At 42.0% G+C, this 288,358-nt stretch overlaps 6 protein-coding genes and 1 long non-coding RNA gene across 8 annotated transcripts in view; 3 read left to right on the forward strand and 4 right to left on the reverse strand.

Annotated features, from left to right (window-relative positions):
- The first annotated feature begins 6,605 nt into the window (after positions 1–6,605).
- Positions 6,606–10,686, forward strand: LOC110509594 (RNA exonuclease 4). Its single transcript, XM_021590578.2, has 8 exons — positions 6,606–8,063; positions 8,217–8,578; positions 8,847–8,999; positions 9,287–9,480; positions 9,632–9,720; positions 9,818–9,892; positions 9,993–10,067; positions 10,168–10,686. The coding sequence occupies exons 1-8, from the start codon at positions 7,851–7,853 to the stop codon at positions 10,309–10,311; spliced, it is 1,305 nt and encodes a 434-aa protein (XP_021446253.2). The 5' UTR covers positions 6,606–7,850; the 3' UTR covers positions 10,312–10,686.
- A 617-nt stretch (positions 10,687–11,303) lies between these two features.
- On the reverse strand, positions 11,304–20,180 carry LOC110509595 (calcium channel flower homolog). The gene is made up of 5 exons (XM_021590580.2): positions 19,335–20,180; positions 15,873–15,945; positions 15,635–15,760; positions 15,151–15,258; positions 11,304–12,580 (listed from the first exon to the last, which is right to left on the reverse strand). Exons 1-5 carry the CDS (start codon positions 19,438–19,440, stop codon positions 12,493–12,495), a joined length of 501 nt encoding a protein of 166 aa, XP_021446255.1. The 5' UTR covers positions 19,441–20,180; the 3' UTR covers positions 11,304–12,492.
- Positions 20,181–35,554: 15,374 nt separating this feature from the next.
- On the reverse strand, positions 35,555–39,674 carry ptcd2 (pentatricopeptide repeat domain 2). 2 transcript variants are annotated; one of them, XM_021590582.2, is made up of 10 exons: positions 39,525–39,660; positions 39,019–39,111; positions 38,789–38,918; positions 38,152–38,269; positions 37,886–37,964; positions 37,686–37,777; positions 36,868–36,981; positions 36,712–36,786; positions 36,500–36,613; positions 35,555–36,372 (listed from the first exon to the last, which is right to left on the reverse strand). In XM_021590582.2, exons 1-10 carry the CDS (start codon positions 39,562–39,564, stop codon positions 36,148–36,150), a joined length of 1,080 nt encoding a protein of 359 aa, XP_021446257.2. In that variant the 5' UTR covers positions 39,565–39,660; the 3' UTR covers positions 35,555–36,147. The 2 variants fall into 2 exon arrangements, with proteins under 2 accessions (XP_021446257.2, XP_021446256.2); XM_021590581.2 differs by having other exon boundaries at positions 35,556–36,372; positions 39,518–39,674.
- A 6,809-nt stretch (positions 39,675–46,483) lies between these two features.
- Positions 46,484–110,861, reverse strand: LOC110509597 (microtubule-associated protein 1B). The gene is made up of 7 exons (XM_021590583.2): positions 110,577–110,861; positions 102,746–102,847; positions 68,689–68,771; positions 55,667–55,807; positions 50,435–55,418; positions 50,021–50,259; positions 46,484–49,808 (listed from the first exon to the last, which is right to left on the reverse strand). The coding sequence occupies exons 1-7, from the start codon at positions 110,758–110,760 to the stop codon at positions 49,653–49,655; spliced, it is 5,889 nt and encodes a 1,962-aa protein (XP_021446258.1). The 5' UTR covers positions 110,761–110,861; the 3' UTR covers positions 46,484–49,652.
- On the forward strand, positions 78,673–79,144 carry LOC118945275. Its single transcript, XR_005040380.1, has 2 exons — positions 78,673–78,809; positions 78,957–79,144. It is a non-coding gene; the product is annotated as an uncharacterized LOC118945275 (long non-coding RNA).
- A 119,411-nt stretch (positions 110,862–230,272) lies between the features above and the next one.
- On the forward strand, positions 230,273–235,833 carry LOC110509598 (prostaglandin E2 receptor EP4 subtype). The gene is made up of 2 exons (XM_021590584.2): positions 230,273–231,443; positions 234,513–235,833. Exons 1-2 carry the CDS (start codon positions 230,652–230,654, stop codon positions 235,137–235,139), a joined length of 1,419 nt encoding a protein of 472 aa, XP_021446259.1. The 5' UTR covers positions 230,273–230,651; the 3' UTR covers positions 235,140–235,833.
- A 16,994-nt stretch (positions 235,834–252,827) lies between these two features.
- ttc33 (tetratricopeptide repeat domain 33) overlaps positions 252,828–288,358 on the reverse strand; it is a 53,931-nt gene continuing 18,400 nt past the window's right edge. Inside the window, exons 2-4 of the mRNA XM_021590585.2 lie at positions 283,283–283,364; positions 265,671–265,802; positions 252,828–254,443 (exon numbers count right to left, since the gene is read on the reverse strand). Of these exons, the coding sequence (XP_021446260.2) occupies positions 254,072–254,443; positions 265,671–265,802; positions 283,283–283,364 (586 nt within the window). The 3' untranslated portion in view covers positions 252,828–254,071. The remainder of the gene's footprint in view (positions 254,444–265,670; positions 265,803–283,282; positions 283,365–288,358) is intronic.

Raw genomic sequence — 288,358 nt, forward strand, 5'->3', positions numbered from 1 at the left:
GGCCTTTATCGAAGTTCTAAAGGTTATGTAATATTTGTATCACTAGCCACTTTAAACAATTTCACTTTTATATGTTTACATACCCTACATTACTCATCTCAGTGTATATACTGCACTCTATACCATCTACTGCATCTTGCCTATGCCGTCCTGTACCATCACTCATTCATATATCTTTATGTACATATTCTTCATCCCTTTACACTTGTGTGTATAAGGTAGTTGTTGTGAAATTGTTAGGTTCGATTACTCGTTGGTTATTACTGCATTGTCGGAACTAGAAGCACAAGCATTTCGCTACACTCGCATTAACATCTGCTTACCATGTGTATGTGACCAATACAATTGGATTTGATTTGATTTGATGCATAAAGAATACTTCAAATGTAGACCTACATGTATTGTATGTATGTTGAAGTGTGATTTGGGTGCAGTGCTCTGAAACAGGATGAATGTGATGAATCATTAAGACAACACTGCTCCCTGGTGTTAAAGGATTTTTGTGAAAAACCTTTCTATGCCATCTCCTACTGGTTATCGTGGTTATTGCTGGGGATCAGAAATTATCTGTTCAGAGAGGCAGGTTGAGGGGATTTGGGGCATGGAGGTTGGGTTTGTTGTATTACTATATGGATCACACAACGTTGTTTTATTGATCTGTGTGTCAGTGTCAGCAGAGTATGCTACCTTGTAATTTAGTCGTATAAAAAAATATTATGCTAATGACGAGGAGGAAAGCGGTCCCATGCTGGACAGAGGAGTGTGGGGCAATGGTGAGGAGTAGGAACAGGGCATTTAGAGTACTGAAAAGCTTTCAACATCTGATTCAGCGTAAGCAGGCCCTGGTGAGGATAACTATCTGTCAGGCAAAGAGGCCATGTTGGCGTCGGTTCTGTGACAACATTGGAAGGGCGACACCTGTGGGAGAAGTGTGGGGGATGATTAAGAGGATGAGTGGGGTCAGAGGGGAGTGGGATTATCCAGTGTTGACGAGTGGGAAGGATGTGGCTGTAACAGATGAGGAGTAGGCAGAGATGATGGCCAAAGCGTTTGTCCAAGGCATAGCTCTGCAAATGTGTCAGGGGAAGGGCAGAGGGGGAGAGATAGAATGAGAGAGGAACATCCTGGAGTGCTGGATAGAAGGGAGGATGTAAATAAGGTGAAAAGGGCAATCGGTAAGGCTGGGTTAACCTCACCTGGGAAAGATGAGGTGTGCTATGTTATGTTGGCCCATCTTAGTGATGAGGCACTGGATAAGGTTTTGGTGTTGTACAACACAGTGTGGGAGGAGGGGAAACTACCAGGCAGTTGGAGGGAGGCAGTAGTGGTACTGTAACGGATGTGAAACGGCTAGCTTAGTTAGCGTGGGCGCTAAATAGCGTTTCAATCAGTGACGTCACTTGCTCTGAGACCTTGAAGTAGTAGTTCCCCTTGCCCTGCAAGAGCCGCGGCTTTTGTGGCGCGATGGGTAACGATGCTTCGAGGGTGACTGTTGATGTGTGCAGAAGGTCCCTGGTTCGCGCCCGGGTATGGGCGAGGGGATGGTTTAAAATTATACTGTTACATTGATGCTGTTGACCCGGATTACTGGTTGCTGCGGAAAAGGGGGGTGAGTGTAACGGATGTGAAACGGCTAGCTTAGTTAGCGTGGGCGCTAAATAGCGTTTCAATCAGTGACGTCACTTGCTCTGAGACCTTGAAGTAGTAGTTCCCCTTGCTCTGCAAGAGCCGTGGCTTTTGTGGAGCGATGGGTAACGATGCTTCGAGGGTGACTGTTGATGTGTGCAGAAGGTCCCTAGTTCGCGCCCGGGTATGGGCGAGGGGACGGTCTAAATTTGTACTGTTACAGTACCAATCTGGAAGCCAGGGAAGGACCCAACGAGACCAACAAGCTATCGGCCAGTAGCTTTAACATCACATGAATGTAAGATTATGGAACGTATGATTACAGAGAGGCTAACTTACTTCCTGGAGAGCAGGGGGCTAGTATGGCCACATCAGAGAGGGTTCAGGAAGGGAAGGGGAACTATGGACCCAGTGGCTCAGGTGAACAAGGAGACTGTTGTAGCTGCCTTTTTTGATGTGGAGAAGGCGTATGATATGAAGGTGATGATGATGTGGAAGAAGGGGTTGTAATCAAGTTTGATGTTAATGGGGATAGAAGAAAGAATGTACAACTGGATAAAGGATTTCCTGTTTGGAAGGTCTATCAAGGTGATGGTGTGGAAGTCTCTATCAGGCCTGGTGGATAATGGTACACCACAAGGGAGTGTGATTAGTCCTCTGTTGTTCTCAATCATGATAAATTATGTTTACTCTCAGGTACAGCCAGATGTTAGGATGTCGTTATTTGCAGATGATGGGGCCTCATGGAAGAGGGTAAGAAATGTGCCATACATAGGCAGGAAGGTACAGGAAGCAATTGATGAGGTAGAGCGGTGGGCATTAATGTGGGGATTCAGGTTCTCTGTAGAGAAAACCCAGTGGTGGTAAATGTGATATGCTGTCTGACTAGGAAGGAGTGGGGAGCTGGTCTTTCCTCATTGAGGACCTTGTATGCTGCATTTATTCGATCTGTAATAGACTATGGCCGTATAGCGTATTAGACCTCATTGGAAAGGCTAAATGTCATACAAGGGCAAGGACTCAGAATATGTAGTGGGGCGTTTCGGATCTCCCCAGTGGCTGCACTACAGGTGGAGATGGGGGATATGGCATTGCGGATTAGGAGACAACAGCTGGCAATGCATTTTTGGGTCAACCTACAGGGACATGGGGTGTCTCATCCTGCAAAAGGGATTTTAAAGGCATGCTGGGAACATGAGCGAAAACAGAACACAAGCTTTGGGTGGGTGGGTAATACCCAGGTCAAAGGAGATGGGACTGTATTGAAGGGAGTTTAGTCCCACGGTAGCTATTCCTGTAAATGCACTGTGGCTACTCCCGCCTCCAGTAGTTAATCTAGAAGTGTTGGAGAGACTACAGAAAGAAAGGGAGGGTGTTGATCCATCTGATTAGTTTAAGAGGAGTCTGGATACTGTGTATCAGGATTTTGTGGCCATTTACACAGATGGTTCAAAAGATCCAATGACAGGACGTACTGGGTCAGCATTTGTCGTGCAGGAATGTGGGGTGGGAGTCATGAAACGTATTACAGATCGTCTGGCTATACAGTGCCTTGCGAAAGTATTCGGCCCCCTTGAACTTTGTGACCTTTTGCCACATTTCAGGCTTCAAACATAAAGATATAAAACTGTATTTTTTTGTGAAGAATCAACAACAAGTGGGACACAATCATGAAGTGGAACGACATTTATTGGATATTTCAAACTTTTTTAACAAATCAAAAACTGAAAAATTGGGCGTGCAAAATTATTCAGCCCCCTTAAGTTAATACTTTGTAGCGCCACCTTTTGCTGCGATTACAGCTGTAAGTCGCTTGGGGTATTTCTCTATCAGTTTTGCACATCGAGAGACTGACATTTTTTCCCATTCCTCCTTGCAAAACAGCTCGAGCTCAGTGAGGTTGGATGGAGAGCATTTGTGAACAGCAGTTTTCAGTTCTTTCCACAGATTCTCGATTGGATTCAGGTCTGGACTTTGACTTGGCCATTCTAACACCTGTATATGTTTATTTTTGAACCATTCCATTGTAGATTTTGCTTTATGTTTTGGATCATTGTCTTGTTGGAAGACAAATCTCCGTCCCAGTCTCAGGTCTTTTGCAGACTCCATCAGGTTTTCTTCCAGAATGGTCCTGTATTTGGCTCCATCCATCTTCCCATCAATTTTAACCATCTTCCCTGTCCCTGCTGAAGAAAAGCAGGCCCAAACCATGATGCTGCCACCACCATGTTTGACAGTGGGGATGGTGTGTTCAGCTGTGTTGCTTTTACGCCAAACATAACGTTTTGCATTGTTGCCAAAAAGTTCAATTTTGGTTTCATCTGACCAGAGCACCTTCTTCCACATGTTTGGTGTGTCTCCCAGGTGGCTTGTGGCAAACTTTAAACGACACTTTTTATGCATATCTTTAAGAAATGGCTTTCTTCTTGCCACTCTTCCATAAAGGCCAGATTTGTGCAATATACGACTGATTGTTGTCCTATGGACAGAGTCTCCCACCTCAGCTGTAGATTTCTGCAGTTCATCCAGAGTGATCATAGGCCTCTTGGCTGCATCTCTGATCAGTCTTCTCCTTGTATGAGCTGAAAGTTTAGAGGGACGGCCAGGTCTTGGTAGATTTGCAGTGGTCTGATACTCCTTCCATTTCAATATTATCGCTTGCACAGTGCTCCTTGGGATGTTTAAAGCTTGGGAAATCTTTTTGTATCCAAATCCGGCTTTAAACTTCTTCACAACAGTATCTCGGACCTGCCTGGTGTGTTCCTTGTTCTTCATGATGCTCTCTGCGCTTTTAACGGACCTCTGAGACTATCACAGTGCAGGTGCATTTATACGGAGACTTGATTACACACAGGTGGATTGTATTTATCATCATTAGTCATTTAGGTCAACATTGGATCATTCAGAGATCCTCACTGAACTTCTGGAGAGAGTTTGCTGCACTGAAAGTAAAGGGGCTGAATAATTTTGCACGCCCAATTTTTCAGTTTTTGATTTGTTAAAAAAGTTTGAAATATCCAATAAATGTTGTTCCACTTCATGATTGTGTCCCACTTGTTGTTGATTCTTCACAAAAAAATACAGTTTTATACCTTTATGTTTGAAGCCTGAAATGTGGCAAAAGTTCGCAAAGTTCAAGGGGGCCGAATACTTTCGCAAGGCACTGTATATGCGGTGGAGCTGATAGCCATACTATTGGCCTTGCAGTGGGTGGAGGAAGTCAAGCCACACAGAGTAGTTATTTGCTCTGATTCATGTGCAGTGTTGATGAGTCTGCAGTCCTTTAGCTCACGTAGCAGACAAGACCTGCTTTATGAGGTGATACGAACCCATTGTAGGATTAGTCAAATTTGTATACAGATAAGATTTTCTTGGGTCCCACCCCGTATGGGGTGGATGGGAACGAGACAGTTGATCTACTGGCTAAACAAGCACTTAGTAGTGGGGATGTTGAGGTTTTAGTTTCAATGAGCAAGGAAGAGACAAAAATCCTGATATGGACAGTGATGGTGCAGAGATGGCAGGAGCAGTGGAGGGCAGGCATTTTTTTCAAGTACAGAGGAAAGTCGGGGAGGGGAGGGGAGGATTGCAGGAAGGGACAGAAGAGAGGAGGGTATTTACATAAGATTAAGGCTGGGACACAGCCAGTTGAATAAGACCTTAAATGTGATCGGAAAGCATCCAAGGGGAAAGTGTGAATATTGCCAGGAAACAGAGATCGTGGAGCATGTATTGCTAAAGTGTGGGCAGTATCAGAGGGAAAGAGAGAGGCTGAGATCTAGTATGTGGGAGAAGGCGATACAGGAAATTAGTTTAAAGAATATATTGAGTAGAACGTCATTAGATATAGTCTCAAATAGTTTGTTATATTTTTTAAGAGAAACGGGGCTGGCAGGTATGATTTAGTTTCTCCCTGTCTCTGGCCCACACTCCAGTACAGTAGGTGGCGGTAATGCACCATAATGTTGGATGCCAATCACCGATAAACCCCACTGAAGAAGCGGACTTGCTGTATGTATTGTCTGAGCACGGTGTAGATTTGATCCATAGTTCGGGGAATGGGAAATGGTGGTGAGTAGTGCGGATGAAATGGAGGAAATTGAGAAAAAGTTGGTGAAGCAACAGCTGTGCTGGAACGCAAACAATATGGGTGTCAGTTGTGATGATTTGGACCAGGAGGATGAGGGACAAGGACTGGAATGGTCGGTAGTGGAAAGATAGGAAAATGAGAGATCATGATACAGAAAGCAGTGGAGCATCTAGTAAAGAAAGCATGAAGAGGGCCAAGGTAGGAAGCAAAAGTACTTACGTGTTGGAGTGGAAAGTGGTGATAGTGTTTGATGAGACCACAGGGCCTCACTTACACCCTATCCAACTAACTAATGCCGTAGAGAAATAGGTAGGTGAAGTGAAATTAGCTCGATTAATGGAAATGGTAGATTGTTAATATTGTGTGGTAGCCTGGCCCCGCAATGTGTGGAAGCCATGTCCCTGGTGCTTATGCTAGATTGAGGGGAGTCATCACTGGGGTCCCAATATCTATGTCCACAGATGATATTAAAGAAAATGTGAAGGGAGGCAGAGAGATTGAGCCCAAAAGGTTGATCAGTAGGAAAGAGGGTCAAAGAAGTGAAAGCTTCTGTGATGTCAGTGATGCTGAGGTTTGAGAAAGTCTTGCCGGGAAACGTACAGGTAGGATTCCTTAGTTTCAATGTTAGAGAACTTGTCCCATATGCACTGCAGTGTTTTAAATGACAAAGAATGTGACGTGTAAAAGTGTAAAGGAAAGAAAATATGTGCCAAGTGTGGAGGGGCACATGATTACGGCAAAGCAATGTGAAGGTTAAGTGCTGTAATTGTGGGGGAGAACACAGTGCAGCATTTGGTGGATGCCATTGTTTGTAACAGTATAATTTTAAACCGTCCCTCGCCCATACCAGGGACCTTCTGCACACATCAACAGTCACCCTCGAAGCATCGTTACCCATCGCTCCACAAAAGCCGCGGCCCTTGCAGAGCAAGGCGCACACTGCTAACTAAACTAGCCGTTTCACATCCGTTACACCATGTACAGAGAGGCTAGAGAGGCTCACAGATATAGGATCAGTCATGATGTATCGTATGCAGAGGCCGTCAAACAGTTTTGTAGAACTACAGTGCGGACTGATGGAGCTTACATGGATGTACCTGGAGTAAGTGGACCTAATGTCAGGGCTGGTGCTTCTGATGGTCCTGGCATGGTTTTGAGGCCTGTTCAGAAATCTTGTGCTCATGAATGTGCTGTGTCAAATGACACTTTGATAATTGAATGAAATTGTCTTCATAGATTGTATTGGTAAGGTTATCAATACGACTCGGGATGTGGAAAGCAGAAATGCCAGGTAGAAGGTTATTGCGGAGACCGCAAAAGAGATATTGGGGGTAACAGATTGAAATGGTTGTTGACATGCAGAACAATCCTAAGGGTGGAGTGTTTCAGCATGATATAGATCAAGTTTAATGTGTTTGGGGAGGGTGTGGTAGAAGTCAGGGATTTATTTGTTGTTTTTTTTTAAATCATGGTAGTGCTGAATTAAGCAGATCGTGATTGATCGTACATTCCAGCACAGCATGCGGCATGCGATTGTTTGCGGACCGCCATTATAGCATAGAAGAAACGAAGAAAGAAAATGTTTCTAGGAACCAAGACCAACCCTCGTTTCCTGTCGGACATTCACATTTGTGACACATTGCAGAAGTACACATTTCAGCACGACGTACGGAAAAACGTGTAGATATCTGTTTGTAAAGCATAACGAGTATGGCGAGTTTGTAAGTATTCATTAAGGTATTTGTAGAGGTGAACTATTGCGGTTCAAACCGTCAAATCATTGCTTTAGCAAATGTAATTAGCCAGCTAATTCACTAACTAATGCTTGATCTCCTGATCACATGTTAGCAAAACTAGCTAGCAAGCTAACGTCATCCAAGAAGCCAATTTACTGAGCAACAGGACGTTTGAAGTATAGTCGGCTGTCACATATTAAGTCAAACGCTAGTCGCTTAGCAATGTTTACTTTTTAGAATGAGACGTGAAGACCTAAAGTTATAATGAAAGTTCAGGCTGCCATTACACTGCAACGTGTCTTTAGCAGCTAACGTTAGCTTGCCTAACTCAAAAAAATAATTCGAAGAGGAGAATTGACAGACATATTTTCGAAATCAAAGCTCATAGTCCTCGAGATATGTCTAAAGTCAAGCCAGAGAAAACGGACTCTGCTGCTTCTTCTAAAACGCCAGAACCCAGCCAGGACCAAAAGAAAAAGAAACCTGTAAAGAAAAAGTTTTTTGAACACACCAAGAAACAACCAGTGGCTAAAGATCACGGTAAAACCAATGCATTGCTTCCCCCGAAAGATGCCGAACAGTTTTCAGCCAACTGGAAAACGTTACTAGAGGTAAGGACTTGGTAATGACTTGGCTAAGTCAGAAATGTTGTGATAAATATTTTGGATAGATGATAACAGACCTGAAGGCATTGGTGCAATGTCATTACTGTCTAAAATGGGATGTTGTGATGCTATTAAAGCTTGCTCACTCTCTACTTGCAGGTGTTCAAATCCAATCCCCTGCCAGTAAAAAATAAACCAGTTCAGCAGAACTCAAAGAAGGAAGTCCCTAAGAAACCCACTAAATACATTTCAAAGAAGGACGAGGTGGTGGAGGATAAGAAGCCTGCTAAAGACTTATCAAAGACAGTGAATGATGCAAAGCCCATGCAGGTGTACAGCAGGAAAGTAGGGAAGGACAGTGCCGTTCCCAATAAATCCCAGGTGAATGGGAAAGGTCCAGGAACATCGGGGACAGAACAGCCTAACGCCAAGAAGAAGAAACCGAACAACGCCCAGGTGGAGGGTAACACACAGATGAAGAAGAAGAAAATAGAGGAAGTGGAGGAAAAGAAACCCACTGAGTAAGTCCATCCAGTGTTACCAATATCGCTCATAAGCAAAACATCTGACAGGTGTGTGTATAAATAACTATTGAGATTTTGACTTCAACAACCTCTCACTGTAGTGGAAGGCATGTGCACGGTTTGTGTCCGAGTGTTCAGTCACTTCAATAGTCAGTTGTCAAACTTGCATCCAAACATAAGATCAAATTGTCACATTATTTCCACTGGCACCTCAGTGTTGGTTAATGTGTGTGGGGGTTAATACATGTAATCTTTCCTCTACTAGATCGGACATGTGGTTTGATGGCGTGGACCCTGACGACATTGAGGCCACAGTGGGGACAGAGGCAGCGGATATCATGAGGAAGATGCAAGGCATTCGGAAGACAGATGCCCAGACCACAGAGAAGGCGCTGGTCAAGGACAGGGGGTTCGAGGGGTAAGTTAGAGGACACCAGCAGCTCCTAATCGTAAGGTGTATATCTGCATGTGCTCTATGACAGTAGCAACTGAGTTGGAAAAGTAGTGCTTTCTATAACAGACTATATGGCCAGATCCTGGATTAGCAGTCCTACTCTGAGACATTTTGTGGATATGGGCCCTGAGCTTACTTCACCATAAAGTACAGAGCATAATGTTGTTGGCTGTCTTCAGTCACTTGAATGAAAAAAAAAATCTGGTGTGACCAAGCCTTTTTCTCTCCCTGTTCATCATGGCACCTGTCAGCCTTACTAAGGCGGTAGCTATGGACTGTGAGATGGTGGGTGTGGGGCCAGATGGAGAGGACAGCATTGTAGCCCGGGTCTCCCTTGTCAACCAGTTTGGGAAGTGCATCTACGACAAACACGTCAAGCCCACCGAGAAGGTGACAGACTACAGGACAGCTGTTAGCGGCATCCGGCCGGAGAACATCAAAAACGGTGCCCAGCATGAGCCAACCTCAGACCTCTTTTAACACTATATTAATTAATATTAATGTTCTTATGATGGCTTTGGAAATTTTGGACTAGATTTTCTGCGCATTGTTTTCAAATGTGACTTTTGTGTCATCAATGCTGTTATATGCTGCAGGTGAGAATGTAAAGACTGTACAGACAGAGGTGGCTGAGATCCTCCAGGGGAGAACGCTAGTGGGACACGCCATTCACAATGACCTTAAGGTACACTTCTATGATCTAACCTACACTAACTAAAACCTGACTTGACTTGAGAACATTGTCGACATTTACATAAACTTTCCATATTGAAATCTTTCAGATTTTGCTCTTGGATCACCCAAAAAAGAGAATCAGAGACACACAGAAGTATAAACCTTTCAAGAAAATTGTGAAGGTAAAGGCTGTTTTTTTTGGGGGGCAGGTATTATGTGTGACAGAAGGGGTTATAATAACACTATAAGAGGAATGTATGAACAGTGTCATTTTCTTTTCAGAGTGGTCGGCCCTCTCTGAAACTCCTGTGTAGAGAAATACTTAACGTCAAAGTACAGCAGGGAGAACATTCATCCGTAAATCAGCTTTTTATCAACATTTTTAAACATTTTTTTAGATCACAATTATACAGTAGTCCTCTGTGAGCCGTAGCCAATGTCTGAGAATGTTTTGCAGGTCCAAGACGCCCAGGCGACTATGAGATTGTACACGATGGCGAAGAAGAATTGGGAAGCAGAGATCAAGGCTAGTCATAACAACCCAGACTTAACCAAGAAGACCAAAGAACCAAGGAAGCCCAAATTAGCAAAAGTCAAATGAACCTGACTGGTTCTGAAGTCTTAACTGCATCATTCTGTTATGGGACTGTGGACTAACCAGGTGGCTTGACTGAATTAATAACAAGTGTGTCTTTGGGAAGTGGATCGTTTGGTGACCCATAAGGATTGCACAAAGAAGTTTGTTCAAATGGATATTGACTTTATTCAAATCCCACACAGCCCAAATCACTCAAATATCCTAGTGCTCCTTCAGCTATGCATCGATCTTTCATTCATTGTCTGGTACATCCTCTTAAGTGTTCAGATCGGGGTTTTAAAATGTAATCTCTTTATCTTCTAACGTCCACAGGTTAGGTTTAGAGAAGCTGTTGCATTTGTGGGCTTTAACATTAAACGTTTGATATCTTTAATCACATGCAGTATGTAATGTTTTTACACTTATGGATCATGTAATAACTGGGAAAAGACGGGCATTGTTTTAAAAGGCAGAATGTTTTTATTTTTGTCAGATGGGGAGAGAACAATGCCATATAATAAGCAACTGAGTTTGTGGCCTCCTTTTGAAGTTCCAGTTCATCGTGACATAAATAAGCGACCAACCAAATTCAACATCAATACACAAGCATATGCACGCAAACTACAGGTCAGTTATAATTTCTACTGCACGGGCAACCTGTTAACGTTTAAGATTAACGCTTCCCTTTTTTTGAGCCCATTGTTCCATAACAATATTGTGTGGCTGTATAGTGTAGGCATGAAGAACTACTGTGCCAAGAGATCATGACAAACTAAGGATTAGTGTCCCTCCTGTATATGGGCAATAGAGACCTCTGGTTTAATGCATGAAACATGTAGTCAACCCAATTTCTAGCTCTTTCCCAGTTGCTTTCTGTGTCAGGGAAGGTAACTGAAGCTACATTAGACAGCTGCTAACATGCTTATGTTGCATATTAATGAACTTAAGCCTAAATAGTATTTTATATTGTATGCCTTAGTGAGATTATCGCTGGTGTTCCTTCAGTGTTTCATTTCTTTCTTTTTTTTTTTACAAAAGCTGGTTCATGTGGATAGTACCTTTTGCATTGGTTAAAGTGACCTGCAATAGCATGTTAGCTAGTTATCCAGTATCTAGGAAACAAAATAGGCCTACCTGAGAACTGGTTGTGGGTGACCATTTCAATGAGTAACTAAATTATTTCCAATCCAGAGCTAAAGTGGGAAATAATCCCAACGGTAGCATGTTGCTGAACACACCTGTGATCAGAGGTTGGACATAACAGTGTATATTTCACCTGACTGAGGGACAAAGGCAAATCATGGCTCTGTGTGTTACACACGAAATAGTCCCTGAATCAAGACACATTCCCTCATCAGTCCTTTAAAGCATGCTTCCATGGGGCAGATCCCACTACTGTATGTAGGGTCACAAACATTCTGAGGTGGCATAGATCAATCAGGTTCTAGAAGAGAACACCAATAGCATTTGAAAGGTTAAGAGGTGCTAAAGCAGCATAGCTATTCAACTCACATTCTTAATCGGGTTTTCTCAAGACACACGCAACATGCAGCTGTTTGATTAGATGCACATTTTTAGAATGCTGAGAAAGTAGCTCTTATACATGCACTGAAAGCTGTTATGATTCACGGTTACATCATAGTTCCGTGTCCGAGGTCCTCTGTAGGTACATTAAACCTAAACATCCATTGTATATCGCAAGTAACGGATATTAAACAAAAAGAGGACTTGTTATCTTTGGGTTTACTGGATGGAATGTATATACGTTTGGGATAACTGTCAATGGATGAATTTCCGGCGGCACAATGAGTGTAACATGATTTGGGGAAATAACTTCACAAAAACAAAGCTTTCACATTCACTATCGCCCAGGTTTCTTGAAAGGCGGATTGGCTAAGAGGGTAGATAACTTTTCCTACTTGCCAAAAAGGGTAACCAGGAAAACAAAAACAGCACAGCAGCTAAACCTTTATGTTAAAATGTCATGAAAACAAAATTCACACTAAGGACCAAACAACATTAAATATATATGGAAAAATTACACCAAGTAAGACATCAAAGATGCAGCCATTTAGGTAAATAAATAAACTCAGTAACTGAGAGGGAGGAAAGGAGAGGAGCAGGGATGACATCATTTTCCCTTGGTTAAGGATAGTGTTGTTCCTCTGTGGGAACAGATAAAGGGATGATGGGATAGCCATCTCACTATATTGACCCGTCAGTCGTCCCGGTCATCTTCTCCTCATCCCCCTGTTTCTCATGATTCAGCCTGGCGTAACTCACCGCATCGCCCCTGAAAGAGGGAGGAGAGAGAAGCAGGGAAGAAAGCATGACAAGTTAAATCTTATTCGTCACAAGCGCCGAATATGCAGTTAAGAAAATATTTACTAAATAAACTAAAGTAAAAAAAGATATAATAATGAGGCTATATACAGGGGGTACTGGATTAATGTGCTGGGGTACAGGTTAGTCAAGGTAATTTGTACATGTAGGTAGAGGAAAAGTGACTGCATAGATGTAACAGCAGTGTAAAATCAAAGAGAGGGGTGTCAATGTAAATAGTCCGGGTGGCCATTTGATTAGTTGTTCAGCAGTCTTATGGCTTGGGGATAGAAGATGTTAAGGAGCCTTTTGGATCTAGACTTGGGGCTCCGGTACCGCTGGCCGTGCGGCAGCAGAGAGAACAGTCTATGACTTCGGTGTTTGGAGTCTTTGCCGATTTTTTTGCCTAGTATATAGGTCCTGGATGGTAGGAAACTTGGCCTCAGTGATGTACTGGGCTGTACACACTACCCTCTGTAGCGCCTTACGGTCGGATGCTGGGAAGTTGCCATACCAGGCGATGCAACCGGTCAGTGCAGCCGTAAAACTTTTTGAGGATCTGGGGACCCATGCCAAATCTTCTTGAGGGGGAAACGGCATTGTCGTGTCCTCTTCACGTCTTTCTTGGTGTGTTTGGACCATGATAGTTTGTTGGTGGTGTGGAATTTAACTCTCGACCCGCTCTGTCGATGTGAATTGCGGTGTGTTTGGCTCTCCTTTTCCTGTAGTCCATGATCATCTTCTGTGTCTTGCTCATGTTGAGGGAGAGGTTGATGTCCTGGCACCACTGCCAGGTCTCTGACCTCCTCCCTATAGGCTGTCTTTATCGTTGTCGGTAATCAGGCCTACCTCCGTTGTGTCATCAGCAAACCTAATGATGGTGTTGGAGTCGTGCTTGGCCACGCAGTTGTGGGTGAACAGGGAGTACAGGAGGGGACTGAGCACCCACCCCTGAGGGGGCCCTGTGTTGAGGATCAGCATGGCAGATGTGTTGTTGCCTATCCTTACCACCTGGCTGCGGCCCGTCAGGAAGCCCAGGATCCAGTTGAAGAGGCAGGTGTTTAGTCCCAAGGTCCTTAGATTAGTGATTGAGCTTTGAGGGCAATATGGTGTTGAACGCTGATCTGTAGTCAATGAACAGCATTCTCACATAGGTGTTCCTTTTTTCCAGGTGGGAAAGGACAGTGTAGAGTGCGATTACGTCATCTGTGGATCTGTTGGGTCGGTCTGCGAATTGGAGTGGGTCTAGGGTTTCTGGGATAATGGTGTTGATGTGAGCCATGACCAGCCTTTCAAAGCACTTCATGGCTACCGACTTGAGTGCTACGCGGCGGTAATCATTTAGGCAGGTTACCTTTGCTTTCTTGGGCACAGGGACTATGATGGTCTGCTTGGGAGTTTTTCCTAGCCACTGTGCTTCTACACCTGCATTGCTTGCTATTTGGGGTTTTAGGCTGGGTTTCTGTACAGCACTTTGATATAGCAGCTAATGTAAGAAGGGCTATATAAATACATTTGAACATGTAGGTATTACAGACTCGGTCTGGGAGAGGTTGAAAATGTCAGTGAAAACACTTGCCAGTTGGTCCGCGTATGCTCAGAGTACACGTCCTGGTAATCCATCTGGCGCCGTGGCCTTGTGAATGTTTATTAAAGGTCTTGCTCACATTGGCTACGGAGAGCGTGATCACACAGTCGTCCGGAACAGCTGGTGCTCTCATGCATGCTTCATTGTTGCTTGCCTCAAAGTGAGAATAAAAGGCATTTAGCCCATCTGGTAGGCTCGCGTCACTGGGCAGCTTGCAGCTGAATTTCCCTTTGTAGTCCGTAATATTTTGCGAGCCCAGCCACATCCAACAAGCGTCAGAGCCGGTGTGGTAGGACTTAATGTTAATCCTGTATTGAAGCTTTGACTGATGGTTCATCTGAGGGCATAGCGGAATTTCTTATAAGCGTAGCGATTAGTGTCCCGCTCCTTGAAAGTGGCAGCCTATAGCTCGGTGTGGATGTTGCCTGTAATCTATGGCTTCTGGTTTGGATATGTATGTACGGTCACTATGAGGACGAAGTCGATGAACTTATTGATAAAGCCGGTGAAGTGGTATACTCCTCAGTGCCATTGGATGAATCCCAAAACATATTCCAGTCTGTGCTAGCAAAACAGAGCAACATCCACGTCACTGGTACTTCCTGCTTTAGTTTTTGCTTGTAAGCAGGAATCGGGATAGAATTATGGTCAGATTTTCTGAAGAAAACAGGGAGATGTTGAATGTGAGATTCACAGGGTTACTTTGTCACTCAAGTGTATAAGGGGTATGAACAAAGCAGTCTCCTGTTACAAGACGTTACATAATTTTACATTTAATGAATCTTGTTACTGATTAATAACACCTGAAAATCTAAATGTTGATTGAGAAATTTGAACTGAAAGGGGAAAAAGTGCGAGAAAAAAAATTACATCTAAAATACGTACACTATGTGCACACACAGTACATTCAAACCAAAATCTTGTCAATAAAAGTCTAAATAGAAAAGTCATACTTTTTGCCCAGGGAGGCGAGACCATAGAGGACACCTGTAGCAAAGGCAATGGCATTCCCAAACAACGTGGTGATGGAGAAGCTCAGGAATATGGGAAACAGTGCCATCCTGGAAATAAGAGAAACAGGGATTGATTAAAGAGAATATGAAGTGTGTTTTTCAACTGTGATATAGGAAAAAGTGCCATCCTAAAAAATAAGTGTTTCCCAAACTCGGTCCCTTGGACCCCAAGGGGGGTCTTGCCCTAGAACTACACATCTGATTGAAATAATCATCAAGGTTAATTTTAATCAATTGTGTAGTGCTAGGACAAAAAACAAAATGTGCACCCCTTAAGAGTCCCAAGGAAGGAGTATGGGAAACACTGGATCACATTAAACCGGTAGTGGGTTTATCAACTGGTTAAAGGTTCATTTAAATTCTAGGCCAAGACAAATGGACAGGTGAGACCTGTGAAGCCAGCAGGTCTCAGTCCAGTTCTTACCCACAGTAGAAGAAGGCTTTCTGCCATGGCTTGAATTTGTCCGCTCTAGCCGCCACTGCATTTGCAAACTCAATGAACTGGCAGCAGAATGGGACTTCACACAGGAACAACACAAAGGCATTCAACCTTGAAACAGGAGGAGAACGTTAACACAGCGCTGGTGAATATTTTTTACACACACGAGCAAACACACAAAGGCACACACGTAAGGATCATATTGTGGAAAACTGAAACTTACACCATCCATACTCCAGCTGCGATGTTTAAGGGGTTGACAGTGACACACATCCACACTCCTGAGATGGCACATGCTTCAGTGGGAGAGAAAATTATATTACATGCAATGTTACATTTCTCATTATGCAACCAGATCAAGTACATACAGGCACAAATAGGGACACCATGAATACCAACATACTATAATAAAAGGAGTCTTTGTTCCAAGTTAGAAAGATGATTCATACAAACTTATTCATACAAACTCAAATCAAATAAAGCTTAACTAGAAACCACAAGGGCCTGAATTTGTCATTTAAACGTGGTTTTGATACCAGGGAAACCAACACAAGAGGCTCAGCTCTTCTCTGGCAGAGAGCTATATTTGAGACAAATAGGAGGCAGATGATGGGTATTAATCAGAGTTTACAGGCCCCCTGCTAAGTTCCTACAAGGCCCCTGCTATGCACTGCCTGGTTGGCTCTGCTGGGTGCTACCAGTCCACTGTGAGCATGATTAGGGACCCAGACAATGGACAGATGGGATACTTACTCGTAATATATCCATTGTACTGTGTACACACACAAGTTGGTACAGACTTAAGTAAATTAATTCACACAGCCCACTACAGTAGCTCATCTTGTCTTTTGTACCCAACTTTGATTTTGGCAAAATTATTAACTTGTGGGGTTTGAAACCATTGAAAGATGCAGTATGCAGAAATTGCTCAAGCCATTTCCTGGTTGCTAAAATTCTAATAGTTTGCCTAATTTCAGTTTGTGACAAAACAGGCAAGTAAAGTGTAGAGAATCATTGTACCATCTAAACAGCTGTGAAATATTTTCCATAACCGACAATATTGTATTTTCAGCTGTTTGAAACTGGTGTACAAAACCGAAAATAAAAGACATGAAGCATAGAAATAGCGCACTTAAAACAGATCTACCACTTCTTAGACATGCTTTCAATGAGAATGACATATCTGTAACTCCTATTTCTATGTGAATTTGGTTAGGTCACCCAAAAAGTTACATACTGCAGCATAGAAAATCTTGAAAACACGGCTCAGGATTTCTATCAGGAGAGAAACCTTAAAAAAAAATAATTGACTCCCTTTTTCTCCCCAATTTCGTGAAATCCAATTGGTAGTGACAGTCCTGTCCCATCACGGCAACTCCCCAACTCCCGAGCCATGCGTCCTCCGAAACACAACCCTGCTAAGCCGCACTGCTTTTTGACACACTGCTCGCTAAACCCGGAAGCCAGCCGCACCAATGTGCATGCGACCGGCCCCCCACAAGGAGTCGCTAGAGGGCGATGAGACAAGGACATCCCGACTAAACCCTCATGACGCTGGGCCAATTGTGCGCCGCCTCATGGGTCTCCCGGTCACGGCAAGCTGCGACACAGCCCGGGATCAAACCCGGGTCTGTAGTGAATGCCTTAGACCGCTGCACCACACCGGAGGCTCTTGATGGAGATCTTATACTAGTGTGATTAAATGAAAAGTTATGGCACTGAATTCTTTTTTTTAATCCCACAGTACCAGACGAGACCATTCAGCTAACTAGGACACTCATGCCATACAACCACAGACACCCACACACAAGAAGACACACATACATGCAGTACTCTGCAGCAGCTAACATCAGAGGAAGCATATAGGACCTATCCTGCACTCTGATTCTACATCATGCTGAATAATACAGAGCCCATTGACTATGCAACGGTCCTGCATGGGAATGTGATACAGCGGCCAATACTCCGGTATCACAGCCACAGCAAGGCAGGAAAGGGATAGGTGGGAAGGGAGGGCAGGGCTGCAATAGGCCTAATGCTGGGGAAGTGCAACATAAGCACAAACATCAACTCTGTCTGTCTCACAAAATGACTGTATAAATGAATGGACAAAGCCATTGATCATGTGTCAACATACATTCCTATGTGAAAATTTGGCTTCAATGCGCCATTGAGTTAAGTCGGTTATGATGGCGTCTCATGGAGACGTAACATGTGCAGTTTGAGCTCGTCCAGGAAGTGAAGCAATTATTGGTACCTTGATTTAATTTTTTACTTATTTACATGAAAACTGACCACGAAGATTGCTATTTTTCCATTCACTATGAATAGGGGAACCTTTTTTCTGCTAACAATGCCTTCAGTCAGCTTTGAACCTCCGTGGCTTTAATAAGAAGGGCAGTCTTCTCCCCTGGTCCCATACAGAGTCCCTGAGGGAAGATATACTCTAGCAGACATTATAAAATAGAAGCTATCACTGAATAGATGACTTAGAAGATGTGTGCCAGTCAGGCAAGCAGACAGCCTATGATTGTGCCCATTCCCAGCCTCCTGGTGCAGTGAGGGGAAAAGGGGATACCTAGTCAGTTGCACAACTGAATGCATTTAACCCAACCACTCTGAATCAGAACATGTGACCAATGGGTTTAGCGCTGTACAAAGAGATGTGGGGGTAGAGTGGTGTGCCAGTGCTTTGTCTGGGCGGGCAGACAGGGGCTCAGTGAGGAGACTGAAGGCCTTGACTAAACACTGTAATATTTCAAAGAATGCACATCAACAGAGCTTCCTAAAGAGAATATAGCCTCATTATCCAACAGCACAATACTCACAATTCTGTGTGTGTGTATCAACAATACTCGTATCACTGCCTGGTATGGCAACTGCTTAGCATCCGACCTTAAGGCGCTACAGAGGTTGGTGCATAGAGCCCAGTACATCAATGGGGCCAAGCTTCCTGCCGTTCAGGACCTATATATAAATGGTTGTCTCTACAACCGCACGGCAAGCGGTACTGGAGCGCCAAGTCTAGGTCCAAAAGGTTTCTACCCCAAGCCATAAGACTGCTGAACAATTAATCAAATGGCCACCCAGACTATTTACATTGACCCCCCCCCCCCCTCTGTTTTTACACTTCTGCTACTAGCTGTTTATTATCTATGCATAGTCACTTTACCCCTACCTTACAAATTACTTCGACTAACCTGTACCCCTGCACATGGACTCGTACCGGTACCCCCTGTATATAGCATCCTTATTGTTATTTTATTGTGTTACTTTTTTTTTCTTTACATTTTTTACTTTTGTTTATTTAGTAAATGACTACTTATTGAACTGCATTGTTAGTTAAGGACTTAAGCATTTCACGGTAAGGTCTACACCTATCGTATTGGGCGCATGTGATAAATACAACTTTATTTTATTCGATTTTTGGTCAAGGGCCATGTTAAAAAAATAAACAATAGGCTAGTATGCCAGGAATAGGTCATGAGAAAACCGTTTAAATGCTTGCCGGTAACATGCTTCATGATCTGTCACTGTCATGAAAGGCATAGACCCATTAAAACATTTAGAGACTGTAGACGTGGAAGCAGGGTGCGCCAGGACCGATTAGAATCGGACGGTCGTGCATACAGTAAGCAGGTGCAACCACAGGAGATAAGAAAATGGATGGTTAGCGTTTACTTACATACACCGCCCAGGACCCCAGCGATTTTGCAGAGCCATCGATACCACCATGACATGCCATCATCATCGGTGACAGGTTTTGGAGCTGCTGCCTCGTCGGAGTTCATTTTGCCCCAATAAATTATTCAGTGACTTGCCTTGTCAATATAACAATGGCCATTGGCTGGGGCTCACTAGGACAACGAAAGCTAACGTTACCTGGCCAACGTCAATGATATTGCTAACAGTTGACAAAAAACATATATTTCGTGTTAACGATAGCTTTGATCGTGTCTCTACTCTGGCTAGCTAGATAACAATCTATGGCGGTTATCAACTGAGCATGGTTTTGTCTTCAAGATAGCTCATAGCTAGCAGACTGGTTAACTTAGACGCTAACGGTTGCCTCTGTCGCCAAAGCCTGTTCGCTTGTGTCACTGCCAGTCGCCAAATCCTGTTAGCTTGTGTCACTGCCAATGTTAACCAACTTTCCTATCCAACAAACTTGCCAGTTATCCGTTTTTCTTTCAAATTAGACAGCTACCATTATTCATTTACACCATTCAAAAATGACGATTATTACGACCTGCTCTCTCCACTGTTTCTTGTCCTGTCTTCTTCGGTGGGGTTTATCGGCGGTTGGCATCCAACGTTATGGCGCAGTACCGCCACGTACTGTACTGGAGTGTGGGCCAGAAACGGGGAGAAACAAAATCCTACCTGCCAGCCCGGTTGTCCTTAAAAAGATTTCAAAATATTCGAGACTATATCTAATGACGTTGTACTTAATATACTCTTTAAACGAATTTCCTGTATCCCCTTCTCCCTCATACTAGATTCCAGCCTCTTTCACATATAAGAATGTATTGAACTTGCTGTGTTCCACCCTTAATCTTGTAAAAATAGCCTTGTTACTTCTGTCCCTAAAAATAGCCTTGCCTGCCCTTAGTATCTCTATTCCACAGCTCCTGCCATCTCTGCACCATCACTGTCCATATCAGGATTTTTGTCTCTTCCTTGCTCATTGAAACTACAACATCAACATCCCCACTTCTAAGTGCCAGTACATCAACTGCCTCATTCCCTTCCACCCCCCAATGGGCTGGGACCAAAGTAAATCTTATCGGTTTAACCCTGCCATGGGTTTGCAGCACCTCATAAAGCAGTTCTTGTCTGCTACGTGAGCTAAAGGACTGGAGACTCATCAACACTGCACATGAATCAGAGCAAATAACTACTCTGTGTGGCTTGACTTCCTCCACCCACTGCAAGGCCAATAGTATGGCTATCAGCTCCGCCATATATACAGTCAGATGATCTGTAATACGTTTCCTGACTGCCACCCCACATTCCTGCACGACAAATGCTGACCCAGTACGTCCTGTCATTGGATCTTTTGAACCATCTGTGTAAATGGCCACAAAATCCTGATACACAGTATCCAGACTTCTCTTAAACGAATCAGATGGATCATCACCCTCCCTATCTTTTCGTAGTCTCTCCAACACTTCTAGATTAACTACTGGAGGCGGGAGTAGTCACAGTGCATTTACAGGAATAGCTACCGTTGGACTAAAATCCCTTCAATACAGTCCCATCTCCTTCGACCTGGGTATTACCCACCCAGTCAAAGCTTGTGTTCTGTTTTCGCTCATGTTCCCAGCATTCCTGTAAAATCCCTTTCACAGGATGAGACACCCCATGTCCCTGTAGGTTGACCCAAAAATGCATTGCCAGCTGTTGTCTCCTAATCCGCAATGCCATATCCCCCATCTCCACCTGTAGTGCAGCCACTGGGGAGATCCGAAACGCCCCACTACATATTCTGAGTCCTTGCCCTTGTATGACATTTAGCCTTTCCAATGAGGTCTAATACGCTATACGGCCATAGTCTATTACAGATCGAATCAATACAGCAGCATACATGGTCCTCAATGAGGAAAGCCCAGCTCCCCACTCCTTCCTCGTCAGACAGCATATCACATTTACCACCACTGAATTTTCTCTACAGAGAACCGGAATCCCCACATTAATGCCCACCGCTCTTCCTCCTCAATTGCTTCCTGTACCTTCCTGACTATGTATGGCACATTTCTTCCCCTCTTCCATGAGGCCCCATCATCTGCAAATAACGACCTCCCAATATCTGTCTGTACCTGAGAGTAAACATCATTGATCATGATTGTGAACAACAGAGGACTAATCACGCTCCCTGTGGTGTACCATTATCCACCAGGTAGCTGCTTGATAGTGACTTTCCCACCCTCACCTGAATATACCTTTCAAACAGGAAATCCTTTATCCAGTTGTACATTCTTCCTCCTGCCCCATAAAATCAAGCTTGATTAACAACCCCTCCTTCCACATCATATCATATGCCTTCTCCACATCAAAAAAGGCAGCTACAACAGTCTCCTTGTTCACCTGAGCCTTCCTGACCTCTGATTCTAAGCAGAGCACTGGGTCCATAGTTCCCCTTCCCTTCCTGAACCCACTCTGATGTGGCGATACTAGCCCCCTGCTCTCCAGAAAGTAAGTTAGCCTCTCTGTAATGATACGTTCCATAATCTTACATGCATGTGATGTTAAAGCTACTGGCCGATAGCTTGTTGGTCTCGTTGGGTCCTTCCCTGGCTTCCAGATTGGTACCACTACTGCCTCCCTCCAACTGCCTGGTAGTTTCCCCTCCTCCCACACTGTGTTGTACAACACCAAAACCTTATCCGGTGCCTCATCACTAAAATGGGCCAACATAACATAGCATACCTCATCTTTCCCAGGTGAGGTTAACCCAGCCTTACCTATTGCCATTTTCACCTCTGCCATGGTAAATGGTGCATTCAACACATCACTGACATCCTTCCTCCTATCCAGCACTCCAGGATGTTCCTCCCTCATTCTATCTCTCCCCCTCTGCCCCTCCTCTGACAAATTTGCAGAGCTATGCACTTCGACAAACGTTTTGGCCATCATCTCTGCCTTCTCCTTATCTGTTACTGCCACATCCTTCCCACTCGTCAACACTGGATAATCCCACTCCATTCTAACCCCACTCATCCTCTTAATCATCCCCCACACTTCTCCCACAGGTGTCACCCTTCCACTGGTGTCACAGAACCGATGCCAACATGACCTCTTTGCCTGACGGATAGTTCTCCTCACCAGGGCCTGCTTACACTGAATCAGATGTTGGAAGTCATGCATCCTTTTCAGTACTCTAAATGCCCTGTTCCTACTCCTCACCATTTCCCCTCACTCCTCCATCCACCATTGGACTGCTTTCCTCCTCCTCCTCCCTGAACTGTTTGGTATAGCCTCAGTAGCTGCCCCCACAAATGCTGTTCTCACCCAGTTATTCATACTATCCACATCCCCTCTCATATCCACCCAAGCCATCACCTGCTCCCTCAGCTCCTGAAATGTATCCCACTTTGCCCTTCCAAACACCCACCTACGTAGCACCCCTCCTCTCAACCACACCTCCACCACCACATATTCCCATCTAATACCTTTGCCTAGCATCCTATAAGGATTATCTTGCATTATGAAGGTGGCATATCCCACCCTACATCTCTGTCCCTACGAACCACTACATGTCCCTCAACTCCACAGTCGGTTTGAGACTGTACACACATCACATCAGGCTTAGCTGGCATATCTACAATGAACTGCTTGAACTCCTGCCCATAAGCCAACAGGCTTCGAGCATTCCATTGTAGTACTACCACCATAACTAAGATCCAGTAATACATGACTCCACCCTCGGCTGATTGAGGTAATCTCGAACCTCTTCCCATGTCACCCTGTCGTACTCAGATGTCTCCCAGCAGCTTTCACTATTAGCTGAATCCTCTCTGTTTTACTTTAGCAGTGCTATTGATAGCTCCTGCTATGAACGTCACCAGCATTCTATTATCTATGTATCCCATATCGCCGCCTACCTGCCCCGTAATCCCCAGTCTAGATGCTCCTAACCATCTCTCCCTTGAACCTGTATCTCCCTGGACCTGGACCACCCTCACTGCATCATCATATAACACCATTCTCTCCAATCTCACTTATTGCACCTCCACTGCCTGCTTCATTGCCTCACACCCACTATATGCCACATTTTGAGCACAGCTGCAGCATTTTGGTTGTACACGATCCCCACACTTCCCATACTCATGCTCCCCTCCATACATGGCACACCTCTTTTTCTCTTTACAGGCTGTTACCACATGCCCAAACCTCTGGGAGTTATAAAATCTTAAAGCGTTCGGTACATAAGCCCTCACATAGTAACTCATACAGTACCAGTCAAAAGTTTGGACACACCAACTCATTCAAGGGCTTTTCTTTATTTTTTACTATTTTCTACATTGTAGAATAATAGTGAAGTCATCAAAACTATGGAATAACACATATAGAATCATGTAGTTACCTAAAAAGGGTTAAACAAATCAAAATCTATTTGCATCAGATGACCTGGCCTCCACAATCACCTGACTGACCTCAACCCAAGACTGTTGGAAAAGCATTCCTCATGAAGCTGGTTTAGAGACTGCCAAGATTGTGCAAAGCAGTCATTTATTTATTTCACCTTTATTTAACCAGGTAGGCAAGTTGAGTCATCAAGGCAAAGGGTGGCTATTTGAAGAATCTCAAATATAAAACATGTTTTGATATGTTTAACACTTTTTTTGGTTATTACATGATTCCATATGTGTTATTACATAGTTTAGATGTCTTCACTATTATTCTACAATGTAGAAAATAAAGAAAAACCCTTGAATGAGTATGTGTGTCCAAACTTTTGACTGGTACTGTATATCCTATGATGACTTTATTTGGCAGTACCTGGTCCTTGAAGTGGAACAGAATAGACAGGTTATCTACCCTAACTCCACCCCTTGTTTTGTTTACCTTATTTAACTAGGCAAGTCAGTTAAGAACAAATTCTTATTTTCAATGACGGCCTAGGAACAGTGGGTTAACTGCCTGTTCAGGGGCAGCTCGGGGGTTTGAACTTTCAACCTTCCGGTTACTAGTCCAACGCTCTAACCACTAGGCTACCCTGCTTGCAATCTTTGAACATTCATTCTCCTCTTTAGTGCTAACACTCACTCCTGTTATCACCCCTTTAATCCACTGCTTGATCAGTCCAGCTGCTCGGCACCACCTTATACTTCCCTATTTGCTTCCCTCTGAGAGCTTTTTCCCTCCGCGCCATGACTTTACAGAACACCAACAAGCTCCCATCTCTTAACACTTTAGCATGGATAACTTCCCCAATCAAGTATTTTATCACAGCCGTCAACCTTATCGGACTCATTGCCCCAACTCTCCCTTTCCTCCCTAAACTTCAGAATCACTTTATGCTCCTCCTCACCTCCATGCTCCCCTCGCGACTTATCTTGCCCTTCCTCTGCACTCTCTACCTCTGAACTGCCGCTAGCGTTGGAAGCTACGTTTCTCTCCTCAAACTCCTTTTTCTGCCTCCATAGACCTCTCGCTCCCCATCAAACCCCTACTCCCTTTCTCTCCCGCTTTCTTTTTCTCACTCCCCTCTTTATTTGTACCACTATGCTCCATACTTGCTTCACTTTCTTCTCCATCACTATCTCCTACCATCTTTGACCCAGTCACAGCACAGCAGTGCCGAACCGCTCCCACACTGAGTAAAGTTTGATTGATTGATTGATTGTTTGATTATCAACGATTGATCGCTAGCCACAGCTTTCAGCCTCTCCCTCACTTCTGTCCACCATGAACCTCCCTGGACTGATTAAAATATTGTACGTCACCATTTGTTTACATGAGGGTGTGTTTCTAGCGTGTTTCTAGCAGTAACCTAACGTAGCCTGCCAGCACGTCGCAGGGGTAAAATAAACGCCTGAAACTAGATCAAAATCAAATCAAATTTTATTGGTCACATGCACACATTTAGTAGATGTTATTGCGGGTTTAGAGAAATGCTTGTGTTCCTGGCGCCAATGGTGCAGTAATATCTAACAATTCACAACAATACACACAAATCTAAAGTAAAAGAATGGAGTTAAGAAATATATAAATATTTGGATGAGCAATGTCAGAGTGGCATTGACTAGAATGCAGTAAATACATATAAAATGATTAAGGCAGTATGTAAACATTAAAGTGACCAGTGTTCCATTCCAAGCTATGTATATTTAGGGCAGCAGTCTAGGGCCCTGGCGGAGTGGTGTAGGGTTGAGTAACCAGGGGGTAGCCGGCTAGTGATGGATATTTAACAGTCTGATAGCCTTGAGATAGAAGCTGATTCACAGTCTCTTGGTCCGTGCTTTGATGTACCTGTACTGACCACACCTTCTGGATGGTAGCGGGATGAACAGGCCGTGGCTCGTGGTTTGATGTTCTTGATGATCTTTTGGCCTTCCTGTGACATCGGGTGCTGTAGGTGTCATGGAGGGCAGGCAGTGTGCCCCCGGTGATGCGTTGGGCAGACCGCACCACCCTATTGAAAGCCCTGCGATTGCGGGCAGTGCAGTTGCCGTACCAGGTGGTGATGCAGCCCGACAGGATGCTTTCAATTTTGCATCTGTAAAAGTTTTTGAGGGTCTTAGGGGCCATGCCGAATTTCTTCAGCCTCCTGAGGTTGAAGAGACGCTGTTGCGCCTCGTTCACCACACTGTCTGTGTGGGTGGACCATTTCAGATCAACAGTTATGTGTACGTCAAGGATATTGAAGCTTTTCACCTTCTCCACTGCGGTCTCATCGATGTGGATAGGGGCGTGCTCTCTCTGCTGTTTCCTGAAGTCCACGATCAGCTCCTTCATTTTGTTGATGTTGAGGGAGAGGTTATTTTCCTTGCACCACTTCGCCAGGGCCCTCACCTTTTCCCTGTAGGTTTTCTCATCATTGTTGATAATCAGGTCTACTGTTGTGTCGTCTGGAAACTTGATGATTGAGTAGGAGGCATGCGTGGCCACACAGGTATGGATGAACAGGGAGTACAGGAGGGGGCTGAGCACGCACCCTTGTGGGGCCCCTGTGCTGTGGATCAGCAAAGTGGAGGTGTTGTTTCCCACCTTCACCACCTGGGGGTGGCCCGTCAGGAAGTCCAGGACTCAGTTGCACAGGGCGGGGTTCAGAGGGCGTAGCAGTGCAGACGTGGTTTGTCATCCTCTTGTTTGCTGTTTGTATTTTTCGTCTTTTTTGTATATATTTCAATTTATTTTTCAATCCCTTTTCCATTTTTTAAATTAAAAATACCTTCCGTTATTAACCCACCTCACTACAACTACAATACCTCTTTCGCCATCTGGCCCGGTCCCTTCGTTGACACGGCGCCCCGCCATACCACCACAACTGGTCCGCAGACATAATTCCATCCGCTGTGCCCTCAATCGGCCTTTGCCGGACGTCGGAGCAGATGCTTCTACTCACCCCGGCCTGCTAACTTTAAATGCAGTGTAGTAACGACTACGCCGCAGCTTCCCTGCTCCATCTATTGCTGTTCACTGGACCCTATGATCACTTGGCTACATAGCTGATGCCGGCTGGACTGTTAATTTATCACGGTACTCCATTTTGCTTTTGTTTTTTTGTTTATCTGTCGGCCCTAGCCCCGAACTCAGACCCTGTGTGTAGTTAACCGACCCTCTGCCCATTCATTGCCATTTTACCTGTTGTTGTTGTCTTCGCTAATTAGCTGTTCTTGTCTTACCCATTCTTGTCTTAGCTAGCTCTCCCAATCAACACGTGATTGCTTTATGCCTCGCTTTATGTCTCTCTTAAATGTCAATATGCCTTGTATACTGTTGTTTAGCATAGTTATCATTGTTTTAGTTTACAGTGGAGCCCCTAGCCCCACTCTACATGCCTCAGATTCCTCCTTTGTCCCACCTCCCACACGTGCGGTGACCTCATCCAGTATAACCAGTACGTCCAGAGAGGCAACCTCTCTTATCATCACATAATACACTCACTGCCTGGGCTTACCTCCACCATACCCCTGTCTGCACATTATGCCTTGAATCTATTCTACTACGCCCAGAAATCTGCCCCTTTTATTCTCTGTCCCCAACGCACTAGACGACCAGTCTTGATAGCCTTTAGCCGTACCCTCATCCTACTCCTCCTCTGTTCCACGGGTGATGTGGAGGTTAACCCAGGCCCTGCGTGTCCCCAGGCACTCTCATTTGTTGACTTCAGTAATTGAAAAAGCCTTGGTTTCATGCATGTTAACATCAGAAGCCTCCTTCCTAAGTTTGTTTTACTCACTGCTTTTGCACACTCCGCCAACCCTGATGTCCTTGCCAAGTCTGAATCCTGGCTTAGGAAGGCCACCAAAAATTCTGAAATTTCCATACCCAACTACAACATTTTCCGTCAAGATAGAACTGGGGGGAGGAGTTGCAATCTACTGCAGAGATTCTGTCATACTTTCCAGGTCTATGCCCAAACAGTTTGAACTTCTAATTTAAAAAATGAATCTCTCCAGAAATAAGTCTCTCACTGTTGCCGCCGGTTATAGACCCCCCTCAGCTCCCAGCTTTGCCCTGGACACCATATGAGAATTGATTGCCCCTCATCTATCTTCAGAGTTCGTTCTGTCAGGTGACCTAAACTGGGATATGCTTAACACCCTGGCAGTCCAACAATCTAAGCTAGATGCCCTCAATCTCACACAAATCATAAAGGAACCCACCAGGTACAACCCTAAATCTGTAAACATGGGCACCCTCATAGATATTATTCTGACCAACTTGCCCTCCAAATACACGTCTGCTGTTTTCAATCAGGATCTTAGCAATCACTGCCTCATTGCCTGCATCCGCTATGGGTCCGCGGTCAAACGACCACCCCTCCTCACTGTCAAATGCTCCCTAAAGCCCTTCTGCGAGCAGGCCTTTGTAATCGACCTGGCCCGAGTATTCTGGAAGGATATTGACATCATCCCGTCAGTCGAGGATGCCTGGTCGTTCTTTAAAAGTAATTTCCTCACAATCTTAAATAAGCATGCCCCTTACAAAAAATGTAGAACTAAGAACAGATATAGTCCTTCGTTCACTCCAGACCTGACTACCTTTGACCAGCACAAAAACATCCTGTGTGGGACTGCAATAGCATCGAATAGTCCCCGCGATATGCAACTGTTCAGGGAACTCAGGAACCAATACACACAGAAATTTGCATCCTGTAGCTCTAACTCCAAAAAGTTTTGGGACACTGTAAAGTCCATGGAGAACAAGAGCACCTTATCCCAGCTGCCCACTGCACTGAGGCTAGGAAACACGGTCACCACCGATAAAATTATGATAATCGAACATTTTAATAAGCATTTCTCTACGGCTGGCCATGCTTTCCTCCTGGCTATCCCAACCCCAGCCAACAGCTCTAACCCCCTGCAGCTACTTGCCCGAGCCTCCCCAGCTTCTCCTTCACCCAAGTCCAGATAGCAGATGTTCTGAAAGAGCTGCAAAACCTAGACCAGTACAAATCAACTGGGCTAGACAATCTGGACCCTCTCTTTCTTAAACTTTCTGCCGCCATTGTTGCAACCCTTATTACCAGTCTGTTCAACCTCTCTTTCCTATCGTCCGAGATCCCTAAAGATTGGAAAGCTGCCGCGGTCATCCCCCTCTTCAAAGGGGGTCACACTCTAGACCCAAACTGTTATAGACCTATATCCATCCTGCCCTGCCTTTCTAAAGTGTTTTGAATCCCACCGTACATTCTCCACTGTTCAATCCGGTTTCCGAGCTGGTCACGGGTGCAGATCAGCCACGCTCAAGGTACTAAACGATATCATAATCGCCATCGATAAAAGACTGTGCAGCCGTCTTCATCGACCTGGCCAAGGCTTTTGACTCAATCACCGTATTCTTATCAGCAGACTCAATAGCCTTGGTTTCTCAAATGACTGCCACGCCTGGTTCACCAACTACTTTGCAGACAGAGTTCAGTGTGTCAAATCGGAGGGCCTGTTGTCCCGACCTCTGGCCGTTTCTATGGCGGTACCACAGGGTTCAATTCTCGGGCCGACTCTTTTCTCTGTATATATCAATGATGTCGCTCTTGCTGTGGGTGATTCCCTGATCCACCTCTATGCAGACAACACGATTCTGTATACATCTGGCCCTTCTTTGGACACTGTGTTAACTAACCTCCAAACGAGCTTCAATGCCATAACACTCCTTCCGTGGCCTCCAACTGCTCTTAAACGGCAGTAAAACCAAATGAATGCTCTTCAACCGTTTGCTGCCGGCACCCGCATGCCCGACTAGCATCACTACCCTGGACGGTTCTGACCTAGAATATGTGGACAACTACAAATATCTAGGTGTCTGGCTAGACTGTAAACTCTCCTTCCAGACTCATATTAAACATCTCCAATCCAAAATGAAATCTATAATCGGCTTTCTATTTCGCAACAAAGCCTCCTTCACTCACGCCGCCAAACATACCCTAGTAAAACTGACCATCCTACCGATCCTCGACTTCGGCGATGTCATCTACAAAATAGCTTCCAATACTCTACTCAGCATACTGGATGCAGTCTATCGCAGTGCCATCCATTTTGTTACCAAAGCCCCTTATACCACCAACCACTGCGACCTGTATGCTCTAGTCGGCTGGCCCTCGCTACATATTCGTTGGATTACCAGGACGTGTGCTCCGGGCATGTGCTGACCAACTGGCAGGTGTCTTCACTGACATTTTCAACATGTCCCTGACTGAGTCTGTAATACCGACATGTTTCAAGCAGACCACCATAGTCCCTGTGCCAAAGAACACAAAGGCAACCTGCCAAATGACTACAGACCCATAGCACACACATCCGTAGCCATGAAGTGCTTTGAAAGGCTGGTAATGGCTCACATCAACATCATTATCCCAGAAACCCTAGACCCTATCCAATTTGCATCCCGCCCAAACAGATCCACAGATGATGCAATCTTTATTGCACTCCACACTGCCCTTTCCCACCTAGACAAAAGGAACACTTATGTGAGAATGCTATTCATTGACTACAGCTCAGCGTTCAACACCATAATACACTCAAAGCTCATCACTAAGCTATGGATCCTGGGACTAAACACCTCCCTCTGCAACTGGATCCTGGACATCCTGACGGGCCACCCACAGGTGGTGAGGGTAGGTAGCACATCTGCCATGCTGATCCTCAACACTGAAGCCCCCCAGGGGTGCGTGCTCAGTCCCCTCCTGTACTCCCTGCTCACCCACAACTGCATGGCCAGACACGACTCCAACACCATCATTAAGTTTGCAGATGACACAACAGCCTGATCACCGACAATGACGAGACAGCCTATAGGGAGGAGGTCAGAGACCTGTCCGGGTGGTGCCAGAATAACAACATATCCCTCAACATATCCAAGACTAAGGAGATGATTGTGGACTACAGGAAAAGGAGGACCGAACACGCCCCCATTCTCATCGTAGGGGCTGTAGTGGAGCAAGTTGAGAGCTTCAAGTTCCTTGGTGTCCACATCACCAACAAACTAGAATGGTCCAGACACATCAAGACGGTTGTGAAGAGGGCACGACAAAGCCTATTCCCCCTCAGAAAACTAAAAAGATTTGTCATGGGTCCTGAGATCCTCAAAAGATTCTACAGCTGCAACATTGAGAGCATAGGGTTAGGGTTACATCACTGACAATTGCTCGGCCTTCGACCGCAAGGCACTACAGAGGGTAGTGCGTACGGCCCAGTACATCACTGGGGCAAAGCTGCCTGCCATCCAGGACCTCTACACCAGGCGGTGTCAGAGGAAGGCCCTAAAAATTGTCAAAGACCCAGCCACCCCAGTCATAGACTGTTCTCTCTACTACCGCATGGCAAGCGGTACCGGAGTGTGAAGTCTAGGACAAATAGGCTTCTCAACAGTTTTTACCCCCAAGCCATAAAAGTCCTGAACAGGTAATCAAATGGCTACCCGGACTATTTGCATTGTGTGCCCCCCCAACCCAACCCCTTTTTTACGCTGCTTCTACTCTCTGTTTATCCCGCCACCCGCCAACCCCTCTTTTACGCTACTGCTTCTCTCTGTTCATCATATATGCATAGTCACTTTAACCATATCTACATGTACATACTACCTCAATCAGCCTGATTAACCGGTGTCTGTATGTAGCCTCGCTACTTTTATAGCCTCGCTACTGTATATAGCCTCGCTACTGTTATTTTTCACTGTCGCTTTTATTTCTTTACTTACCTATCGTTCACCTAATACCTTTTTTGCACAATTGGTTAAAGCCTGTAAGTAAGCATTTCACTGTAAGGGGAACACCTGTTGTATTCAGCACACATGGCAAATAAACGTTGATTTGATTTGAAGGCTGAGCTATAGTCAATGAACAGCATTCTTACATAGGTATTCCTCTTGTTCAGATGGGATAGGGCAGTGTGCAGTACGATGGTGATTGCATCGTCTGTGGATCTATTGGGGCGGTATGCAAATTGAAGTGGGTCTAGGGTGTCAAGTAAGGTAGAGGTGATATGATCCTTAACTAGCCTCTCAAAGCACTTCATGATGACAGAAGTGAGTGCTATGGGGCTATAGTCATTTGGTTTAGCTACCATTGCTTTCTTGGGTACAGGAACAATGGTGGACATCTTGAAGCAAGTTAGAACAGCAGACGGGGATAGGGAGAAATTGAATATGTATGTAAACACTCCAGCCAGGTGAGGATGCGGCTAGGGATGCCGTCTGGGCCGGCAGCCTTGCGAGGGTTAACACCTTTAAATGTCTCACTCATGTCGGCCATGGACAACATAGAACCCAAAGCCATTGGGAGCGGTCAGCGTCGGTGGCACAGTGTTAACCTCAAAGCAGGCGAAGAAGGTGTTTAGCTTCTCCGGGAGCAAGACCTGGGTGTCCACGACGTGGCTGGTTTTCCCTTTGTAATCCGTGATTGTCTGTAGACCCTGCCACATGCGTCTCGTGTCTGAGCCGTTAAATTGCGACTCCACTTTGTCTCTGTACTGACATTTTGCCTGTTTGATTGCCTTATGGAGGGAATAATTACACTGTTTGTATTCAACCATACTTCCAGTCACCTTGCCATGGTTAAATACGATGGTTCGCGCTTTCAGTTTTCTATGAATGCTGCCATAGTCACAGTGGGAACAACATCTGCTAATCACTTCCTGATGAATTTAGTCACTGTGTCAGTGTATTCGTCGATGTTATTCTCAGAGGCTACCCGGAATATGTCCCAGTCCACATGATCAAAACAATTGTGAAGCAGCCTGCCGGGTGGCACAGTGGTTAAGGGCTCTGTACTGCAGCGCCAGCTGTGCCATCAGAGACTCGTCATAACCGGCCGCGACCGGGAGGTCCGTGGGGCGACGCACAATTGGCCTAGCATCGTCCGGGTTAGGGAGGGCTTGGTAGGTAGGGTCCTTGTCTCATCGCGCACCAGCGACTCCTGTGGCGGGCCGGGTGCAGCGCGTGTTAACCAAGGTTGCCAGGTGCACGGTGTTTCCTCCGACACATTGGTGCTTCCGGGTTGGATGCGCTGTGTTAAGAAGCAGTGTGGCTTGGTTGGGTTGTGTATCGAAGGATGTGTGACTTTCAACCTTCGTCTCTCCCGAGCCTGTACGGGAGTTGTAGCGATGAGACAAGATAGTAGCTACTAAAACAATTGGATACCATGAAATTGGGGAGAAAAATGGGTACAATTTTAAATAAATAAAAAAATAATAATAATTGTGAAGCAATTGGTCAGACCAGCGTTGAACAGACCTTAGCACGGGTACTTCCTGTTTGAGTTTCTGCCTACAAGAAGGGATGAGCAAAATGGAGTCATAATCTGATTTGTCGAAGTGAGGGCTGGGGAGGGCCATCCCAGAAGTTGGAGTAGCAGTGGTCAAGTGTTTTAGCATCGCAAGTACTACAGTCAATGTGTTAGTAGAACTTCAGTAGCGTTTTCTTTATTTGCTTTGTTAATATCCCCAGCTACAACAAATACGGCCTCAGAATATGTGGTTTCCAGTTTTCACAAAGTCCAGTGTAGTTCCTTGAGGGCCGTTGTGGTATCAGTTTAAGGGGGAATATACCCGGCTGTGAATAAAACCGAAGATAAATATCTTGGGAGGTAATACGGTCCGCTTTTGATTGTGAGGTATTCTAGGTCGGGTGAACAAAATGACTTGAGTTTCTGTACAAAAGTAATTTCCGACTGTATGTAATAACTTTCTGGGCTGATAATGTAAGAAATAACACACAAAAAAGCAAAATACTGCAAAGTTGCTAGAAACAGAGCTGCCATATCTGTCGGCGGCATCGTCTATACTACCTATATACTGGCGCATAATTTCTAGAACCATACTGTATGGTCTTTGATACTGGTTTTGATGAGAAGAAAAAACACGTTAGGGGGACGCTCTCCTTCCTGCATTGTTCAACCAATATAGTACATTCAGAGGTGGTAAGATATACTGTCGCCTTGTTAGTTGCGTTACAGCGTTATTATTATGTCTCAGTTTCAACTAGATAGCACAGACACAAAGTCAAAATTGACTATATTGAAAAAACTAATGAAAACAAACATTTCGCTTTTTGGTCATAGTTTAAGGTTAGGGTTAGGTATAAGGTTAGCAGTGTGGTTCAGCTTAGGGTTAATTTTAGCTTAAAATCACATTTTAACTCAATACATTATATTAATATGCAGTGTTTACGACTTCGTGTCCGTGGTAACTAGTGACGATGGTGCGTCACAGGCATCCCATTTCCCCTGAAAACCGGAACATCATGTTGTTTTGGACTCAGCAGAGGGAGGCTAGTACCACAGATAGAGCAATGAGACAGATATTTCACCGGATGGATAAATGAGAAGCATCCGCTTGGCGGGTAGTTTGAGAAACCCCAGTGGCCAGCAGTGGGAGAAGATGGACCGATATGGATTTTGTCCGAAATTCTGCTAATTTTCTCTTCGATGAAACAGCTTAATAAAGTTTTCTGTTCCTAAAACTAGAATTATGTTACGAACAGAGTGGACTAAGTTTTGTAGACTTTACCCTTTGCAAAAGTAAAAAAATAAAGAAGCGTTGTTTAGGAGTGCAAACGCGAATTGCGGTATTGCACATGCACACTTGGCAGAGTAGGCGTTACCTAACTGAAATATGCTGGAACGCATAGGATCCCAATAGGATCTCACTAGCTCGTGCTTGTTCTGCCCACTATGACTCATTTGTTTCCATCAGAAACGACACGCTGTGGTTTATCTTGGTTTAGTTATGACAATCTTTGCTGGTCCTGCAGATGCTGCACTCTACAGCGCCAATATTAAATGGGTGGGTGCATTCAAGATACAATCATGTGATCAGTGGTGTAAAATACTTATGTAAAAATACTTTAAAGTACTACTTAAGTCGTTTTCCGGGGCTATCTGTACTTCACTATTTATATTTTTGACCACTTTTATATATACTTCACTACATTCCAAAAGAAAATAATGTCTTTTTTACTCAATACAGCTCACCTGACAACCAAAAGTACTCATTACATTTTGAATGCATAGCAGGACATGAAAATGATCTAATTGACATACTTATCAAGAGAACATCCCTGGTCATTCCTGATGCCTTGGATCTGGCTAACTCACTAAACACATGCTTTGTTTGTGATGTCTTGAGTGTTGGAGTGTGCCCCTGGCTATGTGTAAATTAAAACAAAACTTGAACATGTGGCCATCTGCTTTGCTTAACATTAGGAATTTGACATGATTTATACTTCTACTTTTGATACTTAAGTATATTTGAGCATTTACATTTACTTTTGATACTTAAGTATATCGAAAACCAAATACTTTTACTCAAGTAATATTTTACTGGGTGACTTTCACTTAGAGTCATTTTCTATTAAGGTATCTTTACTTTTACTCAAGTATGACAGTTGTGTACATTTTCCACCACTGCATGTAATGCTATTGTTTAGGGATACATAATGAGTGTTATGATTTACTCAGGTATATCTATGATGCATTTGTGTTATTGATTTTCTATTGTGTTATTGACTGTACGTTCATTTATCCAATATGTAACTCTGTGTTGTTTTTGTCGCACTGCTTTACTTCATCTTGGCCAGGTCGCAGTTGTAAATGAGAACTTGTTCTCAACTGGCCTACCTGGTTAAATAAAGGTGAAATAAAATGCATCTACCTAATGTAAGGAGGAACTGTTGACAGGAATCAAAGCAAAGTAGAGGAAAAATATTAGTGCTATCAAAACTAAGAAAAATACTGTTTTTATAGCATTCAATATTTAATACATTTTGATCAAACAATTACAGGTGTGTCTCACATACCCTTACATTCTTCTTTCCACACATTGCTGTCAATGTCTGATGTTATAGTGTTGCATTGATGTGAGGTGAGCATCCCTTGAATTCAAGGGAGCCTTTCCACAGCCAGGAGTTTATTCTTTCTGAAAGGCTCTAAAGGATCTCCCAAGCCATTGAACTTACAAGTATATCGGTTCCACCCTAAAGCATATTTTAGGATAGACCAAAAATACCAAGAAGGAAGGATACAGAGGGGTCTCTGGTTGAGAGGAAAGGTTGATTTCACTGAATGGTACAGTATAACTAAGGTCCAGGTGGAGAGAGAGAGAGAGCAAAGCTCAGAGACCATCTCTGTTCAGTCCCTTTTGAGTGGTGTGAGATGGCCATGACTGGGACAGCTAAGTTTAGGATGACTACATTGCAGTCGAACTGCACAGAATCACTGATCTACAAATCACCTTGCATCCCAAATAACTACTCATTATGGGGTCAAGATTGGTGATTCTGCACCACGAACCGATCCCCTCAAACATGCTGGGAGATACACCTAGTCCTCATCCTCACTCTGAGAGCAGAGTGGACTGCAGGGGCCTCAGAGTCCTCCGGCTGATCAATCTCTCCTCCATCATTCCTATGGGCATCCTCCTCTTCCCCGTGGGGGTGTGACACAACATTTCATCCAGGCTCCGTTGTGTCACCTGACCAGCATTTTGGAGACGGGACACTGCCTCCTCCACACCCGCCATTAAAGGACTGTCCTCACTCCGCAAACGCACCAGGTCCACCTAAGAAACACATCACACACGTATTGATTCATTATATTTGTGACTGGATAATAACGTATAGGAGATAATAACGTATAGGTTATGCATCAGACATTACAAACATCCATTTGTAGGGTGTTTTTCTCACCACTTCCTGTGCAAATTCAGGCTTCTTGATAAAGACAGTGGTGCTAGAACCCAAGGCTAGGGTCAGGATGAAGAGGGATTCTTTTACAGCTCCTGCCATAGCCAGTATCAGAACCTGGAACACCACCACAAAACTACATCAAATAGGCTGCTCCCAGGGTGGGAGCTAGACACATTACAAAGATATAGTGAAGACTGAATATTAGAACTCACTTTGAGATTTTGGCATATTCTGCTGTCAGTGCTCATAATCTGACCAAACATGGATTGTGCTTTTTCAACATCATTCTGGAAGGAAAATAAAATATATTGAATCACATTTGTATATGAGAGAGAAAGCGAGAGTGCGAGAGAGGATGGATGACCAACCTGTCTAAGTGCTAGCGCCACAGTGAAGCAGTAGGCGTGCCTGGGTATCATGTGTCCTTTGGTCTGTCCCTCCTCCATCAGGGCAGTACAGATTCTATAGGACTCTGGAGTGTTCTGGTAAACAGGAAACAGGGCATTACATCACCTGTCTATTGACAAATGTCATGCATATACTGATAAGATACATGTCACTATTGTAATCCCTTTTGGAATATTCAATGAGGGTTGTTGACGTCAACCGCCTGTATTCAGTTGAGCGAGATGCTATGTTACTAGCCTCATGCCATGAATATGCATTGTTTTTTTCCATCAAAGTTGACAGCATGTCACGTGTCCTACTTATTATCAGTACACTCCTAACAACTAAAGCATTACGAAACCTGTTTACATTGGACTCGTATGCTAGCTACATTTAGTTTTGTTCGATTAATTTCTCTCACGACAGCCAACAATTTATCTAGTTGGCTAACAAGGTACGCTGATCACGCTAGCTATGTGGTTATTTGCCGTGCTAGCCAATTTGCAGCTAGCTAACACCACCAAAGCAAAAAGAGAATGAACTGTGTCTCTTTTTAGTGTCTCTCTGGTAGCAAGTCAATTTGTGTATATGACACGTTTGTTCTGTTCTTTTTGGTTGAATCAAGAAATATGAACTTGTTATTTTGTGCTAGCTGGCCAACTAATTAGCTAGCTAGCACTGGATGTTTGCTCTGGAACCTCTTGGTTGTGCGTGCATATAGAACGTGTTATTGTTTTGACAGTTGAAAAGGTCTATAGGGTGGAACAATACAATGTCTGCAAGGTGGACAAATCCTCACCAGTTTATAGCAAGTACCAGTTGCTAATGTGAACGTGTCCTTGTTGAATGGCACACCTTGGTTCTTCATGTCTCGCAGTACATCCAGACCACCTAGTAGTATGGACAGGGTTTAGTGATGACAGAGATCAGTCATCTATAAAATATACCTTTTCTTGTTGAATGCCTGCTGGCTTTTATTATTAAAAGGATGTCACTTACTCTCATATAATCCTTTCATAAACAGCATGTCTATGGCAATATTGAAGGAGGTTGAGTCCGAGAAGAATCCTCTCAAATCCTGTTAGAGAAAGAAGATCGTATATTTACAACTTGACCAAATACAGTATGTGTAAACTTCAATCAATGCCCTAGTCTATGGGACTGCACTAAAATAATTACATCATATGATCTCTATAGCACTTGTTATTCTTAGTTCATTCAGAGATGATTAATTATTATAGTCTGCATATTAATAGATTGTTTACCTTGTCTGTCAGTGTGGCAGCAGCCATCTCCTCCAGCCCCAGTTCATAGCACAGCCTCATGAAGAGAGGACCAAACTTAAACTCTCCAAATGCTACGTTTCTGTTCTCCTCATGGTACCTGGACAGCAGAACACACAAACATATACAAACACAGAAAGAACCATGACGAATTTCAACTGAATTTTGTTTTATTTAACTATTAGGCAAGACAGTTGAGAACAAATTCTTATTTACAATGACAGCCTCACCGGCCAAACCCTAACGATGCTGGGCCAATTGTGTCGCCACCCTATGGGACTCCCAATCATGGCTGGTTGTGATCCAGCCTGGAATCGAACCAGGGTCTGTAGTGACGTCTCTAGCACTGAGATGCAATACCTTAGACCGCTGCGCCACTAAGGAGCCCCAGACTACCAGCATTAGTCAAACTACAAGATTGCATTAAACTATTTCAAACTTATGCTTTATCTGTCCCTAACACAGTTGAGGAGACTTCATCTTCTGGTCTGTTTTGACAGCTAATTGTGGGCATACTCAGGATAGAGTTTGTGAAGTATGTGAAGTATGAAATACTAAATCATCAGGCCAGTGGCCACAATGCATTAGCAAGAAACTAGTATCTCACTGTGACCCATACCTGTAGATGGCACCTCTGGCTGTGACCATGTCCTCTGCAGATTGGCAAAGGTGTAGAAGCAGCTTTAACTCATCCTTCAATACTAGCTGTTTCTTCATCAGCTTCTGATTAAATACCTCAATATAATGACCTGGAGAATATAACATGGGTCTGTCAACCTCAAAAGTAGTAGTTGTGGTACGGCAGTATTAGATCCAAACAGTAAGGTCATATCAGAATCAGTAGCCTACTTTTTGATCCGGACACTTGATGAGCCACTGCCAGTTTCCGCTGCTGAAATTCTTGTAGCTTGACAACATCCTCTGACAGCAGATGCCTTTTTGCTGAAATGAATGAAGCAACAGGAGTAGTCAGCATATACATGGATATTAATTAGCTTACGGTTAAGAAAGGGCTTTAGCTCAAATGCAACAAAAAAACTTTTGATGTCAATTTGACAAAAGCTGTAGGCCATCTGGACAGGACCGGGTACTGTACTGTACTTTCCCACTTATCTGAACAAGTTCAACACTTGTGATAATTGGCTGCATGCATTACACATTCGTATGGAAAGTTGAAGTAGTTCCAAGATAGATAAATATGATAACAGGACAGGAGAGACAGCTCAGCCGCCGTCACAACAACATTGATATTGAGTCGAGACAGATTCCGTGGTGGTCGACAAGCAAGCGCTAGCGGCACAGAAACTGCACCATGACATCATATACATAAAATACGTTAATCATATACCTCCTACCCTGCATGTCATACAGTCCGATTGTATGAGGCCACGACATAATCCCTTTGAGGGAATATCATGAAGCAGTACTCGGAAGCAGACACTGATTCTTCCAAGCGCCATGTTGCCCCCTGACTGTACAATTACTGCGACAACCAAGGGTGAAGAAAAAAATCTGCTTTCGCTGCGCCGGGTTTGTTAGAAGCACAGCAAACTATTATACATTGACTAATTATAGTTATTGTTTACCATGCAATTAATAACTTATGTAACAATGGAGAAATATAAATATATACGTTTTATTCTCGACTTTTTCACGATTTAGTTGGTACATTCCAAAATGTCTGCGCCCTGTCACCGTGTTTACTAATTTTTTTTTTACATCGGATTTCCAAATGTCTACGTAAAACGAATATTTATTCTGACCAACGGACTGTCTTGGAGTAAAATAATCAATCTCTTTCCATCTCATTTCCATTCTTATTCGCTGTCCGATGTCTGGTAGTGTTTATATCAAGTCAAATAAATGAATTTCGCACATGCTGAACAGAAAGGTAAAACGTCATACAACCTGCAGGAGGCAGTGTTTCATACACAATTTGCTTCCAACCAATATGGTATAACAAAGATGTTATTTTATATTGACAAGATAGTCGAGTGACCACTATAATGGAAATATGTCCTCAAACACGAAATGTTAAGTGCTATCTGGCCTCCTTGGGACGTCCATACCGTAACCTTACCTTAAACATTTTACATTTCAACTACAATGGGGTAATGTGGGAGGCGCTATACGGACACTACATCACCAAAAGTATGTGGATACCCCTTCAAATTAGTGGATATGGCTATTTCAGCCACACCTGTTGCTGACAGAGGAGGAGAGTTTACAGTCTAGGCAGACACATAGGTATTTGTAGTTGTCCACGTATTCTAGCTCAGAACCGTCCAGAGTAGTGATGCTAGATGGGTGGGGCGGGTGTGGGCAGCGATCGGTTGAAAAGCATGCATTTGGTTTTGCTAGCGTTTAAGAGCAGTTGGAGGCCACAGAAGGAGTGTTGTATGCCATTGAAGCTCATTTGGAGGTTAGTTAACACAGCGTCCAAAGAAGGGCCAGATGTATACAGAATGGTATCGTCTGCGTAGAGTTGGATCAGGGAATCACCCGCAGCAAGAGCGACATCGTTGATATATACAGAGAAAAGAGTTGGCCAGAGAATTGAACCCTGTGGTACCCCCATAGAGACTGCCAGAGGTCCGGACAACAGGCCCTCCGATTTTGCACACTGAACTCTAACTTCGAAGTAGTTGGTGAACCAGGCGAGGTAGTCATTTGAGAAACCAAGGCTATTGAGTCTGCCGATAAGAATGCGGTGATTGACAGAGTTGAAAGCCTTGGCCAGGTCGATGAAGACGGCTGCACAGTACTATCTTTTATCGATGGCGGTTATGATATTGTTTAGTACCTTGAGCATGGCTGAGGTGCACCTGTGACCAGCTCGGAAACCGAATTGCACAGCGGAGAAGGTACGGTGGGATTCTAAATGGTCAGTGATCTGTTTATTAACTTGGCTTTCAAAGACATTAGAAAGGCAGGGCAGGATGGATATAGGTCTGTAACAGTTTGGGTCTAGAGTGTCACCTCCTTTGAAGAGGGGGGTGACCGCAGCAGCTTTCCAATCTTTAGGGATCTCGGACAAAATGAAAGAGAGGTTGAACAGACTGGTAATAGGGGTTGCAACAATGGCGGTGGATAATTTTAGAAAGAGAGGGTCCAGATTGTCTAGCCCAGATGATTTGTACGGATCCAGGTTTTGCAGCTCTTTCAGAACATCTGCGATCTGGATTTGGGTGAACGAGAAGCTTTTTTGCTAAAACTATTATTATACTATTGATCAATGACATTTTCAGATCACCCAGTAGTGCTATCTGCAGGGTTAGCTCCAGGTAAATATTGCAGTTCTTCAGCCATTCCTGGACCTGTGACCAAAAACAAGCTACATACAGTATGGACAGTGCCAGAACAAATTATCTAATGATTCTGTCGCTTCGCAGCAAAATCTGCAGAGCTGGGAATGTTGTACATTTTGAATCCGGCGTCGTTTTGCATATCAATCAGTACGTCAAAAATCTCATCCCAACTATTTTGCAATCTTTATTGCATGGCTGTCAATTTGGTCCTTAAATGAAACTGGTATACTTTTGGATTCATCACAATTTTCTTTAACTAATTATGGTCTCTAATATAGGGCCGAAAGACAAGATCTTATCTTTTCCCCCTTCCACTTTCCTCTTCCATTTTTGCGGTAATGCTGCAATTAGTTGGTTGTAATTTTGGTCAGAGCAGATACTGTATGTCCATATGCATGTGTGACATAACTCCAACAGTCCTATTTTTAATATCATTTATGAAGATTATTTTTTTATATATATATATTTTATTATCAATTCATTTTTTTCGATTTTAAACACAATGTTTGTTGTATTATTTGTTCTGTCTTTTCTGGTGGATTAAATTGAAATTGCAACCAACTTCCTATGGCTTGTTTTAAAAATAGCGATATTTGGGAGATCATTTCCTTTTCAAATAACTGAAAGTGAGAGGTTGTGATCTGAATAAAGGGAAAAAGGCCATTCTTGAACATAGGGTGAGACGTTCTTACTAATTTGTTATAAGACCAGTTCGGATTTAAGTATAACTTTTGTATGACTAAAGCCTTTAGGCAGAGGTCTAATGCTTTTACATTTAATAATTTCTGCCCTCCGAATTCATATTCATCTAATAAATGGGCCTGTGATTTTTCCACAAATAGAAAGGTATTTTGCTTTCCATGGTAGCAAGATCTTATCTGTGTTTGCTAACTTTCTATTAAAATGTATTGGAGTGAGATCATTTCTTTCTTTCGGGATATGTATACCAAGTAAATCCACATCATCATCAGAACATTTTATTGGTAAACTACACGATAATGTAAAAGTTGTATTTTTAGTGATCAAATACATAATATAGTACACGTCATCATTTTGCCGTAATCCAGAGAGGTTAGAAACCTTATCTAGATCCTCTATGAGGCTGTGGATGTCACATCCTGATCTGTTTCACCTGTCCATGTGCTTGTCTCCACCCCCTCCTGGTGTTGCTCATCTTCTCCATTATCCCCTGGGTACTTGTGTTCTCTGTTTGTCTGTTGCCAGTTCGTCTTGTTTGTCAAGTCAACCAGCGTTTTGTCTCAGCTTCTGCTTTTCCCCAGTCTCTCTTTTTGAAGCCCTGCTATTATTGTTGGATCTGATTTTAATGCTAACATTTTGATGGCCATAATAATTAGATATGCCGATAGTGGACAACCTTGTTTTACTCCTCTTGACAGTTTAAAACTTTCTGAGAAGTAGCCAATATTTACTATTTTACACCATGATTTTAACACATTTTGTAAGAGATTCTCTAAAATTGAAATGCTCCAGGCATTTATATATAAACTCCAGTTGTAATTTATCAAAGCCTTTCCAAAGTCAGCTATGAATAGCAGGCCTGGTTTCCTAGATTTTTAATTGTGTTCTATTGTTACCAGTACTTGCCTTACATTATCTCCAATGTATGGTCCATGTAAAAAAAACTGTATGATTAGAATGAATAATGTCCGACAATACCTTTTACATTTTATGTGCTATACATTTTGCTCAAATTGTTGCATCACAACACTGAAATGTAAAGGGGCCTCCAATTTTCATGGACTGGATTTTTATATTTCCCACTTGGATCCCGTTTCAGTAATAATTAAATCAGACCTCCTTGTTGAGTGTCTGCTAATCTACCTTTTACATAGGAGTGGTTAAAACATGCTGATAACGGTCCTATGTGTATGTCAAAAAAGGTTGGGTACGCCTCAACTGTTATGCCATCCAGCCCCAGAGTTTTCTCGGACTTAAAGGCTTTAATTGTATCAAGAATTTCCTCCTGTAATTTCTCCTCCACATGAGTCTTTCTGTATGGCTGTTAATTTTACATTATTAATAGAAAATCCATACAATTAGCTTTGGTTAGAGGATATTTTATTTATTTATCTAGGCAAGTCACGTAAGAACAAATTCTTATTTACAATGACGGCCTACCCCAGCCAAACCCTAACAAGGACGATGCTGGGCCATTTGTGCACCGCCCTATGGGACTCCCAATCACAGCCAGTGATTTGTTATTACGGTCTGTAGTGACACCTCTAAAACTGAGACACAGTGCCTTAGACCACTGTGCCACTTGGAAGCCCATAGGTTTAAAGTACTTTGCTTCCTCTTTCAAAATATAATTTGGTGAATTGTGGGTGACTCCGTCATTTGTAACAAGTTTCAGAAAATCATTTTTGGTAGCATTTCTATGATGAAGATACAGAAATATTTTGGGTGCATTTTTTCCCCATATTCCATTCAGTTTGCTTCATTTTTTATAACATATTACACTTTATCTTTTTTGAATAAGTTCCTCCATTTCTTTTTGTTTTTCCTGTAACTTATTCTGAGCCTCTATGGTACAGTTTTTATTGCTATCTATCTGTTTTGTTAGACCTTCTACCTTGTTAGTATGGACTCTTTTGACCTAAATTGATTTTGTTTTAGAGATGAGTATTGAATTGCATGGCCTCTAAAGGCACATTTAAAAGTGTCCCAGGAGATTTGCTGTAGCTATGTTATGTTATGAACAATTCTGTTATAAATTCCTCTTCCCTAGTTAATAGGTTTTGATAAAAATGTCCTATATCCTTGCCCACATGGAAATTCAGTAACAGTAATGTATATGCCAATTATCTGATCGTCTGACCGCATTCTATCCATTATAAAAACCTTTTAAACATTTGGTGCCAACGAGAATGACATAAGAAAGAAGTCAAGAACACTGTGTTATCAGTCGGTCGGTCGGTCTCTCTCTCTGCATCTCTGTCTTTCGGTCTCTCCCTCTCTCTCTCTGCATCTCTCTCTCTTCCTCTCTCTCTGTCTCCCTCTCTCTCTTTCTTTCTTTCTTTCTGTCTGAACTCTCCTTCTCTCTCTCCCACACCCATTAATAGACAGTGTGGCCTTGGTGAATGTCCTTGACTAGACACATTCTTCTGACACTCTGACTGCCCCATCCTCTGTGTTGCTAGTCCTCTCCTCCCACATCCTGGCTGGTTTACATCCCTTGCTGGATTATCTGTGACATTGTGGAGCCTGAGTCTCTGATACAGTATGTACTTTTTGTAAGGCCTCCTAGACCTTAAAAAAGCTCTGTTCTTATGCCACTCCTTCTACCTGATGGTTTGAAAAACTTTCTGCATTTACAGTTATTGATCTCATTTAATATTCTGTCTTCATTTTGGAGAATAATAATGATCTTAAATGCAAATATCAGTTACAGTCATTCAGACATACTGCAGGTTTGTCCTGGCTTTTAAAGTGGACAGACACAACCAGCTGACCAATTCACATAGCTTATACAATGGGTCTAGTTTGCAACCCAGACTTTTTCCCCTGACTCTCTGCCAAGTTATTCCACTAACGACGGACTGTTCTTTGATTTATCCCTGTGTGCTCTTCGTCCGGGCGCTGGAAAGTGCCCCGGGGTGGGCCTGTGCCATCATCATTAATAAATAAATGTCCTGGCTGAAACGGTTGGCATGGGCCACCGAGTCGCTCTCTCTGACTCGCTCTCTGTTTACATCCCTGTTAGTGAGCATTTGATCTTTTGTCAAGATAATCCACCTGACAGGTGTGGCATATCAATAAGCTGATTAAACAGCATGATCATTACACAGGTGCACCTTGTGCGGGGACAATAAAAGGCCACTCTAAAATGTGCAGTTTTGTCACAACACAATGACAAATATGTCTCATGCAATTGGCATGCTGACTGTAGGAATGTCCACCAAAGCTGTTGCCAGATAATTTAATGTTAATTTCTCTACCATAAGCAGCCATCAACGTTGTTTTAGAGAATTTGGCAGTACGTCCAACCGGCCTCACAACCGCAGACCACATGTAACCACTCCAGCCCAGAACCTCCACATGTTCTTCACACATCTTCCAGCTTCTTCACCTGCAGGATCGTCAGTGAGGGGAGGGGCTGAGGAGTATTTTTGTCTGTAATAAAGCCCTATTGTGGGGTGAAAACTCATTATGATTGGCTGAGCCAGGCTCCCAAGTGGGTGGGCCTATGCCCTCCTAGGCCCGCCCATGGCTGCCCATCTGCCCAGTAATTTGAAATCCAATGATTAGGGACTAATTTATTTATTTCAGTTGACTGATTTCCTTATATGAACTGTAACTTAGCCAAATCTTTGAAATTGTTACATGTTATTGTATTTTTCAGAATAGATAGCGAGTGACAATGTCTGCACTCAGAATGACCCCATATGGCTACTGGGCTGGACACAGTTAATTAGGGTAATTCCCCATCAGCACTTCTGAGTAATTCATGTCATCTGGAGGAGTTACAAGTGTATGTGTGTGTTCTTGTGAGCGTGAGTGCGTGGTTGTGTCAATCTGGAGGGGTTACAGTGATAACCTTCCCCTGTAACTAGCTCATTAAGCCTCTGTTCCAACCTGTTCCAAACTGAACATGTGTTCTTGTGGCCCAAACAGACAGACACACGCTAACGTGCTGCTGGTAATGATGCTGCCATGGGAAAGGGCACCTTAAAAACTCTATAGACCACCTGCGAGTGCAATGCCCATGGGACAATGTGTGTCTCAAGGCGGGCTGCAGCCTAGACTAGACTAGCACGCCTATCCATCCCAGTGGTTATAACCAGTGTGACAAAAAGGTTGACTTCCTGGGCCTTCAATCTCTCCTCCCTCATCTCCGTCTCTCCTCCCTTCTCTCTGTTCCTCACTATTATTCTACAATGTAGATATGAGTAAAAAATAAAATAAAACCTTGAAGGAGTAGGTGTGTCCAAACTTTTGACTGATATTGTACATTCATTCAGGAAAGAAGGACACCAAGACACACGTTCATGATTCTCCACAACATGAGTTTATTGTGGTTCTTTTTGTAGGTTTCCTTTTTAATAGTTGTGCCCTTTACATCAAATGTCCTATAGGAGGGGAGAGGAGATACTGCACACAAATATCAGAAAAGCACTAAGTAATACTTTCACTTGAAACTAACCGCTACATTAGGTATGAGTTTGGAAAATGAGAGGGAGGATGCAGAGATCACGAGACAATTTTATATCACAAGGCTGCAGACAGTATTAACAATCATCCAAAAGAGAGAAAGATAGAGAGATTACAGGGATTATAGAAAGCAAGGAATACAATAAAGCAGTAGCGTGAGGAAAGGTCAAGAAAGAGTGGTGTGCGTGGTCGGTCGGTCACTATAGTTTGTAGTTGAACGGCAGAATGGTCATGTTTATGGTTAAAGGTTCCTGTTGCAGAGTAGTACAGGACAACTGGATAATTGCGTGGCCATGGAGACAGTAACTAAGTCCCTGCCTCTGGTTGGTTGACTGTACTAATTTGTCTACGTTGTGAGTTTTCACCTAACAGTGACCGTTCGTTCTGAGTAAAGGATGGTTGTATGTTCATGGCATCCAAATAGGCACGGTCATTTGTGGTTGACGTGTGCGGTTGGAGTTTTCTATTGTTCTGTTTATGGCTTCGCGTTACATTTCTTATTATTTGTCCTGGCTTTTAAAGTCTCTCGTTTTTTTGTCTTTCACACCTGGAACTCACACCCAAAACAGTCACTCTCCCTCGTGTTCTACTCTTCTCAAGGCGTGTCTATACAGCGCTTTACTTGACTCATAGCGATTTTGGCAGAGGTACTGCCATATATATTTTTCTACAGACCTGTGGTTGGCCGAGGTTCTATACGTCCTCTTTGTGTAGCTACAGGGCCAAGGACTATGATGGAGCAGATTTAAAGACCTTAAAACGGCCAACATAGTCAGAGGATGGGGCTGCTTGTTTCACTTTTCACTCCATGCCATAATGGTGTAGCACGCAACACCCCAAAGACAACCAACTATTAATGTACCTCCCACTGGGCAAAAACTGGTTGAATCAACATTGTTTCCACAACATTTCAAAAATTAAATTAAATGTGATGACGTTGAATCAATGTGAAAAACTGATTGGATTTGCAAAAAGTAATCAACATAAGCGAATTGACTCTTTTTTACACCCAACTTTTAATCTAAATCTAATCATGTCAACACTTTTTGTTGATTTCATGTTGAATTCACAATAGTTGGACGACTAATCCAAATGTAAATCAAAACTAGACGTTGAACCGACGTCTGTCCCCAGTGGGGTATGTCTTATATTAATTAGCACAGCCTTGCATTGTTATTTTGGCAGTTAAGGGCAGATTTCCCCATCCTTAAAAAGAGAAAAAATACTTGCTATATTTTACATTACTCATGCACATTTCTTTCGGCCAGTCACCCTGCCACAAAGCTATATATAATTATAGTACAGTGTTAAAAAAATAAAAATAAAATAATTCTAAGCTTAGGAACGCTTCACAAGCCGGAACATATTGTGGCACATTCAAGCAGTCGCTAGGGCTCCATTTGTGGTTGACACAAAAGGCTGCAGGACAGACTGAGCAGGAGAGTACAGTACATAGAGTTCTATTGAAATCAGTACAACACAAACGTTAGCAGACCATTTCTGGATCTTTCTGAACGTTACAGATATCATTTTGAAACAGTGCTTTTCAAATTCAATTGGTCAAGAAACATATTTGACATTTGGCCAACAAGTTCTACTTATTTGTAATGCACGTTTGACCTTGCATTAAACAATTCTCCCGCAAGAAGGTCATTATTTTTATACTGAATTGTATACGTTTAAAATGAATAAATAACAACTTTTAAAAACACTGAGATAAAATGTTTAAAATCATGACGCCCATTATTAACTAATGGGCAAAACAATCAACAATATTTTGCGGAAACAGAATGGATACACAACGAATGGATACATCTTTACTAGAATTGTATTGTTCTCAAAATAGTCGCAATGGAATAAGACAGTTAACATGATCCGCAGGCCCCTCAGTGCAGTTGAACTTTAACTTGCTCTATGTATTTCTTCATACTCCATCAATGCAGTGTCAAATGAAACTAGCTCTATACAGATAGAGACAGATATATGATAGTTGGGGACAAACTCGTTTTATTTTATTTTAAGTTTATGCTGCCTTCTATTTGTCCTCAGTGCATCAATCTTTTACATTCAATTCACTTCCTAAGGCAATAACTTAAATGAGTTCTCCTCGATCCTTTGGTGTATGCAGCTGGGTTAAATCAATCTTATATATTAGTTATTTTTATGGACAGAGATGTAATCAGTGGATTGAGACTGCTTGATGACCTATTAAACTATCACACCCAATATCTATGTTGTCAGCATGTACCAGAAGAATTTGGACTTTTAAATTGGTAGTCCCAACCTTGAGGATAAATTAATTTCATCATATCTATTTTTTATTATTGTTAGACCTATTTTTCCCCCAGTATGAACAAGTGTATTCTCATGGATTCTTCTATCTATATGTTACTTGATACATATATAATTGGTGCTCATGGGAAAGAGAGTTTTCTGAATAAATACATCTACGTCAAGAGCACCAATATATACGATGGGACCTTCTCTTCATGTTCTCCACACTGGTTTTAGGTCATATATTTAATACCAGATATTATTATAACATCATTCCTTATTCAAGGTGTTCCACAAAGCTGATGCTAACTTGTGTGAGATAGTTTGTTTGAGTATTGTGGACAATTACATTTGCGGTTGTCATTTCAAACTCAAACATAATTGTAATGTAAGCTATGCATTGTTCATTAATGTTGTTAAAGAGCCTTTGTTTAAATTACGTGTTTACGTGGTTTATACTCTATGTCTACGTCATCCCTCACCCCAACTCAAAGATACCACTAACAACATGATCCACTTGATCACTAGATCTCTCGGTTACTAGATCCTTTGATCAGGAGAGTCCAGAGGGTTGTTCCAATCTAAATTACTACGACCCCTTCCCTCCATCAGTCCCCTCACTCTGAAAGTGCATCTTGGAATGTCAATAGAGTGCACACTCCAGTGAAGGGAGAAATGAAGGGAAGAAGAGACGCATCATTTGGAACGGAACGAGGCCCGGGATCAGGTTCACAGCTCTATCTTGCAGGCGGGGAAGGACTCATCCTGCATGACCACGGTGGAGCTGGAGGCCAGCACCATTATGTTCAGGTCCTGCTGCTTCTCGTGAGTCTCCTGGTACCACTCCCTCATCACCTCTGAGTCATGGGTCGGGATCAGGGTCACCTGCCAACAGGGAAAAGAGGTTAGGGTTTGAATACAATATTTTCAAAAACTCAGAGCTTTGTTTGGTTCCGCTCTAAAAGGCCAATATATACAGGTATATATTATTTTTCCTCTATGTACACTTTTTAAGCCTCGTCTATCGTCTCTATCTTTCTGATACTATGGCATTATAACACAGTTAATTCCGATAGATTTTGACTGTCTCCCTGTACCTGCATGTTGTTTCCCCACGTGGCTTTGCCCTCCAGCAGTGAGTCCAGGACAGCTTTGCTGGGCTCCCGGGCCGTCTGGTCATTGCCACTGACTACATAGTAGGAGGACCTGACCCATTTGAAGAACTCTGCATCCACATTCTTGGCGCTGCAGTGGTTTGGGATGTAAACCAGGTCCATGTATGTGGGAGGGCAGTTGGGTACGGGCATTGCCGCTGCCGCCTTTCCACTACCTGAACCTGAGACAGAGATGTTAGAAAATCAACGTACATCATGGATGAAAGAAATGTGAAACTATACCGAGGCAAATAGCGCTTAAACCTTAAACTTGTTTTTTTTAAATCAGAAAAAGAAGCAAAGGATCTAAACACATGAGCAAGTATGAAAAGATGAGTGATGAGTACCAGGTCTTACCTGATGTGGCACTTTTCACACCCCTTGACGCAGAGGTATTGGTGGCATTTTTGGCATCTTTCCCTTCTCCTGCACTCTTTTTGGGAGAGGCTATTACTTTTGAATCCTTTACTTTTGAGAGCCCAGTCTTTCTGGCCGGAGAGGAGGACTTGGTCTTGGTGAGCTTCTTCTTCTTAGCTTTTTCAACTCCCTCTGCCTTTGAGTCCTTGTCCTTGGTCTGGTTGTTGTCGTCAGGGGGTGGCTTGTCGGCCTCCGGATCCACCATGGTGACATCTGGGTGGGCTGGAGACGGAGCAGAGTCCCTGGGGGCCACGGGAGGAGGATCTGCGTGTCTGTACGTTAGGGTTCTGTCAGTGGGAAGTGTCTCAGAATCATCCTCAGAGTCTATGTTTGCATCTGCGGTAATTGAAGGGCACTCCTCAGTCCCAGGGGGAACATCCGAATCTGTCTGGGACGGGGCAGATTCACTGATGGAGGTTGGTGGAGTCTCTTCACATTGCTTAGCGTGTAGTTTACTGCTGGGGGGTGGAGGTCCTCCATCTGACTTAGCCAGGGGCTTCTCTTCCTCCAGAGGGTTCTCCTCATTCATGAAGTACTCCAGGGGACTGGGGTTTATGAAGGAGGGGGACAGCTCTGTCTTAGGGTGTCGGTATTCACAGGAAGTCACCAAGCATAGGTCAACATCTGTTCTGGAACCAGAAGAAGGGCTCTTCTTGGAGGAGTCTGGATCCTTGGAGCCACCTGCACACTTCTGATAGTCTGAGAGGTTTGAGGAGAGTGGAAGGTAGGATGGGGAGGGAACCTTGGGACTGACAGGGGATTTGGAATCTCCACATTTGAAGGGATTAGTTTCTGCTCCCAGAGACATCTCTGTTTTCTGTGTGAAGCAAACATAGGAGGATGAAGAGGGGATGGCAGGGGATTTGTCCATCTGCTGGGCTAAGACAGGTGACATTTCCCTCATCTGACAAGGTGTAGTGGTCGAGGGGGTGGATTGGGATGCATCTGAAGGGGACACAGAGGTGGCGTGACTTGAGTCATTCTCTTTGAAGAGCATAGGCTTGTCCATAGTGGGTGGGCACTGCTCAGCGGGTCTCAAATCATTGTCCTCTGACGGGCTGTAGTCCACCTCTGTCGGCCCATTCTCCGTGGCGCGCAAGCTGCCTGCATAGGTGTGCTCTGGAGACTGTTTGTTGAAGTCCAGGGCTAATGAGTGGTCAGGGGACTCCTGACCAAATGACATAGTCGAATGTTCCGGGGATTTGGGCTCCTGTACTAGTGTCTTTGATTTGGCCGTCTTTGGTGAGATGTCTGGAGAGATTGACATGGGCCTGGGGCTGTCCCCCTTGGGAGAGATCTCTGCCTCCTGGAAGGGGGTTGGAGTCTGAACCACAGAGACAGACAAGGAGTCCTCCACCTCCGTTGATTGAGGGGAGCCGGCTTCAGCGTGGAGAGCAGGGGAAACGTCATCTGTCGTAGGCTCTGGGAATGAGCTGGTGGCCAGTGAGGTGGTGGAAGCCGAGGCGACGTGTGAAAAAGTGTCCTCTGCTACAGCCTCATCAACAGGGCTGCCCGATTTATCAGACGTGGTTCCCTCTGAGATCGACATTTTACTCTCCTCTTTGAAACCTGCGAAGGGGTTTGTGGATGAGACTGAGTTACTGTCTCTAGCTCCATTTTTCTTCTCATCTTGACTCAAGTGTATTGTTAACATTTGATCTAAATCAAAGTGTGTCTTTCCTCTTACTGGTGGTGGGCTCCTCATTGGGGAGAGCACCTTCTCTACAGGTGAGGTGTGGTCTGGAATTGGGTCATCCATGGGGCTGACCCTGATGGAATCCTCTTTGTCACCCGTAACCTCTACGATTACAGGACCATGGTCATTTGCAGGTGGTATAGAGCCATACTTCTCATCCACAGGAGACTGAAAGTAAGGTGTGTGACCAGAGGAATGAGGTGAGGTGGTTCCTTCCAATGTCTTGTCATCGGGGCTGGTGGAAGACCCTGCTGCTGCCTTTGATGATCCTGAAAGTGTTGTGCACAGCTCAATTGGTACAGCGAATCCAGAGGGGTATGAGTCAAAGGTTCCTTTAGGAGCTGAAGGGGAGCGTATGAGAGGAGAAGTAGTGGAGAGTGCAGAGCTGAGTCTTGCCGAATCAAGACCAAATTTGTCTGACTTGAATCCTTCCTCTTTGTCCTCTTCCAGTGACGATGGTGGAGATATTGTGGACGCAGAAGCGTGGTAGTCCCTGCCTTCAGTGGCATTACTCTTTGAATGGTCTGACTCTGGGCCGTCCTGTAGCGGAGACAGCCTCTTCCTCTCAAAGTCTCCTAACGTGGTTCCTCCAAACCTGGCCATGTCCTGAGAGGGAGAATCCTCTGTCTCATCGTTAGTGGTTTCATCACTCATAATGTCCCTTGGAGTGGACATTTCATCCATTGGAGTAGGCACACTGGAGATCTCAATAGTTGACTGGGTGTGGCCAGATGTAGCAGTGTATGCCTCGTCTCGGTTCTCATCATCTGAGGCTATTTCGTCGTCGTCGGAGCCAGCTGGAAGGGTCTCATCATGAATAGATGCAGCCGGAGAGAGAGGCTCAGATGTTATGTGAGGGTGTGTCACAGACAGACCCAGCTTCTGTACTTCTCTTTCATTTCTGTTATGATCTCTTACATATTGGTCTGCATCCGCACCCTCATCCTCAGAGTCCTTGTCTTCACTATCCTCAGCATGCTTGTCCATTTCCCTTCTCATTGGCTCATGGACCTCTTCTGTCTCTCCCTTCTTTTCATAATCTAGCCCAGTTCCCTCATCTTCAAACTTCTCACTGCCGCTGCCACTCAACTTGCCTTTATGCTCCTGTTCCTCTGGGGTCTCCCTGCTTTCTCCTTCATGCTCAGTGGTTGTGATCCCCTCATCCAGAGACTCTTCTGCTTCAGGAGACTCCTTAGAGTGCAGGAGGGCCTCTCTGTGGACCACCACCGGCTCTTCCTCCTGAACGATCTCCTCTTCTTTGAGCTCCTCAAAGTCCTTGGTGAGGTCCTCTGGAGAAGACATTGTGGCTCTTTCTGTCTCAAGGACCTCCGCAGCACAAGTGGCAGCTACCACTCCTGCTGTGACAGCTGCAGCTCCTGCAGCAGCAGATTTAGCATCCGTGGCTTTGGTGTCCTTCTTGGTGACCTTTGGTTTCCCCTTGGACTTAAAAGGGCTTCCAAAGTCTTTCTTTGTAGTGTCATCTTTTTTCAGAGGTTTTGGTTTTGGTGCAAGTTTTTTCCCTTCACCTAATGCAGATGAAGCATTTTTTACATCCTTGGATGGCTTCTTTATGTCTTTCTTTAGATCTTCTTTCTTTTGCTCCTTTTTCTCTTCCTTCCTTACCTTCATTGGGGAATCTCTCCTGAAATCTTTGTCTTTCTTTAAAATGTGTTTCTTTACCTCTTCTTTGTTTACCTTCTGTTCCTTTTTGGGTGTTTCTTGTTTCTGTTCCTTTTTGGGTGTTTCCTCCTTTTTAGATGTTAGCTTCTCATCTTCCTTCGCTACTTCTTTGTTTACCTCCTTTTCATCATTTTTCTTTTCTACAGACTTCCTGGGTTCTTTCTTGATAATCTTCTCCTTAAGAGCTTTTGGTTTAATTTCAGGTTTCTTCTTTTCTGGAGTTTCATGTGTCGGCTCTGCTTTAGCCTTCACTTCTTTTTCCGGTGCCTTCGCTTTCTCCTTTTTCACCAAAGGTTTCTCTTTTTTCTCAAATTTTTGGATCTTTTCTCGAGCTGATTCTGCGTCTGTCTTTGCCTTCTCTGGAGCTTCCTCCTTTGACTCCTTCTTGAAACTTTTGCTTGGTGATGGCCTTGAGACTGACTTCAGACTCTCCCTGCTGTCAGTTTTATGTTTCAACTTTGCCTGCTTCAAGGCTGGAGCCAAGTTAGAAGATAGCTCTTTCTGAGTGACAACTGGTTGCTTCAAAAAGTCCAAGTGTTTTAGTTTTTCCAAACCTTCAAGAATGTGATACTGAGTGGCATTTCCAGGGAAAAGAACTCGCACTATCTTCTCTGAAGGGTTTGATGGGTGCCACACGATCAATGAAGATATTGAGGTCATGTAAGAGATTGGGAGCTCTGATTCTTTTCCATTGGGCAGAAGAACAGAGGCTTTGTCTTTCTCACTACCTGTCCACTGCTTCATAAAGTGCTGCAGGTCCTTGCTGGTATTTGATGGGCTAAGCACATACATCTCAAGCTTCCCCACACCCATCTTCTGAAACAGAATGATGGGTTCGATTGTGTTCCCGACCGGCCTCTGCAGAGGCTCGGGCCTCAGATTCAGCTTGCTCAGGTAATGGAGAGTTTGTGCCACCTCTTCAATGTTTCTCCTCACCCTGAAGTTGGGTTCAGCAGGCTTCCCTATATTCTCAGGAATGTTCAAGAACACAACTCCAATGTCTGGGGATATGAGGTTCTTCACCCAGTCGCCGGTAGCTTGGGATCCATGGGACTGCTCTTCCTCCAGCTCAGCCATCTTCCTCTGGAGCATGCTGTTGATGCCAGGCAGGTTGTCATCCCCGATGTGGGTCAGGAGGATGGAGTCTACCCGGTCTAGGTGTCTCACCAGCTTCCAGAAGCAGGACTTACGGTCGGAGCCCCCGTTGATAAGCATGTTGAACCCGTTCACCGCAAAGAGGGCTGAGTCGCCGCGGCCGCCGGGGAAGATGTAGCAGCATGGTTTTGAGAGCTTCAGGAAACCACCAGAGGTTGGTGGCTCCAACATGTCAAATGGCGATGGGATTTCTACTGACTCCGACAGGTATTCTGTGAACTCTGAGAGACCTTCCATCTCTGGGAGTATCAAGGGTGAGTTGAGCTTCATGTTGATGAAATCTTGTAGGTTGTGTTTGTCCAGGTTTGAATTTTTCCAGTCGCCTTGCTCAGGGCAGTAGAGGGCTAGGCTTGCTTTGTTTGCTGGGTGAATAGTGATGAGCAATTCACCAATCTGGGGAAGAGAGAGATATTTCCAGACTTGAGATAAAAATCATGACTATTTGATCAAACAGAATATATTTATTAACACAATTATGACAGATAACAGATGACAAATGTATTGTATTGTTTCGGATGTATTGATGAGGGTTGCTCATTGATAGGTCAGTAAACTTCAGCAGATTAAGCATTGTATTACAAACTATACAATTATAATTGTATAGTAATTGTTTAGCAAACAATTTGCTCAATTTGACTCACCTCGGGGTCTGTGAATATATCTATGAAGTTTAAGAAAGAGAATGAGCCGGACTGCAGAATCAGCTCTCCTGTGTCTTCAAAGCATTGTCCTGAAAGCACCAGCAGCTTGTGTCTGGCTGTGTCTGAGATCATTTGACAAACCTAGGCAGAAAAAAGGCATCAAACATGTCAGAAAGACATATGTTTCATTGGAGTTTCAGTGCAATTGTGACATGAATCTCTTTTGCAATCATAGTTTATGCTACCGCCAAAAACAGGAATAAATACAAGAAGGCCCACTATGACTTCTGCAGAGTCAAACTAGCAAAAGGACAATATAGGAAAAATGTGAAGTCATATTACACAGGCTCTGACGCCGGAGGCATGTGGCAGGGGCTACAATCCATTACGGATTGCAAGGAAGACCCAAACGTGATCTGCCCAACAATGCCTATCTACCAGACAAACTAAATGCATTTAATTTGGACAACAACAATGTTGAGCCGGGCCATCACCGACCCAGAGGATTGGGTGATCTCGCTCTCCGAGGCTGACGTGAGAAGGGTCTTTAATCAGGTCAACACCTGCAAGGCCGCGGGCCCCGACAGTATTCCAGGGTGCATTCTCAGAGCATGCGCAAAACAGCTTGCAGGCATATTCATGGTAATTTTCAACCTCTCCTTGTCCTAGTCTGTAATCCCCATGTTTTAAGATGGCCACAATCATTCCTGTTCCTAAGAACTCTAAGGCTTCATGCCACAATGAATACCACCCTGTAGCACTCACTTCTGTAATCAAGTGCTTTGAGAGGCTGGTTATGACACACATTAACTCCTCCATTCCAGCCACACTAGACCCACTCCAATTTGCATACCGCCACAACAAATCCATAGACGGCACAATCTCAATTGCACTCCACACTGCCCTCACCCATCTAGATAAGAGGAATACCTATGTGAGAATGCTGTTCCTTGACTACAGCTCAGCGTTCAACACCATTGTCCCCTCCAAGCTCGGCACCAAGCTTTGGACTCTGGGTCTGAACACCTCCCTCTGCAACTGGATCCTGGACTTCCTGACGGGCTGACCCCAGGTGGTGAGGGTAGGCAACATCAACTCCACCACGTTGACCCTTAACACAGGGGCCCCCACTGTTCACCCACAACTGTGTGGCCACGCACAACTCCAAAACCATTATCAAGTTCGCTGACGACACGAAGTTGGTAGACCTGATCACCGGCAACGATGAGTCAGCCTACAGGGAGGAGGTCAGTGACCTTGCAGTGTGGTGCCGGAGCAACAACCTCTCCCTCAACATCAGCAAGACCAAGGAGCTGACCTTGGACTACAGGAAATGGTGGGGCGAGCATGCCCCATCCACATTGAAGGGGCGTCAGTGGAGCAGGTAGACAGCTTCAACTTCCTTGATGTCCAAATCACTAAAGACTTAAAATGGTCAAAACACACACGCACAGTCATGAAGAAGACTTGAAAAAGTTTGTCATGGGACCTCAAATCCTGAAAAGTTTCTACAGCTGTACCTTGAGAGTACATTGACTGGTTGCATCACTGCTTGGTATGGCAATAACACTGCCCTCAATCGCATGGCACTACAGAGGATTGTGCGGACAGCCTAGTACATCACTAGGGCTGTGCTCCCTGCCATCCAGGACCTCTATATCAGGTGGTGTGAAAAGACGGCCCGGAAAATCGTCAAAGACTCCAACCACAAGCCATGGACTATTTTCTCTGCTGCTGCATGGCAAGAGGTACCAGTGCATCAACTCTGACACCAACAGGCTCTTGAACAGCTTCTATCCCCAAGCAATACGACTGACGGACAGGACATGTCCCCCAAATTCTGAAATTGCATTTTTGTCCTCCTCAGTTTTATCATTGGAATGTCATACAAAACAAGGCAGCGGTGGGGTAGGCTGTTTATCCAACTGGATTTAGGGCCACTCTCACAGCGGGCTGATGGGCTGTGTGAAGGCAAAACTTCTGGAAGGCTGGCTGCACCAGCACGGGAGAGTTGAGCATAGTTCAGTGTATGTGTTGCGCTCGTTCACCGGCTTGTAAAATAAATAGAAACTGGCTACTCTTTAGTTGACTGATGTAGCTGGCAAGGTAACTGCTGTTTAACTAAACAGAAAAAAAACTAAACTAGTGTTTATTCGCAGTGCTGAGCTAGTATTGTAACCTGCAAGTAAAGTTAGCTAATGTTTCATACCCTCTCGACTGAGGTGAATAAATAGGTGAATGAATAAGCTATGCTAGTGAGTAGCTATCACAGCCTGATCAACTCTAGCCTCTAGTTATCTGTCAGATAGTAATAATAGCCACCTCATATTGCTATCTAACAGCAGATGTTTGTATGGACATGTTTTGTAGCCTTTGTTTTGTCACATTTCAGAAGTAAATGAACTTGGCAAGCTTTCGCCAGTTGATGTACCATTAGAGAGAGCGCTGGCTAAAAGTTGGCTTACATTAGCTATTATTTCTGCCTCAATCAAACTAAACCTGAATCAAACGATGAAACTAGAAGCCAAATTATTGAAGATTGATATTCTGACCTTTTAATCAGTGCAATGTGATTTGTATTAGTCAGTATATAAAATGTGCATTGTTGATCTGTCAGTTTCCCAAGCTAATTCCCTACTTTTCACAATGGCACAGTAATAAACAGCAATAACATTACAGGCTTCACTGTCATGGTGCACAGTAGAGGTCACGCCCACACCTGCTGGCTTTCTGTCCGACTGTCACGTTCGTTGGAATGATGAGACCAAGGTGCAGCGTGGTATGCGTACATTCTCTATTTATTATATGAGCGCCGAACAAAAACAATAAAGAACACCCGAACCGTGCCGCTACTGAAGTGCACAACGACAACTTACTGTAGACAAGAACCCACAAACACCAAAGGGAAATGGCTACTTAAACATGATCCCCAATCAGAGACAACGATAAACAGCTGCCTCTGATTGGGAACCATATCAGGCCACCATAAACATACAAATACCTAGACCTACAAAACCCTAGACATACAAAAACACTAGACAATACAAAACTCCTAGACAATACAAAACCCCTAGACAATACAAAACTAGCGTATCCACCCTAGTATCCACCAAAATAAAAAAAAATCTGAGATATCTCAGATCAGGGCGTGACACCGACTCCCACCTGCAACCGCAAGAACTGGTCCCAAACCCAACCGCAGTCCCACAATGTTATTTTAGGTGTACACTACCGTTCAAAAGTTTGGGGTCACTTAGAAATGTCCTTGTTTTTGAAAGAAAAGCACATTTTTTGTCCATTGAAAATAACACAGTATAGACATTGTTAATGTTTTAAATGACTATTGTAGCTGGAAACGGCATATTTTTTATGGAATATCTACATAGGCATACAGAGGCCCATTTTCAGCAAACATCACTCCTGTGTTCCAATGGCACGTAGTGTTAGCTAATCCCAATGTATCATTTTAAAGGGCTAATTGATCATTAGAAAACCCTTTTGCAATTATGTTAGCACAGGTGAAAACTGTTGTTCTGATTAAAGAAGCAATAAAACTGGCCTTCTTTAGACTAGTTGAGTATCTGGAGCATCAGCATTTCAGGCTCAAAATGTCCAGAAACAAATAACTTTCTTCTGGAACTCATCAGTCTATTCTTGTTCTGAGAAATGAAGGCTATTCCATGCGAGAAATTGCCAAAAAACTGAAGATCCCGTACAACGATGTGTACTACTCCTTTCACAGAACAGCGCAAACTAGCTCTAACCAGAATAGAAAGAGGAGATGGTGACAAGGGTCCCAGCAGGATCAGATGGTGATAGGGGTCCCAGCAGGGTCAGACAGCCAGGGAAGACCAGTGTACGGAGCTCAAGTGAATTTTCCATTATATTCAGTGAATGATACAAAGTTCCATCTTGAATTGATGGGTACAGTAGCAGTTTAAGATTAAAGTTACAGCCTGGGACCTGGGAATAATGGTCATTTCAATTATTGAACCATTGATTACATTCATGGATAATACACTGTTCAAAAAATAAAGGGAACACTAAAATAACACATCCTAGATCTGAATGAATGAAATATTCTTATTAAATACTTTTTTCTTTACACAGTTGAATGTGCTGACAACAAAATCACACAAATTATAAATGGAAATCACATTTATCAACCCATGGAGGTCTGGATTTGGAGTCACACTCAAAATTAAAGTGGAAAACCACACTACAGGCTGATCCAACTTTGATGTAATGTTCTTAAAACAAGTCAAAATGAGGCTCAGTAGAGTGTGTGGCCTCCACGTGCCTGTATGACCTCCCTACAACACCTGGGCATGCTCCTGATGAGGTGGCGGATGGTCTCCAGAGGGATCTCCTCCCAGACCTGGACTAAAGCATCCGCCAACTCCTGGACAGTCAGTGGTGCATGGAGCGAGACATGATGTCCCAGATGTGCTCAATTGGATTCAGGTCTGGGGAACAGGCGGGCCAGTCCATAGCATCAACGCCTTCCTCTTGCAGGAACTATTGACACACTCCAGCCACATGAGGTCTAGCATTGTCTTGCATTAGGAGGAACCCAGGGCCAACCACACCAGCATATGGTCTCCCAAGGGGCCTGAGGAGCTCATCTCGGTACCAAATGGCAGTCAGGCTACCTCTGGCGAGCACATGGAGGCCCCCCAAAGAAATGCCACCCCACACCATGACTGACCCACCGCCAAACCGGTCATGCTGGAGGATGTTGCAGGCAGCAGAACGTTCTCCACGGCGTCTCCAGACTCTGTCACGTCTGTCACATGTGCTCAGTGTGAATCAGGTTCTCTCTGGCAAATGCCAAACGTCCTGCACGGTGTTGGGCTGTAAGCACAACCCCCACCTGTGGACGTCGGGCCCTCATACCACCCTCATGGAGTCTGTTTCTGACCATTTGAGCAGACACATGCACATTTGTGGCCTGCTGGAGGTCATTTTGCAGGGCTCTGGCAGTGCTCCTCCTGCTCCTCCTTGCACAAAGGCGGAGGTAGCGGTCCTGCTGCTGGGTTGTTGCCCTCCTACGGCCTCCTCCACATCTCCTGATGTACTGGCCTGTCTCCTGGTAGCGCCTCCATGCTCTGGACACGCTGACAGACACAGCAAACCTTCTTGCCACAGCTCGCATTGATGTGCCATCCTGGATGAGCTGCACTACCTGAGCCACTTGTGTGGGTTGTAGACTCCGTCTCAAGCTACCACTAGAGTGAAAGCACCGCCAGCATTCAAAAGTGACCAAAACATCAGCCAGGAAGCATAGGAACTGAGAAGTGGTCTGTGGTCCCCACCTGCAGAACCACTCCTTTATTGGGGGTGTCTTGCTAATTGCCTATAATTTCCACCTGTTGTCTATTCCATTTGCACAACAGCATGTGAAATGTATTGTCAATCAGTGTTGCTTCCTAAGTGGACAGTTTGATTTCACAGAAGTGTGATTGACTTGGAGTTACATTGTGTTGTTTAAGTGTTCCCTTTATTTTTTTGAGCAGTGTATAATGTATAAATGTACACCAAGGTAATTCTTTGTCATGCCTCATTTTAGTAGGATCAGATGGTGACAGGGGTCTCAGCAGAGTCAGGCAGCCAGGGAAGACCAGTCTGTGAGGTGATTTTTTGCAGATACAATACTTTATTCTCTCTATACAGCAATCACTGTACAAGCCAGATGCTATTTTAAGGCAGTCTGACAAACCTCTAAAGTTGATTTCCAAATGGTATTAAGGGTTGATAGAGGTTTTTCCCGATGACACAAAACATGTCAAACAAAAATTGTGAGGAAGACCTGGGAGACGCTATTGATGATGATGAACGTAGAATGCCCAGTCATGTTCATATAATTTCAGACATAAATTACTGCAGTTTAAGACCAACCATTGAATGTACAATATGCCAGTGAAACTGAATATCATGCACTCAGAAATTGTATTATTCTGCTGGAAGTGTATAACACAAATGGGGACATATTTGCATATGTTGTGGTCTTGAAGGCTGGCTCAATTCTTTAATCTCAGCATGTCTACAGATTCTCCCTTCTCCCTATTTTTGTTTGCATGGAAATGTTGATACTGGAGACTGTTGTCAGAAGAAACTGTGTGACCTATCATTTATGAACTGTCTGTACTGGCAAAGGTTTTAGAAAACCTGATGAACTCACAGTTGAAAGACTTTCTTTGTAGTAACTCAGTTTCTATCTCCATTTCAGTCGGGTTTTCAAAGAATTACCTTGGTGTACATTTATACATTATATTATCCAAGAGAACCCTCAATGGGTTTTACCTTGTTAAATAAAGGTTAAATGAAAAAAAGATATATACAAAATTAATTGGAAGGTTGGTTATCCACCCACAATGTATGGAAGAAATGTCAAGTTATGTACAGTATCACTAGATTTGTTTTAAGATTAAGGGTATACTGTGCAACTTTCATAAGATCTGGATGTCATATATGGAATACTGTATGACAAAAGGAGTCTATATTGAAAACATGCCCACGTCAGGGGAGATTTAGGCAATTCCTAGTTGCTGGGCTGCTCAGTCCTGGCCCTGGGGGTCTGCTGTACTGCTGTCACTCTGGCTTAGCACACCTGAAACCAATAATGAATGTTTCACTAAGATTCTAAAGCTGAGTGGGGTGTGTTAGGTTGGGGCGCTACGTGGACCCCTAGGGGCAGGACGGGGTGACCCAGCTATATTGTGTGCAAGTTATATTAAGCCTATGATATGAATTATATGGTGGGTGTACTGTTTTAAAGACAATCAAAAGTTGTATTTGTACTTTAATTGTAATAGTTGTTCATTTGTTAGGCTATTGGTGTGCAACACAATATTGATTAATGTATTATCATGGATCGAGTTTAGTCTTATCAATCACTTAAACATATTTAATGATCTCTTACCTAGCTTGATGACTGTGGGCATTTTTGCTTACTTTTTGTTGTTCTAAATAGAGATGGCTAGAAGGGCCATGGGTCATATTATATTGTGTAGACATGCAGGAAATGTTCTTTTAGATTTCCCACCAAAATGGGATGACCCCCAGACACCCTGCCAAGTTATGTCCCCCTCTGCAAATAGCACTGCTGGGTGATTTACAGCTTCTAACCCCAAGCCATAAGACGGCTGAACAATTACCTCGACTAACCTGTACCCCGGCACATTGACTCGGTACCAGTACCCCCTGTATATAGCCTCTTTATTGTTATTTTATTGTGTTACTTTTTTATTAAAAAGTCATAGTCAATAGATCAATAATATAATACTCTTAGAAAGAAAAAAATGACATGTACAATATGTAGAATCTATGAGAATAAAAAGGTTCGGAACTTTTGTGAAACATCACAGCACAGTTCAAAAATATTTGTCAAATAGAAATCCAAACTGGATGGTGTTCAGAGACAGATGGGAGGAGTTGAGTTGAGCTGAAGGATGGGACTAAAAACAAACAAAACATAACTATTGTAAAATATACTGGGTTCGTAGAAAATGTACGGTGCATTCGGAAAGTATTCAGACCCCTTCCCCTTTTCCAAATTGGTTTATGTTAAAGCCTTACTCTAAAATGTATTAAATATTTTTTTCCCTCCTCAATACCCTACAATGACAAAGCGAAAACAGGTTTTCGAAATTTTGCAAATGTATTAAAAATAAAAAACAGAAATACCTTAGTTGCATAAGTATTCAGACCCTTTGCAATGAGACTCTAAATTCAGCTCAGGTGCATCCTGTTTCCATTGATAATCCTTGAGATGTGTCTACAAGTGGACTGGAGTCCACCTGTGGTAAATACAATTGATTGGACATGATTTGGAAAGGCACACACCTGTCTGTATAAGGTCCCAGAGTTGAAAGTGCATGTCAGAGCAAAAACAACCAAGCCATCAGGTTGAAGGAATTGTCCATAGAGCTCAGAGACAGGATTGTGTCGAGGCACAGGTCAGGGGAAACTGAGCAATCGGGGGAGGAGGGCCTTAGTCAGGGAGGTGACCAAGAACCCGATGGTCACTCTGAAAGAGCTCCAGAGTTCCTCTGTGGAGATGGGAACCTTCCAGAAGGACAACCATCTCTGCAGCACTCCACCAATCAGGCCTTATGGTAGAGTTGCCAGACGGAAGCCACTCGTCAAGAAAAGGCACATTATAGCCCAACTTGGACTTTGCCAAAAGGCACCTAAAGGAATCCGATCATGAGAAACAAGATACTCTGGTCTGATGAAACCAAGATTGAACTCTTTGGCCTCAATGCCAAGCATCACATCTGGAGGAAAGCTGGCACCATCCCTACGGTGAAGCATGGTAGTGGAAGCATCATGCTGTGGAGATGTTTTTCAGTGGCAGGAACTGGGAGACTAGTCAAGATTGAGAGAAGGATGAATGGAGCATAGTACAGAGAGATCCTTGATGAAAACCTACTCCAGACCGCTCAGAACCTCAGACTGGTACGAAGGTTCACCTTCCAACAGGACAACGACCCTAAGCACGCAGCCAAGACAACGCAGGACTGGCTTCAGGACAAGTCTCTGAATGTCTTTGAGTGGCCCAGCCAGAGCCCGGACTTGAACCTGATTGAATATCTCTGGAGAGACCTGAAACTAGCTGTGCAGTGACGCTCCCCATCCAACCTGACAGAGCTTGAGAGGATTTGCAGAGAAGAATGGGAGAATCTCCCCAAATACAGGTGTGCCAACCTTGTAGCGTCATACCCAAAAAGACTCGAGGTTGTAAACGCTGCCAAAGGTGCTTCAACAAAGTACTGAAAAAATACTTATGTAAATGTAATATTTCATTTTTTAAATAAGCAAACATTTCTAAAAACCTGTTTTTGCTTTTTCATTGTGGAGTATGAGGGAAAAAAACTAGTTAATCCATTTTAAAATAAGGCTGTAACTTAACAAAAATACTTTCCGAATGCACTGTATATATTATGTATAAGCTGGAAGTAGAAGCCTAAGTGTTGTTGTCCATTAGTTTACTCCTATTAGGGGAGAGGTGGAAGGGTTAGGGGAAAATAATAATGGGTAATATATAAAACTGTATATACAGTACCAGTCAAAAGTTTGGACACAACTACTCATTCCAGGGTTTTTCTTTATTTTACTACTTTCTACATTGTAGAATAATAGTGAAGACATCAAAACTATGAAATAACACATATAGAATCATGTAGTAGCCAAAAAAGGGTTAAACAAATCCTCAAAGTAGCAACCCTTTGCCTTGATGACAGCTTTGCACTCTCTTGGCATTCTCTCAACCAGCTTCATGAGGTAGTCACTTGGAATGCATTTAAATTAACAGGTGTGCTTTGTTAAAAGTTAATTTGTGTAATTTATTTCCTTCTTAATGCGTTTGAGCCAATCAGTTGTGCTGTGACAAGGTAGGGGTGGTATTGAGAATAAAGCACTATTTGGTAAAAGACCCAAATGCAGCCCAAATAAATGCTTCACAGAGTTCAAATAACAGACACATCTCATCATCAACTGTTCAGATGAGACTGCGTGAATCAGGCCTTCATGGTCGAATTGCTGCAAATAAACCACTACTAAAGGACACCAATAAGAAAAGACTTGCTTGGGCTAAGAAACACAAGCAATGGACATTAAACTGGTGGAAATCTGTCCTTTGGTCTGATGAGTCCAAATTTGAGAATTCTGGTTCCAACCGCAGTGTCTTTGTAGGTGAACAGATTATCTCTGCATGTGTGCTTCCCACTGTGAAGCATGGAGGAGGAGGTTTGATGGTGTGGGTGCTTTCCTGGGATACTTCTTTGATTTATTTAGAATTCAAGGCACACTTAACCACCATGGCTACCGCAGCATTCTGAAGTGATACACCATCCCATGTGGTTTGCGCTTAGTGGGACTATCATTTGTTTTTCAACAGGACAATGACCTAACACACCAGGCTGTGTAAGGGCTATTTGACCAAGAAGGAGAGTGATTGAGTGCTACATCAGATGACTTGGCCTCCACAAACACAAAACCTCAACCCAATTGAGATGGTTTGAGATGAGTTGGACCGCAGAGTTAAGGAAAAGCAGCCAACAATTACTCAGCATATGTGGGAACTCCTTCACGACTGAGAGAGTGCAAGAGAGTGCAAGAGAGTGCAAAGCTGTCACCAAGGCAAAGGGTGGCTACTTTGAAGAATCTGAAATCTGAAATATATTTTTTGGTTACTACATTATATAAAATATAACTTTTTTGGTTACTACATGATTCCATATGTGTTATTTCATAGTTTTGATGTATTGATTATTATTCTACAATGTAGAAAATAGTAAAAAATAAAGAAAATCCCTTGAGTGAGTAGGTGTGTCCAAACTTGTGTCCAATGTACTGTATATATTTACAAAAATCTATATGGGTGATTGGAAATGATGCAGACAATTACATTGATGGAAGCCACAATATGTCTGCAATGTTAAAGCTGATCTACCCACTTCTTTTTATTTATATATATATATATATATATATATATATACAGTGCCTTGCGAAAGTATTCGACCCCCTTGAACTTTGCGACCTTTTGCCACATTTCAGGCTTCAAACATAAAGATATAAAACTGTATTTTTTTGTGAAGAATCAACAACAAGTGGGGCACACTCATGAAGTGGAACGACATTTATTGGATATTTCAAACTTTTTTAACAAATCAAAAACTGAAAAAAAAAAAAAAACTGAAAAATTGGGCGTGCAAAATTATTCAGCCCCCTTAAGTTAATACTTTGTAGCGCCACCTTTTGCTGCGATTACAGCTGTAAGTCGCTTGGGGTATGTCTCTATCAGTTTTGCACATCGAGAGACTGAATTTTTTTCCCATTCTTCCTTGCAAAACAGCTCGAGCTCAGTGAGGTTGGATGGAGAGCATTTGTGAACAGCAGTTTTCAGTTCTTTCCACAGATTCTCGATAGGATTTAAGGTCTGTACTTTGACTTGGCCATTCTAACACCTGGATATGTTTATTTTTGAACCATTCCATTGTAGATTTTGCTTTATGTTTTGGATCATTGTCTTGTTGGAAGACAAATCTCTGTCCCAGTCTCAGGTCTTTTGCAGACTCCATCAGGTTTTCTTCCAGAATGGTCCTGTATTTGGCTCCATCCATCTTCCCATCAATTTTAACCATCTTCCCTGTCCCTGCTGAAGAAAAGCAGGCCCAAACCATGATGCTGCCACCACCATGTTTGACAGTGGGGATGGTGTGTTCAGGGTGATGAGCTGTGTTGCTTTTACGCCAAACATAACGTTTTGCATTGTTGCCAAAAAGTTCAATTTTGGTTTCATCTGACCAGAGCACCTTCTTCCACATGTTTGGTGTGTCTCCCAGGTGGCTTGTGGCAAACTTTAAATTACACTTTTTATGGATATCTTTAAGAAATGGCTTTCTTCTTGCCACTCTTCCATAAAGGCCAGATTTGTGCAATATACGACTGATTGTTGTCCCATGGACAGAGTCTCCCACCTCAGCTGTAGATCTCTGCAGTTCATCCAGAGTGATCATGGGCCTCTTGGCTGCATCTCTGATCAGTCTTCTCCTTGTATGAGCTGAAAGTTTAGAGGGACGGCCAGGTCTTGGTAGATTTGCAGTGGTCTGATACTCCTTCCATTTCAATATTATCGCTTGCACAGTGCTCCTTGGGATGTTTAAAGCTTGGGAAATCTTTTTGTATCCAAATCCGGCTTTAAACTTCTTCACAACAGTATCTCGGACCTGCCTGGTGTGTTCCTTGTTCTTCATGATGTTCTCTGCGCTTTTAACGGACCTCTGAGACTATCACAGTGCAGGTGCATTTATACAGAGACTTGATTACACACAGGTGGATTGTATTTATCATCATTAGTCATTTAGGTCAACATTGGATCATTCAGAGATCCTCACTGAACTTCTGGAGAGAGTTTGCTGCACTGAAAGTAAAGGGGCTGAATAATTTTGCACGCCCAATTTTTCAGATTTTGATTTGTTAAAAAAGTTTGAAATATCCAATAAATGTCGTTCCACTTCATGATTGTGTCCCACTTGTTGATTCTTCACACAAAAATACAGTTTTATATCTTTATGTTTGAAGCCTGAAATGTGGCAAAAGGTCGCAAAGTTCAAGGGGGCCGAATACTTTCGCAAGGCACTGTATATAGCCCATCCCAGCCTTGTGCAGGTCTACAATTTTATCCCTGATGTCCTTACCAGCTCTCTGGTCTTGGCCATTGTGGAGAGGTTGGAGTCTGTTTGATTGAGTGTGTGGACAGGTGTCTTTTATACAGGTAATGAGTGGAGAACAGGTGGGCTTCTTAAAGAAAAACTAACAGGTATGTGAGAGCCGGAATTCTTACTGGTTGGTAGGTGATCAACTACTTATGTCATGCAATAAAATGCAAATGAATTACTTAAAAATCATACAATGTGATTTTCTGGATTTTTGTTTTAGATTCCGTCTCTCACAGTTGAAGTGTACCTATGATAAAAATTACAGACCTCTACATGCTTTGTAAGTAGGAAAGCCTGCCAAATCGGCAGTGTATCAAATACTTGTTCTCCCCACTGTATATAGCCGTTTTTCGCCCTAATTTGGTGATATCCAATTAGTAGTTACAGTCTTGTCCCATCGCTGCAACTCCCGTACGTCCTCGGCAGAGGTGAAGGTCGAGAGCCATGCATCCTCCGAAACAGACCCTGCCAAGGCGCACTGCTTCTTGACACACTGCTCGCTTAACCCGGAAGCCAGCCCCACCATTGTGTGGGAGAAAGCACTGTTCAACTGGCGACCGTGTCAACGTGCATGAGCCCGGCCCGCCACAGGAGTCGCTAGAGCGCAATGGGACAAGGACATCCCGGCTGGCCAAGCCCTCCCCTAACCCGGACGACATTGGGCCAATTGTGTGTCGCCTCATGGGTCTCCTGGTTGTGGCCGGATGCGACACAGCCTGGGATCGAACCCGGATCTGTAGTGACGCCTCAAGCACTGCAGTGCCTTAGACCATTTATGTACTTATGGAATGTACTTACCTCAGTGCTGACAGCTGCATCTGAAGGGTTGATAAGAACTACTGTCTCGAGAACGCTGCTTTTGTGGTGAAGAATTCTCTGCCCTGAAAACAACAAAGGGAGAAAGAATAACTCAATCAATGTGTGCTGTGGAAAATTTTTTGCTGATTGATAAACTTTTTTTTGATAGTGGGTGCATGTAAAAGCATGCCTTAAATAGCTAAAAATGTTCAATGGCCCTATTAAATCAGAGGCTACAGTTGCAGCAGATCATTTTTTTCCTTTGCCCTGTCAGGCCAGTATGGCATGTCTGCCCTCCAGAGACGAAATGTTCTTAGTAGTCTCCTCCACTCAATCATCAAGGCTGCACACACCCAATTACCCACACAGCCTACTAATCACCCACCTACCACCAGCCACAGACTGTCACCAAGAAGCCATTACCACCAGTTACCCACAGTCACTTCCAATTCAACCAGGGAATCTGTGAGAAAGAAACATCTCTTTGTAGTCTATTTGTTTCAGTATGAATCTTATGAATCCAGTGTTTCTTCATTAAATTGTTAATCTTATAACTCCAACTCCATAATGCTCTCCTTTAATATCAAAAGGCAATCATTAATCATTTATTGTGAAATCTCATGTATTCACTCTAACTGTTCAGATACAGATGTTTCTGACAGTCTTAATGCGACTATGTAAATTGTCGTGTTCCTCCAGATGTGGCCTTTATCACTGCCTGTCCAATATAGCCATGAAATGGCTGGATCCGAGAGTCAGCCCAGCTACCCAGAATCTGACTAAACAAGAAATCACTGTTTTAGGAACTTTCAGCATCTTGCTTTATCCTTCACCATTATTATATATTAACTGGATAACCCTTCAACATGTTAATGCATGAATTCCGTGTTCTTACGCCACACGTCATTTAATGAGAAAACAGGACTTGTGCTTCCTGATAACTACCCAATCAAGAGCAAACAGTGAGTCAATCCAGCATCGGAATATAACAATACAAACCTGTCATTTAGTCTCTATTTAATTCAACTGTGTGCCTCTGCCTTTGGTTTGTGCTCCTCTGGTCCAAGTTGCACCAACACACTGAGGGCAACCACAGAGTCCTCATTCACCTACAGTAGTTGCGATGCCTGCCTTTAAATCACCTGAGTGGCATCCCAAATCACTGGGCATAGACTTCAATTCCATGTCTATTCCACACGGGTTCAGCGTAATTTCATTGAAATGACATGGAAACAATGTTGATTCAACCAGTGTGTGCCCAGTGGGAATCGATCTTTCTCTCTGTCTCCTTCTCCTCTCCTCCTTTCACTCATCGTGGTGAGCTGTGGTGGTATTTACCAAGAGGTTCTACAGTCATGGTATACTGCCGCTACATTACTTGTTTCAATGTTCCTCATAATTTACAAAAAAACTCTGCTTGATTTTTCACATATCATAACATGCCAACACTCGTAAAAGCTTAAGTTCTATCACTACTGGAGAACCAGGCCAGATTTGTAGAACTAACACCGTGATTGCAACAGAACAGAAATAACTGAAATGCATGATGCTTTCTTGGAGGTTGAGGGCGGGGTTGTGGATCTGCTCTGCTGGTATAAAGAAAGACTACCAGTCGTGATTATCTCAGAGAGAGGGAGAATGTCTGGGGGGCTCCATACAGCAGTAGGTTCTGGCCTCTGGGCTGATTTAGCCATACATATTTCATATTCCAGATCGATCCTCCTACCCATTAACCCACCTGCTGTACCCTCCTCCTGAGGGCTGTCACTCACTATGGAGGAGGTGCTCAATCTACTGCCACTAATGCAAGACTGGCTCACATATCAGAGGAATAGATTTAGCTCGATAGTAATGTTTCTTTTTCCAGTTGCGTATCCTGTAATGTATATATACAGTGCCTTGCGAAAGTATTCGGCCCCCTTGAACTTTGCGACCTTTTGCCACATTTCAGGCTTCAAACATAAAGATATAAAACTGTATTTTTTTGTGAAGAATCAACAACAAGTGGGACACAATCATGAAGTGGAACGACATTTATTGGATATTTCAAACTTTTTTAACAAATCAAAAACTGAAAAATTGGGCGTGCAAAATTATTCAGCCCCCTTAAGTTATTACTTTGTAGCGCCACCTTTTGCTGCGATTACAGCTGTAAGTCGCTTGGGGTATGTCTCTATCAGTTTTGCACATCGAGAGACTGAAATTTTTTCCCATTCCTCCTTGCAAAACAGCTTGAGCTCAGTGAGGTTGGATGGAGAGCATTTGTGAACAGCAGTTTTCAGTTCTTTCCACAGATTCTCGATTGGATTCAGGTCTGGACTTTGACTTGGCCATTCTAACACCTGGATATGTTTATTTTTGAACCATTCCATTGTAGATTTTGCTTTATGTTTTGGATCATTGTCTTCTTGGAAGACAAATCTCCGTCCCAGTCTCAGGTCTTTTGCAGACTCCATCAGGTTTTCTTCCAGAATGGTCCTGTATTTGGCTCCATCCATCTTCCCATCAATTTTAACCATCTTCCCTGTCCCTGCTGAAGAAAAGCAGGCCCAAACCATGATGCTGCCACCACCATGTTTGACAGGGGGATGGTGTGTTCAGGATGATGAGCTGTGTTGCTTTTACGCCAAACATAACGTCTTGCATTGTTGCCAAAAAGTTCAATTTTGGTTTCATCTGACCAGAGCACCTTCTTCCACATGTTTGGTGTGTCTCCCAGGTGGCTTGTGGCAAACTTTAAATTACACTTTTTATGGATATCTTTAAGAAATGTTACGGTGCGTGAATGAGGACCCAAAAGCGAATTAACTTAAACAGAGCTTCTTTAATTACCAAACATAGGTAGGCTCAGACGGACCGGCAGATTCCGACAGGACAAGACAAGGTTACAGCAAACATGACGACAGTCTGGTTCAGGCATGAAACACAACAAACAAGAATCCGACAAGGACAGGAACAAAAACAGAGAGAGATATAGGGACCTAATCAGAGGGAAAAAGGGAACAGGTGGGAAACGGGGTGAATGGGTAGTTAGGAGGAGACAAGGAACAGCTGGGGGGAAGCGGGGGAGAAAAGGTAACCTAAGACGACCAGCAGAGGGAGACAGGGTGAAAGGAAAGGACAGAGACAAGACACAACATGACAGTACATGACAAGAAATGGCTTTCTTCTTGCCACTCTTCCATAAAGGCCAGATTTGTGCAATATATGACTGATTGTTGTCCTATGGACAGAGTCTCCCACCTCAGCTGTAGATCTCTGCAGTTCATCCAGAGTGATCATGGGCCTCTTGGCTGCATCTCTGATCAGTCTTCTCCTTGTATGAGCTGAAAGTTTAGAGGGACGGCCAGGTCTTGGTAGATTTGCAGTGGTCTGATACTCCTTCCATTTCAATATTATCGCTTGCACAGTGCTCCTTGGGATGTTTAAAGCTTGGGAAATCTTTTTGTATCCAAATCCGGCTTTAAACTTCTTCACAACAGTATCTCGGACCTGCCTGGTGTGTTCCTTGTTCTTCATGATGCTCTCTGCGCTTTTAACGGACCTCTGAGACACTCACAGTGCAGGTGCATTTATACGGAGACTTGATTACACACAGGTGGATTGTATTTATCATCCTTAGTCATTTAGGTCAACATTGGATCATTCAGAGATCCTCACTGAACTTCTGGAGAGAGTTTGCTGCACTGAAAGTAAAGGGGCTGAATAATTTTGCACGCCCAATTTTTCAGTTTTTGATTTGTTCAAAAAGTTTGAAATATCCAATAAATGTCGTTCTACTTCATGATTGTGTCCCACTTGTTGTTGATTCTTCACAAAAAAATAAAGTTTTATATCTTTATGTTTGAAGCCTGAAATGTGGCAAAAGGTTGCAAAGTTCAAGGGGGCCGAATACTTTCGCAAGGCACTGTATATTTTTGAACCTTCAATGGCCAATGGATCATGCACTCCAAATTAGAAAGGAGGAATAGGTTAAGCAGACGTAGTTCCTAGTCGAAGGACTTCTTTTTAATCCATGGTGGAAATGTTATGGCGGTTGTTGTTGTTTGTCTTGGATAGCTGCCTATACGATTTACAGCTTTTGATACTGACACACAGACTGCTATTGGAAATCCACAGCGTTTATTTTATTCCAGGGAGAGAACTGTGATTTTAAAATTGCGGAACAAGCTTAGCTCAGTTCATGTTCAAAATAACTGGTTGTCTCTTTGACGCTGTGTTGTACTTCCTGGCACAGTTCAAAGCTGGAGCTATTACTGTATTCTCTTGCCGTGTATTCATTCATTTTCAAAGGCTGGCTTAACAGCATCAGATTTATTACTTTAATGTCCAGGGGAAATGTTTCAACCCCACGGTCTTCATGGAGATTGATAAGCAGAACCCTGCAGCCTAGAACCGGGGCCTTTGTGTTTCTGTATGAGAATAATAATTGACTGTGGGAAACACAATCTCCATACACAAACATCACAAACACAGGCTATTTCTCTACCGGCCCCGTCTTCTTAGCAGGTGGCAGCTAAATCAGGCACGTGCACAGATGTAACAAGGTTACATTAAAAACAATGAAATCAATTCTCAGAAATACAACTTTACAAGTTTTACATGTGGAGTTAAATTCAACCACATTACAGTGATTAAATCCAACCTGCCTTTGCTAAGCCTGGTCATATTTCCGAAAGCAGCCTGAGAGGAGATTGGGCTGGGTGGTGGAGGAGGCGGCCTACACCTCTTGTGCTCAACAGGATATCCTCCATTAAGCTGGTACACTCCCCCTAAGGAGGATGGGTAAGAGGACTGTCGCCATGCCTTATCTACCTATGTCGAGCAAATGCCCCTTTTCGGTGGTGGTATAATTTACTCAAAAATATTTTAAAAAGTACAATAAATACAATTTTGGAATTTTTCAAAAGACATTTGACAACAATATAACAATGTGACAATAACCTTACAAGACAACGAACATACAAAATGTTTATAAAATAAAAAAAGAAATGAGACATTGGCTCACACAGTCACATGCAGGAGGCTACATATTGCACATTGAGTGTGAAACATTAGATGAGGATTATACAGAGATGCAATCAATGAGATGTGAGGGGAGATTCTCAATAAAATCAATAAAGGGTGCACAACCAAGTAATACATTCTAAAATTGGGGAGGTTTAAGCCCCCTTGACCGTAATCAAGGGTCAGTTTGTCCTGGCTAACCCCTAGGCGTTTTACTGTGCCAGATAAAGTGTCTAGTCAGCTTGTTGAGAGAGAAAATGAATGCTGCGGGTACAGGGATGGGGAGAGATTTAAACAAATATGGAAATCTGGGCAGGACATTCATTTGAATTACATGAATTCTACTCAGTAAAACGAGTGGCAAGTCCTTCCATTTACACAGGTTGCCCTCCACCTTTGGCAACAAGCTGGCCAAATTGAGTTTATAGAGGTTCTTCAGGTTACCATCCATCAATATGCCCAAATATTTGAAACCATTATGCTTGATGGTATGACGGTCAAACACAAAGTTCAAATTTCACTTAATTTTTTACATTTTTATCTTGTATCCAGTAAATGAACTATAACACTCTACTAGGTTCTGCAAGTGAGAGAGGGAATGTTCTGGGTTCGTTAGAAACAAGATAAGGTCGACCACAAAAACTGAAAGCCCAAACTCAAAGCCGTGTACAGTGCCTTCAGGAAGTATTCACACCACTTGACTTTTTCCACATTTTGTTGTGTTACAGCCTGAATGTATAATGGATTCAATTGAGATTTTTTTTCACTGGCCTACACATAATGTCAAAGTGGAATTATGTTTTTTTTTTCGAAATGTTTAAAACTTAATTAAAAATGAAAAGCTGAACTGTCAATAAGTATTCAACCACTTAGTTATGGTAAGCCTAAATACATTCAGGAGTAAAAATGTGCTCAACAAGTCACATGATAAGATAAGTATGATTTTTGAATGAATACCTCATCTCTGTATCCCACAAATACAATTACAGTGCCTTGCGAAAGTATTCGGCCCCCTTGAACTTTGCGACCTTTTGCCACATTTCAGGCTTCAAACATAAAGATATAAAACTGTATTTTTTTGTGAAGAATCAACAACAAGTGGGACACAATCATGAAGTGGAACGACATTTATTGGATATTTCAAACTTTTTTAACAAATCAAAAACTGAAAAATTGGGCGTGCAAAATTATTCAGCCCCCTTAAGTTAATGCTTAAGTTAATGCTTTGCTGCGATTACAGCTGTAAGTCGCTTGGGGTATGTCTCTATCAGTTTTGCACATCGAGAGACTGAATTTTTTTCCCATTCCTCCTTGCAAAACAGCTCGAGCTCAGTGAGGTTGGATTTTTGAACAGCAGTTTTCAGTTCTTTCCACAGATTCTCGATTGGATTCAGGTCTGGACTTTGACTTGGCCATTCTAACACCTGGATATGTTTATTTTTGAACCATTCCATTGTAGATTTTGCTTTATGTTTTGGATCATTGTCTTGTTGGAAGACAAATCTCCGTCCCAGTCTCAGGTCTTTTGCAGACTCCATCAGGTTTTCTTCCAGAATGGTCCTGTATTTGGCTCCATCCATCTTCCCATCAATTTTAACCATCTTCCCTGTCCCTGCTGAAGAAAAGCAGGCCCAAACCATGATGCTGCCACCACCATGTTTGACAGGGGGATGGTGTGTTCAGGGTGATGAGCTGTGTTGCTTTTACGCCAAACATAACGTTTTGCATTGTTGCCAAAAAGTTCAATTTTGGTTTCATCTAACCAGAGCACCTTCTTCCACATGTTTGGTGTGTCTCCCAGGTGGCTTGTGGCAAACTTTAAACTACACTTTTTATGGATATCTTTAAGAAATGGCTTTCTTCTTGCCACTCTTCCATAAAGGCCAGATTTGTGCAATATACGACTGATTGTTGTCCTATGGACAGAGTCTCCCACCTCAGCTGTAGATCTCTGCAGTTCATCCAGAGTGATCATGGGCCTCTTGGCTGCATCTCTGATCAGTCTTCTCCTTGTATGAGCTGAAAGTTTAGAGGGACGGCCAGGTCTTGGTAGATTTGCAGTGGTCTGATACTCCTTCCATTTCCATATTATCGCTTGCACAGTGCTCCTTGGGATGTTTAAAGCTTGGGAAATCTTTTTGTATCCAAATCCGGCTTTAAACTTCTTCACAACCGTATCTCGGACCTGCCTGGTGTGTTCCTTGTTCTTCATGATGCTCTCTCTTTTAACGGACCTCTGAGACTATCACAGTGCAGGTGCATTTATACGGAGACTTGATTACACACAGGTGGATTGTATTTATCATCATTAGTGATTTAGGTCAACATTGGATCATTCAGAGATCCTCACTGAACTTCTGGAGAGAGTTTGCTGCACTGAAAGTAAAGGGGCTGAATAATTTTGCACGCCCAATTTTTCAGTTTTAGATTTGTTAAAAAAGTTTGAAATATCCAATAAATGTCGTTCCACTTCATGATTGTGTCCCACTTGTTGTTGATTCTTCACAAAAAAATACAGTTTTATATCTTTATGTTTGAAGCCTGAAATGTGGCAAAAGGTCGCAAAGTTCAAGGGGGCCGAATACTTTCGCAAGGCACTGTATCTGTAAATGATCTGTAAGGTCCCTCAGTCGAGGAGTGAATTTCAAAGCACATATTCTGAAGGCACTGCATGTTATAGCCTCAGCCCACGGTTCAATGGCGAGGGCGAAGAGGTGTGGGATAATAGGGAAACCCTGTCTGTTCCCCCTATAGAGAAGGAAAGAAAAGGAAGTAATCCCATTGATTGCAATCCTAGTTTTATGAGATCTTAGCTTTACGAGAGTGATTTTACCAAGTTTAAAAACATGATGCCTAAACCAAACTTTTCTAAAAAAGTGAAAGAAAAGGCCTTTTCGGTGTTGAGGGACACTGCAACACTAGGTCTTGTTTTTGTATCAAATACTTTTCTGAGATTATTGGAGGACAATCTATTACAGTTTTTTTGGATTGCTTACACACTAAAATTAAAAGTAGTACACTATTAGCAAAACCTTACACTCAAGAAGCAAAACATCAGCCCATATTTGCACAATTATAAGCACATTGTCAACCTCACACTTGTTGCAAAACTCTACACACAGTAATTTGCAAAACACTAAACAGACTTAACATACATTACACACAAAAATCTATCATGAAGTCACGTCCTTGCAATACCAAAGCACTGACTGTCAAATTACCACACCGTCCAACCAATTGGTTCAACACAGTCATCAGGTGTGCAAATACTCGTTTGCTTACAGTTTTTTCCAACTGCTTACACACAAAATCTTTTCATGTCACACGATTTTTGAAACCTCTCACTCAAAGTGCTAAACTACACACCAAATATCCAAAACCATAAGCTATTTCTCAGCCTTTGACTCAGTTGTCAATTGCATAAAACTTTTTTTCAAAACACTACACACAATTCTCTACCTAAAACACAGAAATCTAACAGTAAGTGACTTGCTTTCCTTTTCCAAACACAACCAATCAAAATGCTACACTTATTCACCAGGTCACACACACACTCCTCACATGTGCAAACACTAATAGCTTAACTGATCACTAACCAATCACTGCTTTACTGTAGTATAGGCCTATAAATAGGTCAAAGGTCAGATTACCATTACAATGGATGCCAACAATGGACAGAGAGCAAGAGGAGTAGGAGGGAGAGGAAGAGGAAGAAGAGGACAAGGGCAAGGGCAAAGAAGGGAAGGAAGGATAGCCATCTCTGATGAGATTAGGGCAACACTTGTTGATCATGTGATCAACCACGGTTTGACCATGAGAGAGGCTGGACTGAGAGTCCAGCCCAACTTGAGTCGATTTACAGTGACGTCCATAATTCGAACCTTCAGAAATGAGAACAGGTATGCAACTATCTAATGACTATTTTAGCATTACAGTAATGTACAGCCGCTTCTCCAGGCAATGGCGGACGCATGTGGGGACATAGAGGTTGCCTCTGTCCAAGGTTGGATACGCCATGCTAGGAGATACTTCCCTCAATGTTTGGCAAGAGAAAACGTATCTCTTGATGTGGACGAAGTATTGTGGCCAGACCCAGGCCGGAGAAGAGATGAAGCGTAGCTTAGCACTGGTGACTGCCCCCCCCCCCCTACCAATTCCTGGACTGCCCCCCCGGGACCCCACACACACAATTGTGTTCTTTACTGTATTCTAAAGAATATACTTTTGGTTTACATATGTTTATGGTTTTGTTGTATGCTACTGTATACAACTGTAATGTTTGGCTTAATAAATATTTTCTGTTTCTACATTGCATTGGTGTTTACAGTGTACTTGTTACCCCTCTCAGCAGATTACTTTGACTGTAGAACATTGCATTGGTGTTTACAGTGTACTTGTTACCCCTCTCAGCAGATTACTTTGACTGTAGAACATTGTATTGGTGTTTACAGTGTACTTGTTACCCCTCAGCAGATTACTTTGACTGTAGAACATTGTATTGAAATGTAGATTTTAGCCTATGAAAGACCAAAGAGCTTTAGATTTAGAACAACAGTGTTTACATGGTATATCCAGAAATGTACTATTATGAAAGCAGTGTTTGCCATTTGATGCAAATGCTTCATTCTGACGTGTGTTCATGGCATTTTGAATGCAGTGTTACATTTTGAAGGAGATGTGAGGCATTTTGCATTTTGTGTGTGCAGTTTTGGGAATTGTGTGTAGAGTTTTGAAAAAAGGAGACAGTTTTGAAAAATGTGTGTAAGCAGTTGGAAAAAACTGTAATTGTAGACACACCAATCAGGTGTATAAGCACTATAAAAAGCAGCAGGTGTTCATTGGTCTTCAAGCACAATGGAAAGAGTCAGAGAAAGAGTAAGACGAGGAGGAGGAGGAGGAGGAGGACGACAACAACAACGAGGAGGAAGGGGAGGAAGAGGAAGACAAGAAGGTGCTCAAAGAGGACCGAATCTGACAAATGAGATCCGCGCAACACTGGTTGACCACGTTGTCAACCACGGCCTGACGCTGAGGGAGGCTGGACTGCGAGTACAGCCAAATCTAAGCCGATATACAGTGGCAAGTGTGATGAGAACATTTCGACTGGAAAATAGGTATTGTAAAAATATCATCATATCAATAACATCTGCACGGTTTCAGTAACTGCTTACAGTACTGTATTCTATGCACTATCAGCACTTCTGTTACCTTTTCCTGTGAAATTACTGTAATATTGTATACTGTTTTTTTCTTCTACATAGGATTGAGGGTCAGGGACGACAAGGGGGAAGGCCTCCTATGTTCACAGAACAGCAAGAGAGGGAGATAGTAAACATGGTTTTGGCCAACAATGCTATAACACTCAAGCAGCTCCAAGCTAACATTGTCAATAACCATGCCATTTTCCACGATATCCATCAGGTCTCAACATCAACACTGGCACGCATCCTAAAAAAAAAACATATTCAAATGAAGCAAATTTATTGAGTGCCTTTCGAGCGCAATTCCGAAAGGGTGAAACGACTGCGGCATGATTATGCAGAGGTATGTATTCACTTTAGCAGTGTGATCTTGCATACTGTCTCAATCTTTTACTCTACTGTAATATGTATACTAGATCTACACTGAACTACACAATTTTGCCTGACACTGTTTTTCAGAGTTTTACGAATGGATGGAGAGTTCATTTACGTAGATGAGGCTGGGTTCAACCTGACGAGAACACGAAGGAGGGGAAGAAACATCATTGGCCACAGGGCTATAGTCAATGTCCCAGGGCAACGTGGGGGTAATATAACACTCTGTGCAGCCATTACACAGAATGGGGTCCTCCACCGCCATGCCCATATGGGCCCTTACAACACAGCACTCAAACTTACATTCTTGGACCAATTGCACAACATAACAGCAGCAAATCAAATCGATCATATGCAATACATTGTTGTCTGGGACAATGTCTTTCCACCGCTCTGCTCTGGTTCAGAACTGGTTTCAGCAACATCCACATTTCACCGTCCTATATCTTCCACCATACTCGCCATTCCTCAACCCTATAGAAGAGTTTTTCTCGGCATGGCGGTGGAAGGTATATGATCTCCGTCTCCAGGCTGAGGTACCCCTCATCCAAGCCATGGAGGAGGCCTGTGACCAGATGGAGGTAGCAGCAATGCAAGGATGGATTCGTCATTCAAGACGTTTCTTTCCAAGGTGTCTTGCTAATGACAACATTGCCTGCGATGTTGATGAAATTCTCTGGCCAGATCCAGCTAGGCGAAGAGACAATGTGTAGTTTTTTTATTTTATTTTTTTAAACTAAAGTGACGTTTGGTTACAGTATTATGAATCTCCATGTCAACATTTTGGGCGTGTTGAGAAATAAATTAGTTTCTTCAGTCTGCAACATTGGTCTTGTGTAGTGTTTGGTGAATTTACATTATATTTGTACTTTGTTGATAGTAGCCTACTCTAACCATAGGGAAGTAGAAGTGCTAAAAGTGTTTATCACAGCAGAGTGTAACTCGCGCAAACAGAGTATAGTAATGTGAAACGTGTGTGTTTCATATGGTAACAACGTGTGGTTTTTAAAAAGAAGTGTATAGTTTTTACAAGAGTGTTTAATTTTGCAAAGGATCTGTAGTGTTTTGCTAATTGGGTGTGTGGTTGTGCTAATTGTGTGTAGTGTTTTGAAAACACGGGCCCTGTTTTGAAAATCGTGCTTAAGCAATCAAAAAAAACTGTAATTATGAAGCCAGTCTGATCTGTGTTGACCAGCAGAGGGATGCGTGACTCCAGTCTCTTAGATAACATCTTGATGGCCTATAGGAGGTGCACTTTAGGGGGTTTTCCCCTTTCTTGGGAATTACTGTAATCACGTCTTCAGAAAAAGACTCTGAAAAGCAGTTGCCGTCCCTGTTTTTTTTTTAAGTACCTCCGTAAGGTAGGGTACCAATAGCTCCTTAATTAGAAGGTAAACATTTAATGGCCTCCAACAATTCAGGGACTGAGAAATTATCACTCAGGCACTCTCTGTCCTCCTCTGGCATGGGAGGTTGAGAGAGGAGAGAAATAGGTTGATCTCTGATTGGGAAGTATAGAGTATTTCTTCAAAGTATCATTCATTTCAGTAGGGTGTAAGGATATCTCATTAGTAAGAGTTTCTATAGAATGAATTGTCTTACTTTCCTCTGTTTTCTGTTGCCATGCCGATACTATATGGGCTTTCTTTCCAAGTTCGTAGGATCGTTGTTTTGATCTAGTAAAGGCCCTCTCAGTTTGATATGTGTTCTGCGTACTATATTGCAGTTTTTTATTTACCAAGAGCCCGTATAGGTCTTTAGTCGGGCCTCTTTGATAGGTTTTTATCGAGCTCAAGAATTTCAGATTTAAAGGACATTCATTCCGGCATCGTGTTTTCTCTTCAACCCTTTAGTAAAGGCAATGATTTGTCCCCTCAGGTTTTCAATGCATCCCAAAGAATGAAACTGTCAGGAGCAGAGGGTTTGTTTGTCAAAGAAAAAAATATGAATCTGCTCTTCGATGGATGCACAACATTCAGGTTGCTTCAAGAGTAGAATTTATTTTCCATTTATATGCTCCATTTACCTTGGTAAAGATGGAGAGTGATATTGCCAGAGAATGGTCAGTAAGCAATCTGGGGAGATATTCAGTATCTAACAATTTGTGAAATAGCAAAAAGCTATGCATGAGTGTGTGTTGTGTGGGTGTGAATAAAAACAGTAGTCCCTATCCTGTGGGTGCCTCTATCTCCAAGTGTCTAGTAAATTGAGTAAAACTTGTAAGTAAAACTTGTCCCACCCATTCCCTCTTTAATTTCTTGTGTTCACCTGCTGTACGATGTGTTTGTTATAAAGAACACAATGTCAGCCTTTCATTTCTTAAGGTACAGTATGTATACACTCTTTTCCTCTTTACCGGGCTGTTAAGACCTTTTACGTATAATGTGACATATGTCAGTGGATTAAGCATGGGCTGGGTTTCAAATAGATAACCGAATGGTATACACTATTATGAAAATAATTAGGTGATACTTGAAGTGACCTATGTCAAATCAAATCAAAGTTTATTTGTCACGTGCGCCGAATACAATAGGTCTAGTAGGCCTTACAGTGAAATGCTTATATACAGGCTCTAACCAATAGTGCGGGAAAAAAAGAAGGGGTGTGTGTGTGTGTGTGTGTGTGTGTGTGTGTGCAGGTAAGTAAAGAAATAAAACAACAGTAAAAAGACATTTGAAAAAAGAGTAGCAAGGCTATATACAGACACACCTGTTAGTCAGGCTTATTGAGGTAGTATGTACATGTAGGTATCGTTAAAGTGACTATGCATATAGGATGAACAGAGAGTAGCAGAAGCGTAAAAAGAGGGGTTGGCGGGTGGTGGGACAAAATGCAGATAGCCCGGTTAGCCAATGTGCGGGAGCACTGGTTGGTTGGGTCATTTAGGTAGTATGTACATGAATGTATAGTTAAAGTGACTATGCATATAAGATAAACAGAGAATAGCAGCATCGTAAAAGAGAGGCTGGGGGGAGGCACACAATGCAAATAGTCCGGGTAACCATTTGGTTAGATGTTCAGGAGTCTTATGGCTTGGGGGTAAAAACTGTTGAGAAGCCTGGACTTGGTACTGCGGTAGTAGAGTCTATGACTGGGGTGGCTGGGGTTTTTAGGGCCTTCCTCTGGCCTTCCTCTGACACTGCCTGGTGTAGAGGTCCTGGATGGCAGGCAGCTTTGCCCCAGTGATGTACTGGGCTGAACGCACTACCCTCTGAAGTGCCTTGCGGTCGGAGGCCGAGCAATTGCCGTACCAGGCAGTGATGCAACCGGTCAGGATGCTCTCGATGTTGCAGCTGTAGAACCTTTTGAGGATCTCAGGACCCATGCCAAATCTTTTTAGTTTCCTGAGTGGGAATAGGCTTTGTCGTGCCCTCTTCACGACTGTCTTGTTGTGTCTGGGCTAATCTAGTTTGTTGTTGATGTGGACACCAAGGAATTTGAAGCTCTCAACCTGCTCCACCGTCGATGAGAATGGGGGTGTGCTCGGTGCTCCTTTTCCTGTAGTCCACAACCATCTCCTTAGTCTTGGTTACGTTAAGGGATAGGTTGTTATTCTGGCACCACCTGGCCAGGTCTCTGACCTCCTCCCTATAGGCTGTCTCGTCGTTGTCGGGGATCAGGCCTACCACTGTTGTGTCATCAGCAAACTTAATGATGGTGTTGGAGTCGTGCCTGGCCATGCAGTCGTGGGTGAACAGGGAGTACAGGAGGGGACTGAGCACGCACCCCTGGGGACCTGGAGTACAGGTGATCTAGATTTTTTCCCCCTCTGGTTGCACATTTAACATGTTGATAGAGATTTGGTAGAACTGATTTAAGTTTCCCTGCATTAAAGTCTCCAGCCACTAGGAGCGCCGCCTCTGGGTGAGTGGTTTCCTGTTTGCTTATTTCCTTATACAGCTGACTGAGTGCGGTCTTAGTGCCAGCATCTGTCTGTGGTGGTAAATAAACAGCCACAAAAAGTATAGCTACTCTAGGCAAGTAGTGTGGCCTGCAGTTTATCACAATATACTCTACTTCAGACGAGCAAAATCTAGAGACTTCCATAGATTTCGTGCACCAGCTGTTGTTTACAAATATGCACAGACCGCCCCCCCCCCGGGTTTTGGCATCAAGGTTCTGTGGGTGCGTTCGATTTCTAGTGGCTTGGTGAAGTTGTTTATGCCCAGGACATCAGGGATCCACTTAGTGAAGAAACGATGGGATCACGGCCCTTGCTGTCTTCCTTCAATCCCACCACATGGATGTTGCTACGTCTGCTCTGGTTCTCCATCTAGTCCACCTTGTTTTTGAGATAGGAATAGTCCTTCTGCAGCTGTTTGATCACCTGGTCATGACATGTGATGGTATCTTCAATGGTGCTGATGTGCAACTCAGCCTCGGTTGCTCTCAAAAGCAGATCATTCAAGGAGGATTTCAGGCCGTCAAAGGAAGAATGAAGTTCAGACGATTTCTTGTACACTTTTAGTGAAAGACCTTTTTTACCATCTTGAATTTCCCGGAGGAGAGTAGCAAGCATGCCAGAAGAATTGGAAGTGGCTGCGGAGAGGAACCGTGTTGAACTGTCGTCAGTGCTCTCAGAGCTAATGCTAATCTTGCTGGCAGTGGCGTTGCTATCGTTAGTTTGCGATTCAACAAAGTTTTTGTCACTACCTCGCTGGCAATGAGCATACTGCTGGCAGGCTGATGGGGTGATGCAGACAGAACAAGCTTTCCATCCAATCCTGCAACCTCCGTTACCAATAGGCCGTATGATTTTGCTTGCTTTGGAATCCAGAGAAGTGACATGATATATCCCTAGTTGAAATTGGCTGCTTACATGAATGACTTTCAGCCCCACATGCAGGTATAAAACACAGTTTATTTCTGTAGCCTATCTTGCAATTAGAAAATGCTGTAATGACAGGCTACAATTGCACAGTGATTGTTTGCACATGGCAACAAATGGAGTTGGGTTGGAAATAGTAATAGTAGTCTACAATATTTCTTACAATCGTCTATTTTAACTGAAATAGTGTTGGTCATTATTAATAAGTGCAGCATTTCCACTTCAAAATAGTTTAGCAAAATACTTTACTCATCAGATTGTGCTGCATTCCCCTCTTGTAATAATTGCTTGACGAGTCTGTGACAGAGTTTGAGTGTTTTTTTGTTTTTGTTGGATTGAGCACATGCCCCCCAAAAGGACTGTGCACAGCCCTGCAGCTAATGGAATGAAAAAGTGGGCGTTTTGTTCCCTTTTTCAGGGTTTCTATGTAGATCAAATGCTTTGGTTAGTGCCCTACTTTACTTTTCTGCAGAGAACAGAAGGAACAGTTCAACCCAAAAATAAAATGTTAAAACTCAGCTATATGCAGTACTAGGCCACAGTCCCAGCATTAATTTTCTATAAACACAACTAACACACCCATCTCCGTGCACCTTGGAAAATGCCTCTGTTTACTTTATCCCTTTACATTACCTCTTAAAAGAAAGAGATAACAATAAAGGAAGGGTCACTGAAGCTAGATTGACCCCTGACAATTACAGTTGCTTGGTTGATAAAAGGGCCCTCTCTGCTACCCTCTTCCACCCCCTGCATCCCTCTACCCCTCCGTCCTTCCAACCCCTCCACCTCTCTCTCAGTGGGAAGGAAAGGCCATGTGAAACTAGGGTTGGGCGGTCTCCAGATTTTCATTTGGTCATACCGTCCTTCTCTTAGCCAGGGATTTAAGGAATTACCGGATTAGTACACAAGGGGGCACCAAACATACTATTGGGTGTATTAGAATGCTAACAACATTAGCACAAGTAATAGCGAATTTCCACAGAGGCTGCTAGCTAAATATGCATAAGAAAATAAACAAATTGCAAAGACAGGCAATCCAGCTCATAAAGTTATACATCTATAGATAGGAGCTAACAAATATAATTTTTGGTGAGTTTGGACATTTACAAGCATTTGTGAACAAGAGACATTGTGCAAATGAACAAAGTTTTGACGCATGCTTGTCTGAAGAACAGTACTGACTCTGAAGCAAAGTGTGTTCACCCTGTTTCTGTGTGGAGTCTGGAGTCGCTAGGGCAACGGGCCTGACTTTTCTGCTCTGAGAAGTTGGGGTAGGAGCAAACGAGCCAAGAAGGGAGAGGAGAGAGAGAAAAAAAAAGAAGGAAATCAAAAGATATCAGTGGCAGCTGTACAGATAACTCATCCAAAGGGCTTTGACCTCTCAAACACGGCAGAAAGCTTACACAATATGATGCACTGTCACCTTATTAATTCAGTAACTTACTTAGATAACTATCAAGGCTTGTGTTAATGCGGAATTGTTCTTTTTTCACACAAGAAAAAAAGAAAACGTATAAGAAATCTCTAGCTGCGTTTTGTAAACGCAGATCTAAAATGTTTCTTATTGTAATTTCTGCTCGGCATCAGACAAATTTTGTTCTTCAGTTGCACCTCTCCAGTCGGATGAGAATTCATGAACAGCATTCTATCAGCAGACAACGCTGTGACTGATGTGTAGTTACTTTTCTCTGGTACATTTCTCAGAGTACCCAGCCTACTTTCTCTGGTAAAATGCGAGATTAACTTTAAGCAAAATATTAGGAAATTTAGCTGGCTACAATATTTCTATGATAAACATTAGAAATATGATGGCCATGCAACATTTTTGCAAAAAAAGACCTTGATTTTTCATTGTAAGCATTTACTTGTGTGGCTTCAGTCCAAATAGAGTTGCACTTCTGTTGTCATCTGATGAAAATGAAGCTATTTCCTGCTAAATGTGTTGCACTAATATATTTTCTGCGAAGGAAAACTATAGTTGCACACCCTGATTACTCTAATGAATCCAAAAAACACTTGACTTACAATATAAAATGCGACCCCTGTCAATACACACTGGGGAACTACAGTAAGCTTCATAATGTAAAATAAAGTGAAATGAAGAACGCGATCTGCTTCATCTCCTAACGTATTGCACAAGTTGACTGCAGGTATTTACTTAAAGTAGCTACAAATATTAAAATGCATTGAAAAACGTCAAAGAAATAGTTTCAATGGCATTGACAGTGTGGAAAAAACATCCCATGGCTAGGGCCGTTACGGTGACTGTTTTACCGCCACACCGGCGGTCACAAGTCATTTGTAGGGGTGGCAGGTAGCCTAGTGGTTAGAGTGTTGTAACCAAAAGGTTGCTAGATCGAATCCCTGAGCTGACAAGGCCAAAATCTGTCGTTCTGCCCCTGAACTAGGCAGTTAACCCACTGTTCCTCGGCCGTCATTGTAAATAAGAATTTGTTTTTAACTGACTTGCCTGGTTAAATAACAAATAAATAAAATCACCACAGTCAAATTCCATGTGACCATTTGCAGTAAAGCAAGAAACAGCACGTTCCTTTTTTTTGTGCAACTTTTTCAAATCATAGTCGAACACCTCATGTAACCTAGCCCATAGACCTATATGTTTTGATAAGGTTTGTATCACAACTAAAGTGGCCAAAGAACTTCTTAAAATGAAGCACATTAATCTGCTTTATAACTGGTGTTGAGCCAAACTGGCACACATAGCGCCGCAAGATAGGGGAAGATAATTTTCACCATAAAAAAAAAAACACCTTTATGATATAGCATTACATGCATAATCGCATTTGTGGTCACTTTTGAGAAAGGTGTTGGATTGTTAATTGATTGAATTTTGGAACATTCACACTTTCACACGTGTGCGCATTGCTGCGCTTATGATGTGAAGAAATAGCCTAAATAGTTTATCAACATGTGAAGCTAAACGTTCTGAACTGTTGCATCAGCCTCATTGCTTTTAAAAATGTTTTTGATGCGAGTGGTTGTATTCATTTGGGATCTATCGCATCCAACAACTGTCCCAGACTATGTTTTGATTAGGGTTCTTTCTCGCACAGAAGGACAAGTTGACCAATAGAATAGGGCAACTTTTGTGGGTGATAGTAAATTGACATAGGCTGGTGCTTTTGCTGTTTGTTGAGCCTAATCATCTTGTTGGCTGACGAAATGTAAATATGGACAGTTCTAACATCTTCAATAGAATAGAATAGAATAAAACTTTATTGTCCATCCAGAACGGACATTTTTCTTTGGCATCACCGTCCCTTAAAAGGATCACATACACATACATTCTCACATCATACACATTTAAACCAGTCAGTCCATCATGTTGCATACACTAAAAACATAGAGGACATTAAAACATTCACTCAAACAGCCAGTGCCACCAAGCTGCTGACCCCAAACCCCTTCAATTTCCTGATTAAAAACAGGCGCTGGCTTGCTTTAAAAAAAAATACAGTCTGCATTCTCTGTAAACCTCAGCTTGTTTTCAATTTGTGTCACAATTTGAAACACTCAACCACCTCCACTGGTTGGTCTTTCAGAAAGAGTAGTTGGGACATTGGTAAGTTGTTGCCATTGATGATCAGCTCCTTTGTCTTTTCCACATTGATGTTCAGACGATTTCGGCACCATTCTTGAAGGTTGTTGGTCTGTTTAAAATAGCTGTCCCCATCTGACGTAGCATCTTTAAAAAAGAGTTCTACCAGAGCCATGTCATCCACGTACTTAAAAAGGCTCACATTGTTTCCTTGGATCTTCATCTCATTAGTGTAGATAGTGAACAACAACAGGGAAAAGACACACCCCTGGGGCGCCCCTGTGTTCAGGGTCAGTTCATCAGAGAGGACCCCATTCATGAGGACCCTCTGTGGGCAGTCAATTAAAAAGTCCTTGATCCAACATGCGAGGCCTTCATTGACATTCAGGTCCAGTTGTCGTTTCAGCTGTGTGTGTATTTGCATTGTATTGAAAGCTGAACTAAAATCAATAAATCAAATGTGTGCATAGGATTTTGCATGTTGAAGGTGACTAGCCACCATGTTCACCAAGGTCAGGGTATCATGCTCAGGTCCAGTTGATCTGCAATGGAAAAGGTAAGATGCTTACTAACAACCCTTTCCATGCATTTGGCCAGAAGGGGCGTGAGGGCCACAGGTTGAAAGTCATTTGGTGATGTCTTAGGCCCCTGATGTCTTAGGCACCGGTACAATGGTCAACACCTTCCAGGAGTTTTGGCACTGTACAGATGCTCAGCAGGAGTTGAAACAGTCGTGTGAAGACTCCCTTGAGCTGGTCGGCGCAGACCTTCAGAACTTTGCCCCGTAGTCTGTCTGGGCCCGGCACTTTGTGTGGCTTAATATTTGACAAGCATGAGGCCACCTCGTTCTCTGTTATCTGGACAGTAGAGGATTTGGGGATGCTCTCACATATTTGTATACATTCGTCTTTAAAATAGACAGTGTCAAATCTTCCATAAAAACAGTTTAGTTATTTTACAAAGAATGAACAGTCTGCAATTTTATTGTTCTCTCTTTTCCCTTCTCATCCCATCATTGCAGTAAGCCCTTCCCATGCCTGTCTTGGATTGCCTGTACAGAACCTCTGTTCCACTTTATCCTTGAAGTTGTTTTTTGCTTTCCACATTTTTGACCTGAATTCATTTTCAGTATCTCCTTTCAGGAATGCAAACTTTCATTGAGGCACATTTCAAGTCCTAAGACACCCAGGGCTTGTTGTTAGGAAATATTTTGACAGTTTTTGTGTTATTGACAGTATCCTCACAGAACTGGATGTGTGACGTAATAAGGTCTGTCAACTCGTGGGGATCCCTGCAAGAACACCTCCCAGTCTGTGATGTCAAAGCAATCATTGAGCTCCTCCCTACTCTCCTCTGTCCATACCTGAATGGGTTTTTCGCGTTTCACCTGCTGCCTTTATCTCGGTAGGAGATGGATAAAGTAATGGTCTCATTTCCCGATAGGTGCACTGCACACTGCCTTGTATGCGTACTCATAACATTGCCATTACACTGGTCCAGGATGCGAGTTGAGTGAGTTGGACTGGTGACGTACTGTTGCAGAGTGGGGAGGTGCGCGGAGAGGTAACTGAGCTAAATGCCTACCACCCCGTAGCACTCACTTCCGTCATCATGAAGTGCTTTGAGAGACTAGTCAAGGACCATATCACCTCCACCCTACCTGACACCCTAGACCGACTCCAATTTGCTTACCGCCCCAATGGGTCCACAGACGACGCAATCGCAACCACACTGCACACTGCCCTAACCCATCTGGACAAGAGGAATACCTATGTGAGAATGCTGTTCATTGACTACAGATCAGCATTTAACACCATAGTACCCTCCAAACTCATCATCAAGCTCGAGACCCTGGGTCTCGACCCCGCCCTGTGCAACTGGGTACTGGACTTCCTGACGGGCTGCCCCCCAGGTGGTGAGGGTAGGTAACAACATCTCCACCCCGCTGATCCTCAACACTGGGGCCCCACAAGGGTGCGTTCTGAGCCCTTTCCTGTACTCCTTGTTGAACAACGACTGCGTGGCCATGCACGCCTCCAACTCAAACATCAAGTTTGCAGACGACACTACAGTGGTAGGCTTGATTACCAACAACGACGAGACGGCCTACAAGGAGGAGGTGAGGGCCCTCAGAGTGTGGTGTCAGGAAAATAACTCAACGTCAACAAAACAAAGGAGGTTATCGTGGACTTCAGGAAACAGCAGAGGGAGCACCCCCCTATCCACATCGAGGGGACAGTAGTGGAGAGGGTAGTAAGTTAAGTTCCTCGGCGTACACATCACGGACAAACTGAATTGGTCCACCCACACAGACAGCATGGTGAAGAAGGCGCAGCAGCGCCTCTTCAACCTCAGGAGGCTGAAGAAAAGCTCTCACAAACTTTTACAGATGCACAACCGAGAGCATCCTGTTGGGCTCTATCACCGCCTGGTACGGCAACTGCTCCGCCAACAACCGTAAGGCTCTCCAGAGGGTAGTGAGGTCTGCACAACGCATCACCGGGGGCAAACTACCTGCCCTCCAGGACACCTACACCACCCGATTTCACAGGAAGGACATAAAGATCATCAAGGACAACAACCACCCAAGCCACTGCCTGTTCACCCCGCTATCATCCAGAAGGCGAGGTCAGTACAGGTGCATCAAAGCAGGGACCGAGAGACTGAAAAACAGCTTCTATATCAAGACCATCAGACTGTTAAAACAGCCACCACTAACATTGAGTGGCTGCTGCCTACATACAGACTTGAAATCATTGGCCACTTTAATAAATGGATCACTAGTCACTTTAATAATGCCACTTTAATAATGTTTACATTTCTTGCATCACTCATCTCATATGTACATACTGTATTTCATACCATCTATTGCATCTTGCCTATGCCGCTCTGTTATTGCTCATCCATATACAGTTGAAGTTGGAAGTTTACATACACTTAGGTTGGAGTCATTAAAACTCATTTTTCAACCACTCCACAAATTTCTTGTTTACAAACTAGAGTTTTGGCAAGTTGGTTAGGACATCTACAGTGGGGCAAAAAAGTATTTAGTCAGCCACCAATTGTGCAAGTTCTCCCACTTAAAAAGATGAGAGAGGCCTGTAATTTTCATCATAGGTACACTTCAACTATGACAGACAAAATGAGAAAAAAATCCAGAAAATCACATTGTAGGACTTTTAAAGAATTTATTTGCAAATTATGGTGGAAAATAAGTATTTGATCACCTACAAACGAGCAAGATTTCTGGCTCTCACAGACCTGTAACTTCTTTCAGAGGCTCCTCTGTCCTCCACTCGTTACCTGTATTAATGGCACCTGTTTGAACTTGTTATCAGTATAAAAGACACCTGTCCACAACCTCAAACAGTCACAGTCCAAAAACCACTATGGCCAAGACCAAAGAGCTGTCAAAGGACACCAGAAATAAAATTGTAGACCTGCACCAGGCTGGGAAGAATGAATGTGCAATAGGTAAGCAGCTTGGTTTGAAGAAATCAACTGTGGGAGCAATTATTAGGAAATGGAAGACATACATGACACAAGTAATTTTTCCAACAATTGTTTACCTACAGATTATTATTATTGTAATTCACTGTATCACAATTCTAGTGAATTGGTCAGAGTTTACTGTACATACACTAAGTTGACTGTGCCTTTAAACAGCTTGGAAAATTCCAGAAAATTACGTCTTTAGAAGCTTCTGATAGGCTAATTGACATAATTTGAGTCAATTGGATGTGTACTTGTGGATGTATTTCAAGGACTACCTTCAAACTCAGTGCCTCTTTGTCAAGATATCATGGGAAAATCAAAAGAAATCAGCCAATACCTCAGAAAAAAATTGTAGACCTCCACAAGTCTGGTTCATCATTGGGAGCAGTTTCCAAGTGCCTGAAGGTACCACATTCATCTCTACAAACAATAGTACACAAGTATAAACACTGTGGGACCACGCAGCCATCATACCGCTCAGGAAGGAGACGTGTTCTGTCTCCTAGAGATGAACGTACTTTGCTGTGAAAAGTGCAAATCAATCCCAGAACAACAGCAAAATACCTTGTGAAGATGCTGGAGGAAACAGGTACAAAAGTATCTATATCCACAGTAAAACGTGTCCTATATCGACATAACCTGAAAGGCTGCTCAGCAAGGAAGAAACCACTGCTCCAAAACCTCCATAAAAAAGCCAGACTACGGTTTGCAACTGCACATGAGGACAAAGATTGTATTTTTTGGATAAATGTCCTCTGGTCTGATGAAACAAAAATAGAACTCTTTGGTCATAATGTTTGGAGGAAAAAGGGGGAGGCTTGCAAGCCCAACAACACCATCCTAACCGTGAAGCACGAGGGTGGCAGCATCATGTTGTGGGGGTGCTTTGCTGCAGGAGGAGCTGGTGCACTTCACAAAATAGATGACATCATGAGTCAGGAAAATGATGTGGATATATTGAAGCAACATCTCAAGACATCAGTCGGGAAGTTAAAGCTTGGTCGCAAATTGGTGTTGGAGGGCCAGTAGGAGGCACTCTTTCCTCTGGTCTAAAAAATATCCCAATGCCCCAGGGCAGTGATTGGGAACACTTCCCTGTGTAGGGTGCCGTCTTTCAGATGGGACGTTAAACGGTGTCCTGACTCTGAGGTCATTAAAGATCCCATGGCACTTATCCGGGTGTTAACCTGGCTAAATTGGCTAAATTCCCAATCCGGCCCTCAAACCATCACGGTCACCTAATAATCCACAGTTTCCAATTGGCTCATTCATCCCCCTCTTCTCCGCTGTAACTATTCCCCAGGTTGTTGCTGTAAATGAGAATGTGTTCTCAGTCAACTTATCTGGTAAAATAACGGAAAAATAAAAAATGGGTCTTACAAATGGACAATGACCCCAAGCATACTTCCAAAGTTGTGGAAAAATGGCTTAAGGACAACAAAGTCAAGGTATTGGAGTGGCCATCACAAAGCCCTGACCTCAATCCTATAGAACATTTGTGGGCAGAACTGAAAAAGCGTGTGCGAGCAAGGAGGCCGACAAACCTGACTCAGTTACACCAGCTCCGTCAGGAGGAATGGACAAAATTCACCCAACTTATTGTGGGAAGCTTGTGGAAGGCTACCCAAAACTTTTGACCCAAGTTAAACAATTTAAAGGCAATGCTACCAAATACTAATTGAGTGTATGCAAACTTCTGACCCACTGGAAACGTGATGAAAGAAATAAAAGCTGAAATAAATCATTCTCTCTACATTCTTAAAATAAAGTGGGATCCTAACTGACCTAAAACAGGGAAATTTTACATGGATTAAATGTCAGGAATTGTGAAAAACTAAACTTCCGACTTCTGTATTTATTTATATGTATATATTCTTATTCAATTCCTTTACTTAGCTTTGTGTGTATTAGGAAGTTGTTGTGGAATTGTTAGATTACTTGTTAGATATTGCTGCACTGTCGGAACGAGAAACACAAGCACTTCGCTACACTCGCAATAACACCTGCTAACCATGTGCACGTAACCAATCAAATTTGATTTGAACTGAATCCAGAGGTCCCTTGATATTTCACTGACCTCGTCTTCCCTCTTTAGGGTGTGTCCAAAATGCGTGAAAACGCGCTTGGTGAGGACATTTCACATCCTTGTGTTATAAAATAGACTTTGCCAAGACAAATGTAATTCTTCATGTTCTGAATTGTTCAAAAGGGGTCTTTCTCTAACATATCATTAACATTATATTTAAAAAAAAAAAGAGCTGTATTTCGTAGTTTAATACTTCCAATAATAAGCACTGAACTAAGTTGACAGATGCGGTGCAGCTTTATCGACAAAATGTTTTTGGGGGGGATTTGAAAATAAAAAAATCTTGCGGTACGCTCAGTGCTCCGTTGACATTTTACAGAGATACGCTTGTTTTTGTGAGAAGTCTTTGAAACAGGTACTTTGTATTTGTCACGTTCTGACCATAGTTCTTGTGTGTTTTAGTGTTGGTCAGGACGTGAGCTGGGTGGGCATTCTATGTTGTATGTCTAGTTTGTCTATTTCTATGTTTGGCCTGATATGGTTCTCAATCAGAGGCAGGTGTTAGTCATTGTCATATTTAGGTAGCCTGTTTTGAGTTGGGTTTTGGTGGGTGATTGTTCCTGTCTCTGTGTTTTGCACCAGTTAGGACTGTTTTCCATGGTTTCTTGTTTTGTATATGTTTATTGTTCACGTTATCATCTTTATTAAAGATGTTTATAAATAACCACGCTGCATTTTGGTCCTCCTCTCTTTCACCAGAAGAAAACCGTAACAGTATTTAATATGAACACCCTATACTAAAATATGAAAATACTCATGTCTCAATCGATATCTATCTTACCTCTATATTGTTTTATGTCCTCTGGATTTGAGAAGAAAGATGACAAGTTCAATGGTAGCCTTAATTCTCCCACAGCATCCAGCCTATTTTCCTGATTTATGACCACTTTTTTTCCTCTGGCCTCCATTGATTTAGTTGCCCTAATTTTTACCATCCTACAAAGGTAAAAAACTTTTGTATTCTGTTAGTCTACACCCAGGAGGTTGGTGCTACCTTAATTGGGGAGGACGGGCTCGTTGTAATGGCTGGAGTGGAATAAGTGAAATGGTATTAAATATATCAACACATGGTTTCCATGTGTTTGATGCCATTCCATTTGCTCTGTTCCATCCATTATTATGAGCTGTCCATCCCCTCAGCAGTCTCTGCTGGTCTACACCTGTTTAAAATTTTATTACATTTTTATTTGTTAAGCTTGCATTAAGTGACGGAAGCTGGAGCTGTTCCTTCAGTACAGATCCTGGTGAAACTGAAACACTCCAAAGATGATGCCTAGGGCTTCTCGTCCTATCTGTGCGTTAGTTTCTGCTTTTGTTCAATGTCCTCGATGCGAAAGCAATCCGCTTCTCTTCACCAGAATGCATGATCTGCTCCTGGAATGTCTCCTCCTTGTTTTCAGCCTCTGACATTTTCTCGGGGCTCTTTTTGTTTTTGCAGGCTCGTTTGATGTGGCCCTTTTTATCACAGGCTCAGAAATCCATGTCCTTACAGCAGCATGTACACGCCTGATGTCCCACATTACCACAGGGGTTCCGAGTGGAGCAGCAGTCTAAGACACTGCATCTCAGCATTAGAGGCATCACTACAGACACCCTGGTTCGAATCCAGGCTGTATCACAACCGGTTGTGACTGGGAGTCCCATAGGGCAGTGCCCAGCGTCATCTGGGTTTGGCCGGTGTAGGCTGTCATTATAAATAAGAATTTGTTCATATCTAACTTGCCTAGTTAAATAAAGGTCAAATTAAATATATATAATAATAATGTGCCTTGATCTCCCTGTCTCTGATATCAGTTGCAACTCTGTGCACTTTTACTGATGAACTCAAGCCTCTTTAGCAGCTAGTTCCATGGACACACTGACTTCAGTTGACTTTGCCATGGTCAGATTACTTTCAGTCAAGTCTATTTTGTGTAGCTTCACTCCGTTAGGCCACATACTAGTCTGTCTCTAGTGGTGTCATTTAGAACATCATTCAACTCACAGTGCTCTGATAGTTTATTTAATGCAGCAGCAACCATCGTCACTGATTCTCCCTATTCCTGATGTATTCTGTGGAACCTAAACCTTTCAGCAATAACTAGTGGTTTTGGTGAAAAGTGTCCTTTCGGGTATTGTGCACAAACTGTCATTCTGTTACTAAACTTTGCATCTCTACTGTTCTTCAAGTAAATGTATTTTTGTAAGATGTTCTGTAGAAATTGTTAAAAGTAGTCATTGTGCATAGACTTGTTTAACTTTGCAATCGTTGGTTTTGGTTGGACATACATTTTAAAGTGAAAAATATGAGTCTCCGTGTCACTCCGTTATCATGGCATTGCCCAGGATTCAATAGTTTTTATTAACCATAAGTGATAACGCTGTTAGTATGGTAGGCTTTTGATGTTTTCAAAGCTTTTAATTGAGGATCAACATGAGAACAGATGCACTTGCTTAATTATGTTTGTTAATAATTGTGTTTATTGGGGAAGCGGTGTTAAAACCAGGCCAATTTACAGTTTAAAAGCACACCAGCACAGTACATAGCTCAACATGAATAACACCATCATTTATTCACCATGCAAAATGGTAATGACATTTCTAGTCAATTATCTCCTAGGAGCATATTATTTATTTATATCATATCTAATTACATTTTTGATTGTGGGGAATACTAGATGAGAAGCTTCTCATAAATCATCACTTATAAGACTTTACACAGCTTATTATTCTCTCCCTCCACATTGTAAAAAAGCCAATTCACCAACTACTTAATCAGCGTAATTTTGCAAGTTGAGTGGACTTCAGAAGGACAAGAATATGAGATAATGTGTTAGTGTCAACAAACTCCGCTCAAAATCAGCTGAATTTAAACAAGCTTGTTGAGTGAAATTACAAATTCATGTTTGCTTAAAACAACTCAACCTTTTCCACTATTATCATATTTCCCAGGATGCTATCTTGCAGGTTGATTTTCAGAAATGCTTGTTTCAATATCTGTTTTTGCATGTACTTTGATTGGTTGATTAATCGTATGCTACACAAACATAAATTACATAGATTTCTTTCTAATCTGTTAGTAAAAGGATTTATTGCACCTGTTACTGAGATGGCTTTTTCAGTTTATATCATTAAGGTAGTCTCAATAAGCGATATAGTTGGATATCCACTCTGTGGCTGAATTCCAATAGGAAATGCACATCACTTTGCAAGCAAGCATAATGCAATTTTTCTTAACCAAGAGTTTCAACCCACTGTGTTAGGGTGTAACTCTCAAAGAAAGGCCTTATGATAAATGTAATGTCATAAAGTGTTTATTTTTAAAGATAACATGTTCACTTAGGCCAGGCCTGGGCAATTATTTTCCATGGTGGGCCACATTAGAATATATTTTTGCCATTGCGGGCCAGAATCATATTACAGGATTATACATCATGTGTATGACTGTGTTGACAGTCACATCTACTGTAAATCACCTCCAGATATGATACTTATTATACTTTTTTAACATGCACAGAAATAAACCACATCCATGTTCTCCTTTTGGTGGGTATTTTCATTATTACACATGTAATGAACTACACGGAGGGAAAAGTACACTGTGTATTCAGCACCACGGACATAACCCTTGTTAACGGGTATGCACAACAACACAAGAAAGAGAGAGAGCTCAACATTACATTTAAACTACTCAGTCAGTGTGGGGAGTGAAGTCTCTGATGGGCATTGACTAGAGCAGTGAAGTCAGGTATAGTTTCTGACATCGCTATGCGCAGGATTGCTGAGAGATGACCTGTGCCTTGACTTGTTATATTTCATCACTGAAAATGTATGTTCACATACATACAGTAGGTTGACCCAAACAGTACAAACATCTTCTGAGCATGACTCCTAATCTTTGGAAAGTTTTGTTCATCGAGAAATGCATAGAACCTCGTCAGTGAAATTGTTTTGAATAGCTCTCCAATCACGGCATCAGACTGAAGATCGATAAGCTCAAGTTGCAGGTCAGTGGGAGCGTTATCCACATTAAAGGTGAAAAGAGAGGAAACCAACAGCATGTCATTTTCCAACACTGAGAAAACTTACCGTTCAAAGCACGCAGCAGCGATGTATACTTCTCCCGCTGGTCATCTGATAGGGAACAGACTAGTAGTGTCGGAAGGTGGGTGAGATTGCTGGCTTCAACTTGGTCGGTCAGGAGGAGTCATTTTCCCTTGAAGGCTTTGACAAGGATGTGCAAAAAGGCCCTTCACTTGTAGTTCGGAATTCAGTTCATTCATGAGGGCCATGATTTCCACGGTGAAGGCAGAAACAGCCAACCGTTCTTTATCTTGCAGTTGAGGGAAATCCACATATTTTCCTTTCATTTGCAAAAACTCAGCAATCTCCGACTTCAGGTCCCACACCCTTTCAAGTTCCTTCCCCAAACTCAGCCATCTCCTGTTTATGTGGTAGGGGAGATCTGCATGACCCGACTCTGTCTCTTCTAACAGTGAGACAAACTGCCTGTGGTTTAAAGATTTTGCTCTTATGAAGTTTACCACTTTAGTGACTGTATCCACAACATGGCTCATTTTCAGAACACATTTACAGAGCACCTCCTGATGAACAATGCAATGCAGGAAAATAATTTTCTGATCTGGGTTCAGCTCAGCTACTTGATCTTGTATCCTTTTCAAAAGGCCAATGTTTTTTCCTGCCAAGTTTGGTCACCCATCAGTGGTCAGACTGGATAACTTTTCACAACTCAGTCCCAGCATTTCACACACTTACTAACGTCCTCCAACAATATTTCCCTGTGGACTTCATTAACTGCACTGAAGCAAGCTCCTCTGTAATTTCAAAGTCTGGGGTTATGCCTCGTAAGAATATCAACAACCACAAAATAATTGACCTTGTCTTTCAACTGCTGTTCCATATTCTCTGCAATGTCCTCATCACGCCGTTTCACTGTTCGTCTTAACAGGGAAACATTTTCAAACAGCTATCTTGTTGGGACAAAGTATTGCTGCAGAGTCAATTAAACATTATTTCATGAATTCGCCCTCAGCAATTGGCTTGTTATGTCTAGCAATTTTGTGGGACAGTACATACAGTTGAGGTCGGAAGTTTACATGCACCTTATCCAAATACATTTAAACTCAGTTTTTCACAATTCCTGACATTTAATCCTAGTAAAAATTCCCTGTCTTAGGTCAGTTAGGATCACCACTTTATTTTAAGAATGTGAAATGTCAGAATAATAGTAGAGAGAATGATTTATTTCAGATTTTATTTATTTCATCACATTCCCAGTGGATCAGACGTTTACATATACTCAATTAGTATTTGGTAGCATTGCCTTTAAATTGTTTAACTTGGGTCAAACTTTTTGGGTAGCCTTCCACAAGCTTCCCACAATAAGTTGGGTGAATGTTGGCCCATTCCTCCTGACAGTGCTGGTGTAACTGAGTGAGGTTTGTAGGCCTCCTTGCTCACACACGCTTTTTCAGTTCTGCCTACAAATTTTCTATGGGATTGAGGACAGGGCTTTGTGAGGGCCACTCCAATACCTTGACTTTATTGTCCTTAAGCCATTTTGCCACAACTTTGGAAGTATGCTTGGGGTCATTGTCCTTTTGGAAGACCAAGCTTTAACTTCCTAACGGATGTCTTGAGATGTTACTTCAATATATCCACGTCATTTTCCTACCTCATGATGCCATTTTTTTGTGAAGTGCACCAGCCCCTCCTGCAGCAAAGCACCCCCACAACATGATGCTGCCACCCCCACAACATGATGCTGCCACCCCCGTGCATCATGGTTTGGATGGTGTTCTTCGGCTTGCAAGCCTCCCCCTTTTTCCTCCAAACATAACAATGGCCATTATGGCCAAATAGTTTTATTTTTGTTTCATCAGACCAGAGGACATTTCTCAAAAAAGTACGATCTTTGTCCCCATGTGCAGTTGCAAACAGTAGTCTGGCTTTTTTATGGTGGTTTTGGAGCAGTGGCTTCTTCCTTCCTGAGCGTCCTTTCAGGTTATGTCAATATAGGACTCATTATACTGTGGATATAGATACTTTTGTACATGTTTCCTCCAGGATCTTCACAAGGTCCTTTTCTGTTGTTCTGGGCTTGATTTGCACTTTTCACACCAAAGTACGTTCATCTCTAGGAGACAGAATAGGTCTCCTTCCGGAGCGGTATGACGGCTGCGTGGTCCCATGGTGTTTATACTTGCATACTATTGTTTGTACAGATGAACGTGGTACCTTCAGGCGTTTGTAAATTGATCCCAAGGATGAACCAGACTTGTGGGGGTCTAGCTGATTTATTTTGATTTTCCCATGATGTCAAGCAAAGAGGCACTGAGTTTGAAGGTAGGCCTTGAAATACATCCACAGGTACTTCTCCAATTGACTCAAATGATGTCAATTAGCCTATCAGAAGCATCTAAAGCCATGACATAATTTTCTGGAATTTTCCAAGCTGTTTAAAGGCACAGTCAACTTAGTGTATGTAAACTTCTGACCCACTGGAATTGTGATACAGTGAATTATAAGTGAAATAATCTGTCTGTAAACAATTGTTGGAAAAATGACTTGTGTCATGCACAAAGTAGATGTCCTAACCTACTTGCCAAAACTATAGTTTGTTAACAAGAAATTTGTGGAGTAGTTGAAAAACGAGTTTTAATGACTCCTACCTAAACTTCCAACTTCAACTGTAACTAGCTCTCGCAATTCCGTTGTTTAATGAATGCAGTTTTGTGAAAAGTCCTTACTGCTTTTGCAAATGAGAAAGCAACTCTGCACTTGATGCACTTGCCATCTGCTCAGAAGACATATTCCTATGGTTCTCTGCATGCCTCATCTGGAAGTGTCGGGACAAATTGTAGTCTTTCAAGACAGCAATGCTCTCTTTGCACCCTTTGCACACAGCTTTCCCTGATACCTCAATAAGGACATATTCTATGTTCACTCTTGCTGGAACACCCTACATTCATTGTCTGCTTTCCTTTTCTTTGAAAAACTAATTTTTGCGCAATTTATAGCTAGCTACTATTTGTAACTGTGACTTGTGTTAGCCTGTGAGTCACTGTCTGTCCTCGTGCAGTTATTTATATGTTCCTTAAAAATAAATCAGTTAAAGTTAAATCATTACACAAAGGCATGTATTCAATGGGCTTTTAATTTGAATAACAAATATCTTTCTCAAAACTTTAGTAAACCAAATTATTTTTGTGATCTGAGCATGATTCCACAGGCCATATTGAATCAAGTTGCAGTCCACATATAGCCCCCAGGCCAACCTTTGCCCAGGCTTGACTTAGCACTTGCTTGGTGATGGCTAAATTACTACAATGCATCGAATACAACAATGCTGTCTCTGTCGCTAACAAATACAGTCATGGGCGGTAACTACAATTCACTGGAAAGGCACTCTGGGAAATATGTAAATAAGGTAGAATACATTCTCAAGTTGAATTGTTTGTTCACTCAACCTGAAATTCAAAGTTGAGTGAACATACAATTTAACTTGATAATGTATGCTGGGTCAGCTATATGCCCAAATGTTGAGCCAACTCACAATCCTATTGCAGCTGGTTACATTATGGAGTGGCAGGGTAGCCTAGTGGTTAGATCGTTGGACTAGTAACCGAAAGGTTGCAAGTTCATATCCCCGGGCTGACAAGGAAAGGCACTCTGGGAAATATGTAAATAAGGTAGAATACATTCTCAAATTGGCTAACCCACTGTTCCTAGGCTGTCATTGAAAATAAGAGTTTGTTACAGCCTAGTAAAATAAATAAAAAATTACAATCCTATGTTGAATCAACTTCAATGCTATTTTATTGAGCAAACCCACAATCATATTGTACGTTGAATCAACATGTTTATTTTTTCTTCTTTTTTTTTTTTACAGTGCATCCCTCTCTTCCCTCCTTTTATTGTGAGACCCAGGCTACTGAGGAGTTCATCTGTCTCTCATTCCCCCAACTCCCTCCTTCTATCCCTCCCTCCATCAGTTCATCGAGCTAATTACCCACGGTTCTCCTGTGCATCTGCACCCGGGCCGCATTGCTCGGCAACAACACACACACAGAGAGGAAGAGAGGACGAGGCTGGAGGAGAGAAAGAGAGCGAGAGGGATAACAGGAGGAATAAAGAGGAGGACAGTTCACCTCACTTAAAGGCTTTTATGCTCAGTGAGGTGAAAGTAAAATGGCTACTAACCCCTGCTGTGTCACTTGTTTAGCGGTCGACATAAGAAGTGTATTTTGACTAGACACACAGCTAGAATCCACACAGCTAGAATCCAGTTTCGACCACTATGGTAATAAATGGCTTTGGTTTTCATCTATATTTAGCATCTATTTTGGTTTGTTTGTGAGGATTTCATATTATTTGAATGTAGCATGACTCAATGTATTCCACTGCATCCACCAAGGATATCCCAACATCACACAATCATTGGCAAGAATAAACTAAACAAATTGAATATGCAAACCTCTAGGTATGTAAATATACAAACTGCTGCTGATTCACCAGCTGTCAGTTGACAATGACACAACCCAAGGTCAGAGAGGTGAGATCATAAAGGCAAACACACACACAAACAAACACACTTGTTTTTCTATCCTCATGGTGACTTAAAATTGATTTCCATTCAAAAACCCTATTTTCCCTAAACCCTAAACCTAAACCTGTAACCCTAACTCCTAAACATAACCCCTTGCCCTAACCATAATTGTAACCCTAATTGTAACCCTAAACCTAACCCCTAAGCTTAAAATAGCCTTTGTACTCGTGGAGATGTGGGAAATGTTCTCTTCCAAGGATAGTAAAAATATAAATCTATGTATACTGTCTAGGTACAGTTCAAACTTACACCAGGTAGGTGTGTGCTTGTAATTAACACAAACCACGACACCTGCCATCTATTCTCTTTTGGCTGGAGCCATCAGCCCAATGGGCAGCCTAGCTGATCATGCATGACCTGTATGGGTTATACTTTACAATACAGAGACAATATTCCATAGTAATACAAGCTGTATATTCCAATGTAATAGCATGGATATTAGGTAGATTATACGTATGGAATAAGGCCTATAAAATGGGAACCCTTGTGAAGCCAAAAGTTTGGCTGCACGTCTGTTCCTGGTCAAGGTCACCCTGTCCACTGTCATGCCACATGTCCTGCTAGCTATTAGTCTATCAGGACCACTGCTTTATTGCCCCCTCTATAGGGAGACAGCCAAGCTCACTGCTGACACTACAGATCCAGAGACATATAATACAATCACAGACAGCACAGAGATCACACACTAAACACTGCTGGGGGTTACTGCACCTAGTACCTGACGAAGGAGAGAGAATTATAAGGAGAGAAAGAGCAAGAGAGAGAGAGCGAGAGGCATCCTCTGAAAATGTAAAGAAGTGAAGTATAGGGTGAATATCCAACATTAAACACGCATAGACTGTAAAGTTGCCAATGGTGCGTTGTCACATCTTCACGTTTGTTTTGTGCTTGACCTTACCTCGTACGTCTGCAGAGAAACGGGCTGAATGTCTGGAGACAAAGAGCTTGAGTTCTTGGTCTAGGTTACAGTCGATGAGGTTGGTGTCCCATGAGCGAATCCCTGCACGGAAAACAAAACAAAAAAATTGAGGAACAGAAAGACATCAGTGCAAAAACCCACTTCTTCTATCACTAGGCTAGCCAGGCAGAGGCTAGCACACTATGAATATTCCCCATGCATGTTGCATCAAGGGCCATCCCAGCTAGCAGGTAACATTGTGAGAACCATATGTTTCTTAGAGCTTGGTGAGAGCGTGGTTGTCCTATGTTTAATTTGCATACCTTCCCATAATGTTCTGGGAATGCTGCAGGATACCCAGCTAGCACATAATGTTCTGAGAACCATATGTTTCTTATTAAGTGGGAATTGCAGTACCTCAGCATAACGTTTCCTTCACGTTTCCTCATGGTTTTATTTAAAGTAATGTTCTCAAAATGTTTAGAGAATGTTAAGAAACATCATTCTTCTGTGAGAATTTCAGTCCTTCAGCATGTTTTCTACAGGTTTCCTCATGGTTCTATTTACTGCACCTGTACATAGCCCACCTATAATTTAGCCCAAACAACTACCTCTTTCCCAACTGTATTTAATTTATTTATTTATTTTGCTCCTTTGCACCCCATTATTTTTATTTCTACTTTGCACATTCTTCCATTGCAAAACTACCATTCCAGTGTTTTACTTGCTATATTGTATTTACTTTGCCACCATGGCCTTTTTTGCCTTTACCTCCCTTCTCACCTCATTTGCTCACATTGTATATAGACTTGTTTATACTGTATTATTGACTGTATGTTTGTTTTACTCCATGTGTAACTCTGTGTCGTTGTATCTGTCGAACTGCTTTGCTTTATCTTGGCCAGGTCGCAATTGTAAATGAGAACTTGTTCTCAACTTGCCTACCTGGTTAAATAAAGGTAAAATAAAATAAATAAAATAAAAAAAAGTCATGCTTTCAGAATGTTCAGAGATTGTTAAGAAACAATGTTATTCTGTGGGAATGTCAGTACTTTAGCATAACGCTTTCTGAAGGTTTCCACATGATTATATTTAAAGTCATGTTCTCAGAACATTAAGATAACGTTCCATAAAAAACACAAGAAAACATTAGTAATGTTCTAAGAATGTTATTTAAAAACATTTACATTCTGTTCTCAGCATCAACAAAACTCTCTCTATCCTCTATCTTGTTAAGTGTGCCGAGGTGTGTTGGCTGTGCCCACTAATTGGCCCATCCTGATCTTAATGAGCACTTGTTTCCTTTGAAATAGGGTCTGTTTGAATAGACTAAAATGACCAGCTATGTATGTGTTACATCAACATGTCATGCTAGCTCCATCCAGCTGACTAATTCCATTGATAGAGAACAGGAGATCATAGATTTGAATCTCACTGACGTTGTGCCACAATAAAAAATAAATAAGTTTGCATGATTAATGCCTAAGCATATGAATTTCCATGTGTCCTATCTGTGCCTGGAGTTCAAAACAGTTAACCTAAGCTAGCAGTGTTATTGAAAGACTCATTGAAACATGTTCTCAGAACATTATTTAATTACCTTTAAAGAACTTATAATTTGTGTTTTGGTAAACAAGGTAAACAAAACCTCATAGGAAAGTAAAATGTTCTCAGAATCTCCCTTGCTTTGGTGTGCAGCAGTGATTATTTTGGATTTGAATGTCTTTTGATGCCAGTGTAGCTGTATATTGGTTTAGGCATAATGATATTTGAGGCAGGACATACAGTGCCTTCAGAAAGAATTCAGAAGCCATGACTTTTTCCACATTTTGTTGTGTTGCAGCCTTATTCTGAGATTGATGTGTTTTTCCAGCAATCTACACAAAATAGCCCATAATGACAAAGCAAAAACATTTTTTTTGAAATGTTTGCAAATTTATTTAAAAAAAACAACAGAAATACCTTGTTTATTTACAACATAAAATTAACATTCTCAGAACAGGCTAAATATTCACTTCTGTTCACAGAACGTTGAATAAACATTCAGTTTTACTGGTCAGGAAACTTATGGCTTCATTTCCAGAACCAATAGGAAACCAAAAAATGTACATTCCCACAACTTCCAAGGAACCAAATGTGTTAGCTGGGTTGGCAACAGGTCCAGATTTGTTCAAATTATAAGTTTCAATGTTGTCACCAGCATCTATTAAACATTGGTCTCACTCATCCTGGGAAACCAAAAATATACATTCCCACAACTTCCAAGGAACCAAATGTGTTAGCTGGGTTGGCAGCAGGTCCAGATTTGTTCAATTTATAAGTTTCAATGTTGTCGCCAGCATCTATTAAACATTGGTCTCACTCTTCCAGTTCATTGGGCCTGTCCTGGAATTAAAATATACCATTTGGCATGAGAGAGGAAATCTATAAATGGAAATATCTATAAGTGCTTTAACTTCAGTTTGCCAGGTGCTTTGGGTGGTGCTGCTGGCCAAGGCTGAGTCATGATAACCAGGATTATGTTGTTGTTTATCATCTCTCCTTGGCACTGCTGCTTACATACACATATATATATATATATATATGTAAGCAGCAGTGCCAAGGAGAGATTATTCTACAATGTAGAAAATAGTACAAATAAAGAAAATTGTAGAATAATAGTGAAGACAGCAAAACTATGAAATAACACATTATGTAGTAACCAAAAAAGTGTTGAACAAATCAAAATTGATTTTATATTTGAGATTCTTCAAAGTAGCCACCCTTTGCCTTAATGACAGCATTGCACACGCTTGGCATTTTCTCAACCAGCTTCATGAGGTAGTCACCTGGAATGCATTTCAATTAACAGGTGTGCCTGGTTAAAAGTTAATATGTGGAATTGCTTTCCTTCTTAATAATGCATTTGAGCCAATCAGTTGTGTTGTTACAAGGTGGGGGTGGTATACAGAAGATAGCCATATTTGGTAAAAGACTAAATCCATATTATGGCGAGAACAGGTCAAATAAGCAAAGGGACAGTCACTCATTACTTTAAGACATGAAGGTCAGTCAATCCGGAACATTTCAAGAACTTTGAAAGTTTCTTCAAGTGCAGTCGCAAAAACCATCAAGCGTGATAATGAAACTGGCTCTCATGAGGACCGTCACAAGAAAGGAAGACCCAGAGTTACTTCTTCTGCAGAGGATAAGTTCATTAGAGTTAACTGCACCTCAAATTGAAGCCGAAATAAATACTTCATACAGTTGAACTAACAGACACATCTCAGCATCCACTGTTCAATGGAGACTGTGTGAATCAGGCCTTCGTAGTTGAATTGCTGCAACAACAAAAAACACTACTTAAGGACACCAATGAGAAGAAGACACTTGCTTGGGCCAAGAAACACGAGCAATAGACATTAGACCAATGTAAATCTAGCCTTTGGTCTGATGAGTCCAAATTTGAGATTCTTGGTTCCAACCGCCATGTCTTTGTGAGATGCAGAGTAGGTGAATGGATGATCTCTGCAAGTGTGGTTCCCATCGTGAAACATGGAGGAGGAGGTGTGATGGTGTAGGTGCTTTGCTGGTGACATTATCTGTGATTAATTTAGAATTCAAGGCACACTTAACCAGCATGGCTACCACAGCATTCTGCAGTGATACGCCATCAGCTTAGTGGGACTATCATTTGTTTTTCAACAGGACAATGACCCAACACACCTCTAGCCCTCTGTGTAAGGGCTATTTGACCAAGAAGGAGAGCTGCATCAGATGACCTGGCCTACACAATCACCTGACTTCAACCCAATTGAGATGGTTTGGAATGAGTTGGACCGCAGAGTGAAGGAAAAGCAACCAACATGTGCTCAGCATATGTGGGAACTCCTTCAAGACTGTTGGAAAAGTATTCCAGGTGAAGCTGGTTGAGAGAATGCCAAAGCTGTCATCAAGGCAAAGGGTGTGTACTTTGTAGAATCTAAAATACATTTTGATTTCTTTAACACTTTTTTTGGTTACTATGTGATTCCATATGTGTTATTTCATAATTTTGATGTTGTCACTATTATTCAACCATGTAGAAAATTGTTTAAGAAAAAGAAAAACCCTTGAATGAGTAGCTGTGTCCAAACTTTTGACTGGTACTGTATATATATATATATATATATATATATATATATATATATATATATATATATATATATATATATATATATATATACAGTGGGGCAAAAAAGTATTTAGTCAGCCACCAATTATGCAAGTTCTCCCACTTAAAAAGATGAGAGAGGCCTGTAATTTTCATCATAGGTACACTTCAACTATGACAGACAAAATGAGAAAAGAAATCCAGAAAATCACATTGTAGGAATTTTAATGAATTTATTTGCAAATTATGGTGGAAAATAAGTATTTGGTCACCTACAAACAAGCAAGATTTCTGGCTCTCACAGACCTGTAACTTCTTCTTTAAGATGCTCCTCTGTCCTCCACTCGTTACCTGTATTAATGGCACCTGTTTTGAACTTGTTATCAGTATAAAAGACACCTGTCCACAACCTCAAACAGTCACACTCCAAACTCCACTATGGCCAAGACCAAAGAGCTGTCAAAGAACACCAGAAACAAAATTGTAGACCTGCACCAGGCTGGGAAGACTGAATCTGCAATAGGTAAGCAGCTTGGTTTGAAGAAATCAACTGTGGGAGCAATTATTAGGAAATGGAAGACATACAAGACCACTGATAATCTCCCTCGATCTGGGGCTCCACGCAAGATCTCACCCGTGAAGTCAAAATGATCACAAGAACGGTGAGCAAAAATCCCAGAACCACACGGGGGGACCTAGTGAATGACCTGCAGAGAGCTGGGACCAAAGTAACAAAGCCTACCATCAGTAACACACTACGCCGCCAGGGACTGAAATCCTGCAGTGCCAGACGTGTCCCCCTGCTTAAGCCAGTACATGTCCAGGCCCGTCTGAAGTTTGCTAGAGAGCATTTGGATGATCCAGAAGAGGATTGGGAGAATGTCCTATGGTCAGATGAAACCAAAATATAACTTTTTGGTAAAAACTTGACCTGTCGTGTTTGGAGGACAAAGAATGCTGAGTTGCATCCAAAAAACACCATACCTACTGTGAAGCATGGGGGTGGAAACATCATGCTTTGGGGCTGTTTTTCTGCAAAGGGACCAGGACGACTGATCCGTGTAAAGGAAAGAATGAATGGGGCCATGTATTGTGAGATTTTGAGTGAAAACCTCCTTCCATCAGCAAGGGCATTGAAGATGAAACGTGGCTGGGTCTTTCAGCATGATAATGATCCCAAACACACCGCCCGGGCAACGAAGGAGTGGCTTCGTAAGAAGCATTTCACGGTCCTGGAGTGGCCTAGCAGGTCTCCAGATCTCAACCCCATAGAAAATCTTTGGAGGGAGTTGAAAGTCTGTGTTGCCCAGCAACAGCCCCAAAATTAGGCCAAAATACCAGCAACAGTGTGTGACAACCTTGTGAAGACTTACAGAAAACATTTGACTTCTGTCATTGCCAACAAAGGGTATATAACAAAGTATTGAGATAAACTTTTGTTACTGACCAAATACTTATTTTCCACTATAATTTGCAAATAAATTCATAAAAAATCCTACAATGTGATTTTCTGGATTTTTTTCCTTATTTTGTCTGTCATATTTGAAGTGTACCTATGATGAAAATTACAGGCCTCATCTTTTTAAGTGGGAGAACTTGCACAATTGGTGGCTGACTAAATACTTTTTTGTTCCCTCTGTAATACAAGACAGTAACAACATTGACCCCAAAGTGCAGATAACAACCAGTAGGCCTATAGGACAAAATAAGGTGCAACGTATTGACAAGCAGTCTGGACACGGTCAAGTCCAGGGATAACATCATGGAGGTGATGAAGACACAAACAGTAGAACACCAAAGGGTGAAGCCTGGTCTGTGCTGATTGATTCATCAGGAGAGAAAATGCCCTGCTAGAAGATGACGAAGCATTACTGGAACTGTGTGCACAGCATGATGCAGCTGTGTCCAAATCCTGATTGATATCTGACATGACCCATTCAAACCAGACATTAATTAAACAACACATGCAACAAGCTAGCCAAGAACGCAACCAAACGCATAATAATAACAAATACATAAATATTATAATAGGTTTCAAAACAAATGTCTAGTTTTCCCGTTAAAGTCCCTTAGGGAATTAATGTAAAGCATACATTCTTAGCAAAGGCCTATGAACAGATTTGACATCATAATTAATAAATAACTCTTCAAAATATAGGCCCCATCTACTAAGCATAAATACATTTTTTTGTGAATATGGCCTAAAATATGAACGTGTAGGATTCCATCATATGTTGTTTTTATAATCCATGCAATTCTGTTAATAGTGTGTTTATACTGTAAACAATAGAATATAGGAGAAAACCACAGTATTAATTGTCATTGATCACTCCTGTGCAGTAGGCCTCAGCAGGTTTTTCAGTGTTCAACAAGTTTATGAAACATGGCGCTGTAATCCGCGCACACATTTTTTTTCTACCGCCACAGTTTCTTCTTGTCATGCCAACCTGTATGACCACCCAAGGCCCAACCAATGCTGACAGACGACACAAGCACCGTCATTCCCAAACGCCTTTATGTTTATGTTTGAATAGTGCTCCCTACGACTTTCCGTAGGGACCGCAGTGCGGAGTGGGCCACGCCTACATGCCGGTGTCGGATGAGAGAGACCATGGTACAGGAATGAGAAAGCAAGGATGAGGAATGGGATGGGTCCTGTTGGGGCGGGCACGGTGGATGATTTAAGATGCAGCAGCAATAGGAGTGTTATCACGCATGTACATAAAGCAACATCGTGTTCAAAATATGGAACTATTGGAGTGCGCACACCGGCCAATAAGATGCCTAGCCTACACCCTCCTTTGTTGTTCCCGTAGGCAAAATGTGACACAGTGGAACAAAAGCTGTCTCAGTAAGTGCGAATGCAAAGTGTAGCGATGCTATGTAACACCAAAAATATATATATTTTTATAGTTTAGGTGTGGGTAAAGGGCACAATATAGGCCCTGGCCCCTCTATAACAGTAGGCCTATGAATACATTTCCGACAACGAAACAACGGATGCACTAAACCAAAACATGACAAATGTATTGACGCAGGTGGTCTTATATCCTGGCCCTGATCCGCATCACATCCCCAAGAAAAGAAAAAACATGTCTCATTGACGCACAATAAGAATGCTGAATCATTCCCGAATCCCGACAGCTTTTCCACGTGTGTGACTGATTTAAAGTAACACTGCAGAATATATTATGTTATGCAAAGGTAGGCTATACCTTTCCATAACATAATATAGTCTGTCCTATAGAAATGGTGTATGGAGGAAGGTGAAGGGGGAAAGGGTGTTGAGGTGTGGACCGATGCCATCTGTTTGATTTGCGTTAAACCACAGATTTGCAGATACCACACTGGGATGGGCCGTGCGCGCAGCCTGCAATAACATATCACTTTAACAACAACACAATCATGTTCACGTTTTTTCTGGTTGCCCGAGGGCATCATTGTCAATAATGCCTATGGAAGTGGATACATCCAAAATTAGATAGTGTTATGCGTAAAGTAGCCTAAGTTACAAAAGCATGGATCCAGACTTGGCGCGTGATGTAGGCCTAGGCTAGTTCTTCTCACAATATTCCAAATAAGATAGAGTATAGTTGTAGCCTATGACAAAGCATGTTGTTGCTGCCGCTACCATCATAGGCTAGCCTACACCACATCCTCAAAATCGTAATAGGATATCGCATCCCTCAGTCTTCTTACCTTTTTCTATATCGGCAATGGCACACTTCAAGTGATCCTCCGTGACCATTTCCCCAATAACCACAAGCAGGTAAAATTTGTTGTCAACAAAACGGTGCGAGAGACTCGCGGACATCGGGGATGCCATGACGTTACTCGAGTTGCTTAAAGTCTCAATATCTGCGGACTCCACAAGCGTCGCCATCCTCGCATTCACACCAGGCAGCACACACCCCTGTCCGGCTAAGGAGTTGAGTGATCGTCACCAGACTTACAGTGCGCCGTGAAAGGAGTGGTCCTGCTTTTATACCCCTAGACATTGTGTCATGATTTGCAACTGGGGGAGGAGAGGGACACTAGAAATCGGTGCTCTGGTGCGCTCTTGCTCCCATCCACAGCGAATCAAACTATGGGATCAATATCATGCCAAATGTTTTCACAAATGTAAATCACTTTCCACAAATGTAAATCACTTTCCACAAATGTAAATCACCAATCCACAAATGTAAATCACCAATCCACAAATGTAAATCACCAATCCACAAATGTAAATCACCAATCCACAAATGTAAATCGCTTTCCACAAACAAATACCTTTTTAGTTGTATTTGTAAAACGATATATTGCATTAGATTTTTTTTTACAACTGCTGTTCATTCCCAAGTGCCTTAAGTCAAATTACCTGTTATATTTGGCGCATGTGACAAATAACATTTCATTTGATGATTTGATTTGATAATATCACGGCATTACCTAGTATTCCCTTAAGTACATTCTCCAGCTCCCCTCATTGTGAATCCCCAGTTTTTGATATGGTAAGATACATCACAATAAACAGATGTGTGCATATTAATTAGAACAAAGCCTATCTTGACTGTCTGACAATTATGTAAAAAAAAGAAGACACTTTTGACATGAAAGGAGTGTTCAAAAGACAAGGACATGAAAGCCAGACAGCTACACTCTTAGGAAAAAAAGGTGCGAAGTATAACCATACAGGGTTCTTCGGTTTGTCCTCATAGGGGAACCCTTTTTGGTGCTGGGTAAATCCCTTTACAGAGGGTTCAATCTAGACCACTCTATTTAGGGTTCTTAGAGAATCCCCTGTATATGGTTTTACCTAGAACCCACTATGAAGGGTTCTGCCTAAAACCCTCTATGAAGGGTTCTACCAAGAAACATTTGATCATCTAAAGGTTCTTCATAGAACCCCTATGAAGGTGTGGTACCGACAACCCTTTTATCTTTAGAAGGTTCTTCCTAGAACCCTCAATGAACAATTTCACCAGCCTTATTAGTTTTTAAAATTGTATTATTTATGACAATTTATGACAACCTGGTTAAAACCTAACACAGCGGTGTTGGGAATCTCCTGATTTAAAAGCCACATTAAGGTCAGCAAACCACATTATATTGGCTGGCAAAGTGATGTGTAAGTCCTATTAAAATACAACCAGAATTAGGATGTCCAACAAGTAGAATTGTTAATCACCACACAACCTGCATAAAAAATGACTGACTGAGTAAGGAAGATTAAATATTGAGACTACCTCAATCATCTAAACTGGAACAACCATCACAGTAACAGGTGCATTAAATCCAACATATTAGATTAGTTTAGAAAACGGCATTATTTATTTTGCAGCACATCGCACATGCCGCAGCACATGCGCAGGGTAGCCTTTTTGTCTTTTACTAAAAACCAATACAACACCAATTAGGTGGTTGTTTGACAAAATTAAGATTCGGACATCATTGGTCACACTCTTCTGATAAAGTGATACAAGCATCGGCACACTGCTTCAAAGTAAAATGCTTAGTGATTTCGAATCATGCCTCGGAGCTCCAGTATCAAATGTAACGTCACTAATTCCAATAGGAAATACACATCACTTTGCAAATCAGCATAACGTGACTTGCAGGTAGGGATGCAAAATTCGAATAAATTGCCCAAGCGTCCCAGAAATCCCAGTTGGAAGGTTCCAGTATCCTTCAACCAGGATGTTTTGAAAATCTGGGAATTTGGGGAAAATGAACAGAATTCTGCAACCCAACTCGCAGACATGATGTCACATGTAAACCATGAGTTTCAGACCACTTTATTGGGGTAAAGCTAGGCATCAAAATAAGGCCTTATGAGATGTGTAATGTATTGTCATAAAGAATGTAATTATAATGATAACATCCATCTAGGAACTCACTCGGTGAAGGCCACATGGCTGAAACTAAACAAATTTGACAACCATGTCTCTGTCACTAACAAATACAGTCATGGGTGGTAACCAGGGGCGCAACTGTTGTTTTTAGAAGTGGGGGGACATATAAATATATATTCCTTTTATCCAGTTGGATAAACACTCCAAACAGCCTACCCAACCGCTCGGAGGCGTCCGCATGGTCCTCGTGTTGTGGTCACTACTTTTTTGCCCCACTGTATTAAGTGCGACTAGATAGGTCTCACTTGGTGAAGGTCACAGAACTAACAAAGTATGAATTCAACAATCATGTCTCTGTCACTAACAAATACAGTCATGGGTGGTAACTCCACAATTCAATCGAAAAGGCAAGGCACATTGGGAAATGATTGCATGTGTGGCTTAGTGGGGTCATTAAACTTACATATACCTTACTCTAAAAAACATTTGTATTACTCATATTAAGGTAGTACTGCTCACTTCAGCTTTATACTTTTCTTAGCAGATATGTTTTGGGGAATCACTTTCATCAAAATGTTTGAGTAGCCAGAACTTATTTGGTTTTACAGTGAATTAAGGAGATGAGAAATCAGTGGGCACGTTGTACGTTGTACGCACGCACACACACACACACACACACACACACACACACACACACACACACACACACACACACACACACACACACACACACACACACACACACACACACACACACACACACACACACAAAGTGTCCAAACATTAAGAACACATACTCTATCCATGACATAAACCCTATTCGGACAAGATTAGTTTTACTGGGGGAGGTGGGGTAATGTATTTAAGGCACAGAGCACAAAACACCACATCTGTAATTTTCATCCTGTCCGAATCCGCCATGTCAGTAATTTCTACATGGCAGGAGAGTAACAATTCCAGCCAGAGTGACCAACTGTTTTTTAGGGAAAAGTAGTCCCGTGCGAATTGACATTCCTGTATTTTGAGAGAAATATCTGAGTTTGGCAGGTGTTGCTCGCGCGATTTGAGCAAGAAAGCGAATAACTGATTCAGATAAATTGAACAAAGTGCTGCGCGTAGCCTATATACAGTATGAAGGGCCTATTTGTATCAACTTTCACAGTGAATGCTTTGTCTGTATGTTTTTTGCAAATGAATTCACTTCAAATGCATCATAAAAAAAAGATTGTGCCTATTTAATGCAACCCTTGCTGTCAATAGATCGCGAAGCCACATACAACTGAACTAAACGTTTGGAAATGTCAAGTTCACTTTCTCATCCATAGCCTAAAAACACATACAGTATCAAGTGCAAGTGTGCCATTTGGCTCACATCTGAAGGCTACTGGGAATTTAGGATGTCTTAGCCTAATGATTATGATCACACTTCCTTTATTCATGCAACCGTTTGTCTGAACACTGAATATACTGTGCCTTCGGAAAGTATTCAGAACCCTTGAATTCTTCCACATTTTGTTAGGTTCAGCCTTATTCTAAAATGTATTAAATTGTTTTTCCCCCCTCATCAACCTACACAATACCCCATAATGAAACATCACATTTACACAAGTATTCAGACCCTTTACTCAGTACTTTGTTCAAGCACCTTTGGCAGCGATTACAGCCTCGAGTCTTCTTGGGTATGACGCTAAAGGCCTGGCACACCAGTGTTTTGTGAGTTTCTCCCATTCTTCTCTGCAGATCCTCGCAAGATCTGTCAGGTTGGATGGGGAGCATTGCTTAACACATCAATTTTCATGTCTCTCCAGAGATGTTCGATCGGGTTCAAGTCCGGGCTCTGGCTGGGCCACTCAAGGACATTCTGAGACCTGTCCTGAAGCCACTCCTGTGTTGTCTTGGCTGTATGCTTAGGGATGATGTCCTGTCAGAGGGCCTGAGAGCTCTGGAGCAGGTTTTCATCAAGGATCTCTCTGTACTTTGCTCCATTCATCTTTGCCTCAATCTTGACTAGTCTCCCAGTACCTGCCGCTGAAAAACATCCCCACAGCATGATGCTGCCACCTCCATGCCTTCACTGTAGGGATGGTTCAAGGTTTCCTCCAGACATGATGCTTGGCAATCAGGCCAAAGAGTTCAATCTTGGTTTCATCAGACCAGAGAATCTTGTTTCTCATGGTCTGAGAGTCCTTTAGGTGCCTAATGGCAAACTGGCTGTCGTGTGCCTTTTACTGAGGAGTGGCTTCCGTTGGGCTTCAATCTCCACAGAGGAACTGTAGCGCTCTGCCAGAGTGACCATCAGGTTTTGGGTCACTTTCCTGACCAAGACCCTTCTCCCCCGATTGCTCAGTTTGGCCAGGCGGCCAGCTCTAGGAAGAGTCTTGGTGGTTCCAAACTTCTTACATTTAAAAATGATGGAGGCCACTGGGGACCTTCAGTGCTGCAGACATTTTTTGTTACCCTTCCCCGGATCTGTGCCTCGACACAATCCTGTCTCAGCGCTCTATGGACAATTCCTTCGACCTCGTTGCTTGGTTTTTACTCTGACATAACCTGTCAACTGTGTACCTTTCCAAATCTTGTCCAATCAATTTATTTTACCACAGGTGGACTCCAATCAAGCTGTAGAAACATCTCAAGGATGATCAATGGAAACAGGATGCACCTGAGCTCAATTTAGAGTCTCATAGGAAACGGTCTGAATACTTATGTAAATAAGGTATTTCTGTTTTCATTTTTAATAAATTTGAAAACATTTCTAAAAACTGTTTTTGCTTTGTCGTTATGGGGTATTTCGTGTAGATTGCTGAGGAATTATTTTAATTTGATCCATTTTAATTTGATCCAAGGCTGTAACGTAACAAAATGTGGAAAAAGTCAAGGGGTCTGAATACTTTTCGAGGGCACTGTAGGTGATATTGCATAGGGCCATATTGTTTTGTAGTGGCAAGTTTTGTATGTAAACATTAACCAAGGTAAGCACACTAAGTGTGTTTGTTGTTTGCTGTCATTTGATGGCTTGCTAAAATATCAGTCAGTGTTGTCACGGTTTTCTGTATGAGAAGGAGAGTCGGACCAAAATGCGGCGTGTGGATTGCGATCCATGTTTAATAAACAAACGTAAAACAAGAATCGATACAAACACTACAAAACAAAGAACGTAACGAAAACCGAAACAGCCCTATCTGGTGAACAACACAGAGACAGGAACATAAGGACACTAAGGACAATCACCTACAAAACACCCAAAGAATACGGCTGCCTAAATATGGTTCCCAATCAGAGACAACGATAAACACCTGCCTCTGATTGAGAACCACTTCAGACAGCCATAGACTTAACTAGATAACCCTACTAAGCCACAAAACCCAATACCTAACAAAACCCCAGGACAAAACACACCACATACAAAAACCCATGCCACACCCTGGCCTGACCAAATAAATGAAGATAAACACAAAATCCCTCGACCAGAGCGTGACAAGTGTTTAGTTATTTCACTTTGTTTCAAGATCGATATCATGTAATTAAATCTCAATTTATTTCCTTCATATGGCTTGATTAGCCTTCAGAGTTTTATTTATTAATTTAAAGTTTGAGAGTTGAGTTGAAGATGTAAACTATTAACAGAAGATATGTTATTACACTATATATCCATTACTTTTCTTTTATACGGTCGTTACTGTTTGTCAAAATAATTCTAGAGCACTTATGTTACTTTTATATTATTCAGGGTCCCTGTTTATTCCAGACAACTATTTTTCTCGGATACTCTTCTCCTTCAACATTTCTCTTTCATTTTATCCTTGAACAAGAGACATATTCCTCAGATGTTGACTTAAAATGTTGGACTTCACAATAGGGTGACAAGATCATGGCTCATCTCATGCTGCTGGTGTGGCAATCATTTTCAGACATTTTCCAAGTACAGTTTTAGAAAGCGCGTGTGATGATGAGGGTCTCTGGATAACTACTGTTTTCAAATATAATGGGTCACGTTACATATGGGTAACTATTTAAGGTTTTAACATACAATCAAGAAACAATCTTCTTCTATCATCTATTAGCAAACTCTTAACTGAGTTGACAAAAACGACTACTCAACAGATAACATTATTGTTGGAGGTGATTATAATGGTTGCCCCTGATGACCTGATGGATAGGTATCCCACCAGGCATTCAGCCCATTGTTTTAATAACTCAATTCTTCATTTCTGCTCCAATTTTCAACTTTACGATATTTGGCGTTCTCAGAATCCAACTTTAAAACTATTTTATTGGTTGAACTCTACAACTAGCGACAGAAGATTCAACTCTAGAATTGATTATTGTTTGGCGTCGTCCAATCTTCTGAATCTTGTCAGTGAATGTAGTATTTCCTCAGCTCCTCTGACAGACCATTGTTCTTTCTTTTTGTTTAGATGATGACAATAGTTTTTCTAAAGAATACTGGAAATGTAACTATTTTCTTTTAAATAATTAGCATTTTTGTTTACAGTCTAAAGATCTTATCAGAGAGACCTGTCTCGATTCTGCTCTTTCTGCTACTAACAAATGGGAAATGATTCAATTCAGAATTCGATGTCTTGCCATCACTACTGATGAAATGCTATCTCAAAAAGGAATTATATTATTGTTGATGTTAACAGGCTGAGCAGTAAACTTGATTTAAATTACGATGAAAAACGCTGAGCTTGCTAAATGGCAATATGAAATGGACGACATATACAACGATAAGGTACAGGGTGCCTTCATCCACTCAAAGGCCAAATGGATTGAGAAAGGTGAGAAATTACATATTATTTCTTTAATTTGGAGAAAAGTAGGCAGACTAGGTAAAGCATTTCATCCATGTATGTTAATGTATTATATCTGATGAGCTTGAAGTGATTATTAATAAGTAAATACACTCTTTCTACAGCCAAAACTACAACATCAAAAGGCTGGATAATGAAACAATATTTATGTTATCCAAACATTGGGAATGATCCGTGGGTATTTAAAGAATAGGCAAGTCCAACAGTTGTTGTTTTGTGATATCATGAAGGACGGTATAACTAAATAACTGTACCTCTACAAATATATACGGCCCAGTTATCACATTCACATCTAAATGTTGAGGAATTTATATGATTAAATATGAAACTATTTGTGATAAGATGTAATGTGATGTTAGCCTTTTAAATGAGAGAATAGTTTTTCATATAAAGTCTTAACCAGTCAGTGACCACACCCACGTGAGCACAGACATTATGTCGGCGTCATGGAACGACACATTTGCCAGAGTGCATAAAACCCCTCGTGAAGAATTAACATACCAGACCAAGCGGATGGGGTTGAACTGGACGTCACGAATGGTTAGATTCTATGAGATGAGAAAAACGTGGAGCGTGGCTGCACGTTTAAATGGTAGGAATTTAAATCTCTAGAGACCAGTACATTGCCGGATTGCTACAGGCGTGTACAAAGGTTCTAGCTCTACATTAGACCAGCGTGACCGACAGCGTGAGCTGAAAAGTACGAAATGGTTAAAAACTCTGAAAATCTCTCTCTCTCTCTCTCTCTCTCTCTCTCGAAGAAGAAGAAGAAGAAGACTGGAGCTGTTTAGTCTAGTAACCTCGACAAGAACCACCGGATGGTACTTTGAAAGATCCATTCGAACAAACACTTCCTCTGGAAGATCCGGTCTAACAGACACCCCGAGACAGAGACGCTACAGCTACAAAGGACATGGTGACATCTGGCGGATAACCAGAGACTTTCTGTCGAATTACTTCCCGTAGATGGATTGAGTGTTTTCAACAGAGAGACAGCAAGACAACCACACGTAAATATATACATTGCAATTCTTTCAAATGAGCGCCTGTTCATGAGCAAAGTATTCACGTTTCCATGAGCATAGTTATCAGCTGTATGTACAATCGTGGAATTCCTTTGTCTCTCCCTTTCCCTCTCTTTTGAATCTGCCATTTTGTGTAACAAGCCGTCATATCGGTTTAGTCCACCAGAGACCTTTCATTGCATTGTGTTTGTAACCAATAACTATACCGTGTGTGTGTGTGTGTTTATTTATTTCTGTATGATTATTTAGTTAGTTAGTAAATAAATAATTAGGCCAATTTGTATATCGTTGATTCATCATTTATGCTAGGGAGGTACAGGTACAGATTTCTTTGTCTACCATATGGGATTCTCTCAGTGCCAGAGGTCCAGACAATCCACATGATCTTCGAGCACATTCCTGGAGTGGAGACCATGATGGATGACATCATCGTCTGGGGGCCCACAAAAGAAGAACACGACACGAGAGTGAGACAAGTGCTGGACCTGACACGGAGAGTCAACCTAAAACTAAACAAGGACAAATGCGAGTTTGGTGTGAAAACACTTACCTTCGTGGGAGACAAACTTTCAGAGGATGGAGTCAAACCAGATCCAAGGAAAACATCAGCCATCAACAACATGGAGCGCTCCAAAGAACAAGGACGACGTGAGATGCTTCTTGGGCATGTTCACCTACCTTGCAAAGTTCATACCTCAACTGTCAGCATAGTCCGCTCCACCCAGATGTCTTCTGGAACATAAAAATGAGTGGGAATGGTCCCATGAACAGGAAAACTGCTTCAAAAACCCAAAGAAGACAATCACAGAAGAGCCCGTGCTCAGGTTCTATGATCAGAGAAAAGCACAACGATTTCTGCAGACGCGTCACAGTTTGGCCTGGGAGAAGTTCATATGCAACAGCATGACGACACATGGCAACCCGTCGCTTATGCGTCCAGTGCCTTGACAGGGGCAGAGACAAGGTATGCACAAATAGAGAAAGAACTACTGGCGAGCACATACGCTTGCAAAATATTTCACCAATATGTCTACGAACAAGACTTCGAAGTAGAAACCGACCACAAACCATTGGTGTCAATCATGTCTAAGCCACTGAATGATTGTCCAATGAGAATCCAGAGAATGTTGATCAGACTGCAAAAGTATGATGTGAAGATGATCTATACCCCGGGAAAGTTCATGTTCACTGCCGACACTCTTTCTCGAGCAGTCGAAAAGAAAGAGAGCTTCGACACACAGAAAAACACTGAGATTCAGGCCTACGTCGACATGATCGTAGCATCACTTCTTGTGTCTTCTGAGAGAATGGAGCAGATCAAAAGAGAGACCGCAGCTGACCAAACAATGACAGAGTTGAAAGAAACAACACTGATAGTATGGCCCCACACAGAAAAACAACTGTCCAAGGAGAATACAGGATTACTGTATGTGTAGAGCAGAGCTCACCGTTGTGGATGACATAGTGTTCAAAGGCAACAAGATTGTCATTCTCATGACACTACGCAAAGGACGAGCACAAGAAGTATTGTACTAGCCAGACCACTGCTTCATGTGAACTGTGTTTGACCTACAGGCCAAAGCAGCAAGCACAGCCGCTAATGCTTCATTCAGTACCCAACTACAAAGTTGGAGTTGACTTTTTTGTCAGCAATGGCAAAAGTCACATTGTTGTTACCGACTACTACTCAAACTACCCTGAAGTAGCAACACTGCCAACTTCCTCCAGCAAAGCTGTAATCACCTACCTGAAATCAGTCTTTGCAAGACATGGGGCTGCATCTGAACTGTACTCGGACAATGGCCCGCAGTTCTCAAGCTCCTAATTCCGATAGTTCGCTAACGACTGGGGATTCCGACACAACACCTCCAGCCCCAACTACCCAAGGTCCAACGGCTTAGCAGAGAGTTCAGTCAAAATTGTCAAAGGTCTGTTGAAAAAGGCACACGATGGAAAGGAGGATTTCCTAAAAAATCTGATGATCTACTGCAGAACGGACTTTCACCTGCACATATGTTGATGGGACGTCGCATTAGAACCAACCTACCCATCCATGAGGACTTGCTAACACCCAGAGGTGCTCACAAAGTCAACCTCGCGAAGGAAGACCAGCCATTCACTCAAGGGACTGAGGATCATCAGGAGGATACTGCTGAAGTGTGAAATGCCTTTAGAAATGGACAATTCAGTCAGAACACCCTGACTGACAACGAACGCTGTCCAACTGTTTCAGGAAGCACTTCAGCAGATCGACCAAAAAGGACTGTCAGAGCCCCTGAAAGGCGTATTGAGAATTGCAAAAAATAATTTAAAAAATACAATTAAGGCGCACCTGGACTGAATGTTTTGGTCTTTGGTCTTTATACATTTTTGAACGATTATTTAAAAAAATGGGCAAATAGGATCATACATTTAGAGAAGTTATACACATGAAAAGTTAAATTATGTCATTTACTCTCTGATCTTCCTGCACCTTAGCTTCCTTATCAGGTGGATTGCGGTAGATTTATCCAATGTCCATGACGAATGACATATCTCACCTCAGAGGCGGGGTGCTGTTTCTGTGGTTCCTTGGTCAGGTGGTGGCCATCTGTCCTGCCTTAGCGTGGTGTCAGAGACTAAGACCTCATCACCATGGCGCCACACACAACACGTTGATTAGAGAGAGAGGAGGGGTTTGTGGGTAGTAGTTATCTCTAAGTGCCGGTGATGGAGAGGAGGTCTGGACAGTATCCTGCTGTGATTAATGTTGATGAGGATATGGGTCTGTTACAGGTCAAGAGTTCAGGCAGAAACAGTAGGCCAACAGTAAATAGACTTATATATGTTATTCTACTTTCAGTTATTATGATGTCGAGATATTAAAACACAATGTAAGGCTGTCTAATGCTTGTACAGGAAGGAACTCTCAGATCTGTAGCCTATTTCACATTGGTTGCTGAGCTCCTGCCCTGCTACTGTGATTTCATTAAGTACAGTGCATTCGGGAAATGTAGTCAGACCCATTCACTTTTTCCAAATTTTTCCAGATTTCGATTCATTATCAATGTGTCCACGGCTCAGTCTTCAACAATGGCAGGCATTTGATACTGGCAGTTAAACAGGTCAAAGGTAGGAACATCAGTACTTATAGACTAACAAGTGATGAATATGAATGCACTAACTGTAAGTCTCTCTGAATAAGAGCAACTGCTAAATTACTAAAATGTAACTGTAAAGAGAAAACGACATAATAAAATATTGTACTTACATGGTAAGTAACTCCTGTTTCCCTTGGCCCAAGGGAATGTGTCTGTCTGCGTCTTTTCTGCATCTTCCCCCACATACAATTATGTTTATTACATACACTACATGATCAAAAGTATGAGGACAGCTGCTCGTCGAACATCTCATTCCAAAATCATGGCCATTAATATGGATTTGGTCCCTCTTTTGCTGCTATAACAGCCTCCACTCTAATGGGAAGGCCTTCAACTGGAAGTTGGAACATTGCTGCGGGGACTTGCTTCCATTCAGCCACAAGAGCATTAGTGAGGTCAGGCACTGATGTTGGGCGGTTAGGCCTGGCTCGCAGCGGGCGTTCCAATTCATCCCAAAGGTGTTTGATGGGGTTGAGGTTAGGCCAGTCAAGTTCTTCCACACCGATTTCGACAAACCATTTCTGTATGAACCTCACTTTGTGCACAGGGGTATTGTCATGCTGAAACAGGAAAGGGCCTTCCCCAAACTGTTGCATCAAAGTTGGAAGCAGAATCGTCTAGAATGTTATTGTACGCTATAGCATTAAGATTCCGCTTCACTGGAACTAAGGGGCCTAATCCGAACCATGAAAAACGGCCCCAGACCATTATTCCTCCTCCACCAAATGTAGGCTTGTGTGTGGCTGCTCTGCCATAAAAAAAAACATTTTCTGAAGCTTCCGACGAACATTGTGCTGACGTTGCTTCCAGAGGCAGTTTGGAACTCAGTAGTGAGTGATGCAACAGACGATTTACACACGCTACATGCTTCAGCACTCGGCGGTACCATTCTGTGAGCTTGTGTGGCCTACCACTTCGCAGCTGAGCCGTTGTTGCTCCAAGACGTTCCATATCAATCCATATCAACAGTAAATAAAATCCAAGTCAAATAATTTCCCATTACATTGTCAGACCTGTTTTATCAAGGCATGAGTCACAGGCACCCCGCTATGTCTGCCCTTTAATGTGTGTGTGTGTGTGTGTGTGTGTGTGTGTGTGTGTGTGTGTGTGTGTGTGTGTGTGTGTGTGTGTGTGTGTGTGTGTGTGTGTGTGTGTGTGTGTGTGTGTGTGTGTGTGTGTGTGTGTGTGTGTGTGTGTGCTGAAGGCAACCCCTCAGTGTTAGTCCACCCTCCTGCTGAACTCAGTGTTGTGTCTGCACATCTTCCTGTGCTGGGAACATGTCTTTTACATGTCTTTTACTTCGCTATAGTCCTAAAGAAAATACTGTATGTTTTACTCCACACATTTTCCCTGACACCCAAAAGTACTTGTTACATTTTGAATGCTTAGCATGACAGGAAAAATGGTCCAATTCACACACAAATAACGTGTTCATCCCTACTGCCTCTGATCTGGTGGACCCATTAAACACAAATGCATCTTTTGTAAATTATGTTGAAGTGTGCCACTATCTGTACATTTTAAAAACAAGAAAATAGTACCACCTGCTTTGCTTAATAATAAGCATTTAGAAATTATTCATACTTTTACTTTTGATACTTAAGTATATTTTAAGTATATATTTTCAACCACTGCTGACTGTGCTCTGGGCAGAGACTGTCCTCGTCTGACTGACTGACTGGTTGGAAGGCTGGGCTATGAGCTGCTCCAGTTATTTTACCTCAGCTGACACTGACTCTGGAAAAAAATAGAGCACAGCTACTATACATCTGATTCAGAGGGAGTGGGTTAAATGCAGAAGACACATTTCGGTTGAATGCATTCTGTTGTGCAACTGACTAGGTATCCTCTTTCCCTTCCTTTCCTCCAAATTACAACATCTATGGCTTTTTTCTTGTTCTCTTACTCTTATAAGACACGTTTTTGAATATCTGAGAACACAACGGTTGTCATTCTTATTGATGATGGATGCTTCAACCAGTGGTGGAAAAAGTACTCAAATGTCATAGTACTTGAGTAAAAGTCTAAAAGTATTTTGTTTTAAAAGTATCAAAAGTAAAAGTATTCAGAATTTCAAATTGCTTATATTAATGCAAACCAGACGGTACAATTTTTATTTTTTATTTACGGATATCCAGGGGCTTCAACACTCAGACATTAATTTACAAATGAAGCATTTGTGTTTAGTGTGTCCGCCAGATCAGAGGCAGTAGGGATGACCAGGGATGTTCTTTTGATAAGTGTGTGAAATTGACCATTTTCCTGTCAAAATGTAACTTTTGGTACTTTTGGGTGCCAGGGAAAATGTATGGAGTAAAAAATTGAGTAAAAAAATAAATTATTTTCTTTAGGAATGTAGTGAGGTAAAAGTCAAAAGTTGTCAAAAATATAAATAGTAAAGTAGAGTTCAAATACCCGCAAAAACTACTCAGATTTTGAAAATATGCTTTACAGCGAAAGCAATCCAAGCGTTTGTGTAAGTTTATCGATCGCTCGACAAAACATTATGAACACCTAGCATCAAGTAGCTTTGTCACGAAAATCAGAAAAGCAATCAAATTAACCGTTTACCTTTGATGATCTTCGGATGTTTTCACTCACGAGACTCCCAGTTACTCAACAAATGTTCCTTTTGTTCCATAAAGATTATTTTTATATCCAAAATATCTCCGTTTGTTTGACGCGTTATGTTCAGAAATCCACAGGAAAGAGCGGTCACGACAAAGCAGACAAATTCCAAATAGTTTCCGTAATGTCCACAGAAACATGTCAATTTTTTTTATAATCAATAATCAGGTTGTTATTAAAATATACAGTGCCTTGCGAAAGTATTCGGACCCCTTGAACTTTGCGACCTTTTGCCACATTTCAGGCTTCAAACATAAAGATATAAAACTGTCTTTTTTTGTGAAGAATCAACAACAAGTGGGACACAATCATGAAGTGGAACAACATTTATTGGATATTTCAAACTTTTTTAACAAATCAAAAACTGAAAAATTGGGCGTGCAAAATTATTCAGCCCCCTTAAGTTAATACTTTGTAGCGCCACCTTTTGCTGCGATTACAGCTGTAAGTCGTTTGGGGTATGTCTCTATCAGTTTTGCACATCGAGAGACTGACATTTTTTCCCATTCCTCCTTGCAAAACAGCTCGAGCTCAGTGAGGTTGGATGGAGAGCATTTGTGAACAGCAGTTTTCAGTTCTTTCCACAGATTCTCGATTGGATTCAGGTCTGGACTTTGACTTGGCCATTCTAACACCTGGATATGTTTATTTTTGAACCATTCCATTGTAGATTTTGCTTTATGTTTTGGATCATTGTCTTGTTGGAAGACAAATCTCCGTCCCAGTCTCAGGTCTTTTGCAGACTCCATCAGGTTTTCTTCCAGAATGGTCCTGTATTTGGCTCCATCCATCTTCCCATCAATTTTAACCATCTTCCCTGTCCCTGCTGAAGAAAAGCAGGCCCAAACCATGATGCTGCCACCACCATGTTTGACAGTGGGGATGGTAATGAGCTGTGTTGCTTTTACGCCAAACATAACGTTGTGCATTGTTGCCAAAAAGTTCAATTTTGGGCCTCCCGGGTGGCGCAGTGGTTAAGGGTGCTGTACTGCAGCGCCAGCTGTGCCATCAGAGTCCCTGGGTTCGCGCCCAGGCTCTGTCGTAACCGGCCGCGACCGGGAGGTCCGTGGGGCGACGCACAATTGGCCTAGCGTCGCCCGGGTTAGGGAGGGCTTGTTCGGTAGGGGTGTCCTTGTCTCATCGCGCACCAGCGACTCCTGTGGAAGGCTGGGTGGTGTTTCCTCCGGCACACAACCCGGCTGGCTTCCGGGTTTGATGCGCGCTGTGTTAAGAAGCAGTGCGGCTTCGTTGGGTTGTGTATCGGAGGACGCATGACTTTCAACCTTCGTCTCTCCCGAGCCCGTACGGGAGTTGTAGCGATGAGACAAGATAGTAGCTACTACAACAAGTGGATACCATGAAATTGGGGAGAAAAAGTGGTAAAATTAAAAAAAATAAATATATATATATATTAAATTTTGGTTTCATCAGAGCACCTTCTTCACCTTCTCACCTTCATCACCTTCTTTGTTTGGTGTGTCTCTCAAACAAACTTTAAACGACACTTTTTATGGAAATCTTTAAGAAATGGCTTTCTTCTTGCCACTCTTCCATAAAGGCCAGATTTGTGCAATATATGACTGATTGTTGTCCTATGGACAGAGTCTCCCACCTCAGCTGTAGATCTCTGCAGTTCATCCAGAGTGATCATGGGCCTCTTGGCTGCATCTCTGATCAGTCTTCTCCTTGTATGAGCTGAAAGTTTAGAGGGACGGCCAGGTCTTGGTAGATTTGCAGTGGTCTGATACTCCTTCCATTTCAATATTATCGCTTGCACAGTGCTCCTTGGGATGTTTAAAGCTTGGGAAATCTTTTTGTATCCAAATCCGGCTTTAAACTTCTTCACAACAGTATCTCGGACCTGCCTGGTGTGTTCCTTGTTCTTCATGATGCTCTCTGCGCTTTTAACGGACCTCTGAGACTATCACAGTGCAGGTGCATTTATACGGAGACTTGATTACACACAGGTGGATTGTATTTATCATCATTAGTCATTTTGGTCAACATTGGATCATTCAGAGATCCTCACTGAACTTCTGGAGAGAGTTTGCTGCACTGAAAGTAAAGGGGCTGAATAAATTTGCACGCCCAATTTTTCAGTTTTTGATTTGTTAAAACAGTTTGAAATATCCAATAAATGTCGTTCCACTTCATGATTGTGTCCCACTTGTTGTTGATTCTTCACAAAAAAATACAGTTTTATATGTTTATGTTTGAAGCCTGAAATGTGGCAAAAGGTCGCAAAGTTCAAGGGGGCCGAATACTTTCGCAAGGCACTGTATAATCGATAATATATCAACCGCAACTGTCTTTTTCAGTAGGAGAGGGAAAGGCAATGGCTGCCCAAACTCTGTTGCGCCAAGCAAAACGCTGCTGGCACCCGGCCATACAATGACGCGATGTTATCTTTCTCCCTCATTTTTCAAAATAAAAGCCTGAAACTATGTCTAAAGACTTGACACCTTGAGGAAGCGATAGGCAAAGGAATCTGGTTGATATCCCTTTAAATGGAGCAAAGGCAGGCTATGGAACATGGAGTTTCCAAAATAGAAGCCACTTCCTGGTTTGATTTTCCTCAGGGTTTTGCCTGCAATATCAGTTATGTTATACTCACAGACAATATTTTGACAGTTTTGGAAACTTTAGAGTGTTTTCTAATTATATGCATATTCTAGCATCTGGTCCTGAGAAATAGGCCGTTTACTTTTGGGAACGTTATTTTTTCAAACATAAAAATAGTGCCCCCTAGCTTCAAGAGGTTAAGGATCCATAAAATATTCCCCGTCTGTCCATGTCAGACCAGGGTTGAGCGGTCATTCGTTATTAGTACATAGGACAGGCCAGTGATGTTGAGGAGGGGAAACTTGGCAGGGGCAGCATGGCATGGCAGTCTCTCTTTCTTTCACTGCAAAGTCAATAGCATCTATAGACACAGCACTGGAGCTCTTACTCTGCTTAAGTGATATCCAGCAGTGAGAGGCAGCGGGAGGAGAGAGAGAGAGAGAGAGTGAGAGGCAGCGGGAGGAGAGAGAGAGAGAGTGAGAGGCAGTGGGAGGAGAGAGAGAGAGAGAGAGAGAGAGAGAGAGAGAGAGAGAGAGAGAGAGAGAGAGGGGTGTTTGTGTGTGTGTGTGTGTGTGTATGTGTGTGTGTGTGTGTGTGTGTGTGTGTGTGTGTGTGTGGTGTGTGTGTGTGTGTGTGTGTGTGTGTGTGTGTGTGTAAACGTTTTCACTCACTACTGTAAGTCGCTCTGGATAAGAGTATCTGCTGAATTACTCAAATTACGATCACTGAGGTAAATAGAAAATCACGATTAAAAACTTTGCAAACTCTTCTAAAAAGCTAAGTAAGAGAATGGGTGTTTTGTGTTTGAATTATACAGAGAGCGGTCTGGTTTAGGACCAGGGAGCTTTGCATCAAACTGAGTGATAGCATCCTCTAGTGGTAATGCGCTTCCATTTATTTTTGCACCATAAATACAGCCCATTTTTACACAACAAACACATAGCGCAGAGTGCAAATTGCGGGGGCCCAGGGGGTCTCAGACCCCCTGAATGAGACATGAGCAGTGGGAATTTTAGCATGTAAATCTTGGTGGGGCAAACTCTGACAATTTTTTTTTAGATGCATACCTGCAAAGCCACTACAAAGCTAAACAATATATGAATTGCTCTTTAACAGTGACAAACATTGCCCGCAGTCAGGCCTACATAAAGCTGACCCAAAAGCAGAGCTTTCCTTCCAGCACCATAAAGTTATCTCTTACCACCGCTACACCGCTACATCAGTGGAGCCTCGTCTGGCAGCGAAACAGTTCATTCAGCCTCATTTACTGCCTTTTTAAAAACCATAGCTGATATGGCTGACTTGCTTAAAGAAATATGGTTTCTACTGACTCCTTGTGGATTTCTGCAAGTCGATAAGAATTGCATTCTCCTTCAATAATAACAAACGTCACTGTGAGTTTTGACTTTTGAACCACACGCAAACATTATCACATTTATGTTCAGTAAATTCATAATGTTTATTCTTAAATCAGTAACACTGAGCTCTAAGTATAAGCATGTATAGTATGCTAGCTAAGATTTTGAAAGTGTGATGTTGACATGATCAGTCCAATCAAAGCTACGGTAGATATCCCGTGATTGGACATAATTTTATCTGTGGCCAATGGCCTTGAGCCTTCTTGGATGGACACTTCTAATGTAAATCCATGGCAGCACCCAATGGGGGGTTGAACTGCCCAGCTCGCCCTATAGAATCTGAGGTGACATAGTGTTCCCGTGAGTAATAGAACACTGAGCCTATCATGGCACTTTAAGAGAAGTTTACCAACGCCTACGGCTCTGTATTTTCCTCCACCACAGAAAGCACTGAGCTAGGCTAAAACACCTGCAATTTGGAGCTGCCTGACTCAAGAAAAAGACCACATTTGTATGCGGCTTTATTAAGTCAGGGATAATTTTGTTTGTACATTGTTTGAAAACTGATATGGAACACAAATGAATGCCGAAATTACATGCAAAACAGCTAAACAGGTGGGGCTCAAAACAGGCGGGGCCCTGAAAGACAGGTCGCCACTGGACATGAGTCCCCTCAAATGGAATCTAATCTAATTCAATCATTCTGCTGCAGTGCATTCAGAAAGTATTCAGACCTCTTGACTTTTTCCACATTTTGTTATATCACAGTGTAACGGCCGATGGTGGAAGACGGTGAGGACCAAAGCGCAGCGTGGTTCATGTTATTTTATTGACACTGAACACTAAATACAAAAATAACAAAGGGAATAACCAAAACAGTTCTGTCTGGTGTAGACACAAAAACAGAAAACAACTAACGACAAAAAACCCAGTGGGAAAAAGCTACCTAAGTATGGTTCTCAATCAGAGACAACGATAGACAGCTGCCTCTAATTGAGAACCACATGGCCAAACAACAAAGAAATACAAAACATAGAAAATGAACATAGAATGCCCGCCCTAGTCACACCCTGGCCTAACCAAAATAGAGAATAAAAGCCTCTCTATGGCCAGGGCGTGACACACAGCCTTATTCTGAAATGTACTTAAAGAAATCTTCATCAATCTACACACAATACGGCAAAAGGACAAAGCAAAAACACATTATATTTTTTGGGGGCCAAAAAAAAAAATAAAAATAGGAACTATCAAATTTAAAGTAAGTATTCAGTATTAAGTATTCAGACCCTTTACTCAGTATTTTGTTGAAGCACCTTTGGCAGTGATTACAGCCTGTCCACATACTTTTGTATACAGTGCATTCAGAAAGTATTCAGACCCAATTACTTTTTCCACATTTTGTTACGTTACAGCCTTATTCTAAACTGGATTAAATATTGTTTCCCCTCGTATATCTACACACAATACCCCATGAAGACAAAGCGAAAACAGTGTTTTAGATAATGTTGCTCATTGTAAAAAATGTAAATTGAAATATTACATTTACTTAAGTTGTCAGTCCCTTTACTCAGTACTTTGTTGAAGCACCTTTGGCAGTGATTACTGCCTTGAGTCATTTTGGTATGATGCTACAAGTTTGGCACACCTGTATTTAGAGACTTTCTCCAATTCTTCTCTGCAGATCCTCTCAAGCTCTGTCAGGTTGGATGGAGAGTGTCGCTGCACAGCTATTTTCTGGTCTCTCCAGAGATGTTCGATCAGTTCAAGTCTGGGCACTGGCTGGGCCCCTCAAGGAAATTCAGAGACTTGTCCCAAAGCCACTCCTGCTTTGTCTTGGCTGTGTGCTTAGGGTGGTTGTCCCGTTGGAAGGTTAACCTTCGCCCCAATCTGAGGTCCTGAGCGCTCTGGAGCATGCTTTCATCAAGGATCCCTCTGTACTTTGCTCCATTCATCTTTCCCTCGATCCTGACTAGTCTCCTCATCCCTGCCGCTGAAAAACATCCCCACAGCATGAAGCTGCCACCACCATGCTTCACCGTAGGAATGGTGCCAGATTTCCCCCTGATATGGCACTTGGCATTCAGGCCAAAGAGTTCAATCTTGGTTTCATCAGACCAGAGAATCTTGTTGTTCATGGTCTGATAGGTGCCTTTTGGCAAACTCCAAGCGGGCTGTCATGTGCCTTTTACTGAGGAGTGGCTTCCGACTGGCCTCTCTACCATAAAGGCCTGATTGGTGGAGTGCTGAAGAGATTGATGTCCTTCTGGAAGGTTCTCCCATTTCCACAGAGGAGCTCAAGAGCTCTGTCAGAGTGACCATCAGGTTTTTGGTCACCTCCTCAACCAAGGCCCTTCTCCCGCGATTTCTCAGGTTGGCCGGGCGGCCAGGTCTAGGATGAGTCTTGGTTGTTGAAAAGTTCTTCAAATTAAGAATATTGGAGGCCAGTGTGTTCTTGGGGACCTTCAATGCTGCAGAAATGTTTTGGTACCATTCCTCAGATCTGTGCCTCAACACAATCCTGTCTTGGTGCTCTAAGGACTATTCCTTCGAACTCATGGCTTGGTTTTTGGTCTGAAATCAACTGTGGGACCTTATATTGACAGGTGTGTGCCTTTCCAAATCATGTCCAATCAATTGAATTTACCACAGGTGGACTCCAATCAAGACGCAGAAACATCTCAGGGATGATCAATGGAAACAGGATGCACCTGAGCTCAATTTCGAGTCTCATAGCAAAGGGTCTGAATACTTTTGTAAATAAGGTATTTACGTATTATATATACACATTTGCAAACATTTCTAAAAACCTATTGTCACTTTGTCGTTATGGGGTGTAAAATAAAAAGAGGCAGGATTTTCACGCGTTCAGCGTCACAAATAGAACTGACTTCTATTTTAGCGCTTGACGCTCGTTGGCGTGCAAGAGCATCAAGCGCTAAAATAGAAGTCAACTGCCTCTCCCATTTCCTCATCGGTTTATAGAAGCAGATACCCACGTGCCAGCTCCTCATTGGTTATACCCATGTGGGTGATGTAAAGTCGGTCAGTTGTGGTAATACACCTTATTATAAAAGTTAAATGCCAATGGCCCTATAAAGTCCAAAGAAGAAAAAGCCTGGAAGGAGGAGAAATGACTAGAAACGATTCGGTTGACTGTTTTATGTGTGACTGAATAATGACTGAATAACATGTATGTGTGTGTGGTCAGCATGTTAGGTGATTTCACTTTCGTTCTAACTGTACAGGACTACTGGAGTAATGTCTATGTATTATTTGTTTTTTTCTCTCACTTTTGCTATTTTTACCTGCATTATGGGCAGTGAGCTCTTCGTTGTTTCTTGGTCTGGCAGTTATATTTGTTATGCTTAAACTATTCTCACTCAATCGTTTAAATCTATATTAGCTCGTAGTACTTCTGTTCTATATTCCAGTTTGTCGTTGTCTATAGTTTCACTCAATGCTAGGGGGTTAACGCATAAGGTAAGCGCAAAGCCTTATTTTTATTTGCCAATCAGTTTAAAACAAATGTATGTTTTTTTTCAAGAGTCTCATTCAGTTTCTACCGATGTCAACTTCTGGAGATCTCAGTGGGGAAATGATGTATGGCTCTCTCAGGGTACTGAACGCTCTGCTGGAGTTATCACTCTAAAGAATAATTTCAATGGAAGTATTTTGCACTCCGACTGTGACTCTTTTGGTCACTTTCTTTGTCTTGTTATCAACTTTAACAACATCATTATTATTATTACCAACATTTATGGGTACAATTCCAAACTTGAAAATGATCAGTTCCTTGAATCATTGGAAAAGCGTATTCTCCGCTGGCTAACCAAGTTTCCAATAACCAATATTTTACTTACAGTAGGTGGGGATTTTAATATTTCTCTGAATAATTGTATTGATAGATGGCCTTAGGGACAGTCCACTTCTATGAATACAAGTTTGAGGCAGTTTATGGAAAGGTTTGATATTGTAGATATTTGGAGAGCAAAGATTCCTAATGACAAGTCTTTCACTTGGAGTAATAAGGCACGCTCCAGACAATCACGCATAGATTTTTGGCTGGTGTCTAAATGTTTTGATAAAAAATAATATTTCTGTTAACATCCTTGCCACTCCCCTTACTGATCATAGAGCTATTTATATTGACATTAAACGTTTTATCTCTGATAATGGCCTTGGCAGAGCATCATACTGGAAGCTTAATAGCTCTATATTAAAACATGAGTTGGTCAAGATGGAGATAAACAATTGAATGACACACTTCTGGAACAACGCTATGAATGACAATTCATACAGCAATAACTGGGAGCTTTTTAAATATGAGGTTGGAAAGTACTTAAGAAAATATGGGAGTATTCTTGCCAAGACGAGGAGAGCTGAAGAAGAAATTGTAACTACAAAGATCCTCTCTTGTTCAAAAGCCTGTAGAAAGTCTCTCAGAGGAGGACAAATCTGTTCTGTTTGATATACAACACAAGTTGGATGATAAGTATGAACTGAAAGCAGAGGGAGCCTTTGTCAGATCTCGGGAGAAATGGCTAGAGGAGGGTGAACAAAATTCATCTTATTTTTTCAGGTTGGAAAAATACCACTCTTAAAAATAATCAAATTCAACAATTAAATATGAATGGTCTCATCACAGATGATCCCAAATTAATCTCTAACTTTAGTTGCAACTTCTACAGGAAGTTGTATCGTTCTAAGTATTGTGAGGTGTCCTCAACAACAACAAAAATTATTCTCTGGGGGGGATGTGAAATAATTTCATTCACCCCCCTCCTCTCTCCCCTGTAACTACTCCCCTGGTTGTTGCTGTAAATGAGAATGTTTTACAAAACTTTTTCTCAACAGTTAGCCCCTTTTCTGAGGTCTTTTTTGAAAGCATCACAAATAATGCTCTCCCTCCCAGTTTAACTCAAGGTCTGATTACATTAATCCCTAAACCCAATAAAGGCTTGCTTCTCCTCAATAATTGGTGTCCAATCTGTCTGCTCAATAACGACTACAAAATATTAACACAATTAACACAACACCTATGGAATTTTAACAATATAATATGGCTGATCAGAATAACAAAACCTGTATGGTTCTTCAAAATGATCTACAAAGAACCTTTCAGATAAAGAAAGGTTATACAATCACTCTATAAAGATTCTATAATGAACCATAAAAAAGGGTTCTATATAGCCATAGTGGAACCCTTTTTTCTGGTGCTACATTTAAAAAATGTGGGTTTAGCAAGGGTTCTTCTAAGATCCTCAAAGTTCCTCGAAGATCCTTAGGGTTGGCACTGAAAAATGCCCCCAGAAGGTTATTCCAAGAACCCCAGAGGAGGTGGGTTTAATCGAGGAACCTCTTTAGTTCTTGGGTGTTCTTGCAGGAACCTAATTGCCCAACTGAAAATGTTATATTTTAATTTGAGATGACAGCTCATGCAGGTACTTAACTGAAAAATTGAAATATCTCCTCAATTTAAGGTAAGGTTTCTCCCATCATGATCTAAATTTAATATTGTTTTATGATGATACAATCTATATTTTATTATTTGTGCAAATGGCTGTGTTATTTGACACACACTCTTTTAAAAATTATTTCTAAAACAGAAACTGGACACATAATAGGGTGCACGTTTTGGTTTTTGCCCTAACACTTCAAAAGTATGTAGACACCCCTTCAAATGAGTGGATGCTGCTATTTCAGCCACACCCATTGCTGACAGGTGAATAAAATCTAGCATACAGCCATGCAATCTCCATAGACAAACATTGGCAGTAGAATGGCCTTACTGATGCCACCTTTCCAACAAGTCAGTTCGTCAAATTGCTGTCCTACTAGAGCTGCCCCAGTCAATTGTAAGTGCTGTTATTGTGAAGTGGAAACGTCTAGAAGCAACAACAACTCAGCCGTGAAGTGGTAGGCCACACAAACTCACAGAACTGGACCACCGAGTGCTGAAGCGCGTAGCATGTATAAATCATCTGTGCTTGGTTGCAACACTCACTACCGCATTCCAAACTGCCTTGTCAGGAGCTTCATGAAATGGATTTCTATGGCCGAGCAGGCGCTCACACGCATAAGATCACCATGCGCAATGCCAAACTATGCCCGAATGCATAGTGCCAACTGTAAAGTTTCGTGGAAGAGGAATAATGATCTGGGGCTGTTTTTCATGGTTAGGACTAGGCCCCTTAGTTCCAGTGAAGGGAAATCTTAACGCTACAGCATACAATGACATTCTAGACGATTCTGTGCTTCCAACTTTGTGGATGACAAGCAAGGTCCATAAATCAAGGTCCATTGAACACCTTTGGGATGAATTGGAATGCTGACTGCGAGCCAGGCCTAATCACCCAACATCAGTGCTCGATCTCACTAATGCTCTTGTGGCTGAATGGAAGCAAGTACCCGCAGCAATGTTCCAACATCTAGTGGAAAGCTTTCCAAGAAGAGTGGAGGCTGTCATAGCAGCAAAGGGGGGACCAACTCCATATTATTGCCCATGATTTTGGAACGAGATGTTTGACAAGCAGGTGTCCACATACTTCCGTCATGTAGTATATTTATGTGTCTGTAGGTATACTGACGAGGAGGCCCACAAAGGTACAATTGGTATTGGTTTGTCTCATAATGTTATGCAGGTCACATGTATCATCTACAATAAATGTTAATGAATGGTTTCTCTAAAACCTTATAGGACTCAGTCACAGCAGCTTTTCCCTTACCTCGTCCCAGAGGATCTACATTCTGTAAAAGGTAAGTGTATGACAATTGTTGTCAAAAGTGAACAGTTTTTTAATTCTCGATTTTTACCACAAAAACCAAGGTAAGAATACCGTTGTGTCCACGTTTAGTTACCCATCTGGATAATTATAATTATCAACATCCACATATAAGAGGATACATTTGACTTGGGGCTTGGGGCTTGGGGCTTGGGGCTTGGGGCTTGGGGCTTGGGGCTTGGGACTTGGGGTTTTCCTCATATTTCAAAGAAAATAATTCTGCTTTGCCACTAAAATCATAATAAAACACTGGCAACTAAAAAAGAGTGCTATTGTTGTACTTGTTATGCTGATTAATAATAATGAAAAAATAATGGGGGGGGGGGGGGGGGGGTCAAAAATGTTCTTAGAGGAACCATTAATAGGTGTTCTTTGAAGAACTATAGGGGTTCCCCCACAGGTTCAATTTGAAGAACCCCTAAAGGATCCTCCAGGAACCTTTTTCTTTTTAGAGTGTATATAGAGCTTTTTAATGGTTCTTTGTATATAACCATAGAAACGGGTACTTTATAGCACCATACAGGTTTCATTTAGAACTTGAGTATGGTTCTTTATTGAACCTTCAAAAAAGGCTTCTAAATAGCACCACAAATGGTTCTGCTATAGCTACAAGCCAAATAACCCCTATTTGATACTATTTAGAACCATTCTTTTTTATTCTAATGAGATGCCTCCCCTACATTTTAATTATCACTTACAGAGCAAAGAACCCTTTTGTGAACTGTAAAGAACCATTGAAGAGCTCAAAGGGTTCTAAGTCATAATGGTTCCACATAGAACTATTACCCTTCCAAAGAATGAATGTATTTTACATTCAGCAACCAAGAGTAAGTGTGCATCTCTCTCCAATTAGGCTATTAGTAAAATAAAATAACTCAAAATAAGTGTCCAACCTTGTAGTCTGGCTTTTCCTGGGACTCCACAATATTTAAGAGGAATAGCCGGCAGTGGGGAGGCCAGGTGCGTAATTGCACAACAAAACCATGAAGACAGAGAAAGGCTCGAGATGTAGCGTTAGAAGCATATGCATGTTAGCCCATAATTCATGAGCTTAACGTTAGGCCTAACACGGCAGTGAATATATCCAGTCAATTTACACAGTAATAAAATATTTTTTATCAGATAAACAAATCACACTGTATGCGCTCAGGATGCTGTGCTTCCAGACCTCAAGAGGATTAGCTTTCCGCCCAAATAGCCTATTATAAGTACTGTAATAGCCTACGCAAAACCATACTTGCAAAACAACATAAATCGCCTATCAAAGATCTTTGACTTCCACCAACCACTGGCACTTCTTAAAATTGATCAATCCTGGCCAGTAGAGGGATATTTCACAGCTACAAATTCAAGGTTTACTTTTGTTCCGTTGATCTCTAACAATATGTTATGTGCCAATATTGCATTGATGCGTCCTTGACTAGGCTTCTTGATACTAGTACTAATATACAAACTAGTACTAAGCAAGTCTCTTCTTCTCATTGATGTCCTTTCGTAGTGTTTTTTTGCAGCAATTCAACAATGGTGCACTTCACAAAATAGATGGCATCATGAGGTAGGAAAATTACGTGGATGTATTGAAGCAACATCTCAAGACTTCAGTCAGGAAGTTAAAGCTTGGTCTCAAATGGGTCTTCCAAATGGACAATGAACCCAGGCATTCTTCCAAAGTTATGGCAAAATGGCTTAAGGACAACGAAGTCAAGGTATTGGAGTGGCCATCACAAACCCTGACCTCAATCCTATAGAACATTTGTGGGCAGAACTGAAAAAGCGTGTGTGAGCAAGGAGGCCTACAAACCTGACTCAGTTACACCAGCTCTGTCAGGAGACATAGGCCAAAATTCACCCAACTTATTGTGGGAAGCTTGTGGAAGGCTACCCAAAACGTTTGACCCAAATTAAACAATTTAAAGACAATGCTACCAAATACTAATTGAGTGTATGTAAACTTCTGACCCACTTGGAATGTGATGAAATAAATAAAAGCTGAAATAAATCATTCTCTCTACTATTATTCTGACATTTCACATTCTTAAAATAAAGTGGTGATTCTAACTGACCTAAGACAGGGACTATTTACTAGGATTAAATGTCAGGAATTGTGAAGAACTGAGTTTAAATGTATTTGGTATACACGTTATATACGGTACACACTCACACACACTACGCTTACACTCTCACACAAACCCACATACATTCACATACACTACATATGCACACAGACACACATAACACACACACGCATACCGACACACACACAAACACACACACACATTCACACTCATCATATGCTGCTGCTACTCTGTTCTTTAATCTTACTCTTATTGTTACCTATTCTGATGCCTAGTCACTTTACACTGCACAGAAAAACCAATGATGTACATTTAACTCTGAAAGTTACCCAGTTTTAAAATATAACTTTTGAAAGTGTTAAAATGATCTTGATTGTGGTGTTTGCATAGCTCTACTGTAGAGTAATACGCAACAGCTACAGTGCACACTTGATTTAGATTCAACGGGACTCCCTTTGCTTAGTACTGAAGCTGTTAACCTTTCTCAGTGTAAGAAATACATTTTTGCAAATCATTTTTGGGTGTTGTTTTAACACTGTGTGGTGTAAAGCCTAATTTGCATATTACCCAGGTTGCCTTTTCTTTTCGAGGGAATTTTAGAGTTACCTCCCATGACTGTATTTGTTAGTTACAAAGGTATAAAGTCCTGTTGCTTTCATTAAGTGAACACCCAATAAAATGCTGTCATTAGAAATTCAACTCAATGACATACTTTGATGGCTAAGGTTGACCAGTCACATTATGCTGGTTTGCAAAATGATATGTAACTCCTATTGGAATCCAGACAGAGTTCAGATGTACAGCAGCTGGAATGATTATTCACCTGCAACTTACATGCAGAATGAGTGTCAGAGTAAGGTACATGGCTACTTAAACCACTACCTAAGTTTAGTAAAATGTATATTACTTATCTCTGTGTATCATAAGATTAAGTAATCAATCAATGTACATGCAAAAAACACAGATATAAAAATAAATCTACCTTCGGTAGAGCATGCTGAGAAATATGATAATGATGGGTGTGGTTTTGATTGCTGTGCTATATTCTCCAAAGTGTAAAACAATAACTCTGGTTATTATTAACACCAGCACTGGTGTCACGCCCCCTGGCCATAGAGAGGCTTTTATTCTCTATTTTGGTTAGGCCAGGGTGTGACTAGGGTGGGCATTTTAGTTTCTTTAATTCTGTTTTCTATTTCTTTGTTTTTGGCCGAGTGTGGTTCCCAATCAGAGGCAGCTGTCTATCGTTGCCTCTGATTGGGAATCATACTTAGGCAGCCTTTTCTCCCACCTGTGTTTTGTGGGTAGTTAGTTTCTGTTTAGTGTCTGCACCTAACAGAACTGTTTCGGTTTTTCACTTTGTTATTTTGTTTGAGTGTTTTGGGAGAAATAAAATGGCATGAACACTTACCACGCTGCGCTTTGGTCCGATCCTCATTCCGACGAGAGACGTGACAACTGGGGGTTATTTCACACCACCCTTACAGTGTGAATTTAACTCCTGAATCAACACAAGAAATGTAACACTGAAAAATCAACACTGGCTCAATTTGCTGTGTGCCTTTATGTACATACAGTATCTACCTCAAATACCTCATACCCTTGCACATTGATCTGGTACTGGTACTCCCTGTATATAACTTAATTATTGTGTATTTTATTCCCCTTGCGTTTGTATCTGTATTAGCTACTCTTCCTGGGGTCCAGCAAAATTAAGGCAGTTAATGCAATTTTAAAACATTACAATAAATTCACAGATCTCACAACACACTGTGTGCCCTCAGGCCCCCACTCCACCACTACCATATATCTACAGTGCCAAATCCATGTCTACGTGTGTGTATAGTGCTTATGTTATTGTGTGTATGCATGTGTCTGTGCCTGTGTGTGTTGCTTCACAGTCCCCGTTGTTCAATAAGGTGTTTTTTTATCTGTTTTTTTTTTATCTAATTGTACTGCTTGCATCAGTTACTTGATATGGATAGAGTTCCATGTAGTCATGGCTCTATGTAGTACTGTACGCCTCCCATAGTCTGTTCTGGACTTGGGGACTGTGAAGAGACCTCTTGTGGAATGTCTTGTTGGGTATGTATGGGTGTCAGAGCTGTGTGCCAGTACTTTAGAAAGACAGCTCGGTGCATTCAACATGTCAATACCTCTCATAAATACACGTAGTGATGAAATCAATTTCTCCTCCACTTTGAGCCAGAACAGATTTACATGCATATTATTAATATTAGCTCTCTGTGTACATCCAAGGGCCAGCCGTGCTGCCCTGTTCTGAGCCAATTGCAACTTTCCTAAGTCCTTTGTTGTGGCACCTGACCACACGACTGAACAGTAGTTAAGGTGCGACAAAACTAGGGCCTGTAGGACCTGCCTTGTTGATAGTGTTGTTAAGGCAGAGCAGCGCTTTATTATGGACATACTTCTCCCCATCTTAGCTACTGTTGTATCAATATGTTTTGACCATGACAGTTTACAATCTAGGGTTACTCCAAGCAGTTTAGTCACCTCAACTTGCTTAATTTTCACATCTATTACAAGATTTAGTTGTGGTTTAGGGTTTAGTGAATGTTTTGTCCCAAATACTATGCTTTTAGTTTAATAAATATTTAGGGCTAACTTATTCCTTGCCACTCACTCTGAAACTAACTGCGACTCTGTGTTACGTGTTGCAGTCATTTCAGTTGCTGCAGTTGTTGTAGATAGCCCCCACAATCATTTTATTGTGTTACAATTGTTGTTCTTGTTTTTTTAAACTTTTATTTCTCTGTATCGTTGGGAAGGGCTCGTAAGCATGCAACTTTGTATTCGGCTCATGTGACAAATCCAATTTGATATGATTTGATGATATAATTTAATCACTGCCACCTGGTGCGGTTAGCATTGGGCTAATGTAACGTAGCAGGCATAAAGGAAAATGCCTCTGCGAAGTTCCCACATCCAGTTTTCAGCGGAATAGGAAGCTAGGTTAAATTAGCTGTATCCCTGAAAACCGAATGCATCCGGTTGCTGGCAACTCCGTTATGCCTTGCACAGGGCTAACGTGTGCTACATGTATGTTATCTGATGGGACCAGCTACAATTTTGTGTTCTGTCACATCAAAGTGGTTCCCTTTCCCAGGTGCTCTTTGATTCCCATCTTTAGAACCCACGACCCCGCTGAGTAACTTCCTGTCAGTTACAAGACGTAAAATAAACATTCCTCTCTCACCCAACACCACCCAATCTCTCTCTCTCTGTGTGTGTGTGTGTGTGTGTGTGTGTGTGTGTGTGTGTGTGTGTGTGTGTGTGTGTGTGTGTGTGTGTGTGTGTGTGTGTGTGTGTATACCACTTAAATGTTTACAGAAGAACATTCCACAGCCACCCACACACCTCTATCTTATCAGCACTTCTTTTTAAGATGACATCATTGACTTCTGACATACAGTAGCTACTCTATAAATCCTGTGCTGTACATTACAGGATGTTAGCCTCCTTCTGTCCCCATCCAGGAACCACGGCATGTCATTACCTGAGACTTAAAAAGAGAAATAATAAGCAATGGCTTGTTATCCCCTCTCCAGGGAAGATAGGGAGGAAAACAGGTAAGATCCAACCTTGCAGTATTTATTGAGGCAGCTTGTTTGAGACCTGTCTTGTTTTGTTTTCATACCCTGGAAGAAGACTGTTCAAACCACTTTGCCTTGATGACTCAGCTAGCAGGAGGATTCTCACAACTTAACAAAGGGATTTTTATAGTCTTTAAATGAACTTAATAGCAAAACAACAGCGATAGCCAGCGGTATTACAGTGGAGAGCCAGTGTGTGTGATAGCCAGCGGTATTACAGCGCTTCAGTCAGTCTGTAGATTATATACACGCGTTGTCCAGACGGTGGTGCTGTGGGGCTGTTGTTGTAAAAGCAGGGGGAGAACCCTTGAGAGGACCAAACTGTCCTTCGTAGCTCAGTTGGTAGATCATGGCACTTCTAATGCCAGGGTAGTGGGTTAGATTCGTGTGAACATGCATACATAAAATGTATGTATGTATGTATGTATGCCTGACTGACTGACTGATTGTAAGTCACTAGATTAAAGTGTCTGCTAAATGGCATGTATTTGCTGAATAAACTATCCTCTATCTACCACTATTGGGCAATAAGTTTGCTATTACAGCCAATCATACTACAATGTAATGGATGGTATATGATTGATTGAAATCAGGGGGGGGACTGTCAATTGTTCGTATGTTAGTCATATGCAATATCTCAGACAGCACTGGCCTGATTTTGGCAAAACTTCTGACTAACAAATTGCACAATTTGTTAGTCACATCAGAGAGGAAGAGGCGAAGCGAGAGGGATAAGTGGGCACAAAGTCTGTATTCTCCAGCAGGTGGTGATTTTTCCACTCAAGCAAGGAGTTTTTGTTTGAAGGTCAATGAGTTTCAAATTTGGTTGAACAAAAAATGGAATGGTTTATTTGCTTGATTAGAAGTTTAGTAGTGCTTAGATTTTTACGAGTGGACTAATAAGTAGAACGTCACGTCCCAGCAAAAATCACTTCATAGCGGAGTTGTGCTGCTTGTTCACATGCGTATCTGCCCTCTCATTGGCTAGAATGGTCCCACCTGATCTTGCCTCCTCCTGACTGCCTTCTCCTCCGACTACCAGTCTTTTTTAGCTAACAATCCACTCTTTGCCACTCCTTGTCATTGCCAAAAAGTATTTGGCACGTGACGTGGATTACAGGGAGTGGATTCGCTGAAGAGACTAGTACCCATGCGAACTGCCTTCCATTTTCTAAGACGTTTGCTTTCATTGTTAGAGCAGCCACTTGATAATCTGGTCAACATAATGGATCATCTGTGGTCACACACTATAACTGAAATGTCACACGTGACATCTCAGTTGGCCCAAGGAGGCATTCATGGGGGATCACATGTTTACCGTTGCCTTGTTTGATTTTATTTCAGTGTCGTACACCATTTGGGGCCCAGCCCATATGGGTTTATAAGACACTATTTGAGTACTTGTGCACAATATACAATATGCAGCATACTGACATAACATAAAAATCTGTATGTTAATGAAAACCTAACAGATTCTAGAAAATATATGGCGAAGGGTTTAATTTGCCGACACTATTGATGTCAATGACTTTAAGAGACATTTGGCTTGTGTGTTACTGCAGAAGATGTTGCGTTGGCTCTCATGACCTCGTGCAGTGTGATTGAGTGGCTCTCAGACCTCACCATAGCTCCTGCTATCTACAGGTCTTTGGAGGACACCCAAGAACATATAAGGCGAGATTGGGTTTCTCATAACTCACTCTAAAAACCTCCAACCACCATTTGATTTAAAAAAAACATGATTTGATTACGCGATATGATTTATGCTTTTAGTCGGGCACCATTTGTTTGTCACATTGCGATATTAATGTAGCTGGACATCTACAGTATTTAGCTATAAGCCATTTAGAAGAAGTAAAAAAGATAATGGTCATTTTTCAGGTATTACAAGTGCAATATACAGCACCAGTCAAAGGTTTGGACACACCTACTCATTTAAGGGTTTTTCTTTATTTTGACTATTTCCTTCATTGTAGAATAATAACAAAGACATCAAAACTATGCAATAACACACATGGAATCATGTAGTAAACAAAAGTGTTAAACAAATCAAAATGTATTTTATATTCTTCAAAGTAGCCATCCTTTGCCTTGATGACAGCTTTGCACACTCTTGGCATTCTCTCATGCTCCATTTGCTACTAATGGGCCCATAAAATATAATAGCTGTATGACTGTGAGAGGCACAATTACCGATATCCATGTTTTCCATCAAACCAGATGACAGTCAGTAGCTCAATTCGTCAGTGCTATACAACGAGAACTCTCACACAGTGCTTCTGTACACTGTAGCTCATGTTAGTGCAGCTCTCAATCATGTCTTATCTGCCTCCTTGCTCTGGCTTATCTACTACCCACTCATTGACTGACTGACTGACTGACTGACTGACTGACTGATTGATGTTCTTCCAAAGCATTTTCTCAACTGACCCTATCCACTCACATTGAGACATAAACACTAACACACAGATGTACACACACACACACACACACACACACACACACACACACACACACACACACACACACACACACACACACACACACACACACACACACACACACATGCGCAAACACACACAAACCATCTGGAACCTTTCCCGCCAGGGCACCAAACAAAACAAACAAGCCTCATTTTTTATCTTTAAAAAGTAGATTGCAATAGAGCATGTCTTATGTTGAGTAATATATTACTCAAAAGATCTGAACATTCTAAGGAATTCAACAGAGAGCATGGTGCAACTTGAAACCCATTGTATCATTTGTTAAAGTAGCTACTGTGTATGTGCACTGTGTAGTATTGGTTTGAGAAAAGTAAATGCACTTACTACATTGTGTCTTCTATGTTGATTTGATGTTCTATAGTGAAGACAGGTGATTATGTCAAACAATTAGGGCTCAACTCATATTTGTTTTCTTTCAAATATTTAGCTCTGGTTGAGCTTACTTGGCTACTATTAAACCTAGGTCTGGACTGTTTACATGGGTGCATGCTAACCCTAACCTTAACCCTAACCCTAACCCTAACCTTAACCCTAACCCTAACCTTAACCTTAAACCAAACCCAATATGTATTAGTAATCGGCTGTATTTAGGAAGGTTGATCCAACCGATTTTGCCCTCATAGTATGTTGCCTTCCTACACACATATCCCTCTCCTTTGCCCAGCATCTTACCGTACACACTTGTCCAGGCTCGGCATCATCAGCACCGTTCAAAGAAGGAAAGCTTTTACTACTTAAACACTTTATTTGGAATTTTCCCTACATATGACAGATGTTCAACTAACAAAATCTTGCAATACAAACATTTCCCTTCCTGGTTTGCATGGGAACAATTTTTTTCTACTCCCTCTCAAACAGCATGTTTGGCTCTACCAGAGCCCTTCCCTGGTTGGTATTTCACAAGAATCTTCCGGTAAGTGCATTCTCCACAGTGTGAAGGAGGCGGTGGCCATGTCTGGCCAATGTTACCAGTCTCTGCCAACAATGATGCCATGCTGTCGTGGATGGCCCTTCCAAACCCACAAAATTCTTTGGACAGTCTATTTACGAAAACCAAGCAAGGCCAGCTTTAAGAGTCCCCGGGACAGATATCTTTGGCAATGTTTTTAAAGTGGATGTTTTTGAAGACCGAGCAAGATCAAGAACCACAGCATGGTAGCATGGGAGCTGGCTCAGTCAGGCTCGAGCTGAGAGAGGTCTGAGGGACTTTTCGGGGACAGAAAGCACACACGCACACGCATGCGCACACACACACAAACACACTGCGCACACACACACACACACACTGGCTCACCGCAATCCATTAATCCTGGGCCCATACATATATAGCAGCCATATTGTGTATCTACATAGTTCCTCAGAGATATATGCTAGCCCACAATTTAACTGCTGGCATTTTGACCCCTGGAAATCTCTAATTTCCTCTATATTGGTTTCAACATATCCTTATTTATAGCCTAGTATTTATATTTTGATCGAGGGCTAATGTGTCTTATATAACAGCACTTATGTTTTCAACCACATTTTAAACAATAGTAGTACACTCTTACAAAAAAGGGTTCCAAAAGGCTTCTTCGGCTGTCCCCATAGGAGAACCCTTTTGGGAAACCCACTGTGGAAAGGCTTCTACATGGAACACTAAATATTTCTACTTGGAACCAAAAAGGGTTCTTCAAAGGGTTCTTATGTGGGGACTGCCAAAGAACCCTTTTAGGTTCTAGATAGCATTTCTTACTAAAAGTGTAGTAGTGTTTTCTGTATGTTAGTGATTGAATGTTGATTTATATATCTTATTTTTATTTCACCTTTATTTGACCAAGAGATTCAAATCTATGATCTCCTGTTCTCTATCAATGGAATTAGTCCGCTGGATGGAGCTAGCATGACATGTTGATTTAACGCATACATAGCTGGTCATTTTAGTCTATTCAAACAGACCCTATTTCAAAGGAAACAAGTGCTCATTAAGATCAGGATGGGCCAATTAGTGGGCACAGCCAACACACCTCGGCACACTTAACAAGATAGAGGATAGAGAGAGTTTTGTTGATGCTGAGAACAGAATGTAAATGTTTTTAAATAACATTCTTAGAACATTACTAATGTTTTCTTGTGTTTTTTATGGAACGTTATCTTAATGTTCTGAGAACATGACTTTAAATATAATCATGTGGAAACCTTCAGAAAGCGTTATGCTAAAGTACTGACATTCCCACAGAATAATATTGTTTCTTAACAATCTCTGAACATTCTGAAAGCATGACTTTTTTTTATTTATTTTTTTTATTTCACCTTTATTTAACCAGGTAGGCAAGTTGAGAACAAGTTCTCATTTACAATTGCGACCTGGCCAAGATAAAGCAAATCAGTTCGACACATACAACAACACATGGAGTAAAACAAACGTAGAAAAATAAGTCTATATACACATACAATGTGAGCAAGTGAGGTGAGATAAGGGAGGTAAAGGCAAAGAAAAGGCCATGGTAGCAAAGTAAATACAATATAGCAAGTAAAACACTGGAATGGTTGATTTGCAGTGGAAGAATGTGCAAAGTAGAGATAGAAATAAAAAAAAGTATTTAGTCAGCCACCAATTGTGCAAGTTCTCCCACTTAAAAAGATGAGAGAGGCCTGTAATTTTCACCATAGGTACACTTCAACTATGACAGACAAAATGAGGAAAATACGTCGAGAAAATCCCATTGTAGGATTTTTAATGAATTTATTTGCAAATTATTGTGGAAAATAAGTATTTGGTCAATAACAAAGGTTTATCTCAATACTTTGTTATATACCCTTTGTTGGCAATGACAGAGGTCAAACGTTTTCTGTAAGTCTTCACAAGGTTTTCACACACTGTTGCTTGTATTTTGGCCCATTCCTCCATGCAGATCTTCTCAAGAGCAGTGATGTTTTGGGGCTGTTGCTGGGTAACACGGATTTTCAACTCCCTCCAAAGATTTTCTATGGGGTTGAGATCTGGAGACTGGCTAGGCCACTCCAGGACCTTGAAATGCTTCTTACGAAGCCACTCCTTCGTTGCCCGGGCGGTGTGTTTGAGATCATTGTCATGCTGAAAGACCCAGCCGCGTTTCATCTTCAATGCCCTTGCTGATGGAAGGAGCTTTTCACTCAAAATCTCTCGATACATGGCCCCATTCATTCTTTCCTTTACACGGATCAGTCGTCCTGGTCCCTTTGCAGAAAAACCAAATACTTATTTTCCAGCATAATTTGCAAATAAATTCATTAAAAATCCTACAATGTGATTTTCTGGATTTTTTTCCTCATTTTGTCTGTTATAGTTGAAGTGTACCTATGATGAAAATTACAGGCCTCTCTCATCTTTTTAAGTGGGAGAACTTGCACAATTGGTGGGTGACTAAATACTTTTTTTTGCCCCACTGTAAGTGTTTCCAGTTTCAGAGATTTTTGTAGTTCGTTCCAGTAATTGGCAGCAGAGAACTGGAAGGAGAGGCGGCCAAAGGAAGAATTCGTTTTGGGGGTGTTTTGAGATATACCTGCTGGAGCGCGAGCTACAGGTGGGTGCTGCTATGGTACCAGCGAGCTGAGATAAGGGGGGACTTTACCTAGCAGGGTCTTGTAGATGACCTAGAGCGAGTGGGTTTGGGTAGTATATGGGGCTTTGGTGACAAAACGGATGGCACTGTGATAGACTGCATCCAATTTATTGAGTAGAGTATTGGTGGCTATTTTGTAAATGACATCGCCAAAGTCGAGGATTGGTAGGATGGTCAGTTATACAAGGGTATGTTTGGTAGCATGAGTGAAGGATGCTTTGTTGTCAAATAGGAAGCCAATTCTAGATTTCATTTTGGATTGGAGATGTTTGATGTGAGTCTGGAAGGAGAGTTTACAGTCTAACCAGACACCTAGGTATTTGTAGTTGTCCACATATTCTAAGTCAGAGCCGTCCAGAGTAGTGATGTTGGACAGGCGGGCAGGTGCAGGTAGAGATCGGTTGAAGAGCATGCAATTAGTTTTACTTGTATTTAAGAGCAATTGGAGGCCACGGAAGGAGAGTTGTATGGCATTGAAGCTCGCCTGGAGGGTTGTTAACACAGTGTCCAAAGAAGGGCCAGAAGTATACAGAATGGTGTCGTCTGCGTAGAGGTGGATCAGAGACTCACCAGCAGCAAGAGCGACATCATTGATGTATACAGAGAAGAGAGTCGGTCCAAGAATTGAACCCTGTGGCACCCCCATAGAGACTGCCAGAGGCCAGGACAACAGACCCTCCGATTTGACACACTGAACTCTATCAGAGAAGTAGTTGGTGAACCAGGCGAGGCAATCATTTGAGAAACCAAGGCTGTTGAGTCTGCCGATGATTGAAAGAGTCGAAAGCCTTGTCCAGGTCAATGAATACGGCTGCACAGTATTGTTTCTTATTGATGACGGTTAAGATATCGTGCACAAAGTGTCCAAATTTGCATTTTGTACAGTTGTGCATCCCTGTTGTCTTAATAATATTAGCAGAAACAGTGACAACACCAAAAGGCTCCCTAGTGGTGCAGCGGTCTAAGGCACTGAATATCAGTGCTAAAAGCATCACTACAGACCCTGGTCTGATACTTGGTTAGATCCCAGGCTGTATCACAACCGGCTGTGATCGGGAGTCCCATAGGGTGGCGCACAATTGGCCCAGTGTCATCAACGTTAGGGGAGGATTTGGCATTGGTAGGTCATCATTGTAAATAAGAATTTGTTTTGACTGGCCTGAACCAAAGCCTTGTAAAAATAAGGCATAGGGGAAAAGGGCTTACACCATCTTTTACCAAACACTCCTCTTTCACTGACATTTAGAAAGACTGATAAGCGGTTATTGAAGATTGAAAACAGGTTTGGCCTATTGTTTGAACTCGCTAATGGTAAAGTATGCTGATCTCATGGTTCTGAAGAGAGCGGTTAAAAGCCAACAGTTGATAGAGTGGCAAATAAATACATTTCAGGAGATTGGTATGATTCGATACTTGAGAAGTGGCAGCAAGGAGCTACGCCAGACAGCTGTCCAGCGACAGGAAATGTTAGGGCATTTCAAAAGGCATAGGGCCACCAACAATTTTAGAAAACTGGAGTCAGCTGTAAGGTCGTAGAAGAAACACACACACGCATGTGCAAGCACACACACAAACACAGGGGCACACAGGGGTACTCCTATCCTCTCAATATAACGTGGACAAAGCACAACAAAGTCTCCCTTGGGCTAGGGTGGAATTTGTTGACTACTGGGGAATACCATAAATAATTATATAGATCCAAAAAAAAGAACAACACATTTTAAAGTTCTTGTGCCACAGCAGTTGTTGTAGTATTCCTAGGGATATTATAGTCTTAATTTCTCCTGGATACTCCATCCCTGCCCTGTAGCCCTCTAGGTCAGAGCTCCCAATGTGCGTCATGTAAACGCCTGGACCACAAGGTCAGTACGGGAGACCTGGGTGTCAGCCCTGCATCCCTGACGACGTCCAGGGTGGAGGTCATACAGAGTGCTCTGTTGTTCCGTTATACGTTCCCACAGAAACTTGAGCCCTAAAATATAGAAAGAGCGGTTCCAAGTTTTTTTTGTTTTGACGTTCTTAATCTTCACATGACTATGGCAATACAGATCTACCGTTTCGCTGATTGCTGGTACTGGCTGGTCCAATGGTTGGTCCTTAAATCCCGCTAAGGTTGATGTCTGCGGAAATCGAATTAGCATAATAAAAAAATCCTTTAAAAATATCTGTCAGTTTAAGCTAGATACAGTGCCTTGCGAAAGTATTCGGCCCCCTTGAACTTTGCGACCTTTTGCCACATTTCAGGCTTCAAACATAAAGATATAAAACTGTATTTTTTTGTGAAGAATCAACAACAAGTGGGACACAATCATGAAGTGGAACAACATTTATTGGATATTTCAAACTTTTTTAACAAATCAAAAACTGAAAAATTGGGCGTGCAAAATTATTCAGCCCCCTTAAGTTAATACTTTGTAGCGCCACCTTTTGCTGCGATTACAGCTGTAAGTCGCTTGGGGTATGTCTCTATCAGTTTTGCACATCGAGAGACTGAAATTTTTTCCCATTCCTCCTTGCAAAACAGCTCGAGCTCAGTGAGGTTGGATGGAGAACATTTGTGAACAGCAGTTTTCAGTTCTTTCCACAGATTCTCGATTGGATTCAGGTCTGGACTTTGACTTGGCCATTCTAACACCTCGATATGTTTATTTTTGAACCATTCCATTGTAGATTTTGCTTTATGTTTTGGATCATTGTCTTGTTGGAAGACAAATCTCCGTCCCAGTCTCAGGTCTTTTGCAGACTCCATCAGGTTTTCTTCCAGAATGGTCCTGTATTTGGCTCCATCCATCTTCCAATCAATTTTAACCATCTTCCCTGTCCATGCTGAAGAAAAGCAGGCCCAAACCATGATGCTGCCACCACCATGTTTGACAGTGGGGATGGTGTGTTCAGCTGTGTTGCTTTTACGCCAAACATAACGTTTTGCATTGTTGCCAAAAAGTTCAATTTTGGTTTCATCTGACCAGAGCACCTTCTTCCACATGTTTGGTGTGTCTCCCAGGTGGCTTGTGGCAAACTGTAAACAACACTTTTTATGGATATCTTTAAGAAATGGCTTTCTTCTTGCCACTCTTCCATAAAGGCCAGATTTGTGCAATATACGACTGATTGTTGTCCTATGGACAGAGTCTCCCACCTCAGCTGTAGATCTCTGCAGTTCATCCAGAGTGATCATGGGCCTCTTGGCTGCATCTCTGATCAGTCTTCTCCTTGTATGAGCTGAAAGTTTAGAGGGACGGCCAGGTCTTGGTAGATTTGCAGTGGTCTGATACTCCTTCCATTTCAATGTTATCGCTTGCACAGTGCTCCATGGGATGTTTAAAGCTTGGGAAATTTTTTTGTATCCAAATCCGGCTTTAAACTTCTTCACAACAGTATCTTGGACCTGCCTGGTGTGTTCCTTGTTCTTCATGATGCTCTCTGCGCTTTTAACGGACCTCTGAGACTATCACAGTGCAGGTGCATTTATACGGAGACTTGATTACACACAGGTGGATTGTATTTATCATCATTAGTCATTTAGGTCAACATTGGATCATTCAGAGATCCTCACTGAACTTCTGGAGAGAGTTTGCTGCACTGAAAGTAAAGGGGCTGAATAATTTTGCACGCCCAGTTTTTCAGTTTTTGATTTGTTAAAAAAGTTTGAAATATCCAATAAATGTCGTTCCACTTCATGATTGTGTCCCACTTGTTGTTGATTCTTCACAAAAAAATACAGTTTTATATCTTTATGTTTGAAGCCTGAAATGTGGCAAAAGGTCGCAAAGTTCAAGGGGGCCGAATACTTTCGCAAGGCACTGTATATCTTTTTTTTTGTTGCTTTGGATGCATCTCAATCCACCGCATCCGTCTATGTCACACTTCTGCATCTGCGGTGCAGGTGACAGAGCGAGAGTGGTGTTTGTCAGACCATGAGATATCCCGAACATCGGTCTTCTCATAAAGTTGTATGTAATGTCCAAACAGTTTGGCCTACAAACTATAATGCAGTGGTGTAAAGTACTTAAAAAGTACTACTTATTATGTCGTTTTGTGGGGTATCGGTACTATTTACTATTACTTTACTATTTATATTTTTAACTACTTTTTACGTTTACTTCACTATTCACTACAATCCTAAAGAAAATTATGTACTTTTTACTCCATACATTTTCCCTGACACCCAAGAGTAATTTTTGAATACTTAGCAGGACAGGAAAATGGTCCAATTCACACACTTACCAAGAGAACAAAGCAGGACAGGAAAATGGTCCAATTCACACACTTATCAAGAGAACATCCCTGGTCATCCCTACTGCCTCTGATTTGGCGGACTCACTGAACACACGTGCATCGCTTGTAAATGATGTCTGAAGGTTGGCGTGTGCCTCTGGCTGTCCTTAAAAACAAGGGATCAAATACATGTAAAATGTTTCCTGATCTTACTTACAGTGGGGCAAAAAAAGTATTTAGTCAGCCACCAATTGTGCAAGTTCTCCCACTTAAAAAGATGAGAGGCCTGTAAATTTCATCATAGGTACAACTATGACAGACAAAATGAGGAAAGAAATCCAGAAAATCACATTGTAGGATTTTTTATGAATTTATTTGCAAATTATGGTGGAAAATAAGTATTTGGTCACCTACAAACAAGTAAGATTTCTGGCTCTCAAAGACCTATAACTTCTTCTTTAAGAGGCTCCTCTGTCCTCCACTCGTTACCTGTATTAATGGCACCTGTTTGAACTTGTTATCAGTATAAAAGACACCTGTCCACAACCTCAAACAGTCACACTCCAAACTTCACTATGGCCAAGACCAAAGAGCTGTCAAAGGACACCAGAAACAAAATTGTAGACCTGCACCAGGCTGGGAAGACTGAATCTGCAATAGGTAAGCAGCTTGGTTTGAAGAAATCAACTGTGGGAGCAATTATTAGGAAATGGAAGACATACAAGACCACTGATAATCTTCCTCGATCTGGGGCTCCACGCAAGATCTCACCCCGTGGGGTCAAAATGATCACAAGAACGGTGAGCAAAAATCTCAGAACCACACGGGGGGACCTAGTGAATGACCTGCAGAGAGCTGGGACCAAAGTAACAAAGCCTACCATCAGTAACACACTACGCCGCCAGGGACTCAAATCCTGCAGTGCCAGACGTGTCCCCCTGCTTAAGCCAGTACATGTCCAGGCCCGTCTGAAGTTTGCTAGAGAGCATTTAGATGATCCAGAAGAAGATTGGGAGAATGTCATATGGTCAGATGAAACCAAAATATAACTTTTTGGTAAAAACTCAACTCGTCGTGTTTGGAGGACAAAGAATGCATCCAAAGAACACCATACCTACTGTGAAGCATGGGGGTGGAAACATCATGCTTTGGGGCTGTTGTTCTGCAAAGGGACCATGACAAATGATCAGTGTAAAGGAAAGAATGAATGGGGCCATGTATCATGAGATTTTGAGTGAAAACCTCCTTCCATCAGCAAGGGCATTGAAGATGAAACGTGGCTGGGTCTTTCAGCATGACAATGATCCCAAACACACCGCCCGGGCAGCGAAGGAGTGGCTTCGTAAAGTCTGTGTTGCCCAGCAACAGCCCCAAAACATCATTGCTCTAGAGGAGATTTGCATGGAGGAATGGGCCAAAATACCAGCAACAGTGTGTGAAAACCTCGTGAAGACTTACAGAAAACGTTTGACCTCTGTCATTGCCAACAAAGGTAATATAACAAAGTATGGAGATAAACTTTTGTTATTGACCAAATACTTATTTTCCACAATAATTTGCAAATAAATTCATTAAAAATCCTACAATGGGATTTTCTGGATTCACCTATGGTGAAAATTACAGGCCTCTCTCATCTTTTTAAGTGGGAGAACTTGCACAATTGGTGGCTGACGAAGTACTTTTTTGCCTCACTGTATATATCAAGGGGTTCTTAAAATTCTAAATCAAATAGCTAAAACATCCATGGTATGACCTTCTTAAAACAATTCCATATAGCTTAGTAGAACTCCCCCGGCTTAGACAGGTTTATGGGTTAATGAAGTTATATCACACGTGAACCCATAGCATATGATATAGATCAATATATACTCTATGGCTGATCCATCTGTGCAGTTGAACTACATGCGGTCATTGGATGCATGAGACTCAATGGCACCAAAGACAAAAAATGGATTCCCAAATGACAATGGAAATACACTCAGAGGGAGTTTTACCTCTCTCGTCAATCAACTTTCAGTTTCTGTTATCCATTTAGCAGATGTCCATGGCTTTAGCTTGCTCCCAATATTGAAACGAACGTTCATGATTTGTTGGATGAGGTCAGACTTTTACCATTTATCTATTTCTCATTTGCAAACACAGCAACTTTGTGACCCAAATGTAATCTTAGACTGTCTGTGTACCCTCAGGGGACTTGTAATATTTCATTAATTGTGATATCTAATCGGAATTCCAGTCACAGGTCCACAGAGGGCATGGGAGGTTAGAGAGTGGGAGATTCCAGGAAAACTTGCTGGGCTGGAGAGAAAGCTGGAACAAAGCCACTACAATATCTGTGATAGATCTCATCTGGCCATGAGGAAGCAACCACATGAACAGCAATTTTCTAAAGACGGATGAGTGAGCAATCTGTAGTAGAGTATTGGAGTGGTTGATGAAGTGTGATATTCAACTATATGGCTGTGAATATGATACATGATACGTCAGTATCTTTTCCCCTCTCTCTCTCCTCATGCATGCCCTTGTCATCATCTGTACTCAACAGTCAATTGGAGTCAAGTAGCTATGTTCAAATGCTGTAAGACTTTCCTGGAAAACAGTTGTTTTTTCCATGTAATTCCCACATAGTTACTCAGCAAATTGGGAACATCCCCAGAAGATAAGTTAAGATTCTCATTCATTGGAATGTTCTCCTAATATTCACTCAAATGTTCCCAGCAAACCAAAATTGGTTTTGTTAAGGTTCCCAGAACATTCGTTAGGTTGCGGCAAATTTTCTCATAACACAAAATCTGTCCAGCCGTTTTGATGATTATACGTTTGTTTAAAACATCCCAGTTCTTTAAATGTTCCTAAAACGTTTCTTTAGGTTGTGGGAACGTTGTGGGAATATGACAACAGAACACAAAACACTAAAACTGTCTAGTTGTGCTGACATTGAGATAATGTTTGTATCAGGGTGCACAAAACATTCCTTTGATGTTGCAAGAATGTCAACAGAACAGCCTTTCTGAGTTCTTTAAAGGTTCCCAGACAATTTCATTCGTTTGTGAGAACAGTGTGGGTACATTCAAATAAATAAGTTCCCAAAGCACAAAATATGCTCAGTTGTGATGACATTCTTTGTTCGGTTGCACAGGACATTCCCTTATGGTTGTAATAATGCTGGCACAACACTTGGTGTACGTTCTTTAAAGGTTGTCTGGATGTTGCAAGAATATTCGTGTGATATTCACACATTGTACTTGAGGTTGCAAAGAACATTCCCTCAATGTTGCACAATGTTCAACCATTTATGACATTCACTGCATGTTTATTTTAGGTATAACATAATATTCAAACCTTTCCCCCTCAGGAGACTGAAAAGATTTTGCATAGGTCCCCAGATCATCAAAAAGTTCTACAGCTGCACCATCGAGAGCATCCTGACCGGTTGCATCACTGCCTGGTACAGCAACTGCTCTGGCATCTGACCGTAAGGTGCTACAGAGGGTAGTGCGTATGGCCCAGTACATCACTGTGGCCAAGCTTCCTGCAATCCAGGACCTATATAATAGGCGGTGTCAGAGGAAATCCCATAAAATTGTTACTTTTTTTATTTTTTACTTTTGTTTATTCTGTAAATATTTTCTTAACTCTTCTTGAACTGCACTGTTGGTTAAGGGCTTGTAAGCATTTCACAGTAAGGTCTACACTTGTTGTATTCGGCGCATGTAACACATACATTTTGATTTGATGTTCACACAATATACATTTGACCTTGACTTGGAGGTGTTATGTTATAGTTAGAGTTTACATGATATTTCCACAACATTCTCAGCATGCACATTTCTAGTTCCTTAAAGCATATGGAAGCAGATTGGAATACATCCCCATTATGTTTCTCTACAGAGTTAATAGCAATTCACATTTGAGGATTGTATTCTAGGCCCACTTGTCATGGAAGTTTGAATCAATAATGAGAAGAGACAAGGTCAATCCCCAATCAGGTGATTATTCATAACGTATTAATAAGGAAAGCATGGAGTAATAATGATGGCTGGTCGACCCAACATGGTGCCTGTTGGGTTCGAGCCCTGAGAGAAAGAATGCAAACACCTTTAATAGCAAAGATACACCCCCTTAGCCTACACAACAAACAACAGATGTGTGGAATGGGTCACAAGGTTTGGATTCGTATGAAAGAAAGTCATAATTCACAGCAGACAGTATCTGCTGTAAAGACTGTTCTCATTGTGTGGAAATCAGGGCCTGGCCCCTAAAAAAAGGTTCCCCTCATCATTAACCATACCCGAGCCATCTCCACCCTGGTACCTCCCAGGACACAAACACCAACTCATTATATGGAATGTGAGCTCCAAGAGAGGACAAGACCACCATAAATCAGTTGCTAGAGTTAAATCTCAGAAGCTCCTCTCAGTTCACACAGACACAATAGAGTTCTAAGAACCCCATTCTGTTGCATAAAACAACCATTCAATGCAATAACAGTATTATAACATAATCTTGTAATTTCTCTACGATGCACTACAAGGTGATATAGAAACACATGGCATTTCATTTTAACAGCACTTAATCATATAAACATAACCATATTTTTTACACTTCATATGTTATCTAACTTTAGGATGATTCACTAAAATGTTCCCAGCAAACCAAAATTGGTTGCGACAAATGTTTTCATAACACAAATGCTGTCCAGGCGTGCTGATGATTATACAATGTTTGTATAAAACATTTGCCAGTCTTCTTCTGGCATTGCCGGGTGTAGATTATAAGAGTACATTAAGGCCAGATTGTTTTTCAAAATGTTCAAACGTTCATAGATGATCAGCAGTCAAATAATAATCACAGTGGTAGTAGAGGGTGCAACAGGTTAGCAGCACGTCAGGAGTAAATGTCAGTTGGCTTTTCATAGCCGAGCATTCAGAGGTAGAGAGAGAGAGAGAGAGAGAGAGAGAGAGAGAGAGAGAGAGAGAGAGAGAGAGAGAGAGAGAGAGAGAGAGAGAGAGAGAGAGAGAGAGAGACCAATTTACTAACCTGAGACAAGGCTGAGTATAGCCCCCGAAGATGTGCTCCACCACATGAGCCCGAGGGGGCGCAAGACCCGAACAGGGAGATCATGTCAGTGACTCAACCCACCCAAATCGAGTAAAGTGAAAAAAGCTTGGCACGACGTGACGCACCTCGCCTTGGGATGGCATGGAAAAGCTCTAGTAAGCCAGTGACTCAACCCCTGTAATAGGGTTAGAGGCAGAGAATCACTGTGTAGAGAGGGGAGCTGGCCAGGCAGAGACAGCAAGAGCAGCAAGAGCGGTTGGTCAGTCCAGTGCCTTGCCGTTCACTTTCGCACCCCTGGGCCAGACTACAATCAATCATAGGACCTACTGAAGAGATGACATTCAGGAAAGACTTAAAGGTTGAGACCGAGTCTGCGTCTCTCACAGGGATAGGCAGATCATTCCATAAAAATTGAGCTCCATAGGAGAAAGTCCTGCCGGCAGTTGTTTGCTTAGAAATTCTAGGGACAATAAGGAGGCCTGCGTCTGGTGACCGTAGAGTACGCGTAGGTGCACTACATGGACAAATGAGTGGATTCAGCTATTTCACCCACACCCATTGCTGACAGGTGAATAACATCGAGCACACAGCCTTGCAATCGCCATAGAAAAACCAGTGGTAAGCCAAACAAGCTCACAGAATGGGACCGCCGAGTGCTGAAGCGTGTATCGAGTAAAAATCGTCTGTCTTCAGCTGCAACACTCACTACTGAGTTCCAAACTGCCTCTGGAAGCAACCTTAGCAAAATAACTGTTTGTCGGGACCTTAATAAAATGGGTGTCCATGGCCGAGCAGCCGCACAGAAGCCGAAGATCACCATGCACAATGCCAAGTGTTGGCTGGAGTGGTGTAAAGCTTGCCGCCGTTGGACTCTGGAGTAGTGCAAACGCATTCTCTGGAGAATCACGCTTTACCATCTGGCAGTCTGAGGGACTAATCTGTTTTTTTAAATTTATTTATTTATTTTTATTTTTTTTATTTCACCTTTATTTAACCAGGTAGGCTAGTTGAGAACAAGTTCTCATTTGCAACTGCGACCTGGCCAAGATAAGGCATAGCAGTGTGAACAGACAACACAGAGTTACACATGGAGTAAACAAAACATACAGTCAATAATACAGTAGAACAAACGAAAACAAAAAAGTCTATATACAGTGAGTGCAAATGAGGTACGTTACGGAAATAAATAGGCCATGGTGGCGAAGTAATTACAATATAGCAATTAAACACTGGAATGGTAGATCGGCAGAAGATGAATGTGCAGGTAGAGATGCTGGGGTGCAGTGGAGCAAAATAAATAAATAAATAAATACCAGTATGGGGATGAGGTAGGTAGATAGATGGGCTGTTTACAGATGGGCTATGTACAGGTGCAGTGATCTGTAAGCTGCTCTGACAGCTGGTGCTTAAAGCTAGTGAGGGAGATGTGAGTCTCCAGCTTCAGAGATTTTTGCAATTCGTTCCAGTCATGGGCAGCAGAGAACTGGAAGGAAAGATGACCAAATGAGGAATTGGCTTTGGGGGTGACCAGTAAGATATACCTGCTGGAGCGCGTGCTACAAGTGGGTGCTGCTATGGTGACCAGTGAGCTGAGATAAGGCGGGGCTTTACCTAGCAGAGACTTGTAGATAACCTGTAGCCAGTGGGTTTGGCGACGAGTATGAAGCGAGGGCCAACCAACGAGAACGTACAGGTCGCAATGGTGGGTAGAGTATGGGGCTTTGGTGACAAAATGGCACTGTGATAGACTGCATCCAGTTTGTTGAGTAGAGTGTTGGAGGCTATTTTATAGACGACATCACCGAAGTCGAGGATCGGTAGGATGGTCAGTTTTACGAGGGTATGTTTCGCAGCATGAGTGAAGGATGCTTTGTTGCGATATAGGAAGCCGATTCTAGATTTAATTTTGGATTGGAGATGCTTAATGTGAGTCTGGAAGGAGAGTTTACAGTCTAACCAGACACCCAGGTATTTGTAGTTGCCCACGTATTCTAAGTCAGAGCCATCCAGAGTGGCGATGCTGGACAGGCGAGCAGGTGCGGGCAGTGATCAATTGAATAGCATTCATTTAGTTTTACTTGCGTTTAAGAGCAGTTGGAGGCCACGGTAGGAGAGTTGTATGGCATTGAAGCTTGTCTGGAGGTTAGTTAACACAGTGTCCAAGGAGGGGCCAGAAGTATACAGAATGGTGTCATCTGTGTAGAGGTGGATCAGAGAATCACAAGCAGCAAGAACAACATCATTGATGTATACAGAAAAGAGAGTCGGCCCGAGAATTGGGTCTAGAGTGTCACCCCCTTTGAAGAGGGGGATGACCGCGGCAGCTTTCCAATCTTTGGGAATCTCAGACGATATGGAAGAGAGGTTGAAGAGAGGTTAATTTTAGAAAGAGATGGTCCATATTGTCTAGCCCGGCTGATTTGTAGGGATCCAGATTTTGCAGCTCTTTCAGAACATCAGCTACCTGGATTTGGGTAAAGGAGAAATTGTGGGGGCTTTGGAGGGTCCCGGGCAACCGGGGTAGGGGTAGCCATGTGGAAAGCATGGCCAGCCATAAAGAAATGCTTATTGAAATTCTCAATTATAGTGGATTTATCGGTGCTGACAGTGTTTCCTAGCCTCAGAGCAGTGGGCAGCTGGGAGGAGGTGCTCTTATTCTCCATGGACTTTACAGTGTCCCAGAACTTTTTTGAGTTAGTACTACAGGATGCAAATTTCTGTTTGACAAAGCTTGCCTTAGCTTTTCTAACTGCCTGTGTATATTTGTTCCTAACTTCCCTGAAAAGTTGCATATCACAGGGGCTATTCGATATTAATGCAGAACACCACAGGATGTTTTTGTGCTGGTCAAGGGCAGACAGGTCTGGAGTGAACCAAGGACTATATCTATTCCTAGTTCTACATTTTTTGAGAGGGGCATGCTTTTTTAAGATGGTGAGGAAGGCACTTTTAAAGAATAGCCAGGCATCATCTACTAACGGGATGAGGTCAATGTCATTCCAGGATACCCCGGCCAGGTCGATTAGAAAGGCCTGCTCGCAGAAGTGTTTCAGGGAGCGTTTGACAGTGATGAGGGGTGGTCGTTTGGTCGCAGATCCATTACGGATGCAGGCAATGAGGCAGTGATCGCTGAGATCTTGATTGAAAACAGCAGAGGTGTATTTGGAGGGCGAATTAGTTAGGATGACATCTATGAGGGTGCCTGTGTTTACTGATTTGGGGTTGTACCTGGTAGGTTCATTGATAATTTGTGGCATCAAGGGCATCAAGCTTAGTCTGTAGGATGGCTGCGGTGTTAAGCATGTCCCAGTTTAGGTCACCTAGTAGCACGAGCACAGAAGATAGATGGGGGGCAATCAATTCACATATGGTATCGAGGGCACAGCTGGGGGCAGAGGGAGGTCTATAGCAAGCGGCAACAGTGAGAGACTTGTTTCTGGAAAGGTGAATTTTTAGAAGTAGAAGCTCAAATTGTTTGGGTACAGACTTCGATAGAAATACAGAACTCTGCAGGCTCTCTGCAGTAGATTGCAACACCGCCCCCTTTGGCAGTTCTATCTTGGCAGAAAGCGTTATAGTTAGCAAGGGAGATTTCATAGTTTTTGGTGGTTTTCCTAAGACAGTAATCACTAACCAGGACAGTAATGGACGAGGCATATTGGTATTAGAGAGAGGCATGCGTAGCCAAGTGAACATATGGGTCCAGTGAGTGGTTGAGCTGGCTTGGGACACGGCGATTCAGACAGTTAGCAGGCCGATGCTAACAAGCTAACATTTAGTAGTCCGGGGCTAAACAAGCTAGCAGCTAGTAGACCGAGGCAAGCTAGTAGTTATCAGGCCAGGTTAGCAAGCAAGCAGTTAGCAGGGGCTAGCAGTTAGCAGACCGGGTTAGCAAGCAAGCAGTTAGCAAGGGCTAGCAGTTAGCAGACCAGGCAGGCAAGCTAGCAGTTAGCAGACCAGGTAAGCAAGCAAGCAGATAGCAGGGGCTAGAAAGTTAGCCTTTGGGGGACGTTGCGATGGGGGTAAGTCTGTTTTTGCCTCTTCATGCGGTGACATCGATAGACCAGTCTTGGAATTAGTAAGGTTCCAAGTAGCTCTATAGGTAGCTAGCAGGCCTAGCTGGTTAGCATGATGGGCCTTCTGAGGGGCCTGTTGGAGTCCTCGGGCACATTATGTCGGTATTCCAGTCGTAGGGGATCTGCGGGGTTCCATACCCCGTACCGGCTGTAGAAGGGGTCCGGATATTGTAGCCCAAGAATGCTTCGGTGGTAGCACAGGAGCCCTGGCCGGGCTAGCTTCAAGCTAATTGGTGCTTGCTCTGGGATGAAAAGGCTAGCCAGGAGTAGTCATCCAGTATTGCGGTTAGCTAGTTGTGAAGATCCAGATGAAAATGTTCAGTTTGCGGTAGGAATCCGGGGGATAAAAATAATAGGTCCGTTAAGCTCTGGTTAGAGTTACGTTGTTCGAACTGGCGAGAGCTTTTCCGAGCTGAAGGTTAGCTGATGACCGCTGGCAATGGTTTGCTGACTGATAGCTGGTAGTTAGTTTTGCAACATGCGAAGAGAACGCTACCAGCCCGAATGTATAGTGCCAACTGTAAAGTGGAGGAGGAATAATGGTCTGAGTCTGCTTTTCATGATTCAGGCTCCTACAGCATACAATGACAGTCTAGACTATTCTGTGTTCCCAACTTTGAGGCAACAGTTTGGGGAATGCCCTTTCCTGTTTCAGCATGACAATCAGTGGAGTAAATAACTTCAGTAAAAATACTTGAAAGTACTACTTAAATAGTTTTTTGGGGTATCTGTGCTTTACTTTACCATTTATATTTTTGACGACTTTTACTTTTTCCACCACTAATGACAATGCCTCTGTGCACACAGCAAGGTCCATACAGAACTGGTTTGTCGAGATCAGTGTGGATGAACTTGACTGGCCTGCACAGAGCCCTGACCTCAACCCCATCGAACACCTTTGGGATGAATTGGATTGCCGACTGGTGAGCCAGACCTATTCGCTCAACATCAGTGCTCGACCTCACTAATGCTTTTGTGGCTGAATGGAAGCAAGTGCCAACAGCAATGTTCCAACCTCTAGTTAAAAGCCTTCCTAGAAGAGTGGAGGCTGTTACAGCAGCAAAGGGGAACCAACTCTATATGAATGTCCATTGTTTTGGAATTTGATTTTATACGTGCAGGTGTCCACATACTTTTGGTCATGTAGTGTACGTAGGGCAGGACCAAATCAGAGAAATAGGTATGAGCAATTCTATGTAACACTTCATAGGGTAGCAGTAAAACCTTGAAATCAGCCCTAGCCTTAACAGGAAGCCAGGCTAGCAGTGGAGTAATATGATCACATTTTGGGGTTCTAGTCAAGATTCTAGCAGTCGTATTTAGCACTAACTGAAATATATTTAGTTCTTTATCGGGGTAGCCAGAAAGTAGAGAATTGCATTAATCTAATCTAGAAGTGAACGTTTCTGATTTTTGCAGTGTTGCAAAGGTGGAAAAAGCTGCCCTTGAAATATTCTTGATATGTTCGTCAAAAGAGAGATCAGGGTCCAGAGTAATATCAGGGTCCTTCACAGTTTTATTTGAGGCGACTGTACAACCATCAATATTAATTGTCAGATCAATCAAGAGATGTCTTTGTTTCTTGAGACCTAGAACTAGCATCTCTGTTTTGTCCGAGTTTAAAAGTAAAACATGCTTCCAGGGTAGGCAATTTTGGGGCTTCACCATGTTTAATCGAAATGTACAGATGTGTGTCGTCCACATAGGAGTGAAAGTTGGTATTGTGTTTTCTAATTACATCACCAAGAGGCAGAATATATAGTGAAAAAATAGTGGTCCTAAAACAGAATCTTGAGGAACACCAAAACTTACAATTTATTTGTCAGAGGACAAACCATCCACAGAGACAAACTGATATCTTTCCAACAGATAAGATCTAAACAAGGCAAGAATTTGTCCGTGTAGACCAATTAAGGTTTCCAATCACTCCAAAAGAATGTGGTGATCGATGGTGTCATTAAAAGGTAATTTACCACCTTCATGAGTGCAGTCTTAGTACTATGATGGAGTCTAAAAGCAGACTGCAGTGTTACGTGTACATTATTTGTCTTCAGAAAGGCCGTGAGTTTTTTCTTAAATATTTGAGAGGAATGGGAGATTCGATATGGGCCGATTGTTGAAAAAAGTTGATAGGGATAACTCTCAGTGGACTGATATTTCTTGGCTTTGTGCAGCAGTCTCAGGGAGCTCCGCATACGTGTGCAGTTTAGAGGGACCATTGATAGGGAGCCCGTTTATAATGTTCAACATAGGATGGCCAAGCACAGGAAGAAGCTCTTTCAGTAGTTTAGTTGGAATAGGGTCCAGTAGGCAGCTGGAAGGTTTAGAGGCCATTACTATTTGTGTGAATGTGTCAAGAGATACAGGATAAAAAAAAACTGTCTCTAGGTCCTGGAAGTTCTATGCAGACTCTGTATACCAGGGAGCTAATTTATTTTGACAAATGTTTTTTTTTTTCGAGGTGCGCATCTAGGGTATTACCTAAGGTTAAATTTAGATCCTCAATTAGGTGGTTAACTGATTTTTGTACTCTGACCTCCTTTGGTAGGTGGAGGGAATCTGGAAGGGCATCTAGGAATCTTTGGGTTTTCTGAGAATTTATAGAGCAGCTTTTGATAATCCTTGGTTGGGGTCTGAGCAGACTATTTGTTGCAATTGCAAACGTAAGTAGATGCTGGTCCGATAGTCCAGGATTATGAGGAAAACATTTAGATCTATAACATTTATTTCATGGGACAAAACTAGATCCAGTGTGTGACTGTGGCAATGCGTAGGTCTGGAGACATGTTGGACAAAACCCACTGAGTCAATGATGGCTCCGAAAGCATTTTGGAGTCGGCCTGTGTACTTTTCCATGTGAATATTGAAGTCGCCAAAACGTTCAATATTATCTGCCATGACTACAAGGTCTGACAGGAATTCAGCAAACTAGTGAGGAATGCTGTATAGGGCCCAGGAGGCCTGTAAACAGTAGCTATAAAAAGTGGTTGAGTAGGCTGCATAGATTTCATGACTAGAAGCTCAAAAGGCAAAAACACAACAAATATTTTTTGGAGGGGGGTAAATAGAAATTTGCTGTTGGAAATGTTAGCAACACCTCTGCCTTTGCGGGATGCGTGGGGGATATGGTCACTAGTGTAACCACGAGGAGAGGCCTCAATTAACACAGTAAAATCATCAGGCTTGAGCAATGTTCATCAGGCCAATCACATCAAGGTTATGATCAGTGGTTAGTACATTCAAAGTGAGGGATCTAACATTAAGTATTCCTATTTTGAGATGTGAGTTATTATCATAATCTCTTTCAGTGATGACAGGAATGGAGGAGGTCTTTATTCGAGTGAGATAGCTAAGATGAACACCACCATGTTAAGTTTTGCCTGACCTACAGTACCAGTCAAAACATTCTACAATGTAGAATAATAGTAAGGACATCAAAACAAACAATGAAATAACACATATGGAATCATGTAGTAACCAAAAAAGTGTTAAACAAAGAAAATATATATTTGAGATTTTAGATTATTCAAAGTCGCCACCCTTTGCCTTGGTGACAGATTTGTACACTCTTGGCATTCTCTCAACCAGCTTCACCTGGAATGCTTTTCCAACAGTCTTGAAGGAGTTCCCACATATGCTGAGCACTTGTTGGCTGCTTTTCCTTCACTCTGCGGTCCAACTCATCCCAAACCATCTCAATTGGGTTGAGGTCGGGTGATTGAGGAGGCCAGGTCATCTGATGCAGCACTCCATAAATCACCTTCTTGGTCAAATAGTCCTTACACAGCCTGGAGGTGTGTTGGGTCATTGTCCTGTTGAAAAACAAATGATTGTCCCACTATGCGCAATCCAGATGGGATGGCGTATTACTGCAGAATTCTGTGGTAGCCATGCTGGTTAAGCGTGCCTTGAATTCTAAATAAATCACCAACAGTGTCACCAGCAAAGCACCCAGACACCATCACACCTCCTCCTCCATGCTTCACTGTGGGAACCACACATGGGGAGATCATCCGTTCACCTACTCTGCGTCTCACAAAGACACAGCGGCTGCAACCAAAATTCTCACATTTGAACACATCAGACTAAAGGACAGATTTCCACCTGTCTAATGTCCATTGCTCGTGTTTCTTGGCCCAAGCAAGTCTCTTGTTATTATTTGTGTCCTTTAGTAGTGGTTTCTTTGCAGCAATTCGACCATGAAAGCCTGATTCACATAGCCTCCTCTGAACAGTTGATGTTGAGATGTGTCTGTTACTTGAACTCTGTTAAGCAATTATTTGGCCTGCAATCTGAGGTGCAGTTAATTGCCAATTTCGTAGGCTGGTAACTCTAACAAACGTATCTTCTGCAGCAGACTGGGTCTTCCTTTCCTGTGACAGTCCTCGTGAGAGCCAGTTTCATCAAAGCGCTTTATGGTTTTTGCGACTGCACTTGAAGAAACTTTCAAATTTCTCGAAATTTTCCAGATTGACTGACCTTCATGTCTTAAAGTAATGATGGACTGTAATTTACTGTTCTTGCCATAAACTGTTCTTGCCATAATATGGACTTGGTATTTTACCAAATAGGGATATTTTCTGGATACCAACCCTACCTTGTCACAACACAACTGATTGGCTCAAACACATTAAGAAGGAAAGAAATTGCACAAATGAACTTTTAACAAGCGACAACTGTTAATTGAAAAGCATTCCAGGTGAGTATCTCATGAAACTGCTTGAGAGAATGCCAAGAATGTGCAAAGCTGTCATCAAGGTAAAGGGTGGCTACTTTGAAGAATATTTTAATGTGTTTACCACTTTTTTGGTCACTACATGTGTTATTGTGGAATAACTATGTGTTAATAACTATGTGTTATGCCATAGTTTTGATGTCTTCACTATTACTCTACAATGTAGACAATAGTAAAAAATAAAGAAAAACCCTTGAATGAGTAGGTGTGTCCAAACTCTTGACTGATACTGTATGTCCAGATTAAGCATTGAATTCAAAAGTTGTGTGAGGACAAAACTAAGACCATGGTAAACTTAAATACAGAGTTTGATTAATTGGTAAAAAAGCAAAACAGTTTTGCAGGTAACCAAATAGCAACAAACAGTACAGCAATACGGAGACAACACAGAAGTGTGTTGCGTCATCAGTCACGTCTTTAGGTTGTGGGAACGTTGTGGTTGTGGGAACATCGTCGGGACATGACAAGAGATATGTTCCAAAAACAATCAAATTGTCCATTTGTGCTGACATCCCAGATAATATTTTTATCAGGGCGCACAAAACATTCCTTTGATATTGCAAGAATGTTGACAGAACAGCATTTGAGCTCTTTAAATGGTTCCCAGAGTGTTTAATTCGGTTTTGGGAACAGTGCGGGTACATTACAAGAGATAGATTCCCAAACCACAAAATACACTCAGTTGTGATGACATTCTTTAAGTTAGGTTGCACAGGATATTCCCTTAATGTTGTAAAATTGTTGACACAACACCTGTTCTTTAAAGGTTCCCAGAGTATTTCATTAAGTTACGTGAGATGTCTGGGATGTTGCAAGAACTTTCTAGTTATATTCACATATTGTATTAGCAAAGAAAAGTCACTCAATGTTGCATAATGTTCCACACTTTCCAAATAAGTAAGTGTTTCTGATGTTCATAACCTATTTGTTTTAGGTTTAACATAATTTGCCATTGATGCTCACGCAATATACATTTGACCTTGTCTTGGAGGTTCTCAGAACATTTGGAACATGTTATATTTCAGTTTGACATCATATTACCACATGCTCTGCATGCACATTTCTAGTTCCTTATAGCATAAGAAATACGATTGGAATTCATCCCCATTAAGTTTCTCTCCAGCTTTAATAGCAATTCACGTTTAGTATTGTATTCTAGACCCACTAGTACAAGGTGATGTAGACACACAGCATTTCATTTAATTCACGGGAAATGTAATCATAGAAACACAACCATATTATTTACACTTCATATGTTGACAATCTGCACATGTGGCGTTTGAACACATGTTCTTCGGATTTGTGTTCAAATCAGTAACCCTCCGCGCCACCAGGGGAAAGCTGGGGTGTTGTAGTGTTTTTTCAGTCTACAGTATATAGATCAGGTATTATGGTTAATCAGGACACAGAACACAGTTTCTGAGTTATTCAAATGTTCACATCCTCTTCATATGCTGTGTACTTGTAAAACTGTATTTTATGATTTTTGTTCTTCATCACGCTGATAGTCTTAGGAAACATTTATAAAGCTTCCTTTAAATAACTTGTCTTATTGTGTATTCATATACTGTACGTCTTAAATACCGATCAGAAACTTTTACTCATTTGACATTTTCACCATTTCAATCCAAACACATAAAAATGCATGCAATACCAATTCTGAAAAATGATGACACGTATTAAATATACAAAAGTGAATTCAGGTTCAATGCAATAATCTTTTTTTTCTTACATTTTCTGTGCTGTCCTCTCCAATATCTTAATTTAGCACATTAAAGGACACAAAAACAGTTATTCATTCAATATGAAAAGACTGGTGATTTATCACACAATTTAATAGAATTTGGTTTGCTGTGCCAAATTTTATATTCTTCAGATGAGCAGCATTGTGGGCACTATGGATTCTAAAATGAACCCACCTGCTGTTCACCAGTTCTTCTGTGTGGTGCAGAACGAAGAGTTAAAACCAATGTAAGTTTCCAGGTCTTGTACCTCCACATTCCTGTGATTACAACTGAATGCACCGATGAAAACAATACTTGACCTTGTGTACTCTACTCCTTTTTAAATGTGTGAATGCTAAATCCTATCACAGACTATGACTTTTCCCCTTCCGCCCCTTGTGGCTGTACAGTGCCCACAGGTCATCGTCACCTGCTTTAGTCATAACCCGTTTGACACTTTGCCCGGGGAGATGTGATTTAAAGGAATACAAGTTATTTAAAGCTAGCTTTATAAAAATCTATCCAACCAATAAGACTTTCTTAAGACTTTCAACACATGAATGAAGACAAATCTCCATGAAAGGCAGTGTTACATGTACCGAGCACTGACCTCAACCTCATCGAACACCTTTGGGATAAATTGGAACGCCGCCTGCGCACCAGGCATAATCGTCCAACATCAGTGCCCGACCTCACTAATGCTCTTGTGGCTGAATGGAAGCAAGTCCCCCGCAGCAATGTTCCTGTCATGTACTGTCATGTTGTCTTGTCTCTGTCCTTTCCCTTCACCCTGTCTCCCTCTGCTGGTCGTGTTAGGTTACCTTTTCTCCCCCGCTTTCCCCCAGCTGTCCCTTGTCTCCTCTAACTACCCTTTCACCCCGTTCCCCACCTGTTCCCTTTTTCCCTCTGATTAGGTCCCTATATCTCTCTCTGTTTCTGCTCCTGTCCTTGTCGGATTCTTGTTTGTTTGTGTCATTCATGCCTGAACCAGACTGCCGTCATGTTTGCTGTAACCTTGTCCTGTCCTGTCGGAATCTGCCGGTCCATCTGAGCCTACCTATGTTTGGTAATTAAAGAAGCTCTGTTTAAGTTGATTCGCTTTTGGGTCCTCATTCACGCACCGTAACAGAAGAATCCGACCAAGAATGGACCCAGCGACTTCGGATCCTCTCCACTCAGCCGTCGAGATCCAGGGAGCGATGCTAGGCAGACACAAGCAGGAATTGTCTGCTGCTCGACATGCCGTTGAGACCCTGGCCACCCAAGTCTCCAACCTCACAGAACAGGTTCACCATCTCCGCCTCGATCCACCGGCCACTTCCAGGGCTTTCGAATCTCCGGAGCCCAGAATCAATAACCCGCCGTGTTACTCTGGGGAGCCCACTGAATGCCGCTCGTTCCTCACCCAGTGTGATATTGTGTTTTCTCTCCAGCCCAACACTTACTCCAGGAGCACTGCTCGTGTCGCCTACGTCATATCTCTCCTTATTGGACGGGCTCGTGAGTGGGGCACGGCAATCTGGGAGGCAAGGGCTGAGTGTACTAACCAGTATCAAGACTTTAAGGAGGAGATGATACGGGTTTTTGATCGATCTGTTTTTGGGGAGGAGGCTTCCAGGGCCCTGTCTTCCCTATGTCAAGGCAATCGATCCATAACAGACTACTCTATTGAGTTTCGCACTCTTGCTGTCTCCAGTGGCTGGAACGAGCCGGCCTTGCTCGCTCGCCTTCTGGAGGGTTTCCGCGCAGAGGTAAAGGATGAGATTCTCTCCCGGGAGGTTCCTTCCAGCGTGGATTCCTTGATTGAACTCGCTATTCGCATTGAGCGACGGGTTGATCTTCGTCACCGAGCTCGTGGAAAGGAGCTTGCGCTCTCCGTCGCCTCCCTCTCCGCATCACTACCATCTTCCTCTGCCGGCTCGGGTGCTGAGCCCATGCAGCTGGGAGGTATCCGCATCTCGACTAAGGAGAGGGAACGGAGAATCACCAACCGCCTCTGTCTCTATTGCGGTTCCGCTGGTCATTTTGTCACTTCATGTCCAGTAAAAGGCCAGAGCTCGTCAGTAAGCGGAGGGCTACTGGTGAGCGCTACTACTCCTGTCTCTCCTTCAAGATCCTGTACTACCTTGTCGGTCCATCTACGCTGGACCGGTTCGTCAGCTTCCTGCAGTGCCTTAATAGACTCTGGGGCGGAGGGCTGTTTTATGGACGAGACCTGGGCTCGGGAACATGACATTCCTCTCAGACAGTTAAAGGAGCCCACGGCCTTGTTCGCCCTGGATGGTAGTCCTCTCCCCAGGATTCAGCGTGAGACGCTACCTTTAACCCTCACTGTTTCTGGTAATCATAGTGAAACCATTTCTTTTTTAATTTTTCGTTCACCTTTTACACCTGTTGTTTTGGGCCATCCCTGGCTAGTTTGTCATAATCCTTCCATTAATTGGTCTAGTAATTCTATCCTCTCCTGGAACGTCTCTTGTCATGTGAAATGTTTAATGTCTGCTATCCCTCCTGTTTCCTCTGTCTCTTCTTCACAGGAGGAGCCTGGTGATTTGACAGGGGTGCCGGAGGAATATCACGATCTGCGCACGGTGTTCAGTCGGTCCAGGGCCACCTCTCTTCCTCCACACCGGTCGTATGATTGTAGTATTGATCTCCTTCCGGGAACCACCCCCCCCCGGGGTAGACTATACTCTCTGTCGGCTCCCGAACGTAAGGCTCTCGAAGATTATTTGTCTGTAGCTCTTGACGCCGGTACCATAGTCCCCTCCTCCTCTCCCGCCGGAGCGGGGTTTTTTTTTGTCAAGAAGAAGGACGGGTCTCTGCGCCCCTGCATAGATTATCGAGGGCTGAATGACATAACAGTGAAGAATCGTTATCCGCTTCCTCTTATGTCTTCAGCCTTCGAGATCCTGCAGGGAGCCAGGTTTTTCACTAAGTTGGACCTTCGTAACGCTTACCATCTCGTGCGCATCAGGGAGGGGGACGAGTGGAAGACGGCGTTTAACACTCCGTTAGGGCACTTTGAATACCGGGTTCTTCCTTTCGGCCTCGCTAACGCTCCAGCTGTCTTTCAGGCATTAGTCAATGATGTCCTGAGAGACATGCTGAACATCTTTGTTTTCGTTTACCTTGACGATATCCTGATTTTTTCACCGTCACTCCAGATTCATGTTCAGCACGTTCGACGTGTCCTCCAGCGCCTTTTAGAGAATTGTCTTTTTGTGAAGGCTGAGAAGTGCACTTTTCATGCCTCCTCCGTCACATTTCTCGGTTCTGTTATTTCCGCTGAAGGCATTAAGATGGATCCCGCTAAGGTCCAAGCTGTCATTGATTGGCCCGTCCCTAAGTCACGCGTCGAGCTGCAGCGCTTTCTCGGCTTCGCGAACTTCTATCGTCGTTTCATCCGTAATTTCGGTCAGGTGGCAGCTCCTCTCACAGCCCTTACTTCTGTCAAGACGTGCTTTAAGTGGTCCGTTTCCGCCCAGGGAGCTTTTGATCTCCTCAAGAATCGTTTTACATCCGCTCCTATCCTTGTTACACCTGACGTCTCTAGACAGTTCGTTGTCGAGGTTGACGCGTCAGAGGTGGGAGTGGGAGCCATCCTTTCTCAGCGCTCCCTCTCTGACGACAAGGTCCACCCATGCGCGTATTTTTCTCATCGCCTGTCGCCGTCGGAACGTAACTATGATGTGGGTAACCGCGAACTGCTCGCCATCCGGTTAGCCCTAGGCGAATGGCGACAGTGGTTGGAGGGGGCGACCGTTCCTTTTGTCGTTTGGACTGACCATAGGAACCTTGAGTACATCCGTTCTGCCAAACGACTTAATGCGCGTCAGGCGCGTTGGGCGCTGTTTTTCGCTCGTTTCGAGTTTGTGATTTCTTATCGTCCGGGCTCTAAGAACACCAAGCCTGATGCTTTGTCTCGTCTCTTCAGTTCTTCAGTAGCCTCCACTGACCCCGAGGGGATTCTCCCTGAGGGGCGTGTTGTCGGGTTGACTGTCTGGGGAATTGAGAGGCAGGTAAAGCAAGCACTCACTCAAACTCCGTCGCCGCGCGCTTGTCCTAGGAACCTTCTTTTCGTTCCCGTTCCTACTCGTCTGGCCGTTCTTCAGTGGGCTCACTCTGCCAAGTTAGCCGGCCACCCTGGCGTTCGGGGTACGCTTGCTTCCATTCGCCAGCGTTTCTGGTGGCCCACCCGGGAGCATGACACGCGTCGTTTCGTGGCTGCTTGTTCGGTCTGCGCGCAGACTAAGTCCGGTAACTCTCCTCCTGCCGGCCGTCTCAGGCCGCTTCCTATTCCCTCTCGACCGTGGTCTCACATCGCCTTAGATTTTGTCACCGGACTGCCTTCGTCAGCGGGGAAGACTGTTATTCTTACGGTTGTCGATAGGTTCTCTAAGGCGGCTCATTTCATTCCCCTTGCTAAGCTTCCTTCTGCTAAAGAGACGGCACAAATCATCATCGAGAATGTTTTCAGAATTCATGGCCTTCCGTCAGACGTCGTTTCGGACAGAGGTCCGCAATTCACGTCTCAATTTTGGAGGGAGTTTTGCCGTTTGATTGGGGCTTCCGTCAGTCTCTCTTCCGGCTTTCACCCCCAGTCTAACGGTCAAGCAGAACGGGCCAATCAGACTATTGGTCGCATCTTACGCAGTCTTTCTTTTCGCAACCCTGCGTCTTGGTCAGAACAGCTCCCCTGGGCAGAATACGCCCACAACTCGCTTCCTTCGTCTGCGACCGGGCTATCTCCTTTTCAGAGTAGCCTCGGGTACCAGCCTCCGTTGTTCTCATCTCAGTTCGCCGAGTCCAGCGTCCCCTCCGCTCAGGCTTTTGTCCAACGTTGCGAGCGCACCTGGAAGAGGGTCAGGTCTGCACTTTGCCGTTATAGGGCGCAGACTGTGAGAGCTGCTAATAAGCGTAGAACGAAGAGCCCTAGATATTGTCGCGGTCAGAGAGTTTGGCTCTCCACTCAGAACCTTCCCCTTAAGACGGCTTCTCGCAAGTTGACCCCGCGGTTCATTGGTCCATTCCGTATCTCTCAGGTCATTAATCCTGTCGCAGTGCGACTTCTTCTTCCGCGATATCTTCGTCGCGTCCACCCGGTCTTCCATGTCTCCTGTGTTAAGCCCGTTCTTCGCGCCCCCGCTCGTCTTCCCCCCCCCCCCCCCCATCCTTGTCGAGGGCGCACCTATCTACAGGGTCCGTAAAATCTTGGACATGCGTCCTCGGGGCCGTGGTCATCAGTACCTAGTTGACTGGGAGGGGTACGGTCCTGAGGAGAGGAGTTGGGTTCCCTCTCGGGACGTGCTGGACCGTGCGCTGATTGATGATTTCCTCCGTTGCCGCCAGGTTTCCTCCTCGAGTGCGCCAGGAGGCGCTCGGTGAGTGGGGGGGTACTGTCATGTACTGTCATGTTGTCTTGTCTCTGTCCTTTCCCTTCACCCTGTCTCCCTCTGCTGGTCGTGTTAGGTTACCTTTTCTCCCCCGCTTTCCCCCAGCTGTCCCTTGTCTCCTCTAACTACCCTTTCACCCCGTTCCCCACCTGTTCCCTTTTTCCCTCTGATTAGGTCCCTATATCTCTCTCTGTTTCTGCTCCTGTCCTTGTCGGATTCTTGTTTGTTTGTGTCATTCATGCCTGAACCAGACTGCCGTCATGTTTGCTGTAACCTTGTCCTGTCCTGTCGGAATCTGCCGGTCCATCTGAGCCTACCTATGTTTGGTAATTAAAGAAGCTCTGTTTAAGTTGATTCGCTTTTGGGTCCTCATTCACGCACCGTAACAGTTCCAACATCTAGTGGAAAACCTTCCCAGAAGAGCGGAGGCTGTTATAGCAGCAAAGTGGGGACCAACTCCATAATAATGCCCATGATTGTGGTATGAGATGTTCGATGAGTAGGTGTCCGCATACTTTTGGTCATGTAGTGTATCTAATGTTCTCAAAATGTATTAGGGAAAGGGGGATACCTAGTCAGTTGTACAACTGAATGCCTTCAACTGAAATGTGCCTTCCGCATTTATGAATACACTGGCAAAATTTCTTTAACTGGCAATTCTATGAACAGTCTTGTGTACGTTTTAAATTGACACAATGCCTGTTAGCAAAGGTGTCAGCTAGAGATGGCGTGCAGGAGCTTGCAGGGATTTGTAGTCTTGCATGATGTCTATGTTGATGCTAATTAGCGTTTTCGAATCTGAGAGTAAATAGAGCCGAGTTATCAAAACATCACACCAGGGTAAGCCTACACGAAACACCGGCCTTATTTTAAGTGTTTCTAAAATTCCCTATGGGAAAAACAATTGGAACCATTTCCCTGTTTGACTGCTACATTTTATGGGTATTATGACAACTCCTTTGCTGTTGTTCGGGGATTGATTTGCACTTTTCGCACCAAAGTACGTTTTTCTCTAGGAGACAGAACGAGTCTCCTTCCTGAGCATTATGACGGCTGCTTGGTTCCATGGTGTTTATACTTGCGTACTTTTGTTTGTACAGATGAATGTCAATGTGGTACCTTCAGGCGTTTGGAAATTGCTCCCAAGGATGAACCAGACATGTGGAGGTCTACAATTTGTTTTCTGAGGTCTTGGCAGATTTATTTAGATTTTCCCATGATGTCAAGCAAAGTGGTACTGAGTTTGAAGGTAGGCCTTGAAATACATCCACAAGTACACCTCCAATTGACTCAAATGATGTCAATTAGCCTAACAGAAGATTCTAAAGCCATGACATAATTTTCTGGAATTTTCCAAGCTGTTTAAATGCCCAGTCAACTTAGTGTATGTAAACATTCGACCCACTGGAATTGTGATACAGTGAATTATAAGTGTAATAATCTGTCTTTAAACAATTGTTGGAAAAATTACTTGTGTCATGCACAAAGTAAGGTGTCCTAACTGACTTGCCAAAAATATAGTTTGTTAACAAGAAATTTGTGGAGTGGTTGAAAAACAAGTTTTAATGACTCCAACCTAAGTGTATGTAAACGTCAGACTTTAAATATATTCAATTTTGAGTTTGCATCCCAATATTGCACTTACGTACATCACAGAAGACTGAAATATAACAAAACAATTTAACATAGAAAGACTGGAATTTCGGCAGATTAAGATGATAATGTTTGTTAATTATGAATTTATGAAAAACATTAATAACATTCCACTCATAAGAGAAACCAAGGCTGTTGAGTCTGCCGATAAGAATACGGTGATTGACAGAGTCGAAAGCCTTGGCCAGGTCGATGAAGACGACTGCACAGTACGGTCTTTTATCGATGGCGGTTATGATATCATTTAGTACCTTGAGCATGGCTGAGGTGCACCCGTGACCAGCTCGGAAACCGGATTGCACAGAGGAGAAGGTACGGTGGGATTCTAAATGGTCAGTGATCTGTTTATTAACTTGGCTTTCGAAGAGTTTAGAAAGCCAGGGCAGGATGGATATAGGTCTGTAACAGTTTGGGTCTAGAGTGTCACCTTTGAAGAGGGGAATGACCATGGCAGCTTTCCAATCTTTAGGGATCTTGGACGATACGAAAGAGAGGTTGAACAGACTGGTAATAGGGGATAATGTTAGAAAGAGAGAGTCCAGATTGTCTAGCCCAGATGACTTGTACGGGTCTAGGCTTTGCAGCTCTTTCAGAACATCTGCTGTCTGTATTTGGGTGAAGAAGAAGCTGGGGAGTCTTGGGCAAGTAGCTGCGGGGGGTGCGGGGCTGTTGGCCAGGGTTGGGGTAGCCAGGAGGAAAGCATGGCCAGCCGTAGAGAAATGCTTGTTGAAATTCTCGATAATGGATTTATCGGTGGTGACAGTATTACCTAGCCTCAGTGCAGTGGGCAGCTGGGAGGAGATGCTCTTTTTCTCCATGGACTTTACAGTGTCCCAAAACTTTTGGGAGTTAGAGCTACAGGATGCAAATTTCTGTTTGAAAAAGCTAGTCTTTAATCCTGACTGACAGCGTGTATTGGTTCCTGACTTCCCTGAAAAGTTGCATATCGCGGGGACTATTCGATGCTAGTGCAGTCCGCCACAGGATATTTTTGTGCTGATCGAGGGCAGTAAGGTCTGGAGTGAACCAAGGGCTATAACAGTTCTTAGATCTACATTTTTTGAAAGGGGCTTTTTTAAGATTGTGAGGAAATTACTTTAAAAGAACGAGTGAGGTCATTTGGTAATTTGACAGCAGGGAAGGGGTCTTTTCCCAATTCCATCAAAGTAAGACCTCTTGACTTTTTCCACGTTGTTATGTTACAGTCTTGTTCTAAAATAACCAATCTAAACACAATACCCCAAAATAACAAAGCAAAAACAGGTTTTTAGACATTTTTGCAAATGTATTAAAAAAACGTAAGTATTCAGACCCTATGAGACTTGAAATTGAGCTCTGGTGCATCCTGTTGCCATTGATCATCCTTGAGATGTTTCTACAACTTGTTTGAAGCCACCTGTGGTAAATTCAATTGATTTGACATGATTTGGAAAGGCACACACCTGTCTATATAAGGTCCCACAGTTGACAGTGCATATCAGAGCAAAAACCAAGCCATGAGGTCGAAGGAATTGTCAGTAGAGCTCCAAGACAGGATTGTGTCAAACAACACATCTGGTGAATGGTACCAAAACATTTTTGCAGCATTGAACGTCCTCAAGAACAAAGTGGCCATCATTCTTAAATGGAAGAAGTTTAGAACCACCAAGACTCTTCCTAGAGCTGGCCGCCTGGTCAAACTGAGCAATCGGGGAGAAGGGCCTTGGTCATGGAGGTGACCAAGAACCCGATGGTCACTCTGACAGAGCTCTTCTGTGGAGATGTTGAACCTCACAGAAGGACAACTATCTCTGCAGCACTCCACCAATCAGGCCTTTATGGTAGAGGGGCCAGGCGGAAGCCAATCCTCAGTAAAAGGCATGACAGCCCGCTTGTAGTTTGCCAAAAGGCACCTAAAGACTCTCAGACCATGATAAACAAGATTCTCTCGTCTGATGAAACCAAGATTGAACTCTTTGCCCTGAATGCCAAGCGTCACGTCTGGAGGAAACCTGGTACCATCCCTACGGTGAAGCATGGTGGTGGCAGCATCATGCTGTGGGGATGTTTTTCAGTGGCAGAGACTGGGAGACTAGTCAGGATGAACAGAGCAAAGTACAGAGAGATCCTTGATGAAAACCTGTTCCAGAGAGCTTAGGACCTCAGACAGGGGTAAAGTTTCACCTTCCAACAGGACAACCACCCTAAGCACACAGCCAAGACAAAGCAGTAGTGGCATTCTCTGAATGTCCTTGAGTGGCCCAGCCAGTGCTCGGACTTGAACCAATCGAACATCTCTGGAGAGACCAGAAAATAGCTGTGCAGCGACACTCTCCATCCAACCTGACAGAGAGGATCTGCAGAGAAGAATGGGAGAAACTCTCTAAATACAGGTGTGCCAAGCTTGTAGCGTCATACCCAAGAAGATTCAAGGCTGTAATCGCTGCTTAAGTAAATGTAATATTTCATTATTTTATTTTTTAAATTAAACTTGATCTAAAACGCTGTTTTTGCTTTGTCTTCATGGGGTATTCTGTGTAGATTGAAGGAAATAAATGATCAATCCAGTTTTGAATAAGGCTGTAATGTAACAAAATGTGGAAAAAGACAAGGTGTCTGAATACTTTCTGACTGCACTGAATACAAAAGTACGTGGACAACCCTTTATGTTAGTGGATTGCTGACAGGGGTATAAAGTAGAGCACACAGCCATGCATTATATATAGACAAATCAAATCAAATCAAATGTATTTATATAGCCCTTCGTACATCAGCTGATATCTCAAAGTGCTGTACAGAAACCCAGCCTAAAACCCCAAACAGCAAGCAATGCAGGTGTTGAAGCACGTTGGCTAGGAAAAACTCCCTAGAAAGGCCAAAACCTAGGAAGAAACCTAGAGAGGAACCAGGCTATGAGGGGTGGCCAGTCCTCTTCTGGCTGTGCCGGGTGGAGATTATAACAGAACATGTCCAAGATGTTCAAATGTTCATAAATGACCAGCATGGTCAAATAATAGGTCTGGGACAGATAGCACTGTCCGGTGAACAGGTCAGGATTCCATAGCTGCAGGCAGAACTGTTGATACTGGAGCAGCAGCACGGCCAGATGAACTGGGGACAGCAAGGAGTCATCATGCCAGGTAGTCCTGAGGCATGGTCCTAGGGCTCAGGTCCTCTGAGAGAGAGAAAGAAAGAGAGAAAGAGAGAATTAGAGAGGGCATACTTAAATTCACACAGGACACCGGAAAAGACAGGAAAAGTACTCCAGATATAGCAAACTGACCCTAGGCCCCCGACACATAAACTACTGCAGCATAAATACTGGAGGCTGAGACAGGAGGGGTCAGGAGACACTGTGGCCCCATCCAATGATACCCCCGGACAGGGCCAAACAGGAAGGATATAACCCCACCCACTTTGCCAAAGCACAGCCCCCACACCACTAGAGGGATATCTTCAACCACCAACTTACCATCCTGAGACAAGGCCGAGTACAAAGATCACCGCCACGGCACAGCCCAAGGGTTGGCAGTAGAATGGCCTTACTGAAGAGCTCAGTGACTTTCAACAGGGCGCTGTTATAGGATGCCACTTTTCCAACAAGTCCGTTCGTAAAATGTATGCCTTGCTAAAGTTGCCCCGGTCAACTGTAAGTTCTGTTATTGTGAAGTGGAAACGTCTAGGAGCAACAACGGCTCAGCTGCAAAGTGGTAGGCCACACAAGCTCACAGAATGGGACTGCTGAGTGCTGAAGAGCGTAGCGCATAAAAATCGTCTGTCCTCGGTTGCAACATCCCATACCGAGTACCAAACTGTCTCTGGAAGCAACGTCAGCACATTAGATTTTTGTTGGGAGCTTCATGAATTGGGTTTCCATGGCCAATCAGCCGCACACAAGCCTAAGATCACAATGCGCAATCGTCGGCTGGAGTGGTGTAAAGCTCACCGCCATTGGACTCTGGAGTAGTGAAAAAATGTGTTCCCTGGAGTGATAAATCCTCTTCACCATCTGGCAATCCAACGGATGAATCTGTGTTTGGCGGATGCCAGGAGAATGCTACCTGCCTGAATGCATAGTTTAATCTGTAAAGTTTGGTGGAGGAATAATTATCTGGGACTGTTATTCATGGTTCGGGCTAGGCCCCTTCGTTCCAGTGAAGGGAAATCTTAACACTACACCAGACAATGACATTCTAGACGATTCTGCGATTCCAACTTTGTGGCAACAAAAGTCCTTTCCTGTTTTAGCACAACAATGCCCCCGTGCACAAAGCGAGGACCATACAGAAATGGTTTGTGCAAATCGGTGTGGAAGACCTTGACTGGCCTGCACAGAGGCCTGACCTCAACCCCATCAAACACCTTTGGGAGGAATTGGAATGCCGACTGCGACCCAGGCTTAATCGCCCAACGTCAGTGCCCAAACTCACTAAAGCTCTTGTGGCTGAATGGAAGCAAGTCCATGCAGTAATGTTCCAGCATCTAGTGGAAAGGGGCCCGACTTCATAATAATGCCCATGATTTTGGAATGAGATGTTTGACGGACATGTGTCCACATACTTTTGGTCATGTAGTGTTTCTCCTTGCCTCCTTTTCAACTGTATCGGAGTATGTAAGTTGGGGGCAGTAATAATGACATGGATATATTTGGCTGCCAAACTTTCCCCACTGACTACACGTTTCAACACAAGATTTAAATAATATTACACCATTCTAAAATGATTTCATTACATTTTTTAAATGGCCTGGCTCCCCCTCCACTTAGTACTTTTGTTAAACAGAAAACCCGAACATATGGCAGCAGATCCACAAGGTCTGCCAAGAGAGGTGACTGTATAGTTCCCTTAAGGAAAAGCACTTTTAGTCAATCTGCTTTGTCTGTGAGAGCTTCCCATGTCTGGAATACACTGCCATCAGACACACATAACTGCACCACCTATCACACTTTCACAAAAAACATGAAGACATGGCTAAAGGTCAATCAGATTTGTGAACATAATCCCTAGCTGTGTATTGCTGCTTTCCAAACACTTTGTTGCTTTTATGGGTTTTGTCTTGTTGCTTTTTGCGCTATGTTTCTCTGTCTGCATGCTATGTCTTGCTTGTCCTATGTTGCTCTGTCTGCATGCTATGTCTTGCTTGTCCTATGTTGCTCTGCGTGTGCTCACTGCTTATTGATTGTCTGTAATTGTTTTTAAAAACCTGAGCAGGGATTGTGGTTGAAAATTTGCCATTTGTTAAAACCGGCACTTTTACTGAAACGTTGATTAATGTGCACACTCCCTGTAAAAATACAAATTAATTCAAACTAGGTAAGTCAGTTAAGAACAAATTCTTACTTACAATGACGGCCTATCTCGTGGACACTGGGTCAAGTGTTCATCGCCCCATGGGACTCCCAATCATAGCCAAATGTGATACAGCCTGAAAAATGAATGTGCCCTTGAGCAAAGAACCTAACCCTAATTTTATCCAGGGGAGCTGTACTACTATGGCGGACCCTGCAAAACAACACATTTCACTTTACCTCTCCGGTGTATATTTTTCCATCTCTATTAGGTTCAATGTTAATACATTGAAGTGAAATGACTGGCATTCATTAAACTGTGTGTTGTCTCCTGCAAGTTAGGTAGAGACTCTAAATTTAAAAAAAATATTAATATTTTTCCGTCATTGTCTTTTGATGAACGAAAACATGTTCTATCATAGTTGCTCAAAATGGATCAGAAACTACTACTCTGCTTTGCTCTTTGCAATTTTGTTTTTTTGTTCTTCCTCCTCCTTGTACCCCTATTTTTACAGTACTGTACCCTGCATCTCACAAACTTGTCCTTTGTCTCTGTGATACTGTAATTCTTGTTCTTTGTTGATATGAACCTGCAACCAGTCAAAATCTATTGAGCAGTCAGTACTGTTAATAAATGGAAAGCACAATGTTCAGGGCCATACAATGTGTCCATTGTACAGTATACAGCCTACAATGCACTGTACTACAGTATACAATACTAAAAGGGACAAAAATCAAAGGAGTAAACATGTGATCAATGTGCTTCTTCTTGTCTTTGGGCTGGGTCAGGCCAGAGCACTTCGTCGACATCACAAGCAACATTGTCCCTCCTGAGGCAACGGGGTGTGCCGTATCCAGCCCTGACATGATTCCTCACCTATATCACCACAGGCTAAATCCATGGCTTGCAGCAGACTTACTCTGGTGTAGGGTTGTCTATCATACACTTTCCATATCCAAGAGGAGAAAAAGTCCTCAATTGGATTCAGGAAAGGCGAGGATGGAGGGAGGTACAAGTTCATAAACTGCCCATTGATGTTCAACCATTCCCTCACCTGAGCAGCTCGGTGGAAACTGACATTGTCCCACACTATCACATAGGTGGGAATGGGATTCTCATTTAGCTCTTGACACTGCTGCTCTTGAACCTGCTGCTCAAATAAAATATCTCTTAGATTGGCAATAACTCTTAGAAGGTGTTGAGTGTTATATGGCCCGAGTGTAACATGGTGATGTAGAACACCATGGTTGCTGATAGCAGCACAGATTGTGACATTGCCACCTCTTTGACCAGGGACTTCAACAATGGCCCGCTGTCCAATCATGTTTCGGCCTCTCCTTCTCCTCTTTGTTAGATTGAAGCCTGCTTCATCGACAAAGATTAACTCATGGGGTCTGTCCAAGGATTCCAAGTCAAATATTGTCTGTGTAGAAATACAATATACTGTATGTAGGATTTTGTAAGTCTTACAGAGACAGTGCTATACTGTAGAGTACAATTAGGCTTCTGATTCACATATGTTGTATGTACTGAAGAGTAATGTCATTCACATAGTATGTGTTAGTACTGTAGACAATCTGGATTACAGTAAATGTTTCTGAATGTACACTTACTTGCACATACTGAGCTCGCAGTTCTTTCACCCTTGGTGAGTTTCGCTCATAAGGCACTCTGTATACTTGTTTCATTCGCATCCTGTTACGATGGATGACACGGTCAATTGTGGAAATGCTCACACTGTCGATTCCCTGGAAGTGTGTGTTGTCTTGTATCACTCGTTCCTGGATTTCTCTGAGTCGTATTGCATTATCTTGAAGGACCATGTCAACTATAACGGCCTCTTGCTCCCGAGTGAATATAGCTGTCCTTCCACCTGCATGTGGCAGCCTTGCAATTCTACAAAAAGTAGTTGTGCAGTTACAAAACATATTAATGCAGTACAATACAATACACAGTGATTAACTTTACAAATGTCTATTGAAACAGCTGCATATAGTGTAGTACAGTGAATTTGCAATTACAAAAATACAGCAGTATACTGTACCTGTTCTCTTCTCTGAATGTCCTTACTATGGTGGACACAGAAAATCGGCTCAAATTGGGTTGCACTCTAAGTACTGCTTCCCTCATTGTCAGTCCATGGACAAGAACATGGTCTATAACTGTTGCTCGAATTTCATCAGATATTTCCACTCTTTGTCTTCCTCTTTGTCCTCCTCTTCCTATTTCTTGCCCTCCTCCTCCTCTTCCTCCTTATCGCCCACCTCGCATACGCACTCATCCTCGTCCTCTCACATTGTTTCTTCTATCCATTCTCAGACTTTCTCATCCCCACCTTCAACAACCTGTTTGCTCTCTGAACTGGCTTATGTTGTGTCACATCATTTGAAACAGGTTAAATCAATTTTGAGTGGTTGTGTTCAATCAATGACATTTGTTCTCTATTTGTATTTGATTGTTGCCACTTGTGTTTACCAGTATGGATGACATGTGCATTAGAGTGCAGAATGTGTTTTGAGAATGAGAATGTGTTTAGAGTTTTGCTGAAAAGTCTAAGTGAGATCTGCAAATTGTGTTTTACCATGTGAAATGGTTTAAGGTATTGACAACAGACTGCATACTTAGCTAAATGAGTTCAGGCAACTGAGAATGGGTTTTGTGTTTTTAGTGTTTTAGCAATTGAGAAAAACTGTAACATTGCCAAAGCAAGTGAAATAGATAATATACAAAAGTGAAATAAACAATACAAATTAACAGTAAACATTACACTCACAGAAGTTCCAAGAAAATAAAGACATTTCAAATGTCATATTATCTCTTTCTCTCTCTAAGAATTACTTTGCGTTTCCCAGACATGAGCAAAGAATGTACACGACCTCCATCTGGTTCTTGTTAATTTCCTTGCTACGCACGACAAGCAAAGTAAAAGAGCAGAGTTGATTATGCTTAGCCGTGGGGCACCAGTCTATGGCAAGTGACACGAACATTGAAGAGTCACTCTGTCCTGTTGTCAACAAGGCAGCGCGGTGCATAATCCAGAAACATGCCACACCTTTTTCCATCAAATATGTTAGAATTTTCAAACTAGTTTTCATTGGGAAGGCAGTTAAAACACTTTTTTTTTAATCAAAAGGAATCACTTTTGCATGTAAAAACACAGAATCCTACTCGTTATTCCACGTGTTTACTTACGCAACTTTGGTTTGGAGCCGACTTCTCCGTGGGCTTTGAACCGGGCACCTGGATCATGCCCAGGAGGAGGTTCCAAAATGAATGCAATCAACTTTGACCCTGAGCAAAACACACCTAACCCGGGCGTATGACCCAGATGAATCAAATTCCCTCACTCTCTTGTGAGTAGGGTCTGTCTGTCTTAGGGGCGTAGTCTGCCGTAGACCCAATGAGAAAAAAGAAGGGGCAAAGACAGAACAGCTAGCAAGGAGCTAGCAAGGAGCCATTGTCAGGACAAGGCCCCTTGGCAGGGATCGCCCCCTCGACACTTGCCGCAATCAGACCATTTTGGAAAATGTTGCATAACGTCATATATGTTACGAATTCCAATTTGTACAATATGTTACACATTTTTTATTTCTTAAGATCCCTGACTGTATCTTTAATAAACAAGGACATTATGACAACAGTCACACAAAGGAACAGTGGCCTCTGTCGCTGGGTGGTCGTTGGCTGTGTTTATTTACAACGCATCAATGGAAGATCAGAGACCCGAAAGGGAAACTTTTTGCCAAGGGAAACTCGACTTTCCATTGTGTCACCTTCAAATCAAATCAAATCAAATGTTATTGGTCACATACAGATGGTTAACAGATGTTAATGCGAGTGTAGCGAAATGCTTGTGCTTCTAGTTCCGACGGTGCAGTAATATCTAACAATTCCCCAACAACTAACTAATACACACAAATCTAAAAGGGGTGAAGGAGAATATGTACATATAAGTATATGAATGAGTGATGGCCAAGCGGCATAGGCAAGGTGCAATAGATGGTATAAAATACAGTACACATATGTGATATGAGTAATGTACGATATGTACACAATATTAAAGTGGCTTTGTTTTAAAGTGACTACTGATCTATTTATTATAGTGGCCAGTGATTTGGTCTCAATGAAGGCAGCAGCCTCTCTGAGTTAGTGACTGCTACGGTTGATCTACCTGATGACGCATGTGACCAACTCTGCTCTTTTCAGATAAGCCCTTTATGCGACAACATAGGGATGCAAAATTTCAACATGTGATAACATGAAACTACATGTGACAACATGTGAACACGTGAAAACACGATCTCGTGAAATAAATATGACAACATGGGCATGCAGAATTTCAACATGTGATACCATGACACTACACGTGACAACATTTGAGCACATGTGAAACCCCAGGTATCAAATGCAATTTGTCATATTTTACTTTGAAAGGCAATATTCACGTTAATTAATTTTAAACAGTCATGGTCCCTTGCAAGTTTTGTCTAGTTCCTGGTTTGTTCCAGGGACGTCCCCAAAGACCTTCCTAAAACATTGTGTCATGGTTCCCTGTAGGGTTTTTGTTGTGGGGTAAATACAGTTCACATTCTGTACATGTCAGTACATACGTACATATAAGTAGGTCACATTTTTTTATTTGTATTTATTTAACATTTATTTAACTAGGCAAGTCAGTTAAGAACCAATTGTTATTTACAATGACGGCCTACCCTGCGGGGACCGGGGCTGGAATTAAAGATACAAATCAATTACATTCAAATATAGGAAAAAACACACATCACGATAAGAGAGACAACACAACACTACATCAAGAGAGACCTAAGACAACAACATAGCATGGCAGCAACACATGACGACACAGCACGATAACAACACAATATGACAACAACATGGTAGCAACACAACATGGCAGCAGCACAAAACATGGTACAAACATTATTGGGTCCAGACAACAGCACAAAGGGCAAGAAGGTAGAGACAACAATACATCACGCAAAGCAGCCACATGGGGGAGAGGAGTTGTGCTGTGAGGTGTTGCTTGATTTGTTATTCTTTTAACCTGGGGTACAAACCTGCGGTACAAAAAGGTCACAGGTACACTTCACTTCACAGGTACACATATAAACTCACATCTAGTTCAGTACCTTGTATGTATAATGGGACATTGTTCGACCCAATATTTTGAATATAAGGTACGATCATCACTGTGCTTTGAGAGGTGCTGGAAATGTACTGGTCGTTGTTAGCATATTTTGGGGCGTGGTTCAATATTTGTTTATTTGTGCCAACCATCAGTGGAACTATTGTGTCAGTTTAAGTGTTTGATGGTTTTGCTAATGTTACTTTAACAACACCCTAGATATATGTTCTGCTCTAGTGTGTTGAAAATAAGTTCATTGCTCAAGGCTTTGATTAATACAGTGTATGTTAGTGGCACATGCTGGTTAAAATAATGATATACTGAACAAAAATATAATTGCAGCATGTTTTGTTAGCTGAAATAAAAGACCCATGAATTTTTCCATACCAAGAACTGTATTTCTCTCTAATTTTGTGCACATGTTTGTTACATTCCTGTTAGTGAGCATTTCTCCTTTGCCAAGATTATCCATCCAGCTGACAGATGTGGCATATCAAGAAGCTGATTAAACAACATGATCATTACACAGGTGCACCTTGTGCTAGGAACAATAAAAGGCCACTCTAAAATGTGCAGTTTAGTCACACAACCCAATGCCACAGATGTCTCAGGTTTTGAGGGAGTGTGCAATTGGCATGCTTACTGCAGGAATGTCCAACAGAGCTGCTGCCAGATAATTGATTGTTAAATTCTCTACCATAAGCCTCCTCCAATATCATTTTAGAGAATTTGGTAGTACGTCCATCCGGTCTCACAACCACAGACCATGCGTTACCACACCAACCCAGGACCGCCACATCCTGCTTCTTCACCTGGGGAATTGTTTGAGACCGGCCACCTGGACAGCTGATGAAACTGAGGAGTATTTCTGTCTGTAATAAAGCCCTTTTGTTTGGGAAAAATGCATTCAGTGGTTGCACCCCTGCCAAGTCAAGTGAAATCCATAGATTAGAGCCTAATACATTTATTTCAATTGTTTGATTTCCTTAAATGAACTTTCTCAGTAAAATCGGTGAAATTGTTGCATGTTGCATTTATATTATTGTTCAGTGTAGATGATGTGCCACACCCTGTAGCCGCGTGAGCGGTGCAGCCTTTTTGTCTTCCACCAAACACAGCTTCAGATGGTCACGTGCGTCTGACAAAGTGATAGAGGCATTGGCACACTGCTTTTGAAGTACACTGCTTAGCTATTTCGACGCATGCATCGGAGCTGCAGCATCAAACGTAACCTTACTGCTTTACTGTGAAGAGGATATTATTGTTGCCAGAAGTTGCTGTGAATTTCTCATTTCTTAACTGGAAACTATTTGTCAGTAAGTTATTGTAAAAGTCACAATAACTTACTGGCAAAATGTTGACAGTAACCTACAGGAAGGACACTTGCTGCCAATAGCAGTCTTGCCATTAACCTTCTGTTCCTTCACTGACTCTTCTGTTGACAACATGCACATCACTTGCTGACTGGCAGCCTACTGTAACAGCCGTAGCCTGTCAGAAGACTGCAGGCATGGCTAATTCTAGGTGTGGTTTTCAACAAGCTCTTTTTGGTGTCCCATTAGAGGAAATGTCATCCCAGTTAATATGGTCTGTTCATAAACATTACATGTGTACACTGTTAGTTCTGCAGCCCTGTTAAAAGCTGGCTGGAGTGAATATAATACTGATAAACCTGAAGCTATTTAAATTACAACTAATCACCATGAAATTGTACTACTCACTTCACTACCAGGCCATCAAGTTTGTGAGTGAAGAATTACCTACAATAAATCACTCTGAATTTCACAATAACCCACTTGCAACTAGTTGACAGTAAATTATTAATAATTAAACAACTGTCTGTGAACCAGATGCCATTAATCTGCTAGAAAAGGCACAGTAACCTCTAAGCCAGGGCTGTCCAACCCTATTCCTGGAGAGCTACCATCCTGTAGGTTTTCACAACAACCCTAACCTAGCTCACCTGATTCTAATAATTAGCTGGTTGATAAACTGAATCGGCCACTCAGGAACATTCACTGTCTTCTTGGTAAATAACTCAAGCAACGGAGGCTGCTAAGGGGAGGTTGGCTCATAATAATGTTTGGAGTGGAGTCAATTGAATGGTATCAACAACATGGAAATCCTATGTTTGATGATGTCGATACCATTCCATTGACCCCATTCCAGCCATTATTATGAGCCATCCTCCCCTGAACTCCAGTTTAGATTTGGCTTTGTGTTTTAGGTTATTGTCCTATAGAAAGGTGACTAAATCTGGAAAGCAGACCTGAACCAGGTTTTCCTCTAGGATTTTGCCTCTGCTTAGTTCCATTTCATTTCTTTTTTATCCTGAAAAGCTCCCCAGTCCTTAACACTTACAAGCATGCCTATAACATGATGCAGCCAGTTCTCTGCTGCCAATGACTGGAACGAACTACAAAAATCTCTGAAACTGGAAACACTTATCTCCCTCACTAGCTTTAAGCACCAGCTGTCAGAGCAGCTCAATTAGGTTAGTATTGTGAAGTAACAATGCTGTTGATCCATCCTCAGTTTTCTCCTGTCACAGCCATAAAACCCTGTAACTGTTTTAAAGTCACCATTGGCCTCATGGTGAAATCCCTGAGCGGTTTCCTTCCTTTCCTGCAACTGAGTTAGGAAGTGACTGGGTGTATTGATACACCATCCAAAGAGTAATTAACAACTTCACCATGCTCAAAGGGGTAATCAATGTCAGCTTCTTTTTTTTTACCCATCTACCAATAGGTGCCCTTTACGAGGCATTGGAAAACCTTCTTTGTCTTTGAGGTTGAATCTGTATTTGAAATGTACTGCTCGACTGAGGTATCTTACAGATAATTGTACGTGTGGGGCACAGAGACGAAGTAGTTATAAGAAAATCACGTTAAACACCGTTATTGCACACAGAGTTAGTCCATGCAACTTGTTAAGAAAACTGTTACTCCTGAACTTATTTGCCATTACAAAGGCTTGCCATAACAAGGGGTTGAATACTAATCTGCAAAACATTTTCATTTTTAGTTAATGGGTTGAAAAAGAAACACAAAAAAATACACTTTGACATTATAGGGTATTGTGTGTAGGGTATTGTGTGTAGGGTATTGTGTGTAGGGTATTGTGTATAGGGTATTGTGTATAGGGTATTGTGTATAGGGTATTGTGTATTGTGTATAGGGTATTGTGTGTAGGGTATTGTGTATAGGGTATTGTGTGTATGGTATTGTGTATAGGGTATTGTGCATAAGGTATTGTGTATATGGTATTGTGTATAGGGTATTGTGTGTAGGGTATTGTGTATAGGGTATTCTGTTTAGGGTATTGTGTATAGGGTATTGTGTATATGGTATTGTGTGTAGGGTATTGTGTGTAGGGTATTGTGTATAGGGTATTGTGTATAGGGTATTGTGTATAGGGTATTGTGTGTAGGTCAGTGACCAAAAAACATCTAAATGCAATCTATTTTAAATTCAGGCTGTAACACTACAAAATGTGGAAAAAGTCAAGGAGTGTGAATATTTCTGAAGGCACTGTATGTTCTTGGTAAGAAATAACCATCTGGTCGCACTGCTGAGATATGAATGCACGCCAGACCAAAACGTTGCAAGTTCAAATCACGAGAGCATTTATGCACACTTATTCTGACGATTAGAAAAAATGAGAGCATTATTGATTTGATTTACTTATTTCAGCAATTTGAGGGTTTTTCTGTATCGCTGTTTAATGTTTTTTGACTATTAAGCACATTGTTTATCTTTACAGCAAGAGTATAGCCTACCTGGCTGGCATGAAAACGAACCACAGGAAAAGCGCCCTCCATTCACTATTTAAGTGCATAGATGACATGTATTTTTCCCGCTGCCTCTGTTTCAAGACAGGTGCATGATAATGGTTCCTTCTAAATCAGAACAAATTTCACACATATGTTATTTAGACAAGAAGAAATCAAGAATAGTCTGATGGGTGATAATATTAGCCTATCACTTGTGAATGATGCCCAGCATAGGAAACTGCCATTTTTTTCTCTCAACTTTTTCTAATCCTAGTTGCACACCTCATGTTGTCTAGCCCATAGGCCTATATGTTTCGATAAGGTTTATATCACAACCAAATAACTTCTTAAAACTAAGCACATTAGTCCACTTTACAAGGGGTTTAGAGCTTAACTGTCATACATATGTAGTGTGTTAGTTTATCAACATTTTAAGCTAAATGTTTTGAACTGTTGCATCAGTCACATTGTGTAAAAATGTTTTGGGGTGCTAGTGCTAGTTGTATTAATTTGGGATCTATTGCATCCCACAACTGTCCCAGACTATCTGACCATTTTTCTCACCGTAGCAGAGCTGGTTTGGCTGTTTTCATGTTATCAAGCACGTCGGCCATATTTAACGGGTGTTGAGCGTTTGTAAATTCATCAGTTATTCTGCGCTCTGGCACACTCAGATGAGAGTCCTCTGTAATAGATAGCCAGAGGGGATTTAAAAGCGCACCCCAGGTGAAAGCTATGATCCCTTATTGATGTCACTTGTTATAAATCCACTTCAAATCAGTGTAGATGAAGGGGAGGAGACAGGTTAATTAAAGGACGATTGTTAAGCCTTGAGGCCTTTAAGACACATAGGGCACCCTCCCATCCCTTTCCCAGTCCCCTCCCCCAATCAGAGGGTGAATGGACAAGACAAAAGATGCAAGTGCCTTTCAACGGGGTCTGGTAGTAGGTGCCAGGTTTGTGTCAAGGACTGCATTGTTGCTGGGTTTTTCATGCAAAATCATTTCCTGTGTGTATCCAGAATGGTCCACCCACCAATCGACATCCACCAACATTACATAACTGTGGGAAGCATTGGAGTCAATATGGGCCAGTATCCCTGTGGAACGCTTTTGACACCTTGTAGAGTCCATACCCAGACAAATTGAGGCTGTTCTGAGGGCAAAAGGGGGTGGGGGTTGTTTTTTAAATGTTTGTGCACTCAGTGTATGTGCAAGTAACAAGTGTTACTGAAGGGGAGCCAATGCCTTCAGTCCATACTTGTGATGATGGAGGATGACAGGTTAAGTGGTTAGAGATGTGGGGATGTTTTTCAGGGGGTCAGCGAAACTCCTGTGGATATGAGATTTTTAAGGAAGTTTAGTTATTTATTGAACATAACTTTCTGTTGGAAACGTTACTTCCACTTTCTTTCCAAATTGTTAATGTAATGGTGCAATCAACTGAAACCTCATACAGAATCCACTCAAGAACTGCATAAAGTTAACATTAACAATCATAAACTTTTTGTGAATGCTCGTTGAGACTGACACTGATAAAACCAGTTCTGTCACTATCCCCCAAAAATAAGCAACACCAGCATTGGTGTAATACAGTTTCTCTGGGCCCCTCACCCCTAAAAAAGGAAGAAATAGAACGGTCAGCCACTATATAGTTGGCCTGTAGACTACTGATCGCTGTCTATGGTCCTGAAATTGCGACATGTCTATGTGGCTGCCTATCAAATCGATGATAGGCTTCCTGTGGTGCCAGGGCATGTAGCCTATAGCTTTGCTTTAGCTTATGGATGAATGTTTATTGCTAGACCTATTTGGTTGTAATTTTCTCATGTTAATCCAAACATTTCATGAAGCTATACGCGGTGTCGTAAGGCTGCCATGATTTAGGCTGCTGGCTGGCGGCAATAATAGAATGACTTGTTTTGTAATTAAAGTTGGAAATTCAAACATTGTAGATTGTAAAATAAATGTTGAATACAACAGCATACTAATCAGCAGCCAATAGATTAAAAATATGTATATACAAATGTCCTGTATGGCCTGTCTGAACCTGCATGACATAAGTCGTCCTCGGCTCTCTACCAGCTTGGATTGAAACTTGTTTGGCGTAAACCCAGTCTATTTATGCCAAATAATTCAGTAAATCTACCCTAAAAACAACAGTGTACTATGGATTGTTTCATTATGCAGTGTAGCCTACTATCTATAGCATATATATAGTATTTAGCTGCTATTAAGCTGCTACACATCACAGACAAATTGAAATGGTTCACCCACACAGACATTGTGGTGAAGAAGGCGCAACAGCACCTCTTCAACCTCAGAAGGCTGAAGAAATTTGGCTTGTCACCCAAAACCCTGACAAACTTTTACAGATGCACAATTGAGAGCATCCTGTCGGGCTGTATCACAGCCTGGTACGGAAACTGCACCGCCCTCAACCGCAAGGCTCTCCAGAGGGTAGTGCGGTCTGCACAAACTACCTGCCCTCCATGACACCTACAGCACCCGAAGAGGTAGGCCAAAAAAGATCATCAAGGGCAACATCCACCCGAGCCACTTCCTGTTCACACTGCTACCATCCAGAAGGCGAGGTCAGTACAGGTGCATCAAAGCTGGGACTGAGAGATTGAAAAACAGCTTCTATCTCAAGGCCATCAGACTGCTAAACAGCAATCACTAACTCAGAGAGGCTGCTGTCTACATTGAGACCCAATCACTGAACACTTTAATAAATGGATCACTTAAACAATGCCACTTTAAATAATGACACTTAATAATGTTTACATAGAGTGGCAAGAAAAAGTATGTGAACCCTTTGGAATGACCTGGATTTCTGCATAAATTGGTCATCAAATTTGATCTGATCTTCATCCAAGTAACAACAATAGACAAACATAGTGTGCTTCAACTAATAACACACATTATTGTATTTTTCTTGTCTATATTGAATACATCATTTAAACATTCACAGTGTAGGTTGGAAAAATTATGTGAAGCCCTAGCCTAATGACTTCTTCAAACACTAATTGGAGTCAGGAGTCAGCTAACCTGGAGTCCAATCAATGAGACGAGATTGGAGATGTTGGTTAGAGCTGCCCTGCCCCATAAAAAACGCTCACAAAATTTGAGTTTGCTAATCACAAGAAGCATATCCTGATGTGAACCATGACTCGAACAAAAGAGATCTCAGAAGACCTAAGAATTGTTTACTTCATCAGTCCACGGTAAGACAAATTTTCTATAAATGGAGAAAGTTCAGCACTGTTGCTACTCTACCTATGAGTGGCCGTCCTGCAAAGATGACTGCAAGAGCACAGCGCAGAATGCTCAATGAGGTTAAGAAGAATCCTAGAGCATCAGCTAAAGACTTACAGAAATCTCTGGAACATGCTAAAACCTGCCAAGTCTACGATACGTAAAACACTAAACAAGAATGATGTTCATGGGAGGACACCACGGAAGAAGCCACTGCTGTCCAAAATAAACATTGTTCCATGTCTGAAGTTTGCAAAAGTGCACCTGGATGTTCCACAGCGCTACTCGCAAAATATTCTGTGGACAGATGAAGCTACAGTTGAGTTATTTGGAAGGAACACACAACACTACTATATGTGTGGAGAAAAAAAGGCTCAGCACACAAACATCAAAACCTCATCCCAACTGTAAACTATGGTGGAGGGAGCATCATGTTTGGGGCTGCTTTGCTGCCTCAGGGCCTGTACAGCTTGCTATCATCGATGGAAAAATATATTCCCAAGTTTATCAAGACATTTTGCAGGAGAATGTTAGGCTCTCTGTCCGCCTATTGAAGCTCAACAGAAGTTGTGTCATGCAACAAGACAATGACCCAAAACACAGATGTAAATCAACAACAGAATGGCTTCAACAGAAGAAAATACGTCTCCTGGAGTGGCCCAGTCAGAGTCCTGACATCAACCCGATTGAGATGCTGTGGCATGACCTCAAGAGAAGTTCACACCAGACATACCAAGAATATTGCTGAACTGAAACAGTTTTTTTTTTAAAGAGGAATGGTCCAGAATTCCTTCTGACCGTTGTGCAGGTCTGATCCGCAATTACAGAAAACGTTTGGTTGAGGTTATTGCTGCCAAAGGACGGTCAACCAGTTATTAAATCCAAAGATTCACATACTTTTCCCACCCTGCACTGTGAATGTTTACACGGTGTGTTCAATGAAGACATGAAAACGTATAATTGTTGTGTATTATTAGTTTAAGCAGACTGTGTGTCTATTGTTGTGACCTAGATGAAGCTCTGATCACATTTTATGACCAATATATGCAGAAATCCAGGTATTTCCAAAGGGTTCACATACTTTTTCTTGCCACTGTATCTTACATTACTCATCACATGTATATACTGTATTTTATACCATCTATTGCACCATGCCTATGCCGCTCGGCCATCGCTCATACACATATTTATATGTACATATTCTCATTCACCCCTTTACATTTGTGTGTATTAGGTAGTTGTTGGGGAATTGTTAGATTACTTGTTAGATATTACAGCACTGTCGGAACTAGAAGCACAAGTACTTCGCTACACTCACATCAACATCTGCTAACCATGTGTGTGTGACCAATAAAATGTGATTTATAAACAAAACAAAAAAGGACATCAAATAGCTTAACAATGATCAAAAAAAAAGTAGTCGGCTTGAGAATACATTTAGCCACTATTTTTTTGAACATTCTGTTCAACATTTCCCAATATAAACATACATAGACACACAAAATGAACAATTTATTCCTATATCCCCCGAGTCCCTAGTAACCTAACTGCACGTAGGGCTCCCTCCCATCCCTTTCCCAGTCCCCTCCCTATTCCCCCAGTACTAGCTCGTCAGATAGGCCGAAATACAACAATTGCAGTGAGAAAGATAAATAAACTAGATCAGTGTAAAATGTCAAATGAAACACAGTGATCAGATGGTATTTACACATGAATAAGGTTTTCGACACATCACTTATCACATATCATAAATCGATCTGGCTAACTTATAAAAACAAGAACAAAATAAATACAATAATAGAAGGATCAGTTGAACTCAGCAGGTTTTGTCTGGCTAATAGCCTATACAAATGGGCTGCAATCATCAAGGCAAATTAAACTTGAGACTCCACTGGTCTTCTTTTGTTGTCCTGAGACATTGTGCATTGTATGTCCATTGCGCTGCACACAATTTAAACTTAGCCTTGAATGATGCATTCCAAGATATACCAGAGATAAGGGACTATTGATATTGCAAGCACATAACTCAAACAGAAGGTTCACCAGTATGAAGAAAATCGCCAATCGCTTTTTATGTTTGAGCCCTCAAGAACGGTTGTCCGCGATGTCCTTTATGCATCTGCTAATTTATCGTCTGTCCAGTATCCAGACGACCTGTCCCCTTGTCTCTTTCTTTGACGTGTTGAGGCGAGAGGCTCAATTAAAAATGCTGAACTGCTGTATTTGCACCCCTCCCTTCTGCCCAGTTTTCCTAATGTTGGTATGGCAATCAAGCTCATTTTAACCATCTCTGTAGCTGTCGCTTCTGTGGAGAGATTGTTTTCTAAACTAAAACTCATAAAGAACTGCCAAGAGCAAAGCATTAGGCTCTCGGTCTGATATGCACATTTGAACACCTGAGTAAGCTCCGCTCATTGCACTGGTACGGTCGTAGCCTTGGCCACGTGTTTGTTCACCGATGTCCCCTTCCTTTAAATCAGTTCAATTCTTCATTTTTCAAGGCCTGAGGCACTTTGATCAGTCACGTTCTTGAAGCCCAAGAAACAAATCATTAGCTTCCCAGTACATATGGAATTTTAAAAGGTTTCTGAATTACATTTTGGAGGGTTATTATCAAAATTATTTATATATATATTTTTTTTAAATAGAGATCTATGACAGGCGCATGGGCCCCCAGAGCTCGTGCCCCCCCCCCCCCCCCCCCCCCCCCCCCCGCTCTCACCCCTGGCCCTACCCTCTATTGAGGGTTAGCCTTCCTGTCAGCTTAACAGTCACGCTGGACCAGAGCCACTTTGCTCTGACACAAAGGAAACTGTGGTAAAACAGGAAGTGCTTTGTTTCTCTCTGCAAATATTTCATCACTCTGCAGCAGGCCCTAACAGCCCCTGGCAGAGCTAAAAATACACACACGTTCGGCAGGCCTTAACATCTACTTGCATAAAGTTACATACACAAACAAAAGCCTGCATGATTGAAAGTTTTGGTAAGAACTAGTGCGGAGAAGAATTTAAAAAATAAATAATTTCACTGTACTTCACAGTGAGATGTTTTTGGATCTGTTACGGTCATTTCATTAATAATGGGAACCAGGACATTGGGGACAGAGAATCGCTGCCGGCCCTTTAAGATTCCCCACTGCAGTTCCAATAATGTGTGGTATATCAACACAGGTCGCTGCTTGAGCAATGTTTCTCTTTAGTCCAAAATATACCATTTCTGTTTCACTTTTCTCAAAAAGCCAGTCTGACAGATGTGAGCAGAAGGCGATTTTACTTGTCCCCACACCCTCTTTGTGTATACACTGCTCAAAAAAATAAAGGGAACACTAAACCTCAAACTCAATGCAAGACCTCAACCTCATGTCTTGTTATTTTTGTATTTTGTCGTGTTCAGTGATTATTAAAGTATCTTGGACACTTACCACGCTGCGTATTGGTCCGATCCTTGCTACTCCTCCTCGAAGAGGAGTTACACCCGGCATCAAAGATTAAAGAAAGAGAAGAGACAGAAATGTTCTAACACACGTACGCACGTGTACATGCACACACACCCTAGTGTACATGCACACACACCCTAGTGTGCATGCGTCACCGTAGGGATGGTGCCAGGTTTCCTCCAGATGTGACGCTATGCATTGAGGCCAAAGAGTTCAAACTTGGTTTCATCAGACCAGATAATCTTATTTCTCATGGTCTGAGAGTCCTTTAGGTTCCTTTCGGAAAACTCCAAGCGGGCTGTCACGTGCCTTTTACTGAGGAGTGGCTTCCGTCTGGCCACTCTACCATAAAGGCCTGATTGCTGGAGTGCTGCAGAGATGGTTGTCTTTCTGGAAAGTTATCCCATCTCCACAGAGGAAGCTCTGTCAGAGTGACCATCGGGTTTTTGGTCACCTCCCTGATCAAGGCCCTTCTCCCCCGATTGCACAGTTTGACAGGGCGTCCAGCTTTAGAAAGAGTCTTGGTGGTTCCAAACTTCTCCCATTTAAGAATGATGGAGGCCACTGTATTCTTGGGGACCTTCAATGCTGCAGACATGGTTTGGTACCCTTCCCTAGATCTGTGCCTCGACACAATCCTGTCACGGAGCTCTACGGACAATTCCTTCCAACACATGGCTTGGTTTTTGCTCTGGCATGTCCTGTCAACTGTGGGGTCTTATACAGACAGGTATGTGCCTTTCGAAATCATGTCCAATCAATTGAATTTGCCACAGATGGACACCAATCAAGTTGCAGAAACATCTCAAGGATGATCAATAGAAACAGGATGCACCTGAGCTCAATGTCGAGTCTCATAGCAAAGGGTCTGAATACTTATGTAAATAAGGTATTTCTGTTTTTCATTTTTTATAAATGTGCAAACATTTCAGTTGGCGCTTTGTCATAAGTTGGTATAGTGTGTCCAATAGGACAACAACCCTAAGAACACAGCCAAGACAACAAAGGAGAGGCTTCGGGAAAAGTCTCTGAATGTCCTTGAGTGGCAAAGCCAGAGCTCGGACTTGAACCCGATTGAACATCTCGAGGGACCAGACAATAGCTATGCAGCAATGCTTCCCAACCAACCTGACAGAGTTTGAGAGGATCTGCAGAGAAGAATGGGAGAAACTCCCCAAATACAGGTGTGCCAAGCTTGTAGAAGACTCAAGGCTATAATTGTTGACAAAGGTCCTTCAACAAAGTACTGAGTAAAGGGTCTGAATATTTATGTAAATGTGAAATGTATCTTTTTATAAATTAGCAAACATTTCTAAAAAAACAGTTTTTGCTTTGTCATTATTTTTTTATCTTTATTTAACTAGGCAAGTCAGTTAAGAACAAATTCTTATTTTCAATGATGGCCTAGGAACAGTGGGTTAACTGCCTGTTCAGGGGCAGAACGACAGATTTGTACCTTGTCAGCTCAGGGATTAGAACTTGCAACCCTTTCGGTTAGTAGTCCAACTCTCTAACCACTAGGCTACCCTGCCACCCCTGTCATTATGGGTCATTGGGTGAAGATTGAAGAGGAACAATTTAAAAAAATATATATTTTAGAATAATGCTGTAAACCTAACAAAATGTGGAAAAAGTCAAGGTGTCTGAATACTTTCCACTGTACTTTCAAAAAGTGATGTTGTTGCAATCTGTACAAGACTCACAGCTTTCGTTGTTGTTTTGCTATTTTGCTGGATAATGAATGTGCACCAGGCGAGTGCCCAAAGCAAAAGAAAGAGAGGGAAAATAATGAATTATTGCAACAATTATGTTTGATGAGACATCCAGATAGGTCTTTACTTGTTTATTTGGACAATGGTGTAACTGTATCCTTGTAGGTAGATGTTTTCTTATTTTGTTTTGATTTATTCTGATTGTGTTGAATGGCCCAGGGGTGGAAATGACAGCCAACACCAAAATGGAAACATCAGAGAAGAAAAAAAGACAGGTGACTGGAAGAAGAGAGAGAGAGAGAGATAGAGAGAGGTGGGGGAGGTGTTTGGCATGTTCTATGCCATGTTTGTGGTTCTGAAAGATTTTTCTGCAAAGTTTATTTTTTATTTGTATCTTTATCTAATTTTCTGGCTACAGAGTGATGACAGGTTACAGAGACAGATATGTTAAATACAGAGGGGGTGATAGCTCCAGGTCAACCCGCGTAGTGTAAACGCACATGCATGCAAGCAAGGACATACACACCCACACACACTATCACAATGCAGACATATACTCTTAAAACACACAAGCCAATCAATCGCTAAGCAGCTCTCTTTAAAAGGTAAATGACAAGGTTGGGTAGGTTACTTTATACATGAAATCTGTTACAGTTACTAGTTACCTGTTCAAAATTGTAATTAGCACCACCATTTTTGGATTACCCAATTTAACATAATCTGATTACTTTCAGTTACTTTTGGATTACTTTTTAAAAATGTATTAGAAAAATACAAAAATGATCAATCAAAAGCATATGGAGTGTCATCATAGTGGTCTCTGATTTATGGTCAGACACACTCAGGTGGAACAAACTTAAACTTGCGCCTTTTCATAATGCTGAAATGAATGTAATTGTGAAAACAGAAAGGTGTCAATATGTATCGCAAACATCCTTTTGGAATATAAAAGTAATCCAAGAAGTAATCACCTAGTTTTTCAAAGCATCTGTAATCTGATTACAATATTTTAGCTGTTAATGTAACTGATTACAGCTACAGGTTTTTTTGTAACCAGTTACTCCCCAATCCTGGTAATTGACAGTTGCAGTAAGGTTTTATGTGCATTTACCAGAGCTCATTTAATTCAAAGGAATGCAAGAGAGGACAAGTATGTAGTGGGATGATAGGGCAATGATAGAACGCTGAACTGAACTGAAATGTAAAGTTTGTTCTTCCATTACTGCCACAACTACTTCACCAGGTGAAACAAAACGCAATTATTCTGAGTAAAGGAGCCGTACGCGAGCCAGAACAGCTCATAGGGCAGGTGCCTATCTCCTGTAGCATGACACAGCTTGATGTGCAAGTACATCCCCTGGACCGTTTCCTTAATCTATTACAGGGCTTTACCCCCCAATCTATCTCCTTAATGCTGAGTGCCAAGCCAAGAAGCAATAGGTTTAACAGTTGTCAGTATGACTCAGCCAGGATTGAACTCACAATCTTCCAATCACAGAGTGGACACTCTGAGTCCCTAAAGAGGAAGAGGGTTGAAAAGCTTTGCAGCTGTATTCCTTGGATTGTGACATTATGTTTTCTGAAACATGCAAACTGTGCCATCTATTTACTGAGTGTAAATCTATGTACAGAGTATTGTTGTTCTCTTTTTGACTGCCAGCGTGTCATGGAAAGTAATATCCCAACCTGCAGTCCCAAAAGGTTCCAAGATCGACTGTCATGTAAATATTAACCTGTTATGTCAGCCAGAGTCAGAATATGAAACAGAGCAAACAGCTGAGCTCATACATCCATGTCCATTGAGCCATTTTGTATAGACTGGAGGGAGGCCAGCATTTGAATTTAGGAAAGCATAGCTGTTTCCTAGGCCGTGCATGGTTTAGTTTGATGATGAGCCTTCAACATTTACTGTGCGCACATTGAGCACACTGCACACACGCACACGTACACACACGCGCACACGCACACACACTCAAGCAAGGAAGAGGGACATGTAGAACTTGTTATTTGTTCTCTGAGCTGCCGGAGGGGAATACCTTAACATTGTTAAGACTTGTTCCTCTAAAGCTTATGTTAAAACCGCACACGAAAGCGTAAAGATGATGAGCATGATTTAAGCCATAACTGTCTTTGCCCCCCTTGTGACTGTTCCCATTTGGAGGGAAAGGGTTGGCCTAGATTGAACTCCACATCCAAACAATATGGCAGCCTGAATGAAAGAGCTCTCAAATGTGTGCATATGCACACACATTGGAGCATGCATGCACAGAAACATGAAAAGAGAATATTTTTGTAACTTCTCCTACAGAATCTCAAGCCCTATTCTAATCCAAATGTACAGTGATTTCTATAGCCTGATAAATGTGAGTATATATTACATACAGAAGATGCTCCTTAAGTCTCGTCTGACACAGAAAGAAACAGGAAATGTTGTCTTCTCTGAAAGGACCAGCAAAATGATTGCTGAAACACACACACACACACACGCACGCACGCACGCACGCACACGCACGCACGCACGCACGCACACACACACACACACACACACACACACACACACACTCAGACATATCAAATCAAATCAAATGTATTTATATAGCCCTTCGTACATCAGCTGATATCTCAAAGTGCTGTACAGAAATCCAGCCTAAAACCCCAAACAGCAAGCAATGCAGGTGCAGAAGCACGGTGGCTAGGAAAAACTCCCTAGAAAGGCCAAAACCTAGGAAGAAACCTAGAGAGGAACCAGGCTATGTGGGGTGGCCAGTCCTCTTCTGGCTGTGCCGGGTGGAGATTATAACAGAACATGGCCAAGATGTTAAATGTTCATAAACGACCAGCATGGTCAAATAATAATAATCACAGGCAGAACAGTTGAAACTGGAGCAGCAGCTTGGCCAGGTGGATTGGGGACAGCAAGGAGTCATCATGCCAGGTAGTCCTGAGGCATGGTCCTAGGGCTCAGGTCCTCCGAGAGAGGGAAAGAAAGAGAGAAAGAGAGAATTAGAGAGAGCATACTTAAATTCACACAGGACACCGGATAGGACAGGAGAAGTACTCCAGATACAACAAACTGACCCTAGCCCCCCGACACATAAACTACTGCAGCATAAATACTGGAGGCTGAGACAGGAGGGGTCAGTAGACACTGTGGCCCCATCCGATGATACCCCCAGACAGGGCCAAACAGGAAGGATATAACCCCACCCACTTTGCCAAAGCACAGCCCCCACACCACTAGAGGGATATCTTCAACCACCAACTTACCATCTTGAGAGAAGGCCGAGTATAGCCCACAAAGATCTCTGCCATGGCACAACCCAAGGGAGGGCGCCAACCCAGACAGGAAGATCACGTCAGTAACTCAACCCACTCAAGTGACGCACCCCTCCTAGGGACGGCATACACACGCACGCACGCACACACACACACACACACACACACACACACACACACACACACACACGTGCACGTTGGTGTTCCCCCATTTCCCTGAACAACAACTTGGTGAGATAAACCACAGCTGTCCTAGTTTTTAAAGAATATGCTGTTATGTTAGACAACCTTACACACTAAAGTATGGTAGGCACTCCCTGACATACCTTATGGAATTCTTGTGAGGTCGAAAGATCATTTATGGGACTATAAGTTTCTATGTGACATTTTGGTCAAAAATGAGTTATTCACATAGAGTTGCTCTTTATGTGGGCCTTACCAAGTGATATATGTCTGATAAAAAAAAATAATAAGAAAGTTCTATTGGTGCAAATACCTTTTAACTTGGTGCTATGAGGTTCTATCTCCAATCCAATCACGCAATGCTGGGTTGTCAATCAAAAATAATTGTTTGTAAGGTGATATACTTATTGACTCATGAAAGAGGAAAACATCACAAAACAGTTCTGGGATCTGGGACTTTTAGCAGATAGTAGCTTCTGGTCCTCTTTTCACTTTTCAGAAGAATGCCCATGGTGTAAGCTCTGTTGTTTTTGTCCTGTTCTATATTAATACTAAAACCTCCATAAAAGGAGTATTTCACTCAAATTTGAAACTTACCACATTTTATTGATAACTTGCAAGTAGTTTACTGACTTTGGGTGTCAGACACCAGAAAAATCTATCAGTTTACTCATCCAGAGCTAAGCTTTAGCAATGTTGCTAGTAATCCATAGGATATAGTTTATTTTAGGGAACTATCGCTTTAATAAATGTGTGATGAACATGAAATAGTATATTTTCTCATTAAATGTCTGTACTTTTCTATTTAATTGAAATAAATGTAATAACTTTTTTAAATACTTTGCACTTTAGGTACCTTTAAAGGTGAGGACCTTAACAGTTTGTGAAAGAAGAATTCACTACAAAACAGTTCTGAGAAATGAAAACTGTTATGCCCAGTATCTCAGAACTATGCTTTGTGAAGATAGAACCTTATAGTCCCAATTTCTAAAATGATTTGTCTGATTGTTTCAGTATGTTTGATGTTTATTAATTGAGCGACCATTATTTATTTTATGGCCAAATAAATTTGTTATTCTCTTTCTGTATCTTGAATATCCAAGCTGTAACTAAGCTGTACAGAACAGGACCATTTAATTGAATTTATTGTATGAAACTAAATATGTTGGTAATCAATAGTGCCTGACTTACTTAACAATGCGAGGCCCTTGTTTCTCTGAGAGATCTATAACTGTTCTTAAACACATGGTGTACCAAACATTAAGAACACTTTCTCTTTGCCCCCAGAACAGCCTCAATTCATCTGGGCATGGATTCTACAAGGTGTCGAAAGCATTCCACAGGGATGCTGGTCCATGTTGACTCCAATGCTTCCCACAGTTGTGTCACGTAGGCCGGATGTCCTATGGGTGGTGGACCATTGTTGATACACACGGAAAACTGTTGAGCTTGAAAAACCCAGCAGCATTGCAGTTCTTGGCAGAAAACGGTGCGCCTGGCACTTACTATGATGCCCCGTTGAAAGACACTTAAATTTTTTTCTTGCCCATTCACCCATCCATGTCTCAATCGTCATAAGGAATAAAAATCCTTTGTTAACCTGTCTCCTCCCATTCATCTACACTGATTGAAGCGGATTTAACAAGTGACATCAATAAGTGATTATATCTTTCACCTGGTCAGTGTGTCATGCAAAGATCAGGTGTCCTGACTCCGTATATAACACCATGTCATAACAAGCTTCATAGCATGAGTCTCAGCGGTAATTACATCCAGGTCATAGAGCTGACATAGAATAGCTTTTTAGTGCCTTTTGAGATGTTACATGACTGGACCAAATTACCAATGAACATTGTACCCTCAGATTTTTGCTGTTGTTCTCTTGTACTCTTTTGTTTATGTCGTTGTTTGAATGTTTATTTCTTTATCCAGAACCGTGAAACTCCGTCTGGACTTGACCTTAAAAGGATTCGCTCCCAGATCAGACAGCATGGGAAATATGTGTAGGAGGGAGCCACACACACACACACACACACCGGTGGAGGCTCCTCAGAGGAGGAAGGGGAGGGCCATCCTCAGTGAATTTTTATATTTTTTTAAATAGTGAAACAATGAAAAATTTATAATTTTTAGATACAACTATACTAAATATATTCACGTCACTAAATAATTGATCACAGTTTTGGTCAACTTAAGTCACATTGTCAAAACTCTTTACACAGTCGGCGAAACAGAAGTGTATGTGGGCCAAACTGTGAATCATTTTACATTGCTTTCGCACAAAATGCATTCAATGACCACATTCTCCGAAATCCATGAACTATTTTCTCATTCATACTCCACCACTTGCAAAACTATATATTTGCAGCACGTTTCCAAATGCTAACACACTGTTTCCAAAACAGTTAAAAATACATTTAAAACAGAATGATGGCAAATGTCATGCATTTCTGCAGTAATCAGATTGAAAATCGGCAAAATATTTAATCATTCCAAACACAGGTGATTGCAATTTCAGCTGAAAACCTACCAAAGTGTCCTGCTTTTAAAAGAGGACGGCTTCAGAATGATTTAGTTTGGAAACATGGCTCAAGGAAGACAGGTTGGTGGGGAAAGAAGTGGCAGGGAGAGGGAGAATGCATGGAGGACAAAGGAGAGTAATGGAGATGGAAGCCAGGCAAATTGCACATACATTCATCTTTGTGGATGAAGTTGGATTCAACCTGGCAAAAACACGCCGCATTTGAAGAAATGGGACTGGACAGAGAGCAACCGTGGATGTCCCAGGCCAGAGAGGAGCTAACATCACAACGTGTGCAGCACTGTCCAATGATAGTTTGTTGTTACCCAAACCACTCATTGGCCCCTACAATACAGAGAGGCTCATTTCTTTTCTGGATGACCTGCATAATTGACTTGTGCCAGCGGAGGAGAGAGGGGCAAGAAACTCCCCTACCTTCGTTGTTGGGTGGGATAATGTGGCATTCCACCACTCTGCCGCAGTCACAGACTGATTTGCTGCACATCCCAGGATGTCAGTACTATTCCTGCCTCCATATTCCCCCTTCCTGAACCCCATAGAGGAGTGTTTCTCTGCGTGGAGGTGAAAGGTTTATGACCACCATCCACATGACCAAATGTCCTTACTAGATACCATGAATGCGGGGTGTGGAGACACTTCTCCTGAAGACTGTCAGGGTTGTATTAGAGACTCCAGAAGATACTTTCCAAGATGTATCGCCAGAGAAGACATAAGATGTGATGTAGGAGAGAGGGATAACTAGAATCCTCACAGTACTGTACAGTATGAGTGATTATACTATACAAGTTGATGTCAGGAATGTGTTAATTTTTCACAAGTAAATTACAATATGCAAAGATATAGAAAAAATTAAGGCTATTGAAGCAAATTACTGTATTTCTGATTAATTTTTGCAACATATACTTTGGTACAGCCAATAAAGTGAAAATGTGTTATTCTTATTCTACAATGAAATACTGATTTATGTAAAAAAATATTTCAAACTTCAAAGAGAAAAGTTCATAATTTATGTAATGCTCCCTGTTGTTAGTGTGTTTTAGGTCAGTGTGCTATGAGTGACAATGTATGCTTTCTGAGTGAGAATTGTTGCCAGTGTTCTGGACAAACAAGCTTATTTTGAGACATGTATGAAGTGTTTTGGTGGTTTGATTGAGTTTTGGAGGTGAGATTAACTGTTTGGCCAATATGCATGTTGGTAATGCAGACTGTGTGAAGAGTTTTGAAAAAGTGGCTTCAGTATTGACCGATGCTTGTTAGCAATTGAAAAAAACTGTAAAACACACTGTTTTGCAATGAAGGACTACAGTAGCCTCAACAGCACTGTGTAGGGTAGCGCTATGGAACAGCTGGTTTCCGTCCTCCTCTGGGTACATTAACTTCAATACAAAACCTAGGAAGCTCTTGGTTCTCACCCCCTTCCATAGACTTACACAGTAATTATTACAACTTCAGGAGGACATCATCCAACCTATCAGAGCTCTTACAGCATGAACTGACATGTTATCCACCCAATCAAAGGACCAGAGAATGAATCTAGTACTGAAAGCATAAGCGACAGCTAGCTAGCACTGCCGTGCATAAAATGTGGCGAGTAGTTGACTCAAAGAGAGAGAAAAACAATATTTTAACAGTTTTCAACAAATGCATTTCTTCAAAGATGAAGAAGAAGCAAGAGAGCGAGAGAGTGAGAGAGTTATATTTTGTATTATTTTTTTTCTTGACTTTCACTTACTTAGCTAGGGAATGCAGCTAGCTGGTTTAGCTTACTCAAACATCTAGCTCAAACAGAGAGGGATGTTACGTTAGCTAGCTGGCTATGGCTATCCAACACTGATACTCTTCCAAGTCGAGGTAAGCTTTTGGTTTTATTAATGTATTGCCACCGGGGCCTGCCGTAAAAGGTAAACTGCTTGCTGCTGACTGTACACTGTACTGCATGCTTGTAGCAGGTTTACTAACGCCTTAGTTCTAGTAGCTACGTTTATTTTTACGTTAACATGGTGACAACAATGTAGACTGTGTGTAGTGGTTAGTGGTTATGATATGAACATTTGATGATCAAATGATCAAATGCTTTTTAAATCCTTGAGGGCAATGCAATAGTGCACACTTTGGGGAGAAAGGGGACAATCTGAATTGAGCTCCTGTGACTCATCATCCTTACAAACTTCAACTGTTCATTGAGAAAAACCTGAATCTACACTTTATCGTAATTTCATTGAAAAAGGTTCACCATTACAGGTAAATGCTCATTTGTAAAATCTTAACGCTTGGTAGCGAAAGTTCCTAGCAAAGGATCAGATAATGCCGCTGAAGTTATGATTTGCTTTGCACATTCACAAGACGGTGGTAAAGTCTTCCAAATGCCTAAAAGTCAGTATTTACAAATATGTTCTAACATAATAAAAAAGGAATGAGCCACTTCTGTCACACCCTGATCTGTTTCACCTGTCCTCGTTATTGTCTCCAACCCCTCCAGGTGTCGCTTGTTTTCCCCAGTGTATTTCTCCCTCTGTTTCCTGTCTCTCTGTGCCAGTGTATTTATCCCTGTGTTTCCTGTCTCTCTGTACCAGTGTATTTATCCCTGTGTTTCCTGTCTCTCTGTACCAGTTTGTCTTGTATGTCCAAGCCTACCAGTGGTTTTTCCCAGTTGCCTGCTGTGCCTTTTCTCCTTTTTCTAGTCCTCCTGGTTTTGACCCTTGCCTGTTCTGGACTCTATACCCGCCTGCCTGACCATTCTGCCTGCCCTGACCTCGAGCCTGCCTGCCACTCTGTACCTTCTGTCCACTACAAATTATCTTTCCTATTCCCTTTGGATTTATTAAACATCTTGAACTCCAACCATCTGCCTCCGGTGTATGCATTTGGGTCTCGACTAGTGTCATGATAACTTCGCAGCTGAGCTGTTGTTGCTCCTGGATGTTTCCACTTCACAATAACAGCACTTACAGTCGACCAGGGCAGCTCTAGCAGGGAAGAAATTATACCCTATGACGGTGCCATGTTGAAAGTCACTGAGCTCTTCAATACAGGCCACTCTACTTCCAATGTTTGTCTATGTAGATAGCATGGCTGTATACACCTGTCAGCAACGGGTGTGGCTGAAATAGCCAAATCCACTCATTTGAAGGGTTGTCCACATACTATGTACAGTTGAAGTTTGAAGTGTACATACAGCTTAGCCAAATACATTTAAACTCAGTTCTTCCTGACAGCAAAAATTGCCTTTCTTCAGTTAGAATCAGGTCAGTTAGAATCACCACTTTATTTTAAGAATGTGAAATGTCAGAATAATAGTAGAGAGAATTATTTATTTCAGCTTCTATTTCGTTCATCACATTCCCAGTGGGTCAGAAGTTTACATACACTCAATTAGTGTTTGGTAGCATTGCCTTTAAATTGTTCAACTTGGGTCAAATGTTTCGGGTAGCCTTCCACAAGCTTCCCACAAGAAGTTGGGTGAATTTTGGCCCATTCCTCCTGACAGAGCTGGTGTAACTGAGTCAGGTTTGTAGGCTTCCTTGCTCGCACGTGCTTCAGTTCTGCCCACAAATTTTCTATGGGATTGAGGTCAGGGCTTTGTGATGGCTACTCCAATACCTTGACGTTGTTGTCTTTAAGCCATTTTGCCACAACTTTGGAAGTATGCTTGGGGTCATTGTCCATTTGGAAGAACCATTTGCAACCAAGCTTCAACTTTCTGACTGATGTCTTGAGATGTTGCTTCAATATATCCACATAATTTTCCTGACTCATGATACCATCTATTTTGTGAAGCACCCCCACAACATGATGCTGCCAACCCCGTGCTGCATGGTTGGGATGGTGTTCTTCGGTTTGCAAGCCTTCCCCTTTATCCTCCAAACATAACGATGGTCATTATGGCCATTTTTATTTCATCAGACCAAAGGACATTTCTCCAAAAAGTATGATATTTGTGCAGTTGCAAACCGTAGTCTGGCTTTTTTATGACGGTTTTGGAGCAGTGGCTTCTTCCTTGCTGAGTGGTCATTCAGGACATGTTTTACCCTGGATATAGATACTTTTGTACCTGCTTCCTCCAGCATCTTCACAAGGTCCTTTGCTGTTGTTCTGGGACTGATTTGCAAAATCCCAATTGATGGTTAAATGAACCCATAATTGGGTAATCCAAAGGCGTCGCCTGTTGGGGGCGTGGTTTTCAGATAGTTATTTTTGAATGTGAGAGTAAATCTCATTCATGTTTGAAATTACATTTACTCTCACGGTTGTTCAAAAATAACTATTTGAAAGCCACACCCCTACGAAGCCACGCCTCCAGTTTTATGATCTGACCTGGTGGATCATAGCTTAATAACCCAGCAAAGATAAAACATTGCGTTGTTTGTGACCAAACTGGCTGGGTCAAAATAACCAATGTCTGTTCTGTGCAATATTTGCCCAAATTGGGTTGTTTTTTGACACCATTTTTTGTTGTTGTGAAGAACAGCTTACAATCAATAATCAAAAGTCTTTCAAGGACTTCTTCCTGAAAGGTGAATAACAGGAACTTGAATAAAAATTGCTTCAAAAAGGCTTGTCTGACATTTCTCTCTCTCCCATTGTTACAGTTTCAGCGATGGTTTAATAACAACCAAGTCAAAGACTTGGTAGGGAAGATAACCACACTCAAACTGTTACAATAACACATGCAGACTAACAGAAATAAACACCTATTAATGCAGCAAACAACCACAGAGAAATGCACGCACGCACGGTTAATAGAAAAAGAGTATACACAACAGCATTTTTTACTTTGCATTAGTGGCCCATGGGTTTCTCCCTCAAAAGCCAATAAGATGCTCTCTCTCTTGGTTAATATGTTTTCATTGGGTCCCCAGTTGCAGGATGGACCTGCTCTGAGAATCTGAGGTCAGTGCCATGTCACATGATCCGAGTAACACCAATGGGACCAACCGGTGTCGAGAACCAAATAGGAAGATTACTGTGGAGAGCTCCCTGGGGGCTGAAACAATTTCTCAGACTTTCCCAGGCCGCTATAAGTATTTTCTTATTTTAAAGTCTTTTACAGAATTTCTTCAGTAATTCAACGTTCCGTGTTAGGTCACTCAAGTCAAGTTTGTCTTGGATCAGGATAATGTGTGCGTGTACTGGTAATCACTTGGACTTCGTACATGTCAGATGTTAATGAAAGTAAATAAATACTACTGTAGGCAGTGGCTTTCGGTACTTAGTACACATGTCAGCGCACATGTGACTTGTATAAGTCATTGCTCATAATAGACTATCAGATTGCCTTTTCTATGACATAAGGCCATATGTAGAGGTGGAGACTGACTGCCTGTGATTTGAACCATTCACCTGCTGATCACTAGTGATGGGTAACAAAGGCTTTCTGAAGGCTTCAGCGCTCTCACCAAATTGTACCGGAAAAAAACATAAATTACACGCAGCTTCATTATATGTTCACAATGCATACTGCTGGTCAGCAATATAGCAGCATGCGATTATAATATAAATATAATTTTATTCCACTGTTTTCATTAGCGGTACGTCATTGGCTTTAGTAGCGTGTAATCAGTTGGAATCCCAGGTTTGTAGACATCATTCTTCCCTTAAATTTTACTATAGAAAAACGGAATCAATGTCAGCATTTAGGATGCTTAAGACAGAACCTTATAAAATACTAAAAACGAATTAGAACAGTGCAGAAAGTGTGGTATCACATAAATATACATTTTAAATAGTGTGCCTTCAACAGGATTCAACCTCATACCCTCATGTCTCTGACTGTTCCATAGTTCCCTACTCTACCTGCTAAGCTACTGGTCAGGTGAAACATATTGTACAACATTTGAACTATATATGTAATTACAGTGTCCAGTAGTGGTCAGTGTTAGAAAGCAGCTTGAAATGAAGAGACCGTAACCATGGCGAAATCAGTGGTTCATCATTTTGCAACACACAGTTTGAAAAAGCACATGATCAAACAAAGCTTCAGACGTAATTGATGATATATTTCTGATAAAGTGATACACGCATTGGCACACTGCTTCAAAGTTAGCTGCTTAGCGATTTCGACGCATTCCTCGGTATCAAATGTAACATCACTACTAAACGCTGTATGTTGTGTTGTGATATGGATATTGTAACACAACTCTTTTAGTCATGAAAACTGTTAGCGGTTTTTGTAATTTGATCAGTAAATTACTGTATTTGTCAACAGTATGATAATGTATAAACTGACACAGCAGATTTTTTATTTTATTTTACTAGGCAAGTCAGTTAATTAAGAACAAATTCTTATTTTCAATGACTGCCTAGAAACAGTGGGTTAACTGCCACATTTTTTACCTTGTCAGCTCGGGGATTCAAGTCCAACGCTCTAACCACTAGGCTACCTGCCACCCCATATTACTGAAGAATGCACAGTAAATTACCGTACATTTGTTTAACAGCACACCGTAAGACCTTTCTGTAATTTCAACAGTAAAAAACTGTAGAATGTGCAGTAAATACCAGTAAATACCATTTACAGTATTAATTATGGTGCATTGTGGGAAAATGTTGTGGGCGAGGAAAGAGTCTCTGGCTCATCAACATACTGTATTTCAAGGCGTGCGTAGTATATTAGTAACAACTAGTGGGGCAATACGAGTTGAGCACAAAACATACTGTATGTGTGAGGCACAGAGGCATGAGATTAATAATAATCTCTGAACAAATGGCACTGAGTTCACATGTGCCAAGTACAGCAGGTTACCGTAAAATGCTTACTTACAAGCCCTTAACCAACAATGTTGTTCAATAAATAGTTAAGAAAATATTTACTAAATAAACTAAAGTAAAAAATAAAAGGTAACAAAACTACATAACAATAACAAGACTATATACAAGGGGTACCGGTACGAGTCAATGTGCAGGGGTACAGGTTAGTCGAAGTAGTTTGTACATGTAGGTTGGGGTAGAGAAGTGGCGGCAGGTAGCCTATTGGTTAGAGCGTTGGACTAGTAACCAAAAGGTTGCAATATCAAATTCCTGTGCTGACAAGGTAAAAATCTGTTGTTCTACCACTGAACAAGGCAGTTAACCCACTATTCCTAGGCTGTCATTGAAATAAGAATTTGTTCTTAACTGACTAGCATAATTAAATAAGAAAGAGTGACTATGCATAGATAATAAACACAGAGTAGCAGCAGTGTTGAAAGAAATGGGGGGGGGGGGGGTCAATGTAAATAGTGGCAATTAAATTGTTCAGTAGTCTTATAGCTTGGGGGTAGAGACTCCGGTACCGCTTGCAGTCCGGTAGCAGAGAGAACAATCTGTGACTGGAGTCTTTAACCATTTTTGGGACATTCCTCTGACACTGCCTAGTATATACAGCACCAGTCAAATGTTTGGACTCACCTACTCATTCAAGGGTTTTTCTTTATTTTTACTTTACCTATGAAATAACACCTATGGAATCATGTAGTAACCAAAAAAAGTGTTAAACGAATCTAAATATATTTTATGTTTGAGATTCTTCAAAGTAGCCACCCTTTGCCTTGTTTACAGCTTTGTACACTCTTGGCATTCTCTCAACCAGCTTCACCTGGAATGCTTTTCCAACAGCTTGAAGGAGTTCCCACATATGCTGAGCATTTGTTTGCTGCTTTTCCTTCATTCTGTGGTCCAACTCATCCCAAACCATCTCAATTGGGTTGAGGCGATGAACAGCAACCCTCAACTTGTTACACAGATTTTCAATGGGATTCAAGTTGGGGCAACTTAAGGACTTTCACATTTTTGTTCTGAAGCCATTCCAGAGTTGCTCTGGCTGTATGTAAGGGTCATTGTCTTGTTGGAATGTAAATCTTTGCCCCCAGTGTAAGGTGGTTTGCACTCCAAAGCAGGCTATCAAGGATTTGCCTGTATTTGGCTACATTCAATGTTCCCTCTATCCTTACCAGTCTCCCTGCCACTGAAAAGTATCCCCATAGCATGATGCTACCACCACGATGCTTCACGGTAGGGATGGTGTTAGACAGGTGAAGAGCCGTGCCTGGTTTTCTCCAGACATAGCGCTTTACATTCAGGCCAAAGAATAAAATGTTTGTCTCATCAGACCACAGAATCTTTTGCCTTTCACACACCTTTTTGTAAACTCCAGGCATGCGGTCATGTGCCTTTTTCTCAGCCCTGGCCACTCTCCCATAAAGCCCAGAATGGTGAAGTGCTATAGAGATTTGTCGTTCTGGCAGGTTCTTGCATTTCAGCCAAGGAACTCTGTAGTTCTGTCAGAGTGGTCATTGGGTTCTTGGTCACCTCCCTGACCAAGGTCCTTCTCTGTATGTTGCTCAGTTTCGTCAGACGGCCAGCTCTAGGCAGAATCTGGGCAGTTCCATATTTTTCCCAATGATGGAGACCACTGTGCTCTTGGAAACTTTCAACACCCTAGAAATTGTTTTATACCCTTCCCCAGATATGTGCCTCATCACAATTCTCTGCACTCTACTGGCAATTCCTTGGACTTCATGGCATAGTTTCTGCTCTGACATGCACCGTCAACTGTTGGACCTTATATAGGCAGGTGTGTTTCTTTCTAAAATCGTGTCCAAACAATTGAATTGGCCACAGGTGGACTCCAATCAAGTTGTGGTGCCGTCTCAAGGATGATCAAAGCAAATTGAATGCAGCTGAGCTCAATTTGGAGTGTTAACCAACAACTGTTCCCCGTCCACCAATATCGATTAAGATTATTTCTGTTTGGGTGTGGCTTGCCCTGATTGGAGGATGTGTTGCACCTGTCGCCTTGTTAGTCAGTCATGCTAGCACACGTGATATTTACCATCAGCTCTCACAGTCTCACGTCAGAATTAGACGTTTTCCATGTTTCTCAAACATCACATTTCAAAGTGTTTAAGGTTGAGTTTGGCATGAAGGTTAAGCCTTGTGTAGTTTTAACATTCTGTATACTCCCCTTGTCCTAAGGGTAAAAAATGACCTGCTTTCAATAATCCCCTAAAATGAAGCAGCTTAATTGAATTTTTAACCCCAAATCTATTTTGCATGAAGAAACAATCTGTCATTCATCGCAAAGTTTGTGAATATTTGGGTTTTCCCTCTTCAGAATGCAGAAAGACTGAATTTAATCAGTGGACATCACTCGTTTTTATTACAACACACCTGTCATAATTGTTTTCTTTACTAAAGTAGAGGCTTGTTATTATTATTATTATTATTGCTAAAGGTACTGCATAGGTGTCCAAATTTTTTTTAGCAAGACAGCACTTAAATAGCCTAAGAACGTAGCAGAAATGTGCCGAAAGTAGTTTTGAATGCATTTTATTGAAGGGAAACAATAAGAGTCTTGAACCTTTTTGGCAACATCGTGATATATTATTTTATACCGTACAATGAGAAATTCAACGACAAAATACTTGTCTTCTCCCATTTTTTTAACCATTGCCCCCACCCACAATGTGTATAAACAACAACAATAGATAAGAATAAAAGAAGATAATAGATACAAAAGAAGAACGTGAAGAACATAAATCAATCAACTCTAATTAGCACATGTAGGACAGTATGCAAGTGTGTGTGCATGGACAGATGTATTTCTCAGATGTGCAGAACATAGTATTTGTTTTACAGTCCTTCCTTGGGGGACAGAATTGGCATCTCCTCCTCTTGCCTGCCCCAGCTGCAGCCTCAGGTGGATCAGGACAAGATTCAGCCCCCTGAACAGCTTTCACAAGCACTGCAGAGGCTGCTGTGTGGGGAAGGCACTCCCTTCTTTGACTGTATGGGGTTACAAGTGCCTTTCCCAGCTGCTCCAGGAACATCCTCCTCTTGTTCTGCTTATCAGGCATCCAGGTAGGGTTGATCTTGTTCCATATCACGAAGGCATTGTATGAGGATACATCAATGATGTTATGGAAGATGACCATGGGCCAGCGGGCAGTCATCCTCCTGCAGGTGTAAGGGGTGCAGGGGGATCTTCCTCTTCAGGAGCTGCTGGCTCAGTTCAATCAGTAGAACGCATAATCTCAATTTCTCATTGTGTGTGTGTGTGTGTCTTTGTGGTTTTTGTGCTGTGTAAAATATTTTATAACTGCTGGATCAAAAATGCCCCTAAGACAATCGTTGTACCCTGGTGGAGTACAGCTTTCATGGAAATATGAACAAAGACGATGTTTCACTTTTTCTAATGTTGGGGTCACTCTAGGAAAAGTCTCATTTAGGGGGTTTTCTCTGCTGTTAAACATAGTGGTGGGTCATTTTTCACACTTAAGACAACACAAGGGTTACGTTCAGGCATTAACTCCAAATTCTTAAGGTTAGGCATTAACTCTGAATGGCAAAGGTAAGGGTTAAGGTTCGGGATAGGCTTAAAACAAAAATATCAAAAACAACTTTTTATCGCTGGTTTCTAACATTCAACCTTTGAAATCAGAGGGAGATGCTAACGCTCCCCCATCCGCCATCCCGAATGCCCTTGAGGAACAGTGCAGACGCAATATTTCATAGAATGACATTAAAATCTCCTTCAGTTTTTGGTGAACACGTTTTCCCAGAGCTCTGTTAAATATCCACTCTGAATTAAGATTCAAAGATGTCTGCAGAAAGAATGGGGTGTTCGCTATGATATGACACCGTGAGTTTAAAAACATTTATTTTGGTTATTGAACTACGGTAGGTGGATCAACTCTCAGTAACAGAATGTCATCCTGAGTCCTTGCTCTGTACTATACAGAAATGCAGAATTATGAACGTCATTCTCTTCATGGTGTTGTATCCTAAATAGGTACTCAAAGGTAATATCCTCCTTTGCATGTTTGGCTATTTTTCTACGCCGCCCCAAACACGACCAAATTAGGTTGGTCCAGATCGGACCAAATCTGTACCAATCATAGACATCTACTGTATGTTTCACAAGTATGGACATTATAGTGCAGCACAGTACATCACAATAGAGTAGAGTAGAGCTCAGTACAGTAGAGCACAGTACAGTGTTATGGGAGTTTTGCTCGATTTTATTGTTGATTTCGAAGTTATTTCCATTTGGGTGTGACTTGCCCTGATTGGAATCCTCCTCATTGGTCAGGATGTGTTGCACAATGAGGATGTCTTCATTACCCGTGCCTACCCTGTTTGGTATGAACGATGGGTGCAGATTGGGTCACCAGTAAAGACCTAAGGTGGTATTGTAGGTCTGTGATCCACTCCAAACTGTCAATGCATAAATCATGAATCAAAATAATGTCGATATTGCAAGGAAATATTGTAATATCACAGAACTATACCACTCTACCAATTTCACTCATGGTGAGCTAATTTGCTAGTTAGCTAGCTAAGTTAGTTAGCTCGTTAGATTATATTCACCAGTAATACAAAATATGCCAAAACGTTTTAAAATGTTAGCTTTGACCTTGAGGCTTGATAGGTGGTAAAAAAAATATTCCCTGAAGGGAAGTCAATTTTGTTATTTGTTAGATAGCTAAGCTACCAGTTAGCTTTTACCCCTCTTTCAAGTCTAGTAAGCTAGCCCACCTGGCTGCTGGCCAAATTAGCTAACGTCCTTGATTCTAGTTACTAGCTAAGATAAATAAAACATCTCAAATTAGCTACTCACTTTAGCATTTACTTCTTTGAGTTATTTTCTGAACAGCTTCTCACTTCTTTGATTTTCCAGTTGTCAGTTCGACCACACACTCATTTGTGGTGCCCAAATTAAAAATGACAGTTGGAACTCAAAAGCAGAAAATATGTGATTCTTGTTGCTAGGCTACCAGTTACAGCACTTTTAGTTTGTAGTTTGCGCATACCTTTATCCAGAGGGAATAGAACAATTATAGCTAGTGTCTGAAAGAATATGGATTTAATATTTGCCAAATTATTAAGCATTAAGCATTAAACTCAAGTAAGCATCAGAAATGGCCCTTATTTAGCATATCAAAACACAAATCAAGATCCTGATATGGACATCAGTCAAGAGCATATGCATTGTATTTGCTGAGAAAATACCCTATGTAGGCCTACTTAGTATTTGTCATCATATAGAGAAAAGAAAATGTCCACATAGGCCTCTCTCGAGATATCTAATGGCTCAATATCCGGAGGGAATCCAAAAATGATTTGTGCATGAAAGAAAAATAAGGATATCATATTTGTCAAATTATTCAGCATGTGGTGAAAACTCATAAATGCATCAGAAATCGTCCTTATTTTCAGCATATCAAAAAGCATATCAAGATCAGGATATGGACCTCAGCCATGAGAAGCATATCTGGAATCAATACAGTTTCATTTCTTAAATGTGCTGAGAAAACACATACACTACCATTCAAATGTTTGGGGTCACTTAGAAATGTCCTTGTTTTTGAAATAGCAACCATCACTCCTACGTTCCAATGGCACGTTGTGTTAGCTAATTGAAGTTTATCATTTTAAAAGGCTAAAGAGACTGGTGTTTTGCGGGTACCATTTAATGAAGCTGCCAGTTGAGGACTTGTGAGGCGTCTGTTTCTCAAACTAGACACTCTAATCAAATCAAATGTATGTTTATAGCCCTTCTTACAGTGCCTTGCGAAAGTATTCGGCCCCCTTGAACTTTGCGACCTTTTGCCACATTTCAGGCTTCAAACATAAAGATATAAAACTGTATTTTTTTGTGAAGAATCAACAACAAGTGGGACACAATCATGAAGTGGAACGACATTTATTGGATATTTCAAACATTTTTAACAAATCAAAAACTGAAAAATTGGGCGTGCAAAATTATTCAGCCCCTTTACTTTCAGTGCAGCAAACTCTCTCCAGAAGTTCTGTGAGGATCTCTGAATGATCCAATGTTGACCTAAATGACTAATGATGATAAATACAATCCACCTGTGTGTAATCAAGTCTCCGTATAAATGCACCTGCACTGTGATAGTCTCAGAGGTCCGTTAAAAGCGCAGAGAGCATCATGAAGAACAAGGAACACACCAGGCAGGTCCGAGATACTGTTGTGAAGAAGTTTAAAGCCGGATTTGGATACAAAAATATTTCCCAAGCTTTAAACATCCCAAGGAGCACTGTGATAGCAATAATATTGAAATGGAAGGAGTATCAGACCACTGCAAATCTACCAAGACCTGGCCGTCCCTCTAAACTTTCAGCTCATACAAGGAGAAGACTGATGCAGCCAAGAGGCCCATGATCACTCTGGATGAACTGCAGAGATCTACAGCTGAGGTGGGAGACTCTGTCCATAGGACAACAATCAGTCGTATATTGCACAAATCTGGCCTTTATGGAAGAGTGGCAAGAAGAAAGCCATTTCTTAAAGATATCCATAAAAAGTGTTGTTTAAAGTTTGCCACAAGCCACCTGGGAGACACACCAAACATGTGGAAGAAGGTGCTCTGGTCAGATGAAACCAAAATTGAACTTTTTGGCAACAATGCAAAACGTTATGTTTGGCGTAAAAGCAACACAGCTCATCACCCTGAACACACCATCCCCACTGTCAAACATGGTGGTGGCAGCATCATGGTTTGGGCCTGCTTTTCTTCAGCAGGGACAGGGAAGATGGTTAAAATTGATGGGAAGATGGATGGAGCCAAATACAGGACCATTCTGGAAGAAAACCTGATGGAGTCTGCAAAAGACCTGAGACTGGGACGGAGATTTGTCTTCCAACAAGACAATGATCCAAAACATAAAGCAAAATCTACAATGGAATGGTTCAAAAATAAACATATCCAGGTGTTAGAATGGCCAAGTCAAAGTCCAGACCTGAATCCAATCGAGAATCTGTGGAAAGAACTGAAAACTACTGTTCACAAATGCTCTCCATCCAACCTCACTGAGCTCGAGCTGTTTTGCAAGGAGGAATGGAAAAAAAATGTCAGTCTCTCGATGTGCAAAACTGATAGAGACATACCCCAAGCGACTTACAGCTGTAATCACAGCAAAAGGTGGCGCTACAAAGTATTAACTTAAGGGGGCTGAATAATTTTGCACGCCCAATTTTTCAGTTTTTGATTTGTTAAAAAAGTTTGAAATATCCAATAAATGTCGTTCCACTTCATGATTGTGTCCCACTTGTTGTTGATTCTTCACAAAAAAATACAGTTTTATATCTTTATGTTTGAAGCCTGAAATGTGGCAAAAGGTCGCAAAGTTCAAGGGGGCCGAATACTTTCGCAAGGCACTGTACATGAGCTGATATCTCAAAGTGCTGTACAGAAACCCAGCCTAAAACCCCAAACAGCAAGCAATACAGGTGTAGAAGCACGGTGGCTAGGAAAAAATTCCTAGAAAGGCCAAAACCTAGGAAGAAACCTAGAAAGGAACCAGTCTATGAGGGGTGGCCAGTTCTCTTCTGGCTGTGCCGGGTGGAGATTATAACAGAACATGGCCAAGATGTTCAAATGTTCATAAATGACCAGCATGGTCAAATAATAATAATCACAGTAGTTGTTGAGGGTGCAACAAGTCAGCACCTCAGGAGAAAATGTCAGTTGGCTTTTCGTAGCCGATCATTAAGAGTATCTCTAACGCTCCTACAGTCTCTAGAGAGATGAAAACAGAAGGTCTGGGACAGGTAGCACGACAGGTCAGGGTTCCATAGCCGCAGGCAGAACAGTTGAAACTGGAGCAGCAGCACGGCCAGGTGGACTGGGGAGAGCAAGTAGTCATCATGCCAGGTAGTCCTGAGGCATGGTCCTAGGGCTCAGGTCCTCCGAGAGAGAGAGAAAGAAAGAAAGAAAGAAAGAATTAGAGAGATCATACTTAAATTCACACAGGACACCCAGATAAGACAGGAGAAGTACTCCAGCTTTAACAGACTGACCCTAGCCCCCCGACACATAAACTACTGCAGCATAAATACTGGAGTCTGAGACAGGAGGGGTCAGGAGACACTGTGGCCCCATCTGATGATACCCCCAGACAGGGCCAAACAGGCAGGATATAACCCCACCCACTTTGCCAAAGTACAGCCCCCACACCACTAGAGGGACATCTTCAACCACCAACTTACCATCTTGAGACAAGGCCGAGTATAGCCCACAAAGATCTCCGCCACAGCACAACCCAAGGGAGGACGCCAACCCAGACTGGAAGATCACGTCAGTGACTCAACCCACTCAAGTGACGCACCCCTCCTAGGGACAGCATGAAAGAGCACCAGTAAGCCAGTGACTCAGCCCCTGTAATTGGGTTAGAGGCAGAGAAACCCAGTGGAGAGAGGGGAACTGGCCAGGCAGAGACAGAGCCATTCCGTTCACCTTCACACTCCTGGGCCAGACTACACTCAATCATATGACCTGATGAAGAGATGAGTCTTCAGTAAAGACTTAAAGGTTGAGACCGAGTCTGCGTCTCTCACATGGATAGGCAAACCATTCCATAAAAATGGAGCTCTATAGGAGAAAGCCCTAATACACTTGTCCTCTTGCTCTGTTGTGCACCGGGGCACTCGTTAGAGCCAGTTTGCGATGTTCTGTGAAGGGAGTAGTACACAGGGTTGTACGAGATCTTCAGTTTCTTGGCAATTTCTCACATGGAATAGCTTTCATTTCTCAGAACAAGAATAGACTGACGAGTTTCAGAAAAGAGCTCTTTGTTTCTGGCCATTTTGAGCCTGTAATCGAACCAACAAATGTTGATTCTCCAGATACTCAACTAGTCTAAAGAAGGCCAGTTGAATTGCTTCTTTAATCAGAACAACAGTTTTCACCTGTGCTAACATAATTGCAAAAGGATTTTCCAGTGATCAATTAGCCTTTTAAAATGATCAACTTGGATTAGCTAACACAATGTGCCATTGGAACACAGGAGTGATGGTTGCTGATAATGGGCCTCTGTACGCCTATGCAGATATTCCATTACAATCAGCCATTCCCAGGTACAATTGTCATTTACAACATTAACCATGTCTACACTGTATTTCTGATTAATTTGATGTTGTTTTAATGGACAAAAAATGTGCTTTTCTTTTTAAAACAAGGACATTTCAAAGTGACCCCAAACGTTTGAACGGTAGTGTATGTATACAGTCAATATTTGTCAACATGAAGAGAGAAAATAGGATGTCACAAATCTCAGGATATTGAATGAATCCATATGAGGCCATAGGAAATGTCCATGTGTGATACTCGGAGTTATCCCAATATCATACACAGCTGAAGTCGGAAGTTTACATAACACTTAGGTTGGAGTCATTAAAACGTATTTCTTGTTAACAAACTATAGTTTTGGCAAGTCGGTTAGGACATCTACTTTGTGCATGACACAAGTCATTTTTCCAACTATTTTTTACAGAGTTTATTTCACTTAGAATTCACTGTATCACAATTCCAGTGTGTCAGAAGTTTACATACACTAAGTTGACTGTGCGTTTAAACGGCTTGGAAAATTCCAGAAAATGATGACATGGCTTTAGAAGCTTCTGCTAGGCTAATTGACACCATTTGAGTCAATTGGAGGTGTATGTAACAGTATAACTTTAGACCGTCCCCTCGCCCATACCCGGGCGCGAACCAGGGACGCTCTGCACACATCAACAACAGTCACCCACGAAGCATCGTTACCCATCGCTCCACAAAAGCCGCGGCCCAGGCAGAGCAAGGGGAACTACTACTTCAAGGTCTCAGAGCAAGTGACGTCACCGATTGAAACGCTATTTAGCGCGCACAGCTAACTAAGTTAGCCGTTTCACATCCGTTACATGTACATGTGGATGTATTTCAAGGCCTACCTTCAAACTCAGTGCCTCTTTGCTTGACATCATGGGAAAATCTAAATAAATCAGCCAAGAAATGTAGACCGCCACAAGTCTGGTTCATCCTTGGGAGCAATTTCCAAATGCCTGAAGGTACCACGTTCATCTGTACAAACAATAGTACGCAAATATAAACACCATGGGACCATGCAGCCGTCATACAGCTCAGGAAGGAGACGTGTTCAGTCTCCTAGAGATGAACATACATTGGTGTGAAAAGTGCAAATAAATCCCAGAACAACAGCAAAGAACCTTGTGAAGATGCTGGAGGAAACAGGTACAAAAGTATCTATATCCACAGTAAAACGAGTCCTATATTGACATAACCTCAAAGGCCACTCAGCAAGGAAGAAGCCACTGCTCCAAAACCGCCATAAAAAAGCCAGACTACAGTTTGCAACTGCACACGGGGACAAGATCGTACGTTTTGGAGAAATGTCCTCTGGTCTGACGAAACAAAAATAGAACTGTTTGGCCATAATGACCATCGTTATGTTTGGAGGAAAAAGGGGGATGCCTGCAAGTCAAAGAACACCATCCCAACCGTGAAGCACTGGGTGGCAGCATCATGTTGTGGGGGTGCTGTGCTGCAGGAGGGACTGGTGCACTTCACAAAATAGATGGCATCATGAGGTAGGAAAATTATGTGGATATATTGAAGCAACATCTCAAGTATACAGTCAGGAAGTTAAAGCTTGGTCGTAAATGGGTCTTCCAAATGGACAATGACCCCAAGCATACTTCCAAAGTTGTGGCAAAATGGCTTAAGGACAACAAAGTCAAGGTATTGGAGTGGCCATCACAAAGCCCTGACCTCAATCCCATAGAAAATTTGTGGGCAGAACTGAAGTTTGTGCGAGTAAGGAGGCCTACAAACCTGACTCAGTTACACCAGCTCTGTCAGGAGACATAGGCCAAAATTCACCCAACTTATTGTGTGAAGCTTGTGGAAGGCTACCCGAAACATTTGACCCAAGTCAAACAATTTAAAGGCAATGCTACCAAACACTAATTGAGTGTATGTAAACTTCTGACCCACTGGGAATGTGATGAAAGAAATAGAACCTGAAATAAATCATTCTCTACTATTATTCTGACATTTCACATTTTTAAATAAAGTGGTGATCCTAACTGACCTAAGACAGGGATTGTTTACTAGGATTAAATGTCAGGAATTGTGAAAAACTGAGTTGAAAGTTTTTGGCTAAGCTGTATGTAAACTTCCGACTTCAACTGTATTTACTGGCCCAGACAATATTACAGAAAATGAGATATGGGTAAATTTAGCTATAGTATAGAGTTAGGAAGCAAGCCTGACAAACCAAACCACTAGTCTTTCTGATGATACCAACAGATTTCATCACTTTGCCACAGACAAATTGAGAATTATCTTTCCAGGATAACTTTTCATCAATTAGATCGATTGGATGTAACTTGTTCCATTTCATTCTCTTTTCTGTATTTTTTATGATTTTTTTTAACAATATTTCTTATTCTTACTAGTTAATACAATATAGTTGGATTTTTCAAAATGTAAACATAGTTTGTTTATCCAGGAACCATGCAGAAAATTAGGCCATACTGGAGTTGGATTCATTAATAAGTGAATAAAAATTATTGTGTGATTAGATCAAATTGGTATCATCAGCAAAGAGAACGGGAAGTACGGTAGAAGACACAGCAGCAAGGTCATTGATGTAGATTAGGAATAACAAAGGTTTGATTATCGAACCCTGTGGCCTACCATAGGATATCTTGGCCCTAGTAGACGCACAGCAGTTTGCATAAAACATTTTTTCTCATAAACATAACTATATAACCAATAATATTTATAATCATGAAAACTGTAATAATGCAATTTAGAAAGTAATGTTTCATTATCAACCATGTCAAACACTTTGGATAAATCTAAAAAGATGCCAAGGGTGTATTTATTGTTGTTAAGGGCTGTAAAGATTTTATCCACAAGTTTCAAAATGTAAATGTCTGTCCGAGACTGATAAACTATTTGGTTACAATGGCTGCTTCTGATGATTCCTCTATCCAAGAAGAGCTGGATGACATAACGATTTAATTTGCCAACATGTCTTTTTTTATATTATCAACTATTACTTTTGATCCTCATCAACAACCACACGGCTGTGACTGTGTTTAACGAGGAAGCAAATAAAGATAAACAAAGCAATGTCATTAAATGGAATGATAATGTTTCGCTATACCAACTGAAGGGAACTAACTGTAAAGAAATATATATCTTTTTTATTTCACCTTTATTTAACCAGGTAGGCCAGTTGAGAGCAAGTTCTCATTTACAACTGCGACCTGGCCAAGATAAAGCAAAGCAGTGCGACAGAAACAACAACCCAGTTACACATGGAATAAACATACAGTCAATAATGCAATAGAAAAATAAGTCTATATACAGTGTGTGCAAATTAGGTAGGATAAGGGAATAAATAGGCCATAGTGGTGAAATAATTACAATATAGCAATTAAACACTAAAGTGATAGATGTGCAGAAGATGAGTGTGCAAGTAGAGATACTGGGGTGCAAAGGAGCAAAATAAATCAAATAAATAACAGTATGAGGATAAGGTAGTTGGATGGGCTATTCACAGATGGGCTATGTACAGGCGCAGTGATCTGTGAGCTGCTCTGACAGCTGGTGCTTAAAGCTAGTGAGGGAGATATGAGTCTCCAGCTTCAGTGATTTTTGCAGTTCGTTCCAGTCATTGGCAGCAGAGCACTGAAAGGAAAGGCGGCTGAAGGAGGAATTGGCTTTAGGGGTGACCAGTGAAATATACCTGCAGGAACGCGTGCTACGGGTGGGTGCTGCTATGGTGACCAGTGAGCTTAGATAAGGCGGGGCTTTACCTAGCAAAGACTTATAGACGACCCGGAGCCAGTGGGTTTGGCGTTGGCCAGCCAACGAGAGCATACAGGTCGCAGTGGTGGGTAGTATATGGTACTTTGGTGACAAAACGGATGGCGCTGTGATAGACGGCATCCAATTTGCTGTGTAGAGTGTTGGAGGCAATTTTTTTCAAATTGTCAGTTGAATATGTGTCATTAGACCTACTGACAGTCTATACTGATAGTTGCTAATATTTAACATGAAAGAAATAGGAAACAGAAAGTCGGGGTAGCCTATAATTAAGACAAATTCTGCATAAAGGCACAGCATTCCATAAACTTTACTGTGGGAAAGTTGATATGTTGATATGCTTTAGTTTGCTGCCATATGTCTGGTTACACATTTTTCTACAGTGATTATAAGATAAAATACACTCAGTGGCCACCCCGTTCACGAAAATGGTTCGCTCCTACAGATAGTGAGTCAGGTGGCCGTTGCTTGCTATATAAAGCAGGCAAACAGGTATCAATGCATTTAGTTACTGTTCGATTGACCATTCGAATTAGCAAAACGAGTGACCTAAGTGACGTTACACGTGGTATGATTGTCGGTGCCAGCCACGCCGGTTCTAGGCCCTCAGAAATGTCCGGCCTCTTGGGCTTTTCACGCACGAATGTGTCTAGGGTTTACCAAGAACAAAAAAAATCCAGTCAGTGGCAGTCCTATTGGCAAAAAAAACTCGCTGATGAGAGTTCGAAGGAGAATGACAATAATTGTGCAAGCTAACAGGCAGGCCACAAACAGGCAAATAACGGCACAGTACAACAGTGGTGTGCAGAATGGCATTTGGAAGGCACAACTAATCTGTCCTTGTCATGGATGGGCTATATTGCAGCAGACGACCACACCGGGTCCCACTCCTATCAACTAAAAACAAGAACAAGAGGCTCCAGTGGGCACACGATCACCAACACTGGACAATTGAGGAGTGGAAAAACATTGGCTGGTGGCAGAGGTGTAATGGTGTGAGAAGCGTTAGCCTGGCACACGTTAGGTCCACTGATACCAAATGAGCAACATGTCCATGCCCCAAAGAATTCAGGCTGTTCTGGAGGCAAAGGGAGGTCCGACCCAGTACTAGAAGGGTGTCCCTAATAAACTGGCCACTGAGTGTATAAAACAAGTGTAATTTATATTGACAATTCCCTTATCCAAATGGATTACTCATTTACCTAGCTCTTATTAATAGCTCTTATCAAGTTATAAAGTACAGTACAGTACATGGAGAGTGGTGTTGTTTTTTTATTTTTTTAATAAAGTAGATGCTTTTTCCACTTGGAACCAGTAGGTTCGCTAGACCTTAAGTCATTGACTTTCTTTGCGTAAAGGTGGTGGAATTATTTGGGAATTAGGTCAAGGTCAGAATACAGTGTCGCTGTAAATTTGTAGACACACCTCCATCATTTATTTGATCTCCACACAAAACGAATAGCAGGTGAATAGCACCCTATTCAAATGCTTAAGTTAGTTCAAGATCAGAATACCCATAAAAAGGAAATTATGTTCCATTTATGTGCACGCTTACCTCGGGTCGTAATCCTGCCCAAAGTAAATATGCTGAACAATAACCATTTTAAAGTAGCACTCCAGTCGCATTTTCACCTGATTTACATAACAAAAAGCACATCTCAATACGTGGTCCAGGTAAGTCATGTCATAGCACAAGTGTGGGGAGGGGGGGGCTATTCTCTATTGTTCCTCAAGCAAGGGGGAGGCCAATAGCATCAAGGATTCCCATCAGACCAACTCCCTGAATTCCCCACTCTTTGAAGTTAGCAGTTGTCTACAAACACTATTTAGCTAAGAGAAAAAGTGTGTACAGTACTTTACTGTATTTGTACTTGGTATACAGTGGAAGCTGGTGACTTGAAAAGGAGGAGGATGGGAGACCTACGGTATGGGCGTAGAACGCACAGAGACGACAGTGTGTTTCAAAAACCTAAAGCATTTAATAAAGACATTTATGTGGAATGGGAATGAGAGGGCTACTTACACAGTGTAGGAAAGGGATCAAAACAGTGATTGAATGATGGTATGAGGCATGAAATGAGGTGTTCAGAGGCTTGACTTCAGTGCAGGGCAGGATTTGACTGGGAAGACAAAAAACAATAACACAACACACTACACAGTTAGACAAAAGAGTTAAGAATGATTTAGTCCAAGCAAGGATTAAAATCTTTCATGTGTAATAATGTGATTGTGTATGTGATTGAATCAACATAGAGTAATGAGATGCACTTGATAGGAATACTCAATGTGCCAGTGGAGGAGTGGGCACATGAGAAGTGGCTTCAGTTCATGCCAGGTGTCACACCCTGATCTGTTTTATATATCCTTGTGCTTGTCTCCACCCCCCTTCAGGTGTCACCCATCCACCCCATTATCCCTTGGTGCCACGACTTCCGCCGAAGTCGGTCCCTCTCCTTCGTGCGGTCTTCGGCGGTCGACGTCTCCGACCTTCTAGCCATCACTGATCCATTTTTCATTTTCCATTAGTTTTGTCTTGTCTTCCTTCACACCTGGTTCCAATCCCATCAATTACATGTTGTGTATTTAACCTTTTGTTTCCCCACATGTCCTTGTCGGAGAGTGTTTTGATTGTATGAGATGTGCTATTTAGTGTTGGTGTGCGACGGGTTTTGTACCCACTTTGTTATTTTATACATTTGGGTTGTTTTAGAGTTTTGTCAGCATTTATTAAACAACTCCTTTTATACCAAGTTCGTTCTCCTGCGCCTGACTTCCCTGCCACCAACACACACCCCTTACACCTGGGTACTTATACCTGTATTCTCTGTTTGTCTGTTGCCAGTTTGTCTTGTTTGTCAGGTCAACAAGAGTGTTGTCTCCGCTCCTGCTTTTTCCTAGTCTCTTTTTTTCTTGCCCTCCTGGTTTTGACCCTTGCCTGTCCTGACTCTGAGCCTGCCTGCCTGACCACTCTGCCTGTCACTGACCCTAACTGCCGTCCTGTATCTTTGCCCCTGCTCTGGATTACCGACCTCTGCCTGACCTTACCCTGAGCCTGCCTGCCGTCCGGTACCTTTGCCCCACTACTCTGGATTATCAACACCTGCCTGCCTTGACCTGTCGTTTGCCTGCCCCTGTTGCTGTAATCAAATCAAATCAAATCAAATGTATTTATATAGCCCTTCGTACACCAAACAGCAAGCAATGCAGGTGTAGAAGCACGGTGGCTAGGAAAAACTCCCTAGAAAGGCCAAAACCTAGGAAGAAACCTAGAGAGGAACCAGGCTATGTGGGGTGGCCAGTCCTCTTCTGGCTGTGCCGGGTGGAGATTATAACAGAACATGGCCAAGATGTTCAAATGTTTATAAATGACCAGCATGGTCGAATAATAATAAGGCAGAACAGTTGAAACTGGAGCAGCAGCACGGCCAGGTGGACTGGGGACAGCAAGGAGTCATCATGTCAGGTAGTCCTGAGGCATGGTCCTAGGGCTCAGGTCCTCCGAGAGAGAGAAAGAGAGAATTAGAGAGAGCACTCTTAAATTCACACAGGACACCGAATAGGACAGGAGAAGTACTCCAGGTATAACAAACTGACCCTAGCCCCCCGACACATAAACTACTGCAGCATAAATACTGGAGGCTGAGACAAGAGGGGCAGGAGACACTGTGGCCCCATCCGAGGACACCCCCGGACAGGGCCAAACAGGAAGGATATAACCCCACCCACTTTGCCAAAGCACAGCCCCTACACCACTAATAAACATTGTTATTTCAACACAGTCTGCATTTGGGTCTTACCTGAAACTTGATATCAGGAGAGAGTTGACAATGGTAGTGGAGTGGAGTGGTTATGATCTCTTGGGGAACAGGAGGGGACTTAGCTGGAAATACAAATAGCAGATACATTCCATTACAGCTGCGCCATCGTAGGTTTGAACAACACGTTTCTCCATGAAGTTAAACTCAGACATCTCAAAATTCACAAAGTCAAACACAGACTGTGCATCTCGCCCACTTGACACATCAAAGTAGCACAAGAAATGTTCCTGAATAAAGCCCTGATCATCCACATACCTGACAATAACCCGACAACTGCAAGCAGACTGGTGGCACCATAGGTCTCAGAGTTTTTCCTTATCTGTTAACCAAGAAAACTCTGGACACTATAAGGTATGACAGTGATTAATTAGTTGTAAAAGGTTTCATACGGGCTATGATGGGACAAGTTTTTCAGAATCAGTTCAACTGGTTTTTAAAAAACCCTGCAAAAAAAAAAACCTGGCCCTGGGTGAAAAATCTGTCAAACTGCAGCAACCTTATACTTTATTATATTTAGACTAGATTAGTAGGGGGATTTCCTCCACCCAGACACAGACAACAACTGATAGAAAATAGAACTCACAGCTTGCATATTTGCATCGTGCACACCTATGCAACTGTAGGCTTTATAAAACATGTACTCACATCTGTCATTACTATTATGTTGATTGATTAATTCCAATGAATAATTTTGGATTGAAAATGTACAGGCAGCCTAGCCAGTCCAATGTTGAACATAAACCAAATTGGATTACAATCACATTTTCTACTGAAACACAAATGGACTATAAATACATCATGTGACCAATTAGTTTACTCTGACCAAATGAACAGCGCACATAGGCTGTATGCATCTGCTCTTATTAGTAGCCGACAGTTGAACAGACTGAAAAATCGTCTTGTTTTCATTCCATACAGCATGTCAGATCTCTAATGTTTAGGTTTAACCTAGGCTGCTGCAACATTTATATAATGAGTTTTTGCTTGTGTCTGTCCGATGTGATAACTTGTTATCATCTTTGCTAAATAAATACCGGAGGAAAGTGAAAACCCCTACTTGAGCACGCAGGGGAAAAAATTGCTGCGTCAACCTCTCTCTTTAATCTAACTTTTAATGGATGATACGATGGAAGATATCAAATCATTCTGAATTGATTTCGACATCCCAGAAAAAAGACAGTCTAAAGTTCCATATGTTCAGCAAGTAAAGCGTCGTAACGTGCAAGCTCCTTGTAGTTGCCCTTGTTATCGGGAACTTTCCCTCTCGTCATGTCCTCTAAAAGACAATTCTTACATACCCAAAAACACAAATCAAATCAAATCACATTATATTTGTCACATGCGCCAAATACAACAGGCCTTACAGTGAAATGCTTACTTACAAACCCTTAACCAACAATGCAGTTTTAAGAAAATCCCTGAAAAAAAAAGTAAGAATAACAAATAATTAGAGCAGCAGTGCATAACAATAGCGGGGGGGTACCTGTACAGAGTCAATGTGCGGGGGGAGTCCGGGTAGACATAGTCCGGGTAGAATAGTCCGGGTAGACATTTGATTAGCTGTTCAGGAGTCTTATGGCTTGTGGGTAGAAGCTGTTTAGAAGCCTCTTGGACCTAGACTTGGCGATCCGGTACCGCTTGACGTGCGGTATCAGAGAGAACAGTCTATGACTAGGGTGGCTGGAGTCTTTGACAATTTTTAGGGCCTTCCTCTGACACTACCTGGTATAGAGGTCCTGGATGCCTTGAAGCTTGTGATGTACTGGGCCGTACGCACTACCCTCTGTAGTGCCTTTATTTATTTTTTTATTTTTACCTTTATTTAACTAGGCAACTCAGTTAAGAACAAATTCTTATTTTCAAGGACGGCCTAGGAACAGTGGGTTAACTGCCTTGCTGTCGGAGGCCGAGCAGTTGACATACCAGGCAGGGATGCAACCCGTCAGGAGTACAGGAGGGGACTGAGCACGCACCCCTGAGGGGCCCCCGTCAGGAAGTCCAGGATCCAGTTGCAGAGGGAGGTGTTGAGTCCCAGGGTCCTTACCTTATTGACAAGCTTTGATGGCACTATGGTGTTGAACGCTGAGCTGTAGTCACTGAATAGCATTCTCACATAGGTGTTCCTTTTGTCCAGGTGGGAAAGGGCAGTGTGGAGTGCAATAGAGATTGCATCATCTGTGGATCTTTTGGTGCGTTATGCAAATTGGAGTGGGTCTAGGGTTTCTGGAATAATGATGTTGATGTGAGCCATGACCAGCCTTTCAAAGCTTTTCATGGCTACATTTAGGCGGGTTACCTTAGTGTTCTTGGGCACAGGGACTATGGTGGTCTGCTTGAAACATGTTGATATTACAGACTAAGACAGGGAGAGGTTGAAAATGTCAGTGAAGACACTTGACAGTTGGTCAGTGCATGCTCGGAGTACACATTCTGGTAATCCGTCTGGCCCAGTGACCCTTTATCTCAGTACAAATATTGCCTGTAATCCATGGCTTCTGGTTGGGGTATGTACGTACAGTGACTGTGGGATCGACGTCTTCGATGCACTTTTTGATAAAGCCAGTGACTGATGTGGTGTACTCCTCAATGCCATCGGAAGAATCCAGGAACATAGTCCAGTCTGTGCTAGCAAAACTGTCCTGTAGTTTAGCATCTGCTTCATCTGACCACTTTTTTATAGACCGAGTCACTGGTGCTTCCTGCTTTAATTTTTTGCTTGTAAGCGAGAATCAGGAGGATAGAGTTATGGTCAGAGTTGACAAATAGAGGGCGAGGGAGAGTTTTGTACGTGTCTCTGTGTGTGGAGTAAAGGTGGTCTAGAATTTTTGTTCCCTTTGGTTGCACGTTTAACATGCTGATAGAAATTAGGTAAAACTGATTTAAATGTCCCTGCATTAAAGTCCCCGGCCACTAGGAGCGCCGCCTAGATGAGCATTTTCCTGTTTGCTTATGGCAGAATAGAGCTCATTGAGTGCGGTTCTAGTGCCAGCCTCGGTCTGTGGTGGTATGTAGACAGCTACGAATAATACAGATGAAAACTCTCTAGGTAGATAGTGTGGTTTACAGCTTATCATGAGAAACTCTACCTCAGGAGAGCAAAACCTTGAGACTTCATTAGATATCGTGCACCAGCTATTGTTTTTGCTAGCAGAACGGAAGGCAAGGGCAGATTCGCCACTCGTCCCCTGATCCTCACAAGGCATCCTGATCTCTTTCCAAGAAACCTACTTTTCCTTTTCCAGTGAATCACGGGGATCTGGGCCTGGTCGTGTGTCTGTAGTAAAACCCTCACGTCCAACTCATTGAAGAAGAACTCCTCGTCCAATTTGAGGTGAGTAATCCAAGTTCTGATGTCCAGAAGCTCTTTTTGGTCATAAGAGACAGTAGCAGCAACATTATGTACAAAACAATGGTGTTGATAAACCGCTTAATAACATCCCTGTTTCTTCTTACTTTCTTGTTGTGTTGCACAGTTTCAATATGCAGACCTTCGTCATGATCGATACAGCTTTTTCCCAGAAGCTTGAATCTGATGTGGGCATTTATATGCCCCCTGATTTTGTTTTGCAGTTTCGCCCAAGGCTCAATTCTTTCCAAAAAGCAGGCAAGGCCAGCAATACAGACAGCTTGATGAAAGGCTCCCTGTTAAACAGCTATACTTTTGATACCAATTGGTATTGAAAGCCCACTCACCTTTTCATCCTTCTTCATAAAACTGATCTCAGGCAGAGGTCTACCCTCGGTTTTAATTTGCACCTTTTCCGAGTAACCCAGAGAATGAAAGGGGTTCTTCAACAAAAAGTCAACAACATTTTCAGTAGGATTGGCGGCGAAAACGGCTGGTAGCTAGCTACCTACTGCTATTTGCTACTGAAGTTAGCAAGACAAATTGAAATAAATTGCAATAACTGGACACAAAAATAAAGTTATAAAACCAAGAAAACTATGTATAATCTACCTCCTCCATCTCCTGTATTTTGAAGAAACTAATTTGAATTTAATAATATCCCAAAAAATGCTCAACTATCACTTTTCAATCTCTATCCAACAATGTCATCAACACACCAAGCTTCTCAACACATAAACCCCCCATAATGCTCTGCGGCACAACCCCATTACAACACACTATGTTAATTCTCTGATTCTAATCTTATGATTGGATGGACAGCATGTCACTTCATACTGCAAAAGCTTTGATTGGTTGATGGTCATCACCCAGAAGTGGTCATAATTACCATGTAGGTCTATGAAAGGGGGTGAGGCCTACGAGCCTCCTTGGTTTTGTATTGAAGTCGATGTACACAGAGGAGGACAGAAGCTAGCTGTTCTCTGCCTACATCATGGTGCTACCCCCAGAGAGTGCTGTTGAAAGAGCTTCATTGCAAAACAGTGTGTTTTAATCAATTACTTGGTGACTTATGAATATATTTAGTATAGTTTTATCTAAAAAGGAAAACTTTTTTAGTGTTTCGCTATTTTTTATTTTTTATGAAATTTCACTGAGGATGGTCCTCCCCTTCTGGGATATGCTTTTCAAAAGTAAAAGTAAAAAAATTCACTGGAGGATGTCTTTAAAGCTGCTCCACCTCCAAAAGTGCGGAGCCTCTGCTTCAAACTTACAAGTGAAGGGAGCGACGACAGAGGAGGAGTTGAACATGTTGAACACTGCAGCGCGGTGTGCAGAACGCCTGAGACAAAAACACTTCTGATAGTAAAAAACCTAAAGTTAGCGACTAACAGAAGAGACGAAGGTTACACGGAGACACGGAGACATTCGTTAGAGTGGTTATTCAAGTGCGTAACGGTTAGATAAGATGATGGAACTTGGGTGGATTTGGACGTTATTGAGCAACTTGGAGAGCACGCACCAACGAAAGAGTAACTATATCGTCTACATGCCAACGGTTTGGGAGATAACACTGAAGAAGAACTAACTATTTCGTTCCACATAGACAGTTACAGAATAATGTCGGGTATGAATAACGGCACGATGACAAGTGGGCCCCGGGAGCCTACTATCCCGGTGATTATGTTTATATTCGGAGTGGTGGGGAACGTCATCGCCATCGTGGTGCTCCGAAAGTCTCGGAAGGAACAGAAGGAAACCACCTTTTACACCCTGGTGTGCGGGCTTGCAGTGACCGACCTTTTGGGCACGCTACTGGCCAGCCCCGTCACCATCGCCACCTATGTGCAAGGGAAGTGGCCGGGTGGAGAGTCTCTGTGTCAGTACTCCGGCTTCATCCTTCTCTTCTTCTTTCTAGTCGGCCTCAGCATTATCTGTGCCATGTCAATAGAGAGATACTTGGCTATAAACCATGCGTATTTCTACAACCATTGCGTGGACCAAAGACTTGCGGCGTTGACGCTTGCGGGCATCTACATTTCTAACGTGCTGTTCTGCGCGCTGCCTGCCATGGGGCTGGGGAAAGTGAATAAACAGTTCCCAGGGACCTGGTGCTTCATCGACTGGCGGACTAATGACTCCACGCACGCCGCCTTCTCCTACATGTACGCCGGGGTGAGCTCCTTTCTTATCCTGGCCACGGTGATATGCAACGTGCTGGTATGTGGGGCGCTGATTATGATGCACAAGCGGTTCATCCGCAGAACATCGCTGGGTACGGACCAGGGAGGACGCATAGCGGACCTGAGGCGCAGACGGAGCTTCCAACGATTGGCCGGCGCAGAGATCCAGATGGTCATTCTGCTCATCGCTACCTCCGTGGTTGTTCTCATCTGCTCCATACCTTTGGTGGTAAGTTGACATCTTGCAAAATAAGTTTTGCAATAGTTTGACAGATTTGTACAAAGTTTCGCAACATGTTGGTCTCTCTTTTGTGTCTCTCGTTGTGTGTGCGCAGGAATGGATAGCGTTCTGGTTGGTGTGGTGTCATTTGTAACAACTTTATGCGTTAGCATACGCATTCTTAATTGGAGGGAACATGCCCAAAATGTGCATTAAAGAAAATGGTTTAATATTTAGTAAATTAGCTCCTAATCGAATGAAATATATTGATAGGCTTGATTATAATTCACGTGTAATTAATTAATGTGTGATTGCACTGTTATTGTTCAGACGCTTGTCTGCTGAGGTGTTGTTACTCTGGTAACTCTAACGTCAACTTCTGGCGCGCTTGCCATTAGAAACATTTCCTTACTTTGAGAAAAATAAGAACAAGTAAATATAATTGATCTATTGATCATTTTTTGCTTTTATCTTTAGATACAAAAGTCACCAGTAACAAAACTATAACTATAACAAAACCTTAAAGAGAAGCCCTATTTTAGATGAATATCTAATTTGATAGCATGAATAACAAGTATTTGTGATTTAGCACACCGATAAGGAAGACAGGCTAATTCACGTTTGTGTGTACCTTGAGAAATGCAAATATCCAGATTTCATCAGCTCATCGATTGGTGGTGTCGCCTTGTTGGTGGGTATCTGTTGCACCTGTGCTGCCTTGTCCATCTAGTTGCTGTGTGGTGTTTCACCTGTGCTGGCCCAGGTGATGTTTGGGAGTTGATGTGGGGTTTTCTTTTTCTTTTCCATTTGCTAGCCAAATTTAGTGTGCATCCATGGTGGGAATATTTTAGGGTACATTTTCCTAGTTGCTTGTCAACTTTCAGTGGAGACCCCCATGGATGTCCTTCAGAACCCCTTTTGAACACCTGGTTTGGTTGTCAGTTATTTTTCTTGTTAGTTCCCTTTGTTGTGAGTGAAATTTTCTCTTGTGGGAGAACGTAGCACTTGTTTCTGATGGGATCGGTCTGTCTGTCTACTGCTCAGCCAGTGTCAACCATTTCCACCAAACTCTGCCCTCTGAACATACTGTAAAACCAAATGTGTAGGATCTGAGTGTTTAGGATCAATTTACACGAGGAAACATATATATTAAAACAAACTATTCTAAAAATCAAACTGCAACAAAGCATGCTGAGAAATATGATAATGAGGCCACTCCCACGTCTTTTCGCCTCGGAGAGTTAACGGAAATTGACTCAACACAGTTGAGTAACAACAACACCACTCGATTGAAAAGATGTCTTGAGTCAAATGTCCTGTTAAGTGCTGAAATGTAGTTAAGGTGACAGACATTCCTTACACTGATCTGAATAAAAGTTATGGAAAGTCACATCACTTTGTAATGATTAAAAGCACTCTAAACAGGATGATGGGAAAGTAAACACTAGTGTTTGAAATCGGATCACTTAGGAGATATACAGTAGGTGTTCTCCTGATTGGAAACTGACAGGAAACAGCTGACTATCATGTTTAATCTTGCATTTTAAACACCTGTGTTTAAGATGAGAACACTTGTTGTCTAATCTAAATGCCTAATGTTGAAGTTTTAAACACTGATGTTTACGTTATATACGTGTCACGTTTTATGGTTTTACAGTGCAAAGAATACTACAAGCCATCCTGTCCCCATGCACTGCATGGTAGTCACAAGAGGATACTGTAAGGACAGAATCACTAGAGACTGTACATCCTACACGCTTCGAAAAACACTCCACAACAAAAATGAAAAAACAAACTGCAAGGTACTGAGGGCAAAAGTTCTGAAGAGGACCAATGATATATTGTGTTCTATAAACCATCCCCATGCAGCATTTGAGAGTTACATGTAAGGACAGATCCACTAGAGACAGCACATTATATCCCGCAAGCTTCAAAAACCCTCCCCTGGAAAATAAAACTGAGGGCTTAAGGTCTGAAGAAGACCCGTTGGTCTATAATTAGATATTATTGTGTTCTATATGCTGTCCCCCCCATGTGCTGATTGAGAGGACCAAGCCACTACAGTACATCCTGCAAGCCTCAAAAACTCCACCAAACAAAAATGAAAAGACTAGCTGAAAGAGAACCTGTAAGGGCAGCATGTAGACTAGCGGTTAAGAGTGTTGGACCTGTAACAGAAAGGTTGCTGGTTTGAATCCCTGAGCCAGCAAGGTGGAAAAATTGCCATTCTGCCCTTGAGCAAAGCAGTTAACCCCGAATAACAACTGCCCCTGGGCGCCGACGACGTGGATATCAATTAAGGCAGCCCCTCGCACCTTTCCTATTCAGAGGAATTGGATTAAATGTGGAAGACACATTCCAATTGAATGCATTCAGTTGTACTACTGACTAGGTATCCCCCTTTCCCTGTAGTTCAATAATCAGTGTCCTTAAGAGTTCTCCCTCCTACTGTATTTACCAGTAACAACCTTATCATATAAGCTAGTTACTTTACTTAACTTGTTTTGACATTGTGAGTCAGAAATGCTGTTAATTGGACCCAGGGGAGAGCCAATGGCCAGAGACGTTCATATGATTGATGATTAACATGGGGAGTGGGGTTGTGTTTTCATTGGCTCTTTGCCCAGGCTTCCGTGCCGCTGCCTGTTAGGCTGATACTATTGCTCCTAGTACACTCCAATGCCAATGCTCATCTTATGCCAACGTTACAACATCATAGTCAAATAGGTTAGAAGTTTTTCAACCATGATAGTTTGTTCTGTATGTCCGCTATGTATATTTTTTCTTTCACTACAATAACATGAAGAACTGCTAGGTTTAGATTAATGTTATTCATGTTTGAAGAAGAAAGCGGGCTTGAATGCTACTTCAATGGTATTTAATTAAAGTAGTTCAACAGGATTCAATAGGAAATCAATCATTTTGTAAAATTTGTACATTTTTGTCATTTAGCAGATGCTCTTATCCAGATCTTATTGAACACACCTATTGAAGCTTCCAATGTACATCCTCCTCATACATACACAGAATAGCCAATAACCCTTAAACCCTGTCCATCTCCCTTCCTTCCTCCCTCAGCTGCGGATTTTTGTAAACCAGCTGTCCAGGATTGAATTTGACGCCCATTCAACTCCCATAGAGAAGAACCCAGATCTCCACGCCATCCGAATTGCCTCCGTCAACCCCATCCTCGACCCCTGGATCTACATCCTGCTGAGGAAGACCGTCCTACTGAAACTGGTGGAGAAGATCAAGTGTTTGTTCTGTCGCTTGGGCAGCCAGGGGCGGGGCTCAGGGGTCAGTGGTCAATTCTGCTGCGGAGGTGAAGGTCATCGGAATTCGTCCATCGTCTCCCTGGACTCCCCGTCACTGGTGTCCCGCGAGTTGAAGGACGTCATCAGCACCTCGCAGACGTTTCTTTACCTTCCAGAGGGGACTAAAGGGGGGTTGGGGGGGTTTAGAGGGACAGAGGGAGAGGGAAGACCTAGCCTCCCTGCTGTGGAGCACTCCCTGCTCCGGGACCAACAGACACCAGCGGGTAAGGGGATGCAAAACGATCCCAAAAAGGGCCCCAGGATATCAATGAGGTCAGAGGGGACAGTTGACCCTTCACGTCTGAACAGGGTGCAATTGGACCGAAAGGACAAGACTCTGCATGTGACATTTACAGACGAGACACTGAACTTACAGGAGAAATGCATCTGATGGACACAAACACAAACTCAGCCAGAGTGGCTGATAATACAGAAAAGTCACAGAGGGAAGGGAATTTAGGACTTCTAATAGCCTAAAAGGTTGAGACTTCTGACAGGTTGAACTGAAATACACGTTGATAAACTGAACTCACAGGTGAAGGATTTCTGGGAGCTGTGCAAACACACGGTTGGTTTTACTGACAGCTGACACGATAAGAGGATAAATAGTAATCGTTCTATAGTGATTGTGTTATTCTTCGAATTTTGAGTTCATTGGTGATGCTCCAAAATGGAATGTCAGCCGAGCAGAAACATGATGTCCTGTTTAGGGTTTGGACAAAATGGAAACACGGTGCCAAAGTGGATTGTAGGAGATTGGATCTATTGACATGGGTGGATCTATTGTATATGTCACAGTCTTATTACACGAATACCAATATAATATACCAGCACACACATCAGTAATGAACATAAAATGTCATATGAACTTTTATAAAGACTATGAGGAGATTTCATTGCACTTTTCAAGAACTCAAAACCATTGAAAGGCTGTCAGAATGCTATCAGTATAGAATGTTGCTTACCACTGACTACTACTACAAACGTTGTGATATACTGTAAATAGTTATTAGGCTACAATGTGAACTGTGTCCCATAACATGAATTAATTTTTTAATGAAAAAATAAATGTTTCTTCTCTGTGAGAAGGTCAAGTTAGTTTGTATCCATTTAAAATTGTTACAAGATGGATTGAAACAGTATGCTACATTTCAACATTTGCATCATATTGGTTAACTTGGCAGCTCTACAACAATGCCTGAAGTATAAAAATCAAGCAAGAATATTGAGCGCATAATTCCGTGCATTTCACTCTTTTACTTGTACTGAGCTTGTATGGTTGAAATAGCAACGATTATTTAAATTGCTGTCTTGTGTTGTGTTCAAATGACACATCAGCTTCCTATGTGTGCATATCCATTGCTTTCCTGCCAATTAAGTGATATCAGCGAACTGCAAAACTGGATGATTTGTTTTCAGCGTGGCTGAAGTACCCACTGGGCACCAGGGTCTTAGGCACAAGTAGGCCTTGATGGGCCCAGGCCCAACTACTTGGGAGCCAGGCCTACCCAATCAGATTTCATGCTCTACTTGTCAGTGTTCCAAACGGGACATTGTTTGTCTTTTTACTTAAACACAGTACTTGACTTGGGAAGAAGCTCACCGGAACTGAATTGTCTTCTGCTTGAGTTACTGCACCACCTATAGAATATTAGCTCAAACCTATTGAGGAGTGCACCTAAATATGCATACATTATCAGATAGAAATAACAGCAAGCAGTAGGAAGGCATATACACTGAGTGTACAAAACATTATGCTCTTTCCATGACATAGGTGAATCCAGATGAATCCAGATGAAATCTACAGTATATTTTTAGTGGCCTCCCACTGGTCACAAACTGGTTGAATCAACATGGTTTCAACATCAGTTGTCAGTTTTGTAACGTGGAATCTATGTGGAAAGTACTTTGAATTTCATTTGAAAAAAGTAATCTACGTAAACTGTTGTTTTGAGAGTGAAAATTCAACAACAGGATTATGTCATCCTGATAACCACTTTTCAACAAAATATGTTGAATTTGTACCTTTGAAACAACATCATGAAACATGGTACAAACATTTGACATGTTGCGTTTTATTTTTGTTCAGTGTAAATATTTAACTTAGATGTTTGGTTCAGATGGAGATGGGAATCCAACATGCCAAGTATTAATTTGTACACAAACTGGATATTGAATTGTGTTTGGTTATCAACGCAAAGAAATATCAATATTTGAAGGAGATTTATTTTCTGCTTAGATAGTTCCATCTGTGCCACTGACTGTCCAGCTTTGATTCTAGTTTCTCTTCAAATTAATAATGGATGAGTACAAAATATCTGAAATTGAATTCCCATTCGAACTTTGTTGTGCTTTTAAAAGGTTGAAAGCTAAGTCAAAACATATTTAGATGACAACTAAACCAAAACTATGACAGAGATTTCTATTGGAATTTATTTGTGATTTTAGATGATTGAACACATACAGTACCCATACTCAATTCAGGGTTTTTCTATATTTTTAATATGTTCTACATTGCAGAATAATAGTGAAGATATCAAAACTATGAAGTAAAACATATGGAAGCATGTAGTAACCCAAAAAAGTGTGAAACAAATCAAAATATATTAGATTTTTGAGATTCTTCAAAGTACCCTCAAAGTACCCACCCTTTGCCTCGATGACACTCTTGGCATTCTCTCAACCAGCTTCACCTGGAATGATTTTCCAACAGTCTTGAAGGAGTTCCCACATATTCTGAGCACTTGTTGGCTGCTTTTCCTTCACTCTGCGGTCCAACTCATCCCAAACCATCTCAAGTGTGCCTTGAATTCCAAAGAAATCACAGACAGTGTCACCAGCAAAGCACCCCCACACGACTCCTCCATGCTTTACGGTGGGAACCACACATGCGGATATACTCTATTCACCTACTCTGCATCTCACAAAGACACAGTGGTTAGAACCAAAAATCTCAAATTTGAACTCATCAGACTAGAGAACCGATTTACACCGGTATAATGACCATTGATCATGTTTCTTGGTCCTAGCAAGTCTCTTATTATTGGTGTCCTTTAGTAGTGGTTTCTTTGCAGCAATTCGACCATGAAGGCCTGATTCACGCAGTCTCCTCTGAACAGTTTATGCTGAGATGTGTCTGTTACTTGAACTGCATTTATTTGGGATGCAATTTCTGAGGCTGGTAACTCTGATGAACTTACCCTCTGCAGCAGAGGTAACTCTGCGTCATTCTTTCCTGTGGCAGTCCTCATGAGAGCTTCACCATAGCGCTTGATGGCTTGATGGTTTCTGCGACTGCACTTGAAGAAACTTTTAAAGTTCTTGACATTTTCCGGATTGACTGACCTTCATGTCTTAAAGTAATGATGGACTGTCATTTCTCTTTGCTTATTTGAGCTGTTCTTGCCATAATATGTATGGACTTGGTCTTTTACCAAATGGGGCTACCTTCTGTATATCACCCCTACATTGTCACAACACAACTGATTGGCTCAAACACATTAAGAAGGAACAAGTTCCACAAATTAACTTTTAACCAGGCACACATGTTAATTGAAATGCATTCCAGGTGACTACCTCATGAAGCTGGTTCAGAGAATGCCAAGAGTGTACAAAGCTGTCATCAAACCAAATCAAATTTATTTATATAGCCCTTCGTACATCAGCTGATATCTCAAAGTGCTGTACAGAAACCCAGCCTAAAACCCCAAACAGCAAGCAATGCAGGTGTAGAAGCACGGTGGCTAGGAAAAACTCCCTAGAAAGGCCAAAACCTAGGAAGAAATCTAGAGAGGAACCAGGCTATGTGGGGTGGCCAGTCCTCTTCTGGCTGTGCCGGGTGGAGATTATAACAGAACATGGCCAAGATGTTCAAATGTTCATAAATTAACAGTTGAAACTGGAGCAGCAGCACGGCCAGGTGGACTGGGGACAGCAAGGAGTCATCATGTCAGGTAGTCCTGAGGCATGGTCCTAGAGCTAAGGTCCTCCGAGAGAGAGAAAGAAAGAGAGAAAGAGAGAATTAGAAAGAGCACACTTAAATTCACACAGAACACCGAATAGGACAGGAGAAGTACTCCAGATATAACAAACTGACACATAAACTACTGCAGCATAAATACTGGAGGCTGAGACATCAAGGCAAAGGGTGGCTGCTTTGAAGAATCTCAAATATAAAATAAATATTTTGGTTACTACACAATTCCATATGTGTTATTTCATAGTTTTGATGTCTTCTCTATTATTCTACAATGCAGAAAATAGCAATGGTGTAAAGTACATTACAATGATTTATTTTACTTTTTGTGGACTGAATGTTGAGTTAAGGCTCCCAGGCTTGCAATGACAGACTAGATACAAATTCAATTAGCACAAAGGTGTGAAGTAAAAAGGGGTCGAGGTCTTAAGGCCCAACAAGTGGAGGGAGTCTTTGAAACGTTCTCTGAAGACCCCTCCTGCTGTTCAAAGACCATTCACTGGCATTTTCTACAAGAAATCTGCCTCCAGAAATAAAAGCTTATCCCAAGTGGGTGACACCTACTCCCGTTGCCTGCTGCACTGCTGCACTGCTGCTTGGATTCCACCTGGCGATCTGCCCTAGACAGTCTCCCCCTGTCTGGTAAAGGTACCTCCACCACTCACCCCTCTCTCCAGAGCTTTTGCACGCCTCCAGCACACACACACTTTTGGGACGAGTGACTCTGAACTTAAAATGGCTTACAATGGCTAGTTCTTATATATTTAAAAAAAATTACTGTGCATTTTGCTATTTTCCTCATGACTCCTGCATACTTTGTTGACTACAAACTTTCTTTGCCCAACCGTGGGACAGACTATGTTTGTTCCCGCATTCGGGACTCTGACTCTCTATTGGTTACATGGACTATTGGCCTCCCATCCTAGTCTAACCACCACTCGCCGGGTTTTGTATTCATGTTACTTGATGAAATTGCTGTACAATATGATCTTGTTGCCATCTGATGCACATTCAGATGTCATAAATCAGCACTGCAGAGCTCTCCCTGTCCAATGCTGTGCCTTGATTGTATTGCTGCTGATGATATCTGGAAATGTGCATGTACACCCTGGCCCATCTACTGTTGCTAGTCCCAATTCTGATAGCTCTTTGTCAAATAGCTCTTTGTTGACTGTTGCTGGATGCTATCTTCCTCCATCAGCACCGGCCTGTACCTTACCTGCCCTAAGGTCTCTCCTGGCCCCTTACACTAAGTCTGAATTTTTCCTGCTAGGTGACCTAAACTGGGACATGCTTAAACCACCTGACCAAGTCCTAAAGCAGTGGGACTCTCTATCATTCTCAGATTATTACCAATCCCACACGGTATGACTCCGAACACCCAGAAAAGGCTACTCTCCTCAATGTTATCCTCACAAATAATCCTGATATCAGTTTGGTGTTTTCTGTAATGATCTAAGTGTTCACTGTTTTACAGCCTGTGTTCGTAATGGCTGCTCAGTGAAACGACCTGTCCTGATTTGTTGAAGACGCTTGCTAAAAAACTTTAATGAGCAAGCCTTCCTTCATGAACTGGCCTCTGTAAAATGGTATAGAATCAGCTTGATCCCCTCTGTCGAAGACGCTTGGACCTTCGTTTTTGATATTTTCAGTGGTATTGTTAACAACACGCCCCCATAAAGAAAATTAGAATTAAAACAGGTGCAGCCCCTGATCTTGCAGAGTTACTCCACCTCAAGAATTGCATTTGGTGAAAGGCTCGTCACACACATACTCAGGCTGACTGGCTATCGTTCAGGCAAAGTAGAAATAAGTGCACTCAGGCTATCCGGAAGGCCAAAGTTAGTTACTTTATAAGGAGCAGTTCTCTCTCTGTGGGTCTAACCCCAAGAAGTTCTGGAAAAGAGAATAAACTCTCCTCCTCACAGCTGCCCATGTCCCTTAATGTTGATGATGTGGTTGTTACTGACAAGAAGCACATGGCTGAGCTCTTTAATCACCACTTCATTAAGTCAGGATTCCTATTTGACTCAGCCATGCCTCCTTGCCCGTTCAACATTTCCTCATCTCCCACCCCTTCTAAAGTGACTATCCCCAATGGGGACTATCATCGCCAAGCCTGTCTCCAACCTTTTTAACCTCTCTTCTTTCTTGGGAGGTTCCCATTGCTTGTAAGGCAACCATAGTTTGTCCTTTATTTAAAGGGGGTGATCAGCTGATCCTAACTGTTATAGGCCTATTTCTATTTTGCCCTGTTTATCAAAAGTGTTGGAAAAAATTGTCAATAATCAACTGACCATGTTTCTTGATGTCTATAGTATTCTCTCGGGTATGCAGTCTGGTTTCCGCTCAGGTTATGGATGTGTCACTGCAACCTTAAAGGTCCTCAATGTTGTCACCACTGTCCTTGATTCTAAGCAATATCGTGATGCTATTTTTATTGACTTGACCAAAGCTTTTGATATGGTAGATAGCCGGCCAATAAGAATGGAACTAAGGAGTATTGGTGTCTCTGAGGTCTTTGGCCTGGTTTACTAACTACCTCTCTCAAAGAGTGCAGTGTATAAAGTCAGAAAATCTGCTGTCTCAGCCACCGCCTGTCACCAAGGGAGTAACCCCAAGGCTCGATCCTAGGCCCCATGCTCTTCTCAATTTACATCAACAACATAGCTCAGGCAGTAGGAAGCGTTCTCATCCATTTACATGAAGATGATACAGTCTTATACTCAGCTGGCTACTCCCCGGATTTTGTGTTAAATGCTCTACAATAAAGCTTTCTTAGTGTCCAACAAGCTTTCTCTACACTTAACCTTGTTCTGAACACCTCCAAAACAAAGGTCATGTGCCCCTCTTCCCACAGGTGTTATTACTACCTCTGAGGGTTTAGAGCTTGAGGTAGTCACCTCATACAAGTTCTTGGGAGTATGGATAGATGGTGCACTGTCCTTCTCTCAGCACATATCAAAGCTGCAGGCTAAAATTAAAGCTAGACTTGGTTTCCACTATCGTAATCGTTCCTCTTTCACCCCACATGCCAAACTAACCCTGATTCAGATGACCATCCTACCCATGCTAGATTACGGAGACAAAATGTATAGATCGGCAAGTAACGGTGCTCTCGAGCGGCTAGATCTTCTTTACCGTTCAGCCATCAGATTTGCCACCAATGCTCCTTATAGGACACATTACTACACTCTATATTCCTCTGTAAACTGGTCATCTCTATACTCCACTGTAAACTGGTCATCTTGCATACCAGTCGCAAGACCCACTGGCTAATGCTTATTTATAAAACCCTCTTAGGCCTCACTCCTCCCTATCTGAGATGTCTACTGCAGCCCTCATCCTCTACATACAATACCCGTTCTACCAGTCACATTATGTTAAAGGTCCCCAAAGCACACACATCCCTCGGTCACTCCTCTTTTCAGTTCACTGCAGCTAGCGACTGGAACGAGCTGCAACAAACACTCAAACTGTACGGTTTTATTTCAATCTCTTCATTCAAAGACTCAATCATGGACCCTCTTTACTGACAGTTTTGGCTGCTTTGTGTTATGTATTGTTGTCTCTACCTTCTTGTCCATTGTGCAGTTGTCTGTGCCCAATAATGTTTGTACCATGTTTTGTGCTGCTACCATGTTGGGTTGCTACCATGTTGTTGTTATGTTGTGTTGCTACCATGCTGTGTTGTCATGTGTTTCTGCCTTGCTATGTTGTTGCCTTAGGTCTCTCTTTATGTAGTGTTGTGTTGTCTCTCTTGTTGTGATGTGTGTATTGTCCTATATTATATTAAAATATATATATATATATAATAATCCCAGGCCCCCGTCCCTGCAGGAGGCCTTTTGCCTTCTTGTAGGCCGTCATTGAAAAGAAGAATTTGTTCTTAACTGACTTGCCTAGTTAAATAAATAAAATAAAAAAGCTATTTGTAAATATATTTGTAAATATACAATATGCATGTTCTGGGGCCTGTTGCACAAAAGTAGAATTAAGACATCCGGGATAAATGACTCAGCTGAGCTCAATGAAGCCAAAACATGTGCGTCCAGGCTTAATTGGTTGCACAAAGACCAAGCCAGGATGAGCAGACACGGATTCATTAAGCCAGGTGAAACCAATCCTGGATAGGTGCGCGCTCACGGCTCACTCAAATAGACCCCGCCACAGATCACAGATTAACTGATTTACCATGGCAACTAGAGCCGCGTACTTTTCCCCGTCGGAAGCACAAATCCTCATGGAGGCATACGAGGAGGTAAAAGATATAATTAAGAAGAAAGGCAACACCGCCACAGTGATAAAGCAAAGAGAAAAAGCGTGGCAAAGTATTGCAGACCGCCTGAATGCGTAAGTAGTGCACAATTACACACTCACCGCTCCGCTGAAACATCACAATTACAATTCAAATATTTAATTCACATCTCCAAAAATGCAGTTGTACTGTAATTATGAAACGGTTAATTTTTTTTATTGAAATGCACTGCAGATATGAGTGAAATTGTGTAAAGTAACTCCATCACACTGTATAAAGCTATGATAAAATTTTTGATATTTTTACTGAAAACAAGACAAAAATACCAAGTAATTTTTTGCAGTGTGACTCCATTAAGTGTGTGTGTGTGTGTGTGTGTGTGTGTGTAGATTAAACATGAACGGGCCAAAACGGACATGGCAGCAGGTCAAAATCAAATACAAGAACATTCTGCAGAATGGTATGGTCCCTGACTAATATTTAACAAAGCACAAGCATATATTGTACCCAGAAGGTGCCTGCTCACACATTGTCTGTACTGTTTTAGCAGTGAAAAAGAATACCCACAGACAAGGCACGGGTGGTGGGTCATCAAAGGCTGACCTTACCCCAGCAGAGGACATGGCCTTGGAGCTAAATAAAGGCAGGCCCGTCTTAGAGGGGATCCCTGGGGGGAAAGAGACGAGCATAGGTTCCTCCCAAGATGCCACCCGCTTCATTCAAGGTATGTCCTTCCATCTCTACATGGGATACAACCACATTCATATTGAATCAATTTGGACTGTCTGACTTTGGTTTACCTATTGCCTTGCAGTGTCTGGCAGCACTGTGTTCCTGTTAGAGCCACCAGCACAAGCACCAGACGATGCTGATCCAGTGAGTACTCCATCAAAGGCATACTGTAGGCCTGGCATGTCTTGTCTACTAGCTTCAATATGAATCCGATTAAATGTGATAGGGTGAAGGCCCCAGTGCAGCAGCAACAGCACATGATGGAGACGATGATGAGGAGGAGACCATCTCTCTGGATTCCAGAAGGCATGAGGTATCATGTTAAGACTGTGAAAGTACTATTTACTCTACAATGGTGAGGAGTCCTCATCAAAATCAAAAAATCTAATTTCTTTTACAGGACCCAGATGCTATACAGTGGGAAAACCAGCCTGGCAACATAGTGCGTATTAATAAAAGGACACCACATCCTGCCAAATTCCAGCTGCGCTAATTGTATTGTGTTCACAGAGCTCACAAGCTATCAGAAAGTTGTATGGCAACCACCTCCGGTGCCAAATAGAACTGGCAGACATAGACATTCAGTACAAGAAGAAAAAGATGGAAAATCTTGCACTGGAGTTCGAAATAAAAAAGAGGACAATTAGGAAACTGGACCTTGAAATAAAAAAACTTGAGAGGGAGGTGAGATATGCCTTCAATGTACACTGTATGCTAACTGTAACACAAATGTATTAATCATTATTTTTCTTTCCTCCCCCAGCTCCAAGAAGATGACACAGCTCAAAATAAAAATTAGGTATATTCTCGTAAAGTCAAGTGAGCCATGACATATGAGCTCTTATTGTGAGCACACAGGACGGTGGCATCTTTCTAAGGTTTTTTTTATTTTCCCAGCAATCAGTACAACCAAGTCATCGTTATAAGGCATCGCCCTCTTTTGCCCACCCCCCCCAGCACCAGGTGTGGCCACTAGCCTATATGAAGGCCCAAAATTGTGTGTTCCTTTCTGCTCTGACAATGGCATGCCCATTCGTGCGAGATGTGGTGGATGAAGAAGCACTTGTGCTGAGGAGAGCCTTCAGGTGAGAAAGGGTCTTCAGGGACCGGTTGGACCCACTGGCCTTCCCTGATGACCATCTATATGAAAGATACAGGTTTTCTGCAGATGGCATCAGGTATCTATGCAGACTACTGGGTCCCAGGATTAAGCACCGCACTGCACGGAGCCATGCACTGAGTGTGGAGCAAATGGTTTGTGTGGCCTTGCGCTTTTTTGCTAGTGGAGCCTTCCTGTACTCAGTGGGGGATGCAGAACAGCTGAACAAGGCCACAATTTGCCGCACAATAAGGAGTGTGTGTCTGGCTATCAAAGCATTAGCAGATGTCTTCATCTCCTTCCCTGGCCACAGAAGACTCTGTGACATCAAAGAGGAGTTCTATAGGATTGCAGGTAAGAGGATCTACAAATTACAGGACAACTGTTAACACATAGTAGGATACTCATTACTTTGTGTGACAGGTTTCCCCAATGTCATTGGTGCAGTGGACTGCACACACATAAGGATAAAAGCCCCCTCAGGTGCCCATGAGGCCGATTTTGTGAATAGGAAATCCTTTCACAGCATTAATGTTCAGGTGAACATAACTTTTTGATATTGTCCATTGACGAACACTCTGCATTGCCAGTGATGTGCATTGATTGGTGTAATATTCCTCATCTTATGATTTCAGATGGTCTGCAATGCTGACTGTGTGATCAGCAATGTTGTGGCAAAATGGCCTGGCTCAGTCCATGACTCCAGAATCTTTCGGGCCTCTGAAATCTATCAGTGCCTATCACAAGGTAAGCCACACAACCCCTATTTATAACCATCATGGCTGTGTCAAGAATATCACTGTGTTTATGAGGTAGTAATGATGAGATTTTGTGTTGACAGGTGAATTCTCTGGTGTGTTGCTGGGAGACAGGGGGTATGGCTGCCAGCCTTTTCTCCTGACACCTTTCACAGACCCCCAGGAAGCACAGCAGGCCTACAACCATGCCCATGCCAGGACCAGGGCCAGAGTTGAAATGACCTTTGGCCTCCTGAAGGCACGCTTTCACTGCCTTCACAAATTAAGGGTCAGCCCTGTTAGGGCATGTGATATTACTGTGGCTTGTGCTGTCCTCCACAATGTGGCCTGCCTGAGGAAGGAGAGGGCCCCCAGAGTGCCACCAGCCATGGACTGGGACAATCCGGCAATCTTCCCTGATGACGACAGTGGTCGGCTGCTGAGGGACCAATATGTGTTGAATTATTTTAGTTAGTATGTGTGCTTTCAATTTTGGTTAAATATGTCCTGCGGTGGCAGAGGAATTTGGGTTTTTTTGGGTTCGTTTTTTGACGAATTTGGCCTCTTATGATGTTTGTGCGGTATACTGTGTGTAATACAAGGCTGCAGGGAGGCTACTGCATCCATTCATTTGTCTGTTCAGTTGATGTGTATGGATTTGTCCTGCATTTATTTTAGTGTGCAGACATGCAGGGTGTGTTATACACATTCAAAGGTCTGTATATGTATCATTTTGTATAATATGCTTAGATTCTGTGCTTTCCATCTTGTAGAGTCACTGTGACTTCAGTTTTGAAAGGAGCTGATGGTTTACCTGCTTTGTTTTGTCCTTATTCAATAAAGGAACATAATGTTACACATTGTGTTTTTATATTCATATGGAATGTGTATTTGTTTATATGACAGAGTACTAGGGCCACACTGAAGAAAAAGGATAAAGTCATAAATTTATGAGGCTGGTTCTTTCTGCAGAAAAGCTACATATTGTTTTTACAGTTTTGATACTTATGACAATGTGATACTTAATATTCTGGCACATCAGCATGTCTTTGTTTATGAAACCATACTGAAGTACAATTTCACGAAATGCCCCACATCTGTCATTTTAACAACTGTCCTCCTTTAAAACAACTGGTTACAATATTATGACTTGTGTTTTTTCCCCCTCTGTGGCCCTAATATTCTAGCATTTTATATATAGCCTTATAGTCTATGGGAAACTGTAAATTATCTAATGATAGCAACATCATCTAAAAATCATTTTTTATCCAAAATCATTGAAATTAATGATCACAAACGTTTAAATAACAGTGGGTCTAGTTATATGTGATAACAATGTATAGTGAGCAGTGAAATAACTATTGGTTTCCATTTGTGGTGACTGCTGACTGACATTAGGGATGAGATTAAATAGATCCTGGAATTTAGCCTGGTCTGGAGCAGGCTAGCTCCACAGAATAAATCTCCATGGTAATTTATACCATAACATATCCTCCTGCCCCCTATCCATCTTTAGTGCAACCGGATTACGGATCAATTGAGCCAGGATCACCAAGATATCCTGGCTTAATCCCTTATCCTAGTTTTGTGCAACAGGCCCCTGCCACCGACTTACCCTCATGCATCAATGTTTGTAAATACAGAAAGGGGTCTCAGCAAAGCACAATCAACCTGGACCAGCCTTTTACTGACCACCTGACCTCATGATAACTTTGACTGACGTTATTATCAATAGGCAAACATTGCATGAAGCTGTTATGGCCATGAGAAGTAGTGAAACACCCACAGAGCTCGATGAGGAAGGTCGTAGGCAGGTCACAGGAAAACATAGCAAAACAGATGCAGCCAAACTGAACCAGTCTTTACTATTGACCGAACTACCTGATTAAGGCTTCTGAACAAATAGGTTATTGATCAGGCCAGCCTACTTGATGGCGCTACAACTAAACATCAGTACTGGTTACAGGATTCATCTGATGGAGTGACAGATCATTGAGGGCAGGGGCAATAGATTACAGGAATACATTGATGGAGGTGACAGATCATTGTTCAATATCAATCACATCCTTGCAGAATGTATTTGTTGAGAGGCCTTGAACAGGTAGTCAGTTGTAAAGACTGGTGGTTCAGGTTGGCTGCGTGTGCTTTGATGTTTTATTCGGAAGAAAACGGCTTTGTCCGAGATGTTTTAGAGGCAATTTTGGCTCTACTACATCAATTCTACTACAGCTCCTTTCTAATGAAAAACATGTAAACATATTACTCTTTGAACAATGTCAGGCTTTGTATTTTTTTCTTTGTAAAACCAAGTTTTACTTTATCGACTTACGCTGTGCGAGTGAATACAATGGACACCGTATACAGTGTCCAAATGGCCAAAAAAAAAGGCCAATTACATTTGCAATGTTACTTGTAATCAATTGATTTGCATGCCTCTGCATGCCTCTGGATGCTCCGCAATTGCGTCACACTCCATACGAAGCCGCCGACCACATTTTCAGATCAAGCATAAATTGGCCTTTACTATTAAATATATTGCTGCATCTATTACCAGTGACATAGATTACGAAATTGTCTAAATATTATTTCATATTGTTAGGTTCGGAACGGAGTAAAAACTCATGACTAGAAAAAGCTCAAACCAAGTTTAATCACCCCATTGGGTCATACATCTGCAAAGACAATATACAAGTCACACAAGCATCTTTACACCTCACAACTAGGCGGAGTCACCTCCTTGCATGTCTAACCAATTCTTCTTTGGTGTTAGGCAGATACACAGTAGGTTCCTCTTACTGGTATTGTCATGGCCCTGCCTCAGTCCAAGACCCTCATGGGCGTGGAAGTGTGTGTGAGATAGGACTGTAATCCCAGCATGGTCTTCTCTCTTCATCTGTTGACTTAACCTGGAGTTGAGTTCCACAGCCCTCATGGTCCCGGTTCCTCTGCAGCTAGTCTGCCATTTCAAGAACTGATACTAGACCGTTTCCCTTTACCTCCCTCCTTAGCAACATTCATATTCAACACTATATTTGAACAGAATATTACTCTTCTGTACTTCCCTTTTCTCACTGAGTAACTTTCCATATCACTCTAACTTTCCATGCACCAACTTACTCTTCACCCTTCCTTGACCCCAGACATATACATTTCTTATAGATGTAAAGTTATCACTAAGTTCTGGTACGGCAACATGAATAAGTACATTTCAAGCTAGAATCCAACAATATGAATTCAATAAAGCCAAGGAGGACACATTTATTCTCTCAGAAACCGGTCTCCTCTTTCACTGCCTGTCTGTATTAACAACAATCTGATAGCCCATTTCAGCCATACAAAACCCTTTTATGAGTGTCCCATGAAAACAGTCTTGCTCTTAGAAGATGCCATTCAAATTCAAATGACTGTTCAAGCTGCTAGGTTTTTCAGCATGGCCAGTCCAGGCTGACGGCACAGAGTTTTCAGCGCCAGCCTGCTGCTGGCATTCCGGACAAAGTTGGATTGTTTTAGCAGCTCACCAATCTCCTACGAAGGCTCACATGACACACAAATCCCAACCTGGAAATATTATTTCTCTGTGGGGTTTGTTTCTCCGAGGGTTTATTTTTTAATAACAGCTCAACTGACACAATTGACTCAAGTGAGGAGTTTTCCAAGGAGATCATTTCCCGGTCATCTGACGAAGACGTTCTGAAACTTCTCATAACTTGAGATATTTAAAAAAAGACTAAGGGGCAGTTTTCCGGATACAGGGTTAGCCTAGTAGTGGACTTAAAAGCAAGCTCAATGGATAATCATCATTCAATCGATTTTTAGTCCAGGATTATGTCTTATCCGTCTGGGAAACTGACCCGGAATGTATTTGAGTTAATGGGATGGACAGACATATTCCAAACACAACAGGATGCTCTTTTCAGGAGGATTAACCAACATGAGTGACTGTTGAGCTCAAGTGTATGAGAAAAAAATGTATTGGGGCTACACTCCAAACCAGTCTTTTAAATGGCATAGGAGTAATAAGAGAGCATTGATATAAACAACAAAGGAGTAGGAGTAATAGGAGTAATGGCATAGGAGTAATAAGAGAGCATTGATATAAACAACAAAGGAGTAGGAGTAATGGCATAGGAGTAATAAGAGAGCATTGATATAAACAACAAAGGAGTAGGAGTAATAGGAGTAATGGCATAGGAGTAATAAGAGAGCATTGATATAAACAACAAAGGACTAGGAGTAATGGCATAGGAGTAATAAGAGAGCATTGATATAAACAACAAAGGAGTAGGAGTAATAGGAGTAATGGCATAGGAGTAATAAGAGAGCATTGATATAAACAACAAAGGAGTAGGAGTAATAGGAGTAATGGCATAGGAGTAATAAGAGAGCATTGATATAAACAACAAAGGAGTAGGAGTAATGGCATAGGAGTAATAAGAGAGCATTGATATAAACAACAAAGCTTAAACAGGGAACATACATTTAGGTCTAAAATGATTGGCACCGTTTATAAAGATGAGCAAAAAAGACTAGAAAATAAATAATACAAATACTGAGCTATATTGTAGGCTCAAAACAATTTGTAACGTATTATTTTATACTAAGACAATTGCTCAGTCATTTCCAATACCTCACCTTGCGTGGATAACGCAACAAGCGTTTTTCAAAAATGTTTTATAGGATTAGCGAACACATTGGGAGGGATCTAAGACCAATTCCTCCATACAGAATCTTTTATATCCTTCATCTGCACTTATGGACTTCATCTGCACCCTCAGGTTTTCAATCGGGTTCAAGTCCGGACACTGAGATGTCCATTCCAAAATGTCTTTCACCTGACCATATGTAACAGATGTTAATCGTACTCTCCTTGCGTTGTGTTTGGTTCAAAGAAATCACCGCAGCCAGTGGTCCCAGTTGAACATTATTTATTATCTGTGATTAAATAGGAAACAGCACGTTAGTTGTGCAAGGCTTAATGATGTTGATGGCTGTCAATGATCAAATCTGTCGCAGAAAACTGTTGTCAGTGAGCTTATGTGAGAATTACATCAGTGTATGCTAGCCAACACACTTATTTACAGCAATCATATACCAAAGCACATCCCAGAAAGCCCCTCAATCCCTAACAGGTACCATATACCCACACATGTATAAATCAGAAATGTACAGCAAACTTGTACACATTGTAGAATACATTATTCAGAACGTGGCCTACCCCTTGCATCACATTTTCATACTGGGGAGACCTGACGTTCGCGATCTCCCCCTATCAGCAAGCGGGGCCAATAACAACATGCCTCATTGTCATCGGAATTGAACCAACCAATAAGAGTGCTTGAACATTAAATACACATTTCTTTAGAGGCAAGTGGAAACATAACCAACCCTGTTACACATGGCACCTGATCCAATTCAAGTGTCAGTGCCTTTAGCAAACATTTGTTGGATGACATGAAAAATTTGCTCCTTGGCCACACAACCCACACAAATGGTGGGTTTGGCGGACAAAAAAAAGACACCTGTGCAGAACCCAATACTTACTGTAAAATATGGTGGTGGATCTTTCATTGTATGGGGCTATTTTGTTCCCACTGGTCCTGGGGCCCTTGTTAAGGCCAACTGCATCATTAAAGTTACCCAGTACTCGGGGCCTCATTTATACAGGTGCGTTCGCACACACACAAAATATAGACTCTAAACCTTGTGTACACCAGTTTTCCTACAAAGGAATGTACTTATTAATTTTCAACGTGAGGTGATATTAGCGTGGAGACACCGCACACTCTCAGATCATGCGTACGCACAACTTCTAGTTGATCAACTGTATTGGAAGCAAACACTTATTTTTGGGGAAATGGAGGTGTTTGATGCACAGGAATTATAATAAAAGGTATTTGACCTTTACTAGGCCTAAATCATAATCATATTGCAGGACCTGTATCTCCTTTTCTGACAACTGGTTTATTCCCACTAAACAACAAATATTAGGCTACCATTTATCCATTGCTCACCAAACCATACTCGAAAGTAAATAGACTGGTAGCCCATTTAAATGATTTGAAAGTATGGATAGGCTACAGTATTGCTGTGGAATAGAACAGCAATGTCATAGCCTAGGGATGTGCATCTTTCCCTTTCAAGATGATTCGACCCGAATCTAGATACATGGGCTCTGATACGATACAGGAACGAACCCTTTCAGTTTGAAACGATTCGGTGTGATTTGGTTCGGTGCTATACAATTCAATGCGCTAACATTTGTTGCATAGACATTCATTTCCATTCTGTTGGAGCGGCGCACCCCCCCCCCTCCCCCTCCCCCTCCCCCCATGAATATAGTGCACAACATTGGATTTCACCCCAGTCTCATAATCAAATGGTTTAGACCGTTTGGAAGTTGGACTGAGTGAGCTTCTCCTCTTCTACCGCTTCGACCATACAGTGCAGGTAGCAAAAGTGATTGCTGTCCTTGTTATGAAATTATCAACTTCACAATAAATAAATAAATAAATAAATAAATAAATAAATATATATATTTCAACCGTCTAACACCATCCCTACCGTGAAGCATGGTGGAGGCAGCATCATGCTATGGGGATGCTTTTCAGCAGCAGGGACTGGGAGACTTATAAGGATAGATGGAACAATGAATGGAGCCAAATACAGGCAAATCCTTGATGAGAACCAGCTTCAAAACGACCTTAGACTGGGGTGAAGATTTATGTCCAAACAGGACAATGACCCCAACAATGCAGCCAAAGCAAAGCTGGATGGGCTTCAGAACAAGAATGTAAAAGTCCTCGAGTAGCCCAGCCAAAGCCCAGACTTGAATCACATTGAAAATCCATGGAAAGACTTGAAGATTGCTCTCCATCACTGCTCCCCAGCTTAATCAACAGATATTAAGAAAATCTGCAAGGAAGAATGGGAGAAAATCCCTAAATCCAGATGTGCAAAGCTGATACAGACATACCCAGGACGACTCAAAGCTGTAATCGCCGACAAAAGTGTTTCTACAAAGTATTGACCTAGGGGTGTGAATGCTTATGTAAATTAGATGTCTAAAAACATGTTTTCACTTTGTCATTATCGAGTGTTGTGTGCAGATGGGCGTGAAAAAAAATATTGCATCCATTTTTTAATTCAGGCAGGAAACAAAAGGTGGAATAACTCAAGGGGTATGAATACTTTCTGAAGGGACTCTACATATTGCAGCTTTAACTATAACATAGTCCTAATCAAAATAAGTTGTAAAGAAATTATGTACAGCCAGAGGAGTTGTTTCCAGCAGTAGCTTAGGCTACTTTTATTTCGGTAAAACACAATTTCAACAGCGCATTTCATAGAAAAAAAACAAATAAAGCCTAATATTGCACAAACCATTTTACAAACAGTTGAATGTTGAAGGTGACGCACAGATGTTCCAGATCAGGAAAAGACGCTACCTAGCGCAGTTTGACTAGGCTACTGATATTGCCCGAGGTTGTTCCGCATGCACAATGACTTGTAGATCAATGACTGTCGACACAATTACATGCTTAGTTCGACACCGAAGGAGAAGAGCAGTTGCCACAAAATAAGAGATTTGGGGTTCCTCAGACAGATGCACTTATATCTTAAACATTTGAACCGGGAACTGATGCCTAAAATCGGTAAATCGTTACATTCCTACTATTCTCAGAGCCTATACCAAGGCTGGAGACAATCACGTATTGATAAACAAAATATTGAACAACAATGTGTCCTTTGCCTGTCGGCTGTAGCATTTACTTTAAATTGTTCGAAAGGACAATTCATCTTACAGAGTGTTTGGCACTCGCTACAGGCGGCATGCGTTTTTTGGGGGGTTTGAAAAAGTCACTGCAAAAGATTAAAACATTCTTCCCGCACCTCTTAGGAAACGTGATCACATTTCCCATTGCACTTTCTTTTAGAAACTAGCATGGCCCAGTTCCAACATCTCCAAATCGCAGAGCAAATGTGCTTGTTTTTGTTACAATAAAAGGTGAATGGAGGGCATTTTACTGGCGGGGGTTGTAACACTTGCTCACAAGCACACAAATATTGCATCGCTCTGTTATATCAATGAAAACATGTGCATATGTTCCAGGGACAGATTGATAAATACCACTAATTTGATGTGCATGCAAATTCTAGTATCTCCACATACGCCAGAATTTTGTGAGAAATTTACACATGGTTGATAAATGAGGCCCCAGGACATTTTAGACAAAAACCCGGTTGCTTCTGCCAGGGCAGTCTTTAAAAAAAAAAATCCAGTGTATTTTGCTAATCTTTATCAAGGGTGCCAATCATTTTGGACCTGACTGTATACATAAAACACAAAAACAAGCATAATTGACTTGATTAAATCTACTGTCATCACCCACAGTCTCTTGTATACTACAACAAAACATAATAACGACATGCATAAGACTAAAGATGGAAAACTCAACAAAAACAAACAAAAATACCCATTTCACGAGACACATTTCAGCCCTTTTAAGTTCTTAGAAACATCTCATAGCCCTCGTGCTTTGATCAACTGATACTGTGATGAGGGTGTGTCCCCTGACCCCTCCTCCTCCGCGGTTACCTCCCTTGCGTTCCCCTCAGCGTCTACCACCACCGCCGTCCTCTTCAGATCCTCATAGCGTCGCTGTCTGTCGGCCATGGCAGTGCAGGCCGCCACCACCTCATCGGACTCAAAGTCATAGTCCTGTTGGAGCTCTGGAGCGCTCAGGACCTCCCGCTGGGCCGCCTCCTCCCGCTGGGTCCGGTCCCGTGCCGCCAGTCTTTGCTGCTGCAGCCTCCGTGCCCACGCCAGGTCCTCCAACCAGAGGGGGCGCTCTGACGGACACAGGTGGAGCCCCACCTGGAAAGACCTCACCGCCTGTGGATAGGACGAAGACTTTGGTGGTATTTTCCTTTCTGTAAACATACTTTTATTGACTTAAAATGAACACAACACAAACGACTGGTAATGAAAGAAACAATTCATGGGGAAGACGAATGGCTTTGAAAGCAAAGGTTTCAAGTAGGGTTGGGCGATGCCAACCTTTGTCTTATTGTGATTATGTACCCATAAAACATCATGATATACGATGATATCGACCTTATTGGCCACCCTCCAAAATAAGTAATACAAAATTGCTAAAACGACAATAGGGCTATAGCGCGGATGAATCATGACGAAAGATGTTGTTGAAAGCCTGGGCCGGGGCTAAGTGCAGGCAACGGCAAATATTTTTGAATATTCCTTTCTGGTGGAGGAGCAGAACAGTTGTTTTGTGTGTCTGTGTGGTGCGCACATGATGGAGCAGTGACTGTCTGATGAGGAACGCTCCGTCTTCGTGAGCTAGGATATGGGCCTACTTCATGGGTTGGATAAAAGCAGCCTACCGTCGTCAGCACTGGATAATAAATGCTGAATTTGCCTCAAAATAATAGAAAAATATATATTGCTTGTTCTCGCTCTCATAAAGTGATTGAGAAAAACCTATGCCTAAACTTGGACTATAGACCCTCATTCTTGCTATTTTTGAAAGCCACAACGACAGCACCTTCGTAGGTTAGAATATTTGAGAAAAAAGCTACTGTTAATAACTTTAACTTGTCTTAAATCTTTTATGATTGGCCTAGCGGAGGATAGGTAATTGCCCATTTGGTTTTCAACCTCGCATAGAGGGATTTTCTCAACCCGCATGGATCATGTCTTTCTTAATAAGCTTAATCTTGTCATGCGATTTTTCTATAGGCCTATACTCTTGATAGGCCAAATGTTTGTTCTCTCCCATTATGGAGAGAGAAGGGAATATAGGCCGCGTTTCTTTTAAACAGCTAGACAAGATAGTGTCCGTTAATTATGGGTAGCCTAGTGGTTAGAGTGTTGGACAAGTAACCGGAAGGTTGCAAGTTCAAACCCCCGAGCTGACAAGGTACAAATCTGTACTGTACAGGCAGTTAACCCACTGTTCCTAGGCAGTCATTGAAAATAAGAATTTGTTCTTAACTGACTTGCCTAGTTAAATAAAAGCTAAAAAAATAAATAGGCCATGTTTTAAATGTTTTTTAAATTTAAAAACAAAAAACACTTGTGTCCCTGCGAGACGTCGCAAGACATGACTATTCAATTAAGCTAAACCACCGTCTGTCACATTACGACGGCGTCACAGTCGACAATGGCTGTCTAGCATCGCCGATAGACTCATAAATCGCAATAATCGGTCAACTCTAATGTCAAGCATTGCCGTAATAATTGAATAATCTTAATGAGTAAAATAAAAATGCTTTGGTTGTCACTAGGGGTCCTGTTTCTATGTACAGTGCCTTGCGAAAGTATTCGGCCCCCTTGAACTTTGCAACCTTTTGCCACATTTCAGGCTTCAAACATGAAGATATAAAACTGTATTTTTTTGTGAAGAATCAACAACAAGTGGGACACAATCATGAAGTGGAACGACATTTATTGGATATTTCAAACTTTTTTAACAAATCAAAAACTGAAAAATTGGGTGTGCAAAATTATTCAGCCCCCTTAAGTTAATACTTTGTAGCGCCACCTGTTGCTGCGATTACAGCTGTAAGTCGCTTGGGGTATGTCTCTATCAGTTTTGCACATCGAGAGACTGAAATTTTTTCCCATTCCTCCTTGCAAAACAGCTCGAGCTCAGTGAGGTTGGATGGAGAGCATTTGTGAACTTTCCACAGATTCTCGATTGGATTCAGGTCTGGACTTTGACTTGGCCATTCTTATTTCTGAACCATTCCATTGTAGATTTTGCTTTATGTTTTGGATCATTGTCTTGTTGGAAGACCAATCTCCGTTCTTCCAGAATGGTCCTGTATTTGGCTCCATCCATCTTCCCATCAATTTTAACCATCTTCCCTGTCCCTGCTGAAGAAAAGCATGATGCTGCCACCACCATGTTTGACAGTGGGGATGGTGTGTTCAGCTGTGTTGCTTTTACGCCAAACATAACGTTTTGCATTGTTGCCAAAAAGTTCAATTTTGGTTTCATCTGACCAGAGCACCTTCTTCCATATGTTTGGTGTGTCTCCCAGGTGGCTTGTGGCAAACTTTAAACAACACTTTTTATGGATATCTTTAAGAAATGGCTTTCTTCTTGCCACTCTTCCATAAAGGCCAGATTTGTGCAATATACGACTGATTGTTGTGTATGGACAGAGTCTCCCACCTCAGCTGTAGATCTCTGCAGTTCATCCAGAGTGATCATGGGCCTCTTGGCTGCATCTCTGATCAGTCTTCTCCTTGTATGAGCTGAAAGTTTAGAGGGACGCCAGGTCTTGGTAGATTTGCAGTGGTCTGATACTCCTTCCATTTCAATATTATCGCTTGCACAGTGCTCCTTGGGATGTTTAAAGCTTGGGAAATCTTTTTGTATCCAAATCCGGCTTTAAACTTATTCACAACAGTATCTCGGACCTGCCTGGTGTGTTCCTTGTTCTTCATGATGCTCTCTGCACTTTTAACGGACCTCTGAGACTATCACAGTGCAGGTGCATTTATACGGAGACTTGATTACACACAGGTGGATTGTATTTATCATCATTAGTCATTTAGGTCAACATTGGATCATTCAGAGATCCTCACTGAACTTCTGGAGAGAGTTTGCTGCACTGAAAGTAAAGGGGCTGAATAATTTTGCACGCCCAATTTTTCAGTTTTTGATTTGTTAAAAAAGTTTGAAATATCCAATAAATGTCGTTCCACTTCATGATTGTGTCCCACTTGTTGTTGATTCTTCACAAAAAAATACAGTTTTATATCTTTATGTTTGAAGCCTGAAATGTGGCAAAAGGTCGCAAAGTTCAAGGGGGCCGAATACTTTCGCAAGGCACTGTACATTGCTAGCGAATGGCCATCTGTCCCTTTCACTGGGAATGGGGTGCAGATGTCTTGAAATAGGAATCAAGGAGATTTTGTTAAGGGAAGGTCTCTAACAAACTTTTTAAAATATAAAAAAAGGTATGTATTTTTTATACTACTGGTAGGGAAAGATTCAGGGCTATGCTTTGAAATCGAATACCTATTTATTCAACTGTTAGAGCAGACCTAAATCACCTGATTTAAGAGTTAAAGGAGTATTGGGTGGTGTTGATCACAATGCCTGCTGAGAGGCAGCTCCACTACTATAGGGAACGACATATATTGCTGGTTCATATTGCAATCAAAGATCACTCTACCAGACGGTATACAGTAAATAACCATTGCACCACATCCTGTCAAAAATGGTGTACAACTAAAAGTCAAAGGAATCACATGATTTATGAAGACGGAACTGTGGTTTAAAGTGGTTTAATATCTACGTTCCGTAATAGATGCATTCAAAGGGATCCGTATGTATGCAAGTCTGACGTACAAGTATATGCATAATCATTTCCTCTAATTTGATGATGCGACGAAGCATGAGTATGTCAACAATGTAGGTGTCGTCTATCAGCATGTCAGCTACGTCAAGAACAAAAAACTTTCCCCGTCACATTAGTTTCAGTATAGAGATTTACTGCGACATTATTCATCTGGCCAGGCAGAAGTACATCGATTTACACATTATCTAACAGAGGAGAAGAAATCCTACTTCGCACAGTAATGGGGTTAATAAGTCAAACAATCTACCACTAAGTGATATCTATGAGTTTGAAAATTACAGCTGACCGTGAATGAAATGAGTTGAATGGCCTACCATTAGAAATGCATTGCAGGGGCCTCCCGGGTGGCGCCTTAGACCACTGCGCCACCCGGGAGGCCCCTGCAATGCATTTCTAATGGTAGGCTATTCAACTCATTTCATTCACAATCAGCTGTAATTTTCAAAAACTCATAGATATCATCACTTAGTGGTAGATTGACTTTTAGCTGTGCCACCAGAGACTCTGGGTTCGAGACCAGGCTCTGTCGCAGCCGGCCGCGACCGAGAGGTCCATGGGGCGACGCACAATTGGCCTAGCGTCGTCCGGGTTAGAGAGGGTTTGGCCGGTAGGGATATCCTTGTCTCATCTCGTACTAGAGACTCCTTTGGCAGAACGGGCAGTGCACGCTAATCAGGTTGCCAGGTGCACAGTGTTTCCTCCGACACATTGGTGTGGCTGGCTTCCGGTTTGGATGTGCTCTAACTTCTTATGGCTGCAGGAGCAGTATTAAGTAGCTTGGATGAAAGGTGCCCAGAGTAAACGGCCTGCTCCTCATTCCCAGTTGCTAATATATGCATATTATTATTAGTATTGGATAGAAAAGACTCTGAAGTTTCTAAAACTGTTTGAATGATGTCTGAGTATAACAGAACTCATATGGCAGGCAAAAACCTGAGAAGAAATCCAAACAGGAAGTGAGAAATCTGAGGTTGCTCCTCTACAATCTGAGGTTGCTCCTCTACACAAAGGAATACTCCGGTTGGAACTTTATTGAAGATTTATGATAAAAACATCCTGAAGATTGATTCTATACTTAGAAACATTTCAAGACCTGTATTTCAAGACTAAGACCTGTAATATAACTTTTTAAAAGTTTTTGTCCAAAGTTATGCATGAGCGTTTGGATTTGTATACCTAAGCCCTAACAAAAGTAGCTACTTGGACATAAATAATGGACATTATCGAACAAATCAAGCATTCATTGTGGAACTGCGATTCCCGGGAGTGAATTCTGATGAAGATCAAAGTTAAGGGAATATTTATAATGTAATTTCTGATTTCTGTTGACTCCAACATGGCGGAAAATTGTATTTGTTTTCTGAGGGCCGTCTCAGATTATTGCATGGTTTGCTTTTTCCGTAAAGTTTTTTAGAAATCTGACACAGCGGTTGCATTAAGGAGAGGTATATCTATATTTCCATGTCTAACACTTGAATTTTCATTGACATTTATAATGAGTATTTCTGTAATGATGTGGCTCTCTGCAATATCACCAGAGGTTTTTGGAACTAGTGAACGTAAAGCGCCAATGTAAACTCAGATTTTTTTTGTATAAATATGAACTTTATCAAACAAAAACATGCATTTATTTTGTAACAAAGTCCTATGAGTGTCATCTGATGCAGATGGTTAGTGATTAATTTTCTCTCTATTTGTGCTTTTTGTGAGTCCTCTCTTTGGCTGGAAAAAGTTTATTTGGCTTGGTGGTGACCTAACATAATCGTTTGTGGTGCTTTCGCTGTAAAGCCTAATTGAAATCGGGCACTGTGGTGGGATAAACAACAAGATTACCTTTAAAACGGTATAAAATACATGTTTGAGGAATTTTAATTATGAGATCTCTGTTGTTTTGAATTTGGCGCCCTGCACTTTCACTGGCTGTTGTCATATCGATCCCGTTAACGGGATTGCAGCCCTAAGAAGTTCTTAAGAAGCAGTGCGGCTTGGTTAGGTTGTGTTTCGGAGGACGCATGGCTTTCGATCTTCGTCTCTCCCGAGCCCGTACGGGAGTTAAAGCGATGAGACAAGATAGTAACTACTAACAATTGGATACCACGAAATTGGGGAGAAAAAGGGTAGTAAAATTTTAAAAAAAATAAAAACAAACATGCATTGCTGAATCCCTTCTAGCTATCTCCGACCAAACTCATTAACAACAAACTTTTTGTTATGGTGATGAGTTCCAAGATGGGGCTGGCCACCGCCTAACAGCTTTTCACAGCAGTAGATTAATGAGACAATATATATAAACAACTTTATTTAATTTGATCATTAGGTAACTGTCCCATGGGTATTTCCACTAGGGAAAACTCTAGGCACTAGTTATAGATTCCTGTTCCCATATGTTGTGAAGCCACTCGCTCATCATGCACTCTCCCTTTCTCTTCTGCTCTCTCCTACTCTCCCTCTCTGGCGGTCTCACTCTCCTGCTCCCTTTCTCGCTACTACTTCAGAGCAGAGAAGAAAGCTAAGCACTTCCCCAGTACCTGTCCTGGGCTCCATGATGAAGGCAGCATGCTACTCAAACTGAGCCCCAGGATCACGTTCCATCCATGGGAAAGAAGACCTTTGCCAGTGCCTGGCCAACATAGACTCAGGCCCCAGGCCAAGGATGTGTCACGCGTCAAACAGGGAAGCATTTAATGAAAAGTAAAAGAGCAGAGATTATTTTCCCTCATATATTCCTGAGGGTCCAAACAAGACCACGACCACGACGTGATTCAAAGTGGTGAAGTGATTTTACAAGCCACTTATTACAGGGCTCCACAACCACACCCTGACTTTTATGATCTGTATCTGTGTGTTAAATGGATGGGACTTGCAATTTTCTGCCACTCTCTAATAAAGGAAACCTCAGCTCTTTTTAGGCCAACATTCCTGAAAGAGACTGGTTTGGTTTCCCCAACTGGCACAGGTATGCAAACAAAAATACCATAAAGGCTAAGTCAAGTGAAACTGCCAAGAAGAACCAGAGTTTTGACAAATTAACTCAGGCAAGTCAAGACTCATATGATAAATGGTTTGTATTTGCACAACTCTTTCAAAAGCATAGTTTCGTCAACGGTGGAATTAGGTTCCCTGTTCTCCTGGAATTAGGTTCCCTGTTCTCCTGGAATTAGGTTCCCTGTTCTCCTGGAATTAGGTTCCCTGTTCTCCTTAGTTTATTACAACAATAATTCCCCAACCAAATGGCAAAACCATCCCTTAGTTCTAAGGGCCTGTTTTTGTTATAACCTCCATCTAAAAATTGGATGATTTATTATTATAGCACTATAATAGCATTATTAGAGTTAGGGGTGCAACAGTAGATGTGTTCATACTGAACCGTGGGGTGGGGTGGGGGGGGGGGGTGGGGGGGATCTAGGTTTGGTCTGCTCTGTGAACCCGAATGAATACATAAAATAACAATTTAAAACACTAGGCTATGCCTACGCTGTATTGTATGACTTGAGTAAATCTGAGCTGAAAGAAATAATTGCCACATTTCAAACATGTTCTTGTTGGAGGCGCAGCCAGGAACATGTTCTGTACGATGTTGAGTGGTGGGGTCGATAAACCAAGAGGATTCTCCATCATTGTTTAAATCTCCAGTTTGGGAATATGTTGGTTTCCCAGCAGATTACAGAGAGTATGTCGCCACTGCTGGTTTAGTGAACCGTTAGACACCTAACTATAATAGCACACATGCCATTAAGAGTCAATTCCGGGCACTAGGTAAAGAGAGAGAAATAGAGAAAAGGAAAGATAAACGCCAGAAAAAACAGCGGGAAACAGACTAAGAGAAAACTGAAAGGTAGATCGAAAAGAGAGAGAAAAGCAAACATGAAAAAACAAACAGGAGACTTGAATATGTGATGCCGGAGATCACTGCGCCAGTCCATGTGCAAACATGGCACTACTCAAACATGTCGATGCACACAATGTCCTGAAACTCGACTGAACAAGCCCCTCTTAAAATAGACAGGCACTTTCTCCTCTCCTCCTAATACCTATCCATTATATGTATTGGAAGTGTGTATATATTTGGCGAGCTTCAGCTCAGGCAATTTTCAACACTTCCCATTGTTGTTTTGGGAACACTTCTGACAGTTCTGTTGCCCTGGGACATTAGAGATGGAGAAATGTACACAGGGCCATTAGCCATAGGGTTTCTTGAGTTCAGCGAGGTGTTTTTTTTCTTCTCTCCTCTCTAAACAGCAGAGGAGTAGTCTAACTGTGATCCAGCCAGGTTTCATACAGATAGTGGCAATTTTAGCATGTACATCTTGATGGGGCAAACAAAACAGCATTTTTTTTTTAAGATGCATTCCAGAAAAGCCACTACACAACACTAAACTATAGCTTAATTACACTATAAATGGTGACAAATTGTGCCCACAAACTGTTAGGGCCTACATAAAGCTGTACCAACAGCAGAGTCACAACAGCAGTACCAACACCTTACCACTGCTACACCTGGGTATCAGCGGAGCTTTGTCTGGCAGCAAAATGGTTCATTCAGCCTAATGTTTTTCCTTTTACAAACACATAGCTGATATGGCTGACTTGCTTAAAACAAATGTTTCTACTGACAATTGAGATGTACAAACTATGGCATAAGGGTACGACGAGCGGATAAGAGGCAATCCGTAATTCCGATTGAGACATTCATGAGCAAGGTAGGACAGATGTAGTCAATATAACTATTTGTTCAGCACTTTTGAAATGTACAGCGTCAGAATTTAGAAAATGGGCCGTTCTTACAGTATTCTCCCTGTACACCAAGTTAGAACCGTGTGATAAATACAGGGGGCATATAAGCAGACAATGAAAGCATTTACAATATTCTATGATTACATTTCTCTAAAACAGGCTATAAGCTACATGTGCACCACCAAGTCAGAACAGTAGGTGAAATTAATAGGGGAAAGGGACCACATTATTAGGGTGAGGCACATAGGATACAAACAGCTTACTACACAACATACACTTAGTATAACTTTCTTAGCTACAGTGTACATATCTCCCAGGCATCTTACATCATTTATGCAGCAGCATACAATACATTTTTTAACTCACCTTGTGGTGCTGCGCTCACTTGAACAGGACATTAGACTGGTGGAAATCTGTCCTTTGGTCTGATGAGTCTAAATATGAGATTTATGGTTTCAACTGCCATGTCTTTGTGAGACACGTGTTGTTCCCACTGTGAAGCATGGAGGAAGAGGTGTGATGTTGTGTGCTTTGCTGGTGACACTGTCTGTGATATATTTAGAATAAGGCACACTTAACCAGCATGGCTACCACAGAATTTTGCAGCGATACACCATCCCATCTGGTTTGCGCTTAGTGGGACTATCATTTGTTTTTCAACAGGACAATGATCCCACACACCTCCAGACTGTGTAAGGGCTATTTGACCAAGAAGGAGAGCGATGCCGTGCTGCATCAGATGACCTGGCCTCTACAATCACCCGACCTCAACCCAATTGAGATGGTTTTGGATGAGTTGGACCACAGAGAAGGAAAAGCAGCCTACAACTGCTTAAAGACTGTTGGAAAAGCATTCCATGTGAAGTTGGTTGTGAGAATGCCAAGAGTGTACAAAGCTGTCAAGGCAAAGGGTGGCTACTTTGAAGAATCTCAAATATAAAATATATTTGAATTGTTTAACACTTGTTTAGTTACTACATGATTCCATATGTGTTATTTCATAGTTTTGATGTCTTCACAATTATTCCAATGTAGAAAATAGTAAAAATAAAAGAAAAACCCTAGAATAAGTAGGGTTGTCCAAACTTTTGACTGGTACTGTGTATATATAAAAAAGGTGCCCCACCTGCCCTGAATGACGGGTTGCCACTGAGTGGAAATCATTCACCCCCTTTAGATTTTGTTCACATTTTGTTGTGTTATTTTTATTGATCTACACAAAACTCTCCATAATGTCAAATTAAAAAGAAAATTCAATATCCTCTTTGCATTAGTATTCACTTCTTTTTTTAGGAAAGCGTCTTAATTCTAGAGTCAAATTTGGTTTAACAAATTACATAATAAATTATAATAGGGATTGAGATGATTTTTGAATGACTAACTACCCCCTTCTCTGGCCCCCACACAGTCAAGTACTGGATTTCAAGCACATATTCAACTATAAAGAAGAGGTAGCTTGTTGAAAGCCTCAAAGAAGGGCAATGATTGGTAGATGGGTAACAATAACAAAATCAGACATTTAATATCCCTTTAAGCATGGTCAAGTTAATAATTATGCTGGGGATGATGTATTAAACCAACTAGACACATCAAAGATACAGTCGTCCTTCTAAAATGAGCTGCAAGACAGGAAGGAAACTGCTTGGGGATGTCACCATGAGGCCATTGGTGATTTTAAAACAGCTACAGAATTCAATGGCTGTGATGGGAGAAAACGGAGGCTGGATCAACAACAAGACAGAGTGAAAATAAAAACACACAGAATAAAATAATATTCCACCAAAGTAATATTGCAAAAGGAACAAACCGTTTGGCCTAAATGCAAAGCATTATATTTGGGGGAAATCCAACAACACATCACTGAGTAACTGCCTCCTTATTTTCAAGCATGGTGGTGGTTGCTTCATGGTATGGTTATGCTTGACATTAGCAAAGACTCTGGAGTTATGCAGGATACAAATAAAATGGTCTGGAACTAAGCACAGGCAAAATCCTACAGGAAAACCTACTTCAGGCTGCTTTACACCAGACACTGGGAGACGAATGTACCTTTCAGCAGGACAATAACCTACAAAACAAGGCCAAATCAACATTGGAATTGATTACCAAGAAGACAGTTAATGTTCCTGAGTGACCAAGTTACAGTTCTGACTTAAATCTGCATGGCAAGACTTGAAAATTGCTGTCTTGCCATTATCGCCAACACCTTGACAGAGCTTGAATAATTTTGAAAATAACAAAAACGGGCAAATATTGCATAATCCAGGTGTGCAAGGCTCTTAGAGACTTACCCATGAAGACTCACAGCTGTAATCACTGCCAAAGGTGATTCTAACATGTATTAACTCAGGGGTGTGAATACTTTCTCATTTTTCATGAACGTTTAAAAAAAATGTAGATCAGTCCTTCCATTTTGACAAAAAAATGACAATTAAATCCATTTTAATCCCATTTTGTAACGATAACACATGAAGAAATCCAAGGGGCTGAATACTTATGATACCCACTGTACAGAGAGGTTCAGGTGAGCACTGTTGGGCACTTCAAGTAATCTTCCATGCCCCGGGCACTTGGATGTGCTTTTAAAGAAGAGCCACTTTATTACACAGAGAACAGTTATAAATAGCAGCTCAGGGTAATGACTGGCACATTAGTGTATGTGGGGATGACAGACAAGCTAGGGCCACTTCTCTGCAGACTCACCTCCCTACAGTGGACTGAAACCTAACATGAGGTGCATTACACAGTTGTTCACTTAAACCTTGCATTGATGTCAAAGGGAGAAGTGCATTATGCACTAATATCTTGGTTTTTATGCGCCTGGATCTCAAGTTAGACTACCTAGTTGTGCATAAAACACAACTTGAATGCTTGTCACACTACAGCGCAAAACCTACCCGGGCCAACCAAGCTGGCCTGGTTACACATCCTCCATCGTTGCTCAAAAGGTCCAGGCTGGCACAATAGTATGACAAATGTACGGTAATACTGACCAGGTCCACCTCTCCCAGACTAAGCTGGGCGCGGCCCAGTGTCTGCCAGCCCTCCCACCACAGGGGGCGGAGCTTCACAGCCATCTCTGCTGCCTGCACCGCCGGGAACACCTCTTGCAGGACGGTCAGCACCTGCAAGTCAAGGTTCAGAATGCAATGGTCAAACAATATGCTGCACCAATATGAAAATAAAATAGTGTGTGTATGTGTGTTGTCTTGGGGTTGTGGGATTAAAAAAAGAAATCATTTAAAGAGTCATATGTTCCCTGTTCAATAATGCACCATTCTATACATTGTTTTCATAAAATTGTAATAACTACCATGACATGACATGATTGATCAGGGAACACTGAAAAGTTATAAACAGGGAGCTCAGAGTAATAGCTCAGTCAGGATTGTGAAGATGGATCGTTTTCTTTTTAGAAAAATAAAATGCATTTTCAGACAGTGAGACGCACACCTCCAATATCAGTGACAGAGATATCCGAGGCCTGTTGGTAGGTTCAGCAGAGTCAGCAGGAAATGAGATCACAGCACTCGGCACCAAAGGATTGATCTCTATGCGTGCCTGGCCTGCGTATGTACATCCTTCTGCGTGTGTGACAGAGGAGCCAGTCCTAGTGATGTGGGTGATTCCTCACAAAACCAGAACAAAAAAATACCATAATTTGGGGGATTTTCACAAAGTTTCATTTTGAGGAAGGATTGTTGACATATACAGTGGGGCAAAAAAGTATTTAGTCAGCCACCAACTGTTCAAGTTCTCCCACTTAAAAAGATGAGGCCTGTAATTTTCGTCATAGGTACACTTCAACTCTGACAGACAAAATGAGAAATAGAAATCCAGAAAATCACATTGTAGGATTTTTAATGAATTTATTTGCAAATTATGGTGGAAAATAAGTATTTGGTCACCTACAAACAAGCAAGATTTCTGGCTCTCACAGACCTGTAACTTCTTCTTTAACTTCTTCTTTAAGAGGCTCCTCTGTCCCCCACTCGTTACCTGTATTAATGGCACCTGTTTTGAACTTGTTATCAGTATAAAAGACACCTGTCCACAACCTCAAACAGTCACACTCCAAACTCCACTATGGCCAAGACAAAAGAGCTGTCAAAGGACACCAGAAACAAAATTGTAGACCTGCACCAGGCTGGGAAGACTGAATCTGCAATAGGTAAGCAGCTTGGTTTGAAGAAATCTACTGTGGGAGCAATTATTAGGAAATGGAACACATACAGTGCCTTGCGAAACTATTCGGCCCCCTTGAACTTTGCGACCTTTTGCCACATTTCAGGCTTCAAACAAAGATATAAAACTGTATTTTTTTGTGAAGAATCAACAACAAGTGGGACACAATCATGAAGTGGAACGACATTTATTGGATATTTCAAACTTTTTTTAAAAATCAAAAACTGAAAAATTGGGCGTGCAAAATTATTCAGCCCTCTTAAGTTAATACTTTGTAGTGCCACCTTTTGCTGCGATTACAGCTGTAAGTCGCTTGGGGTATGTCTCTATCAGTTTTGCACATCGAGAGACTGAATTTTTTTCCCATTCCTCCTTGAAAAACAGCTTGAGCTCAGTGAGGTTGGATGGAGAGCATTTGTGAACAGCAGTTTTCAGTTCTTTCCACAGATTCTCGATTGGATTCAGGTCTGGACTTTGACTTGGCCATTCTAACACCAGGATATGTTTATTTTTGAACCATTCCATTGTAGATTTTGCTTTATGTTTTGGATCATTGTCTTGTTGGAAGACAAATCTCCGTCCCAGTCTCAGGTCTTCTGCAGACTCCATCAGGTTCTCTTCCAGAATGGTCCTTTATTTGGCTCCATCCATCTTCCCATCAATTTTAACCATCTTCCCTGTCCCTGCTGAAGAAAAGCAGGCCCAAACCATGATGCTGCCACCACCATGGTTGACAGTGGGGATGGTGTGTTCAGCTGTGTTGCTTTTACGCCAAACATAACGTTTTGCATTGTTGCCAAAAAGTTCAATTTTGGTTTCATCTGACCAGAGCACCTTCTTCCACATGTTTGGTGTGTCTCCCAGGTGGCTTGTGGCAAACTTTAAACAACACTTTTTATGGATATCTTGAAGAAATGGCTTTCTTCTTGCCACTCTTCCATAAAGGCCAGATTTGTGCAATATACGACTGATTGTTGTCCTATGGACAGAGTCTCCCACCTCAGCTGTAGATCTCTGCAGTTCATCCAGAGTGATCATGGGCCTCTTGGCTGCATCTCTGATCAGTCTTCTTGTATGAGCTGAAAGTTTAGAGGTACGGCCAGGTCTTGGTAGATTTGCAGTGGTCTGATACTCTTTCCATTTCAATATTATCGCTTGCACAGTGCTCCTTGGGATGTTTAAAGCTTGGGAAATCTTTTTGTATCCAAATCCGGCTTTAAACTTCTTCACAACAGTATCTCGGACCTGCCTGGTGTGTTCCTTGTTCTTCATGATGCTCTCTGCGCTTTTAACGGACCTCTGAGACTATCACAGTGCAGGTGCTTTTATACAGAGACTTGATTACACACAGGTGGATTGTATTTATCATCATTAGTCATTTAGGTCAACATTGGATCATTCAGAGATCCTCACTGAACTTCTGGAGAGAGTTTGCTGCACTGAAAGTAAAGGGGCTGAATAATTTTGCATGCCCAATTTTTCAGTTTTTGATTTGTTAAAAAAGTTTGAAATATCCAATAAATGTCGTTCCACTTCATGATTGTGTCCCACTTGTTGTTGATTCTTCACAAAAAAATACAGTTTTATATCTTTATGTTTGAAGCCTGAAATGTGGCAAAAGGTCGCAAAGTTCAAGGGGGCCGAATACTTTCGCAAGGCACTGTACCAGCAACAGTGTGTGAAAACCTTGTGAAGACTTACAGAAAATGTTTGACCTCTGTCATTGCCAACAAAGGGTATATAACAAAGTATTGAGATTAACTTTTGTTATTGACCAAATACTTATTTTCCACCATAATTTGCAAATAAATTCATTAAAAATCCTACAACGTGATTTTCTGGATTTTTTTTTCTCATTTTCTCTGTCATAGTAAAGTGAACCTATGATGAAAATTACAGGCCTCTCATCTTTTTAAGTGGGAGAACTTGCACAATTGGTGGCTGACTAAATACTTTTTTTGCCCCACTGTATTTTACATTTGTATCGAAAAGCATAATTGAGAAATAATTAATTGAAGTTGGAATATTGTTGACATTTTGGCCTTAGCCAGGCCTTCTTTAAGACTCCATAATGTTTCAACTGTGAGTGGTACAAAAGCAAGAATCGGTGTCATATGAAGCTTTGTTCTATAATATGAATAGTACTTTAAATTCAACAACAAAAAATGAATTAATAAATATTGAAATCTATATACATTCATTTCGAACATCTACCATTTTTGATTAGCCAAATATTTTATAATATTGAGCATAATATACTCCACGGGCTTTTCAAAGTTTGAGAGTAGGATCTCTGCTAATTTTAAAGTTATGGCCCATTTTATACAGATTGACATAGTAGGCAATGTAGTCTCGCATAGCCATACCTCCATGTTGTTGTCACGCCTCCTTTGGAAGTCTGGAGTATTTTGAATTCGTAGAAACGGCTCGCATGGTCTGCTGGCTTCCAGCGCCAAATTTAATTTTATGTTAAATTTTAACAACCCTCCCCCATATGGCGGTAGAAGGGGTAATGCATGTTGTTTGTCACTGGGTAGGACATATTCTGCAGAGTTTTTGCTTATGTTAGTTTGCAACATTGCAGAAAACCTGGAGGAAATACTGAATTCTGTTTTGCCAGAAGTGTGCTCTATACACAAAATCTAGTCGAAGGCGTTACAACACCTCTGCATGAACACTCGACACAAAAAAAGAGCTGTTATGGCGTGTCTACCTACAGCAGAGATCAACAACTAGATTCAGCCGCAGGCTGATATTTTCTATAGCTGATGGTCAGCGAGCCGGAACATAATTACAAATAGCCACAAGAAGCACAAACATATATAATATTTGACCAAAACATAATCATTTCAAACCTTGCTTACATCTGTTATACGATCACATACACTGAGTTGCCAGTTTATCAGGTACATCACCCTGAAAATGGTTCTCTCCAACAGACAGTGAGTCACAGGGACGTGGCTTGCTATATAAAGCTATCAGACAGGCATCGAGGCATTCAGTTACTGTTCGATTGAATGTTAGAATGGGCAAAACGAGTGACCTAAGACACTTTGAGCATGGTATGATCGTTGCTGCCCGGCACGCAGGTTCCAGTATCTCAGAAATGGCCAGCTTCCTGGGCTTTCCGTGCACAACAGTGTCTAGGGTTTTAGCGAGAATGGTGCGACAAAAGTAAAACCTCCAGTCAGCGACAGTCCTGTGGGCGAGAACAGCTTGTTGATGAGAAGTCGAAAGATAATGGGAAGAATCGTGCAAACTAACAGACAAATAACGGTGCAGTATAACAGTGGTATGCAGAACGGAACAACTCATCAGTCCTTGTCATGGATGGGCTATTACAGCAGACGACCACACCTGGTTCCACTCCTATCAGCTAAAAACAAGTGGCGGCTTCAGTGGGCACATGATCACCCAGCCTGGTCTCAGAATTTCGTATTATTCTTTACGTAAATCCAGGACACTCAATTTAGTATATGTTACTTTTTGTATGGTATGCATTAATTTGTGGATGTCCATCATCCATTTTGCATGACAAGTTATGAATTACAATTCGTATCATATGTTACGAATTTGCTAAAAATGTACAATATGTTGCAAATTTGCAAAACGTACAATATGTTTCCAAAATTTTATTAATTCCAATTTGTTGTGGCTAACGTTAGCTAGGCTAAGGGTTAGGATTAAGGTTAGGAGTTAGGTTAAAGGAATATTTCGGGAAATTGGCAGGGGTATTTACTAGAAGATACCCATAGACTTCCAGTCATGATGCTAATGCTAGTTAGCATTGGCTCGCAAAACTACCTCTAACTTCCTACATACCGGACAGAAAAACATGATAATGGTGTCCACAAGTTCATCTGACTCCAGGGAAGTAGATAAAAGGCCTCAATGCCAAAATCCCATTTTATCCATTTAAAGGGTTAAGATTAGGGGAAGGGTTCGAAAACACGCTAAGTAGTTGCAAAGTGGCTTAAAAGTCGTAAATACAAAAAAATAAACAGTCCATATAAGGAAATCAGTCAATTGAAATGAATTCATTAGGCCATCATCTATGGATTTCTCCATTCGCTATTTAATTGCATAGATGACATGCATATTTTTTCCCCAGCCACTGATTCGAGAAAGGTGCATGATAATGGTCCACTCTAAATCAAAACAAATATTATTTAGAATACATAAACACATATTATATTTAAACATATATTATTTAGAATACATAAAGACAAGATTAAATTAAGAATAGTCTGACAGGTAACAAATATTAGCCTATCACTTGTAAATTATATATTTTCACTTGTGAATGATGCCCAGCGTAAGACAAGAAATGATTTATTTTGGCAACTTTTTCTAATTATAGTCTCACACCTCACGTAGCCGTACCCATACAGTGCATTCGGAAAGTGTTCAGACCACTTCTCTTTTTCCACATTTTGTTACGTTAGTCTTATTCTAAAATGGATCACATTGATTTTTTTCTCTCAATCTACACACAATACCCCATAATGACAAAGCGAAAACAGGTTTTTAGAAATGTTTGCACATTTAAAAATATAAAACAGAAATAACTCATTTACATAAGTATTCAGAGCCTTTGCTATGAGACTCGAAATTCAGCTCATCTGCATCCGGTTTCCATTGATTATCTTTGAGATGTTTTTACAACTTGATTGGAGCCCACCTGTGGTAAATTCAATTGATTGGACATGATTTGGAAAGGCACACACACCTGTCTATATAAGGTCCCACAATTTGACAGTGCATGTCAGAGCAAAAACCAAGCCATGAGGTTTAAGGAATTGTTCATAGAGCTCCGAAACAGGATTGTGTCAAAGGAAAAGATCTGGGGAAGGGTACCAAAAATGTCTGCATTGAAGGTCCCCAGGAATACAGTGGCCTTCATCATTATTAAATGGTGACTAAATGATGTTTGGAAACACCAAGACTCTTCCTAAAGCTGGACGCCCAGCCAAACTGACCAATCGGGGGAGAAGGGCCTTGATCAGGGAGGTGACTAAGAAACTGATGGTCACTCTGACAGAGCTCCAGAGTTCCTCTGTGGAGATGGGATAACATTACAGAAGGATAACCATCTCTGCAGCACTCCACCAATCAGGTCTTTAGGGTAAGGTGGCCAGACGGAAGTCACTCCTCAGTAATAGGCACGACAGCCCGCTTGGAGTTTTCCAAAAGGAACCTAAAGACTCTCAGACCATGAGAAACAAGATTATCTGGTCTGAGGCAACCTGGCACCATCCTTACAGTAAAGCTAGGTTGGCAGCATCATGGTGTGGGGATGTTTTTCAGCGACAGGGACTGGGAGAGTAGTCTGGATTGAGGGAAAGAGGAACGGAGCAAAGTACAGAGAGATCCTTCATGAAAACCTACTCCAGAGTGCTCAGGACCTCATACTAGTGGCGTAGGTTCACCTTCCAACAGGACAACAACCCTAAGAACACAGCCAAGACAACGCAGGGGTGGCTTCAAGGACTAGTTTCTGAATGTCCTTGATTTGCCCAGCCAGAGCCCAGACTTGAACCCGATCTAACATCTCTGGAGAGACCTGCAAAATAGCTGTGCAGCAACCCTCCCCATCCAACCTGACAGAGCTTGAGAGGATCTGCAGAGAAGAACGGGAGAAACTCTCCAAATACAGGTGTGCCACGCTTGTAGCATCATACACCCAAGAAGACTCAAGACTGTAATTGCTGCCAAAGGTGCTTCAACAAAGTACTGACTTAAAGGTCTGAATACTTATGTAAATGTGATTTCAAATTGTTTAATACATTTGCTAAAATAAAAAATAAACCCTTTTTGTTTTGTCATTATGGGGTATTGTGCAGATTGATGAGGGTAATCAACAATTTAATCAACTTTTAAATAAGGCTGTAACATAACAAAATGTGGAAAAAGTTGAAAAGGCTGAATTGAATGCACTGTAGGCCTATATGTTTTGTATCACAACGAAAGTGGTCAAATAACTTCTTAAAATTAAGCACATTAATCCGCTTTACAAGGGATGTAGAGGCTAACTGGCATACATAAGAAATGTTTCAAGTTGGGGGAAAATAATATTCACAATAAAAATGCACCTTTGCGATCACTTTTGATAATGTTGTTTTCCCACTAATGGAATATTCACGCTTATAGCCTACTGCGGTGTGCACATTGCTGCGCTTATAATGTGAAGAAATAGCTTAATAGTTTATTAACATTTTAAGCTAAACTTTCTGATCCGTTACGTCAGCCTCATTGCATAAAACAAGTGTTTTTATGCTAGTGGATGTATTAATTTGAGATCTATCGCATCCCACAACTGTCCCAGACTATGTTTGGAATATTAATTTCTCGCACAGAATAGGTCAACTTTTGAAGTATTGGGGATAGTAGATGGACATAGGCTATTAACCCACTGTTCCTAGGCCGTCATTGAAAATAAGAATTTGTTTTAACTGACTTGCCTAGTTAAATAAAGGTCAAATAAAAAATAAAAAGCTTTTTCTGTTCGGTAGGCCTACTCATCTTGTTGGCTGACGAAAAGTAATTGTGGACAGTTCTTCCGATATCTTAAATATGGAACTCGGAATTGGATAAGGACTTGTGCAGTTGCGTCCCAGATGTGTCTGTCTTCACTTGTAGCCTGTGAGAAAGACCAATCACGTAATGGAGAGCCATGTGAGTGAGAGGTGCTTCGGAGCAAGCAGCACTATAGGAGAAGGGAATTATCATTATTATATTCAGCCAAGGGCACAATAGCCACTGGCCGCAAAAGGCATGGATTTTGTTTAGGGAGGATTACGGCCACACAAAAGGTGATGCTGCCAGGAAATTCAAGGCATTATCAAGTGCTTGTCAAATTTTGAATAAGAGATGAAGCGTGTACAGCCTGTGAAGAAAAACAAAGCAGAGCTCATGCCTTTCATGCAACTATTTTCAAATAATCATTAGTCGCATCATGGAACCTTTCAATGTATTAAAAATCAAAACATATAGCCCAACGTTTGTAGAACAACTAAAGTTACATTAATAACTCTAAATTAAGCATATAGGAGTACCTATTTCTTTGATAACTGCTTAACACTGAATATGTCCCTCAAATCGTTTCGAGAACATATCCTTTATATTTTATTCAGCTTTGTTCAATTTTATTCTTCATACTATAAAATGTAAAAGGTCACAGAATTCTAATCACATCTTGTCTGCTAAATGAACTAGTGTAGCCCACAGCAATATGGCACAGCCAGATGAGGACCTAACATAAGGACAACTCAGAGTATGCTATTCTGTTCTTCTAAAATAGACTACATTTTCTTAATTCCATGTTTCTTTAGACCTGTCTAAAATAAATCATGGATTTATTGTGAAGGTGTAGGCTATATTACATGGATTTTTGACTTTTTCAAATGTAGATGTTCCAAAGGTCTGCATCAGTGGCTTGTAGGGAAGCCACGAGATGCTAAAAGTTTGTGTCAATTACCATGACACCCGGCAGTTATTTACTTGATGAAATTTTGTGACCTCCACAGCCCTTGTCACATATCTTTCTTTTTTTTAAGTATGGGCGTGGATCAGAAAACCAGTCAGTATCTGGTGTGACCACCATTTGCCTCATGCAGTACGACATCTCCTTTGCATAGAGTTGATCAGGCTCGTGGCCTGTGGAATGTTGTCCCACTCCTCTTCAATGGCTGTGTGAAGTTGCTGGACATTGGTGGGAACTGGAACATGCTGTTGTACATGTTGATCCAGAGCATCCCAAACGTGCTCAATGGGTGACATGTCTGGTGAGTATGCAGGCCATGGAAGAACTGGGACATTTTCAGCTTCCAGGGATTGTGTACAGGTCCCTGCGATATGAGGCCGTGCATTATCATGCTAAATTAATCAAATAGCCACCCGGACTATTTACATTGACCCCCCTTTGTTTTTACAGTGCTGCTACTCAATCTTTATTTTCTATGCATAGACACTTCACCTCTACCTTCATGTACAAATTACCTCGACTAACCTGTACCCACGCACAATTGCCTGTGGTTGGGAGGCCGGTTAGACATACAGCCAAATTCTCTAAAACAATGTTGGAGGCAGCTTATGGTAGGGAAATTAACATTAAATTCTCTGGCAGGAGCTCTGGTGGGCATTCATGCAGTCAGCATACCAATTGCACACACCCTCAAAACTTGAGACATCTGTGGCATTGTTGTGTGTGACAAAGCTGCACATTTAGAATGGCATTTTATTGTCCCTAGCACAAGGTGTAATGACCATGCTGTTGATGAGATTTGATCACACAACCTTTGCGGGATGCTAGTGGTTTGCATTATATGCCCACCCATCAAACCACCCTCCTTTAGTTTTGCCTTAAGTAACCATCTGCCTCATGTAATCATACCAAAAGTAACAAATCATAATAATTTGAATGTCCCGGATTTACATTTACTATGTTATGTCGAGTCTATGAGGGGCGGTAGGCTGCCTAGTAGTTAGAGCATTGGGCCAGTAACCAAAAGGTTTTTAGAACGAATCCCTGAGCTGACAAGGTAAAAATCTGTTGTTCTGCCCCTGAACAAGGCAGTTAACCCACTGTTCCTAGGCCGTCATTGTAAATAACAATTTGTTCTTAACTGACTTGCCTAGTTAAATAAAAAATAAAATATGAGACCAGGCTGGATCACCAACACTGGACAATTGAGGAGTGGAAAAACATTGCCTGATCTGACGAATCCTAGTTCCTGTTGACACGGTCACGATTTGGAGTAAGCAGCACGAGTCCATGGCCCCATCCTGCCTGGTGTGGGGAATATTTTCTTGGCACACGTTAGGCCCCCTGGTACTAATTGAGCAATGTTTCCATTACCCAAATAATTCAGGCTGTTCTGGAGGCAAATGGCAGTCCGTCCCGGTACCAGATGGGTGCACTCAATAAACTGGCCATTGAGTGTACAGCTCTATTATGCGTGGGAATACTTTGATACAGAGTTCCAAAATAAAAATGGACTTGGAGCTGATTTCCTGGTGTTTTAGTCTTTAGTTTTAGTCCAACAACAAAAAAGCGTCAGGACACCACCATTTTTGCTTTGTAGCACCTACAAATTAAACAATATTAAACAAACAAACAAAATTAAACAATATAAGGCCAAAAAGTCAAAAATATTCCAACTTCAATAGATGTCTCAATTATGCTTTAAGATCAAAATATCAAATATATGCTAACAATCCTTCCTCCAAAAATAATATTTTAAGGATTACATTTCGTAAAAATCATGCTATTTTTTTTGTCCTGGTTTAGTGAGGAATCACCCCTCTGGAAAACATATTGGTCCTGACATTATAGTGCAGTCCTACGGTCTATGTTATGTATTCATTTCAGCAATGGCAGGCGAGTTACAGCAGGATCCTGGTAAACGACCTGTTATTACATTACAAATGAGGGTTAGAGTACTGGCCATAATACACAGCGACCTCCAGTGATACACTGCTAATGACTCCATCTGTCTCTGGACTGCAGACCACAGGAGCAACTAGTGCTGTAATGTACTGAGGTAGAAAGGGCGGGCCCAGAGAGGACGTGCCCAGGAAGAGAATAGTGACTCCATAAGTCTAAGAAATAAATAAAAAAATATATATATGTTGTGTATTAGGTTAAAAAGTGATAAAATAACAAATGGTGGATCAGTCTTAGGAACAAAACTCCAATCTCTTGGGTTCAAATTTAGTTTGTTCTGTGATTTATGTTTTTGACTGTTTTTCTAAGGCAAACGTTATATTCAATGGACAAAAAAAGTTTGTCCTCATCATTCATGCTCTCATGCAGCCTAACAGAAATACATCAGTGAAGTGACGCCATGGCTGCAATGAGATCGATCTCATGCCAACCAATCAAAACTTTAAAGGAACAGAGTGACGAACACACAAAAGGACCATGCGAGCGTGACGGATGGACAAACAGACAGAGAGGACTGTGAGCATCACAGAGAAACTGAGTGAGTTAAAGGGAGGAACGTGATGAGAGGAAGGGAATGGCAAATGTCAGAGTTGTGTCTCCATCCCAGTCTTCTGGCTCTGAGAGAGGCATCTCACCTCTGAGACAGCCTTATAGCTGGTCTTGCAGCAAGTGCAGAACGTCCAAAAGACAGAGACTGGACTAATGGGGACATACAGTGCCTTGCGAAAATATTCGGCCCCCTTGAACTTTGCGACCTTTTGCCACATTTCAGGCTTCAAACATAAAGATATAAAACTGTCTTTTTTTGTGAAGAATCAACAACAAGTGGGACACAATCATGAAGTGGAACGACATTTATTGGATATTTCAAACTTTTTTAACAAATCAAAAACTGAAATATTGGGCATGCAAAATTATTCAGCCCCCTTAAGTTAATACTTTGTAGCGCCACCTTTTGCTGCGATTACAGCTGTAAGTCGCATGGGGTATGTCTCTATCAGTTTTGCACATCGAGAGACTGAATTTTTTTCCCATTCCTCCTTGCAAAACAGCTCGAGCTCAGTGAGGTTGGATGGAGAGCATTTGTGAACAGCAGTTTTCAGTTCTTTCCACAGATTCTCGATTGGATTCAGGTCTGGACTTTGACTTGGCCATTCTAACACCTGGATATGTTTATTTTTGAACCATTCCATTGTAGATTTTGCTTTATGTTTTGGATCATTGTCTTGTTGGAAGACAAATCTCCATCCCAGTCTCAGGTCTTTTGCAGACTCCATCAGGTTCTCTTCCAGAATGGTCCTTTATTTGGCTCCATCCATCTTCCCATCAATTTTAACCATCTTCCCTGTCCCTGCTGAAGAAAAGCAGGCCCAAACCATGATGCTGCCACCACCATGTTTGACAGTGGGGATGGTGTGTTCAGCTGTGTTGCTTTTACGCCAAACATAACGTTTTGCATTGTTGCCAAAAAGTTCAATTTTGGTTTCATCTGACCAGAGCACCTTCTTCCACATGTTTGGTGTGTCTCCCAGGTGGCTTGTGGCAAACTTTAAACAACACTTTTTATGGATATCTTTAAGAAATGGCTTTCTTCTTGCCACTCTTCCATAAAGGCCAGATTTGTGCAATATACGACTGATTGTTGTCCTATGGACATAGTCTCCCACCTCAGCTGTAGATCTCTGCAGTTCATCCAGAGTGATCATGGGCCTCTTGGCTGCATCTCTGATCAGTCTTCTCCTTGTATGAGCTGAAAGTTTAGAGGGATGGCCAGGTCTTGGTAGATTTGCAGTGGTCCGATACTCCTTCCATTTCAAGATTATCGCTTGCAAAGTGCTCCTTGGGATGTTTAAAGCTTGGGAAATCTTTTTGTATCCAAATCCGGCTTTAAACTTCTTCACAACAGTATCTCGGACCTGCCTGGTGTGTTCCTTGTTCTTCATGATGCTCTCTGCGCTTTTAACGGACCTCTGAGACTATCACAGTGCAGGTGCATTTATACGGAGACTTGATTACACCCAGGTGGAGTGTATTTATCATCATTAGTCATTTAGGTCAACATTGGATCATTCAGAGATCCTCACTGAACTTCTGGAGAGAGTTTGCTGCACTGAAAGTAAAGGGGCTGAATAATTTTGCACACCCAATTTTTCAGTTTTTGATTTGTTAAAAAAGTTTGAAATATCCAATAAATGTTGTTCCACTTCATGATTGTGTCCCACTTGTTGTTGATTCTTCACAAAGAAATACAGTTTTATATCTTTATGTTTGAAGCCTGAAATGTGGCAAAAGGTCGCAAAGTTCAAGGGGGCCGAATACTTTCGCAAGGCACTGTATATTTTTATTCCACCGACCAGTCAGACTATTCATGTGTAATGAAACACATCAGAATATAACTTAATGCGGGAGGGATATGTCTCCTCCGCTACACAGCATACAAGTAGACTTGTGTGTGTGTGTGTGTGTGTGACCCTGTTAATGTATCCCTTCTAAAGCATGACTAATCTGTAGCAACCAAGAATACAGTCGAGGACATGAGGACAGAGTTAAACAACATTTAAAACCGCACACTTCATGAGTAAAAGAACATGATATTACATTTCCCCTAAAGAAGGTAATAACGGAAGCTTTCATTATTTGCCACATAGGTCACGTAATTAATTTCTACTCAGATTTCATAATCATGGTTAATAATGTCAGCCATTAAAAGCGTGGAGGGAGAATGTTTATTGGAAAGGTTCAGGCTATAAGGAGAAAGTTAATTGTGTTACAGATACTGTTGGAGTATGTCAGGGTACATGTGGTGTGACTACATCACAGTCGGGTTTAGGTCGCTATTCTTCTTTATGATTACACCCCCCCCCCCCCCCACACACACACACACACCTCTGTTGGCTAGCTAGCCTAATCTCTACTCTCAATGACACCTAGGAGAGAGGGGAGGGAGGGACAGAGTGAAATGGTCAAAAAACAATTTTAAATGAAATTGTACCCTCACTCATATAAAGAGACTCACTTTCAAATCTCAAGCTGCGTAGTTTCTCTCTTAACAGCGGGTCATTATCAAAGACCGCTCCCCGTGTCCAATGGCTGTTCTTTTTCATGGCAAAGCTCAAGTACACAAATGGTCCTAGAGATAACTTCTCTCCTGACAGCCTAAAGCATGGATGGGAAACTTTGATGGGGGTGGGGGACACCAAAAAAATCAGAACTCATTATGAGGGGCCGCAGTGGCTTGGGGGTCTGCGTACTCACATCCATACCCACACATGTAGTCAGAGCCGGCCCTAGCCTTTTGGGGGCCCTAAGTGAAATTTTGTTTTAGAGGTAATTTCCTGCAATTCTACATATTTTGAGAGAATATTGTCATTTTTAACAAATGTCATGAAATTCAACAAAAATTGCCATGAGGCGTAGAGAAAGATTAGCAGTTTTACAGTTAATTTCCTGCAATTATACACATTTCGCCATAGGGTGGAGAGAAATGTTTGCAGTTTTTAAAATTATATCTGAGTGAGAGTGACTAACAAATTCAACGGGGGCCCTCCGGTCAGTAATTAGATAGCTGGCTCGACTAATTTACCAAACAACATATTTTTATGCTGACATGGGCTAATTGAGTGAATGTCAGTGATTGACGTGAGAAACTGCTGATGCACAGCCACATTTCGAAATTGCAACGTGTGTATTCTATTATTCTAAGACCCCGACGGAGTCCCCCCAAAATATATATACAGTGCCTTCAGAAAGTATTCAGACCCCTCAACTTTTTCCACATTTTGTTACGGTACAGCCTTATTGTAAAATGTATTAAATTGTTTTTGTCCCTCCTCACCAATCTACACACAATACCCCATAATGACAAAGGAAAAACAGGTTTTCAGAAGTGTCTCCTAATAATGATTCAGACCCTTTACTCAGTACTTCGTTGAAGCACCTTTGGCAGCGATTATAGCATTGAGTCTTCTTGGGTATGACGCTACAAGCTTGGCACACCTGAATTGAGAGTTTCTCCCATTCTTCTCTGCAGATCCTCTCAAGCTCTAAGGTTGGATGGGGAGCGTTGCTGCACAGCTATTTTCAGGTGTCTCCAGAGATGTTTGATCGATCGGGTTCAAGTCAGGGCATTGGCTGGGTCACTCAAGGACATTCAGAGACTTGTCCTGCGTTGTCTTGGCTGCGTGCTTAGGGTCGTTGTCCTGTTTGAAGGTGAAACTTCACCCCAGTCTGAAGTCTGGAGTAGATTTTAATCAAGGATCTCTCTGTACTTTGCGCCGTTCATCTTTCCCTCGATCCTGACTAGTCTCCCAGTCCCTGCCACAGAAAAACATCCCCACAGCATGATGCTGCCACCACCATGCTTCACCGTAGGGATGGTGCCAGGTTTCCTCCAGGCGTGACGCTTGGCATTCAGGCCAAATAGTTCAATCATGTTTCTCATGGTCTGAGAGTCCTTTAGGTGCCTTTTGGCAAACTCCAAGTGGGCTGTCATGTGCCTTTTACTGAGGAGTGGCTTCCGTCTGGCTACCCTACCGTAAAGGCTGGATTGCTGGAGTGCTGCAGAGATGGTTGTCTTTCTGGACAGTTCTCCCATCTCCACAGAGGAACTCTGGAGCTCTGTCAGAATGACCATCACTTTCTTGGTAACCTCATTGACCAAGGCTCTTCTCCCCCAATTGTTCAGTTTGGCAGGGCGGCCAGCTCTAGGATGAGTCTTGGTGGTTCCAAACATCTTCCATTTAACAATGATGAAGGCCACTGTGTTCTTGGGGAGCTTGAATGCTGCAGCACTGTTTTTGTACCCTTCCCCTGATCTCTGCCTCGACACAATCCTGTCTCAGAGCTCTAAGGACAAATCCTTAGCATGGTTAACTGTGGGACCTCATTTAGATGGGTGTGTGCTGTTAAAAGAAAAATCTATATTGCAACCTCTTTGCAATAAAGAATTGAGACCAGGATGACATCAGCTGAGTGCATACATTTAGAAAGTTCACAACACATTTTAAACTCTTCCTTTGTAGGCGTCACTTCCCAAGCTATACATTTTATGAACCCAATGAGATTTCCACCTTTCCCCTGTGGAATGTCCATGGCCCTCTCTTTGTTTAGCTATCCATCTTCTGGGCCTGACCCTGCTCTCTGATCCTAGGCAATTTCCTCTTATCTGATTAGGTCCACCTTTATAAATTAGTATATACACATTTTCCTAAACTCCATTAATACTCACAATAATCACTCGCTAAAAAGGATAAAAACAAACTACAGTTTAAATTGAAAAATGTTACATTTCAACAGAATCCATCAGTAACTTTCCAAATCATGTCCAATCAATTGAATATACCACAGGTGCACTCCAAGTTGAAGAAACATCTCAAGGACGATCAATGGAAACAGAATGCACCTGAGCTCAATTTCGAGTCTCATAGCAAAGGCAATGAATACTTATGTAAATAAGGTATTTCTGTATTTTCTAAAAACATGTTTTCGCTTTGTCTTTATGGGATATTGTGTGTAGATTGCTGAGGATTTGTATTTATTGAATCCATTTTAGAATAAGGCTGTAACGTAACAAAACGTATATAAATAAAAACACACAGTACCAGTCAAAAGTTTGGACAACTACTCATTTAAAGGTTTTTCTTTATTTTTACTATTTTCCACATTGTAGAATAATAGTGAAGACAAAACTATGAAATAACACATAACACATTTAAAACAGATCTTCAAAGTAGCAACCCTTTGCCTTGATGAAAGCTTTGCACACTCTTGGCATTCTCTCAACCAGCTTCATGTGGAATTATTTTCCAACAGTCTTGAAGGAGTTCCCACATAGCACTTGTTGGATGCTTTTCCTTCACTCTGCGGTTCAAATCATCCCAAACCATCTCAATTGGGTTGAGGTCAGGTGATCGTGGAGGCCAGGTCATCTGATGCAGCAGTCAATCAATCTCCTTCTTGGTCAAATAGCCCTTAAACAGTCTGGAGGTCTAATGTCCATTGCTCGTGTTTCTTGGACCAAGCAAGTCTTCTTCTCATTGGTATCCTTTAGTAGTGGTTTCTTTGCAGCAATTTGAACCATGAAGGCCTGAAGTCTCCTCTGAACAGTTGATGTTAAGATGTGTCTGTATCTTGAACTCTGAAACATTTATTTGGGCTGCAATCTGAGGTGCAGTTAACTCCATCCTCTGCAGCAGAGGTAACTGAGGCTTCCTTTCCTGTGGCGGTGCTCATAACAGCCAGTTTCATTAAAGAGCTTGATGTTTTTTGCGACTGCACTTGAGGAAACTTTCAAAGTTCTTGAAATGTTCCGTATTGACTGACCTTCATGTCTTAAAGTAATGGACTGTTGTTTATCTTTGCTTATTTGAGTTGTTCTTGCCATAATAGCGACTTGGTCTTTTACCAAACAGGGCTATCTTCTGTATACCACCCCTACCTTGTCACAACAACTGATTGGCTCAAATGCATTAAGGAAAAAATTCCACAAATATACTTTTAACAAGGCATACCTGTTAATTGAAATGCATTCCAGGTGACTACCTCATGAAGCTGGTTCAGAGAATGCCAAGAGTGTGCAAAGTTGTCATATAGAAAATAGTAAAAATAAAGAAAAACCCTTGAATGAGTAGGTGTGTCCAAACATTTGACTGGTACTGATTAGCGGGCCGTCAATTGCCCATCCGTGGCCTAAAGGGAGCTTCCAGGAGAAACTTACCTCTGACAGTCAAATTGTATCTGGAGGTAAATTCGACACACTGTGATTGTATTGTACCAGCACAGAGAACAAAGGGAGAAAAAAGGTTCATACAAACAAAATATTCTGTTTGTAGCAAAGACAAATCAAGGAAGTTATTATCTGGCTGTATCTGGCAATATTTGGCTGGCTGTCGTCTGATGGCTGGAGAATTGGCGAACTAGAGAGACAACAGGAGGAGAGGAGGATAAGTAGCTGAGAGCTGTAGTACTGTAATGTACCTGGGACTTCATCTCGTACAGTAGAGGGTTTTCTGGAGTCATCTGGATGGCTTCATCCCACCTCTTAACGGCCTCCCAGTGCCTGAGACGAACACAAACACAAAATCAAGGTTACATACTGTACATCAGGGATGGGCAACAAAAAAATCTGAATTCATCATGAGGGATCGCAGTGGGTCAAGGAAATGCGTACCCTACGCACAGTCCAAGACATACAGTCAACTGATTTGTTCAATCAATCTATTTGTGCAGTTAAACTACTTAACTCTTAAATAAATGCATTATATCAGTAGCCAGGGCCGGCCCTAGCCTTTAGGGGGCCCTAAACGAGACTTGGTTGAGGGTCTCCCCCACCTTGCGGGCCACAGTGGCTTGGGGGTCTGCCTACAAACATCCATACCCCACATGCAGTCGGAGCCAACCCTAGTCTTAAAGCAAGTTTTGCTGCAATTCTACACATTTTGCCATGGGTGGAGAGAAGATTTCAAAACTTTATAAGAAATGTCATGAAATATATTTTTAAAATGCCATGAGGCAGAGAAGAAGAAGGTGCAATTTTAGAGAATTTCCTGCAATTCTATCCATTTGCCATGGGGCGGATTTTATTTTACTGTTTGAAAGCTAATCTCATGCAATTCTACTAATTCCCTGCAATTCTACACATTTTGCCATGACTTATGCCATGTTAATATGATATCTGAGAGAGTGACTAACAACCAAATGTCTAAATTGCACCTTCTGTATTGTCCTATTTTAACTCTCAACAGTAATTTCAAACCACGACTGATTTACAAAAATTATTTAAATTGATCTGCGGGCCAACATCTCTTGCCCATCCCTGCAATCTGGCAATATGTCGACTACTTTGGCTATACCAAGCTTACAGAAGACCACAGAGTACCAGGAAAAGAACAAACAAAGCACTGTGTGTACTAAATTATGCATTGTGTTTCTAAAAGATAAACTTTAAATTGTGATGTGGTCTCCCGATTAAATGGGCGGATGGCAAAGTTGATGTGCTTGGTGCACATATCTCAGAAAAGTTTAGCAATCTTCCAACTACTAACTTTGATAGAAAACTTTGCAAAATACTTTGCAAAATAGATATGATGTCGAGACGGAAACACCTGTCCATCTAAGGGAAAATTAACCTGATTAATTCTCTAGTTTACATATTTATTCATGGCTCTACCGACTACAGGAAAATCCTTTCTCAAGTAATGCGAGAATTCCTTTGGAATGACAAACCAGATAAAGTTCAATGGGATATTTATATAATGAACATGCCTTGAGGGTTAAAACATATTAAAGGGATACTTTGGGATTTTGGCAGAGGCCCTTTAACTACCATGATAGCAGATACCCATAGACTTCCAGTCATTGCGCTAACGCCAGTTAGTATTGGCTTGCTAAAATACCTCTTAACTTCCTTCAAGCTGGACAAAGAGACATAAAAATGGTATCCACAAGTTCATCTGACTCTGGGGAAGTACTTAAAGGGCCTCATTGCAAAAATCCCAAATTATCCCTTTAAAGGATAGAAAGCATTCATTTTTACTCACCAATGTAACAACATGGTGTCAAAGACTTAGTTGTAGTCACAATCTGGTTATCTATAGGTACAAACGGTTATGTATTTTGGTTATTACAACGCACTAATTCTCAACGTCATATGGAGGATCTACTCTGTGCTACAGATTTCATATGCTAGCTCGATAGCTTGTAGACAAAATAATGAAGTAGTGTCTGGTAGCTTCAATAAAAAGACAAAGATTTGTAGTTGAAAAAGTTGTTGCATGTATAGATTTTTAACTTGCTCTTAGACTGCACGACTTGGATTTGACTCTAGTCTTGGCCCATTCTACATGGGGCTCGACTTGAGACTCGAACCTTGTGACTTGAGACTTGCTTGTGACTTGAATAATAGTGACTTGGTCCCACCTCTGTTGAGCTGTGACAAACGGCATAAAATCTGACTCATTGTTGTGTTAAAGTGTTTAGATGCGGATGGGCCGCTACATCATGAGAAGCATTGTTAAGCCCTTGATACAACTAGGAGTTAATTTAGCTCTAGACAAGACCTCTGATGTCTGTCTGGCAGGCAGGCAGGCAAGCAGGCAGAATGACCCACTCGACAGACATAGATCCACCAATAGACTGATGCTGTAATACAACACCAATGCCCACAGATAGCCTCCCGTTTGATTAACCTTCATTGTGGAACGCAAACATATGCTCACACTGTATGAACAGTGTAGGGTTGATAAAGATAACCAATTAAAGTTATGAAATCAGATCCGCCCTGTGTGATTGTCCCTCATCGGAGGAGGATATGACATCTATTATCCTGAAGAATGTGAGCTTATTAAATGCCATACGATATCAGTGGTAATCTATGGTTCAAGATGAGTCACCTCAGCTATATCTATTGTCTGGTGTAGTTGATGTGATCTGTCATTCAACTATGTGACCGACTCAGATAGGAAATGGTTCATGGAAATTTATGATGACTAGCATCCGCCCGTTTTCCCACCAGTATTCAAGTCTATTCTGTATTTGAGTCATAGATTTGTGTTTCTAGGTTATCTGTTGCACCTGCTTAGAAAGTACATATGAAACCAAGCAGGCAGCACCTGAGTCCCTTCTTTACTCTAGACACAGCCAGCACCAAACATACCCAGAAGTAGTACACAGGACTGAAATAAACCTGGGAGGTAGCTATCACTCCACAGAAGGTCCAGTGGATGTACACACAGACTGCAGTCTGCCTGGCCTTCTTGAGGAGTAAGGACATCGGTCTGTCTGTTTGTGTCTTGTCTGAGAGCAGCAGGAGCAACGGGGTTGCTTACCAGCTTCACTCAGCATGCAACAATAACGTTTTTGTAAAAGTAAAAAGTAACTTTATCTATTACGGTTTGATAATTGGTATTGGAGTGTAAAATGTAAAAGCCAACCTTAATGTCTCAGTTTAAGAGCTTCAGTACCGTTTGTGTCCGGCTGACTAAGAACACACCATAATGTCTTGTAAGGTGATAGGCTCTCCCGGTCTCACCTCAACGACCTTCTCTCACATATGTTAATATTGGCTGCGAAGTGATTCAGTTAAAGTGGAACTGACAGCATTTTAACTACTTTGCAGATATGAAACAAATATACAATCATAATATGAGTCAAATATCAAATTCCCAGTTTATGCTACCAAACTGCCTTTATAAGAGGTTTGAAAATAGGTTCCATTTTACTCAACATTCCATGACGTACACTAAGGCATTGTTGGCAGCATAGATGGATGCAGTTCAATGCATGATTCAAATAATTCAGCTATACATTTCTGGGTAGCCTAAAAAAATATTGCTGTCAAGTTGTAAATCACAGCTGGCCTGGTACATTGTTTGCTGCCTCCATTCGGATGCACTATTTCAGTTTCAATGTCTCAATATATTGGACAAAAACAGACAAATGTAACCAAGACTGAGAATGTCAATACAATCAAACTATGATCACAAATCAGTCATGGGAAAAAGTCAGTCACTCACCCACTCCTCCAATGGCATGACATCCTCCTAGCAAGCTAAAAACACGGAGCCTAATTTTAGCTAGATAGCAGCTAGCAAGCTAGCTGGGAGGATGTCATGCCATTGGAGGAGTGGGTGAGTGACTGACTTTTTAACCTAATATCATTTTTCAGTGGCTATACACAGCTATAGATTACAGGTGTTATTTGGTTAGCTAGTAATAAATGTGAATTGTTTTGCTAGCTAGCTATGCTGAACTTTAATGACTTTTCTAGTTAGCATATCTCATTCGTTCGAAAAGTAACTTTGGCTGAACACTTCGATTTCAGAGCACTCGTCAGAGTGTGCCAGAGACACAGAATAACTGATTCATTTACGTACGCGCAACACCCATTGCATATGACCAGTGTCAGTAAATGTAGGCGAAAACAGTAAGTTAGTCACGAATGCTCTAGATAACATGCCTAATCAGCTCTGCTAGGGCAAATAAAATGGTCAGAGTGAGGTGTTCTCTCATTTGTGTCTGGAAGTAGCTAGCTAGCCATCTTTAGCCAATTAGCGTGGGTGTTTGGTTGGGACAAGCTACAATTCCCCATAATTTACCAGTAAAATTTTGATGGCCAACTAGCTGAAAAAGAGGGTTTATCTAACGTTCCCTCATTAGATTTTAGCTTATCTTGCTCTGGCTTGCATGAGTTATTTACATATTTGCCGAAATCCATTCAGGTGGCTTTTGGCAAATGTGTTCTAATGATCGAAAGTCGCGATGAACTTGCTACTGCCTGTAACCTGTAATCACACTGTCCAGTTCAAAGTGAATGATGGCAGGCCGTGTGGCAAATGGCTTATTTGCATAAAGGCCTACTGAAGCTCTGATTGGCTTTGACACACCGGTCTCCGTAGACTCCTGGATGACACCGATATTTTGATTGAGTTTTATTTACTGCAGTGTCTAATAATTGTCAAAACACAGCCTTTTTCCCCACTCTATATTGCTATATTATTTTCACAAACGCTTTACTAAATGTAAATCCCAAACGTTCTAAGAATTTAAAAAAAGGACCATATCTATGTTCTCGCACTGGGGGTGTATATGAACATAATTCTAATAAGATTTAATGTTGCTAAAATGCTGTCAGTTACACTTCAATACCATAAGCATGCATCCACACAAAGAACACAAAGCATTATCTAACATCTTTAACCATACGACTGCCCTGAGTCATTCAGGTTATGGACAAGAATGACAAACCTGCTATCCAACTACCTTAGATCACCAACTTGTTTCGTCATCTGTAGAAAATAAAGCAATAAGCTAATCAAACTAGGCCAGTTTGTGGAAATGTCATATTTGACAGATGATGCAATTAGCATGTGGTAATTGAGTTAGCTATGTACATATAGGTAGGGGTAAAGTGACTAGGCAACAGAATAGAGAAGACTGAGCAGTAGCAGCCAGCAGTGTATGTGGTGAGTGTGAATGCGTCAGTATGCATGTGTGTGAGTGTGTGTTGGGGTGTCAGTGTAAGTATGTGTGAGCGTGTGGGTAGAGTCAGTGCAT

This window comes from Oncorhynchus mykiss, chromosome Y (assembly GCF_013265735.2).
Source record: "Oncorhynchus mykiss isolate Arlee chromosome Y, USDA_OmykA_1.1, whole genome shotgun sequence".
In the NCBI taxonomy this organism is placed as follows: Eukaryota; Metazoa; Chordata; class Actinopteri; order Salmoniformes; family Salmonidae; genus Oncorhynchus; species Oncorhynchus mykiss.

What these genes read in the sequence shown, in the direction of transcription:
- LOC110509594 (XM_021590578.2), top strand. Translation starts at nt 7,851, where the DNA reads ATGTCTAAAGTCAAGCCAGAGAAAACGGACTCTGCTGCTTCTTCTAAA. An exon ending in ACTGGAAAACGTTACTAGAG is followed by an intron (nt 8,064 to 8,216) that starts GTAAGGACTTGG and finishes CTCTACTTGCAG; the next exon opens with GTGTTCAAATCCAATCCCCT. An exon ending in GCCGGAGAACATCAAAAACG is followed by an intron (nt 9,481 to 9,631) that starts GTGCCCAGCATG and finishes TATATGCTGCAG; the next exon opens with GTGAGAATGTAAAGACTGTA.
- LOC110509595 (XM_021590580.2), bottom strand. Translation starts at nt 19,440, where the DNA reads ATGAACTCCGACGAGGCAGCAGCTCCAAAACCTGTCACCGATGATGAT. An exon ending in TGGGGTCCTGGGCGGTGTAT is followed by an intron (nt 15,946 to 19,334) that starts GTAAGTAAACGC and finishes CTCCCACTGAAG; the next exon opens with CATGTGCCATCTCAGGAGTG. An exon ending in CTCGCCTCCCTGGGCAAAAA is followed by an intron (nt 12,581 to 15,150) that starts GTATGACTTTTC and finishes TCCCTCTTTCAG; the next exon opens with GGGCGATGCGGTGAGTTACG.
- ptcd2 (XM_021590581.2), bottom strand. Translation starts at nt 39,629, where the DNA reads ATGGCGCTTGGAAGAATCAGTGTCTGCTTCCGAGTACTGCTTCATGAT. An exon ending in CTGCCACACTGACAGACAAG is followed by an intron (nt 37,965 to 38,151) that starts GTAAACAATCTA and finishes TTTCTCTAACAG; the next exon opens with GATTTGAGAGGATTCTTCTC. An exon ending in TGGCGCTAGCACTTAGACAG is followed by an intron (nt 36,787 to 36,867) that starts GTTGGTCATCCA and finishes TTTTCCTTCCAG; the next exon opens with AATGATGTTGAAAAAGCACA.
- LOC110509597 (XM_021590583.2), bottom strand. Translation starts at nt 110,760, where the DNA reads ATGGCGACGCTTGTGGAGTCCGCAGATATTGAGACTTTAAGCAACTCG. An exon ending in ATATATTCACAGACCCCGAG is followed by an intron (nt 55,419 to 55,666) that starts GTGAGTCAAATT and finishes TCTCTTCCCCAG; the next exon opens with ATTGGTGAATTGCTCATCAC. An exon ending in TGTGAAAAGTGCCACATCAG is followed by an intron (nt 50,260 to 50,434) that starts GTAAGACCTGGT and finishes TCTCTGTCTCAG; the next exon opens with GTTCAGGTAGTGGAAAGGCG.
- LOC110509598 (XM_021590584.2), top strand. Translation starts at nt 230,652, where the DNA reads ATGTCGGGTATGAATAACGGCACGATGACAAGTGGGCCCCGGGAGCCT. An exon ending in TCTGCTCCATACCTTTGGTG is followed by an intron (nt 231,444 to 234,512) that starts GTAAGTTGACAT and finishes TTCCTCCCTCAG; the next exon opens with CTGCGGATTTTTGTAAACCA.